Here is a 288,358-nt window from a genome sequence, read left to right as displayed (position 1 = left end):
CACGTTTGACGGCGCAGCGGCTTCCTGGCGCAGATATTAGATCGAGAAATTAGAATATTAAAAATCTTCCTGGCGAAAATATCAGAATGACATCCTGTCAAAAATTCAGCTGTCGCGGAACGAAGACCAAGTTCTGACAATGGTCATACACAGCACCTAATTACAAGCTTTTGAAGTGATCAAGGCTGCTACAAGAACACAAGTCCGTAAGACGACCGCACATTCTTCAAGACAATACACCGTGTGGTTCGAGAAGGGCATTAAACTTAGCATTCACTAAGTTTAAGTTTAATCCCACGATTCGTGTGTAGAAAAATACTAATGGTATTGAGTGTTTTATGACACCGTCAGATCATTTTCTCCCTCAACGAAATTTCAGGAACTATGCATAGCTTGCGGGCAGATCTCTCATTATATTTTAACGTCAGCAGTGGCGGAATTGTGGTAATTGCTGATAGTGAACATGCTTTCGAACCAATAGGCATCCAAAAACGACAGAGAAGGACATGAGTAGAACGCTGTCGTAAGACCTGGGTGAAACAATTCACGCGTTCTATTGGGGACGACTGCCGGCCCTTTGTAGTAGTCCGCTTAAGTACAGCACTACTGACGGAGCGGTAAGGAACAGTTTCCTCTCGCTACAATTACGGTAAAAAATCCCGGGTGAATTTTTTATGTATGCAACTTTGAAGAAAAATGCTTGAATCTTTCAAACGATGCTAACGAAATATTCTGCACCATATTCATGAATTTTCGCAAGTGTTTCAGCAACAGAAAAATATACAGGTGCATTTTAGGAATATTCGCTAAATCTCAGCCACTCTTGTAAATGTGCAGACCGCTGAAGGTACTAAGACTGATCTGAGATCCAATAAACAAATGTACCTACCTTTTATTCTTGCACATACAGCGTGATATTAAAGTACAGGCCGAGACAATAAACACTGAGAAGAAACATTTAATATATAAATCACCTAGTTTCTAGTGACCGTTGATGATATGTGCAGAGATACTCTGTAGAAGCAATGAATTATATTGGAATGGGTTAGGATTGGTTGGAATAAAATAAATTTGGTTGTATTGAATTGCATTGTAAATGCAATGCAATTGGAGTAAGGGTGCGTAGAGAATGGGTCTGCACATTCGCCGGTCCGGGCAATCCAGAGGAGTGACGTCATACCCGCGGCAGACGCACTAGCGCAGCTGCGTGCCCTGCTGTGCGCCTGCGTTGCGCAGTAGCCAAGTCTGACGCTGCGCCGGAGCTACTTGATGGCCGTTTGGCGTTGCTCCTGGAGAGCCGTTCTTCGCATTCGAAGGGAGCAGTGACTGGACCGGGCTTGACCGGACTGCACCTGACTGGGCTGGATTGGATTGAATTGGACTCGAATAGACTAAACTGGACTGGACTGGATTGGATTGCATTGGATTGCTTAACCTTGGATCACGCTACGTATACAATGGCATAGAAGAACTAAGCCTCTGCTAACTTTTTGTCACAATATGCGCTGTTTCTAAATTTGTATCTCACGACCAAATAGCCCATCATGGTACCTTTTGCTTAGGGGGCTAGACTTTATAAGTCCTGGAAGGATATATGGCAAAATACACTTTAGCCTCAATTACTAAGGACAACAACAAGCGTTTTGGATGGATGCCAATTTACCGCATTTGAACAAACTGTAGCCAAGACCAACAGATCCTGTTTTTTTTTCAGTAGAGCTTCCTTTGCGACAAGAAATCAGCCAACAGACTTGCGCGGAATGCTGCGGAAGGAAATCCAGAACGTTTCTTAGGTTTGTCTTCTTTGATACGTATGCTACTCGCCCTAACCAATTTGCTTAACATTTTCATGAAAAGTAGTGATTGGAACACCTGAACGAACTGAAAAGTGGCGTAATAGCCATAGTCCCACCAGGGCCATAAACAGTAGGCAGGCACCCACTGCTGCTAAGAACCCCTACATCTCAGACACTCTTAAAAAACGGAGTGCGTAGCAAAACCATTTCATCATCACCACGGAAACGCGCGGTCCGGAACGGTGCAAGTTTCAGTAGTATCTGCATTACACCGCCAATTGAAGTGCTCTACACTCGGCGTAAACGGGATAGATTCATTGAACGCTTCAAGACCCATAAGAAACGCTTTCAGAGAGGTTCCAACACACTTTCACATTTTGTGCACCACTTTAGAATTTTCAAAATGGATGGAAAATTTTTGCAACTCAATACAAAACCGTCATCGCAAATTTTTGATGCCTTCTGGTGGCCAAAAACAAGATATCTGCGCAATCACGTGTAGTAAATCGCCCAACATCATGTTGTTCCTTTTTCAATGACGGAACTCGCGCCATAGCAAATGGACGTTGAATTGTCGGCCTGCTTAGAGGCACTTCTTGGTAAGACAGAAACCTTTTTAACATGAACAAACATCGCTAAAGGCGCAACACGCCACGTGCAAAAACACGTTGGCTTGGTGGCACATTTTTGAGCACGATGCCAGAACATTACATACTGATCAAACCAGTCGGGGAAGACAAGACAGGCTCCAAGCTGCCATTCGGAGCTGGTGCTTCTTCATCTCGTTATTTTTTCGCTTCGTTTTCCACATTCTCCAACCCCCCTCTTTGAGGATGCAGGCCCAATCCTAGGAATACATTTTTTTCTACTTCCTCCCCATGGGAACATTTAGATCTCCAATCTGGTGTCGAGAACTTTTGTCTTACAGTGCAGTATTTACACTTTTGTCAACTCTTCCTTAATTACCAGATTTACTTCATTTATAGTTGGCTTTTTATGAACACTTCTGTGACGGGACGGGACATTGCGAAAGAACCTTGAAGATCTTTTTGAATAGCCGCTTCTACAGTGGTCGCGTACTGGGGCAGACGCTCTTTATTAGCGTGTTTACTGAAAGTAAGGGCGCTTTGGCAGACAAACGATTTGTGTTGCTGAGCTTGATTTTCGCTTGATGGCACTTCCTGTGGTGATGATGAATATATGGTTTAACGCGCCGACGCTGCAAAGGTGATAAGGCGCGTTTTAGTAGGTGGCTCGAGGTGAATTCTGACCACCTGGTCATTCTTAACGTGCCTGAAGTGTTTACGCAGTTCGCTGGACGAAACGTGATTGGGTGCAGCCATTGACGATTCTTTGAAACCGGGAGTCATCGTGGTGGAAGAGGGGGTAGAAGTATCATTAAAAACTCAGGGCTATGATTTACCCATCATAACTCTTTGAAACACCTTCGTCATTTTATGTTAGTCGCATTCTCTGTTCACATAGTTCCGACCTTGTACTAGATTGCCCGAAATCTTTAGTGTTGTAACTTCTTCGCTATTACCACACACCATTTTTTATGTCCTGCCTTGATCCTCTCAGATTCGGTCAGTGAGCTCAATTTATTGAAGGGGAATTCTCCTTAATCGCTTGAAGAAAGCGCGTGTGGTAGCTTAAGAGAAAGCTTTTCATACTCCTCGCTGTCATTTGATGACCTTGGTTTTGGTGACACAGTTGCAGCTCTGGCACCGGCAACGGTCAGATACGTCGTCTCTTCTCACATTCGTCACGTGTTCATCTGGCACCTCCAAGAAGGTGCTAGGTTTTCTTTGGATGCTTCCTATGGCGTGTGTATTGCTAAAAGGTGTCGCGTGCACGTTATTCTTTACTGCTGCTGTTACCTCCAATGGGAGGGACTTTATTCTAGAATGTGTCCGTCAGCTTTTCGGCGAAGGGTGATGATAAGGATGATGAGGATGCTAAGATTTTTATGCGTAAGGGCGGACTAAGGGCAAAGAGCACCAAAGAAATGTTTTCATGACTGTTAAGTGGCGACCATTAAATTTCCCATATAGACAGCAAGAGAAACAATAGTATTCAAGATTTCTGGTTCAAAAGGTAAAATTGGCATTTTGCTGAAGAGTAAATGAAATTTTTTACTGGGCACGTGAAGGAAACTCAAAAGGCCACTATATTCGGAAAAAGAGTTGCGATTCCCAGGAATATGAGGTGTGGTAGTGCCACGTTTCCAGGATTACGAGTGAGATTCGCTCTATTGATCTTTGTTGCAACGAATTTGAAGGAATTCTGGGAACGCTGCAAAGGCGCGAAAACACAACTGTACGACCAATGGGCGTAAGAGGAGAAGGAGTAGGGCATCACAATACTGTGCGGAAACTTAAGCTTCGATTACTGCTCTGGTATGTCTTGACTTCAGCACGCTGGCAACCACCTCGAAGAGAAGGGGGGCCACTCAGACCGCCTCTGGCTGAGTTTTGTATGCTCTGGAAACTCATCCACGGAGGTCTAGAATTTATAGGTGCATGGATGTTGAGTGGAGGTGCATGTAGTGTGCATGAGCCGTGATTGTAATGACTTCTTTCAAAATGATGGCACTATCCGTGGCCCCAGCGAGATACTTGCACCTGACGTGAAGGTATTATCAACGGGAATAGGGAGTACCTTAACAGCTGCGGTTTTACAGCTGCCAAAAGATATTCGCCTTATTTTGATCACGTCATCAACCCGAGAAGATTGTATTAACAGCGAAGCTATTAGAAAAATTGTAATTTTTTGTTACTGTAGGTAAAATACCGAAAAATTCCCCATCCCGAACACGTGAGCGCGGGACACGCGTCGAATGCACGGCAGGTTTGAAAATCAAAAGAAAATGCCCAGCGCTCATGTGTGCGTCCGCGATACTTCCGCCTAGCATTCTTAGCGTCCGTTTTTTATTGCGAGGCTACCTAGACTGGCGAAAAAAGCGTTCGCGGTAATCGCGGCAACACTTGTCGGTACAAGAAAGGCACGTCATAGCGTACGCCCCCTCAAGGTATTGTCGGATAATTACCACATCTTGAAAAACGAAACAAGCTCACACTTATAGCAACAGCGATAGAGTAATGGCCCTTGCGGGAGCAAAGCAGCCACAATCGTGCACTTCAACGGTCGTGATGGTCGGGATGGTTGCGTGAAGCTTCGCTGTCTTCAGGTCTCATGCGTCAGTGTGAGCTTCTCCTAAGTTTTGGTAATTTATTTAAGTATCCTACCGCCCCCACAATACAAACTTCGCGGCCGTCACTTGGTTAACACGACAACTTTATCCAGCGAGCCGAGTCTAGAGGCGTTCTTCAAGGACTTCGTGGGCATTAAATGGGCTGTATTAGGGCTCAGCAAAAATAGGAAAACACACAAAGCATTTAAACTGCTGAACAACAGACACGTGTTATGTTGTTTTTGTCTAGTGTACCGAAGAGAACTGAGAGTGGGATTTCTAGTCAATGAATCCATACCTGGCAACATAGACGCACACAAAACTAATAAAAAAGTAGCTGATCTTGTAATTAGGCCTAATAATAGGTACACCTCAAGGTTGTACCGGGCTACACGCTTAGATCCAGCCATGACGAGCAGGTTGTTGAATGCTTCTAGTGAAGATGTGGAATCAGCAATTGGTTCAGTAAAAACACAGTATACCTATTTATGGGAGACAAATGCTAAAGTAGGCAAGAAGTCTGGAGACAAGAAAGTTGGCAACTAGTGCTGCGTATAGCAGAGATATAACAGGAGGTTCTTAATAGTCAAGTTTCCAGAACAGAATATTCTACGAAACCTGAATACCCTCTTCTGTAAACGGGAGAGCCGTAAGTGGACGTGGAGTAGGTCAGATACCCCTGGATCTGACGTCGGCTTAGGGACCGCTCCGCTGTCGTCTGCTACATTCCCGCCGTTGCTACACCCTGCCGCAGTCACCCGGATGTGACTGCCGCAGTGCCTTTGGTAGAAAGTGCCCGCTTTGATGCTTTGGTCATTTAAAAAGCGTGTTTTCAATGGTATTCTGACAGCTTTGAATATATTTAGGTTTTAGCCCGCACACGTTTACAGCACACGAGGACAGAGAGAACAACTTTCAGAGAGCATCGCTCAGACGATCGTGTGTAACTCGTCCTATCTAGCGTATTTGCGAGTTTCAGTGCTCAGAGCTCCTCGAGAAGAATTGAAAACGCGTAAGCTTTCCTTAGCTATTTCTGAGATGCTCTTACATAGACGCAACAGTCTAATGCTACGCATCAAGCAGCGGGTCGCTGAGCAGGAAATAAAATGGGTGTTTTCTAATTCTTTCGTTTTTGTTTACTTGTGTTAGATGGATTTTTTTTCTGTACCCTACGCATTCAGTTTTTCTGCACCGTTCCAAACGTCTTAGGAGTTTTGGGGACGTTTGTGCGGCTCACAAAGATCGTGTGGATATGCAATGCAATGGGATTTGTGCGACGGCGCAGCTAACGTTGTCCACAGTCTTCAAAGGCGGCTTTTGTGCCCCTAATTTCTATCGTACCATCGTTATCGTAACGAAGTCAATCTCAACCCTGACAGTTATGACGCGATTACGGTGTGGAAAACTTGATATACTTGCTAACGAATGCAATAGATAGTATACATGCCAATTTTTAGTATAACACAAATCGAAACCAATGAATATGTCCAAACAGCTCTTTCAGTCGCCAAGAACCCCTTCAGTCGCCAAGAACAAATCCTGGACTACCCGACAAGACGTTCGGAGAATTGAAGAATAAATCTTACTCTCTCGTCTTGGACTAAGGAGCCTGCCCACTAACCAGCTCGATTCTGGGTTAAAGTTTTCTCCTCCTCCAGGATCCTCCTCTTGAGTGCAGTTTTACTATAACGTCCAACTGAATATTGGAATGATATGGTTGGGGCAAATGTAACGAAATATCCCTACAAATCTGAACAAACGTAGTCTTACTGTATGTTTGCTATACAGATTACTCGTTTTGCTCAAAAAGCCTGCATATTGGTCACACTCCTGGTATAAAATTAGCACGCGCCTGTACACACAGCAGGTTATTTGGAAATCAACCTACGATATTTGTGGCCCATAGGGCATGTCGCCATACTTTCATGCCGGGACAACGTAAAGTGACTTGACGCAATAGTTTCGAGCGTTAGGCAAGTTTGCCAGACCTGTTTTACCTTACATACTATTAGCTGGAATGGTAATTGTTGTGTAGTGTGACTGTGGCCGCTAGGTTTGGCGGTAACAGGAAAGACAGCTACGAACATGTGACGTGTGGCCGCTCCACCTGGCGGCTATGAAATGATTTAAGAGTTGTTTTGATACGTATGTTCTCAGTTGGTATTTGCCGGTCAGGAGTGTGGCCTGGTAAATAAACGTTCGTGTTCCTCAACCCACAATATATAATACTGGCGACGAGGTTGGGATAGGTCGGCATGATGTCCAGCGCGGCAACGGAGGACGGGCGGAACCCTGGACAACGGGAGGCCTTCAGCAATGGCTCCATCGAGCAATTCAACTTGTCACAGCCGGACGAGTGGGAAGACTATGCTCAGCGGTTGGAATTCTTCCTGGAGGCGCACGGCATTACGGACGCTGGAAAGAAAAGGTCGACGATTCTCAGTCGTTGCGGGGCCGCGACGTTCCAGTTGGCCAAGGCACTTGTCGCGCCGGACCAGCTGAAAGATACTCCGTACGAGGACATCATCGCTGCCCTTCGAAATCATCTTTCTCCGAAACCACGGGAGTTGGCGCGGCGATACGAGTTCCATCGCAGAGAGCAAGCAACCGGTGAGTCCGTCGCTGCATACCTCGCGGCTCTGCGAACGACTGTACAGCACTGCTACTTCGTTGACCTTGATAAGGCGCTCCATGACCATTTCGTTTTTGGCCTGAGGAACGATAAAGCTGAGCGGCGCATTTTGGCGAAAAAATAGGTGTCGCTCGCCTGCGCCGTCGAGGAAGCTACCGCAGCTGAAGCCATCGACCGTGAGGCCAGCCAGTCGCGACTAAACGCAACCGCGTCGCGTATCGAGCCAGTGCACCAGGGAACGGTCGGCGACTGTGGAGAGGACCAGGACGGCCTCGAGGAATGTGTTCGTCAGTTACGTGCAGATACCTGTCAATGCAGGGATGCAGTACTGGGGGGCCGAGCTTGTGCCGGTTGTGGGGGCCCTCACGAGCGCCGGCTGTGTCGTTTCCGTGATGCCCAATGCCGAAAGTTGCGGAAAAACAGGGCAAATAGCCAAGGTCTGCCGGACTCAAAGGAAGCGTGACCACCGTGAAAATTTCGAGACAAACGGCAGAACGTACATTTCACGGACCACTCCGCGTGAAAGCACCTCATACGGCGACAACCTCACGGAGATCGCTATCCACGATGTGCCGCAGCCCGTGACAAAGAAGATTCACGCTTTTGTCAAAATCGAAGGTGTGGAATGCGAGATGGAAGTGGACTCGGGATCCACGTTTTCGCTCATCTCCGAAGCTACGGCCAGGCAAATATTCCCGAATGGGCGCATTTCAAAGTTGAAGCAACTCGACATTGTTATGAAAGACTATCAGGGAAACTGCATAGCAGTGCAAGGGATGGCCACAGTTGTAGTAAAATTCAGCGGGTTTGCTGGCCCACTGAAACTTGTCATTGTAAAAGGGCAGCGTCAAAGCCTCCTTGAGCTAGACTGGTTTCCAGCATTAGGAATTAAGGTCACAGGAGTGCATCGCGTGGACGAGCTGGATACCCGGCATTTGACAAGCTGTTTGAGGAGTTTGCTGTTGTCTTTGACGGGGGCCTGGGGTGCTACAAGGGACCACCTGTGAAGTTGGCCTTGAACCTGGAGGTGGTGCCAGTCCGCCTAAAGGCAAGAAGGGTGCCCTTTGCACTGCGCCAAAAAATCGATGCCGAGCTTGACAAGCTGCTACAACAGGGTGTTCTTGAGCAAGTGGACTGCGCGGAGTGGAAAACCCCTATTGTCACACGGTTGAAGGGAAATGGAGACATCCGCATCTGTGCAGACTACAAGTGTACCATTACCAAGGCCCTCCAGCAGCATGCATATCCAGTGCCGGTGGTCAACCCCGTGTTGGCTTCTCTCTCAGGCGGAACCATTTTTGCAAAGCTCGACATGGCCCAGGCTTACCAGCAGCTGCCTGTCACAGCAGCACAGACCATCGTAACGCATCGTGGGGCGTTCAGGGTACGCTGATTGCAATTTGGTGTGAGTGTCGCACCTGGTATCTTCCAAAAGCTAATGGGAACCCTCCTACGTGGAATACCAGGTGTAATTCCATATTTTGATGATGTGCTAATTGCAGGGGCGTCAGGTCAAGAATTGCTCTCTCGCCTTCGCGAGGTCCTTCGCCGTTTCCAGGGTGCTGGGCTCAAGGTAAAGAGAGAGAAGTACCAGCTTGGTGTCGCCCAAGGCGAGTTCTTGGGGTTTCGAATAGACGCCCAGGGCATCCATCCGACACCAGAAAAAACACAGGCCATTCTGGGTGCACCTCGCCCGTCAAACAAGACCAAACTCCAGGCATTCCTACGACTGGTGAACTTCTATCATGCATTCTTGCCACGCAAGGCCACTGTTGCGGAACCTCTACACCGACTTTTGGACAAGAAGGACACCTTTGTGTGGGGCAAACACAAAAAAGAGCTTTTGAGGGCGTGAAAGAACTCTTGGCATCCAATCAAGTCTTGACGCATTATGATGAGAAGCAACCTGACATCCTTGCCTGTGATGCGTCCGCATACGGAATAGGAGCGGTGTTGAGCCACTGATTGCCCGGCGGCACAGAAGCACCGGTCGCCTTTTATTCAAGGACCCTGTCTAGTCCAGAGCGGATATATGCACAGATCGATAAGGAGGTACTTGCCGTGGTTGCAGGCGTCAAAAAGATTCACGACTACCTGTTTGGCCGGCCTTTTCAGATCCAGAGGGACCACAAGCCACTGCTCGGGTTGTTCACGTCGGACCGCCAGACACCACAGATGCTGTCTCCGCGGATGCTGCGCTGGTCTATCTTCCTGAATGGATACCAACACACTCTCCTCCACCGGGCTGGGAGGCACTTGGGCCATGCAGACGGCCTCAACAGATTGCCCTTACAGCACCAGCACCACGATGGCCCCTCCCCCGCAGGGGTCGTCATGCTCCTGGACGCGCTGCCAGAACCACCCCTCCATGCAGCGGACATTGCCACCCACCCTGCCAAAGATCGCACCCTTTTACGTGTTCTTAACTGGTTCTGGAAGGGGTGGCCAAGGGGCAGCAGGGGCCCAGAGTTTTGTGCCTTCACTTCAAGGCAGCACGAACTGACTGCCCACAAGGGTTGCCTACTCTGGAGTGACCGTGTGGTGATTCCACAAAAGCTGCTGTTCCGGGTGCTGGAAGCATTGCATTCCGGACAGCCTGGTATTGTCCGGATGAAGGCACTTCCCCGCAGCTATGTGTGGTGGCCAGGCATGGATGGTGCCATCGAAGAATGGGTCCAATGCTGCTCCTCCTGTCAGGAGACGTGGCCAGAGATGCCTCGAACACCCGTCCACCCTTGGGAGGTGTCTCGGAACCTATGGTCCTGCCTCCATGTAAATTTTGCCGGTCCCTTTCAAGGGCAGACCTTCCTAATTGTCGTGGATTCGTATTCAAAGTAGCTGGAGGTCATCCCAACATCTTCTATGACATCGAAGACAGTAATCAGTGCCTTACGGAAGATGTTTGCCACGCATGGCCTTCGAGACACCATTGTCTCGGACAACGGAGCTCAGTTTAAGTCCACAGAGTTCCGAGAGTTCCTGGACAGCAATCTGATCCGCCAGGTAACTTCTGCACCATTCCACCCATCTACGAAAGACCAAGCAGAAAGGATGGTACGCACTACCAAGGAAGCCCTATCTCGCATCATCCAGGGGAACTGGGCACGGCGCCTGGCAGATTTCATACTGCAGCAGCACGTAACCCCCCACTCGACTACGGGGCCATCCCCGGCCGAGCTCCTGATGAGCCGCAAGTTGTCAACAATGTTGGACCGCGTGCACCCTGATCGAGCCCCAGGGAAGTCCACTCGGTTGGCAGATTCCCGTCCAAACCACGCAAGTTTCAGCCCGAAGACCCTGTCTTCGCACTTAACTATACTCAGGGGCCTCCGTGGATTCCAGCAGTGATCTCCCGTGCAACCGGACCAATATCTTATGACGTCACGGGCCCTGATGGCAGAGTACTGCGCAGGCATGTGGACCAACTGCGTCGCCGGACAGTCATGCCTACCCAAACAGCGGGCGCAGAACTGGAAGGAACGCAGCCTGAAAGACGACAAATGTCAACGTCTACCCCTGAAGGCTCGAGTTCTGTCCCTGTGGCCCTTGAAGGCCCGCGTTCTGTCCCTGTGGAGCGAGACGCACCTGAGGAGCAGCCGACCCCTGTGGTTAGCAGCGAGCCCCCACAAGAGGGCACAACCGTTCCACTGGCTGTCCCAATGGAGGCCAATAATGAGCCTCTAGTTCCACCACCGTGCCTTCGTCGCTCGCAGCGTTTTCGGGGAACCCCGCTCCATCTAAGAGACTACGTACTGGCCCTGGCTGACTGCTGAGTCCAAACTGGGAAGGGAGGGGTGTTGTGTAGTGTGACTGTGGCCTCTAGGTTTGGCAGCAGCAGGAAAGACAGCTGCGAACATGTAACGTGTGGCCGCTCCACCTGGCGGCTATGAAGTGATTTCAGAGTTGTTTTGATACGTATGTTCTCAGTTGGTGTTTGCCGGTGAGGAGTGTGGCCTGGTAAATAAACGTTCGTGTTCCTCAACCCACAATATGTAATTGTAATGCTTTCTGCCAAAGCCGACAGCCTCGAAGGCCGGAAGGTGTTTTGGTCTTCCATTTTTGCTGTTGGTTGTCAGCCGCCGGCTGTTACCTTTGTTCTAAACACTGCTGGATACAGAGGCTTACGCCTAGCTCCAACTGTTCGCGATCCGCCCAGGAGCAGCTTCGCGGCAATGCATGGGCGACATTGGCAATCTGTTTTCCGGAGCAGTATCAACAACTATTCTTCAAATCACGCCTTGAGCTAGTTTACGCTATTTTAAGTATTTTGTTATGAAAAAAAAGTTGCCCATACCCGATATCTGCTGTGGAAAAGCATAAAATCTCATCCGCGGGCAAAGAAACAGCAGAGAGAGCAAGCTCGAGTTAAGCAGATGACAAATGAGAGAATCCCCAAGCCGACGTCACGGAGGCGCGCTCTGCAGTGCCGCCCATTGTCGCGCTCACCGCCAATGAAGCAGACTGGGCTCACCATTCTTATAAAAATAAAAGAACATTGTTGACAGCAAATATCGAGCCCTAAATAAAGTTCGTTCTTTATAAGAAATTTTGCTGACTGAAATAAAATAAACATGATTTATCTGCCTAAATCTTGCATTGCTCAATCGAGTAGTCACACATACGCAAATGGCGCTAAATTCAAACAGAATCAAAAGCGTGCAGGTTGTATGTTTGATATCTCAAAACATTACGTGTGCATAGGTTTAAATGGAAAATATAACGCATAAAGCTAACGTCTTACTTCATAAACCAATACCAGGAACCTCCATTTCCTATCCTAGTAGCTTATTAAGTCTCGCGAACGATCCCGACTGCAGCAGACTGTTTTTGTTTTTTCTGCGAAGTGCGCTACCTTCATTATCGGCTCCTTTTGCTTTTAGAATTTGTGAAACACACGTGTATGATGCTTATGAATGTAGTGTTTATCTACTGACTATTAGGCGCAGAAGAACAAAAGGTGTCACCTTTTGGCCAAACAGACATGGACACTTTTATATTTGTGGCAGCCCAGACTTTTACTAAGCCATGTGAAATATCTGAGTCCAGTGCAGGGAGTGCATGCCGTCTTGAGATGAATACAATAAAATGTTTGCTTCACCCCTGTATTAAGTGACCACGCCAGTTTTGGTCGCAAAATATTTTATTATTGGAACCAACCTGAACAGTGATGTACAGTTACAAAACTTTAACGCCCACACGAAACAATTTCAAGGAAAATAAGCTTTCCAAAGGAGTTATTATAATTGTGATGCTCCAGAAGTGGGATTGTAAAGCTGAGGGATATAACTGACTCCAAAAAACCATAAAATGCTGTGAAGTCACAAAATCCTAAAGTAACTGCCAACCTTCCTTTGAGCCCGTATGTTCCGATGGGTGTTTTTTACAGAAAAAAAACATTGGTGTCATTAAAATTGCCCTTTGATATTTTTTACTGAAATTTTGAATCTTTTCACTGCCGGGCTGCTTATTAGCTCGTGGATGGAAGAGAAAAATTACCAACAAAATTTTGCGCGCACGTAAGCGTGCATTTTGTGAAACGTGCACGGCTTCATACAGGCTTTTATGGGCTTCCGCCACGTCAGTGGCTCAAAAAGATGGAAATACTCAGCGCAGAAAATACAACCGCATGTGAGGGTGAATCACGTGAGGAGCGCCCGGCATTATCCAGGCTTGCGCGTGGAATTACACCACGTGAGGGGCACTCGAAAAAGAAAAGAATTTACCGAGTGCACGTGAGCGTGCGCCTCGGGACGAGCACCCGGCATCATCCAGCTTGGCCTTCTAAACACTCTGCCCAGCGTTTGTAACATGATCTCTCGCGTGCTGTTCCACTCGCCAGTTCACGTACGCTCGCGCCGGAAGTAGGGAGAACCGAACAGCTCGCGCTGCAGTCGCCGAATTGGCGAATCCGGTAGCCGCCGTTTCGAGCACATGGTACATGGCCCACCTTAATAAATATGTTTAGGCGAACGGACGAAACGATCCCGGCCGGCCACTCATGAAGAGCTTTCAGGAGCAAGTTAGGAAATCCATGTCAGGTGCAACAGCCGGGTCTCCCACGAGGCGAGAGAGAAAGAGAGAGAAATCACAATATTTTCCGAGCGAGTTGAGTACGAACGCCTGGTGGCTACTGGCCTAAGGCTAGCGGTGGCAGTGGCGGCTCGGTCAACCAGAAGTAGCTGCGCCCGGGTTGCGAGCAGCCGAGTGCGTACCCCCACTGCTCGACGTTGGAGAAGGAGTGGAATGAGTTGAGGACACAGGCCCACATGCCGTGGCTTAGTGCGTCTAGGGAGTACCATAGGGGACAGTTGTGCGCAGGGAACTCAGAGGAGTAGGTCTTGTGGAGGACGTATCGACGGGCGAGGGAGTTGGTGTGAAGGAATTACCATAGGCGCATCTTAGCGTTTGTTGCGGATAGAAGGGCAGTGGGGAAACGGCGGCGGGAGAGGCGATAATGCTCCGTGGCTTCTTGATATGAGAGCAGACAACCGCGTGTCGACAAAGCGCTGTGTAGAGAGCAGGAGCGAGCCCACCACGGCTGTTTAGTTCTCGTGCTGCTTTGTGGGCCGCCTAGCTGCCCCCCACCCCAGTGGTGGCCGGGGTGCAGACGATTTCCAGGTTTTTAGTATGGGGATTTTGGAGAATCTTGAGTGCTGTAACAGAAACGCAAACACGAATAGAAGCTTTGAATACCCGTCTTAGAATAAGTTAATATAATGTGTGGTGGCAGCCTTGTGATGTGGGCCAGGGCAATTTCCGCCTCTTGCGCCGTTGCGGTGTAACATGTGCGTACGGTGAGGAAAGTGGCCGGGGGAGAGCCCGCCAGCTCTCCTGTTCCCCCAGCCTTTCACCATCGGTACAAGCTGTCGAAATTTTTTTAACATAAGTGGCTGAACAGTGTTGCCAGCGATTACTCAGGTCAGCATTTGTATTTTCGTCACGAAGGTAGAACGACCAAGTAAAATGGTGGTTTCACTTAATAAAAACTCCTATGAGCATCATTATTTTGTTCAGGCATATGTTGACTCCAATTTATTTATTGTGTTGTGTCGTCCGCAATTGTATTTCCATAAAAGACACATTGGTGGAAAACAAACTCAAACAACACCCTTCGGTACTAAAGCCATACAAAACACCTAAAACCCCCCGGTAACTTCAAAACAGTACCCCTGCGGAGAGTTTGAAAATAAATAATAGCAGGTATATTTAAAAATAGGTAACTGCAATAGACATGTACGAAGTAAAAACTGACATACCAGCAACATTTAACCAACGTGGGCAACATATATCTAAATACTCTCCACTAATGAAGCACCAGCAACATCGAGAGTACGTCTTTAGCATAGTTGAAAAAACGTCCGTTATTAAGGTACCAGCAACGTTATCTCGACACCCAAAACTTTTCATAAGAATATTTCACGTTGTAAGGATGTCTACTAGAGATACGGCTGGGACATAGACGTTTGAACATTTTGGGATGTCGCAGAGAAGTTAGTGGTTTGTTGGGTCGTACTTGTGATGCCAGTGAAATTGGTGATGCTTTCAACCACCATTTCCAGTCAGTCTTTGCAGGTGATAATAACGTACGGCCAGCTTTTGATACACATAAACAGATACCCCAATTAGAGGCCTGGACATTTCCAGGCAAGAATTTTTTCTTGGGTCTTGATTTTGTATCTTCGCAAATCCCCGGAGCTGACCAAATACCAAGCGCTTTCTTGAAAAGATATGAAGAGTGGTCTATAAATTTATGGCTGTTATATTTAATGCGTCATTCTCCATGGCTAAACTTCTCTACAGCTGCCCGCAGTCGGTGATAAAACCACCCCACGAAACCACTAACATCTCTGCAAAGTCCCACAAACATCTGAAAAGCTGTTACCCAGCAGTACCTATGTTAAATATCCGTACAACGTGCAATATTTTTATGAAAACTTTTGGATGTTGAGATAACGTTGCTGTACCTTAATGTCAGACGTTCTTTAACTATGCCAAAGGCGTACTCTCGGTGTTGCTGCTGCTTCATTAGCGGATGGTATTTGGACATATTTTGCTATCGTCGTTGAAATGTTGCTCGTATGTCAGTGTTTTATTTCTTACATGTCTATCGCAGTTACATTTATTTTAGATATACCTGCTATACTTTATTTTTAAACTTTCCGCAGTCGTACTGTTTTGAAGTTACCGCGGGGTTTTGTATGTGTTTTGTATTGCTTTTGTACCGAGGAGTTCTGTGCGAGTTTTGTAATCAAGCAATATTTCTTTTAAGGGAATATAAATGCGGACGACATAATAAATAAATTAGAGTCAACATATGGCTGAACAAAATTTGTTGCTCATAGAAATTTTTATTCAGTGATACCACCATTTTACTTGGTCGTTCTACCTTTGTGATGAAAATACAAATGCTGAGCTGATAAATCGTTGGCGACACTGTTCAGCAAAAGGAAGGTAAAAAAACATTTCCGCAGCTTGCACCGATGGTGAAAGGTTAGAGGTAGAGGACAGCTGGTGGGCTATCCCCCGGTCACTTTCCTCACCGCACGGACATGTTAGCCCGAAACGGAGGAAGAGGCGGCAATTGCCCTGGCCCACATCACCAGGATGCCACCACACATTATAATCACTTATTCTAAGACGGCCAATCAAAACTTAATTCGTGGTAGTGTTTGTGCTACGGCACTCAAGAATCTCCAAAATTCCTATAGTCCACCTGTCAACATTGTCTGAACCCCCGCCCACACTGCGCGGGAGGCAAGGAGGCTCACCAAAAAGGAGAGCGATAACTAAACAGCCGTGCTGGGCTCGCTCCTGTTCTCTAACACAGTGCTCGGCCGGCACGCGATCGTCTGCTCTCGTATCAAGAATCCACGGAGCATTATCGTCTCTCCCGCCACCGTTTTCCCACTGCTCACACGTCCCTCACAAATGCTGAGAAGCGTCTATGACGATACCTTCCGACAAAATCCGTAGCCCGTCGATCCCTCCTCGACATGATGTACTCCTTTGACTTCCTACGCGAAACTGTCCCCTCTGTGACTGCCTGGACGCACTAAGCCACGGCATGTGGGCCTGTCTCCTCAACCCATTCCACCCAATCTCCAGCATCGAGCAGTTGGAGTTCACGCTCGGCTGCTCGCAACCGGGGGCGCAGCTACTTCTTGTTGACCGAACTTCCACTGCCACCGCCTGCCTTCGGCCGGCAGCCACCACGCATTCCTACCCAGCTTGTTAGGAAAATAAAGTGATTCCTCTCTCTTTCCTCTTCCTTCGCCGGAGACCTGGCTGTTCCACCTGGCAATAATTTCCTATTTTGCTCCTAAAAGATCTCCATAAGTGGCCGGCCGGTATCGTTTCTTCCATTGGCTTAAACATATTTAAGAAAATGGACCGTGTAGCACGTGTTGAAACAGCGGCTACCGCGTTCGCGAACTCAGCGTCTGCAGCGCGAGCTGTTTGGTGCTGCGCACTTCCGGCGCGAGCGTACGTGAACTGGCGAGTAGAACAGCGCGCGAGAGATCACGTCACAACCGCCGGGCAAAGTATTCTCAAACGGGAAGCTGAACAATGCTGGGTGCTCCTCCAGAGGCGCGCGCTCATATACACTCAGTAATTTCTTATCTTTTTTGAGTGCCCGTCACGTGGCGTAAGCACATGCGCAAGCCTGGATGACGCCGTGAGCTCCTCGCGTGATTCGCACTCCCATGCACTTGTATTTTCTGCGCTCAGTATGTTGTTTTTTTGTGAGCCCCTCATGTGGCGGAAGCCCACAAAAGCCTGTATGATGCCATGCGCTTTTCACTAAATGCACACTTCTGTGCGCGCGTAATTTTGTTGATATTTGGTCACTTGCAAACAAGAGAATAATATCCAGCCCGGCAGTGAAAAGTTCCCAAATTTTATTAAAAAATACCAAAAGACATTTTTTCCCATCATTGTTTTTCTATAAGAAACGCCGTGCCATGTTTTGAAATAATTCTAGCAACACCCAGCCGAACGTATGGGCTCGAAGGCACGGGAAATACCCTGTTCGAAAAAGGCATCGCTGAATTTAAAAATTACCAGTCATAGAAGGTTTCAGTTACCTTTGGATTTTGTAACTTCAGAGCATTTATGATTCGTTCGAGTTAATTTTAGTCCTCAGCTTTACTGTCCCACTTCTGGAGCATCACAATTAATACCACAACTTTGGAAAACTAATTGTCCTTAAAATTGTTTCGTCTGAGTGTTAAAGTTTCCAAACTGTGCACCCATGTTCAGCTTGGTTCCAATATTAAAATACTTTGCGACACCAACTGGAGTGGTCACGTATTAAAGAGGTGAAGCAAACATTTTATGGTAAGTGATGTCAAGCCTGCATTAGGCTCAGCTATTTTTGATTCCGTTGTTTGAATTTCGCGCCATTTGCGGATGTTGGGCTACTCGAATTTGCACTGCAAGGTTGAGGCAGATAAATTACCTTTTTTTATTTTAGTCAGAAAAATTCTTTATAAAGAACAGGACTTTATTTAGGGCTCGCGGTTCGCGCCCAATAATGTTCATTTCTTTGTATCAGAGCCATGAGCGCCGTCTGCTTCATTATACAGGCAATTCCCACAGTGTGGTATGACTTCCTCCTCTTAAGATAAACTACATAAAATACACAAAATGTGTACTAACGCTACAGCTTGAACCATTGAAAGTTATTTGTATGATATGTTCTTTTGAAACCGCAAAATAACAACGGCGCCCGATCATATCAGCCTATCTAATCCACTGGTCATGACCTTGGGAGCAAGGAGCAATTTTCACGCTGCTTCTGCACAGCTTAGTTTAAGCGTGTAGCAGGGTGAGAGCCTCAATTTTTATTCAAATGCCTACTGTTACTACTGTGAATGAGTTAAGACGGTGTGCAGCCGTGTGGATTCTGTGGTGAACTCAATTCTTCTACACAATCTGAGCGAGTCGAAAGCGCAACGACAGTTGTCACCGGTGCAACAATATTTACCCCGTTACCATTGGGATCGTTGCCCCTCGTGAGCATTGTGCATTGTTCAACGTCATTACTAAAGAAATATCACGCTTTATTAGTTTTGCCAGCATATCTGTGAAAAAGCGTAAAGGTTGTACTTTGTTTCTGGCGCTGTGTGAAACGTGCCTTCGAAAAAAAGCAGTGGCGTTACAGAAGTTACGGGGTGATAAGTAGATAAGCACTTGAGGTTTGTTTGTTTAGTTTCCGCTTCATCCGCTCCGTTGGTTTCCGCTTTCTATCCAATTTACCACCCAAGAGCCGAAGTTCAAACTCTTGTGAAGCGTGCCTCAACAAAAACTGTTGTTGCCGATGCGATATTCAATTTATTAACAGCGCACGTAGACGAGGGCATCACAAGAAGAGGATAGGACAAAGCGCTGAGCTGTAAGTTTTATGCAGACAAGAAAGACCTAAACCAGGCAAACTCCGATGGCAACACCACCTGACGTAAACATTATCTCGGGCACTGCCAGCCACACCTGTTGCTCCTACTGGTGACGCAATGCTGATGTGCAGCAGTGGCCTAGCTGTGCGGGTGTTTTGTCCATATTCTTTAGCGCAGTCTCATTTCCAACTCATGCCTAAAGGCGCAACACCTTTGAAGTGTATTCAGGATTTGTTTGTGTTCGCTGCATAGAAGGCGCCTTTTATACAGTCAGTAAAAAAAGAGAACGACAGATTGTTCACCAGAACGGGGAAACCGTGATGCATGGCAGTGATGTAATAAACACGAGTGGCAGGCATTTCCATTTTTACAATCTGTGTGTATATACATCTGCTAGTTAGGCGGCGAATCTGTAAAATGGCAAAATTTTGGCGATGGTACTCAGCACGGAAGCGCCCAACCACTCACCGCGCAATGCAACGGAAGATGATAGGTATAACATTAGGCGAGAAAATAAGAGCGGAGTGGATGAGTGAACTAACGTGTGTTAAGGACCTTTAAGTAGAAATTAGGAAGAAGAAATGGACGTGGGCAGGGCATGTAATACGAAGGCAAGATGGCAAGATAACCGTTGTGCATTAAGGGTAACAGGGTGGATCCCTAGAGAAGGCAAGCATGGAAGGGTGCGGCAGAAATTAAGTTAGATGGGCAGAAGAGAACAAGAATTTTGCGGCGCTAACTTGCGCGTAGTTGGCGTGGAACCGGGATAATGGACGATCATTGGAAAAGGCCTTTTTCCTGAAGTGCGCGTAGGTTGGCTAATGATGATAATGACTCACTTTCAGTCCTTCAGCATTTTAGGCATAAGCAGGTTAAAAGAATGCAATTGTGACATTTTTATATTAGCACACCGATCTGCTACATACAGCGACCTTGTTTTCGCACAAGTTGTTGTCATTGTTATGTCTTGAGCTACTAAAGTGCAAATGCAACACCAAACTCATAAAAAAACTGACTGCCAACTTTTACTTGGGAAAGACCTACCCCGAATAGCATGCTATACAGTCAAGTCATCCCACCTATGCACTAAACAAATCCTGCTATATAACCTAAAATTGAGCCAGTATCGTTTGAAGATTGCGTCTATCGTGTTTTACTTCCCGCGCATCTTGTTTGCGTCCTGATTATTCTGTCTGCCAGTCATGTTTATTGCCTGAATGCCACCCAAGTCCTTATCTTTTGAATGTGCCTAATTGCTGAGACAGAGGTTCGTTAACTTGTTTTCCCCATGTAGCTCCATGTGCAAGCCAATGCCGTCTCCTGCCTCACGCTGCACTGCATTTAAGGAATTGTGCGGTAGGTGTTCTTATTTGGCCTCATAAGTGTGCATTGATGCACAATTGAATTGCAAAAATATTCAGCTTATTTGGAGCAGGGTACAGTAGGTCCAGTAGTAGCCAAAGTGAGTGGGGGAGTCTATTATTTTGGTTAATTCCCACTCGGTTTTCAAACAATGCTGCAGCCACCACCGGCACAAGGCCATTGTTTAACGTAAACGCCACTGACTACAAAAAAATTCTAACCTCCGCTAATCCAATATAGTGGCCACTGGAAATATGACATAGAGTTTAAATTAGGGGAAGAACATGTTTTCATGTGATTGCGCCGTAAAAATTTCTAGCACTACATTGATGCTTACTGCTGTACAACGTATACTTCAACTAAAAATGTAGGCCTTACAGTACAAGCGAACGGGACAACAGGAAGAGTTTTTCGGTGGTATGCTCTTTAAAGGTTTACTTATGCATATATACCAACTGTCCCACCTCGCCATTCTGCTGCAGGATGTATACGTCCCTGGTAGTGATCCTGTCCGTGTTTGTGACTATGTAGTTTTCCCACCTTTTGTGGACATGGCTTCATCCGTGCATATATTCTCACTTCAATCCACCAAGCGGTTAGGATAGACACAGAAAAATATTTTGCAAGTTCAGATGGGACCTGTAGCTGGGAATAAAATATCCTGCTACATTTATTTACTTTAAATAGTGGTATCTCATATAGTTCTTAAAAATATTGCTACCTCAAATTAGCAGTCATAGTTTTAAGGTTGCCTTTGTAGTGCCAATGCTGACATTAAATCATATCCACTCCACTCTCTTCTTGTCCCTTAATGTTACACCCATGATCTAGCGTTCTATTACCTGCTAATTCGTCGTTAATGTAAGTTAGACACCTTTTGTGAGCCTGGAAGTTTCTGCCACTTAGGTGAGTATCGGTAAGATGCAGCTGTCATACACTGTCTTTTTCAGGGAAAATAGTAGCTGGCCATTCTGTATTATACAAGTATTAAAAGCTGTATCTACAATGTCTGCAATGTCGATTGCTCACATCTCTAGGATATCTGCACCACGTAACGTAGTTTGCGTGGAGTACACAATTGCGGTAGCAGGCAGAATATTCCGAATTATCGCCCGATAGCTCTAACGAGCACTTTCTGCGAACTGCTAGAGCACATAATTACGAGCACAATGACCCCTTCCTCGATACTCATTAAATTCAGTATCACACCCAGCAGGGCTTAAAGCGCGGTTTAACCTACCTTGTTGAAACTACGCATCACTTTGCTTGTGCAAATAACGAAGGATCTCGAGTTGACGCAATTTTCCTTCATTTAGCGAAGGCTTTTGATAAGATCTTCCTTCATAGTTTTTTATCTGAATCACGGATCTTAAAAAAACTGCCAGTACTGTAATCGGATTAGGTCTTTTGTCAAGGGTCGTATGCAGTATGTGTTATACAAAGACACTACTTCAAACATTTGAACTTGAGCTCGGGCATACCGCAAAGTTCAGTAATGGGGTGATTACTATTCCTAAACTTTATAAATTATGTTGAAGACCAATGTGACATCAATATAGGAGTATATGCAGAGGACTGTATTGTATACTCTCTAATTATGTCCCTTAGTGATACTAAAACAAAACGCAGAACTCTTTAAAATAATGCAATAGTGCAATATCTTGCAGATGTCTGTAAATTAGAAAAATGTGCAACTATGTGTGTTACTACCTTATAGGACGCTTTCTTTTTTAAGTAAACAGCTGATGGTAATACAATTACACGGGTCTAAGAGTTGAAATATCTAGGTGTTAACATATCTGATGTCCTCCGCTGGCACAAACATATTCATAATATATCCAGCAAAGCGATTTTCACACTTTAATTTTAAAAATGATCATTACGTAGTGCTTCAAGTGACACTAAGCTCCTCGCATAAAAAACTCGTATTCTACCAATTCTGGACTACGCAAATATTATCTGGGATCCCTACACTGCTGTAATATCCGCAAAGTAGAAAGGCTACAAAATAAGGCAGAGTGGTTCATCTTCAAACCTATGCAATACCATAGGTTTCTGAGTTAGTTGCCAGAGAAGGCCTTAAACAAAGTTCAGCACGAAATCGTATTTGTCGCTTGCTTTCGATGTTGAAATTGGTTTAAAGGACGCTCCTCAGCGGAACATCTTATTAGGTTGAGTTTTCGTCAGGGTATGCTACAAGCGATCGACACGAGTTAACTACCCGTTAGGAACATAAACAATGTATGTAAATACTCCCTTATTCCGCTGACCACAATAGACGGGAATGACCTAACGCACATGTTTTTGCAGAACACGATATTGAAAAATTCCTGATTCGTATAAAAATTTGAAATTGTTATTGTTAAAGTTTATCAGTGCTTCAATTTTGTTTTATTGGTTAGTAGAAGACTGCCTACCTACATTTCTGAGAACACCTGAACTCGTCCATCAAATTCATGTTTCTCGCGCTGTGGGATCAATGCGGTTTTGTTAAATATCGAGGCAATGCTAGGGAGAACGCTCTATTGTTTGCACTGAAGTACCGATGTTGTTTTGATGTTTCTTAACCTAAATCCATCCACATGTATTCCTTTATTGACCATTCTGCTATAATCCTTTCATTTGGGCTAGCGGTATCACTAAAAAAAAATAGGTAACAAAAAAGCGCTTGAGATATAAATGACGGGTAACTTAGTTAATCTGGATGTTAAGAAAACAAATCCTCTCTTTTCCTGTGGTTAGAAGTGCAATTTCTAAAATCCCCCCTCTACGCCGCGAAGAAAATGAAGCACGTCTCTAACATGCACGAGATGCTCGTCAAAGGTAAGAGATAAGACAACGACGTCATCCATATAGGCCATCGCGTACTTTTAAAGTGCATCGCGAAGAAAGATGTCCATCATCTTTGAACCGAACTCGGGAAGTTCTTTAGCGTAAAGGTCATACGCACGAATTCGAAAAGACCCCTTCGCTTGTGAAGGCTGCTTTAAGAATGCAGTCGGGGTGCATTTCTATTTGTAAAAACCGCGTCAGCAATATAGAGTGGTAAACACTCATGCACAAGCAAGAGAGGCAATCATAGCTTCTACCGCAGGAAAAAGATAAGCGTCTTTCCCAGTTACGTCGTGGGGACGACGGTAGTGCGCGCAAAGACGTACACCCTCGTCTTTTTCGGCGCCAACATGTCCGGAGATATGTGGACGCTCTGCGATGTCCGCCCAACCCCCATCTTCTGCATCTGCTCGAGGACGACGCCCAATTTCGCCTTCTACTGGATGCTGAGCAGCCGTGAAATGCAGCTCAACGAAAAGGGCCCCCTGGGGCAATGCGGTGCGTGTGGAAGGTTGTCCGCCCAGGGGCGTCAATGAACGTTTCAGCAAACGGCTCCAGCACATTGGCGAGCTGCTCCCGCTTAGAGTCACTGCAAGAAACCTCCTCCAGCAACTGCGTGATTCGCTCAGGCAAAACCGAATTTATTGCGAGTGCGGCTGACCTTGACATGGTACAATATTGGGTTGACAGCAGAAAAGGTATCAATTCTGCGTCATTTCCCAATCTGTAACCACCACCCGCCAAGTCAAGCAGTAGGGCCTCACGAGTAATGAAATATCTGCCCAGCATCATGGGCCCCGCCAAGCCAGGGCAGCACGTAAAGCACTGCCAAAACCTGTTTGAGTAAGAAATGTGTCAGCGCACCGCACCACGCTCTTTAACAACAGCACCATTGGCCACTTGCAACCGGTGGCTGCATTTTCGCAACTTTACGCCACATACTTCATAGTGTTTAAAGGCTGAATACCCGAATATTCACAAACTGCCGCCAGTGTCAACCAATGAGTAAGCATCCCTCCCAAGCACGTGAACAGAAACGTGTGGTGCTATGGGCTGTGCCCGCGTTTCCTCACGGGAACCAGTGGGTAAAAAATTCCCACGCCTTCCCGCGAAGGGAACACGAGTAAATGCAGAGCATTGGGGCCTCAGTACTGATTGAAGGCAGTGTTGCTTCCATCGCTTCTTCCGTGATGCTGGAGTAGCAGACACGAGTAAACGTTGGCACGAGCGTCAACCAAGGAAGGAAGGAGCAACGCAGTGACTGAAACACGAGCGACCGCTAGCCGCTATATTTGGGGCGCGCGCAGTAGAGGGAGAGCAGTAAGGGGGGGAGAGCGCGCATGCGCAAGCAGCGCGCGCCCTTCCACGCGCCATCGCGTTGCTATCACGCACCTGTTACGCCGAGACCGCGACGGAGCAAACGGGCTGACTACGACGCATGCGCGCGCCAGATGCTGTTGAGAGAGAGGAGAGAAGGAGAGGCGCACCTGCTGCGGACGCGGAACTGTTGACACCGTCCGACGCAGGAACAGACGAGGCTAAGAAATGCTCAGCATTTAAAACACCAGTCCTCGCCACCAGGCAACTCCGGGACCCTCATCAATGGGTTAGTAAGCCTTATTGCCACGGACTGCATTCTCTCATCTCGATGGCTATTTGTATTTCGGCGACTAGCCTTCACCCGGGGACACTCACGACGAAAGTGTCCTGGCTGTCCACACCATGCCTGTCCATCAGGCACGTAGCATCGCGACACTGCCGTCTCGTCAACAGGACTAGAAGGACCTTTGGAGTTCCTGGGATTTCATAGCCGATTCCAAAGGGGGAGACTCGGGCTGGTGAGCGGTGGGCCTTCGAGTAAATAGGGCCTGTTTTCCCAACTCAGAAACCTTGGCTGAAACGGGGAGTTCCCGTAATGGGCTGCACCCTTTAGTGGTCTTTTGCGCTCCAACGACCTGTCGCCAGAGGAAGACAGATCTTGTGCACGGTGGGAATTGGAGCACACCGCTGCCGTACGCGGCTGTGGACTTCGCTCTGCCGAAGTCCACACTTCGCTCTTGTGAAGTCTCAAAGGTATCTCTCTATGCACACGCTGGCTCAATCGCCTCTACTACTGGCGGAGGGGGTACATATTCAGCTCCGATATGACACCTTCCCCGATTGCCTGGGCTGATCGTGCCATCTCCTCCAGGCTGGAGTACTCACGAGCGCGTAAGTAAGGTGGGTAGCGCGGGTGAACTCGTCGTTAGACGTGCATCACAATTTCTGCGTCAGATACACCTGTGATACCTCGTTTGAAGAGACCCTGGATAGCTGGAATGTATTCGAGCAAGCACTCGGGCGGGTGCTGCGTTCGTGTCTCCAACTCAAGGCGAATGCGGTAGCAGTAGTCTGGAGGCAGTACCTCCTTGTGGAAGCGCAACACGAAGTCAGCCCACGACACGAACGGGGCCGGCAGACGCCACCAGCGACGGGCGGATCCCTCCTGAGCGACCGGCAGGACGCAGGCAAGGATGAACTCCTCCGAGGCACCCGTCACCGCCTTGTATACGGTGATGTCGCGCAGGAAGTCCGCCACTCTCTTGCGCTTATTGTAGCTCGTAAACCGTGGCACCGCAAGGCACGGCAGAAACGATGGCCCGTGCTCCGACCCAGTGCGTTCTAGCCCGGGACCTGTTAGCCGGCTCGCGAGGTTCTCGCACAGGTGATCGGGCGGAGCACGCCGATGAGTACAGTGGAGTCCGCATTCCTTGCGGGCTCGCGCGGAGAAACCAAGAGGCTTCGACGGGTAGCGACTCCACGGCCAGACAAGTCCTTTGAACGAAATGCTCTCGTGGGCCGCGAAGCGAATACAGGTATAGAAAATGCCTATAAACAACACAAGCCACTGAAAACGCGCCTAAAAACTACGGTGAGCGCGACCAAAAATTTTGATTGCCATTAAAAAAAGCCAAACAACAAAACGTCCACCGCGGAACACCAAAACAAGGCAGAAGACCACAATGCCCTTCCCCTGAACCACGGGCTGCCCCACGTCCAGAGCGCCAAATGTGGTACCAGGGTTGTTCCGCCCGGCCGCGATCCCCCAGAAAGACACTGCGGCCCCTGAAACCACACCTCTACTAGGAGTCCCACTCCACCAAGGTCCACTCCTCAGCCAAGGTGGCTATGCACACCTAGGCCAGCCGAGTCCGCTATTTTCTCATCTCAATTCACATCTTCCTCTTTACCTGGCACCTATCTATACGGGGGGATTATCCCCTCCGCTTTTGCCCGGTTAGCACAGTGTTTATATATATATATATATATATATATATATGTAAATATATATATATGTATATATATATATATATATATATATATATATATATATATATATATATATATATATATATATATATATATATATATATATATATATAGCGAATCAGAATAGGAAATGAGGGGCGCGTAGTATTAACACAGAAATAAGGGTTGGCAGTCAAGAAAACCTCGGAAAGCAAAGGGGAGGTTATGGTAGGTCATTGAAACAGATAAATAATTTGGAAAGAAAGAAAGAAAGCGGAGAAAAATGCCCGCCAGGTAGGATCCGATCGCCCCGCCGGTAGCGTAGTGGTTATCGCACAAGACCAGTATTCTGGAGGTCGTGGGATCGGATCCACATGGCGGGCATTTTTTCTCCGCTTTCTTTCTATATTCCCATATTCTTTATCTGTTTCAATGACCTACCACAACCTCCCCTTTGCTTTCCGAGGTTCTCTTGACTGTCAACCCTATGTTCTGTGTTATATATATATAGAAATATATATTTGTATGTATATATATATATATATATATATATATAGATACATAAATACCTATAAATGTCCTTTTTCTCCGCTTTCTTTCTTTCTTTCCAAATTCTTTATCGGTTTCAAAGACCTACAACAACCTCCCCTTTGCTTTTCGTTGTTTTCTTGACTGCCAACCCTTATTTCTGTGTTATATCTACGAGCCCCTCATTTCCTATTCTAAGATATATATATATACATATATATATATTTATATATATATTTATATATATATATATATTCATATATATATATTTATCAAGCTTGCAGTCGTGATTGCCAGTGCTATGCGGTTTTTTGAAATCCTTAATAGTGCCTAATGACGTGTGGTTGTCATGTTTCTTTCGAGAGGAAAACCTCGAGAGCAAAGGGGCGAATGCGGTAGGTTATAGAAACAGGAGAATTTCTTGAGTGAGAAAGAAAGTTGTGAAAAAAAAATGGCTCCAGACTGGTATTCTGGAGGACCTAAATTTGGCTCCCACCCGGCGTGAATTTTTGGCCACATTCTTTCTGACTCAAAAAGTCTTCATCTGATTCTATGACCTTCCGCATTCCCCCCTTTGCTTTCCGAGATTTTGAGATTTTCTTAGCTGCCAACATTTATTCTGTTTCTCTTTCTCTCTCTCTCTCTCTCTCTCTCTCTCTATATATATATATATATATATATATACACATATATATATATATATATATATATATATGTATATATATAGATATATGCATCTGTGCGCGCGAATATACGTGAAAAATTGTGATTGTTAACTTTTATTTCTTCGGTTGTGGCTGAAATAAATTGGAATAGTTGAATAGCACCTATCACTTACACATTTATTACTCTGCAAAAGTGGCAGACAAGCGTACTTTGTTAGGATATATATTTTCTAGATTCGTTCTTTCTATTTCGAAAATTTTGAAGACTTGCTCCTGCACCAAAATTTATATCGCCGTTTTTTATTTGGCACAAGCGTTAAAAATCATAAGCCAAAATTGTTGAAAAAAGTGATACATCAATTGCTTCGAAGCATTTGTCCTCAGCAAGGTACAAATTCTTCTTTTTCTAGAAAAAAAGTGCGTGGTTCTGCTACTTACCACTTCAACACAGAAAATGGGGCAAAACGTTTTAGCCAAGAATAAGAAGCTTATGTTCGAGCAGATGACATTCGGAAATTGGAGACATTTTTTTAGACAACAATGACACGAGAACGCCGTGCTGGCGTAATTTTGATGTCAGCAGTCTCTTATTAGGCATACAAAACCCAAAACATTATCTTCAAATTCAAGAATTATCTCGTAAAGTGCGAAATATCGACTAGCGTACAGTTTTAGAAACCTATGAATAAAAAACTGAAATGAGAAAGTAAGGAATGAAAACTATTTTTCAAGTGGCGGTCATCCCAGAATGTGCACTGACTATGTGCACTGGAGATTAGACACCTCCGGATCGACGTCCTACCTCTCCCATTCCGCGCCGCTCCACCGCTTGCCTCCGAAATTCCTAAAAGCCTCCATCCAAGAGTTAACAGCTTTTCCTTCCAGTAGACCCGTCTGAGGGTATTCACACTATAACCCCAATTGTTAAGCGACTCTCAATGCACGTAATGGTGGGGCCAGCGTAAGTCCAATAGGTTTTATTTATTCCAACTTTGCCCGCGAGGGTCACCTTGAATAATGGGCTCGGCAGCACCGCAATAGACCGAGCTAATCTTACTGGCTTCTTTTTGGTGCAGTTTCTCGGACTTTGGTGCCTACACTTCTCGGAACCACCCGGTGTGCGCGTCGCTTGCCCTGCCACGGTCGACACCGTGGGTCTGCCGTTCACGAGCCGTCTTTCGACATGGAAGATGGACGAAGCGGCAGCTACCGACACCGAAAGGTCACGCGCATCCAGATCTACGCAGCTGCCTCACTTCCACTGGCCATATCTGGTGAAATCTTGGCGATGCCGCACCTATCTGGAACCCGGGACGTCCTGCACAGCGCATGCGTTCAACCTGGATATAAAGCTCGCCCGGATCGTCACAGCGCTCAGTGGGCTCGGTAGCACCGCAATAAACCGAGCTAATCTTCCTCGCTTCTTTTTGGTGCAGTTTCTCGGACTTTGGTGCCTACAGCTCTCGGAACCACCCGGTGTGCGCGTCGCTTGCCCTGTCATGGTCGACACCATGGGTCTGCCGTTCACAAGCCGTCTTTCGACATGGAAGGTGGACGAAGCGGCAGCTACCGACACCGAAAGGCCACGCGCATCCAGATCTACGCAGCCGCCTCACTTCCACTGGCCATATCTGGTGACATCTTGGCGATGCCGCACCTATCTGGAACCCGGGACGTCCTGCACAGCGCATGCGTTCAACCTGGATATAAAGCTCACCCGGATCGTTACAGCACTTAGTGGGCTCGGCAGCACCCCAATGGACCGAGCTATTTTTCCTCGCTTCTTTTTGGTGCAGGTAACAAACCGCTATTGTCTTTTTGCTAAGCGAACTAGTTACCGTGCCCTAGTTGTGCTGCCGATCCCACACTGGCTTTGTAATTTTGCTTATTACTGTACAAAAGCGCTTGTGCAGCTTCTTTTCTTAGCTGGCGATGTTGAGACCAACCTTGGGCCTGCCTCCCCCCACTCTTCTGACTCTGCCGACGTTTCGTCGCAAAAGCTCAAGGCACTTAAAGAATTGCAATCTGGTCAGTCGGCTATGTTAGAGCAAATAAAAGCGATTCAGACTACGCTAGTGGAGCATGAAAAGACCTTCAGAGAGATGAAGGAGCGGCTAAATAAGATCGAGTCAGACCATGCTTCCCTAGAGACTATGAGGCCGCTACTGACGGGACTGCAGTCGGATGCTCATAACAATGCTCATCATATAAAAGTGTTGACGGCTCAAATAAATGACTCAGAGAACAGATGAAGGCGCAATAACCTGGTATTTTATGGGCACCAGGATACCCAAAACGAATCGTGGGAACAGTCGGAAAAAATAGTAATTCAGCACTGCAATCGCCTCGTTCAAAGTACCGTTCAACCCCGTGACATTAAAAGGGCCCATCGCATAGGCACGTTCGGCGCCGGAAAGTGCAGACCAATAATAGTTAAATTCGCGCATTTTAAAGATAAGGACCATACACTGTCACTTAGCAGTAAGCTTAAAGACGCCGACTTCAGCATTTCTCAGGATCTGTCCCCTAGTACTCGCCTTGCCCGTAAGCGTTTATTTGAATTTGGGAAAACTCAAAACTTGAGTTACAAGCTACGCCATTAAACACTGACCGTAAACAGCAAAACCTATGTATTTGATAATGCTTCAAATATGGTTGTCGAAAAGAGTTCATAGCAGCCAACAAATAAACTACGTGAGCAACGTCCTTCCCATCAGTCTTTATCATTTTTGTTAACCAACATACGAAGTGTCATTCCGAAGCGGCATAAGCTATGCGACTTGATAAATTCCTCATCGTCAAATATTGTGCTACTAACAGAAACGTGGCTTAACTCGTTAATCGATGATACAGAAATATTGCCATGTCTCCCTAACTTTGACATATTTCGCAAAGACAGGGATAACAACTTGCGCGGTGGCGGTGTCCTGGTAGCCACGAAACGCGACCTACGCTGCGTGCGCATCAATATTACATCGCCATTAGAAATTGTTCGGCTCTGCTGCCACGCATCCCACCCGCGCATCTTGATTGGAGTTTGCTATTACGCTCCTAGTACTGACACTTCTTTTGCATGTCTGTTTCATGAAAATTTGAACCAAGTAGGAACGACCCCCCCAAACAGTTCTATATTGTTATTTGGCGACTTTATTTCCCTTGTATAAATTGGTCTGATACTGCTTCTATGTCATCAAAAAATACCCCCCCCCCCCTGGAGAGTTTATCAACACGTGCCTTACCTTCGGATTGTCCCAACTGGTCACTCAGCCTACGCGTGTTACCGACCACTCGTCTAACATACTAGATCTTGTCTTAAATTCACACCCTGAGAACGTCTCCCCTATCACCTACCTGCGTGGCCTGAGTGATCATTTGGTTGTGCACGCTTTATTCTCATGCAGCTTACACACAAGTAAAAAAACCAGAAAAACACTTACGTTGTACGATAAAGAGGATTACGACAGTATAAACCGGGACTTATTAACATTCTTTGAGAACTTTGCAGTCAGCTTTGCGCAGCACTCACTTAAATCCAATTGGCTTCTTTTTATATCAGAGATGCAACGCCTAATACGCCTTTATATTCCTACTAAAACGATATCTGAACGCCCGAGTTCTCGTGGTTTAATACATCCCTTAAACGCTTAAACAATAAAAAAAAGCGGTTGTTCCGGGCAGCAAAGAATTTTAACACGAGTCAAGCCTGGCAGAAATATTACGCCGCTGAAAACGATTACAAAACCTCAACTTCCCACGCTAAACAAAGTTTCTTCTCTGTCACCTTACCCTCTATGCTACGCACTGAACCGAAGCGCTTCTGGAAAAATATTAATCCCAGTGCATCTAAGTGTGTTTCGCTTTGCGATAGCTCTGAACTCCCTACCCCGGACCTTGAAGTACCAGATATAATGAATAACGCATTTAGCGCGGTTTTTACGCGTGAACCATTGAATGACCTTCCCACTGTCCCGTCTTATGATTACCCCCCATGCCGAGTATTATGTTTGAACCACAAGGCATAGTCAAAGTAATTGACTCGCTCAAAAATACATCATGTGTTGGTATTGATGGTATAAACGCTAAAGTGCTAAAAAACACCAAACACATGAGCAGCTCGTTTATCTCACTCATTTTTCAACAGTCTCTGAACACAGGATCGGTTCCCTATGACGGGCGCATCGGTAAGGTCATCCCAGTAGTTAAAAAGGGAAGTCGTTTGAGCCCTAATAATTACCGTCCGATTTCAATTACCAGTGTCTGTTCTAAAATCATGGAGCATATATTGTATTCGCACATTGCCAAATTTTTGAATTCCGTCAATATCTTCAATCCTAATCAGCCTGGTTTCCGTAAAGATCATTCTTGCGACACTCAACTTGCAAATGTTGCTTCATGACGTGCATTCATGCCTAGACCGCAACATTCCAACTGATGCAATCTTTATTGATTTTGAAAAAGCATTTGATAATGTCCCACATATTCGCCTACAGCTAAAAATGTCGCGGCTAATTTTGGACCCATTAGTTTTGAATTGAATAAGCGCATTTCTATGTGACCGCCAACAATTTGTCCACGCCAGTTCGCATACATCATTACTCACGCACGTGCTCTGCGGTTTTCCCCAAAGTACCGTCCTGGGGCCACTTCTTTTTCTCATATATATATAAGATCTCCCCATAAATCTTACGTCGAAAGTCCGTCTTTTCGCTGACGACTGCGTCATTTATCGCCCTATAAGTAGTAGCTGTGACATATCCGCATTACAAGAAGACCTATTTCGCGTGCAGGATTGGTGCAATAACTGGCTGATTTCTTAAATATCCAAAAAACTCTGCACGTTTCTTTCCACCGCCGCCGCAATTTTGTGCAACCTAAGTATACTATTAACAACATTGCTACTGGTTCTGCTGACTCGGGTAAATACTTAGGTGTCCATATATCTCACGACTTAAACTGGTCCTGTCACATTAACCACATAACGAACTCTTGGCTACCAGCGCCATCACTAACCACATAACGAGCTCTTGGCTACCAGCGCCGTAATTTTGGCCTAACTCCTCCCTCAATAAAATTACTTGCATACGTAACTATCTTCGATCCTTACCAAACCTATTTTATCAACACCCTGGAATCGGTCCAAAATCGAGCCGCTCGATTTAGTTTGTCTGATTACTCCCACTATTCAAGCGTTTCAGCGTTAAAAGCATAACTTAACCTTCGTACACTCAATCTCGCCGCAAAATAGCTCGACTGTGTCTTTACCACAAATTCTTTCACTCGCAACAACTTAGAAATCAGTACATCCAACTAGCCCACCGTAGTTCTCGTACTAGTCACACCAATGCAGTCTATCCGGAACTTGCCCATACGAATACATTTCAACAATCATTTTTCATACGCACATCCCGAGACTGGAATGACCTACCTGCTGCAGTTGCTACAATCATTGACCAATCTCGTTTCAAGCACGCCATTTAAGAAGTGCCGCCATAATTAGTGTACCCATTCTGTTGCTGTCGGTACGTTGTTGTAACCCTCCTTTCTAGTACTGCATCATACCCACCCCTTATATAGAAGTGCCGCTATAATTACTGTCCATCGTCTGTTGCCGTTACAATGTTGTTACCTTTTTTTCAAGTACCGTGCCGTGCCCACCCCTCATGTAATGTCCCAATGGGACCTTTGAGGAATCAATAAATCAAATAAATCAAATCTTGGTTCGGAATTAGAGACATCGCGGACCCCGACCCGCAATACTTACGGTGTTTCCAACCGTGGTAATGAGTTTTAAGGTGAACGGTAGAAACCTTAAACGGTGGCCACCCCAGCCCAGGTCACCCTCCGGAGTATGGGCTCCGTGTCTGTTTACCAGGCAGAGAGCTGCGGGACCTCTTCAGTTGTCAGGGTAAGGCTTACAAAGAAAGTACTCCGTCTGCCTGCTTTTATACCATGCCGTATGTATTTTAAACTACTCACCCCCCCCCCCCCCCCAAAACGTGATAATTACCTGATAGGGGGCCACACTGATGTATCATTTCCGTCTGTTGCCTCTCTCCGTGTTCTAGGTCACAAAGTTCATAGAAGGTATAACAGGAGAATCCTACAAAGCAATGAAACAGAGAATTCGAGAACGATTGATCGAATTCAATACCCAGTGCGCAGGCAACAAATATCCTGAGCCAGACACGTATCGCAGATTTTGGCGTCGCTTCACGCCCAATGGAAGCCTTAACAGCTCACAGGGCGTGACGCCAGATCCTGACCTCATGAATGAAACCGAAACCGATCTGATGGAGGGTCTGAAAAGTCAGGTCGTAACAGCAGCGAGCTGCATAACAATACGCAAAGAACAGAAATAAATTCGCACAACACACCTGATCGTAAATTTGACCGGTCTATACTTCAAAAGTTTATTAACACAGGATATTTCGATGTTCAGTTCGGCCATAAATCCCTAACCAGCGGCGCTGTTTTAAGTGTCACAGTACCAACTCCTGTCGTGGCAGACTTAGGTTTGCAAAGTGTGCCCAGCATGATCATCCATCTGATCACTGCCGATCACGAACCCTCATCGGTGCTAACTGCCAGGGACCACACGGGGCCTTCTCTACAACATGCTTGATGGTCAAACAGAAGGAGATTATCAATGTTAAAGTCACTGAGAATCTTACCTTCCAAGACGCTCGAAAGAGTTTCCCACTTTCTCCCTGGGGAGATACGCTGCCGCAGCTCGTCGGGGGCAGGAGCGGCGTCTGGTTTCGGCAGGGACCCAGTACCCCGAGTCGAACCTGCTCCCTACCCCTACCCCCGTCGGGTTGCCTCCGGTGGCCCAACCCGTCACCATACCACCTGCTTAGTCAGCAGTGGCTGTGGTGGCAATCTCCACGTCAAGTGGGGATGATGCTACATGAAGTGTTTCCTCTCCACCGGCCCCAAGCACACGCGAGGGCACTTAGGAGATGGAGATTAGGTTAACCGCAGTAGCTCCCACCCCTGGCACACCGCTTGTGCCACCTGGGGTGCTCCTGCGCCCTCGGCGGTCGCGGCTCGAATGAAGGGCACCAGAAATGGTGCCAAGACAGATGGGTCTGGTCCACCGGGTACCCCTTGCAAATCTGTTATGAGATGGATGTGGGACCTTTCGTGTCTGCTTCGCAGCGAAAGGAGCGGTTCCCTCCATCTAAACCTCCAGAAAAGCCTAAAAAACCCCTCGACAAATGCATCACCCGAAAGACCTTACTTAAATAGTCACAATCCCGTAGCTCTAACACATCATAATTGGAAAAGAAAACATCACCCAATAGAACTGCAGAGGCCTTCTGAACATTTTTGACGACGTGTACGAGATTCTGAATGCTATTCAGCCAAGTTTAATGTCTGTCCATGAAACACATTTAAATTTAAAACACATTATATAGCTATATGGTATGCAGAACGGACAGGGTTGTGGGAACACACTCTGCGGTTGGCGTGGCCATAATTGCCCAGAAATTCTTGCCATGCCACATTATAACATTGAACACCGTCCTTGAGGCTGTAGCAATATGCACAATACTATTTATTGGGCTGATGACGGCATGCTCCATTTACACACCCTAATTTTGCAATTTTGATATCAGACTTCGAGGCGCTGGTTGACCAGCTGCCCCAACCCTACATCCTCATAGGCGACCTTCATGCGCACAATTCTTTTTAGGGAACACATAGGGTAACATAGGACACAACACGCACCCATTTCTTGGCTTGGCTATTGGCTCGGGAGTTCTCTTTCCTCTTCTCGAGTGGGGTGTGGGCACTGAACCATTAGGCAGTGACCACTACTCCACCTCACTAACATATATAGCTTAAGGCCCCCGCAGTCCATCTTCATATAACAGGTACAATGAAGCACGAGCTAACTGGAATACAATTACAGAGACATCGAAACTTCAACACACATTCATTGGACACCTACACGTTCAAGAAGCTACACAACTCCGCACGGCGCACATCCTCGACGCCGCCTAAATCTCCAATCCCCCCGTCTCTGGTGCCCCGCGCTACAAGAGGAGGCCGTGGTGGAATGAGGAGTGTAGGCGGAGGCGAGGTGCCCAGAACAAGGCGTAGGGTATCCGCTGTCGGTACTCCACGGCGGGCTACCTCCTTTTCTTCAAACGGGCCAAGGCGTTAGGAAAACATTCGCGCCGTCTGGCAAATCGAGAGAGTTGGCAGGCGTTCTTGATATTCATAAACTCATACGCCAACACCCACAAACTCTGGACACAAATACGCAAGCTGAAAGAACAACAGATACACAGGCTGCCCATTGTTACTACAACAGGGGATGCACTGAAAGTCTAGGCCAGCACTCTCGCACAACACTTCGAACACATGTCCAGTTAACACACTGTACAAACACTTTCATGAAACACAAAGTATATGCGGAAAAGTCCATGAGAGATTAGAACAAGTCGCAAACTTCCTACTATTCTACTTTTTAAATTCGTGAGCTGAAGGCAGCCCTGACCACTTTTAAGCCTTCAGCTCCAGGTGCAGACAAAATATGCAGACACCATGATACAACACCTACACTCAGACACCCTTGATACATTTCAACATCTGTACAATAAAATATGGCTTTCGAGGCATATTTCATGCTCTTCGAAAGAGGCCATAGTAGTGGTTTTTCTGAAAGAAGGACATGACCCTTCCTCTTCTGCCAGTTACCGGCCCATTGCTTTGACAAGCTGCCTGTGGAAACGTCTCGAGAAGATACTAAACAGTAGGCTCGTGTGCTTTCTTGAATGCAATGATCTTGTGGAGAGCTGCCAGGCAGGCGTCAGTGCAGAGCTATCTACTAACGATCAACTTGTCGCGCTCGAGTCTTATTTAAAGCGTACGTTTATTCAAAAACAGTTTTTTGCAACGGTGGTTTTGACTTTTGAGAAGGCTTATGACACTGCCTGGCACAACGGGATCCTCAATGACCAGAAGTCATTTGTTCTCTCAGGCAACAAGATGAACACGCTTGGTAGTTATTTGCCCGAAATAACATTTCGTGTGAGAGTTGGCAGCGCACTCTCAATGGTTCATGTGCAAGAAAACGGTGTTGTGCAAGGTGGAGTTCCAAGCTGTACCTTGGGACAGCATTGCCACCGCTAATTTCTTATTCAGTGTATGTAGACGACGGCCAGGTATGTTTTAAATCATGCAATTTGTCCATCTGTGAGCGTCAAGTCCAGCTCGCAGTCAAAAACCTTCACAGCTCGGCAGACAACAACGGTTTTAAAATCAACCCAGAAAAGAGTTCTTGCGTTGTATTCTCCGGGAAGCGCGGTATTCATTCGGACCCAGATATTACACTTTGGCGTTTCAATTCCTGTTAGAAAGGTGCACATGATTTTAGCCCTAATATTCGATAAAAACTAACATCTGTTCAACTCTTGAAACATCTTAAACAAAAATGCTTAAAAACTATGAATATTCTTAAAGTTCCCTCTTCAACTCCTTCTGCGTGTTTATAGCGCCTTGTGGGATCTCGCTTGGCCTACGGCAGTGTTGTATAGGGGTGGCAACAGAAACGGCACTAAAACGGCTGGACCTGGTGCTTCATTTACGGCTACACCTTGCAGGTGGAGCTTTTTGCACTAGCCCTGTTCAAAGTCTGCATGTAGAATGTCATGAATGGTGCCTCGATCACCAGACTTTTTATGTGCCTCAAAAATCATGTCTATGACAAATCATCCTTTTACTCGGGCCATTAATGATGCATCCTTGAAGCAACTGTTTTTATTCGTCCATCAATTTCCATGCCGTTTCCTCTCGGAGTGCGAGAAGAAGCTTCTGAGCTAGCAGTCTCCTTTTCAGGCATCCATAAGACACTAATCATTGATTACACTCCCCCATGGCATCTCCGCCTTGTGTCATGTGACCGGTCTTTGATGCAATTTAACAAGAACAGGTGACCAAGAATTGCGATTATGCAGCACGTCTTGGTTTTGGAGGATAAGTACCATTGTGCAGAGTTTTACAGTGACGTTTCCAAGACTACAACTGCTGCGTCTTGTGCTGTGCATGGGCCAAACGTTCATGCCCGTAAAACAATGGATCTTTGTAGCAGTATATTCACAGCGGAAGCATACTTTATGTTAATTGTATCAAATCACATAGTCCAACATCAAATCTGAAAAATACATTGTGTACACAGCCTCTCTTAGAGTTGTCCGTGCCCTTGCATCCAGAAAGCGTTCCAACAACTTTGTCATCAATCATGTTTTTAAGACCATCTTCTCTGTATATGCACCAAACCTACAAATAACTTCCTGTTGGGCTCCAGGCCAACCTGGGATTGGTGGGGACGAAACCGCAGATGGAGCGGCCACTGCTTGTACACTCTTGAATACAGTGGACATCGCGACAGGTCGGTACTCAGGAATGAAGCCAAACATCAGACACCAACTTTCCAACCGATGCAAACACAATGGAGTGCACAGACAGATAACAAGTTCTACGTTACAAAATTCGCTTGAGACCACACACCACTGACACACGCAACAGATACACAGACGTTGCCCTCGCTAGGTTACGCGTGGGCACACACGTCACACACTTGTATCTCCTCATGGGATCTTCAAAACGTCTGTGTGCAGGTGTGGAGAGGCCCTATTCGTAGTTCAATTCAACACATACTAATTCAATGCAAATCACTTCACTCAACACGACGCAAGCACTTCCCACTGCTATACAGACTAGAGGTCCCATTACACCAAGCGTGTTTTTTTGTGTGACGATCCCGTTTTTTCTATCAAGTGCGTTTTTTATTATTTAGAAGAAGGCCAATCTTGAAACCTAACCTCATATCTTGCATGATTACTCCCTGGCCCGATACACCAGCCATGCTTACTGCCATTTTCGGATTTTACTTTTGTTTTTGCTGACTTATCTTAGTGTTTACGGTTGCACCTCTAATATATACCCATTGTTTTGGCGTTTTTTTCCCAGTTCGTATTGCGGCATTAACATCCAACCATCATTATTATATTGCAACTTTGATATACGGGAACGCTTTTTTGTCCTCTCAACCGGGTGATCGTTCCTGTTCTATTGACGGTCCTCATATCAATTTTATATATGAACTGCTGACCCGACCTATTGTCACGAAGCCAAAAATGACGCAGTTGTCGTTAAGGGATATAGGTTTGCTGGAGTGAAAATGTGCTCCCCTAACAAATGAAAGAATACAGGCGCGAAGCAGGAGTCAACAAATTGACATTCGCAAAAGAGCGTCGGCAAGTCGAATGCGGCGGCGTCTGCTCTGCGGTAATTTATCCCTCGGAGCTAGGGCTTCTCAAACAGTCGAATTGATTCCAGAACGCTCCAGATAATAGAAGAATATTCTAGGCTGGTGACGTTAGTTGTCGACATTCGCTCTATAAAAGTAGATAACCCTTGGGGTATATACAATAGAACATGCGGTTCACTTGGCTGATGGATTACACAGTTAACATAGGGTGGCGGAGCCAGTGGGCAAAAACAAAGCATAAACAAACCCAAAACCTGGTTCACGGCATTACTCCCCTTAAGGGACCACCAATCCAATGTAAAATTAGGGACAGTAGGGACAAACAAGAACAACAAAAGTTCGGCATCATGCTTACTGAGGTTTCATTCGAACCACCGGGACGATTTCGGACCGCGTGCATTGTCCTGTTGTTCCGGAACCACCATCGGGGATCACCTCGTAGTTAAGTTAACCAACACGTTATAGAATCTGATAGGCTCTGAAATATCGTCGCAGAAGCTTCTCACTCAATCCACGTCGTCGAATAAGAGTCCAAATTTACACACGCCCCATGGGCGCTACTTGGCGTCTCGTCGTCGGATGTTGTAGCGTCCGGCATCCCCTATCTGCAGATCCGATGTGTGAAGTCGAGTCAGCTGGCGGGCCTCCTCCGCAAGCTGAAGGTATCCTTGTACGCCTGCATTGAGGCCGTCGTCATCTATGTGCGGAAGCATGGCGTCAGGCATCGAATTCAGCCGTCTGCCATAGAGACGCTCAAACCGTGTCATCTGCGTAGTTTCCTGGATTGACGTGTTGAACACAAACCCGACGCAGGAAAGGACTTCGTCCAAAGTGTTATGTTTGATATCTACGCACATAGACAGCCTATCCGCGATGGTTATTTCTACAAGTTTCGTTAGTCCGTTCGTTTAGGGGTGGTACGCCGTCATTCTTCGCTGCTCCGTGTTGCTGCAGCGTAAGATTCCTTGCATGAGCGCCGCAAAGGAGGCAGTGGCTCCATGACGCAGCACAACTTGGCTTATGAAGAACTTTCGGACTTCTTTTGCAGTCCCACTCTTAAGAGCGGTGGTCTCTGCGTAGCGATTCATGTAGTCTGTCGCCACGACTGTCTAATTGTTCTGGGATCGTGACGTAGGGACCGGGCCCAAAAGGTCGATTCCAATCAGTTGGAAGGTTCCTCGATGGGATGGTGCTAGGCTGCAGAAGTCTGGCGGGTCTCGTCGGTGGCGTTGTTCGCCACTCGGAGTCCCGGCAGATCCTGACGTAGCGGGTGACGTCGGATCTAATGCGGGTTCAGTAGTACTTCCCATTTATTTTTTTCCAATAGCGCGAGCTGTGCCGAGATGTCTGAAAGACGTTCGCCGTGGCACGCTTCCAAAATTTCGTAACAAAGGTCGGCGGCTATGACAAGCAGGTAATTGGTTCTCTTCCGGGGGCTGAAACTCTTCTTCACGAGGACGGAGTTTTTCAGACTGGATGCTGGTAAGTCACGTTTGAAGCCCCTAGGAACGGCGACGTTGCGTCCTGCGAGGTGGTCCATCATGATGCCCCACTCGGGGTCGTCACGCTGCTGGGCGGCTAGGTCGCTCTCTGTCACGACTCCGAAGAACGCGCGGTCTTTAGTTGAGTCTTGTGGTGGTGGTTCGGCGGGGGCGCGGGACAGGCAATCGGCGCCGGAGCGCTTCTATTCGGATCTGCAGAAGAATTTTACTGCAAAAACTTACAGGCGCAGGCTCCTCCGCCAAAGACGGCCAGAGTGTTCCTTAAAAATGGTGAGCCAACACAGCCCATGGGGGTCTGTCACAACCTTGTATGTTCTAACATACACGTATAGGCAAAATTTAAAACGGCCCTTATAATAGCGCGACATTTTGTCTCGGAGGCAGAATAGTTTTTCTCCTGCTTTTACAGAACATGCTGGCATAGGCGTTTATCTTTGTTCAATCACTTTGCTTTTAGACGAGGATGGCACCCAAGCCTATATGAAATAAGTCCATGTGCATTTTTGTTGCAGCGTTTTTGTAGAAATGAGCGAGCACGGGCACGCTTTCCAGGCATTGTTGCAGCTCGCAAAATGCTTACTCTCGGGCGTTTTTTCAGCAGAACGTAGTGCTATCCTTCGTCAAGCGGGTGAGTGGCTCTGCTATGCGGGATACGTTTGCGACGAAGCGCCGGTAGTATGCGCACAGTCCGACAAATCTTTTAACGCCCGTCTTATCTTTCGGTGTTGGGATTTTCGCTATTGCTGAAGTTTTCGTCGGGTCAGGCAGACTCCCCGCTGCGTTGACGTCGTGGCCCAAAAATTTGAGTTCTTTGTAAGGGAAGCTTCACTTTTCATACTTTACCGTCAACCACGAGGTACGGATGGCCTCGAGCACACACTCAAACCTTACAAGGTGCTGGTCGAAAGTCCGGACAAATGCCGGAACGTGGTTGATGTATAAGAGGCAGGTATGCCTCTACAGTCCAGCAAGCACAACGTTCATGACTCTTTGAAACGTTGCTGGCGGCCGTGCATAGCCCAAACGGCATCAACTCGAAACCTATAGGCCGTCCGGGATTATGAATACAGTGTTCTTTCGATCTCTCTCGTCGACTCTAAGTTTGTAGTAGCCTGTCTTTGGATCCATCCATGAGAAGTACTTCGCATAGCAGAGGTGGTCGAGGGCATTGTCGATCCCTGCCAAGAGGTAAAAGTTCTTTCTGGGCATTTCGTACAGTCGCCTCTAGTCAACGCAGACCCGTAATGTACCATTCGTTTCCTTTGCGAGTGCGAACGGAATAGCCCACGGCCTTTTCGATGGCTGTATAATGTCGTCGCTGAGCATGTGTTGGACTTGTGTCCGGATAGCTTCCCGCTCCGGTAAAAATACTAAATACGGTGACGGTGGGTAGGTCTGGCTCTATGCTCAGTTGTAATTCCATGTTTCACGAGTAGTGTCTGACGTAATTTTGAGTTCAACAAAAACACTCGCTGTAGCGACGGAGAAGATACAATTATTGTTCCCGTTTTTCTTGCGGCAGCGCCGAGTAGACGTCGAAAGAATGCGGAAGCTTGAAAACATTTGCAAGTGCGCGTTCAAAGTTGGCGATCGCGATCATTTGACTTGTTTCTTGCGTTTCTTCGAGGAACGCAATTGCAGCGCCCTTGTTTAAATCCTGATACTCCTAGGTGAACTTTATTTCCAAAACGTGGGGTTCGCTTTGTTTGAAGTGCGCAATGTCTCTTGCGACGGAGACGCCGCGGTCGACACCATAACTTTGGCCACTCTCCGCGAAAGCCTCAATGTCAGGAGCAGTATCCTAACAGTGCACGGTGATCATCAACCTTGGGTGGGATGACAGGGTGACGTGATCATCAGCGAGCTTCACAGCAGCATGGCCTTCCGGTTTCGGCACCAGCGTCGGGGAGTGATCGGAGGAAAAAGTTATCGAACTCTGCAGATCCGTTATTTCCCCGCTGTAACTTAAAGTTATCGCCAAGTTATTGCCGCGCGATTAAATTCCAAGACGTACATCGCGTGATCAGTTAGGCAAAATGACGAACGCAGCAGGGTACGTGGTGCCCTCTATTGTGACACGCGATGTGCACCTTCCACTTGGCGTTACATGAGGACCGGGCGTATATGCGGACCGTCCTGACTTGTAACTTTCCTCAGCTTAGATGGGAATGCATCTAAGATGCTGATTACTGAGATGCTGATTACAGAGTAGTCGGCTGCCGTGTAAGTGGCCGTGACTAAGTCAAAGCCATCAATGGAGAACTGGACGTCGGACGCCGCTTTCCTCGAGTTGCGGGTGCGTCGGGGCGTCGTATCTCGGCTTGTGGGTGTTCACGGTCGGGTAGTATGCGTCGTCATCGTCGTCGTCGTTTTCGGGTACGGGAGAAATGTGCGGGTTGAATCGGATCATCGGGCTAAGTGCACGTCGTGAATCATGGTCTTTGGAAAGTCCTTGCGTCGTTGAAGGGTGTTTATTTTTACGACGCCGTGCAACTTCACCTGGAGAAGTTGCTGCTTCTAATTTCCCCTAAAAGGTCCGCGTTGCATCGACCGCTCCGATCGGTATGGGTAGGGTGACGGTGAACAGTTGAAGCGCGCTGGACACTGTTTGGCGTTGGACAGGTAATCTTGGATTTATAGGTCTTAGTCTGACCGGAAATAAAGTCTTTTCTCTCTCTCTCTCCCTCGGTTGCGCGCTGGCAGGCCCGGGATCATAGTGCTTCAAAGGAGATCCCTCGCAAAGCGAGCCTCTTGTAGGGGCAGCGACGGTAGATGTCTTCGGGCTCTCCGCACTGGTAGCACAGCAGACGATTATTTGGCGTTCGCTCCACGTCGGTCTTCCTTGGGGTGGGGGTTTGCACCACAGGTGGTCGGACCGGTGACAGGAGACGACAGTATGGATCTTCTTGTGAGAGAGAGAGATGAAACGTTTATTTGAACTTAAAGGTCTTGATTGAACTAAGGTAGGTTCCCTCCTTCCAGGGCCCTGTTTCCTCTGCCCCAGTCTTGGCCCTAAAAATTAGATACTTCTGAACCCCAGGGTCAGAGAGGGCGAGAGGTGCCTCCCATAGCTCATATAACTTGTTGGTGTTTACTGAGGGCCATATAGTACGACAACCCCAGGATGCATGAAAAAGGGTGGATATTTCACCGCACGTATTACGTGAGTTTCAGAATTTCTCGGTAAACACCTTGGATAGCCTGAGGATGCTGGGATAGGTGTTCATCTGTTTGCCTAAGAGACTGATGCTCTGCAGCTGTTAAGCTTTTATCTGGTGGAGGAAGGAGAGCTCTGGCTTTTCTTTGAATGTTGAGTCGCTCACCGAAGGTATTGGGGATAGGGGTGAGTAAGGTAATACTACAGGCTGAGGGGTTAGTAAGTTCTCACGCAGCTTGGTCTGCTCGGGAGAACTTACCAAATAATATTTTAGAACTTAGTGATATTTAGAAGTAACATTTTTGGGAGCCTTTTGTGGATTCGGCCATTTATGATGCTTTGTGCGGCTTTGTTAGAGTCCGTACTTATTTGCAGGCTTTTTCCTTGAAAATCTTCATACCTTACAGCCAATAGAAGGGCGCCAGTTTCGGCCTCCTCTGTGCTGGTGTTCGTTATTGTGAGGCAGTCCCTGATTACTACTTCTTGGTCGACGATGACTAGGGAAGCATTGGTCTTGTAGTAAAAGGCAAAGTATGTATTTACAACGTGTGGTCCTGCTCTCTACGGACGTCCAGAAATGAGGCACACTGCGGCTGATTACAATGAGAAACTCCTTACTCACATCCTCCTCCAGGCATACACACGCTCACCAGCCAAGAACACTCTGTTCCCTCCGAGTCCCGAGTCCCCGCGCGCGGTTCTTCCTCACCACCGCCCACTCCTTCACCCCACTGCCCACTGCCCCGTGTACGCCAGCGCCATCTCTCGGGCCCCGACGTCCCCAGGTCCCGCGGCCCGGTAGCCGCACGGCAGGCGAGGAGAGCAAGGGAAGGAAGCTCGCGGCGTGGGGCTCTGGGCAACACCCTCTAGGCCAGAAGGTGTCGTGCCAAGGCGCTCCCCACATCTCTTCTTCCCCCCCTCAAACACGGGATACGGGTCCATTACTGAAGAACGTCCTCGGGTTCCTAGTGCACGACGAACTGCTGGTCGGCGCCTGGGGCCGCCCTGTGCGTCTGTGGGTGGGCTGCCACCTGCCGAAATGTGGCAGCATGCCGCTCTCTCGCCATCGTTACTACGTGGGCGTCCGCAGAAGCGCATTCTCAGGTGCCCGGCGCAGGATTCCAGGGAACGGCCAGGCTCCTCTCGACAGCGTCCCGCTGTCCCGATCTCCGCTGCTCGGCGGCAGAACCGGAGGCACCGCGATGAGCCCGGGGCAAACCCGGTTGACGGGCGCTCGTAGAGGCTCGAAGCCCCCGAACGAGCTGTAGGCTCTACGCCCACCGGCGCCTCCACGCCAGGGTTACAGCTCCGCGATGAGCTCAGCAGGCCTCCAACCCATGAACACGACTCCGCCGTGAACCAGGAGGCGAACCGCAGCCGCCTCACATCTCCGAAGGGCACCAGGACCCCCGGACCGTGGCAACAGCTCCCGGGTCGAACCAGGAAGGCCCTCTGCTCGGCAGGCCCGGGCCAGACTCGCAACGCCCAGGCACGAACGTGTCGCCCCGCACCACCAGGCCGGTGGTGCGAAGCTCCCGGGTCGCACCGGAAGAGCCCGCTGTCGGCAGGACCAGGCTGGCACCGTAACGGCCATTGATTGATTGTAGGGTTTAACACGCCGACGCAACGCAGGCGATGAGGCGCGCCGTAGTGGAGGGCTCTGGATTAATTTTGACCACCTGGGGATCTTTAACGTGCGCCGAAATCTCGTACACACGGGCGTTTTTGCTTTTCGCCTCCATCAGAAAAGCGGCCGCCGCGGCCGGGAATCATACCCGCGACCTTGTGCTCAGCAGCGCAACGCCTTAGCCACTGAGCCACCGCGGCGGGTCATCGTAACGGCCAGGCACAAAACCACTCCTGGCACCACCGCACAGGTGGCGCGATGAAACTTGAAGCGGTGGCTGTGCTGCGGGTTGCTCCGTGGTAGAACCATGTGAGACCCGGACCCGTGGGGGGTAGACACTACCGCACCCTCAGGTCGTAACGATGGGGGCGAACCAAGGAGGTTGTAAGAACTTCTGGAGTGGAGACGGCTATCGAGAACTGACCCCGACGGCCGCCATCTTGCCTTGGGCAAAAAACTCACTCCGTCGCAGCAGCTGCACCGCATCGGTCGGGTTCTTCCGGCTCCCTGCTGAAAGTCTTGCGGTGTTACACGCTCGCATGAGTGTATTTATGCCTTAGTTTGTCGTGAATATTCTTCGGACCACAAAGCTGTAGAAATCAGCAATGCCGTGCTCATGTGTCGCATTCGGCTGCGCTAATCGCGTGAAGAAGACGCCGGGGATAACCTTGGGCTTAGTTCGTTTTGTGTGTAACGAGTACTACCGCGTTATAAGTGTACACTTTCCCACTATTTGTGCAGTATGGTGCCGATCCACCTACCTGTTTACGCACTTGTTCACGCAGATATGCAAATGTTTTCACTCGTAGTTGCGGTGGTCAGTAGTCGCACGACTGCGCGAGATCACGTGTTTGTTTATTACTAATAAACAAGCTTGTGATATACTATTAAACAACGGCAGTAGTGCGGAAGCAGAAATTACAGCACACATGATGTGTCCTGCAATTTCTGCTTGCGCACTAATTTATATGCAGTGTTTGCTCAGATATATACAAGGTGATCAATATTAGGTCAACAGGTGTTTTTTTTCTTTTTAATAAGGCGCGTAGATTTACGGGAAGACCACCTCTACAGCGAAGTTGTGCGCCTTTGGGGACATAGAAATAAGTGCTAACTATTGATGTCGGTGGCTTAATTAACATTGTTTAATTATTTTTTTACTGGCTGCACTAAGCAGGCACGTTTGTATTGCAAAGTTAGTCACAATCGTGTTTCTGCGCAGTTTCATTCGGCCGAATTCTTCTACCGCATCCGAACTGCCCTTCGCATGATTACGCATGCTAGACCACGAGGACCGGCGTAGAGCTCCGCCCCTTTGTTCTTGTGTTTCGATAGCGATCCGAGTACTGCAGATTGCGATAATGCCAGCCAAGAATGAATCGGTGCCAGTTATCACTTTTGCCTATGCCTCCACCCCGTAGTCAACCTAAAAACCATTCACGGCAGGCACGTGACAAAAATGTGTGGGATGGGCAGGTGGGGCTTTGTGCCGGTCCTCACTGTCTTGCATACGTAATCATGCGAACGGCAATTAAACTTCGCAGTTCAATATCTCGGTGTACAGATGCGCTTGAAGATTTCTGCTAAATGATACTGCCCAGAAACACGATTGAGCCTAAATTTGCAATACAAACATGCCGGTTTACTGCAGCCATTAAAAGATAATTAATGAATATTAGTCAATTAGGCCACCAACATCAATAGTTACCAACTCCTTTGTTTTTTCCTGGGTGCATAACATCACTGTAGAGGTGATTTTAACGGACATTTAAGCCTGTAATTATAAAAAACCTGTCGACCTAAAATTGACCACCCTGTGTAGTAACGACATAAATCAAGACAGTGCCATCGAATATTTGCTTTGCCCTCAGCCCGCCTTACGCGAGTACTCGCATGGTTTTGATTGGAGTTTAATTGTAAAGGCGAGGTTAGCCGAGCCATTTCGCTTAGCTTTGTACAATTCATTGATGCAATGCCCTCCCGTGTTCGTCTCCGTTTTAATCAACAGCAGGCACTACGCGCGTGCAAACGTACGCGGTTAGCGAGGCTGTGAACGCCAACAACCTCCTGCGCGCAGTTTTCTTTTCAATAGCGGGTTGATCGCGTGCTAATGTGCGTGGTTTGAGAATGTAGTTAAGTAACCCCCTGAAAAAGAGAAAAAAAACAGTATCGTATAGACTGTGTACCCTGAATAAAGAAACAGCTGTGACCAGCTTAAGGGTACTACATATACATTTTGTAAAATACAAGGAAAGGCTAGAAATGGCAGCGATGAACGGAAACAGAGAATTCTAAAGTGTGGGCCGAAGTGTAGCTCAGCATGCTACTTAATTTGACCTTGTGCATGTGCCATGAATGGGGATGCCGTATGAACCAAAGAACTTGCATGTTGCAGCACTGTTTAAAAACAAGTCGTCTCGATACACAGCTCCGACAAAGCTTGTTTGGGTGCGAGAGTTGCGTAATTAACATTAATGAATTCCGGCACTGCTGCTAGAACAAGCAAGCGCCCTCTAATCACGCTAGAACAGAGGGGTAGAGCCCTTGCCAGCGTGAAATGCGGGAATTAGTAGCCGTTTTTAGGCGGCACCTCTTGCCATGGTGTGCAACATGTCATTTTAATACTTAAGGGGCGGCCTATAACCTTACAGACACCAAATAAACGTTTATTTAAATGAAAGATTGATTGATTATGACGTTTTAATGCGCCGACGCAACGCAGACGATGAGGCTCGTCGTAGTGGAGGGCTCTGAATTAATTCTGACCACCTGGGCATCTTTAACGTGCGCCGAAATCTCGAACACACGGGCGTTTTTGCTTTTCGCCTCTATCAGAAAAGCGGCCGCCGCGGCACAAAATCGAACCCGCGTCTTTGTGCTCAGCAGCACAACGCTTCAGTCACTGAGCCACCGCGGCGGATTTTATTGAAATCAAAGCAATAGTGACGTTTCTATCACAGAACTAGCACAGAAATAGGCTCTTCACTACGGCTCTTCACCACTTAAAGAGATGCGAACGCTAATTCGCTGCTCGAATCACGTCATTATTTTATGCGAAAGGCGAAATAAAGGCTTCTGTCAAATAACCTAATCGAACAATCCAACTTAGCTATCGTTATCTCCCATGTAAACCCAAAGGAACACGCAAGACACTAAGCGTCCCTACCAGCTAAGCGCCCTTTCTACCCACGGCAATATGGCCGCCGACCGGTTTCAACGGCTTCACCTCCCCGCGTTGCCGGCTATGGGAGCCCTCCACACCAGAAGTTTTATACAACCTCCTTGGTGCGAACTCTATTGCCGGCCGTTCTCTCCTCAGTAGCGGGACTCCCACCTTCTGGTTCCGCTACCACCTGTTCGTCGTCATCACCAGTGCGAACGTGATAGGCCTTGAGATCGCTAACGTGCAGAGGACCCACCAGCTCGTCGCTTTCAAGCGACTGCATCTCATACGTGAGCAGAGTCGTCTGCGCCGTAATTCGGTATGGCCCTTGCCATTTGTGTGCGAGCGCTGCAGTGAAACCGCGCGCAGCATTGCTGATTGGGTCCATTCTCCTTAGCACTAGGTCACCGATGTTGCACACAAGGTGACAACGGCCTTTGTTATACTGCTCGGCTTGCTCCATGCGCGCCACGTCGAGATTCTCTCGAGTCGTTCGTTGCGCTGCCAAAAGGCGTTCCTAGAGCCTAGCCGCGTACTGCGACAGAAAAGGGATGTTACCCGCTGCCGCGTACAGCAGTGCATTTTCCATTAAAAAGGGATCTCTCTACCGAAGTTTAGGTAAACTGGTGTCAAACCCGTTGACCTATTTACGGTAGTCCTAGTCGCGAAAGCCAGCTCAGGCAAACGCGCGTCCCAGTCCTTATGCTGCTTGGTTGTCGCAACCAGCATGCACTTCAGGTTCCTGTTCACCCTCTCAGTGATGTTGCTCTGAGCATAATAAGGACTCGTTTTCCTGTGCTGAATGTGCAGCGCTCGACAACAGTCTGAAAAAACTTTGCTTGTGAAATACGAAGCATTGTCAGTGATCAGGTCGGAGAAAAGCCTAAACGAGTAAATGTCTCCAACAGCGTCTATACAATCCGCTCCGACGTTAGCTTAATAAGGGGAAACAACTCCACCCACTTAGAAAAGTGGTCCGTTATAACCAGAATGAACTGGTTTCCTCGCGTGGATCTTGGGAGGGGTCCCATGAAGTCACATCCTACAATCTGCCATGGGTAGCTGCTTTCCACCGGCTTCATGAAACCCTCAGGCTTCTTAGCGTGCGGCTTCGCTGCCTGGCAAAGAGGGCAAGCGCGGGAATAGCTCATTACGTCTCTCCTCATGCCTGGTCAGGTCGCGACACGGTATAACTTGTCGTAAGACTTACTGCCGCTGCCATGTCCAGCCAGCCCTGAGTCGTGAAAGTACCGCATGAACCGTTTCCGCAACTTCCTTGGGACCACGACTCGAAAGGGGGATGAAACCGCCTCTTCGTCGTCCAGTTGGGGAATGTAGCGAAGTAATAAGCCATTGTTGCCCAGCAGATACGCGTCGAACCCATCAGCGTTACCGGTGCAAGCTACGCCGCTCGCTAGCCTTTTCAGCACCCGCTGGCACAGAACGTCTGCTTTCTGGGCCTCAATAAGCTCTTCCTTACTCACTACCTCCCCCAAAGACAGATTCCTTTCTGTCAACCGTTCTCGTGGGGCGAGAAATCGCCGCTGCGAGATGCCGCTTCTCTTTCCCTTTGCGGCCGGCGTCGACTCCTTTGTCGGGCCCTTTCCTCCCCCTCTCGGGCTGCGCGCGCCGCCAATGAAACCGCTCAACTCGGCGCGCGCGCTTCCGCCGCCTCCATCGGGGCTGCTCGTCGCGCGTGCACCCGCCTCCAGCGGCGAGCGCTACAAAGCATCGGCTACCTTGTTGGTGCAGCCTCGGCAGTACTCGATTGTGTACGCGTAACGTTACAACGTCGAGCTTGCTCGACGTTGTAACGTTACGCGTACACAATCGGGGTAGAGCAAGCTCGAGCTTGCCTGCGGGGTTTTTAAGCCCCTTCAGCCACGTCAGTGCCTGGTTATCCGTCTGCACGGTGAAAACCACTCCATCTAGCTACATGTCGACTTCGACAATGCGAACATGATAGCCAAGCACTCCTTTTCGGTTACGGAGTAATTCCGCTCCGCCGGTGTGAGCGTGCGGCTCGCGAAAGCGACTGGCCGCAGCTCGCTCTCGCGTTCCTGCAACAAAGAAGCTCATACACCGTAGTCACTAGCGTCTCTCTGCAAAACAAACGGTTTATTCAGGTCGGGAAGGCGCAAACTAGGCGTGTTCGGTATTGCGCAAGCCAAAGAAACGAAGGAATCCTCTTGTTCCTTTTCCCAGACCCACTTTACTTTCTTACGCAACAGCTTGTAAAGAGGCCGTGCGAGTTCTGTACAGTGTGGTATGAATTGCCTGTAAAAAGCAAGCATGCCCAAAAACCTTTGCAGGCTTTTTACGTCTAGTGGTCGAGGGTAGCTAAGGATGGCCTGCTGCTTCTCATCGTTTGGTCTCAGGGTACCATTGTCCACGACAAAACCCAACAGATGAACCTTAGCAGATGCAGCCGCACTTTCCTTGGGTTGATCGTCAGACCAGTCTTCCTCATGCGTTACAGGACGGAACTCAAGTGCACGAGGTGCTCCTCAAAAGTCTCAGAATAGATCACCACATTATCCAGGTAGGCCATCGCTTAGTTGTACCTCGCGTCCCCCAAGACAATGTCCATCAACCGCATGAACGAACTAGGAGCGTTCGACAAGCCAAACGGGAGTCGAGTAAAGTCGAAGAGCCTGCGGTGGCAGGTGAATGCAGTCTTTTCGATGTCAGCTTCGGGCATTTGAATCTGCAGGTAGCCTCTACTAGCGTCTAGCACAGTGAAGTAGCGAGCGTTTTCCAGCTGATCTATCAACGGCTGAATGTTCGGAAAAGGGTACGCATCTCTCCCGGTCAGTGCGTTGACCTTTCTATAGTCTACGCACAGTCGCACTCAACCGTCTTTTTTCAGTGCCAAGACTACGGGAGATGGCCAGCGGCTTCGTGTGGGTCTCACTGCGCCTGTCTCGATCATTTCATCTAGTGCGCAGTCGAGGAGCTTCCTTTTATGGGCACTTATCAGCCTCGGATTGAACCGGAATGGCCGAGGATCACCCGTGTCTATCTCGTGCTCTAGCACATCTGTCAAGCCAGGTCTCTCGGTAAAGCAATCCGAAAAGGGGAGCAATGTTTCCGCCAACATTCGGCGGTGATAATCGGATCCTGCAAAAGATGCGACAATCGCCTCGACCTCGGCACTCATCTGTCCTGACGCATCCCTGTGGCCCTCCACGGCACAGTAGATATTGCTTGCCGGCTGCGGTCGTAAACCGGGCGTCGGCGTGTTCGCGAAAGGAAAAATCTGGGTTAGCGGCCAAAAACTGGTAGCCGTTCCTCCCCATGTCGAGCATGACGCCCTCCTTTGAAAGGAAGTCTCTCCCCAGTATGACCGAGGTAGACAAGCCAGGCAAGTAAACAAAACGCGGCCTGCGCTTCTTGCCTTCCAAAGTGAGCGTAATTCTAACGGCTCCCTCTACTTTCGCTGACCCTGCTGCTAAGCTCAACGTTGTCCCAGCGGACCTGACCCGGATTATTCTTTTCCGGCAGGATTCGATGATTTCGTCCCCGATGAGAGAAACCGTCGAGCCCGTGTCGACCAGTGAAAAAGTTTTTGACCAACTAATTGCACTCGCATGAATGGGGCAGATGGAGAGGGGTCTCCCTGCGCCCTGCATGGGTAGGGAGCCAGTTGCCCGTCGACGCAAGCTTCGGGGTGCCCTGGGGGCTCCCTCGCGACCCCTCTGTCTGGCCCCCTCTTCTCGCTTCCCGCCGGCGATGACGAGCCACCGCCCTTCACCGTCGCCGGCGATGCGGATTTCCTTGCGTGCTACACATTTTATCGGGGCATTGACGGGAAAAGTGGCCAGGCTTGTGACAAAACCAGCACAAACGGGCCGTTTCGTCCTGCTGCCCCCTTCCTACGCCTGCGTCGTTTCTTTGAGAGGAGTTTGGGTGGCCGCCATTAGCTCCCCGTTGTCCTCGAAAGCCGGCGTTTTGCCGAGGGGCCGATCAGCGGTCTTCCAGCCCCGAATGGCGCCTTTGCTCGTAAGAGTATGGGTCTAGCGCCCTGAGAGTGGTGGAGTTCCCAACTGCAGTATCTTGCCTCACGTCCATTGTTTCGGCCTGATGGGCGCTAGGCACCGGTGCTCCTGACCAAGCGCAACCCGGTTCGAGCGATTCTCCGGGCCTCGGCGGCAGCCTGTCGCGCAGCTCGGTGAGCAGATCCGCCTGAACTATGCACGCTTCCTGTGCGAGGGCCTCGAGGTTAGGAAACTCCGACCCCGCAAGTGCGGTCTGAAACGCGGGTGGCATTGCCTGCACACCCGTGCTACTTTGTCCGCGTCGGCTGCCGCTGGGTCGGCCCGTTCGTAGAGCTCCTGCATCGCCCGCACGTACTCGAGGAGGCTCTCCTGAGGGTGCTGCTTGTGAAGTGCAAGCTCGTCCCTCATACGGTGTTCGTAATCGGGTGGTAGGAACTCCGTGCGGAATCGGTCCTTGAAATCTGCCCTCGACGTGAACGCCGGCTGGCAGCGCCTCCACCGCGCAGCGGTTCCTACCAGTGCTACGGGCAGGACTTGCCTCAGCACATCCTCCTCCGATGCTCCTGCGCCGTTTGGTAGGAATCGAGTTGTTGAAGGAACTTGTACACCGATTTCGCGTCACCGTAGCCGGAGTATTAGGGGACCTCAACGTTAAGGAGCGGCCGCGAACCTGACGCTACTGGGGCCGCGGCGGGGGCCACCAGCGCCGAACCGAGCGTTCGGGTAATCTCCGCGAACATCGCGGTCATCTGCCTCATAATAGAGGCGAGATCTGCGGGCTGCAACTGCTCAGCAGCCTCCCGCACAACGGCGTCCGCCGCCGCGTCTTCCCCCGAGCCCTGCGGGCTCTCCTTTTGTACCGACTCACTCCTTGTGGTCGGGGCCATCGCGAGCGAACTATGTCTACAACGCCAAACTGCACACACGCCGGTACAAAACACTCCGCGCTAGCTACCTACGCAACGCGACAAACAAACCACATTCGGAAATCTACAACGGCAAGAGAGGTATCCAGACAATATATGACGAAAAACTCAAGCAAACACACATCAAAATACGAAAAAAAAACTGCAATAGGCGCGCATCAGAAGACACGAACGACTTCTTCTGAAGCGCTACATACCTTTCTACAAGCCTACAAGACGCTACGTATATATACCCACGATGTAATGTAGTCACTTAGGCTGTTACACAAACACAGAATGAAGAACGCAAAAAGACTTCAGGCTTTCGCAGCCACCGTGAAAACTAAACTAAGAAACCAAAACAAGGCCAACTGATTTATCATACATGCATCTATACGGCGGAAAGGTCCGTGAAGCCTAGTGCCCAAAATGGCGCTTTCTTTCCGGAAAAAAGGAATGCCGGCTCAAACCGCAGTGGGCCCCCTCCCGGCCGCCGCAGAGAGCCAATGTCCACTGGTGGGCTTGAAATCAGCCCTACGCTTGGGCGCCAGATGTGGTCCTGCTCTCTACGGCCGTCCAGAAATGAGGCACACTGCGGTTGAGTACAATGAGAAACTTGTTACTCACATGATCGTCCGGGCATACACACGCACACCAGCCAAGAACACTCTGTCCCCCCCCCCCGAGTCCCCAGTCCCCGCGCGCGGTTCTTCCTCACCACCGCCCGCTCCTTCACCCCACTGCCCGCTGCCCCGTGTCCGCCAGCGCCATCTTTCGGGCCCCGACGTCCCCAGGTACCACGGCCCGGTAGCCGCACGGCCGGCGAGGAGGGCAAGGGAAGGGAGCTCGCGGCGTGGGGCTCTGGACAACACCCTCTAGGCCAGAAGGTGTCTTGCCAAGGCGCTCCCCACAAACGTTTGGGTTTTTGGGGTTTTTTGCAACTTTCTGCGTGGGAAATTGACACTGGCTTTCCACCTGTCTTTATGTAAGTTGGGGTCCATGTTTCTTGGAATGGGGAGTGCTTTCAAATTCTCCCTGGCGGCATTGCTTAGGTATTCTTTATCGATCATTGATAGTACATCTAACCTGGAGCCTACTCTTTGAAGAATGGCCCTGCCCGTTCTCGTCTTTTGCAGCGTTTCCTTTTGTGAAACAAGGGCAGCTTCACAAATTTCTTCAAAAGTGTTAGACACGCAAAGATTCGTGAGTTTTTCATTTGACGTGTAGTTGGGAAGACCGAGAGCCGCTTTCGGGAAGATAGGGTGCAGGTGGGTGAGGTCGATGGACCGCAGCTGCGTAGGCAATTCCTTGTGGCTCGCGGGGTCATTGAAGTTCCTAGCGCTTCCTGAACTTCCCTCATGACGTCGGTAATAGAAGCGACTTGGGGTTGCGGCGGCGCTTGGAGACGTTTCCACAGCTCCTCTCTAACTACTGCGCGGCTAGTCTCGCATAGGCTGTGTGCCCAGAATCCGCGTGCTTGTGACGTAGTTCGCATTGGCCCCGCCCAAACGCTGCGGGCATATTGCTTAGTACGAATTTCGACGGCCTAAACAATCGTGCTGTCTTCGGTCACAAATTCAGAGGCGGTTTTTGGCGGATTGAAGGCAAGTCTAACAAAAAGGTGCTACTTTACACCACGCAATAACAAGCGTAACTTCTGTTGTTCCGCCATGCAAGAGTGAACACTCCTCAAACGCCTCGAAAACTCCTCGCAGAACTCAACAATTTTTTCGTTAGGGTGTTCTGTCCTCGTCTGCAGCAATACCTCGACCCGCTCTTTTCGCACAACCGCGGTGCACGTGGTTAAAACTTTCGCTCTGAAATCGTTCTAAGACTCGAGGGAGCCCTCATGGTTTTATACCAGAACCCTGCTGAGTCCTCAAGCTAGAAGAACAATTTCCTCACTGTTTTCGAGTCGTCCCATTGGTTAAACAGCCTGAACCGTTCGACCTGCTCCTACCAGTCTTCGCGATACTCCGAAGGTGACCCATGGAATGAAGGGGGCTCCCTGGCTTGCTGAAGAATGGGGGCCGGATTGGAAACGCTGGTAATGGTGCCTGCGTTGATCATGGTGGTTTTCACGAAGTCTTCTTTCTTCACTTTATCCGGAAGCAGTCCCAATTCTTGCTGAAGACCTTGCTGTTGGCGGCTGACATGAGTTGGGCTTGCTTGTCGGCCTTGAGAGGGCTTAGGGTGCATGTACCCAGAACCCCGCCAGATGTCACTGAGCCAAAGACGACGCAGTTGCCTTCAGGGAAAATAAATTTATTATAGCGAAATTGTGCTCCCCTAACTACTTAAGGAATGCAGACGGCGAAGCAGCACTCAACACGAACGAACCGATCTACGAACGAACGAACCGATCTACGTAAACCAACACCTTTGTAAGTGAAACCTAGGTAAGCCTAAGGGAAACTTTCTCGCCTAGATACGCCGTAAGCAAATGTCTCACGTGCTGTATTATGCATGCTGACATTTGATTTACGAATCGAGCGCGGGTGAGTCGAATGCCGCGGCGTATGCTTATCTCTCGGAGCGAGGGCTCCTACAACAGTCGAATTGCATCCTGAACGCTGCACATCATAGAACATGATTCTAGGCTGGTGACTTCAGTTCGTGACACTCTCTCTATTCCAGGGCATAACCCATGCGGCATAAAGAATTGAACATGCGCTTCACTTGGCCGACGGATAACACAGACAACAAGGCCGCCGCGGCCGGTCGGAAAACACGAACATAAACAACCCCAAAACATGGTTGGTGGCACTATGATTGCTTTAAACTCACTTTCTGAGGACTGAAATCTCCGCTTCTTATGTACAAACGGCCATATGGCATTGATTGTTTATTCCACTTTTCATTGATAGTAGTAGCTTCCTCTTTCTTATCCTGCAGTTGTTCCTGCTTGGACCCCAGTCCATACTTCTCCACCGCATTGGTTGGTTCTCTACCGAATCTTTGTTCTCCACCGCATTATTTATTCTCCACCGCATTGCTTTGGGTTCACCATAATCGACCAGGCCGAGGCTGTTATAATCTTCTGTTTTTTCACTTGTTTTCTTATGCGTGCTGCACAGGACGCTTTCTGCATGTTCGGACATTATTACATTAAAATTATTTAATATTTTACACGGAAAGCTTTGCTTTATATATATAGTGTCTCAATCATTTATCAGGTGCTCTGCAGACAGGGTAAGCAAGCAATGTTATTGGCAAACGAAAAACGACACGTATAAAACCTTTTTGGTAGTTTTATTTTAACTGCCAAGCTTGCTGATTACCCCTCCCTACAAGATGTGAACACTTACAGGAATGTGGTGTTACCCCATCAGTCGCCTCTAGAAATGGAGAATTTCTTGCTTTGCTCGTTGCGTATTTTCATACCGGAACTTCGTTTACATGCGTCGTCTAGGCTTCTTATTTAGGTTTGCTCTATTGAATAAAAAACTTTTTTGTCATGTCCAAACGCCATCTGCGTATTTTTAAGAACTTTGATGATTTTTCGATCATTTGATAGCCGGCATGGCTGTGATGCATTCATGTGTACCTTCTCTCGAACCCAGGTTAATCCGAGTATTGGCTCTTACTTCTTCGATTTGCCATTTCTTTGGTAAACAGCTGGTATCAAACTAAGAGTGGGGTAATGGGGCTGTAAGTCTTGAAGTGTTTCTTTTCCCCATTCTTGTGAAGCGTTTTTGTAGAGCATTGTCAGTTTTTGATTCTCTAGGGACTCTGCAAATAGCGCAGCAGGTATTTCAGATACAGTGTATTATTCCATTTAAAAAGTCCACCTATATGCTTTCGCCAAATGAAGAATTTTATCATTTCAAGCCCGTGAGAGCTGTTTCAACTTCTTCTTTGGGTAATATACGCACTTCGCCAGCTAACTCTATACCAAAAGTAGTTTCTCCGGTTTATGGTGGCTGCCAATATTCCGGTATAAAATCGCTCCCCTAATAATTTCTTGTTTCTTGAGTATATGCACCCAGATCGTAATTGCGTGTGTAAATAATGCGTTTGGGTATAGCTAGATTATTTGTCGTTGCTATTTATTTACACCCAATGTTTGAAGGTTCATCGATCGCTGCCGCGTTGCACCAATAAATGCCATTTTATTTACTTCCTCTAATCTATTTGGCTGCGTGGGTAATTCAATCTGATCCGCAGTACTCGACAGTTCGATGTTATACATTTTCCAATATTATGCTGTTTTTTGCATGTCAGCCTCGTTTCGGAGAGAATAAAGGAGATGGACGGGTGCTGAGTGTGACCGGAACACCGGAATGCTGAAGGAAGTCATCACATGCTGCCTAATAGTACGGTATTGGCGGAGAATACGCCCGGATGGGCGAATTGCGTATGTCAATGTGCAGCGGAGCAAACGTCCACCGATCAGATCCGATGTCGACGTCAACCTAAGGATCGAAAAACTTTATGGTACCTAGGGTTTGCCTTCTGGTCGAGACTATAGAACCACAGATACGTTCCTGACCAGAAGGTGCACAATAAATTAACCCTAAGTGAAAAATACTCGTAATCAATTGCGGCACACATTCGTATCCGTGCACAACAGTATATGAACACCGCCATAGGCGCAGAAAAATCTGACCACGGACAAGAAGAGAAGTATGGTGTTGGTGAATCAGATAGCAAAGCATTTATGAGCAGAGCTTAAAGAATAATAACAACGCACGTGTTCTGACACATGTTTGGTCAGTCCAAACAGTACTCCCGAAACCTTGATCTTAATTCCACTGCGTCTTTCACGCAAAAACGGAATCTGGTACTGGAACCAATTCCAAACGTGGACAAGCCGTTCGTAAATCAAATGTGAAATCGGACATTCCAGATGTGCCCCCGTGTACCTGCGCGGGTCGCTGACAAAATGAACTGTATTGTTCAGCCTAATTCACGAGGCGAGCGGGAAGCTGTTCTGCAAAAGCAAAAAATGTGCGTCTTAGAGAAAATGAAATCAAATTGGGCATTCCCGAACCGATCTACGTAAACCAACACCTTTGTAAGTGAAACCTTGGTAAGCCTTAGGGAAACCTTCTCGCCTAGATACGCCGTAAGCAAATGTCTGACGTACTGTATTATGCATGCTGACAGCCACACTGAGTAGGATTGCATATCGGAAAGTAGGATGACCGCGACCTGGTTAGGTGCAGGCTAATTATTTAATTATGTCTCCCATCTTATCGCGTAATAGGTGGCCATGTACACGAAGAAGGTTTGCTTTATTTTATTTCTTTTCAGAAAGTGGATATTTAGGATAATTTCCGAAAGGTTGTGTGACGACACCTGGACATGTTTAAATTCCCAGCATGGATTCATTCATTTTAAAATACTAAGCAAACAAGGTGGTTCTATGGCAGATATGGTTGCATCCAGTAAATATTGGGCACTTGCTGCAGAATGTACTAAAAACACTGATTGGTGTAAAGTTGCGATGTCACCTCGCCAAAACAAATCTTCTCGTGTCGTGTGTCGGCCCCCAAAATGGTATATTGGTCAATGTTTATTTTTTCCTGCACTTTTTGCACTGCGTTCCACAAAGCAATATCCCGCTCACTGTTGAGGGTGAGTTTAACAATTTCAAACCAGTTTCAGGTGATTTCACACCATTTTAATGAAATGGCCCCTTCAAATTTTGGGTATGCTCTCCGTGAGCCCGAATTTAGGGTTGGGGTGAGAGGCACAAATAGGTACCTGCTGCTTGCATTCACTTGGACCATGTCAAAACGAAGCAACCGAATTGACGCCCGTTTTATAAAGCTAGAGACCCAATTTGGATTTGCGCTTTTTTTTTACTTAAACGAGGATTTGTCATAGTATCAATGGCGGATATCTCTCTTGTCAAACACGACAAGCTCCATCCTCCATTTCCAGTTTCTGCTCACGTATCAATTCGGCAGTGTGGTGCCTCACTAAAGGAAAATGATCTCTCTCCCTGCTGTTATGCCCGTGGGGATTACAATGGGCTTGTATAGCTTTTTTCTTCGTTTGATTGGTCTGAAATTCAAGAACTCCCTGATTGCAATGCACAGGTCGGAGGGTTCACCGAAACTGTCAAAAGAGGTATGGACCAATTTATTCCCAAGTATAAACCAAACCACACCAAGCACCCCCATTGGTTTTCGAAAGAACTTCGTACGACCTTTAAATTAAAAGACCGCTGCCACAGAAAGTACAAGAAAACCGGGATTGACGAATGGAAACAGAACTTCCGCTCTTGCCGTAAATTATGTAAAAACGTTTATGAGTGGGACCAGCGCTCCTATCTTGATTCTGTAGAGAGTAGTGCGAATTCTCAGACTGGAACATTTTGGAGATACATTCGGTCTTGTAGGAACAACTCGTATGATCTTTTCAATCTTGTAGATTCCTCTGGGGAAAAAGTTCATAATGACGCCAACCACTTTGTTCGGCACTTCAGTGCCACATGCGGCCAGCGTGACATCTCTGAAAGGAACATATTGTTAAATCGCGTACAAGGCTCTAGCTTAGTGCTTTTGGACGAGCAGTTGGTTTTGGAGAGCCTAAAGCGCATGAAATCGTCATTGTCATGTGGAGCCACGGATTACCTCCAGCTATTCTCAAAACATACGGCAGAATTTTTGTACCTGTTTTGACTGTGATATTAACCCAGTGTCTAAAAACAAACGTGTTCCCTCTCGCGTGGAAAATTTCTCGAGTGCGTCCTAGCTTCACGTCAGGCTCCAAATCGGATGCAACAAACTACAGAGCAGTTTCTCTCCTTTGTGCTTGTTCCAAGCTATTTGAGACAGCGCTGTACAAATTACTGTCAAGTTCTGTACAGAATCTCCTTGTAAGTAAACAGCACGCCTTTATATCAGGAAGCTGGACCAAAACTAATCTCTCCTGCTTCATGGAGCAGGCCTCGGCAGCCATTTCTGAGAGGGGCCAGCTCGACGATGTCTACTGTGATCTGAGCAAAGCATTTGACCTTGTCTGCCACAGGTTGTTACTTAAAAAGCTTTTACAGGTAGGAATCGATACGGCACTCGTGGCATATTTGGGTAGTTATCTAGATAATCGATTCAGTTTCGTTAGCGTTAACGGGCAGACGTCTGCTCTGTATATATCAACAAGAGGTGTGCCTCAAAGTTCGGTGTTGGGGCCTCTCTTATTCTTCATTTTTGTTAATGATGTGTCAGCCGCAATTAGGATGTCTTCTTTCCTTCTTTACGCTGACGACATTAAAATATTCAGACGGATTGAGTTCATTATTGACTGCATTGCCCTGGAACAAGATATATCCTCATTTTCTAAGTGGTGCTCTGACAATAGATTAAATCTTAACTCTACAAAAACAAAGGTCATGTCTTACAGCAGAAAAACGAACCGCACTTCATTCTGCTACAGTATTAACGGCGGTTACTTGTCTAGAGTTGAAGAGATCAGAGATCTCGGCGCATGCTTTTCGACAGTGCCTTAACTTTCTCACCTCATGTCACTCAACTTACTAGGCTGGCACTCCGCTGTCTTGGGGCTGTATGAAGGTTTTCACGAGAATTCAGGTTTCCTTATTCATTCCTCAAACTATTCAGAACTGTTTGTATTCCGCAACTAGAATATGCTTCTGTCGTTGGGAATGGAACCTGTAGTTCCAACTGTCAACGTATAGAGCGTGTACAGACCAAATTTTCATCAATATTTAGGCATCGTTTTCCTTCGGAGCCTATCCCTATAACTGTTTCTCTAAGTTCCCGGCGGACCCACTCAGACCTTCTTTTCATGTACAAATTGCTTCATGGTATTATGTTATGCCCGGAACTACTTGAATCAATCACTTTTCGCATTCCACAAAAAGCTACAAGGCTCGCCCACCCTTTTAAAGCAGCTGGAGATTTCAGCCCACGTTCTTCTATTCAAAAGATGCAGCATCTGCATTATGCTCGCTCCGAGAAGATCGATATCTTTCAGCGTCCTCTTCGGAAGTTTTTGGCCGGGTTGTTAGCTGTGACACAATAGGTTCATCTTGGAAGTGCTCTTTTTCTTCACTTATCGTCCTGACGTGTACATTGACTCCACCGAGCTTGTTCTTGTTCTTGGTTATTCGTGTATTGTGCTGATACTGCAACTGTAATTATCGTAGAATTTTTCTTTTTCTGCCGTTTTTATTATTAAAAGTTGCCATATTCAATTTATGCGTCCATTTGAAACTGAAAATTAACACTTCCATGATCTTGTAAAGACTTTCTTCTTTTCACTCACCCTTCCGTATAATTACGCTTATTGTAAGATGTCTTCATGCAATAGACCAGACATTACAGTTTCTATTGACTGTGTAAAGTTGGCGAAAATTACACTATGGTATTTTTATTCTTCTTTGAAGTTGTTGTAGATTCTTCTTATTTTTTGTTCACTCACTGTTAATTTGCCAGCTGTTGATGTATTTCATTGCTGTCTTATACCTTTTCTGTGCGCCAGCACTAATGGATCGTGTAAAGTCGGTTGGATTGCAATATTTTATTTCTTATCTTCTTTGCCGTTTTTGTCGGTTTTTTTTTTGCTCACTGAGTTTTAATTAGCAAATTGTTGATGTACTACAGTGCTGCATTTTCCCCTCTGAGTGCTCTAGCACGAAGGCCTCCGCTGTTCCTGGGCGCTATAATAAACATTGATTGATTGATTTAATATTGTTATTATTATTAATAATATTATTATTATTGTGAAAAATTGCATGTGGAAAATTGCTCGTGTTTTTCCAGTATTTAAGTCTGGCTCTAAAACTGATGTCTCGAATTATCCACCGATTTCTCTTCTCTGTGCCATTTCAAAGATTTTTGAGCTGGCCCTTCAACACATACTGTCTTTTAATGTGAAAAACTCGTTGAAAAATAATCAACATGGATTTGTCCCTGGCCGCTCAACCGTCACTAATCTTGCCAGTTTCATGCCGCAAATATCTACACCTGTATTCCAGAGAGGACAGGTCGACACCATTTACTGTGACCTCAGCAAAGCGTTCGATGTAGTCAGTCACTCAATGCTTATGGTTAAACTTGCTCATTTTGATGTTGACACCGCTGTTGTGAATCTATTGTATAGCTAACTTCGTGACAGATCATGTTATGTTGCCGTCAATGGCCAAACGTCCTCCTTTTACAAAGTGACCAGTGGTGTACCTCAGGGTTCGGTATTAGGCCCACTCCTCTTTTTAATGTATGTTAACGACGTTTCTTCTGCCATTCGCAATTCTTCTTTCCTTTTGTATGCAGATGATATAAAGATATTTAGGGAAATTCATTCATTTAACGACTGTCGCTTGTTGCAGTCTGATTTGTGTTCTTTTTCAGAATGGTGTAAAAACAATAACTTTTCTCTCAATATTTCAAAGACAAAAGTCATGAGTTTCACTCGCAAATCATCTAGCGTATCTTTTTTATACTCTGTCAATTCTGTGTCTTTATGTACGGTTTGTGAGATCAATGATCTCGGCGTTCTCTTTGATAGCACCTTGCATTTTTCAGGTCATATTAAGTGTGTTGCTATGCGGGGTCTTCGTTCTCTCGGCTGTGTTTGCAGAATATCGAGAGAATTCAATTCTCCTATGCCACTCCGCAAATTGTACACCGCAATATGTCTTCCTCAACTTGAGTATGCATCTGTGATCTGGAATGGCATCTCTAATTCCTTAAGTAACGTAGTTGAGCGTGTCCAGAAAAAATTTCAAAGCGTGTACAACCATCGTTTCGCTAAAAATGACTCTGGCTCGTGCTCAAAAACCATCGAACAATTGTCACTGCCTTCACTTCGCCGCCGGCGAAATCGCGCCGATCTCTTCTTTCTTTTGAAGCTCGTTCATGGTACTATATCCTGTCCTATACTGCACAACAGTATTAATTTTCGGATTCCGCGGAAGCAAACAAGAGAGAGCAGGCCGTTTCTTGTACTACCCGCCTCTCGCAGCACTCAACCCTCAACAGGATACAAAGTCTTTATAATTTTTTTTCTTGATCTCGATGTTTTTGATGGGTCACAGTTATCGTTTTCCTCCAAGGTTTCTACCGTTGTAAGATAACATCACATGTGCAATTTGTTTCTATCCTTCTCTTTTACTTTATCTGGCGCATTGTTGTATGTATGTTTGTATGTATGTATGTATGTATGTATGTATATTGTCACGTAGCCAAGGACGAAGCAGTTGTTTGGAAAAGAAACAAGTTTATTGGAGCGAACTTGTGCTCCCCTCACAACTGAAAAGAATACAGAGGCGGCGAAGCAGTGGTCAACAAAGTGACGTACGTGCGTCGGCGAGCGTCGCAGAATCGAATGCCCCGGTGTCCGCACTGCAGGCTTTTTATCTTTCGGCGCGCGTGGTTCTCGAAACGTCGATTCGCATCGAGAACATAGTAGATCCAAGAAGATTATTCTGGGCTGTTCACGTAAGATCGGAATGCTCTCCCTATCACAACAGATAACACATGCGGCACAAAAAGAAAGAATGGAACACGCGCTTCCCTTGGCGCAGAGATAACGCAGACCGGCGCAGCCGGGCGGTAAAAGCAAAACACAAATAAACAAACCCAATGTATGGTTCGCGGCATTACCCCCCCTCTAAGAGTGCATCGACCCGATGCTAACATAAGCGACAGTCCGAACCAATGAAAATAAAAGTTTGTCATCGTCCGTAGAAAGGTTTTAGGCGAACCACGTGGACGACTTCAGGCCGCCTGCGTTGTCGTGATGTGCCGGAGTCACCATCAGGGATCACTTCGTAGGTAAGTTGGCCAACACGTCGTAGAATCTGGTAGGGTCCGAAATAGCGTCGCAGGAGCTTCTCACTGAGTCCGCGTCGTCGGATGGGAGTCCAAACCCACACACGATCCCCTGGTTGGTACTCGGCGTCTCGGCGTCGGAGGTTGTAGCGGCCCGCATCCACCAGCTGCTGGTCCGTTATACGAACTCGAGCGAGCTGGCGGGCCTCCTCCGCACGTTGAAGATGTTCGTGGACGTCGGCGTTGAGATCGTCGTCTTCTACGTGCGGAAGCATGGCGTCGAGCATCGTAGTCGGCTTTCTACCGTAGACAAGCTCGAACGGCGTCAGCTGCGTCGTCTCCTGGATAGCCGTGTTGTACGCAAACGTGACATACGGGAGCACTTCGTCCCAAGTCTTATGTTCAACGTCAACGTACATTGACAGCATATCTGCGATTGTCTTGTTCAGACGTTCTGTTAGTCCGTTCGTTTGGGGGTGGTACGCCGTCGTTCTTCGGTGATCCGTGTTGCTGTAGCGTAATACTCCTTGCATCAGCTCCGCAGTAAATGCCGTTCCGCGGTCTGTGATTAGGACTTCCGGGGCTCCATGTCGCAGCACAACTTGGCTTATAAAGAACTTCGCCACTTCTTGTGCAGTCCCCCTCGGAAGAGCGGCGGTCTCTGCGTAGCGCGTCACCATAGACGGCACAACGTACCCTGCGGCGTTCGTCGTTCTGCCTAACTGCTCCCGCGACGTGATTCTCGTAATGGACTTTTTGACGGACAACGGCGCAATAATTGATCTGCAGACCAAGTCGATAACATTTTCCTCCAATCACTCCACGACGCCGCAGCCGAACCCCGATCACCGTGCTGCTGTCAGGATCGCCGACGATCACATCACCCTGCCACCCCGCGCAAGCTTGATGATCGCCGTCTACTGTGAGGATGCTGCTTCTGACATCGACGCTATCGTAGAAAGTGATCGAAGGTTGCTTCTCGACCGCGGTGTCTCCGTCGCAAGAGGCATTGCGCACTTTAAGCAACGCCAATCTCACGTTTTGGTCACTAATTTCACCGAAGAGTACCAGCATCTAAACAAGGGAGCTGGAATTGCGTTCCTCGAAGAAACACAAGAAGCAAGGGATGTGATCGCAGTCGCCGACTTTGAACGCACACCCGTAGAAACATTCAAGCTCCCGCAGCCCTTCGACGTGAATCCGGCGCTACCGCAAGAACAACGGAACAAATTATTGGCTTTGCTACGTCGCTATAGCGAATGTTTTTCGTCGAGCACAAAACTACGTCAGACCCCTCTAGCGAAGCACCGAATAATAACCGAAGATGGAGCCCGACCTACCCGACAGTCACCGTACCGCGTCTCTTCACACGAACGGGAAGCCATCCGGACTCAAGTCGACGACATGCTCAGCGACGACATTATACAGCCATCTAAAAGCCCCTGGGCTGCGCCCGTCGTACTCGTAAAGAAAAAAGACGGCACATTAAGGTTTTGTGTTGACTACCGGCGACTGAACAAAATCACGAAAAAGGACGTGTACCCCCTCCCCCGAATTGACGACGCCCTCGACCACCTCTGCCACGCGAAGTACTTTTCCTCGATGGACCTGAAGACTGGCTACTGGCAAATTGAAGTGGACGAGAGAGACCTAGAGAAGACTGCATTTATAACCCCAGACGGCCTATACGAGTTCAAGGTGATGCCGTTTGGGCTGTGCACAGCACCAGCGACGTTTCAAAGAGTCATGGACACTGTGCCAGCTGGCCTTAAGCGGCACACCTGCCTCGTATACCTCGACGACGTAGTGGTATTCGCCCGGACTTTCGACGAACACCTTGCAAGGTTGGAGTCTGTACTCGAGGCCATTCGTACGTCGGGGTTGACGCTGAAGCCTGAAAAGTGCCGTTTTGCATTCGAGGAACTCAAGTTCTTGGGCCACGTCGTCAACGCCGCGGGAGTCCTACCTGACCCGGCAAAAACGTTAGCTATCGCGAACTTCCCTAGGTGCTGGGTACGCACCCTTCATGCCCACTACAACCTCTGGAAGCCGCCAAGCCAGTCCAACAAGAGCCAGCCTCCGCGTGCAAGATTTACCACCCGAGTTCGGTCTACTACCGGAGAAGACGAAGAAGAAAAACGTCGCAACCAGCACCATGCTCAACCAAGCCAACCCTCCTGTCGTTCTGCAGCAGCCACGGGAACCGCCATCATTCCGAGGAGCCCCCGCAGAAGACCCAGAAGAATGGTTGGAGAAACTGGAGCGCGTCCGGAAATTCAACAGGTGGGACGACGCAGAAACGTTCCGGCACGTTTTCTTTTACTTGGAAGATTCGGCTCGCACTTGGTTCGAGAACCACGAGAGCTCCTTGACAAACTGGGCTCAGTTCAAAAGCGAGTTCATTAAGACCTTCACTACCGTCGTGCGAAAAGAAAGAATGGAACACGCGCTTCCCTTGGCGCAGAGATAACGCAGACCGGCGCAGCCGGGCGGTAAAAGCAAAACACAAATAAACAAACCCAATGTATGGTTCGCGGCAATATTATCTGACTTTTCGTCATTATCATTGGCTATTTCTCATACTGTAATAATCTACTTTTGTCTTGTCGTCCTAATATTTCTGTGCGTATTGTGCCTCTGATAGTTTTCTTCTGAACAGTCATCTTGTTCCATTGTGTTATTCTTGTTTTTTTTGTGCGCCAGCATCAAGACCCCTGGGTGATTCCTGGGCACGTTAAATAAATGATGGATTTATTGATTGATTCATATTGTTAATAATATTGTATTATTATTAATATTATTATTATTATTATTGTTGTTGTTATGCGTCCATTTGAAACTGAAAATGTACGCTTCGCGAATCTTGTAAAAACTTTCTTCTTTTCACTCACCCTTCCGTATAGTTACGCTTATTGTAAGATGTCTTCTTGCAATTGACCAGACATTACAGTTTTTATTGATTGTGTAATGTTGCCTAAAATTACACTATGGTATTTTTATTCTTCTTTGAAGTTGTAGTTTCTTCTTATTTTTTGCTCACTCACTGTTTTTTTGCCAGCTGTTGATGCATTTCATTTCTGTCTTGTACCTTTTCTGTGCGCCAGCATGACTTGATTGTGTAAAGTCGGTTGGATTGCACTATTTTATTACTAATCTGCTTTGCCGTTTTTTGTGAGTCTTTCTGTCTTTTTTTTTGCTCACTGAGTGTTTATTAGCAAATTGTTAATGTACTACAGTGCTGCATTTTCCCCTCTGAGTGCTCCAGCACGAAGGCCTCCGCTGTTCCGGGGCACTACAATAAACATTGATTGATTGATTAGCACATATTTTACCAGAACGCTCGTGGTCTACGAACTAAGCCAACTGAATTCTTCGCTAATGATATTTCGTCTTCGTTTCCTGTCATTGTGATTACCGAAACTTGGCTGTGCAATGAGATTCCCTCATCAGACTATTTTCCATCAAGTTACAACACCTTCCGCAGTGATCGTGACTTCAGTGCAACCAAACAAAAAGGTGTTGGCGTACTGATGGCTGTAGATAATTCTCTGAGATCTGTTCGCCGAAGTGACATTGAAACTGTTCCTGAATCAATATGGGTCGAAATTAGCCTTGATCGCTGCGAAAAATTGTTGATTGGGTCCTTCTATGTGCCGCCTAGCATTACCGCAATCTCTTTTAATGACATCATCTCTTCCATTGAAAATGTCATAGCTTCACATAGGAAGCACCGGATTGTTGTTATTGGTGACTTTAATACCCCGGGTATTGACTGGAGAACACCTAAATATTGTCATTACCATCAATACATAGAGAATAAGTGCGGCCTGTTATTAGATTTTCTTGCTTTTATTTCCCTTCAACAACATAATTCTCTTGCCAATCCTTGCGGTAACATATTAGATCTGTGTATTTCGAACAATCAGCCGATAGAAGTGTCACTCTGACGTTTTTCTTGTTCGTCCCGATAAATTTCACCCACCACCTAAACTAACACTCTCTCTGTCAGGGGAAAAACAGAGCTTTCAAAATAACATCAACAAATCGCCTAGATTTGCTTCCAAAAGAGGTGACTACGTTGGCTTACACCGTGACTTATCCTCCATTGACTGCTCTATGGTTAATGAAAAAAGCAATGTTGATGACCAAGTAGATCAGCTTACAGAAATTATCCACAATATACTCCTAAACTCCATAAATATCCCCCCTGGTTCTCGTCTGAACTTATAAGTGCTTTAAAGCATAAAGATCGCGCACACAGAAAGCTTAAAAGCACTCCATCTCTCGAGCGCAAGGAAGATTTCCGATGCTTTCGAACTCTCTGTAAACGCCTATATCAACGGGATCAAAGTTCATATATTGCACACTTAGAAAAAAGTGCCTCTGACAGGCCGGCTGAGTTCTGGAAGTATGTACGCAAACGGTCTAACAAGAGTGAAGAACCTTTAATACTACTGGACTCCAATGGAACAGAACTACAAGCCGTCGCTGACTGTCTTGCCACGCAGTTCTCTTCCGTTTATAACGCCTCTTACTCTAGCACTACTATCGAACAACATTTGGAAATCAACACACCCAATGCTCTGTCGCTAGATGAAAATCTCATCAGTGAATGCATTAAGCGCTTGAAACCATCCTTATCATGTGGTCCAGATGGTATCCCGTCAGCCATACTAAAAGCTTATAGCAGTATATTGGTCCCAGTACTGACTAGCATATTTAATAACTGTCTGATTACTTCCACATTTCCTAGCATGTGGTAAATTGCTCGTGTTTTTCCAGTATTTAAGTCTGGCTCTAAAACTGATGTCTCGAATTATCGACCGATTTCTCTTCTCTGTGCCCAGTCAAAGATTTTTGAGCTGGCTCTTCACCACATACTGTCTTTTAATGTGAAAAAGTCATTGAATAATAATCAACATGGATTTGTTGCTGGCCCCTCAACCGTCACTATTCTTGCCAGTTTCATGACGCAAATATCTACACCTGTATTCCAGAGAGGACAGGTCGACACCATTTACTGTGACCTCAGCAAAGCGTTCGATGTAGTCAGTCACTCAATGCTTATGGTTAAACTTGCTCATTTTGATGTTGACACCGCTGTTGTGAATCTATTGCATAGCTACCTTCGTGACAGATTATGTTATGTTGCCGTCAATGGCCAAACGTCCTCCTTTTACAAAGTGACCAGTGGTGTACCTCAGGGTTCGGTATTAGGCCCACTCCTTTTTTTTAATGTATGTTAACGACGTTTCTTCTGCCATTCGCAATTGTTCTTTCCTTTTGTATGCCGATGATATAAAGATATTTAGGGAAATTCATTCATTTAACGACTGTCGCTTGTTGCAGTCTGATTTGTGTTCTTTTTCAGAATGGTGTAAAAACTATAACTTTTCTCTCAATATTTCAAAGACAATAGTCATGAGTTTCACTCGCAAATCATCTAGCGTATCTTTTTATACTCTGTCAATTCTGTGTCTTTATGTTGGGTTTGTGAGATCAATGATCTCGGCGTTCGCTTTGATAGCAACTTGCATTTTTCAGCTCATACTAAGCGTGTTGCTATACGGGGTCTTCGTTCTCTCGGCTGTGTTTGTAAAATATGGAGAGAATTCAATTCGCCTATGCCACTCCGCAAATTGTACACCGCAATATGTCTTCCTCAACTTGAGTATGAATCTGTGATCTGGAATGGCATCTCTAATTTCTTAAGTAACGTAATTGAGCGTGTCCAGAAACACTTTTTAAGCGTTTACAACCATCGCTTCGCAAAAATGACCCTGACTTGTGTTTTAACACCCTTGAACTATTGTCACTGCCTTCACTTCGCTGCCGGCGAAATCGCGCCGATCTCTTCTTTCTTTTCAAGCTCGTTCACGGTACTATATCCTGCCCTATACTGCTCAATAGTATTATTTTCGGATTCCGCGGAAGCAAATAAGAGAGAGCAGGCCGTTTCTTGTAACTACCCGCCTCTCTCAGCACTCAACCCTCAATAGGATACAAAGTCTTTATAATTTTTATTTTCTTGACCTCGATGTTTTTGATGGGTCACAGTTATCGTTTTCCTCCAAGGTGTCTACCGTTATAAGATAACATCACATGTGCAATTTTTTCTATCCTTCTCTTTTTGTTTATCTGGCGCACTGTTGTAGGTATGTATGTATATTATCTGACTTTTCGTCATTATCATTAGCTATTTCTCATACTGTGTTAATCTACTTTTGTCGTGTTGTCCTAATATTTCTGTACGCATTGTGTCTCTTATAGTTTTCTTCTGAACAGTCATCTTGTTCTATTGTGTTATGCTTAGTTTTTTTTTGCGCTAGCATCAAGGCCTCTCGGTTGTTCCTGGGCACGATAAATAAATGATTGATTGATCGATTGAGTGATGGATTATTATTATTATTATTATTACTATTATTATCGCCGCAAGATGGCGCCTAGTGCGGATTTCTGTATTTTGTGCTCCCAGGCTTTCTTCGGTAAGCAAAAGTTTTTCCGGTGTGCCGCCTGTAAAAAACGTGTGCACGCGAAGTGTGTTGCGTGGCCGGACGCGGAGCTGCAACTTCTGAAGTCTGGTGCCCGGCCGTTCAAATGCAATCTGTGTGAGACGGCCGAGGCGGCGGCTAGGCCTAGCAGCAGAGCTTCACTGGCGAGCAACGACACCGGCCTATCCGCCACCAGGCGATCTTCCCCCTCTTCCCTCCGACGGAGGTCGCCGGCCGAAGAGGCCCTGTTTCGCCGTCCCAACCGGTTGGCGTTGGGGCTGATGCTGCTGTCCTCCGTGCGCTCCTCACCGAAGCATTGGAGGGCATTTCTTTTTTGAGTGACCAAACGGCCCGACTGCGTGACGACAATGATCAGCTGCGCCGGGAGAATATGCAGGGTTTTGACAGCCTTCGTCGGGAGATTGAGCGGGAGCGGGCCCACCACATGGCCATCGTCGTTTCCCTTCGGCAAGAGGTACGCACTCTCCGAGAAGAGCTCGCCGCGCGGCAACCGGTTTCCCTGCTGGCCTCCCCCAAGGCCCCCTCTTCTCCCGGCGTGATGCTGTCAACCTCGGCGTCGGGTATGGCTGGGTGTGGGTCACCTGTGGTCCCCGTGACAGCGTCGTTCGCCGCTGCCGTCGCAGCCGCTCCTGCTGTTACTGTTGGTGGTGCGCCTAAAAACGTTGTCCACCGTCACCAGCCGGTGGCTGAACACGGACAGCAGCGTGTGCAACGGCAGCTTGCGTCGACCGGCTCCAGCCCGAATGCTGTCGTCACTGGTGCCGATGCGTGTTTCGCATCGCAGCCGTCAGCTGGAGGAGGAGGATCCACCGTGCGCCACACCAGCATTGGTGATGTCAACGGCAAGGCTCGTCAACCCGCATCCTTCGGAACCTCGGACTCATCTGAGCTCAGGGTGGTACAGCGACGGTGGCTGCCGAAGGCTCTGTTCGTCACGAAACTTTCGCCCGAAACAACGGAAGCCCAGCTGTGCTCGTACCTGACTGCCAGAGATGCTGCTCCTCTTGCTTGCAAGCGGATAAAAACTAAGTACAACACCTATGCCTCCTTCTATGTTGCCGTAAGCAACGTTTGCTATGAATTACTGCAGGATCCAGCTCTGTGGCCAAATGAGTGTCTTTTTAAGCCCTTCCGGGGTGTACTACGTCAGTCCATGCTGCACCTGTCTGAACTTTCCTCGCCCGCATGATCAGTGTTTGTTACCAAAATGTCCGTGGTTTGCGGACCAAATCTGCTGAGTTCTTTTTCTCTATAGCTTCGTCCTCACATAATGTAATCGTCCTTACCGAAACTTGGCTATCCTCCGAAATTCCGTCTAGCGATTATTTTACCGATAATTATGTTGTTTTCCGAAGTGACCGTACTGGCCCCACTTCTAAAAATTGCGATGGTGGAGTGCTCATTGCGGTGGACAAATCGTTGAACTGCCGTCGTCGGTCAGACCTCGAAACTGCCGCAGAATCAGTGTGGGTGGAGGTTCTCGGCGGTAGAAAAAATAGTATCCTAATTTCCACCTTTTATATACCTCCATCCGTAAACTACGCCGAATTTCAGCGCTGTGTCACATCAATAGAGGATGTTGTTAATGCCTACCCGGACACTAAATTTCTTATATGCGGGGATTTCAACGTTCCCGGTGTAGACTGGGATGATCGCACTGTCAGACACGATCATCATTACATTTCTCAGAAGGGCTACTGTCTGTTAGACTTTATTTCTTTCACTGGTCTGGAACAAAGCAATAGGTGTAAAAACATTTGTGGTAATGTTTTAAACCTTTGCTTTTCCAACCAGGCGGACCTTACCATTTCTCTGTCGGATACCTTGCTGGTCCATCCCGACAAATTTCATCCTGTCCTTCATATCTCACTGCCGTATGTATCGGGGCAATCGAGATGCTCCGGCCATTCTGCACATCCGACGTACAATTATGCTGCTGGAGATTACGTTGCTTTTTATAACTACTTATGTAACACTGACTGGTCTCTTCTTGTCAAACTTCCCTCTGTTGATGACCGAGTCGAGAAACTTTCTACAATTATTCAGCAAGGAATGCAAATGTTTATACCAAGAACGTCCGGAAAGAAATCTAAATTTCCGAAGTGGTTTTCTGCGGAACTGCGAAAGGCTTTAAAATGTAAAGCCCGTGCTCACAAGAAAATTCGGGGGCTACAATCCGAAGCTTGGAAAAAAGAGTTTAAGTATTTCAGAGCCCTGTGTAAAGAGCTGTATGATCGCGATCGGTCAGACTACATAGCCAATGTAGAAATCAGCGCTACACGCGACCAGAAAAAATTCTGGCAGTATGTTCGCTCTCGATCTGCTGGCAAGGTTGCCGAAATCGTTAACCTTCTAGACGACAATGGAAACCCGATTGGAGACGTTGCTAATGCCTTTGCGGATCATTTCAGCTCAGTATTTCCAAAGGGTGAAGTTAACATTTTGTCCAACTCTTCCTCTGCGTCGTCTAATTTCTGCGGTCCCAGAATAAGTGAGGGCGACGTTCGGAAAGCCCTGAAGCGCCTCAAACCGTCATTTTCCTGTGGCCCTGACGGCATTCCCCCCGCAATATTAAAAACCTATGGGGAGCTTCTGATTCCCATACTAACCGCTATATTTAATAATTCAATTCAATCTGCTACTTTTCCAGCAGCCTGGAAGTTAGCACGCTTGGTCCCTGTCTTCAAAACTGGTGCTAAAGATAGTGCTAGAAACTATCGGCCTATTTCGCTACTCTGTGCGGCGTCTAAGCTTTTTGAGACTGTGTTGCACGATGTTTTAACTTCCAGTGTTAAGGGAATACTAATATCCGAACAGCACGGGTTTATGTCCGGACGTTCCACAACCACTAACCTCGTTTCTTTCATGCAGCGAGCGTCCGAAGCGGTTCATCATAGGAGGCAGCTTGATACTGTGTACTTTGACCTGAGCAAGGCTTTTGATGTTGTCAGTGACCCATTGTTAATTTCTAAACTGTCACTCCTGAACATAGATAATTCGATTCTTGACCTCCTAATTAGTTACTTGCGTGGGCGGACCTGCTACGTAAATGTTAACGGCCAGCAATCCTATCATTACTGCGTTTCAAGTGGTGTGCCACAAGGGTCTGTTCTAGGCCCTCTTTTGTTTTCTTTATTTGCCAATGATGTTTCAGCTGCTATAAGGCATTCTTCATTTTTACTTTATGCTGATGACATCAAGATTTTTAGGGAAGTTTCGTCTCTTAGCGACTGCGGGCATTTGCAAAGAGACGTGGATGCATTTACACTCTGTTGTAAAGAGAACGAACTGATAGTGAACGCCGCGAAAAACAAAGTGTTGTCATACACGCGTAAAACAGACTGCCTGCGTTATCACTACTCAGTTCACGATGTTACTTTGCCTCGAATCTCGACGACAACTGATCTTGGCGTGCTCTTTGATAACCAGCTGACTTTTACACCGCACGTTCGATTCATCAAACAGCGAGCTCTCCGCCGCTTGGGCATGGTCTGCCGGATGTCTAAAGAATTCCGTAGTGCAAAGTCCTTCCTGAAACTGTACTCCACTGTCTGTCGTCCCGTGCTGGAATATGCCTCGGTTGTCTGGAATGGTACATGCAAATCTAACAGCAGGGCCATTGATAAAGTGCAGAATAAGCTGCTGTCCATACTTAGACATCGCTTCCCTCACGAGTATTACCGTCTTGACTCTGGACCACGGTACTTGCAAGTGCTGCCTGAGCTAAAGGCTAGGCGCGATACAGCTGGCCTCCTATTTCTTTTTAAGCTCATACATGGACAAATTAGCAGCGCGGAACTTCTTTCTGAGCTCCAACTAACAGTGCCTCTTAAAATCACAAGAAAATGTCATCCTTTTCGTACTCTCAGCTCCTGTAACCGACATTGCCCGCTGTTCAGGCTGCAGAGCACGTGTAATTTCTACTCTGCAGGCGTAAATATTTTTAACAGCTCCCTCAATCAGTTCAGTTCAGACACTTCCAGAATTCTCATTCGCTAATATGCTCCCTCTTGTTCTCTTACATGGAACTATATGGAATATTTCTTTGCTGAGTCATACTGAATGGATCTTGTTCTAGTTATAGTAACTTCTTTTTACCTGCTTCCCTTACTGTATAGAGAGTATGCTGTTTATATGACTCTTTTGTTGTTTTCCTTTTTATGGATTGCTGTTATAAGGTTACACGATAGCTGTAGTGTGCAGATGTTCTGTTTCATCAGTACGAAGTAATTACCAACTCTGTTATATCCTGTCAGTTTTTGTTTGTGTTCATTGCATGTAGTGTATACGCTACCTACGTTTTTGTAGTGATTTGTACGGTATACTTTGTAATATACATTCTCAAAGTTATTTTTTTCTACTCTTTTATTTTATACGCTGTCAAAGTGTTCTTTCCTTTCAATTTTTGTTTTCCTTTTTTTGTAAATGTATCCATCTGTGTACCAGCACTAAGGCCTCACGGCTGTTCCTGGGCACAATAAATATACACGATTGATTGATTGATTGATTGATTATTATTGCAACACTTAGCCTGCCTTTTCTTTTTTGACTTTCTGTTCATTTTTTTCCTTTTTGGTTTTCTAAGATTTCTGTAACTATTTTTACTTTATTGTTTATGTCATACATATAGTTTTTGTGTGTTGTCTTGTCTTAATTGTAGTGTTTTTTTTTTGTATGGTGTACCAGTACCAAGACCCTGGGGTTGTTCCTGGGCACCGAAAATAAAGGTTGATTGATTGATTGATTGATTGATTGAATATTATTATTATTAATATTATTATTATTATCCTTAGGGTTTTACTGCTTTTTTTTTCTTCGCTTGTTCTTCTCGTTGACTGTTTATATTGTGAGTTGCTCCTGTATATTAGTGCCGCGTTTTGTCTTCCTCAGTGCGCCAGAACCAAGGCCTCGGCTGTTCCTGGGCACTCTAAAAAAATTGATTGATTGATTGATTGATTATTATTATTATTATTATTATTATTATTATTATTATTATTATTATTATTATTATTATTATTATTGACTGCGGCTACTCCCCGTTTCGTCCGGTCAGCGCTCCTCCGTCTCGTTTCGGCAAGATTTCAGGACCGTCGCTATGCCTGCTCAGCCCGAGTGCGTGCGAGTGCTTTTGCTGCTGACCGCAGCTTAACGCACAGTGCCTGCCCCGCCCCCTGCTCGTCGTAGCAGTCACTTGTGGCTGTTTTCTGCGAGGCGGCTCAGCTGTACAAGAACGCGCGCCAGCGGCTCGAGCGGCTCTACTGCGGCTACTCCCCGTTTCGTCCGGGCAGCGCTCCGCCGTCTCGTTTCGGCAAGATTTCCGGACCGTCGCTATGCCTGCTCAGCCCGAGTGCGTGCGAGTGCTTTTGCTGCTGACCGCAGCTTAACGCACAGTGCCTGCCCCGCCCCCTGCTCGTCGTAGCAGTCACTTGTGGCTGTTTTCTGCGAGGCGGCTCAGCTGTACAAGAACGCGCGCCAGCGGCTCGAGCGGCTCTACTGCGGCTACTCCCCGTTTCGTCCGGGCAGCGCTCCTCCGTCTCGTTTCGGCAAGATTTCCGGACCGTCGCTATGCCTGCTCAGCCCGAGTGCGTGCGAGTGCTTTTGCTGCTGACCGCAGCTTAACGCACAGTGCCTGCCCCGCCCCCTGCTCGTCGTAGCAGTCACTTGTGGCTGTTTTCTGCGAGGCGGCTCAGCTGTACAAGAACGCGCGCCAGCGGCTCGAGCGGCTCTACTGCGGCTACTCCCCGTTTCGTCCGGGCAGCGCTCCTCCGTCTCGTTTCGGCAAGATTTCCGGACCGTCGCTATGCCTGCTCAGCCCGAGTGCGTGCGAGTGCTTTTGCTTTTTACCGCAGCTTAACACACAGTGCCTGCCCCGCCCCCTGCTCGTCGTAGCAGTCACTTGTGGCTGTTTTCTGCGAGGCGGCTCAGCTGTACAAGAACGCGCGCCAGCGGCTCGAGCGGCTCTACTGCGGCTACTCCCCGTTTCGTCCGGTCAGCGCTCCTTCCGTCTCGTTTCGGCAAGATTTCCGGACCGTCGCTATGCCTGCTCAGCCCGAGTGCGTGCGAGTGCTTTTGCGGCTGACCGCAGCTTAACGCACAGTGCCTGCCCCGCCCCCTGCTCGTCGTAGCAGTCACTTGTGGCTGTTTTCTGCGAGGCGGCTCAGCTGTACAAGAACGCGCGCCAGCGGCTCGAGCGGCTCTACTGCGGCTACTCCCCGTTTCGTCCGGGCAGCGCTCCTCCGTCTCGTTTCGGCAAGATTTCCGGACCGTCGCTATGCCTGCTCAGCCCGAGTGCGTGCGAGTGCTTTTGCTGCTGACCGCAGCTTAACGCACAGTGCCTGCCCCGCCCCCTGCTCGTCGTAGCAGTCACTTGTGGCTGTTTTCTGCGAGGCGGCTCAGCTGTACAAGAACGCGCGCCAGCGGCTCGAGCGGCTCTACTGCGGCTACTCCCCGTTTCGTCCGGTCAGCGCTCCTTCCGTCTCGTTTCGGCAAGATTTCCGGACCGTCGCTATGCCTGCTCAGCCCGAGTGCGTGCGAGTGCTTTTGCGGCTGACCGCAGCTTAACGCACAGTGCCTGCCCCGCCCCCTGCTCGTCGTAGCAGTCACTTGTGGCTGTTTTCTGCGAGGCGGCTCAGCTGTACAAGAACGCGCGCCAGCGGCTCGAGCGGCTCTACTGCGGCTACTCCCCGTTTCGTCCGGGCAGCGCTCCTCCGTCTCGTTTCGGCAAGATTTCCGGACCGTCGCTATGCCTGCTCAGCCCGAGTGCGTGCGAGTGCTTTTGCTGCTGACCGCAGCTTAACGCACAGTGCCTGCCCCGCCCCCTGCTCGTCGTAGCAGTCACTTGTGGCTGTTTTCTGCGAGGCGGCTCAGCTGTACAAGAACGCGCGCCAGCGGCTCGAGCGGCTCTACTGCGGCTACTCCCCGTTTCGTCCGGTCAGCGCTCCTTCCGTCTCGTTTCGGCAAGATTTCCGGACCGTCGCTATGCCTGCTCAGCCCGAGTGCGTGCGAGTGCTTTTGCGGCTGACCGCAGCTTAACGCACAGTGCCTGCCCCGCCCCCTGCTCGTCGTAGCAGTCACTTGTGGCTGTTTTCTGCGAGGCGGCTCAGCTGTACAAGAACGCGCGCCAGCGGCTCGAGCGGCTCTACTGCGGCTACTCCCCGTTTCGTCCGGTCAGCGCTCCTTCCGTCTCGTTTCGGCAAGATTTCCGGACCGTCGCTATGCCTGCTCAGCCCGAGTGCGTGCGAGTGCTTTTGCGGCTGACCGCAGCTTAACGCACAGTGCCTGCCCCGCCCCCTGCTCGTCGTAGCAGTCACTTGTGGCTGTTTTCTGCGAGGCGGCTAAGCTGTACAAGAACGCGCGCCAGCGGCTCGAGCGGCGCTACTGCGGCTACTCCCCGTTTCGTCCGGTCAGCGCTCCTTCCGTCTCGTTTCGGCAAGATTTCCGGACCGTCGCTATGCCTGCTCAGCCCGAGTGCGTGCGAGTGCTTTTGCTGCTGACCGCAGCTTAACGCACAGTGCCTGCCCCGCCCCCTGCTCGTCGTAGCAGTCACTTGTGGCTGTTTTCTGCGAGGCGGCTCAGCTGTACAAGAACGCGCGCCAGCGGCTCGAGCGGCTCTACTGCGGCTACTCCCCGTTTCGTCCGGTCAGCGCTCCTTCCGTCTCGTTTCGGCAAGATTTCCAGTACCGTCGTTATGCCTGCTCAGCCCGAGTGCGTGCGAGTGCTTTTGCTGCTGACCGCAGCTTAACGCACAGTGCCTGCCCCGGCCCCAGCTCGTCGTGGCAGCCACTTGTGGCTGTTTTCTGCGAGGCGGCACAGCTGTACAAGAACGCGCGCCAGCGGCTAGAGTGGCTCTACTGCGGCTATTCGTCGCCTTCATTCGGTGAGAGTACCCCCTCCCCCCCTCGTCTCGTTCGACAAAACTTCTCGCCCCATCAAGTTTCTGGGACGCTCTTGTGTGCCTAAGTTGTTGCATGCTTATGCATTGCACATGTCATCACTATGTTAGATTCTGAACAATGCATTGAGTGCATTGCATGTCTTGAGGCACTACCTGATGATGGGCGGTACTTGGACTGCTCAGAGTGTAAACTCGGCTACCATTTAGGTAAGGCATGTTCCGGTGTTAGCAGCAGTACTTTTTCTGCAATGGGCCAACAAAAGAAAGAAACCTGGATTTGTAAAACCTGCCGATCTGGAAAAAAACGCGGCCCGTCCCAGCCCCAGGGGGCTTCCGCGGGGAAAAACACTGATTTAGAACCGTTGTTGCTACGGGAAATCCGAGAGATCAAAACTAGCATAGAATCGTTGCCGGTTCTGCACAAAAAAGTTGATTCTCTCTTGCTTCTTAGGGCAGAATTTACGAAGTTATCGGAGACTGTCAAGGATCTGGAAAAATCAGTTTCATTTTTGTCAAACCAGTACGACTCGGTGGTGGAACAGGCGAGTACGGGTGCCGAGCTTGCAGCGGCACACGATGAGGGGATAGCCGCGTTGAATGCTACCATACAATCTCAAGCTGAGGAATTGCACTCTCTTCGGGAAGCCCAAAACGAAAATGAACAATACAGCAGAAAATGTAATCTCGAGATTGAAGGGCTGCCGAAAGAAGAGAATGAGAACCTGAAGGCAACATTGTCTGAGCTTTCGAGGAAACTTGAGATAAGCTTTTCGATTTCAGATGTTGAAGCAGTTCACCGGCTGCCTAGCAAAAAAGCAAACCCAACTGTGCTTGTTCGTTTCGCGACCGTGACTACTAAGGAAGTGTGGTGTGAGGCGCGAAAGAAACTGCGACATCTGCGTGAAGCCGACCCCGATTTTAACCTTTTCTTCAGTAAAAATCTAACTAAGATGAATCGTGACTTGTACTGGCGTGCGCGCGAGGCGACAAAACAAAAAGGGTACAAATTCTGCTGGGCCACAGGCGGAAATATCTACGCAAAAAAAGATGACAAGGCCCCTCGCATTCGTGTCTCCCGGGAATCCGATATCAATAAGATTACTTAAGCATGGCTGCTAGTTTCGGTGAGCTATCAGACTTTCTTTCCTTCAAGACAACCTTCGGATGCACGTCAGCTGGCGATTTTACTCTTGTAAACATAAACATTAGGAGCATACGTAAGCACGGTGAAGAATTAAAAGCAATAGCCGAATGTTTGAGGGATTTTGTAGATGCTTTCGTGGTCACAGAAATCAATGCGACAGAAGACTTTTTGCAGTCATTTTCCTTAAAGGGGTACACTTCTCGTAGCACAACACGATTGAACCGTAGAGGGGGTAGCATTGCTGTGTTTGTAAGTTCGAAATTTGATACTTCCCCAGTCGACGTCACTTTCGTTCATGCTGAGAGCCTTTCCATTAAAATTCATTCTGAAAATCATGATTTCTTGTTGTTAGCTGTGTACCGACCTCCATGTAACAGTGCTGCTAGATTTTTATTGGAACTGGGCGATGTATTGAAGCGTTGGTCATCCGTTGATCAAGTCTTCCTGGCAGGAGATTTCAATATTAACATCCTATGTCCAACAAAGGCCACCGTATCAGATTACTTATCTATTTTGGCGTCGTGTGGTTTCGCATCAACGATTGTTGCCCCCACAAGAGAAGAAATTTTGAAGGGCCGTGTCGTGACGTCATGTTTAGATCGCATTGCGGTTAGAGCGCCTAATCATTATTTTACTTCATGTGTTGTTACCCAGAAATTGTCTGATCATTATTTTGTAGTCTGCCGTGTAGCTTTAAAAACACAGTGTCCTGTTTCGCGACATTCGAATAATGTTGGAACGGCGTCAGAAATACGCGTCACGTTTGTAGATAAAAGAAGGCTAGATGGCCTCATTGCGAACTTTGCATGGTCTTCTCTGATGGCAGGTAGATTACCACACCAAGTTTATGATAACTTTTGTGAACGATTGGCAGACTTCGAGCGATCCTGTACATTTACCAGGAATAAACAGCGCCGGAAAAACTACACTTGGATTAATTCGGATATTATGCAGGCTATAGCTAATAGAGATTGGCTTTGGAAGAAATGTAAACGTGCCCCTAAGAATGAACCCCTCCGCTTGGAATATAAAATCGCAAGAAACAAAGTTGTCGCTCTTTTCCGTGCTGCAAAACGTCGTTTTGTTTTCGACAAGTTTAAGGAATCGTCCAAAAATGCTGGCAAAACCTGGTCCCTAGTGAACCACCTCAGGGGAAAATCTAACGAAGAAAACTCTGTGGCAGAACATTTCCCTGGAAGTGCTGTTGAAACAGCCAATTTGTTCAATCATTTCATCAGCCAGGCCTCAAAAGCGGCGTCCGCAAAGTCTCAACAAGACTTGACGCTGGGGGATTCATTGGCAGCATCCGCGTTTTTGCCTCGGCTTTCAAAAGCGGACCTTGCACGGATCCTTTCTAGTTTTCGAATAAATAAACCACCAGGAATGGATGGAATATCCGTAGGCATACTACAAGAAATTTTGAGGCGCTAGCAGACGTTGTTCTTTTCATGCTGAATGGCTTCCTCGACACGGGAGTTATTCCTAAAAATCTAAAAACTGCTTTAGTTAGACCATTACACAAGGCAGGTAAGAAATCAAGTTTTGAGAACTACCGCCCCATCTCAATTCTGCCGGTATTATCCCAGGTTCTAGAAAAATTTTTGCTTGAGGTGATGAATTCGTTTATTCATAAGTTCTCCATTATGTCTGACAGGCAATTTGGCTTTGTGCAAGGCCGGGGCACAATTGCGCTTTTGGAAGAATCTGCAGATGAGTTATGTAAGTCTTTTGAACATAATCTGTTTTGCTGCGCCTTGTTTCTCGACGTATCCAAAGCCTTCGATACAGTTTGTCACGACATATTACTCCGCAAATTGTACCTTATCGGCTTCAGGGGCCCCTTTCAAGCTGTACTTAAGAACTACCTTGCTGACAGGTCACAAATGGTTGTTATAGGTAATACATACTCCAGCACCAAACTGCCGCTTGATGCCGGTGTCCCACAGGGGTCAATTTTATCTCCTCTCCTCTTCAATTTGTTTGTAAATGATTTTGTGTCAATAATCCCAAACGGGGTAGTGTTTCAGTACGCGGATGACATTGTCCTCCTAACAAAGCATGTTAAATATAAATCGGCAGTTGAGCAACTACAGCAATCAGTGTACAAAGCTATGTCTTGGTTCTCGAAAAACAAACTCACCGTCAATCATGGCAAGACTAAAGCCATGTGTTTCAAAAATCCCCTGAAACTTTGTGAGATGGACTTGCCGGTATTTCTGCATCACCATGACTGCACATCATGTCAATGCTCTCCCGTGGAATACACGAATACAATTAAGTATCTCGGAATTCATTTCGACAGTGATTTGTCGTGGCAAAGTCATAGTGCTTACGTCTGCTCAAAACTTAGATCCGTGGCGTGTTTACTCTTCAATGTAAGAAGCTTGGTGCCTTTTCCAATTAAAAAGATGATAGTTCATGCGCTTGAATATAGTGTTTTAGGATATGGAATAACGGTTTTTGGTTTCTGCTCCAGAGGTTGGCAAGAACGAATCGATAACCTGTTAATAAATATATTAAAGAGTGTGGCTTATAATCGAACTTTATCTTTGGGCAAAGATATTTTTTCCGAACTTGGTTTTCATTCATTTAAATCTTTATTCACTTCTACGGTTGTACTGCGTCATTACTGGAGTGATGAATTTAAGCTCCCTCACATCGCCCCGCGTCAGCTGCGCAAAAAAACACGGTTTGTTGTTCCGCGCTTTTCAACTAAATATGGAGCAGCGAGACGACGTGTGTACATCCCAAAGATTTTTAACAACTTGCCAGATGAATTGTTTTCTGTGAAATCACGATCTGAATTGAAATTGTTATTGCTTCTGTCCCAAGAGTTCAATTTACGCGTATAGTCTCATTTTCTTGCATTGTGGGCTGTGTTCACTACTGTTTAGAGTATACGATTGCTCTGCTTCGATTCACTGTAAATGTAAGTTCTGTTTTCTCATCACTTTTCTCTTTGCAAGGTTGTAGTGTTTATTATTTCTACTTCAAGAGTCGCATGTAAATAAGTAATTCTGGTATTTCTTGTTTTCTGATGTTTTACTACTCTGTATAGAGTGTGCTGCTACTTTACTCAGCTTTCCTGTAAATATATCCAATTTTACTAATTACTTTCTGTTTCAATGTTGAATTGTATATTTACAAAGAAACCACATGACTTCCTCACGATGAAGGGCCACATCACACAAGCCGCTATTGGCTTAGATGGCCCCGTTTTGCTGTAGCTTTTCTTTGGTGATTAATAAAGATTAATATTAATATTATTATTATTATTATTATTATTATTATTATATGTTAAACACCTATGATATGTCTGTCGCTCTTTTTTTTCTGGAATTTGGTTTCTCTGCGGTTGTGTCTATCCAACTGATAGTTGCCTATTTTTGAAACTGTTTACTGTCATTTGTTCGTATTATCATTTGTCTCTACACTCCGTTGTTTTTGTTGTATTACTGTCAAACTTTGTTGCTCTGCCTGTCTTGTGGCCTTTACGACAGGCAGAGCAACATAGGCATCTTCTTTTTTATTTTTTACCTGTACCCAGGCTCCGCCTGTGCTTTATTTGTCATTTTCACTACTTCAATTTGTGTGTCTTGTCGCTTGTTTGTTTCTTGCTATATGTTTCTTGTATTTTGTTTTCATGTAACTACCCGTGCGCCAGCACTCAGGCCTCTGGCTGTTCCTGGGCACGTAAATAAACATGATTGATTGATTGATTGATTGATTGATTGATTGATTGATTGACTGATTGATTGATTATTGAAGATGGCGCCCAGTAAGGAAGCGTGTGTTCTGTGCTTGTGAGTTTTCTACGGGAAACAGAAATTTCTTCGTTGCGGTGAGTGCAACAGGCGTAATCACAGGCGTAATCAAGTCAGGCGCTAGTCGTTTCGTGTGCAATGCCAGCAAGTCTGCCTCGTTGCCGGTTGTGCTGGCTAGCCCTAACGTCGAGTACGGCGGCGTTTCTTCGGCAGCGACCCTTTCGTCGAGCCCTCCCCACACAGCCACCGCCACCCAAACTGTTGACCTTGCGGCCGAGCTGCTGTCCCTGCTCGCCTTCTCGTGGACGCCCTGGAAGGAATTTCCTTCCTCTCCGAACAGGTTGCCAAGTTGGGAGAGGACAATGAGCGGCTGCGCCGGGACAACGCGACAAAGGCTGAAGCTCACGCCGATGTCGTGAAGACCCTGCGGCAGGAGGTTGCACTGCGCACAGATCTGACTCGGTTGAGGGGTGAACCTCCATCCCCCTCTCGGCTAGCCGAGTTTCCGTCGCTTCCAACCGCGTCGTCCGCGGAAACAATACCCCCCACTCCGCTGTCGCAGAGCGCTTCGCCTGCCGCACCGCCTCTCACGGCCGATCCCAGCTCGAAGGTGGTTTCTTCGAAATCCCATCGCCTGGACCATCCGCCCCTGCACCTACCCCTGCAGCAACGCAGTCCCAAGAACTCCGTACCGCGTCCCGTGGCTGTTTGTGTATCTGAGGGATCTGGTCTTGTGGCTGTCAGCCGTCGCAAGCCCCCAAAAGCTGTGTTTGTAACAAAACTGGTTCCGTCTACAACTTCAGCTCAAGTTTTCGAGCACCTGTCCTGTGTGGGGGCCTCCCCGATTGTCTGGAAACGTTTAAAGACGAGGCATGACTCTTACTCCTCTTTCTACGTCGCTGTGGACGACGCGTGCTTTGAGCGGCTCAAAGACCCTGCGCTGTGGCCTCGGGACTGTCTTTTCAAGCCCTTCCGTGGTGAATTGCATGAAAAAATGATTCATGCAGAGCAGCAACGACTTGATGATGATGGCAGGTAATAGTAGCTTTGATTGCCTTTATCAGAACGTCCGTGGACTTCGCACAAAGTCGGCTGAATTTTTCTCAAGTGTCGTTTCTTCTTGCTGGCCTATAAATATTCTTACAGAAACTTGGTTGTGCCCGGACATAAGTTCCAATACCTTATTCCCACCGCATTACCAAGTTTTCCGGCATGACCATGACCCGTTGCACGATAAACAACGGGGTGGTGGTGTGCTTATTGCCCTACATGACTCCATCAAGTGTAAACGCCGCCTTGACCTTGAATTAGAGAGTGAGTGTATTTGGTTAGAGGTGTTTTGTGATCGGGGTGAACGGCTCTTAGTGTATACATACTACATTTCCCCCGAGACAAATGCCAGTGAGTTCAGAAATATCCTTAACACAATCGAAACTACAGTAATATCTCACAGTGATCACCATTTCCTTGTCACTGGGGACTTGAACGCACCGGGGATTTCTTGGGAGACTCAGCGGGTCAGTCAGGCGTCTCATCCAATATCTCCGAAGTGTGACTTTCTACTTGATTTTATTTCCTTTACTTCCTTGCAGCACTGCAACCTCATTAGGAATTCATCTGGGAACGTCTTAGATTTGTGTCTGACTAGCTTGGAAGCTGTCGACGTCTCGCGGAGTAACACTAACCTTGTAAAACCGGACAAGTTTCATCCGTCATTACATATTTCATTCCATAACGTATCTCTCCTTGATTACAGTCCCCCTGTTTGCACACCAGGAAGCAGTAGTTACGACTTTACTCGTGGTGACTACATTGGTTTATTTCACTTTCTTAGTAACACTGATTGGTCACCAATAGCTAACCTCCACGACATTGATGAAAAGACCGATTTTTTTACTGAAGTTGTTCCTGATGGCTTGAGGAGCTTTGTTCCCCGAAAATTTGAAAAGAAAGGCAATTTTTCGCGATGGTTTTCTGCTGAACTTAAACGACCTTTGGGGAGGAAAAATCGAGCGCACAAGCAAGCTAAGAAAACGGGGCAGGAAAGGTGGCAGAATGAGTTTCGTCAACTCAGATCTCTTTGTAAATGTCTGGTTAGGCGCGATATATCGAATTACATTGCCGCGGTTGAGGCTGATGCAACAGGCAATGCAAAAGCTTTCTGGGGCCACGTCCGTTCTCAAACATGTAAAAATTCACCTGGGGACATTAACCTCATCGACGAACGAGGAGAGAGCATATCGGACGTTGGCAATGCCTTTGCGCGACAATTCCGTTCCACTTATGGCAACAACAGTGCAGCTCGCCCCCCTCCACAATCTCTAGGTTACTGTAAAAACTCAGAAGTGTTGGTTTCGGAAAGTCTCGTTTTGAGAGCTCTGAAACAATTGAAATCGTCATTTTCATGCGGCCCTGACGGCATCCCTCCTGCCGTACTGAAAGCGTTTGGTGATATCCTAGTTCCAGTATTGACGTGTATATTTCGAACTTCTCTCCAGTCTGGCAAGTTCCCCGCTCGTTGGAAGAATGCAAGGGTTGTTCCTGTATTTAAGACAGGTTCAAAATTGGACCCCACGAACTACCGACCGATATCTATTCTATGTGCTGTTTCGAAATTGTTTGAGTCAATACTGCATAAACTAATCACATTCAGTATAAATACCACATTAATACCTGAACAGCATGGTTTTTTCGCGGGCCGATCGACCAGTACCAATCTCGGCAACTTCATGCTGCATGCTTCGGAAGCTGTGCAAGGGAGAGGTCAACTTGATGTAGTCTTCTTTGATTTAAGCAAGGCTTTTGATGTCGTCTGCCACGAGCTCTTAGCCAAAAAACTATGTGAGCTTGATATACAACCATCCATGATATCTCTTATATGCAATTATCTATGTGATAGGTCATGTTTCGTGCATGTAAATGGACAGTCTTCTCTTTCCTATGAGGTCAGCAGTGGTGTCTCTCAGGGCTCAGTTCTCGGGCCACTTCTCTTCTCAATCTTTATGAATGATCTCGCGACAATATTTAATGATTGTAATTTTCTTTTATATGCCGATGATGTAAAAATATTTAAATCTGTTTCCAACTCTGCCAGCTGTTCCGCTCTCCAGGAAGCAATCTCGTCTTTCTCGCATTGGTGCTCATGCAACAAACTCCTCAGTAATACATCTAAAACTAAGGTAATGACATACACAAGAAAGACTGACATCTTGTTTCCCTATAACATCAACGGTGAATTACCCCCACGTGTGGTAGAGGTTAATGACGTAGGCGTCACTTTCGACAGCAAACTGTGCTTCTCCCCACGTATTCAGGTAATTACTCGTAGAGCTCTTCGATCGCTTGGCGTTGTCTGTCGCGTGTCCAAGGAGTTCAAGGAGCCGATTTCTCTTCTCAAGCTCTACACAACTATATGTCGTCCTCAGCTGGAATATGCATCTGTTTTCTGGAACAGCACGAGTAAAACAAACCGTAAGCTTGTAGAAAGGGTCCAAAATAAGTTCATATCTATCTTAAACCATCGCTTTGGCGATAGTAGTAATTATAACCCTGGATCGCCCTCTTCATTGACGCTATCATGCTTAACTTCCAGGCGGAACAAGGCTGATATTCTCTTCCTCTTTAAAATTATGCATGGCATAGTGTCTTGTGGTGGGCTGCTACAACATGTTCGTCTTTATGTGCCGCAAAAGTGGACCAGAAAACATGATACCTTTTGCAACACCAATTGTCTGCGTGTCTTGTGCCCTGTGTTCCGACTGCACTGCACGTACAATCGGTACTCGGATTACCTTGATATATTTATGATTGTCCTACTCTGTTTCGCAAACATGTCTGTGAGTTTGTATTGGCGTAACTGCCAACTTTTCTTATTCTGCATTTGTCTTTTATCCTTGAGTTCATGCACTTAAATGACTTTCATTCCGTAACTTCAACATAAGCTATCCTTTCGTTTTTTTGTATTTTATTTTGTATTTGAGAGATGTGTATATTATGTTTCGTGTGTTTCTGTTTCCGTGCGCCAGCACAAAGACCCCCCGGCTGTTCCTGCGCACGCAAATAAATGATTGATTGATTGATTGATTGATTATTATTATTATATTAATTTTATTAAGATGGCGCCTAGCAAGGATTGCTGTATTCTGTGCTCCTGTGTTTTTTACGGCAAGCAAAAGTTTTTCCGCTGTATTTCCTGTAAAAAACGCGTGCACGCGAAGTGTGTTGTATGGGCGGACGCTGAGCTTCAGCTCCTGAGGTCTGGTGCTCGGCCGTTCAAGTGTAATATTTGTGAAACGGCTGAGGTGGCGGCTAGGCCTAGCGTAGCCAACGACAACATCGGCCCGTCCGCAAGCAGGGCTCCTTCTCCCTCCCTTCGGCGAGACTCACCGGCAGTCGTCAAGAAAGCCCCGCAGCCGCCGTCCCAACCGGTTGACCTTGGAGGGGAAGCTGCCGGTCTCCGCGCACTCCTCATCGACGCGCTGGACGGCATTTCTTTCCTCAGCGACCAAGTGGCCCGGCTGCGGGAGGACAAAGACCTCCTACGCCGGGAAAACGCGCAGGCTTTCGACCGTCTCCGTCAGTGGAGGGAGGGTGACCGCGCCCATTATGCGCAGGTAGTTGCCTCCTTGCGAGCCGAGGTGTGCTCCCTGCGTGCCCAACTACTTCACCACCCCGCCGCGTTGCCGGAAGGAGTGCATCACCACTCAGGGCAGCCTTCTTTTGCCCAAGCTGTAAACAAGGAAGTGTTGCCTTCGGCTACATCTGCTCCGCTGCAGTCGGTGTCTTCGGCTGCTCCTGCACTGCCTCCTACTCCGTCCCAACTTTCCCCGGTGCATTCTGCGTCTGTGCTTGACTGTCTCCCCCCTACTGCTGAGAAGAAGCGTCGAAGCCGGGCATGTGTAGGTGCATCGGACACATGTGGACTGGTCGTCGTTCCGCAGCCGAAGTGCCCCAAAGCAATGTTCGTTTCAAAGCTTTCACCGTCCACGACCTCTGCTAGTCTTAATGCCCATCTGACAACCTTAGTTGTCTCGCCCTTGAACTGCCGACGACTGAAGACTAAATATGACACGTACGCATCCTTTTATATTTCCGTCAGTGAAGATTTTTTCGAGCGCTTGAATGACCCCGCTGTTTGGCCGAAAGACTGTCTCTTTAAGGAGTTTCGAGGCATGTTTCGCGAAGGCATGCTTCACAGCTCTGAGCGCAACACATCAGAAAAAGAATAATGACTAGTTTAGATGTTTTTTATCAGAATGTGCGAGGTCTTCGAACTAAGGCGACTGAATTTTTTGGTAATGTTCTGGCATCTTGCTTTCCGTTAATAGCTATATCTGAAACTTGGTTGCGCCCTGATATTCTATCCAGTGATTATTTTCCTCAAAATTACCATGTATATCGTAATGATCGTGCCTTAACGGGATGCAAACAAAAGGGGGGCGGTGTACTTCTCGCAGTTAACAAATCTCTCCCGTGTGTGCTACGTAGCGATATTGAAAACGCAGGTGAGTCTGTATGGGTCGAAATTCATATCTCTAAAACTGAAAAACTTCTAGTTGGTGTTTTTTTACGTTCCTCCTGATGTAGTTCCTGACGCATTCAATAAGTTAGTCTCCTCCATTGAACAGGTGCTCATTACTCATTGTGACCTCAAGGTCCTCCTCCTTGGAGATTTTAACGCTCCTGGCGTTCAGTGGAGCCACCTCACCTGTTCCCACTACAACCACCACTTTCAACAGAAGGGTAATAGGTTACTAGATTTTTCGTCTTTCACTTCCATGGCACAGCGTAATCACATAAAAAACTGCAGTTGAAACATTCTGTACCTGTGCTTTTCAAACTTCAATGGTGTTAGTGTGTCGCGTTCTGATTGTGCTTTAGTAATACCCGACAAATATCATCCTCCTCTTTCTATTTCCTGTTGCCTTCCTACAATACTCCACCGTTCTGTAATTTCAAGCAATGCGCAACCTCGCTACGCTTTCGCCCGGGGAGATTACATTGGCCTGTATGGCTACTTCTCTGCTGCCCCTTGGTCAACAGTCACTAACCTCTCTGGTGTCAATGAACAAGTTGACCGTTTTACTGAGATTGTGCTTTTGGGTATAAAAAAATACATCCCGCAATATTTACCAAGTTCAAGTTCCCACACTGGTTTTCGTCTGAATTGCGGGATGCCTTGAAACTCAAAGAACGTGCGCACAGAAAGATGAAGCGCTCTGGTGCGAATCAGTTCGCTCAGGTGTTCCGGCGCCTACGTGCCCTATGCAAAATATTGCACAAGCGTGATCATGCTTTGTACCTGGCGTCAGTTGAAGCTAAAGCAACTCATCAGCCGGGTGCCTTCTGGAAATACATTCATTCTAGATCTAGTACAACGAAAGAATCTATTCGTCTTCTGGATTCCAACGGCGATGAGGTTGCAGATGCGGCCGACTGCTTTGCTCGTCAGTTTTCTTCTTTGTTTGGACTTAGCGGTGGTAGTGATGACGGCAGCGTCTCTTGTCACCAGGATGGTAACTCCGCTTGTTTCCAATTGGATGAGAACATCGTGCGGGCCAGCATCAAGCGGCTAAAGCCCTCGCTGTCTCCTGGGCCAGATGGTATTCCTGCTGCAATTCTAAAAACGTATGCAAATATATTCGTTCCTGTGTTCACCTCAATATTTAATAACTGTCTCCGGTCTGGCACGTACCCTCGCTCATGGAAAATTTGTCGTGTATTCCCTGTTTTCAAGTCAGGCCCAAAAACTGACCCCATGAACTATAGGCCAGCGTCGCTCCTTTGTTCTGCCTCTAAAATATTCGAGTTATCTCTTCATGCGGTCTTGTCTTTCTCACTTAAACACGTTCTCATTCCTAATCAACATGGCTTCATGCATGGTCGCTCAACTTCCACGAAGCTCGCATGCTTCATGGAGCAGGCTGTCCCAGCAGTCGTTGGTAGAAGCCAGCTTGATGCGGTCTACTGTGACATGAGCAAGGCCTTTGATGTAGTCAACCACTCTATATTGCTTGCCAAGCTCATTCTGTTAGATGTTCACGCTTCTTTAGTGGGTCCTATACGTTGCTATCTCCAGGAGCGATATTGCTATGTAAGTGTTAACGGTCAAACATCATTTAGATACAATGCAACAAGTGGCGTACCCCAGGGCTCCGTTCAGGGCCCCCTTCTTTTTTCCATTTTCATTAAAGATGTTGCTTCTGCCATTCAAAATTCATGTTTTTGTTGTATGCTGATGATATGAAAATCTTCAGAGAAGTGTGTAATGTTCAGGACTGTAATTCTCTTCAGGCTGATATCGTGTCATTCCATCATTGGTGCACCAAAAATGACTTAATTTTGAACCCCTCAAAAGCTAAAGTTGTTTCCTATAGTAGGAAAACTCAACAGCTGCAATACTCCTATAAAATAGCAAGCACTGCACTGCCGAGGGTGACCGAAATTCGGGACTTGGGAGTACTATTTGATTCTTCTCTGACTTTCTATTCCCACGTTACACAAATTACCGGACGCTCTCTTCGATGTCTGGGTGCTGTTTGCAGGTATTCTAGAGAGTTTAAAAGTCCTCTTCCTTTCTTAAAGTTGTATTCAGCTCTCTGCTTACCTCTTCTCGAATACGGTTCTGTTGTTTGGAATGGAACTTGCAAGTCCAATAGTGACCGCATCGAAAGGGTTCAAAATAAGTTCCTTTCTATCTTTAGGCACCGTTTCCGTGATGTACAAGAAGACGCAAATGGCAGCATGTCTTGTCTCAAAAGTATTCCTTCCCTTTGGTGTCGACGAATGAGAGCTGACATTATCTTTCTTTATAAACTTCTTCATGGTGATATTTTGTGTGATCACTTGGTTGCACTTATGAATGTCAACTTGCCGAACAAACTTTTCGGAAGATTTCGAACGTTCAGAACAGATGCTTTAAGTAGACGACGCTCGTGCATCTGCTGAATACAATGTGCATATAATGAATATTCCGATCGTCTTGATATATTCCAGAGCTCTTTGTCTTTGTTCTCTAATGAATTGAAAACTGTTGTAGCCTAAGTGCCTTTATGTCATTTATGTGGCGTATTTCTGTTCCGTATTTATTCTATGCAAATCATCATCTTGCTTGTTTGTTTTTCACTTTTCCTGATTTTGTGTTGCTTGATTTTCTATCGGTTTAAGTGTCAGTGCTTGTAACGCTGAACTTCGTTTTTCACGTTTTTCCATTTTGAAACTTCCTAAGATCTTGTTACAAAACCTTTGTTTTATGTGTATAATCTATCTCCGTCGTGTTCATTGAGTATTTGCTTGTGTATTTTCAATTTTTCACGTGCCCTCAACGTTTTGCTGGCCGGGTCATGGCTTCTAACACTAGGCTTCCTTTTTTTTTGCTGTTTTGCTTTCTGGGATCTCTGTAACTATTTTTACTTTATTGTTTCTTTCATAAATATGGTTTTATGTGTTGTGTTGTCTTGATTTTAGTTTGTTTTTATGGATGCTTGTACATGGTGTACCAGTACCAAGACCCTAGGGTTGTTCCTGGGCACCAAAAATAAAGGTTGATTGATTGATTGATTGATTGACTGATTATTAATATTAATAATATTATTATTAATTCCTTAAGTAACGTAGTTGAGCGTGTCCAGAAAAAAATTCTAAGCGTTTACAACCATCGCTTCGCTAAAAATGACTCTGGCTCGTGTTCTAACACCCGTTCAACTATTGTCACTGCCTTCACTTCGCTGCTGGCGAAATCGCGCCGATCTCTTCTTTCTTTTCAAGCTCGTTCACGGTACTATATCCTGTCCTATACTGCTCAATAGTATTAGTTTTCGGATTCCGCGGAAGCAAACAAGAGAGAGCAGGCCGTTTCTTGTAACTACCCGCCTCTCTCAGCACTCAACCCTCAACAGGATACAAAGTCTTCATAATTTTTATTTTCTTGATCTTGATGTTTTTGATGGGTCACAGTCATCGTTTTTCTCCGAGGTTTCTACCGTTATAAGATAACAGCATATGTGCAATTTGCTCTATCCTTCCCTTTTAGTTTATCTGGCGCATTGTTGTATATATCTATGTATGTATGTATATAATCTGACTTTTCGTCATTATCATTAGCTATTTCTCGTACTGTGTTAATCTACTTTTGTCCGGTCGTCCTAATATTTCTGTGCGCATTGTATCTCTGATAGTTTTCTTCTGAACAGTCATCTTGTTCTATTGTGTTATTCTTAGTTTTTTTGTTTCTTTTTTTTTGTGCGAGAGCATCAAGACCTCTCGGTTGTTCCTGGGGCACGTTAAATAAATGATTGATTGATTGATTGATTGATTGGTTGATTGATTGATTATTATTATTACTAATAATATTATTTCTTTTTCTTGCTTTTTGTCAAACTTTGTTGGTATGCTCGTGTTGTGTTTACAAGATGAGAAACTAAAAAAGCATAGGTTGTTGCTTCTTGCTAGTAATTCAGTGCAGTGTAACTTATTGTTATTACATTCACCGTACTTTTACAAGAAGACTAGTTTCCGAAAGCATCTCTTTTTTTACATGTACTCACGTTTCACTTCACCTGTGTTTTATTTATTCCATTTACACCATTTCAATTTGTTTGTGTATGTCGTATGTTTGTTTCTTGTAATATGTTGTATTTCGTATTTATACCACTATCCGTGAACCAGCACTCAGGCCATTGGCTGTTCCTGGGCACGTAAATAAACGTGATTGATTGATTGATTGAATGTTATTATTATTACTAGTATTATTATTATTCATCAATGTCGATGGGATACGTACTAAATCTGTCGAGTTTTTTTCTAATGTAGTTTCTTCTTGCTTTCCAGTGATAATTCTTACAGAAACATGGCTCTGCCCGGAAATTAGCTCTAATTGCTTCTTACTCCAAACTAGAAAGTCTTTCGGCATTACGTGACCCTTCGTGCGGCAAACAACGAGGGGTTGGGGTGGCGTATTGGTTGCCCTACACAATTGGATTAAATGTAAACGGCGCCTGGACCTTGAATTGGAAACTGAGTCTATCTCGTTAGAGGTGCTTTGCTCTCGGTGTGAACGCCTCATACTAGCACTTACTACATAACACCCAAAACAAACGCTACTGACTTCAAACACACCCTAAATTCAATAGAAAATGTTGTAACCTCACACAGTGATCACCATTTTCTGATAACTGGTGACTTTAACGTACCTGGCATTGCATGGGAAACTCAGTTGGTTGATCGGGCGTCCCATCCGATATCGCTAAAGTGTGAAATTTTGCAGATTTTATTTTATTTCTATCACTTCGTTATAGCAATTAAACTTCATTAAGAATCTGCGTGGAAACGTTTTGGACTTGTCCTTTACTAACATGGAACACAATGAGGTGTCGCGTAGTTATATTGACCTCGTAAAACCTGACAGGTTTCACCCCCCCCCTTACTCATTTCAATTTCTAACGTATCCTCGCCCACCACAGTCCTCCCGTCAACACACCATATGTGTGTGGTTACAACTCCACTCGTGGGGACTATATTGGCTTGTTTCACTTCCATGCTGAGACGGATTGGTCACCATTGGGTACCCTCAATGACGCTTACAAAGTGATAGATTTTTTCAACAAAGTTCTTCACGATGGGTTAAGGAGATTTCTGCCTAAAAAAACTAAAATGTAGCATTTATCCGTACTAGTTTTCATCTGAACTAAGCAAGGCGGCCCTTGGTAGAAAAAATCGAGCTCACAAAAAAGCAAAAAAAAAAAAAAACTGGCCAAGAGAGGTGGAAGAGCGAGTTTCGTCAACTCAGGTCGCTTTGTAAAACTCTGCTTAAGCGCAATGCTAAAACTTTCTGGGGTCATGTCCGCTCCCAAACTTCCAAATACAACCAAAGAGATATTAACCTCATTGACAAGAGGGGTGACAGCATTCCTGACGTTCCTTATGTCTTTGCTCAACAATTCAGTTCAGTATTGGGCAAGAAAAGTGCAGCCTGTCCCCCTCAAGTGTTTCCGGGGTATGATAAAAGCTCAGAATATTTTATTTCGGAAAGTCTTGAATCAAGAGCTCTAAAGCGAGTTAAGCCGTCATTTTCGTACGGCCCTGATGGAATTTCTTCGCCAGTACTAAAGGTGTTTGGGGATCTTCTTGTTCCGTTCTTGGCGCGTATATTTCGAACGTCACACGATACCGGTAAGTTCCCCATTTTTTGGGAGATTGCGCAGTTTGTTCCTGTGTTTAGGTCAGGGTCAAAGTTAGACCCAACAAACTACCACCCGATTTCTATTATCTGCCTGATTCAAAACTCTTTGAGACTGTACTATATACACTACTAACTTTCAGCGTAAAACCTATATTATTACCTTAGGAACACGACATTCTCGCTGGGAGATCAACTACCACTTATCGTGTAAATTTTCTGCTGCATGGTTCGCAAGCTGTGCAGGGAAGAGGACAACTTGATGTCTACTTCGATTTGAGCAAGGCTTTCGATGTCGTCTGCCATGATTTATTATTTAGAAAGCTGTGTCAACTCCAATTACAACCATCCATCACATCCCTTTTATGTAATTATTTATCGAATAGGTCATGCTTCGTGCATTCAAACGGGCAGCCTTCCCTCTCCTACGAGGCCACAAGTAGGAGAGCCCCAGACAAGATCCCTCAGGGATCTTGTCTGCGGCTCTAGTCTGGGATCTTGTCTGGGATCTTGTCTTCTCAGCGATCTTGTCAGGGATCTTGTCTGTTTCCTCAGTAATTCATGATGGTCACTTTCTATTATATGATGATGATGTCAAAATATTTGAGGCTGTTTCAAACACCGCAAGCTGCTCCGCTCTCCAGCGAGCTATCACGTCTTTTTTCAGATTGGTACTCACGCAACAAACAACTCATTATTACCTGAAAAACTAAGGTAATGGCCTACTTTAGAAAAACTGACAGCATATTGTTCTCCTATAACATTAACGGTGAAGCACTACTGCGTGTGGGGGGGTTAAGGATCTTGGTGTTAATTTCGACAGTAAATTGAGCTTCTCCCCGCATATCTGGGAGGTCACTCGGCGGGCCCTCTGATCTCTTGGCATTATATCTCGCCTGTCAAAGGAGTTCAGGAAGGCCGGCTCTTTTCTCAAGCTGTACACGACTATTTGCCGTCTGCAGCTCGAGTATGCTTCAGTGGTATGGAATAGCGCGTGCAAAACTCTCTGTATGCACATTGAAACTGTTTAGAAAAAAGTATCTCCATCTTCAATCAGCGCTTTGCTCGCCACAACAATTTTGGGTCATTCTCTGTACCGATGCTAGATTGCCTAAACTCCAGACGTGTTAAGCCTGATCGTATTTGCCTGTTCAAAATCATTCACGGCACAGGGTCTTGTGGTGAAATGCTGCAACATGTTACACTTTTTGTGCCGCGAAAATCCACCAGAAGACACGACACATTTTTTAATTTGAGCTGTATGCGTGTATTGTGCCCCATGTTTCGCGTCCAGTGTACGTACAATCAGTACAACGAATATTAAGACATGTTTAATAATTGATCGAGACAGTTCTGCAAACATGTCTGTGAGCTTGTCATGTAAGTTACCTTTTTTATTCTCTTTTCCCACGCGGTCAATTGAGCATGGAGTTATGACAACACAAGACTTTGTTTTCAATATGATCTCCTTCTTCCTTGTCTGGTTTTATTTACATGTACATTCTTCCCATGCTCATTTTGTTACATATAAGCTATCTTGATTCACTCCGTTCCCGCCCAACTAAACTGTGTTAACATTTATGTGTACTCTTGAAATTGTCTGTGTATGACAACCACTGGCGTGATGTCACAAGCCTTACTGCAAGGCACTGTACTTGTTTTTGTGTGTATGTGTGTGTTTGTGTTTTCTATGGGTGCATGTGTATTCTCGCGAACGACAGTGTATAATTTTTGTGTGCGTGTGTCAGTATTGCTGTGCTTCAATTGCATTACCAGTGAGGTGTCCATCTTACATTGCCTTTTTTTTCTTCGTGCGCCAGCACAAATGCCCTTCGGCTGTTCCTGGGCACGCTAATAATAGATTGATTGATTGATTGATTGATTGATTCTTATTATTATATTATTAATATTGCCGTGCTTGTTGTGTGGTCTTTACAATAAGCAGAGCCACACAGCCATCTTCTTTTTTTCTTTCTTGCCTCAACCCAGGCTCCGCCTGTTTTATTTATTTTCACTAATTAAATTTGTATGTGTCTTGTCGCTTGTTTGTTTCTTGCAATATGCTTCTTGTATTTTTTATGTACCTATCCGGTTGCCAGCACTCAGGCCTTTGGCTGTTCCTGGGAACCTCAATAAACATCATTGATTCATTGATTAATAATAATATTATAATAATATTAATATTTATAACTATATTCAATCAATCATTTATATTTATTGTGCTCAGGAACAGCCGTGAGGCCTTGGTGGTGATACACAGATGGATACAGGTGAAAAAAAGGAGAAGCACAAGTGAAAGGAAAGAACACTTTGACAGCATATAAAATAAAAGATTAGAAAAAAAAGTAACTTTTAGAATGGATATTACAAAGTATACCGTACAAATCATTAAAAACGTAGATAGCGTATACACTACATGAAATGAACACAAACAAAACTGACAGGATACAACATAATTGGTAATTACATCGTACCAATGAAACAGAACATCTGCACATTACAGATAATGGTGTAACCTTATAACAGCAACCCATAAAATGGAAAACAACAAAAGAGTCATATAAACAGCATACTCTCTATACACTAAGGCAAGCAGGTAAAAAGAAGTTACTATACCTAGAACAAGATCCATTCAGTATGACGGAGCAAAGAATTATTCCTTATAATTCCATGTAAGAGAATAAGAGGGAGCATATCAGCGAATGAGAATTCAGGAAGTGTCTGAACTGAACTGATTTAGGGACCTGTTAAAAATATCTACGTCTGCAGAGTTGAAGTTACACGTGCTCTGCAGCCTGAACCGAGGGCAAGGTCCGTTACAGCAGCTGAGTACGAAAAGGACGACATTTTCTGGTGGTTTTAATAGGCACCTTTAGCTGGAGCTCCGAAAGCAGTTCCGCACGGTTAATTTGTCGATGTATAACCTTAAAAAGAAATAATAGGTCAGCTATCAGGCGCCTAGCTTTTAGCTCAGGCAGCACTTGCAAGTACCATGGTGCAGAGTCAAGACGGTGATACACGTGAGGGAAGAGATGTCTAAGTATGGACAGCAGATTATTCTGCACTTAATCAATGGCCCTGCTGTTAGATTTTCATAAACCATTCCAGACAACTGAGGCATATTCCAGCACTGGACGACAGACAGTGGAGTACCGATTCAGAAAGGACTTAAGGACTTTGCACTACTGAATTCTTTATAGATCCGGCAGACCATGCCCGAGCGGCGGAAAGCTCGCTGTTTGATGAATCGAAGGGTCGGTAAAAAAGTCAGCTGGTTAACAAACAGCACGCCAAGATCAGCTGTCGTCGAGATTTGAGGCAAAGTAACATCGTAAACTGAGTAATGATAAAGCAGGTAGTCTGTTTTATGCGTGTATGACAACACTTTGATTTTCGCGGCGTTCACTATCAGTTAGTTCTCTTTACACCAGAGTGTAAATGCATCCACGTCTCTTTGCAAATTCCTGCAGTCGCTAAGAGACGAATCTTCCCTAAAAATCATGATGTCATGAGGATAAAGTAAAAAAGAAAAATGCCTTGTAGCAGCTGAAACATCACTGACAAATAAAGAAAACAAAAGAGGGCCTAGAACAGACCCCTTAGGCACGCCACTTGAAACGCAGTAACGACAGGATGGCTGGCCGTTAACATTTACGTAGCAGGTCCGCCCGAGCAACTGACTAATCAAGGAGGTTAAGAATTGAACTATCTATGTTCACAAGTGACAGTTTAGAAATTAACAATGGGTGACTAACCACATCAAAAGCCTTGCTCGGGTCAAAGTACACGGTATCAAGCTGCCTCCTATGATGACCCGCTTCGGACGCTCGCTGCACGAAAGAAACGAGGTTAGTAGTTGTGGAACGTCCGGACATAAACCCGTGCTGTTCGGAAATTATTATGCCATAACACTGGAAGTTACAATATCGTGCAACACAGTCTCAAAAAGACTAGACGCCGCACACAGAAGCGAAATAGGCCGATAGTTTCTGGCACTATCTTTAGCACCAGATTTGAAGACTGGGACCAAGCGTGCTAACTTCCAGGCTGCTGGAAAAGTAGCAGATTGAATTGAAATATTAAATATAGCGGTTAGTATGGGAATCAGAAGTTCTCCATAGGTTCTTAATATTGCAGGAGGAATGTCGTCAGGGCCACAGGAAAATGAGTGTTTCAGGCGCTTCAGGGCTTTCCGAACGTCACCCTCACTTATTTTGGAAACGCAGAAATTAGACCACGCAGAGTAAGAGATGGACAAAATGTTAACTTCACCTTTGCAAATACTGAGCTAAAACGATACGCAAAGGCATTACAAACGTCTGCAATCGGGTTTTCATTGTCGTCTAAAGGTTAACGATTTCGGCAACCTTGCCAGCAGATCGAGAGCGAACATACTGCCAGAAACGTTTCTGGTCTCGCTTAGCGCTCATTTCTACCTTGGCAATGTAATCTGACCGATCGCGATCATACAGCTCTTTACACAGGGCTGTGAAATACTTAAACTCCTTTTTCCAAGCTTCGGATTTTATCCCGCAAATTTTCTTGTGAGCACTGGCTTTACATTTTAAAGCCTTTCGCAGTTTCGCAGAAAACGAGTTCGGAAATTTAGATTTCTTTCCAGGCGTTCTTGGTATAAACATTTGCATTCGTTGCTGAATAATTGTTGAACATTTCTCGACCTGGTCATCAACAGAGCGAAGTTTGACGAGGAGACACCAGTCAGTATTAATAAGTAGTTATAAAAAGCAACGTAATCTCCATCACCATATTTGTACGTTGGATGTGCAGAATGGCTGGAGCATCTCGATTGCCCCTACACATAAGTCAGTGAGATATGAAGGACAGGATGAAATTTGTCGGGACAGACCAGCAAGGTATCCGACAGAAAAATGGTAAAGCCCGCCTGGTTGGAATAATAATCAATCAATCAATCATGTTTATTTACGTGCCAAGGAACAGCCAGAAGCCTGAGTGCTGGCGCACGGGTAGTTACATGAAAACAAAATACAAGAAACATATAGCAAGAAACAAACAAGCGACAAGACACACACAAATTCAAGTAGTGAAAATGACAGAAATAAAGCACAGGCGGAGCCTCGGTACAGGTAAAAAATAAAAAAATAAGATGCCTTTGTTGATCTGCCTGTCGTGAAGGCCACACGACCGGCAGAGCAGCAAAGTTTGACAGTAATAGAACACAAACAACGGCAAGAGTGTAGAGACAAATGATAAGACGAACAAATGAGAGTAAAGAGTTTCAAAAATAGGAAACTATCAGTTTGATAGACACAACCGCAGAGAAACCAAATTCCAGAAAAAAAAAGAACGACAAACATATCATAGGTGTTTAACATACTGTATTCAACAGCGCTGTACGGTAAATTGTAAAGGATTTCTGAAAGATGTCAAGGCGTTTAAAGAAGTGGTTGTAACAATTCTGTATTCTGCGCGCAGGAGAATGATTGTAGTTGCACGCAGCTGTCAAGAACGGGCGATGCGACCTGGTGGGCCTTTGTGGTAGACTAAATTCTAAAGAGTTAAGCAGGTATGCGCAAGAAAGGTCACCATGAACAATTTTGTGAAAAAATGTAAAGTCTGCACGCATACGTCTGCAGTTCAAGGAAGGGATGGAATGGAGTATGGGTAAGTCAGAATCAGGATGAAAACTGTGATTGTGATGATGGTGCTTAAATATGGATAAAAACTTCTTCTGCACACGTTCGATTATTTCACTTCTAGATTTGTGGATGCCGTTCCAGGGAACAGAAGCATATTCTAACTGTGGTATACATATTGCATTGTAGAGCATTAGAAATGGAACTGGAGAAGAGAATTCCTTTGTAATCCGACACACATTTCCAAGTCTTCGGATAGCTCGCCGGGTGATGAGCCTAATATGAGGAGAAAAAGAGAGGGTACTGTCGAGAAGCACCCCTAGGTACCTAATGTCATCAATCCTTTGCAGAGGAGCTCGCTCAATACTGTAGGAAAAGAGCAAACGGTGGTTTTCCGGCTGTAGCTGACAACCTTTGTTTTAGTGGGGTTTAAAATTAGGCAGTTTTTGCTGCACCAGACCAATAATTCTTACACATCCTTCTGCAAGGCACAGCAGTCCTGAACACCTCTAATGTGCCTCATTAGTTTGACATCATCAGCATACAGAAGAAAAGCAGAGTTTGTTACCACTTTGACACATCATTGATAAAGACAGAATACAATAATGGACCCAGCACGGAACCCTGGGGTACACCACTTGTTGCAGGGTAAACACTGGAATTTTTGTAGTCACCATCTACATAAAAGGACCGGTCGAGGAGATAGTTGGACAATAAGGAAACAAGGCTTGCGTCTACACCGGACTTACCAAGCTTGTTAATTAATAACTGATGGTTCGCCACATCAAACGCCTTACTGAGGTCAAAATAAATAACGACCAACTGGCCGTTTTCACAAACTGCCGCCGAAGCCTGAGTCATAAAGCTTGCAAGAATCGTGACCGTTGATCGACCCGAGAAAAAGCCGTGCTGATTTGGTACCACAACGTTCTTCACCCAGGCAGCAAGAACTTTATGCAGTGCTGACTCAAAGAGTTTTGAGGAGACACAAAGGAGTGAGATCGGGCGATAGTTAGAAACAGCTGACTTATCACCAGACTCAAATATTGGGAAAATTCGAGCGATCTTCCTTGCACGAGGAAATTTACCTAAAAGTAAGCAGTTATTATAAATGGAAGATAAGACAGGCACAAAAATGTTGCCGTAAGCCTTCATGAAACTGCTGGAGTTATAATAATATTAATATTATTGATAATAATAAAATTAATAATAATCAATCAATCAATCATGTTTATTTACGTGCCCAGGAACAGCCAGAGGCCTGAGTGCTGGCGCACGGATAGTTACATGAAAACAAAATACAAGAAACATATTGCAAGAAACAAACAAGCGACAAGACACACACATATTGAAGTAGCAAAAATTACAGAAATAAAGCACAGGCAGAGCCTGGGTACAGGTAAAAAAGAAAAAAAGAAGATGTTTTTGTGGCTCAGCTTATTGTAATGAATACACAACAAGCAGAGAACAAATTTTGACAGTAAGACGACAAAAACAATGACAAGAGTATAGAGACAAATGATAAGACAAGCATGATAAGTAAACAGTTTCAAAAACAGGCAACTATATTGGTTAAACAGAACCGCAGAGAAACCAAATTTCAGCAATAAAAAAAAAAGAAAAACGAACGACAGAGATATCATAGATGTTTAACATACTGTGTTCAACAGCGCAGTACGGTAAATTGTAAAGGAGCTTTGAAAGATGTCAAGGTGTTCAGAGAAGCGGTTGTAGCAATTCTGTATTCTGCGCGCTGGAGAATGATTGGAGTTGCGCGCAGCGGTCAAGAAAGGGCGATGCGACCTGGTGGGCCTCTGTGGAACACTAAACTCTAAACAGTTAAGCAGGTCCGCGCAAGAAAGGTCACCATGAACAATTTTGTGAAGAAATGCAAGGTCTGCACGCATACGTCTGCAGGTCAACGAAGGGATGGAAGTAACTATGGGTAAGTAAGAATCAGGATGAAAACTGTGATTTTGATGACGGTGCTTAATATGGATAAAAACTTCTTCTGCACACGTTCTATTAATTCACTACTAGATTTGGAGATGCCGTTCCAGGCAACAGAAGCATATTCTAACTGGGGGATACATATTGCATTGTATAGCATTAGAAATGGATCTGGAGTAGAGAATTCCTTTGTAATCCGACACACATTTCCAAGACTTCGGAGCGCTCGCCGGGTGATGTGCCTAATATGAGAAGAAAAAGAGAGGGTACTGTCGAAAAGAACTCCGAGGTCCCTAATCTCCTCAACCCTTTGCAAAGGAGCTCCCTCTATACTGTAGGAAAACAGCAGATGATGGAATTTCCGGCTGTACGTGACAACCTTTAGTTTAGTGGGGTTTAAAATTAGGCAGTTTTTCCTGCACCAGACTGATAATTCCGACACATCCCTCTTCAAGGCACAGCAGTCCTGAAAACTGGTAATGTGCCTAAATAGTTTTACAACATCAGCATAGAGAAGAAATGAAGCTTTTGTTAACACTGTTGACACATCATTGATAAAGATAGAAAACAATAGTGGAGCCAGCACAGGACCCTGAGGTACACCACTCGTTGCAGTGCAAACACTAGACCTTTTGAAGTTTACATCTACGTAAAAGGACCGGTCAAGGAGATAGTTGGACAACACGGCAACAAGGCTTGCATCAACACCGGACATAGTAAGCTTGTTAATTAATAATTTATGGTTCACTACATCAAACGCCTTACTGAGGTCAAAATAGAAAACATCCAACTGGCCGGTTTCACAAACTGCAGCCGAAGCCTGAGTCATGAAGCTTGCAAGATTTGTAACCGTCGATCGACCCGAGAAAAAGCCGTGGTGATTTGGTATCAGAACGTTCTTGACGCAGGCAGCAAGAACGTTGTGCAGAGCTGATTCAAGGAGTTTTGAGGCGACACAAAGGAGTGAGATTGGGTGATAGTTGGTAACGGCTGACTTATCACCAGACTTAAATATCGAAAAAATTCGAGCAATCTTCCATGCATGAGGAAATTTGCCGAAAAGTAAACAGTTATTATAAAACGAAGTTAAGACAGGCACAAAAATGTTGCCGTAAGCCTTCATGAGGGCTGCTGGAATTCCGTCTGCACCACAGGAAAATGACGGTTTCATCCGTTTAAGGCTATCATTGACACGTTTTAAGTGCGAATGCACTTTATAAGCGACCCCGAACCATCCACCACCGGCGGCGGCGGCGGCGTCGGCGTCCGCAGTGCTCCTCTATATTTAAAAAAGAAACAGCATCCGGCGCCAGGTTTCGATCCGAGGACTTTGCGGGCCGCAGCCCGACGCTCTACCGAATAAGCCACGGACGCGACGCTGATATCGGTGTCAGTAACGCGCCTTATATCTTTAACGCATTCAAACTACGTCATCAGCGGCGTGCGTTGGCGACTCAGCGGCGTTATAGCGGCTTGATAACTGCGTGGTGTACACGTGATACTACAAACCCGATGGAAGAGATGGAAGAGAAGGCGGCGAGGCGGTGGGCTGCGGGGGCCGAGCGCAAGCGCCGCAAGCGGCCGACAACCGTGCATTCGCACTTTCACATTCTCCCCCTCGGGGAAATGCGGGGGAATTTTTTCATCGAACATAAGTGTACTAAAATTAGACATATTATTAAACGATAGGCGTTCGTCGTGACCATCTGGCAGTTGAAAGACAGAATGAAAGTACTGAGCAAAGCTAGTGGCGACATCTTCAACCTGTTCCCCATCGGAATTAAGCAGGCTAATGTGTTCTTTAGACTCCTTAGAACGGCCGCGTACATACCGCCAGAAGTCAGCCGGTTTCTGAGACGCAGAAGCCTCTAACGACTCTATATAGAGCTGGTGGTCACGCTGGTAGAGGCTTTTACAAAGTGAGCGATACCGACTAAACTCCGCTTTCCACTTGTCAAGCCCAGAACGCTTGGCCTTTTTGTGGGCGCTGTCCTTAAGTTTAAGCGCACTTCGAAGTTCTTTAGAGAACGAATGGGGAAATTTGGAATGAACAGGCTTATAACAAGGGATGTACTTTTCCATGCCACTCCTGACAATTTCGGTAAAACCTCGAACCTGTTCGTCAACATCATTGACACCAAAAACGCTAGACCATTCAGCAGATGAATAAAAGTGATAGAGCCCAACATACTCTCCACGCTTGAAAGCATATCGCGGGACTGCGCAATCGTCAACACCACCATAGCAATGCTGGGCAGCGACAGAGACAGAGACAATAAGAGGGGGGTGAAACTTGTCGGGGTGTACAAGAGATATTTCGGAGGCACACACTTCTACGTTTTTCAAGTTCGAGAAGCACACATCTAGGACATCTAGAAGCATGGAACAATAATAATAAAAATATTAAAATTATAATCAATCAATCAATCATTGTTTAATAAAGTGCCCAGGAACAGCCGAGGCCTTGGTTCCGGCGCACAGAGGTAGACAAAATGCGGCACTAATATACAAAAGAAGCTCACAATATCAACAGTCACCGATAAAAATGATTTCAGAAAAAAAAACGATAAAAATAAACCCAAAAGATAATAAAAAGGTATTGTAATCGAAATTAGACGATTAAGACATTCTTATGGTGGATCAATGGAAAAAGAATTGGAACTATGGTCATAGCAGTTGGGTGAAGCAAGCAGACATGAAAACATATTCGCACATATACGCGAAAACACGTAGCTTCTATTAGACATGAATGTGTGAAACAATATACAGGAACTCATTTATGAAATTACAACAGCAGAAGATGAAAAGTTCGAGACACATCACTGTGGCTCCTCGCGGCAAAATAAATCCGGTGCGATGGAAGGGAAGTGGCATACCGTAATATAGACAAGTAAATGAAGCAATCACAGCCACAAAGTCACGAACATACAGGACTTAGAAACATCAAACAAGAACTATGAAGACATTGCACACAAAAAACTGTGCCGAAAAGAAAGAAGAGTAATTATTGCATCGTAGTTAACAACCCGCTCAAATTCTTCATGATCGTCACCTGCATGCATTTGAGTTAGGAAATGAACAGGTCACTCATGAATAGGTTCCTTAACGTTTTGTACCAAAATGTCCGTGGTCCAAGGAATGAAGCTAACGTATTTTTTTGTAATGTATCTTCCTCAATTTTTTCTGCGGTTGTTCTTACGGAGACCTGGCTCTTAACCTGTAACTCGTGAAAAGATTATTTTCCGCCTTATTACAATGTGTCCCGCAGTGACCGTGCCACATCTGGCCTTAAACGCACGGGAGGGGGAGCTTTGATAGCCGTCAATAGCTCATTCAGATGCATGAGGCGCGCAGACCTGGAGACAGAGGATGAGTCGTTCGGGGTTCACTTGTGTTGCATCGGTGGTGAAATCGTCCTGCTTGGTGCATTTTACTTAGCTCCTAACATAGCTCGGGTTTCTTTTCAAACTTGTTTAACATCGACAGAAAATGTAATTTCCTCTCCTCCTATACACCGTATCATGATTCTCGGGGACGAACTCGCCGGGAATAGAATGGGGTGACCTTAGTATTTCTCATTACAATAGCTGCATTCTTCAAAAGGCCTGAGCCTTACTGGACTTTATTTCATTTACTGGTCTTGAACAGTGCAACCACGTTGTAAACTGTGCTGGGAGCTTACTTGACCTTTGTTTTTCAAACATCGAAAACATCAGTGTGAACATAAGCCCTACTGGTTTGGTTACCCCGGACAATTACCATCCACCCTTATCTATAGCACTACCTATTCATAGTGATGTGCAAAAGCCCAAGCCACGTGTTTCTGAACCCCCCGCTATAATTTTGCTGCGGGCGACTACATTATTTTTTACCAGTACTTGTCGAATTTTGATTGGTTGGCAATCCTCGCGTCAAATGACCACAAGTTTCAGGCCAGCGAATTAACCAAAGTACTGCAAGAAGGTATGCGCAGATATATACCACTAAAGAAATCCAATTCTTCGAAGTATCCTTTCTGGTTCTCAAGTGAACTCCGGTTGGCACTGAAAGGCAATGAGCGTGCCCACAGGAAAGCTCAAAAGAATTGGCAGACAAAATGGAAGTAAGAATTTAAAGAATACCGGTCACTTTGTAAAAAGCTGCATGATCGTGATCGGGCTGCGTACATAACGTCCATAGAAAGCAATCGTAAAAGGAACCTCAAAGATTTGTGGAAATAAGTCCGCAGTAGATCACCCCAGCATAACACTGAAAGCATTATTCTTCTTAACTCCGATGGAGTAATCATCGATGACGTCTTTGCCGCGTTCGCTCAGCAGTGTAAAACGGTGTATAGGGATACCTGCGGCGTTCCGTCAGCTCCCATCTCCAATTGTTGCAGTATGGCACCGAGCACGGCATTTGTAAGTGAGGAAAGCGTGATGAAAAGCCTACGGGACGCGAAGCCCTCGCTAGCCTGTGGCCCAGATGGCAGTCCTATGGCTCTACTCAAGGCTTTCAGTCCTATCTTTGCTCCAGTGCTTGTATGTGTCTTTAACAACTGTATTGGTACTGGAGCGTTTTCTAACTGCTGGAAAATTGCTAAAGTTGTACCTGTACACAAATCCGCGTCAAAAACATGCAAAAATTTATCGACCAATTTTCCTCCTTTGCAGTGCTTCTAAAATTTTTGAATCTATAGTTCATCCCATCATTACATCCAGAGTAAGACATGAAATTATTCCAAATCAACGTGGTTTTATGCGTGGCCGCTCGACCACTACAAACGTAGTTTGTTTTTTGGAACATGCATCAAAGGCAGTGGAAGACCGAGGCCAACTTGACGTGGTATACTGTGACCGTAGCGAGGCGTTCGATGTGGTTTCCCATTCATTATTGTGTAGAAAACTTTCCCACCTTGACATTCCTGATCCGTTGATGGATCTGCTTTGTGACTACCTTACCAGTCGTCACTGCTACGTTCACTGTAACGGGCAAAACTCCGGAACGTACTCAGCCACCAGTGGGGTGTCTCAGGGCTCTGTCCTTGGTCCTCTTTTGTTTTCACAGTTTGTCAACGATGTTTCGACAGCATTTCAGTACTCATCGTTCTTGCTATACGCAGAATATATAAAAATGTTCTAAGTGATTGGCAACATCTCAGATTGTGCACAACTGCAATGTGATATCGCCACGTTTTCGGACTGGTGCAACAAAAATAAGTTTATACTCAACAGTGCAAAAACCAAAGTGGTGGCTATTACCCGTAAAACAGATGATATCAATTTTACCTATCGCATAAGTGAAGAAGATCAGAACGGGTATGCCAAATCAGAGACTTGGGAGTTTTGCTTGACTCTAAGCTCACATTTACAGCCCATACTAATGAGATTACCCGTCGTGCTTTGCGAACACTAGGTGCACCATGTCTCCAGAAAATTCAACAATCCAGAAACATTTCTGCAGCCTTACACCTCAATGTGTCGCCCTCAATTGGAATACGCATCCGTGGTCTGGAATGCAACGTGTCGGTCCAACGCATCGGCAATTGAGAGAGTGCAAACTAAATTTCTCTCAATACTAAAGCAAAGGTACGCTACTGTGAAGGCTAAAGATGATCCTGGTGTTGATGACACCAGCTTGCTTGTAATGGACCCATTACACAGGCGGAGGGCCAAGCTAACCTTTTCTTCTTGTACAAACTGGTCCAGAGCCTCATTGATTGTACAGAGTTGTTGGGTGCGATAAATTTGAGAACCCCGACAGGCAACACCCGGGCACCTAGACCGTTTCATGTCTCTGCCCGTGTCAAGAGTCGCGTGGGACGCATTCAGCGCCTATACAATATTCACACAGAAAGTTGGGACGTATTCCATCGTCCCTTTCCAGCTTTTTGTAAGAAACTGCGTCGCTTGACAAACAAGGAGTAGTTTGATGCCCTAGTCTGTAACGTCCATTCACACACTTTATGCTGCCGGGGTTGGTTAACTATGTTTGTATGCTTATTGTTTTGATATTTCCTTGTGTATCTTAATTTTATGCCTTCATTGTGGCGTGATCTATAGCGAATATCTTTTTCCGGTTTATATGTTTCAGTGTACAGAGTTTTAATCATGCCTGGTTGTATCACACTTGTAGTCTCCATAGCAGTCAGCAGTGTCCTAATGCTATGCAGTGATTGCAATGCCTTGTTCGCATATGTGCTCGGGTCATGTGCGTGTGTCGGCGTGTGTGTATCTAAAAGTGTCTCATGCTCGTTCATACTACACAATGCTTTTTTCTATATTTTTCTGAGATATGCACTTTTCTTTCATTCCGCACCAGCACGTCGTTCCTTGGCACACAAATAAACAATTAATTGGTTGTTTCATTCATCATTTTTTTATCTCTGTGACTTGTCTGTCTGATCATTTATGTCTATACTCCTGCCATTAGTTTTCGCAATTGATGTGTCAAACTCGTTGCTCTGTTTGGTGTGTTACTCGACAAGAGGGGACATCGGAAAGGCATCGCTCGTTTTAGGGTAATACTTTATTGCAGTGTAACTTTTCAAAAATGACAACTCTTTTTATGTACGTCAGTCTCCATCATGTGCACTGTGTATTTTGTTGTATATTTCCTTTTCTCAAGTGCCTTGAAAGTTGCGCTGGCCGAGTGCCATAGCTTGCAACGCTGTTTTTTTTTTTGCTTTTCTGCCATATCGGGGATTTTGTGTGTTTTTCCGTGCTGTCTTACGTTTCTTTTAATAATGTGTTGTATATGGCGTGCCAGCACCAAGACCATGGGGTTGTTCCTGGGCAGGGCACCGAAAATAAAGGTTTATTTATTGATTGATTGATTAATGCTATTATTAATATTATTATTATTATTATTGTGTGTGTGCTGGCTAGTCCTAACGACGACTACGGCGGCGTTGGTTCGGCAGCGACCCTTTCGTCGAGCCCTCCCCGCACAGCCCCCGCCACCCAACCTATTGACCTTGCGGAAGAGCTGCTGTCCCTGCGCGCCCTTCTCGTGGACGCCCTGGAAGGAATTTCCTTCCTCTCCGATCAGGTTACCAAGTTGGGAGAGGACAATGAGCGGCTGCACCGGGACAACGCGACAAAGGCTGAAGCTCACGCCGATGTCGTGAAGACCCTGCGGCAGGAGGTGCGTGCACTGCGCACAGATCTGACTCGGTTGAGGGGAGACCCTCCTTCCCCCTCTCGGCTAGCCGAGTTCCCGCCGCTTCAACCGCGTCGTCCGCGGAAACAATACCCCCCACTCCGATGTCGCAGACCGCTTCGCCTGCCGCATCGCCTCTCCCGGCCGATCCCAGCTCGAAGGTGGTTTCTTCGAAATCCCATCGCCTGGACGATCCGCCCCTGCACCTACCACTGCAGCAACGCACTCCCAAGAACTACGTACCGCGTCCCCTAGCTGTTGGTGTATCTGAGGGATCTGGTCTTGTGGCTGTCAGCCGTCGCAAGCCCCCAAAAGATGTGTTTGTAACAAAACTGGTTCCATCTACAACTTCAGCTCAAGTTTTCGAGCACCTGTCCGGTGTGGGGGCCGCCCCGATTGTGTGCAAACGTTTAAAGACGAGGCATGACTCTTACGCCTCTTTCTACGTTGCTGTGGACGACGCGTGTTTTGAGCGGCTCAAAGACCCTGCGCTGTGGCCTCGGCACTGTCTTTTCAAGCCCTTCCGTGGTGAATTGCATGAAAAAATGATTCATGCAGAGCAGCAACGACTTGATGATGATGGCAGGTAATAGTAGCTTTGATTGCTTTTATCAGAACGTCCGTGGACTTCACACAGAGTCAGCTGAATTTTTCTCAAGTGTCGTTTCTTCTTGCTGGCCTATAATTATTCTGACAGAAACTTGGTTGTGCCCGGACATAAGTTCCAATACCTTGTTCCCTCCGCATTACCAAGTTTTCCGGCCCGACCGGGACCCGTTGCACGATAAACAACGGGGCGGTGGTGTGCTTATTGCCCTACATGACTCCATCAAGTGTAAACGCCGCCTTGACCTTGAATTAGAGAGTGAGTGTATTTGGTTAGAGGTGTTTTGTGATCGGGGTGAACGGCTCTTAGTGTGTACATACTACATTTCCCCCGAGACACATGCCAGTGAGTTCAGAAATATCCTTAACACAATCGACACTAGAGTGATATCTCACAGTGATCACCATTTTCTTGTCACTGGGGACTTTAACGCAGCGGGGATTTCTTGGGAGACTCAGCGGGTCAGTCAGGCGTCTCATCCAATATTTCCGAAGTGTGACTTTCTACTTGATTTGATTTCCTTTACTTCCTTGCAGCAGTGCAACCTCATTAGGAATTCATGTGGGAATGTCTTAGATTTGTGTCGGACTAGCTTGGAAGCTGTCGACGTCTCGCGCAGTAATACTAACCTTGCAAAACACCTGTGTAAAACGCTCATAAGCTTTGATAGGGCAGGAGAGCATCAGCAAAGAATTCCAGTTGAATTTTGATGCTAATTGATCAAATCGGGTTCCGTCAAATATTTCTATAAAGGTCGATGTTTCACTTGGTTTTAAAACTTCAGGAGAGGATATCTGGCAACCAACGAAGTAATGATCGGGTATTTTTTCTGTTATTAGAACCTAACTGACATCTTCATAATCAATGGCGCGAATCAACACATGTTCTATACAAGATGCAGCGCATTTACCCAGCATCATCTCTTCCCTAGTCGCCTTATTTACAACAGATTCGATACCATGTTCCCCTAATAGGTTGAAATAGTTTGAAACTATGGGCTTGCTCGACATTAAAAGGTCAATATTAAAGTCCCCGATAAGGCATATGTTACTGCAGGATTGCACTTGAGCTAAGTTATCTCGAAGTTCACCAAGAAAAGATTGCGGGTTTTCAGACGGCGGTCTGTACATTGCAAGTAATGATACCGAAGAGCCAGCAAAGTCAAGATGAAGTGCAAGAAATTCAGCTGCTGTAAAGTTTATCTGGATGGCCGTAGCTGCCCAGTGAGATTTGAAAAATGTAGCAATGCCTCCTCCTCTTCTACCCACTCAGGTAAAAAAGCGCGCCTGATAACCCGGAAGGTGAAACTGATCAGTCATGCAATCATCTACATTTATATCTGTAAGCACGAATGCATCAACCAAATCTGCAATACCAGTTATACTAGCTTGAAAATAGTCCCAGTACTTTTTCAAGCTGCGAATATTCAGGTGAATGACGGAAAACGAGCGTTCATTTGCCAGCAGAGAGCGAAGGCTCTCCACAGGAAATATGGTAAACTAGAAGGTACCTTATCCACGGACACGGCCTTACAACAAAGACCTAAAAGAAAATTTATGATATGTGTAGCTGTGGACAACACCGGATCTATTGTGACAGCCTACACGGTTATGACCAACTACCAGCAGATCGGAGAGGAGGCTGCAATAGCCCTCGCCATGGCTACCGGAAAGGCAAAAAGAATAATTAGCGATTCAAAGACATCAATCCTAAACTTCTCACGAGGCTACATCTCTACAACAGCATACAGTATTATTAAACACATAAAACGAGACCCCGTCGGCAAAACCGCATAATATGGACTCCAGCGCACTCCTGAATGCGTCGCAATGAAGTCGCACATGAGGCTGCTCAATATCTAGTCTAACGAGCCCCCCAACCCCTTGCTGACACACTGCCTGATGAAACAGCAGATGACAGAGACCCACTCACAACATATAGAGAAATCCTCTACCACTATAGATGCAGCAGAAAAAGGTACCCAGAGGCACACGACAATATGAATAGATGCCAGCGCTTGGCGACAAATAAAGACAGGAACTTTCCCTAACCCACTTCTGTATAGCTACTACTACCCCGGGACAGTTAGCGATCTTTCAAAAACATGCGGCTAAACGGCACACCTCAAACACATATTATGGGCATGCAGAGAAAAGCAAAAAGACACACAAAGAATAAACATCTTTAATGAGGAGCAATGGGAGACGGCGCTGCTCAGCTCCGAAGAACTACTACAGCAACTACTGGTCCAAGAAGCTGAAGAACCCGCCAGTGGCCAAGGACTTCTGCCCGACTACTGCAAAGAAGGGCAGGGAAATCCCAGTCGTTATCTCTTGTGGCTTTCTGGAAAAAAATATAGTTGTTTCGCTCTCTCTCTCCAATTTTGTATGTGTTGACACTTGATTGTTTGTTGCAATATGTTTGTTGTGTTTTGTTTTTATGTACCTATCCGTGCGCCAGTACTCGGGCCATTAGCTGTTCCTGGGCATGTAAAAAATATTATTTATTGTCTGATTGGTTTATTCATAATTATAAAATATTATTGTTACTATATATATTTATATATTAAGAATATTATTAAATATTTTGCGTAAAAATGGTAATTTAAACCACATTATTGAGCCAATAGAATGAGACGTGGTTGTCAGAAACGTGTTTTATTTTAAGTGGATTCTCGAAGCTACACAGTAGGTGAGAAAACAAAATTTTATGTTTTCTATGGTGGCTCGTTATTGTAGAGGTGTGTCTTAAAAACAATGTTATCATGAAATTTTTTATGGTAATTTTTTTCATCCTGTTTGGCTGAGCAACTGAATGGTTTACCAACGCTCAAATTTAAGTCAATCAATAGGCTTACTTCCTCCTGAAAAAATAAAAAATGTCACCCTCTGGAAGGTCAAATAAATATGTGAAGCAGTATTTGTACGCCGTTCAAGGTGATAGGAGCTTTTGATACACGGTATATGAAATGCATTATAAAACACCCCAAGCGCATGATAAAATGTTTTAAAATGGAACACAAAAAAAGAAAAAAATGAAAAAAAGTGGACGATTGGACGATATGATGATTCATTTCTACACCCCAGCGCGGCAGAAAGCAAACACCAACGGCGAGAAGCACACAAGGTGCCTCGTTCAGGTCCTAGTACCCGCCGCGCCATAGCAAAATACACATAGAAGCGGTTCTTTACTCTTTCTTAAACAATGAGGAAAACATGGCGCGAAACCGGAGCCCTGAGTCAGCAACTAGCTTTAAAACCCGGTGAACACAAATACTGGTGAAGGACACATGTGTGACACTGAAAGACAGCATTGCCCCAAAAAAATGGCTGGCGATTACGATACTCCCGAATGCGATAATTTGACGCAGGAGCAGTGCGCTGAGGCAGCGGTCACTCCTCAGTTCTCACGAGGCAGCGATAATGAGCCTCTGCGTCGGCGGCGCAATGTTCTTCTCAGGAAGGAACCGCGACCATCGTCACGCCATCGTCACGCGCACGGCCTCCTAACGTTTTTCCTATTTTCGCGCAGACAAGAGTCTTCGCCGGCAGCGCACACTGCCCCCCTCCACCACCGCACACTTTCGGAGAGCGCTCTCGCCGCAATAACGATCCGCCCTCCCCTCTCAATGTCGCGATACTATCCTCCTTTGCTTTCCATCGCACGCTAGGGCCCGACGACGACGCGGCTGAGCCCCGAGTCGGCCGCCATAGGGTTGCGCCCTACAAAACAAGGCTGTTTAAGATTTTGTTCGGGCACTGAGGTGTACTAGTAAACCGAGCCTGGGTGAGCGCATCTGTGCATGCGCCTTTTGACACGTCAGAAGTTTTTTTCCGAAAAGACCGAGATCCCCAAACCAAAACAAAACCAGATAAAACTGCAGTGGCAAAAAAATTCGTACCTTTCCCCAACAAAACAATTTAAAAAAAATATGTGAGATAAACCCTGGAAACGTGTACATAGATCGCAGCTCGTATAAAAAATAAGCCAGAATCTGCCGTTTCAACCACGAAAACGCGCTAAATCCGCTTTCCTGGTTGGAATTTGCTTCTGGCTTGAATGATCGGACTTTTTCGTAGGTGTTTCCAGAAGAATTTTTTTTGGATTTCTAATCTGGCTTCTAATGGACATGAACAGCAATTATGATAACGGCGTAAGATCTGTGCACCGAAGACAGCGAGCTGAAGAAATTGTGAACGAAGTGAAACAGAGAAATGTGAAGCTATCATTTCATCTCGTCTCCTCTGTCTTTTTGGCGTTGATCTGGATATGATTGTTTTTTACACAAATACCTATTTTTTTAGTACTTAACAAAATCCCCGCAACTTAGAAGCCCTGGAGCATCTCTCTTTGCCCCCCCCCCCCTGAGTGTGCGAGCCATTTCATTAAGGTGAACAAAAAGATATAACCTCCCTTCTTGTGAAACGTTTTGGAAATTCGTGGCTAGGCAATCAAGAGCTTGCTTTCTCCGTGAGTGCCTTTAGGCCTGCCCCGAAAGGGTATTGTACAGACGAATTCCGAAAAGCGACTACTGGTGCGAAAACGAATATGTAAATAGAAAAAATTTGCGCGCTTTTCACCGTGAAGGGCATAAAAGATGCTCCGGGACGGTATTTATTCACCTTTCGTATTACGAGATTTTGAACCAAGCGCTTTTTTTTCACCTAATGGCGCACTGAATTCCTACCACAAATATCGTAATATGCCTACAAGAATCCCCGGCTCAAACAATAAATTGAGCACATTGTCCCGACTCAGTTTATTAGTCTCTTCAATGAAAATAAATCGTTTGCAACTCTACAAAGATATCCAAAATTTGGAACGTTCACTTCCATTGAAGAAGTATTTATGTGACCACCTCCACGGTGATGACACAATGCCGAAACTGTTCTTGTAGCTATTGGACACCATCCCCGCAAATGGGCAAGTGTATGGATATGCTCGTAAAAGTGGTTCAAGCATGCATCTTAAAGATGTAGCCCAAACTACTACCGATTTAATCTATTTCGAAAGGAACAGAGCGCACTTGAAATATTTCACTTCCTCCCGTAAGCAAACATAAAGCCTGCAGAAAAACATGCAGCTACTGTTTTCATCAAGAAAACTTATAACATTCAAATGCAACGACAAATAACTCAGGTGTCTCTTCCGGCCTATCCAATATTGTAATAAAAAAAGCAAATTCAGTTCCACCAGTGGAATTCAGGATGATAAAATAATATAGAAAAAACTCCAGAACCTCCAATTCTATTAAACTGCATTCTACACTGTTTATATAAGCTTGAAATGATTGCCAAAGAGAAAATCTTCGCTGTCCAATATTATCTCAAATTTTTACTGCGACACAACAGATTTAGTTATGTCGACCACATTACAAAAAAACTTGTTAACATTTGTTTTTTACAAAAGACAACACCGATTTCTAAAGTGCTATAACTGACCTTAAAACGAGTTCCGATTCCTTTCTTTCGACTTTGTATAAGGCACTTATGCACAAAGATACCTCACGCCTGTGAAAGTGAATCATTCATAATATTACAAAAAAATTCAAAATGTGACAAACCCATTGACATGATAACTTTGCCAAATTACTAGGAATAATTACTTAACAGAAACAAGTTTCAATGTAAATATCAGCGCTGCGTCAAATTTAGTTGCATATATATGGGAAAAAATGAGGACTACATTTTGCCAACCTTGCAATAGGCCCCCTTGAGAACAAGTTCTTAGAAAATTTCTCTGTGAAAATTTGTTTTTCAATAGTTTCATCGAAGACATTATTCCGAGGTGATCTCTGTGTGGAAATTCCAAATAAATTTATTAGCGATTTTCTGAATGTCCACAGCATACCATTCTTACCGGTGCACTGCACTTTTGAAATTGTTTGTATAAACGTGTATATAAATATAATAGGAAAGCATTGGGGATTTTGGCCCATAATAAAGCCTGCAGCTTTCAACAAATGTTATATTCAAGATGTTAAGTACGAAACGGACCCCTTCAAATCTTGAGCAGTTTCATTGTGGTTAAACTAATGTGTCTCTTTTTTATGTTCTCTTTGCCTGTGTAGCACATGGACGTAAAGGACGTAACGGACATAAATGCAATGTATGCCGGCAACGTAAAGAACGGGCCATTAGCAAGCATACGTTTTTTAAACTTCTGGGAGAGAGAGAGAGAGAGAGAGAGAGAGAGAGAGAGAGAGAGAGAGAGAGAGAGAGAGAGAGAGAGAAATAACATTTATTGAAGGAGCTCCCCCTTATGGGGCGGTGGCGGCTGCCCACAGGGCCGCAGCGACCTGGAGGCCTCGGGAGGTGACTAGCACCTGTTCCGAAACCTCGGAGCTCCGCATGGCCTGCTCCCAGGCCTGGGGGTGAGGAGGGGTGGGTAGGGATTCTTGGGGCACTGGCAGAGGGAATGAAAGTGCATGTCCAGTGCACCACAGTGCAGGCAGCGTGGTGAGGGAAACAGGTGGGGGTGGGAGTGCTGTAGGACTGTGCGGTGAGGGAACGCGTGCGCTTGGACGATGCGCCACATGCGGGCCTCCTCTGGTGATAGGGAGCTGTGGGGGAGGGTGGTGGGATGGTTCGACGCTTCAGTCTGTGGTGCAGTGTAATATCGGTGTATGTGTACAAGGGGATGGGGATACTGTGGTTAGGCGCAAAAGAAGCAGGAGGCCGGGTAATGAGTTCTCGAGCATGTGAATGTACTGCCTCATTGCCTCCTAAGCCAGTGTGGGCCGGAGTCCACAGTAGCTCCACAGGATCCTGCGGAGGGTGTTGGAGGATGATACGGAGAGCTTGTGACGAGATACGTCCCTTAAGGTAGTTGGAGAGGGCATGCTGGGAGTCGGAGAGGATGGTGGTGGGTTGGGGCTGTTGAACTATGGCGAGGGCAATGGCAACTTCCTCTGCGACCGTAGGAGAGGGGGTGAGGTCAGACATGGTTGGGGTGGAGGGAGGACCGTGCATAGAAGTGGCGTAAGCCTAATTGTTTGGGAATTGAGCCGCGTCCACATAGATGGTAGTGGGGGAGGGTGGGTGGGAGATGGCGTGGCGCTTGGCACGTGCCATGCGGCGGCCTGCATGGTGGAGAGGGTCCATGTTGCGAGGAAGGGGTTTGTGAGGAGTAGGCGTCGTATGTGTGGTGGTATAAGCACTGGGGGGAGGGAGTTTGAATTGGGTTGATATTGAGGGAAGCTAGGATGTGGTGTCTAGTGGGGGAGCGGGAGAGACGGAGGATTTGGGAGGAGCCCCTTCGATCAGTTCCTGTGTAGTGTTGTGGAGTCCCATAGCTGTAAGGCACGTAGTAGAGGCAAATGGAGGTAAAAGCAACGCATGGCGGTAGGCTTTGGTATAAGGCCGTTGAGGTGTGCGTGCTGGGTTCGTGTGAGAAGGGTGAAAGGAAGGTGGTAGGTTAATCGGCTGATTAGAAAGCTTTGGAGAAGACGTATGCGGTCGGACTCGCCCATGCCGTGTTGGCGGTTTGCCACCCGGCGGATAAGAGGAGAGGTTTGGGCTACGTATTGTTTTATGTGTGTGAGTGTTTTGTGAGGGGGGCGAGTGGAGGTGATGTGCAGCCCTAGAATACGGAGATGGGTCGTTTGGGGGATAGGTGTGTTGTGTGCAAATAAGCAGATTTTAGGTGTGGGGGCAGTTTTGTGTGGTGGAAGGACGAGTAGGGGTGACTTGGTGGGGGAGCAGTGGAGCCTGAGGGGTTGGATGCATTGCAGGGTGGTACTGAGACGTACCTGTAAGGTTTCCTCGATGTGCGCGTCGCTGCCTGAAGGAACCCAGAGAGTTATGTCGTCTGCATAGAGAGTACTGCGGAGGTGTGGGATAGTGTGGAGGGCTGTCGCTAGGGGGATTAGAGCTATGTTAAAAAGAGGTGATAGGACAGCCCCCTGGGGTGTGCCGCGGGCTGGCATAGGGAAAGGGGGGGACTGCAGGGTGCCCAGGCGTATCGTTGCCGTACGGGGGGAGAGAAAGTTCCCGATATAGGCGGAGGTGTTGGGGCCGAGGCCGAGTGAAGTGAGTTGACGTAATATGGCGGTTTGGGAAATGTTATCAAATGCTTTGTTCAGCTCTAAAGAGAGAATGGCCGCATTGTCATGTGTAGGGCGGTGACGTAGAATGTCGTTGTGCCCCTGTATAAGAGCGTCCTGGGTTGAAAGATGCAGTCTAAATCCTAGCATATTTGGAGGGAAAATGTTGTTGTATTTAAGGTAGTGGGTGATTCGTGCGTGTATAACATTGTCTTGCTTGGTAACAGCGCAAATAAAACAGGACACAAAAGGAAGAAGGAACGGACACAGCGCTGACTTACAACTGAAATTTTATTGCGGTTGCCAGCGGTTTTGTAGGAACACTGGCAAAAACAACAAAAAGGAAAAAGTAGAAAAGGAGAAGGAAAAGAAAAGTTTTTATACATGATAACATGAAAGGAATAGATACATCACGTATTCCTTGGCGTGTCACGATAAGAATTTTGGGACGGCAAAAACTCACAGTGGTCATGACGAAACAAGATAAGTACAAATCACGTAACGAAAATCATGGTCGCAATCGAACCGTGGGACAGGCCTAAGTAATCTTCATTTACCGGGAGGGTGCGCTGCGCCAAGTACTGACACTCCTTATCTGAGAGGGAGATAGATGGAATGCTTACGCATTGATGTCATAACAAAACCGCTGGCAACCGCAATAAAATTTCTGTTGTAAGTCAGCGCTGTGTCCATTCCTTCTTCCTTTTGTGTCCTGTTTTATTTGCGCTGTTACCAAGCAAGACAATGTACCAACTCGCCCAGTTGTCTGTTTTGGCTTCGTGTATAACATGTTCCAGTAATTTGCCAAGACAAGAAGTCAGAGATATTGGACGGAGGTGCACGATGCCCAGAGGTTTCTTAGGTTTTGGGAATAATTGTTATATCGGAGTGGGTCCAGCTTCTGGGGTGAGTGTGGTTGTGCCAGTGTGTGTTGAGTACAGTAGTGAGGTGGTCAATGGTGAGGTCCTCAATATGTCGGTGGAGTGTATTTGTGATCCCATCCGCTCCAGGAGCAGTATGGGGACGGAGTGTGGGTAACGCGGCTTTCACTCCTTCGATAGTGATGGAGACATCGGGTTCGTCATTGGTTGGGCCATTGTATTCAGGCTGCTCAGGTACGTCGGGAGCAGGGGGAATATAGAGTTGTTTAAGTGTGCTAAGTGCGTCGGGGTCCAGATTGAGGGAGTGCATCAGTTGTTGTACCAGGCCGTTTGTGTGGTGTTTGGAGTTTTCCGGATTGAGGAGGTGACGTAGAATGGCCCAAGTGCGTTTAGTAGAAAGCATTCCGTTGAGGGAGTCACACAGCTGGTTCCATTTGGTGCGGGCAATGGTTTGTGCGTGTTGCTGCATGTCCAGTTGGAAACGAGCTAGTTTACGTTTGAGGGTACGATTGTGTTTCTGCTGCCTCCAGCGTTTTTCTATGCCGCAGTAAGCTTCCCATAGGTGTTGAATGCGGGAGTCAACATAAGGTGATGGGGTAGCGGGGTCTACAGGGTGTTCATGTTTGGTGCGTGTGGTAAGTAGTGCTCCAAGCCATTCTTCCAGGGCATCGGGATCCGCGGAAGAGAGGGCTGGGATTTTGCGGCTGTCCTGGCGGAACGCAACCCAGTTCGTAATTGAGGGTTGTTTAAATTTAAGGGGCCGGTTGGTTAGAGAAGGGTGAGTTCGATAATGTAGTGGTCGCTGCCTAGTGTATCTGGTAGTATTTGCCAGTCTGTTGAGTGCATGGTGTATGAAAAGGTGAGGTCTGGGTGGGTGTCTTTTTGTATGCTATTGCCTATGCGGGTAGGGGTAGAAGGGTCAGTGTATGTGGTGAGTTGTATTTGTTGCGCGAGTTCCCATAGAAGTAGACCTTTGCGAGTGGTTTTCAGGTAGCCCCAAGCAAAGTGGGGGGCGTTGAAATGTCCGCATATTACAATCGGGTCCTTCCCAGCAAACGTTAGTGCCTGTTTGAAAAAAGAGGCAATGCTAGTGTGCAGGTCATTAGGGGGGCTGTATATGTTGAGGATGTGCATTTTGGCCTGGGATTGTTTTGACGGTACGATGGTGACGAGGAGGTGCGGGATAGGTGAGGTAAAGGTATGAGGGGCTGCTACGAGATAGCGGAGGGTAAAGATGGCGACACAGGGGTGCAATAGGTATTTATGGGCAGTGTAATTGAGCAGTTTAGGGAGGGTATTTACCTCTTGTTGTGCAATAAGTGATGGAGGGGAGGTGAGAGACTGAAGAAGTGCTTGGAAATTCATACGCTTTTGTTTGAAGCCGCGGCAGTTCCACTGCCATATACCATGCTGTTTTTTATAGATCTGCGTCATGATCGATATTTGCTGCTAAGGGCATGCTTTCCGGTGAGACAGGTGGGGATGTTGGAGCGAAGGTCAAGAAATGCCTGGCCCATTTCAGGAGCTCACTGTGTAAGTCCTGTACTGTCTTTTTTAAAGCGACTATTTCCTAATGTGTTTGCTGTTTGAGTTTAGTGAAAGCATTTTGAAAATCCGTGCGGAGGGACTGCATTTCGGGCGTGGGTGGGGTATTAGTAGTTTGGATTAGGGCCTTACGTTTAAGAGGCGGCTCCGCCTGTGGTGCATTGAGGTTGAGGTGGTGGCTTCAGCTTTAAGAAGGGCATTTTCTCGGGCGAGTCGCTCATTCTCATGTTTGGTTTGGAGGAGTTGGGAACGGAGGTCTTGTATCTCTTAAGGCATGTTTTGCATTTGAATGTGCCATGAAGGAGGTGGTTGGGAGGTATTATGAGGAAGTGGGGGTGGGGAAGAAGTAGGGAGCAGGCCTTCTGAGCTCACCTGTCCTCGGACTGCTTGACTGTAGGTGCCGGGTCCCCTTGGTGGTCGATGGGGGTCTTGGAGGGTGCCATTCTGCGCATCTTGGCCGTGGGAGACCAGATGGGCAGATGTGGGCGACCGCTTGCGAGGCTGGAACCGTCGGGGGGCAGTCCGCAGAGCCCGTTGTGTGTGGGCCTTCGCACAAGATGCAAAGGGGGTTTCACGGATGCTCATCTGGCCGGTTCAAAGTTCCGCAGCGGGAGCACCTTGGGGATGGTTGTGCACTTGGGCAGACATCTTTTCGGTGTACGGATTTCCAGCATTCTACGAACAAACAACACCAACAATGACCGTTTTGGCTAGGGGGCTTTTCTTATTCTCAATGGTGACGTCTTGCACGCCTTGTGAAAACTTCCACAGGAGGGAGAGGCAAAACAATGGCATCGAAGAATCAAAACAGAAATTTTCATTACGTGCAGACAACCATGCTATAAAGAGCCATCTAGGGTCCTTATCTAGGCGTCTTCCGTTTCGGTAAACGAGTCTGTTAAGCTTGCTACCTTCTCCATCCTCCTGTTTGACCTTTCATAAGAATTATTAAACAAACATTGGTACAACTTCCTTGGTATCAAATGGCCGACTATTTATATATTCCTCATATATTTAGCAAGTTTGGTAGACAGGTGGGCGATATGTGTATTTGTTATGAAGGCGAAAATAAAAAAAACGCGCGTGTATACATGATTTCGGCCCACGTTAAAGATCCCACGGTGATCAAAATTATTATGGAGCACTCCGGTACGGTGCGTCTCATGGCCTGCATTGCGTCGCGCGTTAAACAGTACAATCAACCAAACCAATCTTATAAGGGTTATTTTATTGAAGTTGTCATAAACACGGAACTCGCTATAACTGCTATTTTGGGGGGTTTACTTAATGTTTTTATTAAAATTGCAAGATCTTGCTACATTTTGTGCGTTCACATGATATTTACATAGTCTCTGTGTCATTAGGTTTTTTTTTCGTGTTTTTCTTCCACCCACGTATTCCAAATACCAGGAAGGCAGACAAGAGCGAAATAAACAAACTTAGGCTTTTCTAGACAAAGCTACATGCATGCAGACTAAGCATGGGCAATATCCGGTCGCCCACTGTCGAAGAAATGCCGTACAGAACTGCCGTTGCTCACGTAAAACATTGGGGGACTGATGTAAGGGTTTCATTGTAATACGTGTTTTAAATAGGTTTCATCTCATAAATAAAATTCACTAGCCAGCAGTTCTGGAAATTTTTTGCTCTATGTTTGCGTAAACTTCATTCGTTTTGCATCATTTGTACTTTTGAATCACCAGTGCAGTTAGGTTGTTAGATTGGCGGACATTTTTTTACGCTAAATAAGTTTCGTTTTTTATTCATTCATGGCTTTTTTACCAGGTATTGAACATTTCGTTCCATTTATTCTAGAGTGCACCAACCCAATGCTATCTCAGGCCAAAGCCTTACCCGTTTTGGGTTAAAAGTATTTTTCGAACACCCATTTTGTGGTATTTTAAATGTGACACACATATATATTTATTTCTCCGCGCGGCCTTGTGCCTATTATACAGGGTGTCCCAGCTATTATGCACGAAGATTTTAAAAAACAGCAGTGGTGTTACTCGAAGAGAACCTAATGCGTAATATTTGCAGTACTATAGAGAAACGGACAGTATTTTTTTCGTTAATCATACGTAACTAATGATCGTAATTAATTATCTAACTCGAGAGGTACTGTCCTAATCACTGAAGTGTCAACGAGGCACTTGTAGGTATCCAAGAGGAGCATCTAGCTACGGTATTTTTAGCGACGAACTAATTGCGTACTCATTTACTCTGATTGATAAATAAAACCCACGAAATATGAAAAATACCATGTGACGGCGCTTCCGCGCGCATTCTAAAGCAGTGTGCCCAGATAAGCTTATTGAAGCAACTGCTTCGCCTGTCACCCGCCCGAAGGAGCAGCGCATCAACTCGAGAATGACATGCATGGAAGCAGCAGCAACAGCAAGATTGGCGGGGTGCGTCTGCAGATCAGGCACAAACTCGGTCGTTTCTTTCTTTTGTGTATTTCGTTCTGGCTAACTCAGAGGCAGCCTGTTTGAGGGCAATGCTTTACGATGCGCGCTAACGCACGCCGAGGCGCCGTCACGTGGTATTTTTTATAATTCGCGGGTTTACTGTATCAGTCAGAATAAATTAGTACGCAATTAGTTCGTCGCTGAACATATTGCAGTTAAATGCCCCTTGTGGGTACCTACAAGTGCCTCATTGACACTTCAGTGATTAGGACAGTACTTCTCGTGTTAGGTAATAATTTACAAATAATTAGTGAAGTCGCATTAAGGAAAAAATCGCTGCACGCTTCTCCACAGAACTGCAACCATTTTGAACTAGGTTTTCGTCGAGTAACGCTACTAGTCTTTTTTATATCCTGGTGCATGATAGCTGGGACACCCTGTACAATGATGTGTTGACTAAATCGTGGTACATGTTTTGCTCAATAGTTTCAACAATTTTAAAGGACATTGCCAGATATAGACCCTTCGAAAGCGTTTCCCAGAGGAAAGATTTTTTTTCACGAATTCTCCTTAGTCTTGCCCTAGTGAGTGAATCAAGGGCGTGAAAGTTACAAGTAAAGACATGCATTCAGGGCAAACTTTTGGGCTTTCAGTAGATTCAGAAGAAAGACTACCGCATTTTAGACATTGTTGTAATCATTATATTTTTGAAGGTTCTAAAATCTCTCGCAGAATACGCCGCAGAAGAACACGTGGTACAACGGTTGGCCCACAACAACGTAAACAAATCCACACGAACTGGCTGGGCTAAAGTCAGCCTTCTGTGTGCTGACTGTCCTAACTGGAGATTTCCTGAAGGGTGCCAAAAATGTTCCGGAACTCACGTTGCCTAGAGGTTTTTATAGGCTGTTTGCACTCTAGGCATTTCTCTTCTCTCTGTGGCGCTGGTGCTTGGTCGCCCTTAAATATAGGTATTTTGTAAAATTGTGAAGTGTTAAACGTGACAATGTTTCTTAATTGTAGGGTAAAGAAGAATCTATAAATGCATCCAAAGAGCGGTTCATCATCAGGTCTCATTCTAACCATGAGTTCACTCCCTTTTATAGGCATTGCAGTTTTACCAGGAAAGCCTTTGTACAAAATTTGGATTCGGACCAGCGCCTTTAACAGAAGGGACCTACGGTACAATGAACACAACTTAGTCTCTGGGCTAAGGTATCACAAGTACTTAGGCATTCCTTGTAAATAGACTGTCCTGCCAATAAACGTTGGCCTAGGCTAGGCCGGTGCCGAGATAACCACGTTCGGGCCCTTATTATGAAGCTTCTAGATTACCGCGATAAAATAAATGTTGTGAAACGCGTCTCAAAGTTGAAAGGATCCAACTCGTACGTTATTGAAGATAATTCCCAAAGTGGGCGCTCTGCCCGAAAAAACATTTCGGATCCTTCTGCTTCATTTCGTAAGATTGGTTCTGAAGTACTTTTGCGGTTCGATGAACTTTTTGCAGACATTCAGTATACCCAGACGCCACATCAAACACTCTTGCTTAAGTACCCTCTCGTCAATTTTCATGTCACCCTGCCCCCCTCTTGGATCTTTATCCCATCCTCGAATACCACTCCGTCCATGTAATGAACTAGAACTAGTAATTTTGAATGTCGAGGCAAGAAGCCTACTCCATATTTCGTAGCTTTGTCTCCGTGGTATCCACGTTTTTCCCACACATAGTAGGTGTAACCTAAACATGGCTACATGAAGACGTTTGGGACGTCAAAATAACTACAGCAGGGTACATCCTAGTTCGCTATAATCGACAGAAAGGCAAAAACAGGGGTGTGGCTTTGCTCCTTCGGTCAGACTTAAAGGTTTCTGTATTGCCTGCGGTTTTAGATGTTAAATCGGAATGGTACAAGCATTACTTAAACAAGCATCATCTCATGGCTGGTGTCTGCTACCGCCCACGTGGCACCTGAGTCGATTCCTTACGCAATAATATTAGTTATATACATGACCACAATATCGATTCATCTAGTGTTACCTGTATGGAAGATTTCAATGCACCAGGAATTCATTGGCCTTCTCTAAAACCTTCAAGTCGGGAACTTGGCCTCGGCCCAGAGCTAGTCAATTTTTCGCGGTCGCATAACTTCGTGCAGTAAAGTAGTGATGCCACCAGTCTGGTGGCATTTTTACAGGAATAAAAAGTAATACAGCATATATTAGTAACAAAAATTGAATGAAGTCGCTCACCGCGGATTTGAAATGGGCTGGATCGGAAATAGCAATGACGGAGGCGGGAAGGTGGATCTATCCGGAGCTGGTTTTGTGACGAAAGAGTAAAAATGCAAAATTGTTTTGCACATGGGTACCCCAACCTTGAACTGAACGTCAGTCTTGTGCAAAACATACGATGGTACTGAAAAAAGTGCATGCTTTAAATATTCACTGTAAAAAATATTTTGTGCAAACATAACCGGGAATGGCTCCTCTTTTAGCAAGATCAGAAAGCTTCGATGTTAGTTTTATATGAGTGACACTTGCTGTTCTGGAATAATTGCATAGTAGAAAACTAACCACACGGTTTTGAATAAATTCGAAATCAGTGAAGAGGTTGTTAGTATGCGGCGCGCATAGGCAAAAAGCGCATTTCATTTTTGATAGAACGAGGGATTTATATAGTAGAAGATTTACCGAGACTGGTGCTGGGAAAAGTTACGCGAACTAAAGCCGAGCATGCTGTTAGCCTTTTTATTAATGTACTCTATATGTGTGCGCCAAGAAAGTTTACTTTAAATGTGAACACCAAGACATTGGTATGTGCTAGCCGTGTCAGCTGGAGAACCATTCAGACTGTATGTTGGAAGTTCTACTTTTATTGCGAGTGTTGTTTTACGCATTGTCTTACATTTACCGACATTTAAATTCATCAGCCACGTGTCATACCAAGCACTTACGTTTTCGAAATTGTCCTGCAAAATAGAAATATCAGATGTGTTAGAGATTTCCTTGTAAGCTACACAATCGTCAGCGAAGAGTCTGATAGGAGAGACGATGGTATCAGAAAGATCATTGATGTATTTTTATAAAAGATTTGGCCAAACACAGATCCCTGAGGAACGATTGAGGTTACAGGGCAAATATTGGATTCATGGTTATTACCACTTACGTACTGTGTGCGATCACTGAAGAAGGATTCAATCCATTTCAGTACATTTGGTTCAATATTGAGGTTACTTGGTTTGAAAATCAGGAAGCTATGAGACGCAGTATCAAACGCTTCAGTGAAATCAATAAAGATGCAGTCAATAACAGAGGAATTATTTAACAATCTGGACAAATCATTAGTAAAAACTGGCAATTGGGATTCTCAAGAGTAATTTTTTTTAAAACAGTGCTGATAGGCTAGAAAAACGAATTAAACTCTTTGTAGTTATCAAGGAGGGAAATAATTATGTGCTCCAAAAGTTTGCAAGGTATCGAGGTTAGAGGCATAGATCCATAGTTGAATGGACAATGAGTGTCACCAGCTTTGGGTACCGCAACCACCTTCCCGACCTTCCAGTCATCGAGCACAGTGGCGCTCTGTAATGACTGGGTGAAAATAGGACCCAAGGTAGTACATGATAACTTGTCGGTGCTTTTCAGGAATTTCTAATTTATACCGTCAATTTCTGCCGAAGAAGAAATTTTTGCGTTTCAATTCAATTGTAATATCCCCGCTGAGTCGAATATTATGGGCTGCATTTATTGAAAAATTGAACCAGGCATAAAAGCAAAACATTTTCGTGTGTTGTTAGTAAATGATAAAGCGAACGCATTATTCAAAAGAGCACATTATTGCTTATGAGGTACGAAAACACCATTTTCGGCATGCAAAGTCACGAGCTTTTTCCTATGCATGTTCACAATGTTCCAAAATTTTAGTGGATTTGTAGAGAGCAAACCGAGAAGTGTCTGGTGAAACAAATATGGTTTGCACTTTTAAGAGCCGTTTTTTTAGTCCTGCGCAGCGCGTATAAAGGAAGACCATCTGTCAGCAGTTTTATATTGCTACAACTTGCGAAATATCCTTTTCTTTTTGTTTCGTAATCATTTCAAAGTTTGAGTGGACCATGGCGAATATTTATGACAGGACAATCTGCGAAGCGGGATATGTTGCTTTATTAAGCCATAAACTGTAGCCTTAAAGTACCGCCAAATTTCATGCATTAAAAGCTTTCAAAATTCAGGGAGGAATGAAGGAAGAAATAGTTCTGAAGCAGAATTTATCTATTTGAAATGGGCTCTCCTGTAATCTCGAATTGTTTTTTGCTGCGTAGATGGCCGATATAAAAGCGATTTAACTAGGAATTGAACGGCGTGATCGCTTGAACCTGGTACAATTCTTAAGACGAAACAGCATCCGGGCTTGTGGTGAGTAGAAGTTCAAGTATATTGGCCGAGGATTCAGTAACGTGAGTTGGTTCTTTTATGAGCAGACATGTTAAAAGTAGATAAGACATAAAAAAATGGGAGGCACTCGGATGAATTGCATTTGGCAACAGGAAAATGCTAGTTCCATGAAATGGCACGGTAAATAAAATCTCCCAATAAGAAGACCTGAGTCTTCTGAATCCTAAATACAACTTTGCTGAGGCAATCATGCAGTTCATCACAGACGGATGGCGATGCGTTACGTGGGTGGTAGCATGCGTAAAATCGCGTATCTTTGTTATCAAGGTGAATGCAACTATACATGAACTCAATATTTGACACAACGGAAACGGCACGGCAACGAATTTCATCCGATACAGTAATCAAAATTAAACCACCTGAGGGATCAGGGAGGCCTTTACGGCAAAACGTGGAATCCTTCAGGCAAGCAAATAGATCGGAATTGCTAGTTATACTGGATAGCCACGTTTCGGTTAGGACTATCACGGCATCTAAGTACGAGTTAATTACAAATAGTTAGCTCTCACGGTTCTTGAGGACGCTTCGGATGTTTGTGTAGATAAAAAAAATCGTGCTTGAATTTCGCCTGTGCGGCCGGGGGTGGCTATGCAGTAGTTGAACTACGGGCGGGTAGTGGCTGGGTAGCTGATAGCGTTATTTTCAACGGGGATCGGGCTTGACTGTTAGATTTTGCGGACAGATTTTGCGGATAGACTCTATTGCTTATATGCAATGTATTGTACCGCAAGGTAAAATACTGCCCAGTTTTATTGTCGTACTCAATGAGCTCTTTGCGGGTTTGCCTGATCGCTTTGAAAAAGCCTTCCTGTATTGTGTTTCTACTGCCTTTTTATTTAAATCGCTTGGACAGGATTTTATCTTTTGTCTTAGACGAGGCAAACTTTACGATAATGGGTCGGCATTTATTAAGGACGTAAGTGCCTAACGTATGGGCTGGGGAAATGGCTTCTTCAGGAAGCTGAAGTAGGAAAGCATCAGTTAGAAGCGAACGTATCTAACTAAGTTTCGTCCCAGTTTTCTATAGGGTGGTCAGCAATCATATAAGAAATCATGTTGCCTTGGTTTGAACGATCCTCTTAGTCATCAAGACGAGACTGAAGTGCTGCATTCTAACATATTACCGCCGCTACCAACTCACCCGTTTCACCGACAGCACAACTGCCCTCATTAACTTTTGTCTCAACGGCTGCCAATCTGGTAGTATTATCCGATTCACGTTCTTCGAGCAACTTCTGACTAGCTTACTCTTGTTTGTAAGCTCTATCATTGTGGAAGCTCGATTTATATGTGAAACTACCGAAGGTTTATCGGATCATAAGGCGGTAATCGTGATGCTGTCCTATCCTGTGCTCAAAACCTTGTATTCATTCACAACATTCCCGGATTTTCATCGTGCTAACGATACTTCGATTTTGGACGCCCTTGCTGATGCCTTTTTTTCGTTGGAATCTATGAACAGCAACTCTGACGTTGACACTGTTGTGACGAACCTTCAAAACGTTGTTAACTCTTGCACTCGTCAGTTTGTTCCATAAAAACTAAAGAACAACATAGAAACTTCCTTGGATTAACAGAGATATTCTTCACTTATCTCGTCACATACACAGGCTGAGGCGTACAAAGGACCTTGATAAACCAGATGGTGTGAACGAGTTCCAGAAACCTAAAAAACAACTTGCCACAATGATAGCTTCTGCGAAAGGTTTTTCTTTGGCGCATAAATACACTGTGTACTACAACGTAATCCTCGTAAATTTTGGACATCTTTTCTGCCTAGTAGCTTCTCTTCCTCCTCATTCTTGATTAACGGTGAAATCATTATTGATGTCTAAAAAATCTTCCATATGTTTGTATTTACTTCCACTCGGTATTTTCTGTTGATAATCATGTTACCCCTGCCTTTATCTTTCCTTCCGATATCAGCCCAATTTCTGATGTAACTATCCATCATGCAGACGTTTTGAATCTTATTCTGATATTAAACGCAAAAACAAGAAAACGGTACCGATGGTGTTTCAAACTTATTTTTATTTTGGTGTGCATATACCATTTTATTTTAGAAATGTTTGTCCTCAGGAATTTTTCGTAGTGGCTCAAAATTTACCAAGGTTCGGCCAAAATATAAGTCGGGTGATAAGCAGTTTTCAACAAACTATCGTGCCATCTCGCTGACATTACATTCCGCAAAGTGTCTGGAGCACATCCTTTATAAACATCCAATCTACTTTCTTGAGAGTAATAATGTTTTATCGAATCTGCAGCATGGCTTCTGAAGGAGAGTTAGCATTCTAACTCAACTGACAGAATTTACCCATGATATTTCATCGAGCGTTGATTGTGGCTACCAGGTCGATGTAATATTTATTGACTTCGCAAAAGCTTTCGGCAGCGTTCCCCCTTCCAAGGTGCTTATTAATATCAATGCCATCGTAAAAAGTCCAGGCTAGAAGATTAATTTGCCACTTTTTTGTTTATTCGCTCCCAATACGTTAGCTTTACCTCGGGTAATTCAGCTTTAATTAAGGTCACAACAGGGGTACCAAAAGGGGTACCACAGGGGTTCTTCATCGTTTGGTAATTTTGGTTTTTAAATAATGACTTGCCAGAATTCATTACCTGTAAAGGAGCCCTCTACGCAGAGACTGTGTTTTGTAAAACACCATTACCTTCGCTCAAGATTCCCACCATCCTAATGACTCATTTATTGCATTTTGCTCTTAGTGTGATGCATTGCAAATGATTATCAGTTTCCGTAAAACAGTCTGAATGTAGTTCAGCACCAGAATGCCGACTTCCGTTTTCAACTGCTCTTACAATGAACTAATGCTTCCAAGGGTTTTAGAATATATATAACTTGGCGTAATTTTCACTACTAACCTCCCCTGCGCTAAACATACCAATTCCTTCTGCACCAAACATATTAAAAACTCGGTTACCTAAGAGGTACTCTCATAAGGTACCCACAGGAAACTAAATTGCTAATGTACAAAGCACTAATTCTTCCGGTTCTTTATTATACCTCTATCGTTGGGTCTCCGTAATCAAATTTATCCGTTGCAAAAATCAATCCGTTTTATTTGTCGCCGCTCTGTTTTAATTTGTCATTTGTCGCTTCACATCCGCCGTTACAAATTTAACCTTGCCTCACTCTCTATGCGACGAGATATTGATTCGCTAATATTCTTTCATGGTATAGTTCCCTCAGTTAACTGCCTTTCTGATAAACACTATAACAAATATGCTATGAAAAGCATATCTCCACGTATTCATGCCCTAAACCTCACGTCATATTATGCACACACCAAAAGATTCATATGGAATTTTTTTTTCCATTTCGACAGAACAGTGGAATTTACTGCCGGGTGAGATTAGGAGCGCACGATTAAATCGATTTAAGCTTTTGTAGCGTAAGCTGCACTGCCCGAGGTTGTGCAGTTTCGCGTGTGCCGTGATGGGTAGTTCTGGGCAAGTGCGAGGGACATTGGATTGGATTGAATTGGCTTGGCTTGGCTTGGCTTGTATTCGCATGGGTTGGATTTAGATTGGATTGGATTAAGTGGGTTGTGTTGGATTGTGTTGCGTCATAGCCGCGGCAGACGCACTGGCGCTAGCGCGTGCCCAGGTGTGCGCCTCAATTGCGCCGTAGCCAAGTTTGACGCTGCACCGGAGCAGTTTGATAGCCGTTTCGCGTGGCTCGTGAAGACCCATGCTGAGCATGCGCGAGGAGCAGTGACTGGACAGGACTGAACTCTACCGGACTGATTAGACTGAGTGGGACTGTATTGGACTAAACTTTATTAGACTCTATTGCTGAACCTTAGCTCACGCTACGCATATGCTTGCGTGGCAGAGCTAAGCCACTGCTAATTTTTCATAAATAGTTGCTTGGTTTGTGGTATGATACGTGGCCCTATCCTGCAGTCCCCACTCATTGGATGTATAACGATGATTATGTTTACATAGATACTACAGGATCGAGATTTTGCTTCGTATAGAATTGCCATGTGCGTACGTGTGTATATTGTATTTCTTGTTTCTGAAGTGATGCATTTCAATCGCTGCTCTATATTCCAACCGCTCCTTGTATAGCCCTTAAAGGGCTGCATTAAAAGAAATAAAAAAAATAAATTACCCATTCAAGTAAACAGGAACGGCCAGGTTGTGCTTATCAGGCTAAGAACAAGTGTTCCATTGCGGTCTTTCAAAATGCTCAGAACTACTTGGACAAACTCAAACTCTGTGTCAGTTTCAAGAAGTAAATGCAACTTTTAAATTTCAGTTACCTATACTTCAGGCTACTAGACACCGCTGCAACGTCATTTGCCAGCACGGAATACCGGCATATCACCAGGCATGACTTTTTCTATCACATTTTACGAGCCTAGGAGTATGTCAACAACCAACAGAATCCAAGCATGAGCTTCAGTATAATGTGTAGCTAAGAAATGCGAAGCTTGGCATGTGCTCTCAATAGAGGGTACCCTTAGTTGGATAACGTACCCATTAACGGAGTAGCATAGTCGGCTAACATGCAAGACTATGCTCGACGATCTTACCCCAATCCGCAGTGCAAAGAACCAGCTCTTTACCTGGGCTCCTTGAGTACGAGGTACTCTCGTCTCGGCACTCAGGGCGAGGGCACTCATGCAGTAGAGAAGAACATTGATAGAGAGGTTGAGAAGCACCTAAAAGTATTTTGGAAAACAGGTTGGGGGTAATAGTTCAGCTTTGTTGAGACGCCAGGTCGCAAATATATACAATGGTTTTCTCGTAGTTTTTGTTTTATACAACATGGTAGATCCCCTCCTAAACGAGGCTTCTGCATACGTTAGCACCTCCAATGTAAGAATCATTTCCAGTTAGAAACCAATATCTATGAGCGGAATAAAGCAGCACGCTAAATTTTGAGATGGGGACAGTACCGCCGATTTCAAATATTAGTGCACCACCATGATCCCGAAGAAGCGCCAGATACTATTTCAGTAGGTCATCCGGCAAAGTTTTGCCCAGTCGTGCGCAAGCAAGCTGAAGGCAACATGGCGCCCAAGACGCTTTCTTTGGGCCAGAGAGAAGCGATACGAGCAAAATTAGTAGTGGCTTAGCTCTACTATGGCAGTATATACGTAGCGTGAGCTAAGGTTCAGAAATACAGTCTAATCCAGTCCAGTCCAGTCGATTAGAGTCCCCTTCAGTCTAATCTAGTCCAGTCCAGTCCTCTCCAGTCACTGCTCCTCGCGCGTGCTCAGCCGGCCCTTCACAGGCCACGCGAAACGGCTGTCAAGCGGCTCAGGTGCAGCGTCAGAATTGGCTACTGCGCAATTGAGGCGCACACAAGGGCAAGCGTTGCGCCAGTGCGTCTGCCGCGGCTATGACGCAACACAATCTAACATAATACACTTTTATCTAATCCAATCCAAATCCGATCCAATTGAATCCAAGCCAAGACAAGCCAATACAATGCCCCACACGCTTGCACAGAACGGCCCTTCACGCACACGCGAAACTGCTTAAGCTCGGCCAGTGTGGCTTGTGCTACAAAAAAAACACCACTCCCGACTTTCTCGTACCCTCCTAATACAAAATATACTCGTAGAACTGAAATACGTCACCGACCGTCTGCCTCTAACACAGGAGAGCGTAATTGCCACCCTGTACGTGGCGCGCTTTTTGATATCGTGAAAAAAGCCGGGGTGAGGTTTCTGAGAGGGCGAAATCTGGCCAAATAACTCCACCAGAAAACTACAGCTGAGCCATTCACATCTTTATCAAAGAGAATTCCTTCTGTTGTTGTTGACGTTTTAAGGTGCGAAATATTGGGTCCCCTAATATCTTCCCCCCCCCAAAAATCGCAAGGTTGTTTGCTCTTTTTTTATAAACGTAGTCTTTTTAAAATACTGGAAAATATTATGAAATATAAAGTGCCCAAACTATGTCTATAGCTTGATGAACCAACTTTGTACCTGACACAGCGATCGCCTGGGCGACCGCAATGAGCCGTGTAGAGTGCGTTGGACCGAACAAGTGAAATTCTGCAGAATTTGTCTCTTGCACGCGCCTTGGAACACGAAAACCATGGTGCTCTAGAGACGTTACAGGGACCACATTCCCCAGGGCAGGAATAGCCAGAACAGAACATGAATGATTGCAACATAGCAGTACTTGACCCTCTAAAGACCAAATGAACCGCAGTTTATAGGGACGGGTGGAGTCGGAAAGAATGCAGAAATGAACACGTGCTTTCCCAGAAACCAGCCGTAAGTGTATATCAGGACCAGAAAAGGCACCAGCCTCACGAGCCAGCACGACACACTAAAGGGGAAACTGGCCCTATAACAAGTAGGATGACTTATGGCCCCCTTCACATTAAAATTATGAATAATGAAATGAAGTTTCACTTTACGTATATTTGCTACCAATAATCAAGTGAATGCATTAACAGCAAGATGCTCTCGTAGGCCCCCTCGGCATTTGGCAGGATCTGCCGTGTACCCAGAAACCAGAGGCCAATAAACCTAAAGAAGCAAGCAGGGCCATCCCGGGGCAGCTAATCCAAGCACCCAAAATGAACGCGAAAGACGGGAAAGGGCACAGCAGAGCTCAAGGATCTGACCCCATTCTTGGATATGCCAGGATACATAAATTCGGAGCACCACAGATGCAGAATGTGGATATCATGAAGGCGGTTAAGATGGTACAGGAATAAAATATCGAGGATTCTTGACGGGAGAAAATACCTGAGCAGTAAGGCGCATGGAGCCAGCATAGAAAAAATGATAGAAATTGTGCGACAACGATGCATCCTTCCAAAAGAACTCGGGTGAAGGCACGGCATGACGCTTGCGAGAAAAACCGGCAAAGATTTTCGTGTAGCACTCATAGTCTTCCTGGCGCACTGTAATAACTTGAATGACGGCCGGATCTCGGTAAAAGGGTGTATATCCGAGCGAATGTACACAATGTATCTAAAATGTACGTCTTCAGCCCACTATGACACAGGTCAGGTTGGAATATCCAGGGTTGATCACCGATCCGAAAACACCCCATGCATGCACCTCCAGCGGGCATTTCACATCCTCAATTGTTGCATAAATGGTAAGAAAACCCCCATGTGGAAAGCCGACTAGTCTATAAAAAATGCGCTGCATCACATCGAGCCGTGATTTTTTCTTTGATGGGCGCTTCCAGTTCGGGTCGCAAAGGGTTGTGATGTGGCTCCACTCGCAATTCCGACGTGGTAGCATTCTTGCACTCTTGCACTCCTTTGCGCAGTGATACGGTCTCGCGCAGCTAAAGCAACCACCCAGTTTTTCAACATGGCTTTCTTTTCTTCTCAAGAAAGCTGAGTCGTACAGTCGTTCGTGCTTTTGCTGGACTACCGTTACTGCCAGCATGGTAGCAGAATGTTAAACGCTGTCATTGATTTCCCGCTTGAGTGACTGCATTTTAACTGGCATTCCCGTTGCTGCTCGAAATCATGGAAGTAATTTTCTGACAGCGCGCTTGTAGTATCAACATGTCAAGTAACATCGATAGTTTATATGGCCTTTCACCTCCCGTTTCTTCTGATGGTGTTTCGTTCGACTTTATTTGGTTGAACGTGAGCCAGATCTCTCAGGTCGAGCTTTGTAATAGCGGAGTCTTAAACATGACTCCCTGGGATTTAGTGTGTACATCTAACTTTTTCAGTTATCTATCCATGTCGCCGCAGGAGGTCACTTTCGAGAGGTTTAGCAATCTTTAATGTGATCGCCTATTATTAGGCTTGTGTCTCCAAAACGCAGCCGCAGCAGTTCGATGGTCATGCGGTATCTCCCGTTAGTTCTTGGTAATCCGCTGATTACGCCATCCGCTTCCCCTCAAATTACTGCTCATATAATTGCGTGTGTCCATGATGACTACCGAAGAATTCCTAAGTATTGTGAATTCTAACTGGTCCCAAAATGCAAGCCACTGAATAAATTCTCCATCAAAAGGCTGGATCTCAAGCTTGGGCAGTTCAACCGGAACTCGTTCTTCAGGCTAGGTTGGAGCCTGTGTGCAACTGCTGGCAGTTTTACTACTCGCTGCGTCACCTTCAATGGGTCTACTTGAGCGGTCACCGCCCGAGACATTGAAGCCAAACATAGACTACCATCGAATCCAGATAGTCCCTATTGTTCTTGTTCGTTCGAATGCGGGTACACAAAAAAAAATATGCAGAACTGAGACCGCTGCTGAAAATCAAGGAACCTGACCTCCATTGTTGACAACGACCAACCAAATCTCCAATAGATGAATAAAACAACGGGGCTCAAACGATCTTATCAGTTTGTAGGGCAAACATATTGCAAGGTGCACGTCCAAAAGAAGAAGGGGGACCGTATCATCCCCATAAAATCGGAAGATGACCGATGACCCAAACAAAATCGTCTGAATACCGTAATGGGAAACCATGCAGCGCCACCCTCATGACTGAAACCTCATGCAGGTATCACGTGCTGTTTCTTTTCGTCGTATTCTTGCACGAATAAGGTGTCGGCATAATTTATTGTATATTTTTTTCTTAACGGGCAAAGCTAGCGAAACGAGTATGTTTACATTTCTCTGTACATAGAAAAGCTGAAGCACAAGATTGATGTATTAGCTTTTACGGAAACCTGGTTTAGCAAAAAAGTGATGTCGTACATTTCGCTTGTTCTGGCTGTGAGGCTATATCTCGGCGTAGTAAAAGGGGTGGGGGCCTAGCGCTTTACATCGCTGACGGTATCTCGTATCACCTCTTTGCCGAATATACGGTGATCACTGATTACTATGAGTGCCTAGCAGCAGCCGGAACAGATTTCGCTGTTGCAGTTATCTACCGATCGCCTTCCCGTCCCTAATCTGTTTTCTTCACTTTCTTGAACGATTAAGTGAAAACCTGATTGATTGAATGTTGGGTTTAACGCGCTGACACAAGCCATGCGTTAAGGCGCCGTAGTGGAGGGCTCCGAATTTCGACCACCTGGGGATCTTTACGTGCGCCGAAATCTCGCACACACGGGCATTTTTACTTTTCGGCTCCATCAGAAAAGCGCCCGCAGCGGCCGGGAATCGCACCCGTGTTCTCGGCCTCAGCCGCGCAACGCCTTAGCCACTGAGCTACCGGGGCGGGTGACTACGCGTATACTTATAGTTCTTCAACCTTCCAGTAGCAATACTAGAGGATTTTAACATTAACATTTTTGTTTGTACGTGATGCCGCCAGCACTGACCTTTTGGAACGAACTGAACAACTGAACTCATTCGGGCTAGTTGGTGGATGATGCAACTAAGAAAAAACAGCGCCAAAAAACGATAAGACGGGCAGTAAATACAAACACTGCGCGGAACTGCGAACTGAGGTTAATTTCAAAGAACAATAAATGTATACTATAATCAAAAACAAGAAGAAGAGACGAAAATCAATAACACAAACACACAAAATGAAAGTTTATTGTGGAAATGAAAGAAGCCAAGTGTAATTCGTTGATCATGATCCTAGGTACCTTATATCCCTGTCGTACAAGTCCATAGAGGGTGTGCTCACGCACCTATCTCCCATTGTGTGGATGACAAAAGCCTCGTGAATCTCCCTAGTGCGCTGCCTACGATACGGCTTCAGCATGACGGTGCGGTGAAATGCTGGTGGGGATATCTTGCATTGCTGGCACTTTGCACAGTGTGCAGCTAGATTGCTGCCAGTGCCTGTCCGTACCGTGTTTGCGTGCTCCCTGAGGCTGTGATTATTGCAACGGCCAGTTTGCCCGGCATAGCTTTTGCCACACGAGAGCTCAATCTTATACACCAGACCTTCTATACACTCCCTTAAGCGATTGGCGTGTTTCTTGTTGCATTTTGTGCTGTTTACCGGCCCCGCATTCACCCGGCCGCACATACCACTAAGTTTTCTAGACGCCGAAAAAACAACACGTACGCCCGCGCGACCACCCGTCTTCTTAATCCGATGGGACACGCTATGGACAAACGGTATTACCGCAATTCTTAGGGCCCCTTTTTCCCTTCTGCATGGTGTGCGTTGCTTGTGGGTCTGCGAAATCAAAGTCAACGCTAGCATGCTGAGCAGCTCGCGTGGAAAAGCTGCATCGGTCAGTCTTTCTGTCTCGTCCACAAAGCTGTCCTGCACACCATGAGGGCAAGACCTCTCTAATGATTCCGCATTGCTGAGAGAGCCATGCCAAGCTTTCACTTTTTGTAATGGGCTGATTTGTACAGAAGCAGGCTCTTCTTTGAACGAGGCGCGTATTTCGAGCACACATAGTCAAGGCTAAAGTACAGCACTAGATCAAGAAACCTAAGGCTGTTTTCTGACGGGAAGTCATACGTTAGGATGAAGTCCCGAAGGGTGCTCTCGAAGGTGGTGACTATGTCGCATGACAGCACTCGTGACTCGCCTGGTTTGGGTCCAAATAAGATTAGAAAGTCATCCGCGTATCTAAACACGCGTACAATGTTATTTCCTCTTATTACAATGTTATTCATTGATTCAGGTCTCGTGTGGCCAAAGGTATGTCGGACAATGAACCAGTGCAACAATGACCGGCTCAGGGAGCACGCAACTATGGTATGGACAGGCACTGGCCGCAATCTAGCTGCAAACTGTCCAAAGGGCCAGCAATGAAAGATATCCCCACCAGCATATGACCGCACCGTCATACTGAAGCCGTATCGTAAGCAGCGCACTAGGGAGATTCACGAGGCTTTTGTCATCCACAAAACGGGAGATAGGCGCGTGAGCACACCATCTATGGACTTGTACGACAGGGATATAAGGTACCTAGGATCATGATCAACGAATTACACTTGGCTTCTTTCATTTCCACAATGAACTTCCATTTTGTGTGTTTGTGTTATAGATTTCCTTCTTTCCTCCTTGTTTTTGATTCTAGTATATATTCATTGCTCTTCAAAATAAAACTCAGTTGGCAGTTCAGCGCAGCGTTTGTCTTTACTCCCTGTCGTATCGTTTTTGGCGCTATTTTTTCTAAGAGAACTTTTGGAATCTTCAGTTGGTCTTACTAACGGTACCAATGTAGCTACACGTGTCTCAAATACAAGCCATTCCTTAATGGATCTTTGCCTTACGCGTTCTTTGTCGGGTGTATGTATTCTGGTGTTATATTTGCAGGGATAAGTGACCATATGCCAGTTTTTTTAATCTGGAGCGAACGCGCGCCAGCGTACGGAAGAAAAGGTTTCTCGCAGGTTAATTAACAAAACAAGTTGTGTTATGTCTTTACATATGCTTTCAACGCTAACCTGGGCAAAGTTTTTAAATACTGCAAGTCCTAATGAGGGTCATGACTTTTTTTAAAGGTGTTTAGCAAAGCCGAAAAATATCTTTTTTCCTCCATTAGAACAAACAAAATTCGGAAGGCCAGGAAGCCATGGGATACTAGGGAACTCCTAAATAAAATAAAATTCATTGACTTCGTTTCAGGAGTGTAAAAAAAACTACTGATATTGGCAAGTTGTTGGAATACAAAAAGTATATATTCTAACAACCAAACTGAAGAATGCGCGATCTACATATTACATGTTTATGTTTTCGTCCACCTATGATAATCCACAACAAACTTGGGTGCTTTTATGTGCCTTGTATCACTTAACAAAGTTACCGTTCCAGAGGAAATCATTGTTGACGGTGGTTTTAATAGTTAGTTCCTAGCATCAGGTGAATCGCTCCTATCATTTAGCTTCTTTGGGGCTTATGTAAGAGATGAAGTTCTTCCATTATCCGTTGTTTAAATCCGACTTCGCTGTATTAAGTTGCATCTATATTTAAAAGATTAAAAATACATGCGCGAGTGGCTTTGATGATAGCAACGTTCACCCTGTAAAGGACACAGCACAAATTTAATTATCCCCCTTACCCGTAGCTGCACCTGCATCTTGTCTTCCGGTATTTTCCTTGAAAAGATCAAAATTGCCGGAATATGTGCCGTTCATATTGGGAGTGCCTGCGATGTACGCGGGAATTATCGCCCGATTTCTGTACTTACAATGGTCTCTAAGATTATAAAAGAGGAAATGAAAATATGTTGAGTATTTTTTTACAAATAATAAGCTAGTAGCAACTGAGCAGTATGGGTTTAAGAAAGGAAAATTTGTGGAAAAGGTAGTCTTACATAATAAAGAAAATTTTTTTACAAATATTGAAAACCAATCGTATATAATAGGAATTATTTGTGCTCCAAAAACATTTTATTTTCTCAAGCTTAATAGTCTTTTGAAGAAATTGATTTGTGGGACATCCGTGGTATTTCCGTCGTCGATGTATGAAGGTCAATAAATTTTATGCTTCTTATTCATGTGTACATTTCTGATATGGTCTTTGTACCTGAAACTCCAAATGTTGTCTGATACGCAGAGGATACAAATCTGTTTTCTCAGATAATTATTTTAATGATAATAGGGGGTAAAAGAACTTCATTTGTGGCTCTTATTAAACCACATCGGCATAAATGGGGATGAAATCAAATATTATGTAGTTGGAGTCCGGAACACACGAATAATTCCCAATGTTGTATTGTCAATAGACGGCAAGAAGATTGAAAGGATGACGTCAGTTGAATTCATTGATTTATTGTAGGGTTTAACGCCCCGACGCAACGCAAGTGATGAGGCGCACCGTAATGGAGGACCTCGAATTAACTTTGACCACCTGGGGATCTTTAACGTGCGCCTAAATCTCAAAAAAAACAGGCATTTTCTCTTTTCGCCTCCATTACAAAAGCGGCCGTCGTTATCCGGAATCCACCCCGCGTAAGCTTCGTTTCTTCTTTCTTTTTTGTTGACGCTCTATAAGCTGCATTTTTTATATCTATTTCAGCGAGGGTCACCATGACTGAGCATGAAATCACACAAGCCTGCTTTTCACTTGATATATGAAAGGCTTTCGCAGTTTAGCGTCTGGTTGATCTGTTGTTTTGCAAAAACAAGAATTGTCAAAGACTGGTCTGCACTCTGAATAATTCATCCCAGCCACAGATTGGCTGAAGGGCCCGTGTACTGGCATGTGTAGCTGTGTTCTTTAAGCTTCTTATGCAAGCCTCCTGCTGCCGGTCATGATGCCCATGCAAATATTGCACTCGTAATAGATAGGTTGAGAGGTGCGTTTGTGCTGCCCCATTGCTTCGTGTGGTTTTTCTAGCTTTGCGTATCGTGTAACCTAAAGCGCAGCCTTCAATACTTCGAACCCAATTGTTCTTCATGCTGCAAAAACGCAGGTGCATTGCACAGAAGCAAGGGTAACTCGTGTTGTTTGGAGAGAGAGGGACAGACAGAAGAGGAGTAAACGGGTCTTCTGTTTTATTGCAAATTCTGTTTACCGTTCTCGCCCCCTCTCTTCCATCCACACTTCGCGAGATAGACGTCCCGGGCAGCACAGCGAGAAAGGCCAGGAAAACAAAAATGCGGAAGTCAGCTGGTGAACCACCGAGCAGGGATTGGAGAAGTGGGTAATACTTCTTTTGTATCGATCAAGCTTGTTTGACAGCAATTACTGTGAGCGTGCTGTGTGTTGGCCCGGATAGAGCGCCCTTCTGCTCATAGCGCAGTCCGCACAGCAGCCATTCCATTCCATTTCAGTCGCATAAATTCCTCGGAATACAAAAACTACGCTCATTTCCCCACCGGGAATGGCCACGAAGTTTGAATTCATTCCTGCAATTCCTCAACGTAGGAAAGGCTACTTGATAATTTTCTGAAGTTACCGATGAACGCACCGTAATGTCGATGTTATCAGACGTGTTAGGAGCTGCATAAAAATTCTGGGAAGCTTGAACTCACACGCGTCTCGAATCCTGAAGCAGTTGTAGGCGATCATTCACGCACATAAAGTTGAGTTTTAGTATCGTTGTGCTGCCGCGATTGATGTCGGCCGCATGACATTTCATTGGCCTTTAGTTGAGCAAGGCCAGGCCAGAGTCAGCTCGTCCTTTTGGTCGACGTTTTCGTACGCCGCTCTCAAAGCGCGACTTATCGTCTCAAGCGGACGCTCTTCAGCCTGCGCGTTTCGATCGAACTTCGGCTTCTTCCTCGGCCATGCCAACTATCCACGGCTGAACCATGGGTGTCAATGATCACTTACAGTAGCTTAAACAATAAAGCAGAGTCCTTCAATGCTTTACTGGTCACGAAACTGCTCCGTAACTCAATGGGAGAGCTTCATATGCAGCGTTTGGCCGCCGCCCGGTGGCGCCACCCTCTCACTGAGGTCACTCCTCGGGTGGCGTTGCGCTGGCTCGAACGGCGGAGCCGCGACGAGTTGTGTTTGCTTTGTGCGGGAAAAAATGTAACGTGCCTATCCCGCTCTTGTGATGCGACTTAAGTAGTGCAACGACGATGTCGAACATGAGTCGCGTCCCGGGGTGTCGTTCCTTGTACAACGATACCACAGAAAATGTTTCCTTGTTCTTTTGACCGAGCGACGGGCAGCTGCGTGAGAATTGGAGGCGTGCCATTCCAAGGCAAGCAACGGGAGATTCTAGCTTCGATTATACGTGTGCGACAGTGTGTGGAAATGCACTGTGTGTGAGAATGGAAAAAGCAATGTACCCTTTTGAGAGCATCGTGGACCTAGTATAGTACAAGGCTAACTTAAAGCCGGATTTGTGTCATATCAGTCAGGTTGTAGAGGTGCTTCATTGCCTGTTTGCAAACATGTATTACATTGCGCTCAGGCTCGCGTGTAAAAAAGCTTTGGGATGTCCTTGTGGTTCTACTTTTCATATTTCCGCGAATTATCCCTTAGGGTTCGTTTTGTTTGTTTTGTAACCGCGCCTGGCCGATTCCGGTTTCTTATCTGCAGTTTCAACCAGAGCACCCGTTTGCTCTTTTTGTCGTACGTCCCGTCAGGCAATATTGTTTGATATGGAAAGGGTGCCACCTTGTCGCTAACTTGATTTTTTGTTTCTCCGACAATGTACTCGATCCCATTTCCATGGATCTGAAATTAATAACGTTCCAAGAGTAATGCATGCATAGCAACCACCGCGCAACTCACTTTATCGACGTTCATATGTTCACGTCACACTGCGGACTGCTTCTTCGACGTTTGTGTTTCATTGTAGTCTTTTGTAGTGCAGGAGATCGCTAGTTCGCTGCATTCAGAAACGCTTTGCGTCGTTCTTGGCTACGTGTCAATATTCTGTTTCCTCCGTGTGCTGCACATCGCAGCGCGAAAAAATAAATTTTTGTACGCTGGACCACGCTCTTTTGTTTCCCTTTGTAACATTTAAATTTTTTGTTGCGTGTGATAAAATCATTTTCATTGTTGTTTTTTCGCTTTCTGTTTTTGCAAGGATTGCAAAGCGTGCAAGCAGAAGGACACACGGTGCAACATACACAGAATGTTTCAGTGAACACTTTCAAAAATTCCTGAAGGTAGGCCTTTCAAGAAAAATAGGAATTATCTTAAGGAACAAGCTATCAGGTTCGGCGGACGTCAGCAGTTATGAGAAACATGCGAATTACATAGTTAATTAACTAAAACTCTGTAATGAACTTTTTAATTAGCGAAGTGTGGCGGTTATTGCCAGTGGCGAGTTTGTAGCCATGGAGATGACGATAACGGACCAGTTTTTAAAGCAAAGAAAAATTCACTCTGTAGAGCCCTACAGCCCCCTAAAATCAAGTTTTTTTTCCCCCATGAAACCGAAACGCAGCGCACATGGTGCGTCAGAAGTCTAGTGCAAACGCAACACCCGCTGATGACGTGTTGCAGTGACAGTGTCGCCCAATTGAAAAAGGCTCTGGTGATTCCCCGCGCTAGGGAATCAACTGATATCAACTCCATCGCCTCTTGTATTTTCTCAATGAACAACGCTCACCTTATACCACGGCTAGCGTTATCTTTTGTTTCGTTGGTAGGCGCAAGAAAAAGGCTAGCCATTGCCCACAACACGGTCGCCCGTTTCGGGAGTCCTAGTGGGCGTTGGCGACAGTTTTGCTTTTCTTTTTTAATTGTCTCAACCACATCTGACGCGGCTACCAGACGTGCAAGATGTGAAACGTCACCATCCGTTCCTTTTTTTTCGTTAGGTTTATTTGTTGTTCGTTTATAATCGCTGCGTGTTAGAAAGCGCATCAGACAAAGGAAAGGTTTGTTTGCTGGGCGAGGAGGGCTTTCGCGGCTGTGGCTGCTTGCTGAGGCTTCCTAGCTAGGGGAAATTGCACTTGCATTTCGAATTGGCCGCCACATTCATTGAAACACGTCACCAGCCGACGTTGCGTTCGCTCAAGACTTTTAGCGCTCCTTCAGCGCCGAGTTTCGTTTTTGAGCGGAAAACAACGGCAGGTTTCCTCACGCTACAGGGCTTTAAACACCGACTTTTTCGTTGTTTTAAAAACTGATATGAAATAGCCTTCTCTGGGGCCACAAAATCAGCACTGACTACAACCACCATACTCTACTAATTCAGAAGTTGATTAGTAGAGTTTAATTACCCACCTAACTAATGTGCACACCCTTGATACTATCTGGCGTCCGCCGCAGCTAGCAATCTCCTTCTGAAGAGGGTTTCTTTTAACTGCGAATGCACTTTATAGGCGACCCTGAATTCCGGTGACCGCCGTCCGTCCATATAGCAACAGCTGCGGGTGCGCGCGCTCCTCGTCTTCCTTGGCAACGGGGGGAGATGGGCGCGCGCTGCCTGGCCGCTGACATGGCACATACCCACGTGGGGGATTGGCCAGGAATCTCCTCGTCTTCCTTGGCAACGGGGGGAGATGGGCGCGCGCTGCCTGGCCGCTGACATGGCACATACCCACGTGGAGGCTTGGCCAGGAATCGGGCGTGAGAAGGGCTAATGCACCCGCTTAAAGGAGTACTGAGATGAAATTTCAAAGCTGAGATCCGCTCTAGCAATCAAGTACAACGACAACACAAATAGGTGTCTGTGAATAAATGCATCTTTCTTTCTTTGCAGTTGTGTGTGTGTGTGTGATCTCTCTTTCGCGAACATTACCGAACCGCGCAAATTCAACTCCTGCATTCGCACTTTCACATTCTTCCCCTCGGGGAAATGCGGGGAATTTTTTTTCTCGAAGAGCCTATTTTTAAGAATTTTTTAAAGTGTTCACTGAAACACGGAGAAGAAGGAGCGGAGAGGGGTTTCGCTATGGTGTGTCTGTCGTTCCGATCTACTGCTGCCCCACAGTACGGCGAACGATGAGGTTTTCGTTTCTTTTTTTGTCTTAGCTAATCTTCCTAAGTTGGGATGCTTGGCTTGACCAACTCTGTGGGTTAACGAATGTGCCCACAAGGCCCGTGGAGAGACCGGGAGTTTTTTTTTTTGTCAATATTGGTCATTCTCCGTAAGCTTGAAGAAGGTGCGCTAGTGGCACGCGTGGAAGAGCGCTCGACATTTTTTTTTTGTATTTTAAAAACTGCCGGCACCATATACAAAAAATGATTTGCCCAAACTTTTCGCTGTCCAAACGTGCAGCAAAACACGTCACCAAGGTCGAGAGATAGTAGAATAATAACACATCTCATGCAACGACACACCTAATTTCCATAGAGGCAGTACTTCCAGTAGTAATTATATTGTTAGCATGGTCAGTATCTTTTAACGGCCTGCGATGTTCTTGTTATCTTTAAGCGTAAATGAGTTAATGCTATAGTGAACACGTCGGCCATTTTTTTCTTGAAAAAAGTATTGTTCAAGAAAATATAATAGTCTTTGCACAGTTTTAACACGCGGATGGGGCAGTCGTCAGTATGAACAGAACTAAGATATTATAATGGTAACATAACCTCGATACCTGGTGGCAGTAGTCGGGCCCGTGCACCACTTGGTCACCTCGTCCTGTCTCTACACCAAATACGCAGCACTGGGCCGCACAGATCGCCAGCACTCACGCATGTCAGGCGCCCTTCCCAAGCGTTGATGGGATTACAACATTATATGTTTGCCTGTGCGGAGGAACGCAATGTCTTCCTTGTCGCAGAGACTTTTTACGTGCGTCAAGTACTTCACTGCGCGCAAGCTAAAGTTCAGGATGTGCATAGAGAAATCCCGACCTTCGTTTGAGCATCTCGAGGGGAAGGACTCTTCAAGAATAACCTGTTTCTCTCTTTACTACCGGCTGGGGTACTGCATTTGTTTATACACCAATTTGCATCTCAGTTTTTCTTTTACACTGAGAGCACTTCGTTCACTCTTTTACATCACGCTAATCTAGGGAATGCATTGCAGCCTTCGACTCACCAAAAACATTTACTGAGGCCTGGATGACTAATTTCGTCGCGATAATTACACAAGTAGTAATTAGGTGACCAGAAAACTACGTTCCCCCAAATGTCCTATTTGCAATGCAATAAGAACACGGGTATGTTCCATTTCGTATTGACCCAGAGAAAGGATTTAAAGAAAAAGGATACCAATACTAATGAAAGGAGACTTTAGTCGACTGGGCAGTATACTAACAGCTCGTGTCAGTGACTGCGAGAAAAGGAAAACAAAACAAGTAAATGGTGCGAAGAAGCCAGCTGCCGTATTATGGGCGCCGCCAAGGTAGAAAACTAATAAGGTGTAAAAAGTGGTAGGGTTCCCCACGACAGTTAGCAATGGCATAGAACCGAGGTTACGCGAAGAATGAAACAAAGCATCGGATAATATAACGGTAGCCGCGTTAATGACAACTGTTCCATAATTTTAATCCGTTAACCCATGTTAAGCACTGATTTATTGTTACATTCAAGGCTTTCGTTTATCTGGCCTATGTACCAGCTTATATGGGTTGTGTAGATATTCGTTATACAAATGATGTGTCCTGTGGTATCTGGTGTGGTTTCATAGGCCGGGATTTTATTTTAAGGTAGGTCACCACCTTCGAAAAAAATCTAGAAGTGTAGCCAGAACCTTACAATTATATTTTTGCCTTGTAAAGGTTATACAATCAGAAACTTTAAAGTGATAAAATTGCAAAAAATGTATAACAAAAAATTACAAAAATCAAAATACGGGAAAATGTACATGTTGCCCGTACATCCATACCTATGAAATGGTAGGTGCGATTCAAACACGACTTGGCAGGAACGTAATGAAGACAATAGCCTGTGCAACTAACTTCTACGAATATCACATCTTCAAACTAAGTTGCGTAATCCTAAACATACTGAAAAATGTGATATCCGGCACGTTTGGGTTTCAAACAACTGGCCATACAATAAAAATTAGGAATATTTTTCAGTCATTACGTTTTCTTGTATAGCGCTATATATACAAAAACTGCACGCAAATTTTCCTACGAAAATATCCACCAGAAGCAAAGTTATCTCTGTTCGCGTAGCTGTTGGATGCAAAAAATCAAGTTTTGAGAAAACTGACTGAAGTTTAGACCTATTGTACGTATAGTCAAAAACAGTCATTGCACCTAAAATCCGCCACATTCATTGCTCGCTCCCTCCTTGTAACCGGCACGATCTTTTTTTTTTTGCCAAGCTGAAGCACACACATTTTTTGCCTGATTTGCGTCTTGGAGTTGACTCACATGTGGCCTTCATCATACGGTGACAGCCAGTGGTCAGGCAAGCCATCCTCGTACTATAACTCTACCTGCACACTATAAAGTACTATGACTTTCTCCTTGCAAGGCTAGAAATAAAGCAGCGAGCTTAAAACGGCATACATAAAACCACGGACATCCAGACACACAAACGCATAACTACGCAACGAAATTGCCCGCAACGTGAACAAGAGCGTGCCACCCAGAGCCGTTAAGTGGAAATCTAGAGATAAATCGAATGTACAATATCCCACAAAATTGGTTCAAAAGCTAACAATGTACCTAAACAAACTAGCATTACGTAACGTATCTACGAAGAAACATTTATGACGATTTAATAGATGCTGCGGAATCCGAAACTTTCAATTTCGATTTCGGGTGCATCTCGGAGGAGCTAAAAATGATCATAAATTTGGAACCCATTAAGATAACAGCACAATTAGGATAACATTAAGATAACTGCACAAAGACAGGGATGTTGAAAATGCAAAATTTAAAACTGCGTTTTCGAATGTGGTGACCTATCTTAACACAAAAGTGTTTTATGCTCGGCTACACAAAGAATTTGGGGACGTGATATTCGTCGCGGAAGTGATGTCACGAGAAAACGTGCCATTGACGCGGCGGCAACCAGATTTGATCGCACGACTCTCTGGCATCAACGTGAGGTACGGAGCGCTATTCCCACTGCACTACGAACCGAGGGGTGAGCATGTGTTACGAATGCCCCTTATGTCCTTCCCTATGACTCATTCAGTAGGTGCGCGCGGTCTAGAAGACGCGAAGCGAAGTGGCGGATCATGACGCTAATGAGCGACGACAGTTGACGCCTCGATGCAGGCTCCTTCGTGTACTGGGGACACTACTGAATTGAGGCACTCTCCCCGAATTTTGTTTCTTGCGTGTCGGTGTCACTTCGCCTGGCGGGGACAGGCTTGCGAATCTCTCGCACAAGATGAAGATTGCTTTATATTCAACAGCTCCTGTGAAGGCTCCTTTCACTTTCATGTTTTGCCGATTTCTATGAAAAAGTGATGATCAACCACATTTTGTGTACTTTGATTGTATCAACATTGGAGTGGCTTCAAATTTTTACAAGTAGTAATGCTTCGATTTTGTTATCAGTGGCATTCCTCGTTTTCCCAGTCTGCAGCGCAAATATTTTCGGACATAAAATACGTACTAATTTGAGCTAAAATAACCGTACTCATGAATAGGGGTCTTACTTTTTTCTAACTACGTATTCGGTTAAAATGAGCACATGCCTTGATCTGTAAGTTTTAAAACTTTAATTTTTTCTGGACTCTTACAAAATGAACAGTCTCCCAAATTTGTCTGAAGCCATTCATCTAAAATTTTTATTATTTGTCTATGCTATTTATGTCAGATTCTACGAAACCAACAAAATACTGAAAAGTTTGGCAATGGTGCCAAAGATGAAAGAAATGTTCCAGTTCGGAAGAAAAGCTCAGGAAAGCTGTCACCATCTCAAAATGCTGGCTAGCCTGCGCAAATATTTTTTTCGCGCAGCACGCTATCCGCGCAACTAAATTTTTGCTGTCCACTTTTTCCAGCCAGCCCTCCAAACAGTTTATTTCAATATTATTTCCAGCTGAAAAGGGCAAAGAACAAGAATGTCCAGCGAAACAACGCAACGAAAGATAGAAAACGGCGCGCAAGGTGGAGGAAGGCTACTGGAGGTCTTGCCATTGAGCGCTCGGCAGAGAAAAAGCAAGCGAGAATAACGGCGCCATGCAACGTGCCAGCACGGTGCCTTATGACTTAATTATTAGCGTCCTCATTCAGACGAGATGGTTTCCACCGGCCTCCTCCTTGATCACCGTCCGTAAACAGCGCCAGGCTTCCTCAGAGCGAAGCCTTAGCTTGATTCCAAACTATACCGCCATGTACCCGCACGGAGCACCGAGACGCGATCATGACGAAAGTTGCTACGAAAGAACGAGGAGAATGGGAGTCATCGGATACACACACGCACACATAGCCACACACTCACACAAGCACAGGCACGCGCGCACACCAACACGTACACAGGGACACGCACGCGCACAAACACCCCGTTACACACAAACTCGCGCGCCCGCACACACATAAAAACACGCATGCCCGCACTCTCGCACGTACACGAAGGCGGTGGCACACATGTGAACACGCACACCCAAGCACACACCCATTTACTCACCCACTCACTCCCAAATTGCGCTATCTGATTGCCGAAGAAACGTATGTTTCGTAACAACACACAGTGGTAACAGTTCGCGCCTGTACACTGCACGCCATCGCCATGCGCATGACGATTAATATACGGCGCACAAGAAAGAGGAACAGTAAACTGGAAGCATTTGCACCGAATTAGCGCAGCAAGAATAAAGGAGACTACAGTGTTCGGGCTACCTACAACGGTAAATACGAAAATACAGCAGCAGAAAGAATTTCGCCTTTTGAACTTTAGAGCGACCGCGCATGGACAGTATGAAAAATCATACCGCGCGAGCCAGATAGCAATTTCATGTTGGGCAGGCAAATTCACAAGCGTATAGGTCATCATCATCATCATCATACCAGCCTATCTATGACCGCTGCAGGGTAAAGACCTCTCCCATTATTCTCCAATGATCTCGGTCCTGTGCCAACTGTGACCAATTTATCCCCGCAAACTTCTTGATCTCATCTGCCCATCTAACTTACTGCCGCCCCCTGCAACGCTTGCCTTCTCTAGGGATCCACTCTGTTACCCTTAATGAACAGCGGTTATCTTGCCTTCGCATTACATGCCCTGCCCACGTCCATTTGTTTTTCTTAATTTCTACTAATATGTCTTTAACACCAGTTTGCTCCCTGACCCAATCCGCTCTCTTCCTGTCACTTAATGGTACACCTATCATTTTCCGCTCCATTGCCCGCTGAGTCGTTCTCAATTTAAGTTGAACCCTCTTAGTGAGCCTCCAAGTTTCTGCCCCGTAGGTGAGTACCGGTAAGATGCAGCTGTCATACACTTTCTTCTTCAGCGACAATGGTAGGCTGCTATTCATTATCTGAGAATGTCTGCCATATGCACCCCACCCCATTCTGATCCTTCTAATTATCTCTGCCTCATGGTTTGGATCTGGGGTCACAGCTTGGCCTAAGTAGATATATTCGCTTACCACTTCCACTGCCTCGCCACCTATGTCAAACCGCTGTGCTGTCCCGAGGTTATTGATCATTACTTTAGTTTTCTGCATATTATTTTCAGTCCCACGGTTATACTCTGTTCGCCCAGTGCGGAAAGCATGCTTTGCCATTCGTCCCTCGAGTTACTTAGCAAGGCAACGTCATCAGCAAATCTGAGGTTATTGAGGTATTCTCCATTAACCCTTACTCCCACCTGTTCCCAATCCAACGTTCTGAACACTTCTTGTAAGCATGCTGTGAATAACATTGGTGAGATTGTGTCTCCTTGTCTGACACCCTTCCTTATAGGTATTTTACTGCTCTCCCTATGGAGGATTATGGTAGCTGTAGACCCATTGTAGATATCCTCTAGTATTCTCACATAATGCTCATCTACCCCCTGGTTCCGTAATGCCTGCATGACTGCTAGAGTTTCGACCGAGTCAAATGCTTTCTCATAGTCTATGAATGCTATATATAGGGGTTCAGTATACTCAGCGCACTTCTCTACCACCTGATTGATCGTGTGAATATGGTCCATTGTTGAATAACCTTTACGGAACCCTGTTTGTTCTTTAGGTTGACTGAAATCTAAGGTTGCAGAGATTCGGTTAGCGATTACCTTGGTAAATACCTTGTAGACGACTGACAGTAAGATGATGGGCCTGTAATTTTTCAAGGCCTTCATGTCACCTTTCTTATGGATTAGAATGATGTTCGCGTTCTTTCAAGATTCTGGTACCATTGCGGTCATTAGGCATTGGGTATACAGGTTTGCCAGTTTTTCAAGTACAATTTCTCCGCCATCCTTCAAGAGGTCTGCTGTTATCTCATCCTCACCAGGTGCTTTGCCCTTTTTCATGTCTTTCAAAGCCTTCCTTACTTCTTCGGTCGTTACTGGTGTGATGACTGTCTCCTCTGAGTTACTGTCTCGTTCGGCATTATCCTGTATGTCCTGGCTACTGTACCGATCACTATAGAACTCCTCGGCCACTGTGACTATTTTATCCTTATTTGTGATGACATTGTCTTGCTTACCCTTAGTGCATACATCTGATTTTTCCCCACGCCAAGACGTCTCTTCACTGCTTTCAGGCTACCTCCGTTCTTTACAACTTATAGGTAAATGACCGTAAATGACAACATACCCTCGCGAATAGTGCGTACTTCACCTTTCGCGATCTGAAGACATGAAACATATTTCCTAAAGTGCACGCAACACTAACCATTCGAACTCACGATTCGATAAGGCGAATCAGGAGTCAGACATAACTCTCCTTCTCATGGTTCTGCACGAGCAGATACCCAAAGATTAGCCGGAGACAAGGAACAATACGAAGGGTGCATTCGGTGAGTCATACTGAAAAATATAGATATCAGGGGAACTACTAAGGTGAGCTGTACTAAGGTGAGCTCCTTTGTTTGCTGCGCGTTGCAAAAGGTACGCGCAAGGCGTGTAGCACACCATGGTCTTCATCGTGGGCACCACAATCATCATCAGCGGTGCTTGCCCCGTGGCGTCAGCAACCACGCGGCACGGATATAACAAGATGGAGCGCCTCGGCGGCCGTATGTCTGCAGCGCTCGCACTCCTCGCCAGGCCTACGCTCACCAATAAATGTAGGAGGCCACCGCACCCTACCGAGTCTGCGTCCTACAAGTGGTGACCCGGACGTCCCCTACGAGTAGTGACCAGGCAGTTCCGCGCCTGTTTCCAGCCAGCGGACCACCGACATGGCGACGTGGGGGGACCCGCTAATACCAGCGTTCGAGCCACGCTACCGAAGAGGATGGTCCTTCAACTTCGAGGCTGCCCTCTGGCACAACCACGTCAGCATACAGCCTCTGAAGCACTCCATCCTCTGGGAGACGCTTCCGCTAGAGCTCCGCCGCGTCCTCGTCCTACACCGCCTAGTGCCAGCCCCTACGATGACCTTCGTGCTGCCGTGCTTGCGTACTACGGCTTCATGGACAACCGCGTTGGACCGGCATCAGAGGAGATACCCGTACAGCCCCGCACGCTGCGACGCGGCCTGCAGCACACGGCGTACCCACACGGCTTGCACACACTACGCCACCCCACTCGGTACCCTCTGTGCCACCCAGCACGGCGACGTCTTCCACCACCGTGGCCGACGACCCGCTCTCCATGAACAGCACGGCAGCCCCACCGCCACCGACCCGGCTTGCACCCGACGACATCGCATGCGCTCACCGACCAACTCCTCCCGCCTTGCCCGCTTCTGCCACGCCACGCGAAGGCAGTGGTGAGCCAAGCAATACTGAAGCGGTCACCTCACTTTCTGCTCGGCGGATGGCACCACCCCATGACCTCTCCAACGGAACGCTGCTCCCTCAGTGCCAGACTATACGGCAGGTACAGTGTACCCCGAAAGAGATGCACATGGACGCACCAATTATCTGCTGTATGCCATTGCGTCTCCCGTCTTGCCAAAGCACCAGCAACACTGTGACACTTCCAGGCACGACGCTCTCAGCCGCCGCCACATTCTAGACACCGCTACTATTCCCGCGTGTGACCTGCCCGACAACCCTGAACCATGTGAGCTAACGGACCCTGAGCGAGCAAGGGTAGACGTCACAATACTTGCGACGCACGAAGCTCTGACGGATCCAGTTAGTCAGAACCTAGAAGACTCCATTCGTCACACCTACACACGAACGCACATACGCCGTTCACCTTGTGCCCGCTTCGCCGTTCCACATCAATTCAACCCTTCCACGACAGTGCGACCGTCACAAGCACTGCGGAGGTGAGTTTTCGACCATCCCCATCGACAACGATTCGGTCGAGATCGGAGGCCATTCACCCCTCTGCGACGTGACTCGCGTGCCTGCACACAACATAATCAGTGTCACTTCAAGCCACCACGACGGTCAAAGGCCAATCAGTCGCCCATTCCCAGACGAAAGCAGCGGCGACGGCGCCACTAACGCGGCACAACTAGTCGAGCTCAGCGCAACGACAAAGCTGTCCGCATAACAGGCCCGCCCAAATCTCGGTCGTGGTGTCATTTAGGTTCCTTAGCAGCTTTTGAGGCTCCTACACTGCATTCGAACTTTCAGAAACATCACTCTCGGCTCAGGGCGCTGCTAGCAGGTTCCGCGCCGCACAACGCTAGTTTCCGCCGGCGACCATTGCGCCACTCCAAGGCAAGGCCCCCCAAGGGAAATGCACATTCCTGATGCTCTCCCTGGACCGACTAGGACAGTGTAAGGACATTGACCGTGAACAAATCTTACCGATCACTGCTGTTGTACATACCTGTACAGAGTATTTAACATATTTCTCATAACGCGATAGTTGGAGCCCTGTAGGGACACCATGTTCATCATCATAAGCGCCACAATCATCATCGGTGGTGCTTGCCCGGTGGCGTCAGCAGCCACGCGCCAGAGATTGAACACGACCGAGCACCTCGGCAGCATCATGTCTGCACCGCTCTCACTGCTGTCCGGGCCTAGGCTCTCCAATAAATGTTGGAGGCCACCGCACCCTACCGGTTCTGCTTCCTACAGGCGTATATGAATGGTTACAACATTCATGTGACCGAAAGTAATATAAAACGTCTAGTGAGTATTGCGATAAAACAAAAGCGGTGTAATTTTCTGAAGTATCAAACACAGACAGCCGCAAATCATATGCCTCAAAGCAACCACTGTAACTGCCGTTGAACGATGTATGACGCCGCGTCCGCGTAAAAGTGCGGTATCTTACCAGATCGCTACCGTAACTAGTAATGGCAAGTGCTGATATGGTTAACACACTAAGGCCTCGCGAATGGGCTACATCATACAGGAAACGCAATTCGCCCATCCGAACCGTTTCGTCATTCTGATATGCGAGTCCGTCAAAATGTGCGACTGCTTTAAAAATGAGTATAGGAAATAACATTTTTTGCTTACGAACGGCCTATATATTGACAGCAGTTGCATGCGGCTATGTATGTGGCGCAAGATTTATGACACTATACCACGGTGCTTCCTAATGATTTTATTACAGCACTCAGCGGTACTCAAATGCATTCTTTTTTGTTGCAATGACGTTACCCAAACAAATTCCAGCACAAACGCTGCGAGCCAGGGCCATTCGTTGGTGACAGTGCGGGCAACAGCCCCTCAATGACTCATAAAAGTGAATTATCAGTGTATTATCCTGTCCGACGTCCATTCAAATCGTATTCCTAATTTAACACGTCACCGGAGAGTTGATTCCACGCAGCTCCATAACATTAGTGTAGCAGTCACGTATTCCCGAAGCTAAAGGCAATCGCTTCATTGACTAGTTGCTGTATGTACAAGTGGATGTCGCCAGCAACAACTAGAACAGCGAGTGGGTCCTCAGACGAATGACAACACCGAGTGGTGATCATAGGGTTAGGCTCTTTACTTAGCGTTTTTTTCGCCGTTAGGGGGCCGAGACGACCTCACAAGCCCCGGCTTGGATCTGGCATCTTGCATCGCCACCAGCGAACCGGCAGTGTCTGCTACCTGTTGTCCACACCAATCATTCCGGCATGATGTAAAAACTCTCCTGACACCGCTTTCGTCAAGTTCAACCCAACAGGCTAGTCAAACTGTTCCCTCAAAAAGCTAACCCTAACAGCGAAGAACAGCACCGACCCCGCCTCGCGCCGAAGCTGTACGCGGCGGTTGGGGGTGGTGGTGGTGATTTATTAGGAAAGAAGGGAAGAGAAAAGAACTGGGGATATTGTTGAACTGAGTCGTGGAGTTCACCCTCATACAACCCAGTCCAGGGAAAGGAAGGGGGGTTTGAAAGGATAGGAAGAGAGAAAGAGAAAGGAAGGAAGAGAGTGCGGCACAGTCTATGCAGCGTTTGTTTCGTCCAAGGCGCGATGGCTACAAGCGCTGAACTAGTCCTGGCACAATTACGAAGTTGAGTAGGTGCTGGAAGACCTCCCGTCGTAAAGCGTCCGATCCCGTGGGGAACAGGAAGTTTTCCAGCTTGTGGCTTGGTACCCCAAGTCGCTGGAATGCGGCCGCCGGCTGCATTCCACAACACGTGCCGTCAGCCTTCACTCCACTGCACGAGCGCGCCGGCTGTGGTCAGCGTCTCGGCAGAAGCATGATGGAGGTTACTCTCGAAGGAGATGACATCTCCCCGGAGGACTTCGCCCACCCCTTTTGGTGATTATTCATCGCCGCCAACAATCCATTCGTGGACAATCGCTCCATGCCAACTCTGTCATCGCATCTTATAATGCCTCTCCCAGCCGACGCCGCGGTCGAACGGCGTGCATGATTCCACCTGTGCTCTACTTGCCGGAGGAGGACATCAAAGTGATCCTTCGACAGATAGGTGGTCTAGCCCTCAACCAAGTCCCTCGGCTACTCTGGCTGACACCGTGAAGAAGCAAGCGAGACTACCTCCCCATGAAGAAGACCAAGTCCGCATTCACGCGAAGGCGAATTTCATCATCGCTACCACCCCAGACGAAAGCCGAGCGCAGAAGTATGCGAAGCTCGATGCGTAACTTTGAATGGCAAAGAATGCGTCCTGTCCATGCACGCACCCACCCAATCTAATACTGCGACGGCCGACATTTTCGACTTCCCAGCCGACGAAAGCCTAGAACAATTACTCCGTACCATCTTCCACTTCAACCTGGGACTCGGAGTTCTCGAAGCCAGGAGGCTAAGTGACTCTAACATAGTACAAATACTCTTCGATGGAACTACCGTCTCTTACTGGGTTCGGTATCGCGCAGCAACATACCGCTGCTGCGCGATACTCGGAAGCCTGCATTTTATGCCGGCGGCCAGGACATCGACGCGACGTCTGCATAACTGGACAAGCCCCTCTCGGTGCTCAATCTGCGGAATCGTCAATGCCCCCGAAAATCATCCATGTGTTCCGTAAGGCATCGTTTGTAAGGGTCCTGAAGCTATTGGAACGGCGGCGTGTCCAAAGCGCTACCAACAGCGCCGACCTGCCGTGTCGTACGCTAAGGCTGCAACTTCTTGAGAGTTTACAGCAACCCACGCCACTATCGTCAGCGCTTTCGAGAATTCCTAAGGCGCATTCTCCACATGGCGGGTGACAGTTCCATACTGGTTGCAGTTGATTTGAACGCTCCGCATTACGCCCGGGCTACACTCGCAGCACAGCTAAAGGAAGATCCCTGCATGACGAGGCCAACGAAGCAGGCGTCCTCCTACTTAATGACACGCAGATTCATACTCGCACAAGAATATGAGTGCAAAGGGACACTAACCCAGATCTCACATTTCATCACCCAGCCCCCAACAGTTCGCCTGCCCAATGGGAACACACGGGGATGTCACTGGGCAGCGACCACTACAATATCGAAATCACTCTGCAGACCGGCTGTGTAATACCCGCCCAACGACCCAGGGCTCAATACCTCACGAACTGGGAAGCCTTCCGGAGGACGGTAGCTCAACAGCCGGATCTTAACGGGAGTAGCGACAACCGGGATATAGCCCAGTGGTCGCGTCTGATTCTCAAGACCACACAGCAAACAACGCGGGCCGTCGACGTGCCCGCTCCGGCAGATAGGCTTGACAACCACCTTGCACGCATGATCGAAGCTCGCCTGACGCTACAGCGCAGGTGGAAGAATCCCCGTCACAGTCGCAATCTTCGCAAGTGCATTGCCCAGCTTAATCGGGACATCGAAAAGTAATGTGCCACGCTGCGCCGGCAACATTGGCATGACGTCTGCCAACAGGCCGGCGGGCGGGCAACTCCACGTCGGACGTACGTGGCACTTACTTCGATACCTCCTCGACCCCACGAAATCTAAGACTGCGCAAAGGACTGACTTTCACCGCACACTGCACCAAGCACTGCAAGCGAATGGAACTCAGGAGGCTATGCGCCACCTTCAGAAGAAATATCTCCCGACAGCCCCTGCAGTGGCGATGCCCTCTTACACCGGGACACCGAACCATATACTGGACGCGGACATCGAGGTATGGGAGGTGCCTCGCGTTCTCCAAACCGTTAACGTAACCTCGGCGGCAGGGCCCGAAGGGGTCCCTAACAAAGAGCTCCGCAATCTTCCTGACGCCTCACTAGAGCAGCTCACGCCATACTTCAACCGTTGCTGGAGACCGGGATACCTTCCGCAAAGCTGGAGGGCTCGAAAACAGTCCTCATTCCCAAACCTGGCAAGCCAGCCCACACTGACAACCTTCGGCAGATTTCGCTCACGTCTTGTGTTGGAAAATGTCTCGAACAGGTACTACTGAACCGCTGGAATCACTACCTCGAGCCCAATCACCTCTACCGACACACTATGACCGGCTTTCGCCATGGCCTGAGCACCCAAGATCCCATGCTCCTCATCAAATAAGACATTTACGACCAACCCACAGCGGACAGCAAGGCAATCCTCAGGATAGACCTGCAGGGGCTTTTGAAAATATGAGACACGTCTCCATGTTCAAGCAGATCTCGGCCGTAACATGGGGGAACGGACCGACACCTACTTTCGAGCCTTTCTATCGGATCGCACCGTCACGCTCCACGCAGGAGACATGCAACTCCCGTCCAAATGACAGGGCAGCGTTTGCACGCCACAGGGGGCGGTCATTTTGCCGTTCCTTTTCAACAAAGTGAGGTTCAAAGTCGCCGTTGGCCAGGACACCGTTCCGTAGTCGCGCTACAACATATACACGGACGATATCACCATATGGGCTGCGCGTGGCAGCGACGGACACATTGAGTACATGGTGCAACGCGTGGTGCAAACTGTGGAGACCAGCCTCACGGACACGGGCCTCAAATGCTCGACGAACAAATTGGAATGGCTCATCATCACCCCTCGGCGCCCCCGCTCCTCGAGCCCGCCCGACATCAACCTCTACACGGCACCCGGCAACAACATTCCCAAAGTCTACCGGATCCGAGTACAGGGAATGGACATCCAAGCTAAGGGAGCCAATTCTTTCACGGTGCAAAGGTTCCTGAGCAAGATCGCCGCCGCCATGACGCTCATCCGCAAAGTAGCCACCCGCCACGCGTGAATGCCGGAGGCCAGCGTACTTCGACTGGTCCAGGCATTCGTTGTTAGCCACATTGCCTACATAGATGCCTACCTTAATTAGACGCAGACGGAAACGTAACGTCTCTATGCGACCCTCCACCGGGCATACTGAGAGGCCCTCGGTCTCTACCGGTGCGCCCGGACGGACCGCCTCGACGTCGGGGGGGTCCACAATACGATTGCTGAAATTGCAAAAGCCCAGCGAGTCAATCAACTCCAGCGCCTCTCCAACACGCTCACGGGCCGCTACATACTTGACAGAGCGGGCCTGCGCCCTAGTCGTGCCCTGCCACGAGGAGTGCAATCCCTTCCCTCGCCCTTTGCCCGACGCCTCAGTGTTGTACCTCTGCCCAAGAACATGCACCCTGGAATTCACGACGCACGACACCAGGCTCGGGCGCGAGCTCTGGGCAAGCTTTACACAAACGACAAAGGAGCCCGCTACGTCGACGCCGCCGCCTACCAAACACGTCCCGGTTGGTTCGCGGCCGCGGTCGTGACGGCGACCTCAGGAACAATTGCCACAGCGGCGAGCTTTCGCGCCGACATGCCGGCGCAGGCCGAGGTGATGGCGATCGCCCTGGCAGCCACGGATTCGCACTGCACTGCGATCCTTCATGATTCTAAGACGGCCATTCGAAACTTTGGAGCCAATACAATAACGTCGCCGACAGCGAGACTTCTCACAAACACCGCAACCCCCTCCAGCAGTCCTGTGAACCTCATTTGGTTCCCAGCCCACTTGGACCACGCCCTGACTAGGGACAGAGCCCACAACCGCAACGTTGATGTGGACCGGTCCCCCGCGATCTAACCAGACAGGCATCCCGTCGGGTGAGGTCACCCAGGCCATAATAGGCCCCGGGTGGGAACTGCTGGACCCTTCGGAGAGACGGCTAGAATCACCCGCACCGCTGGAAGACTACGGTTCTATACTGCGCTGGTACAGGGACTGCAGGCGTCGCCTCTAAGCCCCCCACCCAGGACTCACCCGCAGTGAAGGAGTGTTATTGCGCCAAATACCAACGGACTCAGTGCTCACCCCTGTGTTGAGCCAACATGTGGCTCCGGAAGTGTATCCCAGTGCAGTGTGTGTGCGTTGTGCCGCGCGTGGAACGCTAGCCCATATCCTTCAGTGCTTTCCCCAAGACCCCGCACCCTCTAGTCTCCGGCAGCTACCAGCCTTCGTGTGTAGAGCCGTCACCTCGTCCGACGACAACACCCAGACGTTAGTCGTCCAGTGCGTCCGGGAGGCCCTGGAGTGGCAGCGGGCAGGCGCGGCGGGTCGCTCGGGGCCGCGCGCCGGCCGCCCAAACTGTGGCTCTTAGTGCCGGGCCGCGGGTCGCCATTAGGCGCCACCGAACCGTTTTCTGTTTTCAATAAAGTTTTCTCTCTCTCTCTTCTTCAGGGACTCTTTGTGCTACGGATGTTCCACCGCTGCAACATGCCAAGGCCTCAGATACTCTTTCCTGTGGACAACCAGACCTTCCGTGTCGGGCCGGTGCTGCAAATCTCCCCCCATCGGGCATCGACAAGACTAAGGTGAGCTGCCAGCGCTCGCCTCTCAGTACTCCAACGTCATCATCATTACCCTCGTACGTTACCTCCTCTGATACCCAAGCTGAATTTCTTAAAAAAATACAAACTATCAGGGCAGAAATACTAACCTTGAAGCAAGAAAATGCCGCATTGAGACGCGAAAACCGCCTCTTAAAACCACAACTGCACACTCGTCCCGCTATCGCCTCTGTGCAATCAGAGCAGCAATCAACTTCCGCCTCTCAGGTGGTTTCCAAGCCACCTAATCCTACAACCTCCGACACTACACCAACCCCAACAGACGATCGTTTCGCAGGAATCGAGGCTGCATGCAAGACAGCTCTCGCCCACCAGAAGGAAGAATACTTACAGCTCCCCAAAATTTTCTCAGCCAACAAGGCAGCCATGTAGGCCACCATTGAAGTTCTTCGTGCCGATATACTTAACTGCATGCGGGGAATCGCCGCCACTTCCAGCGGCCACACTTTGCCTCAAAATAGCCCCCTTCCGCCTAGTCAGTTTTACGATGAATAAGCCGGACGCAGAGTTCAGTTTGGAAGGAGAATTGGAGAGGCTTTACCCGCAAATACCCCAACTTGCAGTTACTTTTCTCCACTGAACTAAAGGCTCTGTTGCAATAGCGCTACAAGATCCAGGGCATAACATCAAGTTGATTGGTTATCAGGCCTTCCAATCTCTGGATAACCCATATAATACAGTATAGGTTCAACGTAATTTTCCGGTGAACGCTCACAATTTGACAGCCTTGACATTCCACATGATTTGGTTGTCCGCTAGCCCCCCAAGCGCAAAGCTTCCCGGTTGGATATTCTCAACGTGTACAGTAGCCCGCGTAAGCACTCACACAAATGCAAGCAACTTTTTCACCTTGCTATTGAGGCTTCCCAACCTCTCCCTTTGCTCGTATTAGGTGATTTCAATGCCCCCGACACAGCCTGGGGTTACACAAACAGTACCCGCAAGGGCCGTCCTATGGTTACTAACACAGTTTCAGCGCTTTACAGTCGAGTCCGACGCCGCCACCCCCACAATAATCAGGACTAGCGTGCAAAAAGATACTTCCCCGGACCTTACTTTCTCACGTGGGATCCCAGAAGTTAAATGGCTCAGCACACCACACATGCTCGTTGTCACGCGTCTCACGCGGCAGAGAAATGAGGCTTGGTATGAAGCATTAGATTTCCACACAATATATACAACACCAAAACCTCAAACGAACGCGATCATAACAAACTCACAAGCATATTACAGTGTACATAAAAACAAGCACAACCTCAAACTATCCAAAAATCTAGTCAAATAGTCACTATAACACATTACTGTCTATTCCAAATGCAAATATCCTACCGCCGGTCTCACAATGAACCCGGCGCGATGCCGATGACGTGGTCCAGTGGGTAGGCTTCCGCGTTGCCGAACGTCACAGCACGTAGCGATGACCCGTGCTGGTCACCAGTGGTCCGGAATACCGTGGTGCGATGCCACGGCTTCGCTTAGCAGTGCGGCTCAGCAGTCGGCCAGCAGTGCGAAGCCGCTGGTAATCGTTGGTTCCGAGCTGGTACTCGTTGGTTCCGCTGTCAAACGGTGCGATGCCGCTTGTGCGTTATGGGGCACGGCTCGAACTTAACACCGTTCCTCCTAAGACCTCATTCTACTCTCTTTACTCGAACTTCGTCGTCCTCCTCTTTACCTCGCATTCTACCGTGTGAGGCTCCCGTTTGCTGGACATGCTACCTTCGCTGGACAAGCTACCTTCTCTTATTACCCTGTGCTTCTTCTTCATTGGTCACTTCAAAATCCTTCTCGCCAGCCCGTATGCTGATTCTTCTTTCTCTTCATCTTTTCTTCCAACATCTTCTTCTGGGGCCAATCGCTCTTCGGGTATGGGTTCTTCTTTCCACATGACGTTACCCCCCAAAATTGAAGAGTTTGTTTTCCAAAAAAAAACTGCTACACACCACGCCTCTTCTTCGTGGAAACTAAGTCCGTAGTCCGCACGTCACAAACACATCAGGCCTTTTAAGGTACTACATTAGTCCTACTAAACTACTAATATTCATCACACATGAAATTCACTGTTCCCGAAAACTAACTTCAAATCTTACATTTAATCACAGCACGTAACACTAACAGACAACACTTCCTCATCCTATTACCCTATCCACTCATGAAATCTGCTTTAAAGGGACACTGAAGTGATATGTAAACATTGCGGGATTACTAGCGCAAATTGCAGTCCGGAGTCCCCAGGCCATGTTTCGACCACTCTAGGCGCGTTTACGCGATTTTATTTAGTAGAAAAACTAATTCGAAAACGCTGTCCTCCTCTCTTTACGCTCGCCCATTTTCTGTGGCGTTTTCGGGTGACGTCAGGAGGGGATGAGCTGGCAATTGGCTGCGCCACGGCTGCGCTACTGCACGGCTCCCCGGCCGACAGAGTCAGTCGGCCCAGCGTTTCGTCCGCCGGCCGCCGGCGGGTCGTCGCAATCAAGGAGGTTAAAAAAAATTGCTTGGTCGCAATTCGTTCGCTTAGTTGAAACGAAGCCAGGACACGTTTGTGAATGGAAGAATGTGCCTTTCTTTACTTGGTTTGTTTGTACACTGTATCTAGCTCCAAGTCAAGGTCGCTTCACACAAGCGCTGCACATGCGACGCTTCGCTGACTGGTACGCCAGTAGGAAAATATAAGGCCTCTTGAAGGCGGGAGAAGAGTCAGCGAAGTCAATATAGGTACTAAGCAAATAAAATCAACTGATATTTTTACCGTACAGCGTAAAACTAGGGCGCGGGAAGCACTTTTTTGCGCTGGGCGAACAAGCACAGCGTATAGCAGCACGACTACGCATCTGCGAACGCTTTTCCGTCTACGAAATGCAATTGCTAGACGTGAGCTACTGTGGAAACTCGGGCGACGCTTACTGCGCGATCGCAGTACAACAAATAGTCACCTAAGCGGCTTGAAATGCCAAAACTAAATAAAAGTGTAAACCGGTTGTACAATATATACCCTATATTAGCAAGGCCTTGCCGTCCCGCTCCGTAGCCTAGCAGTCTGAGGCGCTAGGAATTCATTGCAAATTTTTTTGCGAGTCACGAGTTCGAATCCCCGCGGGTACATGCTTTTTTTTGTAAGTTAACTTTTTTGTTTTCCGCCGATGTTTTCTATATTGAGATCACCTTTTTTGGGGCCGCAACGTTCATGGCTACACGAACTAGTTCACAAAACGCGCGCAGGCTGGCACTGGCGCGCTAGCGAGTTCTCGTTGGCGTGCTGTTGCCATAAGCACCGACTGCTTGCAGGCAGTGGGCACAGGCCAGAATGAACAGACCCTTGGCCTGGTGCGAACACGCTTTTTACGATACAGGCATGAGGGAGGCAAGCTCCCAATATGGGGGAAAAGCGCATGACATTTGGGCGACTGCGGGTACGCGGAGGGCGTTCATGCACTGCGTAGGTCTCGGCTAGTGAATGCTACGACTACAAGCCGTCCTGGGAGGCTTATCTTGTGCATTTTACAGCCGACAACATGGCAGAAGCGCGGTACGATGATTACTGAGACATTGAGAATGCCCATCCAACAAAGCCATTGGTTATGTTTTACAGAACCGAAACCGAAACCGAAACTTGTGTGATTGCTAACCTTGGGCATCGTCCAATCACGGCGCCCCTCCTCTCAACGTCACAGCCTTAGCTGGTGCGGCCGCCGCAAACCGCGCATGGTAGTTTTTCTTCTTTCGCGCTTTGTAAAATAATTACCGATTTGTCAACCTGATAAACGATGAAAAGTGTGCTAATTTGAGCCAGTCTACGCAGTGCAAGCAAAAACGGGAGCTTGAGAAATTCACTTCAGTGTCCCTTTAAAGTCCTACTAAACTACTAATATTCATCACACATGAAATTCACTGTTCACGAAAACTAACTTCTAATCTTACATTTAATCACAGCACGTAACACTAACAGACAACACTTCCTCATCCTATTACCCTATCCACTCATGAAATCTGCTTTAATAGCACCAAAATAAAACACATCAATATGTCTCAAGCTTGCAAACACACTTATTCAAACTACACTACTCAACTACCTCATTTTTGTGTATACTTCATGCTCCTACAACATCTTGTAGTCTGCACCATACCACAACATTTATGCTTTATCTTATTATATAACCTATTCGTCACATTTATGAGTCCTCTTTCTTTCCAGGTCATCTCCGTGTATTCCATCAGGTTAGGTGACCCTTGCCTTCATCTTCACCTTCTTGCGCCTCTTCTATTGAGCCCCTTTCACTATACTGTCATCCCTGTTTGAACCACCCTCAACGTTCACTCGTTTCACTGACCTAGGACCCAAGCACTCTCTCCAGTCTTTGCCTATTGCAATCTTTCTCCTGAGTTTGCAAGACTCACCCAGTCTCTTTTTTTTGTATTGTCGCGTCTGCGGTTTCTCTCTCCTCTGACGTTGGTACTTTGGCTACTCCCGTAGGAGAACTCGCTGCATATCTTCCGGTCGGCGCCACCTTGGCCGGGGTACTATGTACGGAGCGAGCCATTCGTCTTACAGGCCTTAGCTGGTTGTCTGCGTGTCATCTTGGTAGCGTGCCCTAACTCTACGAACTCCCCAGCTATCCTATTAGTTTTCGCATAGCTCCGCTCATACGCTCGAACCTTCCTACGACCCAAACTCTTTCTTCTCCGCTGCTTCGCAGGATTACAAAAATGTGGTCTCAGCAACATTACGGTGTGCTCGCCACTCCCTTTCGCTAGGGACCAACCCCGGTACTGCGCCTAGCCTAAATGTCTCCAGCCGGAACTCTGCCAACAAGCTGCTTGGTCTGAGGAAGCTGCCATAGTTGCTCGGAATCGTCTCACTTGGCTCCGCACTGTCGACACCGCTTTCCATCTTAGACGGTGAGCTGTCCGCTGAGCCGTCTAAAGAATGTGCACTGTCATTTTGTGGTTGAAGTGTACCATCAATATTTCTAGGCATTTCGACCCGTTCAGCGATAGAGCTTTCTGTTCGGATATTATTATTCCTCTTAAGACCGTAAAACCAACTGGCTCAACAGAGATACTAGGAGGTAACGCGCTGTCCCCGGGTGGTTAGTTCTCAGTGCACTCATTTCCAGGCGCCTTGCGATTCTGCCACCCCCGGCAATTTCACCACCTCGCGCTTCCAACGCGCTTTTCTCCTCATAGCGGTGTGCAAACCGCGTTCTGTCAACCGCACGGGCTTCTTCACTGTCATCCATCTGCGTACATTCTTTCTCACATGCGTCATAGAGGTCGGCTACCCGCGTGCCATTAAGCTCACGTGCGGCGCGTTCACGGTTCTTTATGCGTGCCCTTTCCTCGAGGCGCCGCGTTAACTCTGCCATTTCTCGGTCCAACTCTTCTACTTGGGCAAGCAACCTCTCGCGCTCTTTGCGCCACTCTTCATTTAGCAATGCAAAAAACTGTTCTTTGTTGAAACCTGATGAACAAGCCACGGTTAAAATCTTAAAAGCCATCTTTGTGCCGGGTAAGACGCGTGATTGGGCCAAGGATAGATCCTGAGAGTCTCGCCAAATGTTGTCACGCGTCTCACACGGCAGAGAAATTAGGCTCGGTTTGAAACATTATATTTCCACACGATATATGTACAACACCAAAACCTCAAGCGAACGCGATTATAACAAACTCACAAGCATATTACAGTATACATAAAAACAAGCACAACCTCACACTATCAAAAAATCTAGTCAAATAGTCACTATGACACATTAACTGTCTATTCAAAATTCAAATATCTTACCGCCAGTGCGATGTCGATGACGTGGTCCAGTGGGTAGGCTTCCGCGTTGCCGAACGTCGCAGCACGTAGCGATGACCCGTGCTGGTAGCTAGTGGTCCGGATGACCGTGGTTCAATGCCACGGCTTCGCTGAGCAGTGCGGCTCAGCAGGCGGCCAGCAGTTCGAAGATGCTGGGAATAGGTGGTCTCGAGCTGCCCGCTGCCAGACGGTGCGATGCCACTGGTGCGTCGTGGGGCACGGCCCGACGGGTCGCCGGCGGTGTTAGGCCGCCGGTCAGCAGGAGGCCAGCCGAGTGAAGCCTCTGGTAATCGGTAGTTCCGAGCTGCCCGCTGCCAAACGGTGCGATGCCGCTGGTGCGTTGTGGCGCACGGCCCGAACTTGACACCGTTCCTCTCAAGACCTCGTACCACTGTCTTCACTCCAACTTCGTCGTCCTCCTCTTCGCGTCGCATTTTACCGTGTGAGGCTCCCATTTGCTGGAGAAGCTATCTCTTCCTCCTCTTCGATTACCCTGTATTTCTTCTTCATTGGTCCCTTCAGAATCCCTCTCGGCATCCCGTATGCTGATTTTGCCTTCCCTTCAACTTTTCTTCCAACATCATCTTCTGGGGCCAATCCCCCTTTGGGTATGAGTTCTTCTTACCACATGACACTCGGCAGCGACATCTTTATTATATGACTCGATCTACGGCTCCAATCTGAAATCTTGCGCCGACCCCGACCGAAATACCTTACAGATTGGGATGCCATTAGGAAAACCTGTGCAGTGTCAGAGTCGCCTGAAATATCCTCTGAAACGTAATATACCTGGGTCAGCCAAATTTTCGATAACAAACGCACTCACTAATATCTCGTAGACCCCTAAATACCTGCGGAATTAGTAGATGGCCACCTGTATCATCTGTAGGACGCTTGTCGCAGCATATAGCGTAGGTGGCGTAAGCAGAAACACATTAGGCGCCTGAAAGTTAGGTTAGCCTCTCTGGCCACAACAATAGAGGCTTATACCTCTGAACTTGCTCGTGCTCAATGGGGCGAGGGATGTGAACAGATGAAACGTAATCTCAGCATGAGGCCTACGTGGACACTCCTCAGGCATATGTTGGATCCCGGTCACTCGCGAATACCTACTAATATTCTGCTCATGAAAATTATTCAACAATTTCCCAGTGAAGATCCATAAGTCCTAGGCCGTCATCGTAGTAGGGGATACCATGGAGCTGCCGTCATACACGGGCGATAATAATCCAGACTTAGCAGAGAAATCTCCGAAACGGAGGTCAGAGTGGCACTCATAAAGATTAGGCCTGGATCAGAACCTGGGCAAAATGGTGCAACCAATAAACTCCTTCAAAATTTAGACGACAACTCCATCTACATCTTTACACCGTACTATAATCTATTTTGGGCCAAGGGCAATTTGCCTCCTTCATAGAAGCGTGCTAAATAACTGTAATAACTAAACCGGGGAAAGTCTTAAAATCGGAGTACCGCGGCCCAATATCGCTACCTTCATGCGTAGGGAAATCTCATCAGCACACCATCCCTGCCCGCTTCGTTCAACATCTTACCCAAACCAATGGACTTCCCCACACCGTGATAGGCTGCAGGCAGGGTCTTTCGACACAGGATCGCCTTTTGCAACGTCAACATGAGATCATTATTCCGTCCTTCAAAGTAGCTGCAGCTGCTATTCCATCAGTAGATCTCACCAAAGCCTTCGACAGAGTTTCACACCAAACTATACACCAAAATTTGGCAATGTGTAACCCCGGGCAACGGGTTTTCACTTATAATAAAGAATTCCTTACTAATCGTGCTACCGTGATTCACGTCGGTGACTTAGTATAGGACACCATTCACATGCCCTCCTTTGGTACCCATCAAGGTGCAGTCCTTTCTCCTCTCCTTTTTAACCTGGCTCTCCTTGTTCTCGCTAAGCGTTTAGCTCAAATTCCACATCTTAGGCATAGTCTCTATGCTGATGACATTAATCTGAAGGTAGTGATGCACAAATTGAGGAGGCGCTTAAGTCAGGCACAGGCATCGTCGTAGCAGAAGCGGCACTGGCCGGTCTTGAATGCTCCCCAACTAAGTCGGGGCTCTTGACCCTCCCTTCCCCCTCTGGTCACGCTCCTCTCGAGACGTAACTATACCAATATAAAATTATCCTATACCATGTGTCTCTATTCTAAAACCCTAGGTTTGACCATACAGTGCAAATGATCCAATACGCGATATATCTCTTAACTCACCTCACATGTCAACCGAACTATTGGCTTCATCCATCGCATAACAGCTCGAAACAAAGGTATGGGGGAATTTGACCGCCTCCGGCTGGTTCAAGGATCCGTGCTGAGTCGTCTGACCTACGCCCTCCCGTTCCTTAACCCATGTAAAACGAAGCTTTCTAAAATCAACTGCCTCATACAAAAAATACACAAAACGGTTCTTTTACAACCTCGAAGTACTTCCACTGCCATACTGCAACGCCTCGTCATTTACAACACAGCCGAAGAACTCATAGAGGCCCATTCTTCAGTCAACGTTCACGCCCTTCTACCACTTCTACAGGCAAATACATCCTAGAGTCGCTCGGGCTTCATGCACCGATTGTTACTGACCCCACAGTGTACAATACACTCGTCTCGCACAATCGCCTGCTTGCGATGCCGATTCCCCGCAATATGCACCCGGAGCACAATATTAAACGCCGTGAAGATCGCACACGCTCCTATCCCGTAAATACCCCATGGGCGAGTCCACCGCCTATGTGGACGACGCGAGTTATACCCGTCACAACGCCTACGAGTCACCGCCATGTTTGATCCAAAAGCAACCTCTTACCATTCACTCACTATCCGAACGCGCTCCCCTGGCACTGCGGAAAAGGCGGCTATTGCACTAGCGCTCACTCATCGGCCTACACCAACCATTGTTATCTTCGATTCGAAAACGACCATTCTAATTTTTTCCCCGGGGGATTATTTCCAATGAGGCTCTCAAAATTATCCTTCAAAATCCACTCACTTCCCACGCGGAGTTGATTAGGACTCCTGCCCATGCAGGGCTGGAAGAAAACGAAGCGGCTAACCTTGCAGCTCGACAGCTGTTTTCTCTCTCTCTCTCTCATTAACCTAGACCAAATTCTTTCTTCTGCTCCATTATTTTGCCTTGATTGATTGTAATGAAAACATAACTCTTCTTGGCCAATCCCCCTAAGTGGGTATGCGCCATTTTTCGGGCCACCACCACCACCACCACCACCACCCAGCTGGGCCAGGCCGCGCCCCTTCTTTGCAGCCCTATCTACAGCCTTCTTACTTTCCAGGAAATCACCTGCCACTACCGCCTCTCTCGCCGACGCTACCCTCCACACCATTGGTCACTCTCTATAACCGAGTAACGGTACTTGCGCCTTCTCCAAACCAACACCTTCCCGGTCGCGCCAGACGTGATGCAATTTATCCATCTTTATTTCACTCTCCCAAATTTCCCGACTGTGGAGGCCACGAAACAGTTGCTGAATTAATTTGGCACTACCCACAAAACTCATTCCCTCTCATCTCTTGTGTGGAGCACTTGGAGTCGGCGTTAGGCAGCTCGGAACCGCGGGTCCAGCAAGGACTCGCTCAACGAGCCCCCCAGGTCACAGACACCCTCCAAGCGCTGGTCACCACTCGTCGTTGACCCGAAGGCTCCAGAATAAAGTTCTTTCTCTTTCTCTTCCCACTTAGCGCAAAAAACGCGAGTGCACTCGCCACTGATGGGGGGTGAGCGGGGCTCGCGATGAGCGAACCTCGCACTAGCGAGTTCTGATCATGGCTCGCCGCGAGTGGAAATCGGAATTTCGAGTGGTGAGCGGAGCTCACCTCGAGCGATGACAATACATCACAGTCGTACTCACCAGGCACACACGATGGGGAGGTGACTCCTCATTCACTCGTGAGTGGTGAGGGACGGTGTGAGTGCACTCATGAGTAAGCCTGCCGAGCTAGGCTATTTGGCCTGGGTATTGTTTGTTTGTTTGATAATGTTTATTCTGCGAAATTGTTTCGGTTATTGTACCCTCTCTAACATTTCTTAACATGCCCTTTCGCAGTATGCTGTCGTGTGATTTATTGTGTAAAACCTACCTGTAATTATGTTAATACATTCTGGCCTACGTCGCAGCATGTTATGATTGTGTTGTAATTTGCCATCTTAGGTTGTTAAATTAGCTTTGTAATCTGGTGCTGCTGCCGTTCTGCAACTTCAGACACGGAACCTCGCCAGGCGGCTAGAACACCCATTGCACGATCACTTCACAGAAGATAATTATTTAAATGTACCGTGTGATGTATGTGTATCATGCACAAAATATACATGAATAAACAAGAAATAACAACAACGATTGCAAATTTTCCCCGAAACTTGACAAAGTGTTCGTTTCTTTAATTCTACCGTATGTTAAGGTGTATCGATTGTATATATATAAACATCACAGAAAGTGACATCCACACATTAAAAAACTTATATTAATAAACCCTGACCATTTCCAGCCCCATTCTGGTCTTTAGTTTAATGATCACTTCTTCAAAAACGCAGTTCTTTTCATCTCGAAGAATAATTAAGCCGTCATCACAACAAAACCTAAGCCCAGCATTTTTTACAAGAAGTATCTTGACGTTTCTAGGTGTAATATTTCTAAATACAGGCATGTACTCATCTTAACCTAACACTGAAATAGTCTGCGTGGTAAATTTTGACCAAACAATGCCTTCTGCAGAGTTTCTGCTCGGTTTTCGTAAAAAATTTAAAGATTACGGGTGTCACCGAGGTACGCTAAATTGTTTTGCAGTTAGTCTGTTATTGCAAACAGTATGCTTCGGTAGCCGATTATTTTTTGCCACGTTCGGATATAGCCATGGGTATTACCTAGGCTCGGTGCTTGTTCTGCTTCCATAGTCCATGCGCGCGGAAAAAAAACATTAATTGTACGTAACGTTGTCCAGGTTCAAATTGTATTTGGACGATACCGCAAATATTGTCTATAAAAAGTCGCTACAGGATGTAGTGTCTGGGATAAAGTATGTGATATTGCGCCTATTACATTGGTCAAACGTGCATTTAAACACTAAACAGTTAAAAAACAAGGTAATTTATTCTTTCAGTTTTCTGAAAAGTGATTGAGTGCCGACCTGGCAAAAATGTAGTTTATAATTGTTTGCTTGAATAATTTGCAGCATGGAATATTTAGGGGTGACAATAGACTACCGTGAGAACTATAAATTACATTAACAACGATATCGTCAGACACCACCTTCCTGTTTCGCCATCGTAATACGTACAATGCACGCCATTTTGCAGTTCCCAACGTCATTTTTGACTGTTTCTTTGTAACGTGACATACTTTTGTAATCTCAGGCATTCACTTACACACTTGTTTAGATCCTATCATCTTCCTTACCAACGAGAGTTATGTATAATGACATTTTCAATATCTCATGTTGACAACCGGAAATCATACGCTCAGTTTCGAATATTTCCGTTGTTGTGTGTCTCGGAAACCAAGGTCTTCGTAGTTGTGAAAAAAGTATTCCAATTTGCCATTTCATCAATTTTGTTTTCATTAATTCTTCTTCGTTACATGCCTAGAAATGCTATTAAGAGATTTTTTATTGCCCATAACAATAAATACCTGTGCTTACCGGCTATCACTCCATTCAGGAGTGAAGCTTTGTAACTTTTGTCTATACATTTAAAATTTTTTAATATTTTTGTTGGTTACGGCAAAAAGTACAACTTATTCAATATAGCATGAACACTCGTCGTCCCTGTTCTGATGAGTTTTGCGAAATTTCTTTGATTCTAGAGCATTGTCCATATCTATTACCTTTAAAATCAGCTGTGTACTCTTCGCGGCTTTATTTTGTGTGTATGCAATGGACCTAATCTGCGTTTAGCCTTTGCCCAACACTCCATTAGGTGTTGTGAAGAACTGACATTAAATAAAAAAATAAAGAACTCATGATTACAATAGTCAATCTCGCGAACTCTCTAGGCAGCATAGTTGGCAGTGATGTAAGTCATTGCGCGTACATTCTGCATCTCAGGAAGTGCTCGTGTGATAGGCGAACGCAAGGATATGCACGGTACTCCGCTATGGCGCAGCGGTTCGTATGCAGTAAGCATGAGGTTATAAGTTATGTTCGAACCTACTGCGCCAATGTCACGTGTTTCAAATGTTTCCAATAACATTCACCGGTTGCCTAAGTGGTTGTTCAGCACTTAGTTATAAGTGCTGCAGTGTGGTGAGGCAGCACGCACTCGAGGTTTCTCGCGACAGAAGCGATGGTGATCGTCTGAGTGGGATGCGTGAACCATATTTTGGGAGGCGTACGCACAAAATCGTAAAGCGTAAGAGGGCAAGCGCTCGTTTTTAATTCATTTCGAACAGCGTCGCCAAGGGCCGGCTTGTCTTACTGCGTCCCACAAACACTTGCACCATGCACAGCTGCCGAGAAGCCTCTCCTGAGGACTCATCATGCTGTCCTCTCGGGGAGACTCCTCGCTAAACTGTACGTTTTTTTGTATTCGTTTCCAGCGTAATGACGCCGCGGTCAGTATGAAACCACAGTAGCGGTCGCCAAATGCTTGTAACTAAAAATGCAAAAAGTCCAAAAAGCGCACCAGGCCATCAAGCAGTGCAAGCGCCACCGGGAGTTTAATACGGCCGCAGTGAATATTTATTCTACGGAGTACCGGTCTACGACTACTTCGTGAAAAGACAGGACGGTTTACCAGCGAGGCACCGTTTAAGCGCAATGACACTGGTAAGTACCGCTTCCGGTATTCTTATCAAACCGCGTCAACTGGTATTTTTTGACTACTATCACTAGGTCACCTTCGCAGGCACTTGTAACGCAGGGAAAACGTACAAAGAGCTATGCCGCGCTGTTGCACAGACTTGTATGAGAAAGGAGGTTCCGAAGTACGAACAGATATGAGCGGTTTGCTAGTCTGCCAAGTAAAAAAAAAGGCAATCCTCTTGACCTCATGAAGTACGTCGAGATCTACTTCCCTTGGTAAATGGCGCCGAACAACGTATTGAGTCCGTACCCAACCCCGCACGGGGCACCTTGAGCAATCTTGGTGACGGTACTGGCGATACCGCGGACCCCGAGCCCCCAAACATAAGCTGGATCCAACCGTGGCAATGTGTTTATAGGTGGAGGGTTAGAAACCACGAACGGTGGCCGTCGGAGCCCAGGTCAAGCTCCGGCGGATGGGCTCCCTGTCTGTCTACCAGGCAGGGAGCTCCGGGACCTCCTCAGCTATCAGGGTAAGGTTGTGGAAGAAAGTACCCCTGTCCCCTGCTTCTATACATGCTGTATGGTATTATCAAACCCCCCCCCCAAACGTGATCGGTCCCTGAAAAGGGGCCGCACCGAAGTTTCATTCCCACCCCTTCAAACAACTGTCTTTTCAACACCCGTAAATAACTATGCTCGTTTCCTTGTGATAGAGTCAGCTGACTCAGCTAGACCTGTCGCATCCCTGTCTGTATTCCTGGTTTCGAAATTCCTGCAAAACACAATAGGTGGAAAGTATCAAGCTAAAAAGCTTAGGACGGGAGAAATCCTTGTAGAACTCCATACCGAACAACAAGCCCGCAGTCTTCTTGAACAAACCCGCATCCATGATCTGGACATCAGGATCACACCCCACCGGAGCCTCAACAGCTCCCAGGGTGTGATTTCTGAGGCAGATCTTCTTACGGAAACAGATGCCGACTTGCTTGAAGGATTAAAGGATCAGGGCGTGACAGCTGTGCGCCGCATCACGATGCGCAGGGATGATAAAATAATCCCCACGAAACATATTATCCTGACCTTTAACCGTTCCTCACTTCCTGAAAATATCAACGCAGGCTTCATTCAATGCTCCATTCACCCTTACATTCCGAACCCGCGCCGCTGCTTCAAGTGCCAGCGGTTCGGGCACAGTACAACCTCTTGCCGCGGCAAAACAACGTGTGCGAAGTGCGCAGCGCAGGACCACCCCACCGACAACTGTAATTCTGACATCCTCACTTGTGCAAACTGCAGGGGCCCACATGCGGCCTACTCCAGGAAATGCGAAAAATTCCAAATAGAAAAGAAAATAATCAATCTCAAGGTAACAGAAAACATCACTTTCCCAGAGGCGCGGAAGAGGTTCGCCTCTTTCCCTCTGGGGAGGTACGCCGACGCAGCTCGCCGGGGGGCGGAGCGGCGTCTGGTTTCCACAGGGACCCAGTTCAGCGAGTCTGACCTGGTCCCTCCCCCCCCCCCCCTGGGTTGCCTCTGGCAGCCCAACCCGCCACCACGCCGCTTGCTGAGGCAGCAGCGGTTGTGGTGGCAACGTCTTCCGTCGGGACCGGTGCCGCTCCCGCCTCTGTCTCCCCATCCTCCAGTGCGTTGGAGGGTACCGAGGTGATGGACACCACGGGCCCCGCACCGGCTCCCACCGCCACCGCACCGCCCATGGCACCTCTGGCGCCCCGGACGCCCTTGGCGGTGGCGGCTCAAACGAAGGGCTCCCGCGGGGGAGCCAAGTCCGGGGGGCCCGGTCCGTCGGGCACCCCTCGGACATCCGACGACGAGATGGATGTCGGGCCGTTCCTGCCTGCAACGCAGCGCAAGGAGCGGCCACAGACTTCCAAACCTACAGACAGGCCCAAAAAGCCCAATCCCAGAGTAACAGCCCCGAAAGATGACACATGAACACACACACACACACACTCCAGTCATTCTTAAATGTAAATAATGGGAACAGACAACATCATTCAATGGAACTGTAGAGGCCTTATCAACAATCTAGATGATGTGTACGAGATACTTCATTCACATCAGCCAAGTCTCATGTGTCTTCAGGAAACACACCTAAATAGTAAACATACTAACTTCTTGAATAGCTACTTGGTTTTTCGAAAAGACAGGCACACTTGCACTTATTCTTCAGGTGGTGTGGCCATAGTAGCCCGAAAATCCTTAGCGTGTCACACCATCCACCTTAACCCCATGCTTGAAGCTGTCGCGATTCGAACAATTATTTTTGATAGGTTAATAACGGTATGCTCCCTCTACATCCCTCCGGATTACCAACTATCGAACACTGATTTTGAGGCCCTGATAGATCAACTACCTGAACCGTACTTAGTCTTAGGCGACCTCAATGCACATAATTCAATCTGGGGCTCTTCCCGCACAGATGCCCGAGGTCGCCTAATTGAAAAATTTCTAACATCATCGGGAGTATGCCTTTTTAACAAAAACCAAGCTACATATTATAACATAGGACAAAACAGTTATTCACATCTTGACTTGGCTCTTGGCTCTGCAGTTCTTTTCCCATTTCTTGAGTGGCATGTGGACACAAACCTATATAGTAGTGACCACTTCCCCACCAAATTGACATACATAGGCATAGGCACAAACACTTCCCCCTCTCATAAAAGGTTCAATGAGGGAGGAGCAAATTGGAGTACATTCACAGAAACATCTAAACTGCACTACACATCCATAAAACACCTAAACGTAGAAGAGGCGACCCAACTGCTCACGGCGCACATCCTCGACGCCGCCGCACAGTCCATTCCTCAGGCCTCCAGTTCCCCACGCAACCCAAGGAGGCCCTGGTGGAACGAGGACTGCAGGCGAGCGCGAGTGGCCCAGAACAAGGCGTGGGGTGTCCTTCGCCGGTACCCCACGTCGGCTAACTTAATTTCTTTTAAAAGAGCAAAGGCCTTGGGAAAGCGCGTGCGCCGTGAGGCAAAACGGGATAGTTGGCGCTCCTTCATAACATCCATAAATTCATACACAGACACACGCAAGGTATGGACACGAATACGTAAACTTAAAGGACAACATACACATTGCCTGCCCTTGGTCAGCACGACTGGGGACACACTAGAAGATCAGGCTAACACACTTGCACAACACTTTCAACACGTGTCAAGCTCTGCACACTACACAAACACTTTCCTGAACCATAAAGCCTCTTGTGAGAAGAAGTCCCTACGTGACAACAACCAATCACAGACTTCTTACAACTCCCTGTTTTCACTACATGAGCTGAGGGCTGCTCTAAGCACGTGTAAACCCTCAGCTCCAGGCCCAGACAACATTACATATACAATGATACAGCACTTACACACAGACACTCTTGTAACACTCCTTCACCTTTACAACAAGATATTTCTTTCGGGGCACATTCCAAAATCTTGGAGGGAGGCCATAGTTTTAGCACTCTTGAAAGAAGGGAAGGACCCTTCCTCTCCTGCTAGCTATCGACCCATTGCCCTGACCAGCTGCCTGTGCAAGCTTCTCGAGAAGATGATAAATCGCAGGCTCGTGTACTTCCTTGAGTACAACGGTCTTCTCGAGAGCTGCCAGGCAGGCTTCAGGGCGGGGCGATCAACGAACGATCAACTCGTAGCTCTTGAAACATATATAAAGGATGCCTTTGTGCATAAACAATTTTGTCTTACGGTGTTTTTCGACATTGAGAAAGCCTATGACACCGCTTGGCGGTACGGTATCCTCAGTGACCTAAAGTCAATCGGTGTTGCGGGCAACATGTTGAACATCCTTTGTAGTTATATGTCGGAGAGAACCTTTCGCGTCAGAGTTGGTTGTGCACTGTCAAATGTTCACGTGCAAGAAAATGGCGTGCCGCAAGGTGGAGTGTTGAGCTGCACCCTCTTCATAGTAAAAATGAACTCTCTTGGAAAGGCACTGCCACCTACAATCTCTTATTCTATGTATGTAGATGACGTGCAGATATCCTTTAAATCGTGTAACCTGTCCATCTGCGAACGTCAAGTCCAGCTCGGCGTCAAGAAACTTGCCGGCTGGGCTGTCAAGAATGGCTTTAATCTTAATCCCGCGAAGAGCTCTTGTGTTCTGTTCTCCAGGAGGCGTGGCGTCCACCCGGACCCAGACATCACTCTTGCGAATGTGCCAATTCCTGTGAACAAGGAGCACAAGTTTTTAGGTATTTTATTCGATGAAAAACTTATTCATCCCACATATCAGACAGCTCAAATGCAAATGCTTAAAAACAATGAATGTTCTTAAGGTCCTCTCACATCAATCTTATGGGGCCGACAAACAACTCCTGCTGCGCCTGTACACAGCGTTGGTGGGGTCTAGGCTCGACTACGGCAGTGTCGTGTATGGGTCGGCTACAAAAACAGCACTGAAAATGCTGGACCCAGTGCTGCATCTTGGCCTTCGCCTCTCATGTGGCGCATTCCGCACTAGCCCCGTTGAAAGTCTTTATGTCGAGTGCGACAAATGGTGCCTAGGGCATCAGCGGGAGTATGTTGACCTGTTGTATGCATCCAAGATCGTGTCTCTGACCAACCATCCTTTTAATCCCATCATGAATGATACATCAAATTTACAACTCTTTTTAAATAGGCCATCTATTCCCTTACCGTTCTCTCTCAGAGTTAGGGAGGAGGCTTGTGCTTCTGCACTCAATGTCCCCCTTTCAGACACGCACAAGACACCCATTCATAATTTTATCGCACCATGGCATCTTCGTCCTGTAACATGCGAGCTGTCATTCATTCGTGTAGAAAAAAATAGGGTACCCAGGAATGCAATTCTGCAGCACTTCCTGTTCCTGCAGGACAAGTACAGGTGCGCAGAATTCTATAGCGACGCGTCCAAAACTAATTCTACTGTCTCTTGTGCAGCGCACGGACCAAATTTTAGAGTTATCAAAACAATGAATTTTCACAGCAGTATTTACACGGCAGAAGCGTATGGCATTTTACTCGTGTCACATCACATCCTCGAACATAAGATTCCAAAGTCCATCGTCTACACAGATTCTCTAAGCGTTGTGCAGGCATTGTCATCAGGAAGGTCGTCAAAAAACTATGTGATCAATGTTCTTTTAAAGGTCATAATGACTGCATATGCTTCAGATTTAGAAATAACCATATGCTGGGTACCAGGTCACTGTGGGATCCCTGGCAATGAGACTGCTGATCAAATGGCTAGTGCTGCTGCTCTCATGACCACAGTTGACATAACAACAGTACCTTACACCGACCTAAAGACACACATCAGACGACAGCTTCGTAACACATGGCAACTACATTGGAGTCAACAGACAGACAACAAACTACACGTAATAAAACCACAACTGGGACGCTACATAACTGACTCACACAACAGATACACTGAAGTTGCCCTGGCTAGGCTGCGGATAGGCCACACACATGCGACGCACTCCCACCTGCTCACTGGAACTTCGGGACCCACGTGTAGCAGGTGTGGAAAGGGCCTATCCGTAGTCCACATACTAATCACATGCAGAGCACTTGACACAACACGACACAAACATTTCCCTGAATTATACAGACGACACATTCCTTTGCACCCATCATATTTTTTAGCCGACGAACCAATGTTTTCTAGTCAACGTGTTTTTAAGTTTTTAGCTGAGGTAAACTTCCTGCAGCTCTTGTCATATCATGTGTAATCACCCTGGCCCTATACGCCAGCCATCTCCATTGTCTTTTGTTTTGCATCACCTTTACTTTTAGTTACATGTTTTAGTACTTACGGTGTGATGAAAACTCAATAACTTCTTCTTTGGCGCTCTTTGCCCTCGTTGGCCTTGCGCCATAAAACACCAACCATCATCATCATCAGAGTCCGTACCCAAAATCAGAGAAGAGTAATCGCAACGTCCGGGTCATCCCAGATCATTTTCCGAAAAAGGAAGAGCTGTAGCCTTTACCCAAACTTTACCGAAAAGTTATCTGGAACAAATTGTTCATTGCTTTCTGTGCTTTCGATTTCCGAATTAATTTAAAACGAACAATGCGGCATACATCGCAAGAAAGAACTTCGTGGGTACTTTCTAGGTGTTAGGCGTGGTACACAAAACGAGTGAGACAAGTGCTCTGTACAATCCGCAAACAAATATAAGAAACATCGCAGTAAATTTGATGATGATGCTGGTGAGCCTCAGTGAACACCAGAAATATTCGGAGGCTCGCCTTTTATAAATTATTTTGCAGCGCAGACAACACTGATTTGCTCTCCCTTTGCAAGATATGCAGACAAGCTTTATGCTGGTTACTTGTGTTCTCCAAATAAACCTGAATTAAGATGTCACTACGAGGTGTGCCCTCGCACCTATGTTAAGTATGCGCACTATTGTTTAGTTGACTAAACGAGACTGTCAATGGGCCCTAGCAAACACATGGATCTAGCAAGTCTCGAATCACGCCGACAGTATGACAGGGGCGAGCCCCAGGTTTCCCTTTTTCAAAGGTTATCTCGTACTACGTCATTTACGTCTTTTAGGGGATGCAGGAATTGTGTTCGCCACTTTCGTGACGGTCAGATGGGAAAGACTTCACGAGGTGACAACGCACAGATCGAGGCTGAACTAGCGCCCTTGTAGCTTGCACAAAAAACGGCAAACTCCTGCTTTAGAGGTTGAAGCCATTACAGCTAAGTTGTTGTCATACTCTGGAGAACAAATGTAATCGTTTTAATGTTTTGGCAGGATGCAGTGCATAAACAAAAAGTACTGAAGGGGGCGCCAGAAAGGGAAAGCCACAAAACCTTTATTCCCTCCGATCCCAAAAAAGCAGGCTTCGTCGCCTGCACTAGGGTGGTGCTTCTCAGGCACCATCGGTGTTTCCCGGTATTCTGGGAGAGTGGGTTGAGAAAGCGGATACTGGTCATAGTCCGCCCCACGCGTGGGTATGACAGTGGAGTGAGCGAAAGACCAACACCTATGGGATGATAACGCCCCACTTATGCGCCTCGGGTGTGCGTGCAAGATGAACAGTGGACACTAAACCAACACGTGTGTTGCGCTCATCAAGGGCGGCCCATTCCCACATCTACGAGGTCTTGGAGGTCACCAAGTCCCACTAATGAAGCAGGGGGATTTCGGCAGCAGCGTTTCGTCTAAATCAGAGCAGCAAGCGGTTGGCAACCACAACCACGACACTGCCCACATGGGCTAGGAGGAACATGTGGTATTGGCGGCTGTAAAGCTTAGGATCAGGACTAACAGACTGTCGTGAGTGTCTAGGGAAGGACAAATATTTTGTGCACCATGGGAATACTCTACAAATATTTTCTGCACGGTATTCAGTGCCGCAGTCCGGTGTTGCCATTAGTAGTTGAAAGTTATATATTTAAGATGCAAGGGTTTAGTGTGAAGTGGTTGCGTGTCGGTCTCGCCTCCTCAGGCGTAGACCGCCTCGCGATCCCATCACACATTGAAGGGTTCCTGAAGTACACTTTAAAGTAATATAATATGTGAACACTCATGGTTCAGAATATCTTAATTCTGTCGTTCCCTTTCAGACATTGGTTTTTATGTCAAAGCATTTTGAATTGTAAGACGAGGGACACTACCTGTACAAGGTGTGGTAAAATCCCCAGTGAAACCAGCTAAATTCGAAATTGAAGCGTGTATGCAAGGAAATCATAAAAGTATAGTGTACTATTTAGCACTACAGTTGAAGTTGTCGTAGGCAAGCCTTTGCAGGTGAGACTCAAGCTTATGAAAACCGGGTAAGGAAGATGATCTATGTTATTAACGAGATTTGTGTTGAAAATTCAACAACCATGGATTTGGCAAAACTATTGTTAATAGTTGTATTTATCTGTATACTTCTAGGCTACAGGGAGAATTGATGCGCGGTACAATTAGAGTCAATAGTGTATTCATGGTATTACTGAATATTTAAAAATGCGGCGTCGCACAGAACTGCCGCTCTTAAATTGCTCTGACCTTGCAGTAATCGCGGGTGGTAGGCGCTTCCGGAGAACGCTGTCTCAGTGTAAAACAAGCGGAGGAAACAAAAATACCTTAACATAAATACCACACAAAATGGATTGCAAATTAGCCCAGCCGGTAGCGTAATGGTGGTCGCATGAAACGGGTATTCTGAAGGTCCTCGGTTCGGGTTCCCCCGGTGGGCATTTTCATTCATTTTCTGTCTGTCTTTCCAAATTCCTTATCAGTTTCAAAGACGTACCACATCCTCTGCTCTGCTTTGAGGAGGTTTTCTTGACCGCCAATTCTGATTTTCGGTTTTTTTCAACGAGCCCCTGATTTCCCATTTTTATTCGCTTTTTATATATATATATATATCTATATATATATATATATATATATATATAGTAACGTTCCCTTTTACATTAACATAATAGTTTGAAGCGGTGCTGGCGGCGCGCTGTGTGGTGGTCATCTGTGAGCATACCTTCCACAGTGGTTTGTTAGAGGGCGTGCAAACAGTTGTCTGTGGTCAGCTGATACTGGTTTTATGAGAACGTCGCCCAAATTTTTGCTGCGTCTATAAACAACGCGTGGCGGCTCGGGAAATGTTCTCTTTAGGCGTTCACTTTGAGCAAGGATGTTGTGACGTTCCATTAATATGGATGCAACTTTCGGAAAAGAGGCCGAATGGGTCAAAACGAGGTTTGTTTTTGATTGGGTTTGGGAGCTTTTTTTGCAAAGAATGTCGGTGCGGTTCAACTGGTTAGCTCGTGAAATCGCGTCATCCATCACCTGCTCTGGGTATTTTTGATTCAAGAGCGCGGTTTTAGTTCTCTGCAGTTGCAATCGAAATACACCTGGCTTGTTAAGATTCGCCTAAAACGGTGAGATTGGCTATAAGGTATTGCAGTCTTGCAGTCCCTGACATGGCGGCTGTGGAAGTGCAAATTCTGGCACGTGTCCGTAGGTTTCCTATAGAGATTAGCCTGAAGCCTGCCCTGAGAAACTCTGAGAGTAATTTCCAAGAAATTTATGCTGTGCGTAGAGTAGGAATGAGAGAGGGAGATAGTAGGATGCGCAAGGTTAAAAGCCTCAATCAATGCAAGAAGTTGCATTTCACCGTGCTGCCATATCGCGAACATATGAACTATATACCTTTTGTAGTACAGTGGCTTCAAATTTTGGGTTTCGAGGAAGTTTGACTCTAGACATCCCATGAAGATATTCGCGTAGTCAGGCCCGATTTTGTGCCCATTGACGTTACGCTGACTTGCACGTAATTGACACCATCAAATTTAAAATCGTTAGTTCAAAGACAAGGTGAAGGAAAGTTTCAAGGGTGAGAGAATCGACAGGTTTGTCGCCCGCCGAATGCTCATACGCACATGATACAGCGGTGATTCCATCCGCATTTGGAATGTTAGTGTATAGCGACACGACATCCAGGGTAACAAGTTAACAGTTGTTAGGAATTTCTATCTTCATAATATCTGATAGAAAATCATTTGTATCCTTAACGAAGGATGGAAAGCTGGGGGAATGTCGCGAATTAGGGAGTCCACATAGCGCGACAGGTTCTCGGTGACAGTACCAATGCCAGAAACAATGGCGTCGCACAGACGTGAACGCCTAAAGAGAATATTTCCCGAGCCGCCACGCGTTGTTTATAGACGCAGCAAAAATTTGGGCGACGTTCTCACTAAATACAGCATCAGCCGACCACAGACTACTGGTTGCGTCCCTGTAACAAAACACGACGTAAGGTATGCCAACAAATGACCACCACACAGCGCGCCGCCAGCACAGCTTCAAACTAATATGTTAATGTAAAAGGGAACTTTAACTGGGGTTCCGCCAACGTCGTATACCTGCTGGAATGCACCCTCTGCGGGAAACAATACAACGGCCAGACTGAAACAACCTTTCGTTTGAGGTTTAACAATCACCGCTCTCATGCAAAAACCTGCCCTTCTTTGCCTTTACAAAGCATGTTAACACTCCTGGTCATTCTTTTGAACAACTGAAGGCCACAATTCTTGAATCTAGTTTTGAAACGCATCACGATCGCGAGGTTCGCGAGTCCTACCTCATTTATAAGTTTAAGTCAGCGACGTTTGGCATCAATGGAAGGTATGGGAAATTAACGTGTCTTTGCTCTGAATAAAATTTCGGCTGCGTTTCTCAGGTTAGTGTTACGCCTGTTCATTTCTTTCCCTCTATAATATTCTCCTATTAGTTGGCGAGCTCCCGAAGATAGGTATATTCTCGTGCTTGCACCGCGTTTTTTAGGATAATGGCTTCACTAAGCCAAATCTTACAAACAAGTCTGGACATTGTGATCTGGGTAGAAGGCTGCAGTACCATTGTTAGCTTTGATATTCTCACCTTGTAATCAATTTGTGTACGCGAGCGTGTGTGATTGCTTTCGTGTCCTCTTTCTTTGTAATTGTTGTTTTCTAGTATTCGTTGCTGACCGCCTGGACATTCCCTGAACTGGTACCGTGCACCTACCAGATGCAAACTACCTCCTGCTGCGTCATACGCGTGCACCTCCCTATGTTCTTCCTTTTCATGACTTGTTTGTCCTTGTCCTTTTTTTTCTTCCCCGCTCTTTGTATACCAATGTAAACTCATTTCCTGTCAAAACTGCCTGTCCTACTGCATTTGGGCGCGGCCCTTGCCTCCTACCAGCATAAGCGAAATGTCTCATGTTTCAATAACCTTACCCTGATTCTTAGAACGGGTGTGTAAGTGCAGATGTTCGCCCTTTGTGTGCTCGGGCATATCGTTTTTGGACCTTCTTCGTTCCGCGTGACTAATTTTTTTTTGCCCTTGTCAAACACGTGCATGGGCATAACTTGTTATGACCCCTCTTTCACCCCTGTTGCCACGAGGGACGGGGGAATTACCTTGTTAATTTTTTCTGTTTGGTTCTGCTCTCTTTCTTTTCCGTGTCCGTACCACGTGAATATGTGTTCCTATTATCCTGTTTATAATTTTTTTCCGCTTTCTCTTGATTCTTTTACTACCCACAAACCATGATCTAATTGTACAAACTCTCCCTTCCTTACCTTGCTCTCGCCCTTGCTATACTTTTTTGTATTTATATAACTCTGAAACCAACTTATTCTGTACTGTGAAGAAAGGAAGTCCTCTTCCTGAAACGTCAGTAAACTTATTTCTATTTTCTATGTCTTTCTCGTGTGTCTCTGTCTCGACTAACCTTAAAAATATATATTATATATATATATATACATATATATATATATATATATATATATATATATATATATATATATATATATATATATATATATATATATATATATATATATATATATATATATATATATATATATATATATTTATATATATATATATATATATATATATATATATATATATATATATATATATATATATATATAAACACGCCAGAAAAATATATAAGCAAATGAAGTTTCCCATGTTTACTCTGGCGGACCAGTCTTCGTCAGAGTAACAAGTATATCACAGTGGAGCAGGCTTTTTAGCACGCGTGTGGAGAGAACGCTGCGTACCAAGCCAAAAAGAATACAAACTGGAAGAAATACGTCACACATGTCGTGCACAGCCGTCCCTTTTATAGGGGGATGGGAAGGCGCGCTGCAGTGCGCTCTAATTAGGGGGAGTTCGCTACACTTTTCACAAGAAAAAGAGAAAACGTAAAAACGGACATCGAGGAAGATGTACAGTGACACCACTATTTATTTTACGTAAAACAAAAAGGCATCACCACCCAGGCGCTGGACCACTTCTCGTATTTCTTAATATCTTCAATGACAGAAAGGAGTTCTCACAAACGCACACGCAAAGTCATTAGCATTTGGTTATGCAGCAGGCCCGCAAATAAAAAAAGAAGTAATTACGGCCACAAACGTGTCATACAGGAAGCCCACGATTTTGGTCTAAGAAATACGGGACGTTGTGGCTCGAAGGAAGGATTGCCACATCAGTGTCCACCATAAACATCAAACAGGGGTTGTGCGTCACCTATGGGCGACTGCGCTCCTCTCGGACTCCCCAATGCCCTGAGAGCAAGAAGGTAAGCAAAACAAGGCAAACGAGAAGGAGTGTAATTTGCGGTTGGGCACGTAAGTTAATATACCGCTCAGAAATTATACTGTTTAGGACGTTTTCGATTTCTAACACGTCAGCACCAACGCCCCGATAAAGCCTGAGGTGCGCGGTTTAGAATTTTCTTGAGAAGTATATTTCACCGACTACGCGCTAATGGTTTTTGTAGAGACTGGAAATAAATTACCGTACCAAGAAAGGGCTGTAGTTACCGGGAAGAATGCAGCGTGTGCTTGTACGCTTCTTGTAATCCCGAGCGCCTTCAAAGCCAGGAGCGAAAGGAATTCTCTAACAGAAAGAGTCTAGGAGTCATTAGTAATTGTTCCCGCAAAAAAGCCAAACAAATAACAGTGGCAAACATGTAAAATTCCAAAGCTTTAGTTGAGCCCAGATGATGCAGATTTGAACTTTATTTGAGATAACATTCGTTAACTTTGCATGCTTCATTGGTGTCTGAACCGTATCCCTTCTCTTTGAACGACGCTTCCACATCTCTGAACCCTCCACGGATGGTCGGCAAGACACAGGGTGACCTCTTGGTGAAGTTCTCTGCTTCGGATCCCGCTCCCCGGCCGCTAGGCCTACCCACTCAATCGCAGTCCGGTTGCGGGTACGGCACCACTCTCCTATGGAACTTATGTCAGCGTAACTGGCGGCGACTGTGGCAGCTGCAGATGCGACTACGCACCAGATGCTAGAAGATATTCCACCAGTGGAGGTAATTCTATCGTTGCCGCTTTCTACCGCTGAGCCCTCCAGTGTATTGAAGCGTCTGTCTGAACAGGGGCACCCCAAGTCTGTACTGACGACTCCACTTAGCCTGCCGCCGAGCGGGTATATTTGATGATGATGATAGTTGGGTTTTATTGGCGCAAGGCCGACTATGGGCAAAGAGCGCCAAAGAAGAAGTTACTGAATTGTGATGAGACCGTACATACTAAAACATGTGACTAAAAGTAAAAGTGATGCAAAACAAAAGACAATGGAGATGGCTGGTGTATAGGGCCAGGTTGATTACACGTGATATGACAAGAGCTGCAGAAAGTTCACCTCAGCTACAAACTTAAAAACACGCTGACTAGAAAACATGGGTTCGTCGGTTAAAAAATATGATGGGTGCAAAGGAATGTGTCGTCTGTATAATTCAGGGCAATGTTTGTGTCGTGTTGTGTCAAGTGCCTTGCATGTGATTAGTATGTGGACTACGGATAGGCAATTTGCACACCTGCTACACGGGAGTCCCGAAGTTTCAGTAAGCAGGTGGGAGTGCGTCGCATGTGTGTGGCCTATCCGCAGCCTAGCCAGGGCGACTTCAATGTATCTGTTGTGTGAGTCAGTTATGTAGCGTCCCAGTTGTGGTTTTATTACGTGTAGTTTGTTGTCTGTTTGTTGACTCCAGTGTAATTGCCATGTGTTACGAAGCTGTCGTCTGATGTGTGTCTTTAGGTCGGTGTAAGGTACTGTTGTAATGTCAACTGTAGTCATGAGTGCAGCATCACAAGCCATTTGGTCGGCGGCCTCATTACCAGGGATTCCACAATGCCCTGGTACCCACCATATAGTTATTTCAAGATTTGAGGCATATGCAGACATTAGTACCTTGAAAAGAGCATTTATCACATAGTTTTAGATGACCTTCGTAATGACAGTGCCTGCACAACGCTTTGAGAGTCTGTGTACACAATGGACTTGGGAAGTTTATGTTTGATGATGTGGTTTGAAACGAGTAAAATGCCATATGCTTCTGCCGTGTAAATACTGTTATGAAAATTCATTTTTTTGCTTACTCTAAAATTTGGTCCGTGCGCTGCACAAGATACTGTAGAACCAGTTTTCGACGCATCACTATAGAATTCTGCGCACCTGTACTTGTCCTGCAGGAACAGGAAGTGCTGCAGAATTGCATTCCTGGGTACCCTAATTTTTTCTACAAGAGTGAATGACAGGTCGCATGATACAGAACGAAGATGCCATGGTGCGATGAAAATATGAATGGGTGTCTTGTGCGTGTCTGAAAGGGGGACATTGAGTGCAGAAGCCTCCTCCCTAACTCTGAGAGAGAACGGTAAGGGAATAGATGGCCTGTTTAAAAAGAGTTGTAAATTTGATGTATCGTTCATGGTGGGATTAAAAGGATGGTTGGTCAGAGACACGATCTGGGATGCATACAACAGGTCAACATACTCCCGCTGATGCCCTAGGCACCATTTGTCGCACTCGACAAAAAGACTTTCAACAGGGCTAGTGCGGAATGCGCCACATGAGAGGCGAAGGCCAAGCTGCAGCACTGGGTCGAGCATTTTCAGTGTTGGTTTTGTAGCAGACCCATACACGACACTGCCATAGTCGAGCCCAGACCCCACCAAGGCCGTGTAAAGGCGCAGCAGGAGTTGTTTGTCAGGAACGGGTATATTTCGTGGACACAATGTGGACACAATCGTGGGTATATTTCGTGAGCTGGTATATTTCGTGGAGCAGGAGCGGGTATATTTCGTGGACACAAACCAGCCCCCTCAGCAGTCGGATAAACGCAGTGCAGCACTGGCAGCCGCTCCACCGCGTGCAGCGACCACCGCTCCACAGGGCTTTACAGTGACGGCCCGCTCCTCTACGTACGAGGTGTGTGGCCATCAAACCTCGAGAGCACTTTACCATCGTCACCCTTCCAACAAAGTTAGTACAACAGACTCTCGACACCTGCCTGGAAATCTCAGAATTTAATGGCTACGCCTACCAGAGTCGCGCCAACCTTACATCGGGGTGGGTGCTCGCTACACCGTATTGCTCTCGCGGTTGTAAACCAGTTTTCTGTACAAGTGTTCCTGCTGGCGGTAGTGACATCTGGTGATATGTCGCTTCTGGGGTAGACCACGGAGAGGATCACGAATTCCTGCGTGCCCGCAACTGATTTGCCACTCTTGCCCGTTACATGGGCTCTGGCCGCGTGTGTCTTGGTACTCTGCGGTGTCCGCCAGAGCCACCGGAACGGCTTCTGTAATATGGCTGCGTAGTACCAGCGGTTCAAGGCTGGAGTGGTGCATTGTTACCGATGCTTTCATCAGGGGCACATGACCACTTCATGCCCCTACCGGCATACGCTCCACTGGCTACCTCTGAATTGGTGCCGAAGCTACCCCGTCGGCCGCACGGCCAAAGGTCATGTGTTAATGTATTGTATGTCCTAGCGATGACCATGATATTACGGACAAGTAATGTCCCAAAAATGCAAAGTTGCACTTGCCAAACGACGAGCGTGGCGAAACCGGTATGAGCCCAAGGTAATCCATACGTCCAACCGCTCCGAGTGTTTAGCTGAGCATATCGAAGACGCTATAGGGGAAGTCTCTGCAGAGCCTGCCGATTGCAATGTGCCATCGTACAATGATCTGCTCCGTCCTCCTTTGGCAGGAAAAAACCCAAGCAAACTTGAAAGGCATCTCTAGTTAAGGGCAAGATAGTGGAGGTGGGCAAGAGTTTGCTGTGCTGCAAGCTGAGGTTGCTGAGCTCAGCCATCGACACGCTCGCTTAATTCGTCAGTCGCACCGTCAGCCACCAGAACAACCAAGCCGATCGAGTCAGCCCCGTCTCTCACCACCGAGCCCGCACCCCAAAAGCAATCCCCTTCCAATCTCACCACCCAAAAGCTCCTACAGTTTGCGGTGCAGCAGCTAACGAGCTTGGGGTCAGTGTTAGCAGCCAAACTTCGCTAGACGCCTTGTTACCAGTGTTGAGGAATGGGCATCCCAAATCCATTCCAATTCCATTTCACAGAAGTAGACCTTTACGCGATTTTATTCCTTACAATCCCTCGAACTGACAGAATTTACCCCATGGAATGGATGGGCAGTTCAATTCTATTCTTTTTTTCATCAATTTAAAAACTGCCTCAGGTGCTCTATCAAGTTATCGAAAAACGCAACATGAATCTTGCTTTTTAATACGTGTTAAAAACTGCGAAAATATGAAAATTTGTCGCAATGGATTTAAGAGGTGACAACAAGTTGGTTACATATCTCGTGGAGAACTACCCTAATAATTACCATCCCTTCCTAATAAAAGTTGAGCGAAGTGCGAAAGCTAAAAGTGCGTTGAAACATCCGACCAAACGATGTCCAACCCATCGTCAAACCTTCAAACTGCCAAATCGCAAGCGAAGAACGAAACCATGCGACAATTTCGCTCATAAGTAAACGCATCTACGAGTTCAATAAATCCACACGGTAATGTAATTTGTGAGATAAAGGTAAAATTTTGTACGGCTTCACAATCGACGCGTGTGCTGTCCTATTTAGGAGGGTTCTTTTTTCATGATTTTCAGGTAACGGTGCTCTCTCAATGGAAGCCCGATTTCAGAGGCAGAGGGAGAGAGAAATACTTTATTCACTGTCCCCGGTACCAGCCACGTGGCATGTGTGTGGAGATGTTATTAAAGCTCTTTGGTCGAGCAACTGGTGTATGAGTAAATGTAGTATTTTTTTCAAAGAACGCCATTGGTCCCACCAGAAAGATCCCGCTTTAAAAACGGGCCGGGTCACATGGCCCCCTTTTTAATGATAGGTAGCAGGATCCCGCTACTCATTATGATATTTGCATGTTAGCATGTTTTTACAGTTTGTTTTTGCGCGACGCTAGATGAAGCAGCTACTACGTTGGTGTCTGCTTTTTTTCATTTCGTTGCACAGTCTGTCACGTTCAATTTTGCTAACGGCTTAGCGCGCCGTCATACCATTGGAATTAGTATGCTTTGGATAACTCACACGCAAGTCACGCGGAGCTTGCTCACATTCACATGGCATCTGAATGCTTACTTGAAATCTTGTTATAGAACTTACGGCATTGAGCACCAATGCTACCGTTTCAACGCTAGGGCAGCGACGATAGGGCAGCGTCACAGAACACCGTTAACAGTTTTGCATTGACCGTGGGAAAGTCACCACCGCTTTTACGTTGTCCGCTATTTCGCTTGTTCGGTGCCCTGGCACTACTTCCACCCATTCCGTTCAATACGAGACAGAATTGATGTCCACCTCAATTAAAGTGACAGAACCATATCGCGACAGAAGCCGTGGCAAAATACCGAATGTGGACAAGGCACTTTGTTTCTATGAACGCGCAACCGCAACCGAAAAACACAAGGGCCTGATAAAATTTCTGAAATGAGGCCTTCGTACTTGAATAATGGCGTTGCTCCAACTTTCAAGCCGACGAATAAGGCTTCAATAAGCAGGTATGTTTGTATGCAAGCCCAATTCAACAGGCAAATAAAGACAGCCACCGAACCACAAATCAGTTTAGCATGACTGGAGGGGAGGGCTTCCCTTTCGTATCGAAGCATAGCCCAATGTCGCACGGCGGAAACCTGCCAAACACTCGCAAACAGAGACGCTGTTGGAGCCGGAACTGATAAGAAGAAAGGCCCTTTAGCAGCGGTGTCTTCTGCGTTCACGTATTTATTATCTAACGTAATTATAATCACAGCGTCCTACTACAGCAGCAGAGCCTGGGGGTAGGACGCTCAAAACCCCATCCGAAGCTCGCTTCTTATACTTATGGCTGGTGCCGCGCGCTTAGGCCCTCTTCTATAATTTCAATTTTGCTGCCTTGGCTTTGATTTCCTGAAGCCCCAGGGTCCTGCTGCAAGAGACGTGCAGAGAGTAGCCAGGTTGGTGACGTAATTCCGGGACATGCCTACCAGGTCGGCATGAAAGCTACAAACTCTATAGTCACTGCATGCTGAGCATGGATGGTGGTGGAACGCCAAGCAGACTCGTTGGTTTATGTTTCATGCGCGAACGCCTTGTACAGCTAGCTGCAAGATTCTGTAGCATAACTTTGCGGCAAGAAACACCGCGGCTTCGATCAGAGACGCAAAGATCGTAATGCCCTTACCCCCCCTATACTTGTACAAGATACAGTCGAACACGGGTACATCGAACACGGGTATATCGAATTATTGTCTATATCGAACACATAGATTATCCCTTCCAAAATTCCGTGTAAAAGTAAACAAATTAGTACGTTTATATCGAACGGTATTTTTCCCGTCATTGGCTATATCGAACGCCATGTGAGCTGTAAGTTGGTCTTTGGCAGTCACTTAGCGGGCGACATCGCGCCTTCGTCGGAACCCGACAGGGACAGGAGCCCGAAATGCCAGGAAAATGTCACAGTGCGAGGTAGGGATGCCCCGACTGCGCTCCGACTGCACACGTTCTCCGAAATGAGGAACAGCTCTTTTTTTTCGGCTAGCTACGTTCCCAGGCTTGCCGAAAATAGTTTTTCTCTCTCTCTCTCTCTGGGTCTGTCTTCCCCCGATGTCGCCTCGGAAAAGGGAAGAGAAGGAACGAATGCGCTGGCGGCCTCTTCCTCCTTTTGCATTTTGCTGTTGTTGCTCTTTCGAGAGTTGTCCCGCACCTTCCGCAGATTGCTGTTTCTCTTGGAGGTGACCATCGCGAGCGATTTTTAGAGAACGTTCAGAGCGCCTTGGAATCGTTACAATCAAAGTACTTGCGTTGCGTGCGCGTTGCTCTTCTTTTGCGTGCGTGTTATTTGTGCATGGTGTGCGAAGGCGCAGCGAACGGCTGGAATTTTGGAGTTGTGCAGGCATCGTGTACGTGTCTCATGACACGTGTGACTGGGTGAGGGTGAACCGACGCGAAAGCAACGGCCGCTACAACTGCGGCCAGCGTAGAGAAGCGCAAGAACCTGGACTTTGCGACAAAGCTGAAAGCCATTCAGCTGGTCGAGGCGGGAGGAAAAAAGTCGACGGAGTGTCTGCCGACGACTTAGTGAACGCTGACAGCAATGTTCAGGCTGTTTCGAGAGCGAGAGTCGGTAACGATAATATCGTAGCTGCGGCCGCAGTAACCCAGGCTGATCAGCTCGAGTGGCGCAGATCGTCCGGACGAGGAGGCGGCTGCGCGATCGTACCCCGCCGGTAAAGTGGCGGCTGCGTTCAGCTTGATTAGCCGTTGTTGCGGCGACATGGAAGGAACTGGGCTGTCCCACCTAGATAGTCTCGAGAAGATCGATACCAGCGTCTTGAATTTTATTTCCAGGACGAAGAAGCTGGCCAGTATCAGAGATTTTTTTCACGCAAATAAAGCACCCTCTTGCGTCGTGAGTTTGGAATTAGTGGTCATTCTTCAATGCGCAGATCGGTAAATGATCGTCCACCACAGGTGAGGTCTCAGAATCTATATTTTTTGTATCGAATTTTTCATATATCGAACTATTTCGCGATCCCCTTGGAGTTCGATATATCCGTGTTCGACTGTATTCCCCGCCTGCTGGCCTGGGCACACTGCGCATGCAACGGACACGCCGGTGTGACACCGGCGCCACGGAAAGTTGTGCAGAGGCTGCTATGCGTCAAAAAGCCTGCCAAGGCAAAAAGAGCGGACCTATAGCGTCGCCACTGTCCCGGCGGCCAGACGCTCTTGCGTAGCTCGAAGATCATTTTCTAACACGCCGCCGGGGACTCCTTGGGTTCGATTATTCGAGGTGCCGGGTATGCGTTCTCATTTTTTTGTCACTGGTTTTCCCTTTGAGATCTACCGACGCAGTCATCGCCACTCGCTAATTCATAAGCCGGAAGGTGACAGAGATGGTGGAGTTGTCTTCTAAAAATTGCCATTTTTATTTCAAATCCGTTCCGATAAAAAGGTGCTTTATTTTATCTCCATTCTATTCCACCAAGTGTTGCCCTCATTTTGTTCCCATTCCATTCCGGCACCTCTTTAAGGTGGATTAAATCCGGTATGACTCCAATTCTGGAGCAGTCTCTCCGTAACACTGCTTCTTACCGTTCCTGACCCACAACTTATATTACAGTGCTACTTCAGGGGCTCACAACGAAGGTTGGAGAAGTACGTGAACGCCTTCGCCTGTGCAAAATTCGAGCTTCGGCGTTCCGCTCCAAGAGATAAACGGTTTATCTCGCCTCTCCAAATTTACAGCCTGAGCTAGGCCTTCCATACCTTATTGGCGTTGCGGCTCCACCAGGTCTCCACCAGGCGAAGCCGCAATGTATGTGCACATGGCGTATCCACAAATTCTGATTTCATTACCTTATCCTTCCGTTACTTTATCCGATACAATATCCTTCAGTACGCGCAGTTCTGTTTCTTTTAATTGATTTGTTCAACGGACCTTTCCTACAGCGGGTGTCTGAATGCGAGAAACTAGGTGTTTTGGCCACGCCCACCTTGTCATGGTTTAAACACATTGAATACACATGCAGTAAGGCACTAAAAAATTGGGCTATTTTATTCGTACAGTGCGTGCAGCTGAAACGCTCATCCGACCTATCCTAGAATGCACCCGTACTATCTGGAATCCTTATATAATATCTGAAATTAACATGCCTAAATCAGTTCAAAAGAAATTATTTCGGTTCATTGTCCGCCGTTTCGATTGGAACTTCTCCCCGTCATCCTACCTTGCCACACTCGAATTACAACCCCTGTTTATACACCGTAATCGCGAATGTTATAAACATTTTATATTCCAAGTAAAGCTCAACGCTAATTTTTGGAGAACAACTATTTGTCTCCGGATATATTGATATGTACTAGAAATAGCTACAAGCTTAACTGTGCACCTTTTCGACCAAACACTTGTTTATTTAGGTACAGCTTCTTCACCATGACAATTGAAAAATGGAATTTGCTATCGTGTAAAATTAGGGCATTGTTACTAGAATAATTTTCTGCAATTTAAATTTATTGCGTTTCGTGAATTTTTGTATAAATCAGTCCTTCCTGTAGTTGTTGTTACCTGCTGTGTCTCAACTTCGGGAAACATGCGCGATTATTAATGAGTTGTCAACGTTGTCTGAATTGATCAGTGCAGAATAGTGTTATTTCCCTCTATGTACATACGCACTCCTGTGATACCCCTATTCGGCTGTAGTATGTAAAAATAAATAAATAACTACTTTAGAAGCTCGGTGCACGGCTTGGTTAGAAGTGGTGGCGGTAAAGGTGCAACTGTCAAGGTGCGAAATTATTCTTGTATTGTGTTAAGTGCGGCAACGTAGCGGACATGCATCCGGCTACGATTGGGCTGGCTAAAATTTCTGCGCCATTCGAACGCTGGCTGCCCCACACTTGTAACGGGCGACTTCAATGCCCTCCATTGAGACTGGGGACACCCTACCTAAGTGAACGTGGACGTACGTTGCTTGAACAATTCAACGATGCCAACTTCGCACTACTAAATGTTATATCACGTCGTGCGCGTCAATGCAGTCTACCTCGGATGCAGCCCTACTCACCTTACTTAACCTGGTGGCTTGGGAGTGTAGTGGTATTTTGGAAACGAGATGCCGACTGCTGGGGTAGTGATGAATACCATATCAGGTTTCGCATTGCCCGAAATCGAAGCGCTGGATTCACAGGAGCAATACTCTCGTAAACTGGGACGAGTTTCGGTGCAACATCTATACAATCATCACGGCCCCAGCCCAGACCCCATCACTCTAATTTAAGCTCTGAGCAGTGCCATTCGGAGAACGTTTATAGAGGAGTCCCGGCCAAAGTTTGACCTCCGAACTTGGCAGCCGTTGGCCCAGCGCAAACAGTCTGAAGTGGCTACTCGCGAGATCCCTCGTGTGCGCCAGCTCGAATGGGTTTGCAACGCTTAAATGTTGAGGCCAGACTACATTAGAAAAGTGTTTCACTGCCACGATGGCTTAGCTGGTGAGACTCGTCCTGCACCTTCGTCCACTACATCGTCAATTGGCGCACGTTTCGGGCAATGGAATCAGGTGGCCGCACTCCAGATGCCGCAACCAGTGCGTGCCTGGCATCAGGCAAGAATCCAGACAAATTTGCCTTCAATGTAGTTCGCTCCTTCTATCTCGTATTTCACAAACTTACCGCTAGCAACTCGTAAGGTTACCTCTACCCTGCCACGTCGGTTCCTTTGCTCCTGATTACGCGGTTCGTGGAATGCAATGAGTTTTTACCAAGCAGATCTGCTGGCTGTGATAGATGAGGCAAAAAATTTCAACATCTTCCCCCCGGAGAACCCTCAGTAGTATGCGAAGCAGCAATGGAGTCGACTCAAGTCGACTGCGTTTGGGTTGTCCGCAGACATCATGCTCAGCTCGTCTATGAGCACGCATTTCACGTTGCGTATTGAAACGCGGAAGGTGTTCAACTCGCTCGCGCCGAGACATCCGTCTTTGTTGGGGCCAGTTGTCTTCCGAGAGAGCTTGAAAGCCACGTGCACCATGTCTCCTTCCACTTCTACAGCCTCCATGCTGGTGCTCGCGCGGATGACGAACGCGTTGTAGGCGGTGTTGTTACCGGTGTTGCTGTACCGGTTGTAGAGGTCCATGGCAAAGCGGAAGACGAACGTCTGGACACAACCAGCCGGTCCGGTGAAGAAAAACCGTAACGGTAGTGCTGAAGGCGTCGTCGGCCGGTGGATGATCTTGCGCAGTAGCTCATGTTGTTCCGCGTTTGTCATACTCATCGACTTGTAGTATTTGTCCCGGTCCATGATGTCGTGGCGCTTGCGAACGGCAGCACGCAGTACCGCACCAAGTCTTGGCTTGGGATGAGGTCGACATCTTCGTGTTGCGAATGGACAATGATGGCAGGAGGAGGTTCTGCTTTTTCTTCTTGTTCTTCTTGTTGTGCCCTCTTCTCCGCGCTACTGTCCGCTGCGCTGACACTGGCGTTGACGCTGGCGTTCCAGTTGGCGTTACCGGTGGCGTTGCCCGTGGCAGTCATAGCGCGAAGCAGGTGGAGGTTCCCATACGATAAGATCACGATGGTAGTTGAATGCAAAGCCCTCTCTTGACAGATTATTTGGTTTGCCAATTTCTACGGGCATCCTGCAACAATTATCATCAGCGTAGCGTGACCAGGCATACGCAGTGAAGGTACGACGCCGTGCAACTGCGCCCGCACAACGGCGGAGGGAACGGGTGCCACCATAAGCTGCTTCGCATCTAAAATTCGCTCATCTCCCGTCCTAGACGGCATTATGTAGGGTTTTATAAGAAACTCGACAATAAGGCCATGAGCCGTTTCATCAATCCCATCAATGAGGTGTGTCTCTCGGGTGCAATTTCAGAGTCAAGACTCCAAGCAGATGTTTCTATACGGAGCCAGGCAAACCACCCCGGCATGTCCACAGATTGGCCGAATCCCATTATTGTGCATCTTCTGGAAACTGTTGCACCGAATTCGGGCTAGGCGACTTCAGTGGTGGATGGACACTTACCGGTGGTGCCACCGTGCACAGATTGCGTTCAGACCTCGTCTGGGTGCAGAGGACTTGACACGAGCACTTGCGTCAATGGTGCTACTTGGCGTCTGATCTCACAAAGTGCGGACGTTGCTTGACATGCACATTCATAAATCATCTGATGTCGTCCACAGCCTAATCCTGGAAGTACTCCGAAGCCTACTTCTCCTTAAAAAGTCACTCTGTCATCTTGACCTTCTCGACTAAAAGATCATTTTCCGTAAGTATTGGCGGACCTAGGCCCAACTATTTTACACCCGCCCGTGGAAAGCCTCAGTGCCGGTGATTTCACTCTGCTTCTGTAATGCATGTTTACTGCCGCTTGTCTGACATTTTGGCGCATCTCCGAAACATATCTTCTGGTGTATCCGCACGATATCACAGAATAGACTGTCTCGCCAGACCTGTTTATGAAAGAAGCGAGCCTGCAACGAGCATGAACTGGCCCACAGAAATGGCATGAATACGCTGGTCCCTCGCTTTCATTTGAAAAGACAGCCATTCTGTCCGTGGCCAAAGCTTGTAGCCCTCTCAGAGTGGAGATGTCACAGATCGCGCTACAACTCTTCGACTAGTCATTGCGCACTGCCATCCCCCTAAGCGAGCTGGAAATAGAGATTCCCTTATCTGGGTCAGCTGAATTGTGACTTGAATTTGCCTCACAGCAAGCAGGCCAAGTGTTACACTTCTCCAGGGCATTTCACAAAAGTGTGGAGGCACGTGCTTCGAAATAGCCCGGCTCTTGGTGACGTCAATACTTCAGCCTCGACGTTTCTATCGAGCTCAATTTCAGCACATGGCCCAAGGGGAGTGGGACTCACCTAAAGCAAATAATAGACCGTCATTGCGAACGATCACCTGCCTCCCTCAAATAACGCCTATACCACATTTTAGTCAGAAGCTCAACTTAACACCCTGGATGAGTTTGTGCAATCAGCGCCACTCCGCCCACCAGCAGATTAATTTTGTTGTGGAAGCACTGGGGTTGCTGATCTACATGGTCCACTCTCTACCCGCCTTATCATCCCGCCCTCTAACTAGGCCGTCCTGGCTGTACAATCAAGTTACCCACTACCAACCGCTGATTCGTCTCCAAAGACAGTCAAGCAGGCGCGGCGCAGTACTCTGAGGGCTCAGGAAAAGCAGGCGCGCAGTACTCTGGCGTAGCATTACTAGCGGCGTTGAACAGGCAGCAGGTTTTAGAGGTATTTGGCAACGCTGGGACTCAAGGCGGCGTCTTAACTACGGTGAACGAATGTTCCTCTCATTCAGGAGCGAATGGGAACTTCGCTTATGAAACATTCCGCACCTGGCCTTCTATGCTACCAGAGCTTAGAGCTATACCGGATAGTCGGCGAGCGTAACTAGCGGCTCTTCTTTAAGCACTTAGAAGTTTTATCGAAAAAATTTACACTACCTCAATGGCCGCCACATGAAATATTCGCCGTGTAGACTCCAACTACTCTGTATCAAGAGACATAAACAAACTACTGGACACGTACTCCTGCGCTCTCCAACTATCGTGGATCCGGCGTCATACTATCAGCGGTCGTATTTTTGGGGGGATAGTTCCTATCACCTTACGTCGGTTCCTCTGCCACTGCCCTTGCTGACAACTGACCCACATGAACAATTCCTGGAACTTAGAGGAAGATCTGCGTCGCACAACATGCACTGTCATCCCAGCGTGTGGAACAGAGCTTCTTAGGGGGCACGCTCGCTGGGAGGAGGTCCAGTTGCATAGACTTCGAGGCGGGGTGGCCCTCTCTCCTGCGGTAACCCCGGCGTGTCCACAGCAATAGCATGCCCGTTTAACTGCTCCTTCTGTAAGACTCCTCCCGAAGTCGCCCACACCAATCACCTGCTATGGACGTGTCTTTCTCTCAGTGCAACGTGATCCCGACACCTTCAAGGCAGAGTCCTGCAACTTGGGCGACCCCCGATTTCCAGCGATGGCTGTGGGGGACCCACTATCACTGTTTTCTATACTTCCTCCGGGAAACGGGAGCCACCTTGTATCTTTAACACATTACACCGAAAGGTATGCTGTTTCAATAAAAAAATATTGTTTCGTGTATATTAAAAATGAATAGACCAAAACTCATGCATTAAGGGCGAAGGAAAGTTACGAGTAAACAAAAAAACTAAGAAACCAAGCAAACAAGAATTTTAGGGAAAATGAGAAGAAGCAAAAAAATGAGAGAGAGAAAAGTAATCACACAAGCCCTCCTCTTAGATTACATTAGTACATGATAGCGTGAACTCTAACAATAGTACTGCAGCCTTTCAATGAAATTGTATTATCTCGAATCACGAAGTTTCAGTCAGAGGAAAGACACATAAATTTGCCATAACTTTCTTTGATGCCAAACGACGCCGACCTAAATTTGTAAATAAAGTATGACTATCGGACCTCGTGTTTGTAAAGGGATTTAAAATTACACTCAAGATATGTGGCCTTCATCTGCGCAAGAAGAATGACCAGGAGAGTTCACGTGTCTTGGGAGAGGCAACGAAGGGCAAGTTTTTACATGAGAGCGGTGAGAAGTAAAGCTCTAACGGAAGGGTGTTTTTCTCAACAATATATCATTGCCCCCTCATTGTATAGTTATAGAATCATGTGAGCTGAATTGTGCAATCCTTCTTACATATACGGCAATGGATCTGTGTAAAAGGGCTCTACAGGACAGGCGTAAATCTTTTTGGCAAGACGGTATACCGGCAAGTGTTTATTGTTTGTACCCAAACACAAAATGCGTATTATAACAGCGAAAAAAATATTGAAAGGGGGATACAATATATCGGGACAGCACAGCAGTCTGGGATAGGGGGCGAGGTAGTTGAAGTCGTAAGCGAATATAACTACTTAGGCCAAGTTGTGACCTCGGATCCCAACTATGAGGCAGATATAATTTGAAGGATCAGAATAAGGTGGAGTGCATACAGCAGACATTCTCAGATAATAAATCGCAGCCTAAAATTGTCCCTGCAGAAGAAAGTGTATGACAGCGGCAGCTTAGCGGTACTCACCTAAGCGAAGAAACGTGAAGGCTCACTAAGAGGGTTCAACTTAAATTGAGAATGACTCAGCGGGCAATGGAGCAAAAAATGATAGCTGTAACATTAAGGGACAAGAAGATAGCGGTGTGGGTCAGCGAGTACACGCGTGTTAAGGACATATTAGTACAAATTCAGAAGACCAAATGGACGTGGGCAGGGCATGCATTGCGAAGACAAGATAACCGTTGGTCATTAGGAGTAACAGAGTGGATCCCTAGTGAAACCAAGTGTTGAAGGTGGCGGCAGAAAGTTAGATTGGCAGATGAGATCAAGAAGTTTTCCAGTATAATTTGGTCACAGTGGGTGCAAGTCCGGGGTAATTGGAGAGTAATGGGATAGGCCTTTGTCCTGCAGTGGGCATAGATAGGCTGGTGATGATGATGATGATATAAATAGTATCTCTGCTCAAGCTATAGAATACCAGTGGCCTTAGATATTTTACCAACAATACAGTTTACGTGAACATCTGATGTCATATTTTTAAGAAATACTCACTGGCTCATATGCAGCATTTTGTGGTTTGGACTTGACATTTATAGAAAGAAATCCTGGAATATCTAGTTTGTTGGGCGGGGGTTAAATAACACAGCGTTTGTTTTATTAGTGTTTTGAATGATGCCCGTCGTAAATTTGGCCCATGCTCTGTTTTCAGTCATTACACTTTTCGCTCTATTTCCAAATTTAGCGTAAATTATTCCTGAAAATATTACACTGCTATCATCAGCAGAGATCATGTGAGGAACTGTTTGACCATGTGGACTGCATCATCGATAAAATTGCAAAAACATGTTGACGGAGGGTTTTCTTCGGGACAACTCTTTTAATGTGTTTGTATTGTAGAATGCTTCGTATCTATTACAACAAAGCTTGTGCGCAGAAGTATATAGAAATATTTTTTGTGTTCAATACTCTGATGCCATGATGATGGATGTTTTTCAGCAGACACTGATGATCAGTAATGTAAACAGTGTACGAAATTAAGAAACAGCCGAAGCGGAATATTTTACATTAAAAATTGTTTAGAATGAAGTACTTCTGGTGCAGTATCACCGGATATGTTAATTTCTTCTGCGTAAACCATGGTGCGCTGAGTTTATAAAGTTGAAGCGGAGAGTTAGAAAGCTGAGGCGTGCCAAAATACTATTCCTCGGGCCTTTTGAAAACGCTGGCACATCCGACACCGGACAATTTGTTTGGCGTTTTATTTTTCACCCTTTCATAAAGAACTGTTACATTATCTTTCTGATGAATTTTCCGAGGGGATGTTTCACCGTTATGAAACATTATCGCACTTGTGACTCATGACATAAAACAAAATTTTTAATTATCTACAACAATATCTACAACAATGCTCCAGGAATTTACCTAGACTACATCTAACTCTCCTTCATAAACAACCTCCTACGGTGCGGCAGCATTGTTGGCTTCCCACAACACAAAATACGGGCGGCCCTAACAGAACCCATTAATCACAGGGTACGCACATGCCACCGTTATACTTAAAAGGCTTATTTTATTCTACTATTTTCGCGTCCGCTATTTTTTCTGGGGGTGATTTGTATGCAGACATTTGTATGCACACATGCTAATACAATTCTTAGCCCGACAGAAGATCCTGCAGCCCACACTTGAGTAAACGGACTTATTCAAAACGAGCCTGCATCCTTTCCCTGCCATTATCTCTCTTAGGTTTATTTTGGTACTACCGCGGAATTACCCATCAAACACGTGCTACCATTAGGAATTAGTCCGCGTGCAACAGCTACAGAATTAGGCAGGATTTTTTTATTCATGTTTGTCCCAATAGTAAGTAGGTTAGTAGTCGCGGCAAAGTGGCCCATATAAATTTACATCCTTCCAACCACAGATTTTCATTTACCCTAGTAGTGCTTTGGAGATCTCGTCACATATCTTGTAGTGGACTGCACCACGGCAACAAAACCCGTTAGTGCAGTCGAAAGACCTGCCATTCTGATTTGTACACGTTCCACCAAACATTCAACATATTACACATTACTCCCGGTTATTCATAAAACTTGTCTTACATAAGAGGAACCTGGAGTGCAGGACTGGGTAGAAGATATTATTGATGAAAAAAAGAAAAAGAATTCGCTTGGCTTGGTGATTTAATTAAAAGACCTGACAGAGCGCGGAAAATTAGGGTAACAGATGGCAAGAAATTGGTCTTAGATAAGAGGAAGGCGAATAACTCATTGGAGGTAAGAAATAAGAAAGTTCGGAGCCAAAGAATGAACTGCGGAAGAGTGTGTCAGAAGCGGGTGGAGGTCAATAACAGAGGCCGTCATTCTGAAGTCGACATGAACGGCCGGTCGATGACGAGGGTATGTTTATGATATTCCAAATATTTTACCGAAACCCAACTAGGGCATGTGAACCAAATATCGTTTTCAATGCTTAGTCCGTTTACTTACCACACAAAACATATTTCCTTTGTTGGCATTCTTCAAACCCTGCGTATTGTAGATGGCAAACCGTTGACTAGATGAACGTCAGTTTTGCCTCAGTTCTGGAACCTCCTTTTTTCGAGCATAAAAGAACCGACGCTTTTTTTATACATTTTTCAAGCCTTCGTTCTACCATGGTTTTTGAAGATATAGTAAGAACCTATTTTTATAAGCTAGGTTATGCAATTTTAACTTTCATCAAAAATTCAGAAAATGTGTTGTCGAATGTTTTAACTATAAAGTAGCCACATATTTGTTTTCGATTTTCTGTTTTCTTTGTTTATTTGTCATGCGTTTTGTCTGACAGCAAAGTGCACCATTCCCCAGTTTTGTTGTTTCACTCGTCTAAGCCAGTTACGCTTACAAGGCTAAAGTCTAGTACAGAAATTTTTTTGTATTGTTTATATTTTAGGGCAGTTTGGTGTAAAAAACCAATAGATATTATGGTTTTTTGGGGGAATAAATATTTCCTTTTAATCAATACCTATATAAATCCACCGGCCTTACGGCATGGCTATTTTAGATATTTCTTACGAAACTGGAAGCATCTAAACATTTAAACCAAAAAGTGTGTTTAATGATCTGTCATATTTAGGAAAGACGCATTCTCCAGTATGACCGGAGATTAGTGGACTAGAAGCGTTCGAGTGAGATACGCCCGTTTTATTCAGAAATAAGCCGCTTTCGTAGCCCACAAGTCGGTATCAATGCTCACATGGCTGATGCATCTATCGAAATTGCGCCCACCAAAGAAAAATACGAAATATGTCCTTTGCGAAATTACTTCGGCATAAGGCGGCGTATGGTACGCCAGCGAAATCCGGCATTTCCCACAACGCCTCCGGCCACTGAAAAATGACTTCCCCAAGTTTTAAATTCAGCGGCGTGCATTGGCCGAACACTGCGAAAAAGCTGCCCCTATATGACTTTTTGGTAAACGTATGTTTTCCCCAAGTAAATTACGTGGAAAAAGTTCCGGTGGTCCTGGCCTACTTAACGAAATGGAGAAAGATTGGATGGGCCCATGGACGCCCTATTTTCTACTTACATTCCACCGCAACACAGCAACAAACGATTGAAGGAAAAGCTGCTTCATACAACGGATGATGGTGGTTCACCGCAGTAACCACTCATGCAGAAGCCTAGTATTGTCAGCTATGTTCGGGCCGCTTTTTATTAATCGCTTTGTTGGTGTATCTGCGTCTTCCTCCAGTAATTATTCTACTTCATTCTGATGTACTGCGAACATACATGTAAATAGGTATGGGCCTTGTTCATCCGAATATTTCATTTGTTCACTTCAAAGCGAACTACGCAGCACATGGAATTCCATGTGTTGGCCGTCGCCGCCATCACGATTCTTGCGGCGGTCCGTCTAAGAATAGCAACACGTAGGTCTGCTCCAGCAGAAATGACATTATGAAAGGTTTTTGTGAAGAAGAAAAACACCGACACTAAAAAAGAAGGAACAAGGAGGAATCTTCCTTGTTATGTTGCTTCGGGTGTCCGCCTTCTTGTTGTACAATGAAAACCTTCGATCATGTGTTTCAGGGTTTGTATTGCAAGCCAATCACTCTGAACCTTTTCTGAGTGCTTATATGATCATTATTTCAAAACCTCAAATTTGCTGTTAGTTGACTGAGCCACAAAAAGGTCACTATGTAATGCTAGTAACAATGGTCCCAGAGGCCATGCAAAGAACCGCGAAAGCTTAGCAAATAAAGCAAAATTTATCGGTTTCAAAGATCAAGCTGGATCATAAAAAAAGCATTCGTTCATTCACCCACTTTTAAAAAAGTACTTCGCTGGCTTTTTTTAAATATGGTGTTGTTATGGCTGTATATTTGCGATGTTTTATGCAGGTTGTAGCATTTTGGCCAATGCGGCATCCTCCAAAATTTGCAACATATAGTTTTGTTGCCAAATTGGCTAAACACTGCAGTTTTGCTGCATTGCTGACCGCCCATACACGTTGTTTTCTTTTAGCCACATAGTGTGTTTCTGTGGGTTTATGCAAAATGAGGTTAGAGGAAACTCACTATAGCTGCTGCCTGAAAAGAAATAGCAAGACGCTTTACATACATTCTCACCGAACTATGCATTACCCAGATTTACCACTCCGTTTACAAATGACCGGATGACCGTTAATCTTTTTACCCAATAGATATAAGTTGAAAACGGTTATTTTTCATAAAATAAACATGGTTTCTAGTTATGCTGAGCGATGTAAGCACACAGTTGGATATCGTACTCGTTAAGGATATTACGCAGATTTTGCCTGTCGGAGGCACTCACAGGTGTATTTCTTTAGGTTAAACAAAGACAAGCCCGACACAGTGCCAAAAAGCTGCTTAAACATCGCCTATCCATTCAAACCAAAACGGGAATACAATGGAAAAGAAATTAGGGCGAAGTCTGGGTCTCCTATGGCATTATCCCAACAATAAATGTTCTTTTTTATAATTGTGCAACCTGTGGTAATACAATTTTTGCGTATTTCTTATTTTTAGATAAATCGCTTATGTATCAATGTATTTTAAACTGTGCCAGCACATCGGCTATAATATTTCTTGGCTTCACTGCAATGTTTATCATTCTCCCTGAAATATTTCACACGGGGAGAAAAACGGCACTCAGGTCTTTTTCGCATGTAATAGTGTTTGTATGTTTGGCCTGTACGTAACCAAGGCTCCTCATTATAACAAAGACAGAAGTTGCAACGACAAATTTCCTCGAATTGTAAATTCTGGTGAAGGTCAACTGACTAGGATGCTTGGTTTTTGTCAGTAAGGTAAGGAATTGGGCAGGTGATTTTGTATATTGAAAACGCCTTAGAGCCTTAGTGAGCGGGGGTACGCATGTCAGTAAATGGGACCCTCAAGTAATTTTGACCCTCCTCAAAAACGTAAGTTCGACCTAATTCTGTTCTAACCAGTTCGGTCAAAATAACACAAGGGGACCACATGCGAATCCTGCGCAGCCGGTCACATAGAAACAAAGCAGACTGATCGCTGGCATCTCCTGAGATGTATTTCATAAAGAATACTTCTCCGCACGAAGGCTTAGATCCAAAATCGTCAATCGCAGACTACGCTGCAGCTCAGTTCAATAAACAAAGATAAAGACCGATTGCACAGATTGCGATGTTTCGCGCATGTTCTTATCAATAATTGCTCTTTCATTTTGCCTTCCCCGCATTTCCATTGTACTTTGTGACCCTTTTTAAATGTTTTGATGCCCAAGCAAAAACTTTTTTTTACTTCGACAAAATCACTTGTTAGTTTGCCATAGCGCTGTCTCCGTAGTTCGTGTTTATTCCGTTAAAAAGTTTGTCGTTAGTAACCTTTATCATAGTTAACGAAGACGTTTGATTAGTCGAGGGCCGAGCTCTACTCGCTTTTTTCAATGATGAACCAACACCATAAGCTCTATGGTCGATTTTTGCAAAATACTTCTATTTTGCAAAATAAAATATGTATTTTTTTCTGCAGAAAAATCAAAGTCATTACCACAGAAACTAGTACTATTCACCACTACAATAAACTACAGCCAGTGAACTCTTTAGGTCCCTGCATAATTACTTACTTTGCATATACGGCAGCATTTCCAAAATAAAGTATCAAAAAGGCCACATATTAGACGGTCAACGAAAACATGGCAAGAAGTGAGCCTAAGTTCTCAGGTGATTCGGGCTAGTTGCTCATTTAACGTAGATCAAAACACCAAACACTAACACAAGAAGGGCAGACAAAACAAAACAACTTTCGGGAACGGGCGCTTTGTTCGATGTGCTGCGAAGTATGCGAAATTAAAGGAAGAAAAGAAGGCGAGAATAGTAAGCATGCAGAATTATTTGCACTAAATCAAAAAAAAATATATATATAAATATATATATATATATATATATATATATATGCAAAATAATTAAAAAGTGGTCAGAAATACGCGGTAACCGCCATAACTTGTGAGCACAAGAGCCCTCTTCATGTCCTAGGCCCTACGCATGCGGTAAATTCGGCATACTCATCCCACGTGTCGGTGCGTGCCGGTGTGACTTCGTCTGGCGGGTCAGGCTTGCAAACCTTTCGCACAAGAAGGAACTTACTTCAACATTCAACTGCTGCTGTTAAGGCCTCTTTCACTTTCGTGTTTTGCGATTTTTATGAAAGAGGCATCAACAACATTTTTTCTCTACTTTGATTGTTTCGATGTTGGAGTGGGTTCTAATTTTCACAAGTACTAATGCATCGATTTTGTTATGAAGGACATTCCTCGGTTCCGCTTTCTGCTGCACAAGCATTTTCAGACATAAAATACGTACTCATTTGAGCTAAAATTAACCTCTCTTATGAATGCTGGTCTTATTTTTTTCTAATTACGTATTCGGGTAAAATAAGAGCATGTCTTGTTCTGTCACTTTCAAAACTGTTCTTACTCTGAACTCGTACAATATGAACTAATTCTGGCAATTTAGTCTTAATCACTTTATCTCTAACTTCTTATTTATTGCCTATGGTATTTCGCTCAGATCCTACGAAGCCAACCAACACTGAAAAGATCGGGAATGGTGCCAAAGATGAAATAAATATTCCAGTTCGGAAGAAAAACTCAGAAAAGCTGTCGCGATCAGTCAAAATGCTGGCTAGCATGCGGAAATACTCCTACCGCGAAGTGAGCTGTCCACGTCACTAAATTTGCGCTGTCAATTTGCTCCAGACAGCCCTCCAAACAGTTTATTTCAAGTGTAATTCCAGGTGAAGGCGGCATAGAGCGGTAATGTCTAGCGGAAAAATGCAACGAAAGGATACTAAACGGCGAGCAAGGTGGAGGAAGGCTACTGGAGGGCTTGCGCTTTAGCACTTGGTAGAGACAAGGCGAGGAAGATTCGCGGCGCCGTGCAGACTCGCCAGCACGGTGCCGCATGACCTAATTACAGGCGTCCTCATGGAAACGAGATGGCTGGCACCCGCCTACAGGGTCGCCCCATACGTAAACAGCGTCAGCCTGCATCAGAGGAAAGCCGTAAATTGATATAAACTATACCGTCATTCGCACGCACGGGGCACCGAGTCGCGTTCATGTCGAAACTTGATACGAAATAACGGGGAGAATTGGAGTGATCGGACACACATACGCCAAAGTACGCCCACGTACGCCAAAGTACGCACACGCACGCAGACACGCACGCAAGCACAGGCACGCACGCACAGAAACACGTATGCACACGCACGTGCGTGCACGAACACCATGGGTTGCACCTTAACATGCGCGCACACGCACACACATACAAACTCGCACGCGAGCACACACGCACGCGAGCACACACGCACGCAGACGCTCATTCACACACCCACTCACTCCAAAATTGGGCGATCTGATTGCCGAGGACGCGTACTTTTCATAACAACACACAGTGGTAGCAGTACCTCTCCTCTAGACTGCACTCCATCGGCATGCGATTCACGATCTATATACGGCGCACAAAATATGAGGAACACTAAACTGCGAAGCATTTTCGCCGAATTAGCGCATCAAGCATGACGGAGACTACAGTGTTCGGGCTACCAACAACGCGGAATACGAAAATACAGCCGTAGAAGAAATTTCGCCTTCATAACTATAGTTAGTGACCGTGCAGGGACAGTTTGAAACAGGATAATGCGCGAGCCAGATAGCAATTTCAAGTTGGGCAGGCAAATTCACAAGCGTATAGGTAAATGAGCGTAAATGACAACATACCTGGGCGAACAGCGCGTATTTTTTCTTCCGTGATCTGAAAATATGAAACACACACTTCAAAAACGGTATGCACCAGTAAGGATTGGAACTCTGTAATTCGATACGACGAATCAGGAATCAGACTTAGCGCACGATTCTCATGAATCTGCACGAACGGATATGCAAACTTTAGCGGTAGAAAGGTAACTAAACGAAGGGTGCAGTCGGCGAGTCACAATGACAAATACTATATCACGTCAACTACTAAGAAGTGCTGTAAGAAGGTGAGCCACTTCGTTTGCTGCGCGTTGCGAAAGGTACACACATCGGCGTATTTGAATCAATAGTCCTGCTTTCGACATAACGCAACGTAAAATTGTTGGTGAATTTTGCAATAAAACAGCAGCGATTAAGTTTTCAGGCGTGTAAAACCGGTACATCAGCAAATCACACGCCTCAATGCAACCACCGTAACTTCCGTTGACCGATGTATGACGTCACGTGGCCTTGAAAGTGAAGTACCATAACAGAGCGCCGCCGTAAAAAGTAATGAGAAATGCGGTAGCGTTTAATAAGGAAATTCCTCGAAAATGGGGCTACTTCTACCACAAAATGCAATTCGCCCATCCGAACCGTTTCGCCATCGTGATAAGCGAATCCGTGAAAATCTGCGACGCCTTTTCAAAGGCGACTGGGCACTAACATTTTGTGCTTCACGACAGCCTATATACTGACAGCAGTAGCAAGCCGCGCAAATGTGTGCGACAAGAACTGACACTATCGCACGGTGCTTCCAAATGCTTTTATTGCAGTGCTCAGCGGTGGTAAAATGTATTCTCTTTCTTGCGATGACGCCACCAACCAGAATTTCAACCCAAACAGTGCGAGCCAGAGACATATTTCAGTGACAGTGCGCGCTCCACCAGGCTTAGCCGCAATATATCTGCACACGGCTTGTATCGTGTTTTGTGCGGCCATGGAGCAGACGTGCACCCCCGCTACGATTGGGCTGGCTAAAATCTGTGAGGTGTTGGAACGCTTCCTCTTCAATACTTGCAACTTGCATGTTCAATGCACCCCATTGCAATTGGGGATACCCTACCTCAAGCGAATTTGGACGTATGTTACGGGTACATTTCAACGGCGCCAACTCCGCACTACTAATACATATATCATGCCCTACGCGCCAATGCAGTCGACCCCGGATGACGCCCTAATCACCTGACTTACCCTGGTGGCTTGGGAGTGCAGTGGTATCTTGGCAGCGAGAGGCCGACTGCTGGGGCAGTGAATATCACCGTATCAAGCTTGGCATTGCCCCTAACTCGACGCGTCGTCTTCGGCGGAGCAAATGTCTAGTAAACTGGGATGCCTTCCTGTGTAACGTCAATGCAACCATGACGGTCCCCACCACAGACCTAACCACCGTTATTAAGGAAGTTCTGAGCAGTGCCAGCCGGAGTACGCAGGTTCAGGAGTTCCGGCCAAAGTTTTACCTCCGACTTTTGCAGCTGTGCGCCAAGCGCAAAAAGGCTGAAGTGGCTGCTTGCGATATCCCACGTGTGAGCGAGCTCGAATGCGTTTGCAACGTTTCACCGCTGCGGCCAGACCACATGACAAATCTTTTATGGCCACGACGGTTTCGATTGTGTGAGCTGCTATACCTTTCGCCTACCGCATTATCTATGTAGCGCACGTTTCAAGCTATACAAACAAGTGGCCGCACTCCGGATGCAGTATCCAGTGCGAGCCTGGCATCAAGCAAGAAGCCCAAACAAATTGCCTTCGATGTGGTTCGCGCCTTGTACACTGCATTTGAAAACATTCCTGCGAGCAACCCGTCACGTCTCCTCTACCGCGCCACATCGTTTTCTTTCCTCCTGATGACGGGTCCGAGGAATGCAATCGGCTTTCACCATGGCCGAGCTTCTGGCTGCAAATGGCCACGGACCGCCATTCTGTCCTGGACCAATGCTTGAGGCTGTTGCATACTTGAGATGTTACCGATCGCGCGACAACTCTCCGGCCAGTCTGTGCGCACTGCCAGCTCTCTTGGCGTGCTCCAATTGGTGAGTTCCTCATAAGCGTCAGCTGCAGCATTGTGGCTTAAATATGACCCCCTCAAGCAGGAGAAATGCTACACATTATCCTACGCATTTCACAGAAGTCTGTTGGATCGTGCTTCAAAACGGCCCGACTCTTCGTTACGTTAATACTTCAGCCTCCACGTGTCTAGCAAGTTCAATTCCAGCATATGGCCCAAGCGGAGCGGGCCCTACTTGAACCCATTAATACAGCTGCAAGGCGAACGATCACCTGCCTCCTTCAAATAGCGCCTATATTACCCCTTTAGGCAGAAGCTCAACTTAAAACCGTGGATGAGGTTGTACATTAGCGCAAGTCCGTCCGCTAGCAGAAACTTCTTTTTGCTGCGGAAGCAGCGGCGTTGGCGATCAACACGGGGCCGTTCTCTAACCGCCTTATGAGCCAACTCACTAACTAGGCAGGCCCTGCTGTACCATCAAGTGACAGACTTCGGAGCGCTCATTCACTCCACAGTCGGTTAACCGGAAATGCAGGCGCGGAATCCGCGGGCGTACCTATCCTAGCGGCTCTGAACCAGCCCCAGGTGGTAGACGAATTTGTGGATGCCTGGGCCCAAACGTGTCTTAACTTCGGCGATAGAATATCCTTTTCATACAGAAGCGAATCACAACTGCGCTTATGAAACATTCTGCGCCTGGCCTTGTATGCTTCTGCAGCTTACAGCTGTGCCGGACAGGCAGCAAGCGATACTACCGGCACTTCTTCAAGCCCCTTTCGGTTTACTGAAAAAATTTACACCCGCTCAATGGCCGCCGTACGCGATTTGCACCGTGTAGCCTCCAATTTATCTGTATCATAAGATATCCATAAACTCCTGGGCACGTACCCGTGCGCTCTCCGACTGTCCTACGTCCGGCGTCATACCACGACCGCTCATATTTCGTGGATAATTTGTGTCACCTTACGTCGGTTCCACTACCACAGTCCTTGCTTACAACTGATCAACATGAACAATTTCTAGAAATAAAGGAAGATCTTCGTCGCGCCATACGCGTTCTGATCGAACCATGTAGAACAGACCTTGAGATCGCTCGCTGCGAGGAGGTCCAGCTGCGTAGGCTTCAAGCTGGGGTGGCCCTCCCTCCTGCGGTGACTAGTGCGTGGCCACGAAGATATCGTGCACGTTTTCCAACCACTGCCCCTTCTGTACGGCTCTTGCCGAAGACCCCGACACCAATCACCTGCTATGGACGTGCCCTTGTCTCAGTGCAGCGAGATCCTGACACCTTCACGGCACAGGCCTGCAACTTGAGAGACTCCCGATTTCCATGCGATGGCTGTGCGGGCCCCACCATCCCTGCCTTCTGGACTTCCTCCGGGAAACGGGTGCCAATTTTATCTTTAGAACTTACGCCTAAGGGCATGATATCGCAATAATTGAAATGTATTGTTTCTTTTACGTAATAAATCGATGACCCTTGATTCTGACATTAGGAAACAAGGGAAGGTAATCAAACCCCCAAAAAACAATAAAGCTAGACGAAACCAAGAAACCAACCAAACAAGAATTTTAGAAAAAAGCAAGAAAAAAGGAAGGAGAGACGCAAATATTCGCACAAGCCCGCCTGTGTGAATAGACTAAAACGTAAAAGGTATCAATGCTTGCTATGGTACCGCAGCCTTTCTCCCGCGACCGTATTATCAAGAATCAAAAAGTTTCAGTCGAAGGAAATACATATATTTTTGCCATACCGTTCCTTGATGCCAAACGACGCCGACCTAAGTTTGTATATAAAATGCTATTGTCGGACCTCGAGTTCGTGATGGGATTTAAAACTAGATTCAAGAATTGTGGGCTTCAGCCGCACAAGAATGACCAGGAGTGTTCTGGTGTCTTCAGAGAGGCAATGAAGGGCAGGTTTTTGCATGAGAGTGGTAATAAACCTCAATCGGAAGGGTGTTTCGTTCTGGCCGATGTATTGTTTGCGCCAGATTGAATAGCGATACAATCATGTCACCTGAATTCGGTAATCATTATTTGGTCTACAGCAATGAGTTTGTGTATGCGGCCTTTACAGGACCGGCGTATTTTAAGAAGACGGCGAACCGGAAATTGTTTATTGTTTTCGTTTTTGATCGAACAAAATATGGCCCTTATAAAAGCAAAAGAAATCAGTGACATAGCAGTATATTACCCAAAGTATATGGGTAGTGTCATACAGTTACAGTTTACGTGATCATCTGTTGTCTTATTATGCAAGGAATCATCAGTGACACATATGGAATATTTTGTAGTTTATACTTGACATTTCCAGAAGTATTTCCCGGAATTTCCACGTTTCTTTGGCGGGGGTTAAGAAAACAGCTTGTGTTTTCTTTGTGTTTTGAATAAAGCGTGTATTTTGACCCATGCTGTATTTTCAGTCATTACACTATACGCTGTATTGCTAAAATAAACGTAAACTTTTCCAGAAACTAATAAACTGGTATCATCAGCACAGATAACGTGAGGAAAAGTTTCGTCAATGCGGACTGCATCATTGTTAAAAATTTAAAAAAATACTTGTTGATTGGGCTTTTCTCCGGAAGAACAGTTGTAATGTGTTTAATGTGTTCTTGAATTCTTCGTTTTGATTACAACAAAGGGAGTGCACAGTAGTATATTCAAATATTTTGTCTGTGCGCAATACCAGTTTGCCATGATGCTGTATTTTTTCCAGCAGACATTAATGAGTAGTAAGGTAAAGATCATTCTTATTTCTAGAAATCGCCAAAGTGAAATATTCCACCTTTGAAATTCTAGAGAATGAAGTGCGCCTGGAGCAGTATACCGGGGTCTGTACATTTCTTCTACATAAATTGTTGTGCGCGAGTGTTTATAAAGTTGAAGCGGATAGATAAGGGGGGTTTAGGCGCAATAAAATACTTTTTTAGAGCCGTTTCGCAACACTCTTGCAGCAGACAATGGACATTTTTTTTACATTTTAGTTTTTCACCTTTTTATAAACAACTGTAACTTTTGCTTTGTTTCGTACTTTTCCGGAGTGATGTTTCAGCGTTGTCAAACTATTTCGCACCTGTAAATCAACTTAAAATTGATTATTTGGATTTCTACAGCGATATCTCCTGGATGCTCCAGCAATTTTCTTATTCGCCACGAGCGCGAACACTGTCGGCCTCTGGCGGCGGCGGAACGAACCGCTCCTAGTGAGGATGGCGCTCTCACGTCGTCTGCTTGTTCACGTTGCGCGCGGTGCAAGACGCGTGCTGCATACGACCCAACAACTAATATGTGTACTAGTTTGACACTAAGCGATGACATAGTTTCCTCTGCTTGCGCATTTCCTCAAGAAATGCAACAATCAGCCGCCGTTGTGGGTAATGCGCTGGTTTAATTCCACGAAATATCTTCGCCGTGGTCACAGCTTGACTATGAAACGGGTTATAAACATTGCTTCCACACATTGCACTTTTCTTATTGTTGAGTGCAGCCATCTGCCGTTTCGGGAACGTAAAAGGCTGCTTTTTGATGATGATGATGATCGTTGTATGTTTATGGCGCAAGGCCAACTGGGGCAAAGAGCGCCAAAACAATAGTCGATGATAGGGGTGAAACCGTAAACACTAAATAAAATCAGCAAAAACAATAGTAAAATCACAACACGACAATGAGCATGGCTGGTGTATAGGGCCGGATTTCATGATGCGTGATAGGAAATGAGGTTTAAAAATTTGACGTCGGAAAAATACTCAAACACACGTCTCACGGAAACAATGGCATCATCACCTAGGAAAAACGATGGATGTAGGGGAATATGTTGTCTGTAGAGTTCTCTGAAGTGTTTGTGTCGTGTTGTGTGAAGTGCCTTGCATGTGATTAGTATGTGCACTACGGATAGGGCCTCTTTGCACCTGCTGCACTGGGGTCTAGAAGATCCCGTCAGCAGATATGAGTGCGTCGCATGGGTGTGCCCTATATGCAGCCTACCCAAGGCGACTTCCGTGTGTCTGTTGCGTGTGTCAGTGGTGTACGGTGCCAAGCGTGGTTTTATAGCGTGTAACTTGTTGTCTGTCTGTTCACTCCAGTGTGTTTCCATGTTCTACGCAAGTGTTGTCTTATGTGTGGGTTGAGGTCTGTATATGGTACGGTTGTTATGTCTACAGTGTTCCTGAGTGCAGCACCAGCTGCCCTCTCGTCTGCCAACTCGTTTCCAGCGATCCCAGCGTGTCCTGGGACCCAGCAGAGGAGCAGCTGATGCTTCCGCGCATACACAGACATGATAGTGTTAAATACAATATTAACTATGTGGTTTTGGGGGGTGTATGCGATGACAGTGCGCGAACAACACTCAAGGAATCTGTGTAGATGATAGACTTTGGAATATGATTTTCAAGTATGTGTCGTACAATCAGTAAAATTCCATACGCTTCTGCTGAGAAAATTGTTGTGTGGACGCTCATGGTTCTGGCTCCACTCAAATCCGTACCATGAGCAGCGCAGGAGACCATGGTGGAGGTTTTACACGCGTCACTGTAAAATTCTGCAAGTGGGTATTTAAACTGCAGAGACAGAAAGTGCTGCAGTCTTGCAGCTCGCGGTACCCGATTTTTGTCAAGTTTCACAAAAGAAAGGTCGCACGACACAGGACGAACTTGCCAAGGCGGTAAACTGTTTGAAAAGGATGACCCGTACACGTCTAAAAACGAAGCGCTCAGATCCGAGGGTCGCTCTTTCACTCGAAGTGAAAAGGGCAGAGGAACGGATGGGCGATTTACAAAGAGCAGAGATGTGGATGTGTCGTTAAAGACAGGATAAAAAGGATGGTTATTCAGCGATAAAATTTTAAAAGCATAAAGCAAGTCCATGTATGTTCGTTGGTTCTCAAGGCTCCACTTATTACACTCAACATAAAGACTCTCAGCAGGGCTAGTGCGGAAAGCACACGACGAAAGACGAAGGCCCAGGTGTAGAACTGGGTCAAGACTTCGCAAGGCTGTCTTAGTCGCCGACCCATACACCACACTGCCATAGTCCAAACGAGACCCAACCAAAGAAGTATACAAGCGAAGCAAGAGTTCTTTGTCGGAACCATAGGATTGGTGGGAAAGAACCTTAAGTATATTCATTGTTTTGAGACATTTATTTTTAAGTTCCCTGATGTGGGGAATGAGTGTGAGTTTGTGATCAAACACCACACCTAAGAACTTGTGCTCCTTATTCACAGGAAGCGACACGCCATTAAGAGTAATGTCTGGGTCCGGATGGACCCCGCGCTTTCTGGAGAACAACACGCAGGAGCTTTTTGCAGGAGTCAATTTAAACCCATTCTTGTTGTACCCAGCTGGCAAGTTTCTTGACTCCAAGCTGGACTTGACGTTCGCAGATTGACATATTACAGGATATATAGGATATCTGGACGTCATCTACATACATGGAATAAGAGATTGTGGGTGGCAGTGCCTTACCATGAGATTTCATTTTTACTATGAAGAGAGTGCAGCTTAACATACCACCTTGTGGCACGCCATTTTCTTGTACGTGAACCCTTGAGAATGCACCACCGACTCTCACTCGAAACGTTCTTTCTGACAGGTAACTGACAAGACTGTTTAACACGTTACCCGAGACACCGAATGACTTCAGGTCACTGAGGATCCCGTAGCGCCAAGCGGTGTCGTAGGCCTTCTCGAGGTCGAAAAACACAGTTACGCAATACTGTTTATGCACGCAGGCATCCTTAATATACGATTCAAGAGCTACAAGTTGATCATTCGTGGATCGCCCTGCCCTGAAGCCTGCGTGGCAGCTCTCGAGAAGACCGTTGTACTCAAGGAAGTACACGAGCCTGCGATTTATCATCTTCTCGAAGAGCTTGCACAGGCAGCTCGTCAGGGCAATAGGACGGTAACTTGAGGGGGACGACGGGTCATTTCCATCCTTCAGAAAAGCTACAACTATAGCCTCCTTCCAAGAGTTTGGAATGTGCCCCGAAAGCCAAATCTTGTTATATAGGTGTAAGAGTGTTAGAAGAGTGTCTGCGTGCAGGTGTTGTATTATTGTGTATGTGATGTTGTCTGGGCCTGGAGCTGAGGGTTTACACGTGCTCAAAGCAGCCCTCAGCTCATGCAGTAAAAACTCTGAGTTATAAGAAGATGTTGACCTATTGTTATCTAGTATAGGCTTCTTTTCGGCAGTTTGTTTGTGTTTTATGAAAGTGTTTGTGTAGTGTGCTGAACTAGAAACGTGTTGGAAGTGTTGTGCGAGTGTGTCAGCCTGGTCTTCGAGTGTGTCCCCTGTAGTGCTGACCAGAGGCAGGCTGTGTGTTTGTTGTCCCTTGAGTTTGCGTATTCGTGTCCATACTTTCCGTATGTCTGTGTAGGAGTTTATTGATGTTATGAATGTACGCCAACTCTCTCGTTTTGCACCACAGCGCACACGTTTTCCTAATGCCTTGGCCCGTTTGAACAAAAGGAGGTTTCCCGAAGTGGGGTACCGACGAAGGATACCCCACGCCTTGTTCTGGCCCTCTCGCGCCCGCCTACAGTCCTCGTTCCACCAGGGCCTCCTTGGGTTGCGGGATGCACTGGAGGCCCGGGGCATAGACTTTTCGGCGGCGTCGAGTATGTGTGCCGTGACGAGTTGGGCTGCTTCCTCCACGTGTAGGTGTTTTATGGTTGTGTGGTGTAGTTTAGATGTTTCTGTGAATGTGCTCCAGTTTGCTTTTGATTCATTAAACCTGTTATGGGAAGATGGACTGCATGGGCCTTTACCTATGTACGTTAGGGAAGTCTGGAAATGGTCACTACCATATGGGTCTGTTCCCACACCCCACTCAAGACATGGAAAGAGAACTGCGGAACCACTCGCCAAGTCAAGATGCGAGTATGTATTGTGTTCTAAGTTATGGTATGTAGGCTGTTTTTTTGTTGAAAAGGCATGCTCCGGAGGATGTAAGAAACTTCTCTATCAGACGACCGCGGGCACCCGTTCTGGAGGAGCCCCAAAGAGAGTTGTGCGCATTAAGGTCGCCTGTTAGTATGTATGGTTCGGGCAGGTGGTCAACCAACGTCTCGAAATCAGAGCTCAGAAGTGCAAAATCAGGAGGAATGTAACTGGAGCATACCTCTATCAACCAATTAAATATTATCGTACGGATTGCTACAGCCTCGAGGACAGTGTTCAGAGTGACAGGGTGGCAGGCTAAGGATTTCCGGGCAATTATGGCCACACCGCCAGAAGAGTGTGTGCAGCCGTCCCTGTCCATTCTAAAGACCATGTAACTATTCAAGAAATTTGTGTGCTTGGAATTCAAATGTGTTTCCTGAACACACATTACACTTGGCTGATTAGCATGCAGTAGTTCGTATACATCGTCAAGATTTTTAAGAAGGCCTCTACAGTTCCATTGAATTATGTTTTCTCTTCCCATTATTTAGTGTGAGAGCTACTGGAGTGTGTGTGTTCGTTTATGTGTCGTCTTTCGGGGCTGTGACACTCGCCTTTTTTGGCTTGTCGGGAGGCTTTTGCGTCGGGACGCGTTCCTTGAGCTGCGTTGCACGCAGGAACGGCCCGACATCCATGTCGTTGTCGGATGTCCGAGGGGTGCCCGATAGACCGGGCCCCCCGGACTTGGCCCCCCCTCGGGAGCCCTTCGTTTGAGCCGCCGCCGCCGAGGGCGTCCGGGGCGCCAGAGGTGGCACGGGCGGTGCGGTGGCGGTGGGAACCGGTGCGGGGCCCGTGGTGTCCATCACCTCGGTACCCTCCAACGCACAGGAGGATGGGGAGACAGAGGCGGGAGCGGCACCGGTCCCGAAGGAAGAGGTTGCCACCACAACCGCTGCTGCCTCAGCAAGCGGCGTGATGGCGGGTTGGGCTGCCAGAGGCAACCCAGGGGGGGGGGGGGCGGGGCAGGGACGAGGTCAGACGCGCTGAACTGGGTTCCTGTGGAAACGAGACGCCGCTCCGCCCCCCGGCGAGCTGCGTCGGCGTACCTCCCCAGGGGGAAAGAGGCGAACCTCTTTCGCGCCTCTGGGAAGGTGATGTTCTCCGTTACCTTGATGTTGATTTTCTTTTTTTCCATTTGAAATTTTTCGCACTTGCGGGAGTACGCTGCATGCGGACCGCCGCAGTTCACACAAGTGAGGGTTTCGGTTGGACAGTTGTCAGTCGGATGATCGTGCGCCGCGCATTTCGCACACGTCGTTCGGCCACGGCAAGAGGTTGTACCATGCCCGAACCGCTGGCACTTAAAACAGCGCCGCGGATTCGGGATGTACGGACGGATGGAGCAACGAATAAAACCTGTATTGATGTGTTGTGGAAGAACTGCGCGGTCGAAAGTCAAGATAATGTGCTTGGTGGGAATCTCCTTGTCGTCTCTGCGGATAGTGATGCGTCTCACGGCAGTGACGCCCTGATCCTTCAAGCCGGCAAGGAGATCCGCATCCGTTTCGTTCAAAAGATCTGTCTCGGATATCACACCCTGGGAGCTGTTGAGGCTCCGATGGGGTGTGACCCTGATGTCTAGATCAGCCAGTCTAGTCTGAGCTAGAAGCTTCATGGACTGCTGCTTGTCATTTATTTCGATGAGGAGTTCACCAGACCTTTGTTTTTTGCACTTATATGATTTTCCTACTATGGCTTCAAGATACTTGGCGATCAAGAAGACCACGGTAGGTTACAGTTTATGTTGGGGGCTCGGGGTCCGCGGTGTCGCCAACACCGTCACCATGAATACTCAAGGTGCCCCGTGCGGGGGAAGGCTGGTTTTTTTGAAGGTGGCGTGGTGATTATTTAAAGTATAAAAGTTTAGTACGCGAAACGGGTAAGAAGCGACAAGACCTGTGCATACGCGTGCAAATTCAACGGCCTTGCGAAATTGCGCTGTGTCCTTATAGAAAGAAGAAACAAACAAAAACATTTACACGCACACGACCTGCACGCTATTTCCCAGGAATTACCGGAGACGTATTTTACACGTGCAAGCACCTGTGTTATCGCGTTCTTCCCGTACCTTTTCTAAAATAAATACCATTTTTGGACAGTTGTTGTTTATAATGAGTTGCTAATTTTACGTAATATTTAAAACACGTTTCTATGGATGCGCAAGAGTATTTAGGGGGTATTTTTCGGTAAAATTCAGCAGTTGTGAGTAGTTGTGTCATGTGGCATTTCGTGAGTCATTTTCATATATATCATTTAAAAATCCCGACATGAATCACCTTGTCCAGAAATGTGCCTCACTCAGCATAACCAAAGGCCTGATATGGTGACGTCTTAACCTCTTTAGGTGGACCTAAGTTGAAAGAACGAGGAAAAACCGCGTAATATATTGCACGTTGTTGCCCACATGCGTGAGGGGTGTGTGCCATGACTCGCTGGGTTTTTTTAATTATTTCCACAATGCTTGCCTTCAATACAATTTCAGAAAGGCGAGCCACAATTCCTGGACAATCTCGGACCAAAGTAGGGCTATTCAGTTATAAAAATACGTGTTTAGGTACTGCTTTTTCACCACTACAGAACACGATGCCTAGCGTACTTTCGATTGTAAGTAATACTGATTACCAACGTTTGGCTATTCGCGTTACACGCGTTCTCTTCTCGCTGCTCTTGCAACGTTGGAAAACCCCGCTCCCTTCCCGAAAAACAAAACGAAATGCGCAGAAAACTTTTATCCTTGCCTTTTTTTGACCAGTCCTCAAGAATTAAATGCCAAGACAAAGGCAATGTTCAGTTTACAGAACAAAGTAGTTACCGGGAACCCGTTGCGCTGATCGCAACGAGAAATAAAAAGGAAACGTTTTACTACAGCTGCAACACCGCAACTTCATTTGCCATCGTTAGGGTTCGTCAGCGACCTTATACGCAAGAATGCAAACATACCTCGCTGTTGCCGGCACCTGTTAGATTTTAAAAGGAACGGCAATGTTCAACAGAGCAGCCGTAACAGATGCTCACTGTGAGGTAAGAGAAGCTTGGTTAGCCTACACTAAACCTGCTTGTCACTTTGCGAAAACCTAGCGAAACATGAGCTCTTGATTGTACTGCGTGCGTTGACAATTTGATTCGCAAGTTCATTTGGGACGAAAGCCGCCGTAAATAAGTGATCCGACACCGTTATTCTTGATACCTTCCTTCAGAGTCGCTAAAATTTCATTTAAAAGAGAGCGGTTACATTTATATCTCTGCGCTGATCAAAATTCAGCAATTTTATGTTGACTTTCAAACACACAAAAAATATCGTACGCTTTTAGAATGTCGGGCCGTTAATTATTGTTACCATTTCAAGGAACCCCACAAATGCAACAATTCGCCATGCTACCAGCGAAAGCGATGGAAACTGCTGTTGTAAACTGAATTCTAGAGATCGAGGCTTCCTGATTTGTTTCTATATATGGTTTTATTGAAGGCTCAAAAACCATAGCCTGAAAAGATCGAGCTTGCTACGAGCCACGCCATACAGGCTCATTGTCACTATTACGACCATTCGGAGATTCCCGATGGGTCGTCGCTTTTTTGGCTTAGTAATAAAGACTTACTGCCAGATCCATGCTATAAATTGAACGCTGACGAACCAAAATACAGCATACAACTCTTGTTTGCGCCTTTTGTGCGCACATACGGTGGAAAAAAGGCATGAAGCGCGCCCACAGTGCGCATTCTTACGGGCCGCTCAGCGGAGCATCAACACGAGCAGCGCGACGCTGTTGCCACCTACATGTCGATCTCGCGGCGAATACTACGTCTAGCTATCATCCCTAAACAACCTCATACGGTGCAGCAGCTTTGTTCGCCTCCCAAAACACCAAATACGGCCCACCCCAACACAACCCATTATTCACAGGGTATGCACATGCCACCGTTATACTTAAAAGCCTTATTTTAATCTACAATTTTCTCGTCCGCTATTCTTTCTGGGGGGGATTTCTTCACACGCATATACCGCGTTGCCTTTACAATTCTAAGCCTGATACAAGGTCATGCAGCCCACACTTGAGTTAGGCGGACTTCTTATTTAAAACGAGCCCGGATCTTTCCTCCACCATTGTTCATCTTAGGTTTATTTTGGTACCAGCCCGCACTTACCACTAAAACACGTGCAACCATCAGGGATTATCCCACGTGCAACAGCACTAGAATCGGCATAATTTTTAAAGCAAAGCTTTATACGTCTGCACCCCAAGGGTTCTTTCGCGATCCTTGGTGTCAAAATGAAAACTTTCGCTAAGAAATAAAGAATTTACTGGCACCGCCAGGAATCAAAGCTGTAACTAATAGTTTAACACAGCGGGAGCCTGTTGTCTTACCGATTTAGCTACGAGCCAACGCGGAAACGGGGAAGACTGAGGGTGGACACATCAAGGTTATCTACGGGTTTACCCCCTAAATTCCCGATGAATGCCACGTGATAGCGTCAGGCGAACTCAACCTCACGCACCGCTGTGCACTCCGTCAACGGCACGTGTAGCGGCCCTTTGCGCACCTTGGATGTGTGCTAAGAATTAAAAGAACAAAGGAAGCTCACAAATATTCGTGGCATCTCACGTATAATACGCCTATGTGCTAAAGCCTGTGGCCTCCAGTGTCCAGCTAAAAAGTCACAGCTGCTTGTCGCCCGGCCTCACGCCAAACGATACATAATGGAACACATTCGAATACTCCATGATGGTCAGGCCATTACTACCTGCCCCAGCATGAAGATCCTGGGCTCTCATATCAGGCCAACACCAAGGGTGACGTATGAATGCCGCGCCTGAAACACAGCATGAATCAAATCATACACATGATCAGGCGAGTCGCCTCCAAGACGTGAGGCCTCAAGGAACCCGATACATTTCGAATATTTCAAGCTTTTGTCCTCTCGAGACTCATTTACGTTAACCGCCCCTCTTTTTCTCGGCCATCAGGATGTAAAGATGCTTTATATTCAGATTAAAAGGTGGTTGAGCAGGCCGTTCGTCTTCCGCTAAGTGCATCCACAGAGAAGCTGCTTAGCACGGGGCTCCACAACACGATGGAAGATCTGATAGTGGGCCATGTTTCTACCCAGAAGCTCCGATCGAGCTGAACTTCGGTCAGTCGCCTCAACCTTCATCAGATTGGCTGGGAGGCACAGAATATCATTCCACTTGATGCACTCCGGCACTCTTGCCGACAAGAAATAAACATGCTCACTTCGCTCATAAATGTGAACCCTCACACGACAAGGGTCACCGACAAGCACGCGAAACGCTTAACAACACCCTCTGTTGGGATCACGCTATTATCTACACTCACGCCTCCCAACATCGTGGGCAGTAGGACTCAATCATCGTGGTTACCACCAGAACTAACCTTCTTGCGCGTGCCTCACTCAAGCCCCCAGTCATGATGACAGCAGCAGAGGCAGCCACCGCCTTGGCGCTTTATCAACCAGGGTTTCTGAAAGTAGTAATCCATTCCCAAGAAGCCAACTGATATTGCCATTCGGGTTCGGTGTCCATACATGCACTGCGTGTGCTACAAAGCCACTTCCCAAACGGTTTCATTCAGCTAATCTGGACACCCGCTTACTCTTCTATCGAGGGCAACGAATACGCCCACCAAGAAGCCAGCGCTTTTACCCCCATCCTATGGAGCTTCACGAGGACAGTCACCCGCTTCTCTCGTTCAGGGACATGTCCGAGCATTATCGACTTCAGAGACAGACACTACCTCTGCCGTGCCCTGACATTTCCAGAGAAAAACAAATTACCCAATGCGCTATACAATGTGCCTCCTTTTCCAACACAGACACGCCTTCTCTTAATGCACTCCCATCGCTACGACGCTGAAAGTATTTATTGATCTGAAGTAGGAACTCTCTGCCTCATAAACCGGGTGTGCGAATTAAGCCATGAGCACCCTCCTCTCTTTTTTCAACTACCCAAGAAGAGAAATAGGAGATCCTTCTGTCGAGCCCCTGTCTGCCCACCTAGCTTGAGTTGGTGGGCAGAGCACAGTCGTTGCGGACTGCATATGGGCTCCAGTGAAGAAAGAACCACTCCAGTCGGCAGCACTGGGGACCGTTGAAAAATGTGAATAGAAGTACTTACCCCTCATCCTACTACTCCTCGTTCTACTGCTTCTTCTCCGCTTTGTTCTCGTCCTCCTCCACCGTTCTGGCCGCCGCTCTCGCCGCCTACGTTCACGGTGGAAAAGATAAGTCAGATTGTCTAACACTGTTTTAGCTTCCTTTAATTTTATAAAAACGTTTCCGCTCATGTGCTACACCAAAACAACTCCACCAACCACCGCTCATGCATGATTATTGATTTAATCTTACCAAGAATATCTTTTTGAAGTAATAGTGGGTGTGGTTAAGTGCATTCCACGCCTCTCGGGTTTCAATATTTGAGTTCCACGTGACTGAATTTAAGGGACGTCACATGGGTAATTGTTGTGGGAGCCGTTTACACTTTTGCTTTCCAACCATATTCACAGTGTGGATTGGCGCAAATTTTTTTATTCATGTTGATCTCATTAGGAAGAAGGTTAGTAGGCGCGACAAAGTGCGCGAAGATAAATTTACAACCTTCCGACAACAGATTTCCATTCACCCTAGTAGTGCCTTCGGAGATATCGTGACATTTTTTTGTGGTGTACTGCAATATGCGATCAAAACCATTTAGTGCAGGCGGGAGATCTGTCATTCTGATATGCACACATTCCACCTGCTCATTATGACCGAAGATCCAAGGCAACGTTAACCGCCCATTGTAAGCTCCTGTGCAACCCTGATGCCATTGAAGCACCTCCGTTATGTCTGCCTTCAGTTTAAGCTTCGTTTCTAAGAAGAACTTTAACGTAATTTATGCAAACGACTCAGCCAAGAAGCAAGACTGTTGCTCATGATATTTTCTGCAGAAATACTGGCATGAAAACACATTTCTTCCGGATATTCCTAAAATCTGTCTTACACAGGAGGTATCTGGAGTGGGGGATTGTGTAGAAGATGTCTATCTGCAAAAACCAAAAAGAAATGGCTTGGCCGAGCGATGTAGGGCACCACCTGCCAAACCACGGACAATTACCATAAGACAGGGGATGGCAAGAAATGGATGTTAGAGAAGGAGAAGCCGATTATCGCTGTGGATGTAAACAATTAGAAAGTTCGAAGGCAAAGAATGGACTCGGGAAGAGCGTGAAAGAAGCTGATGGACGTCCATGGGAGACCTTATCGTCCTGCAGTAGACTTGAATGGCGTGTCGACGAGGAGATTGTGTTTCAGATATTGTTATAATTTATCAAATACCGAACTACGGCACGTGAATCAAAATATCTTTTCTGACTCTTTGTGCCTTTACATACCGCAAAAATATAATTTTCATTGTTAGTATTCTTTTAAAACTTCATACCGTGGTTGGCATATAGGTGACAAGATGAACGTCCGTTTTGCCTTATTTCTGTGACCTACTCCTATTTTCGCGCATAAAAGAACCGAAGTTTCTTTCACATGTTTTTCAAGCATGCGTTCTACTATGGTTTTGAAGGAAGTACTAATAACCCATTTCCATGAACTAGGTTATGCAATTTTAATTTCACGGAAATTACCAAACAAAATGTTCAAAATTTTAACAATTAGGTAGCCCCCTTCACGTTCTCATCTTTTCGTTTTCTTTTTTATTTGTGGTGCGTTTATTTTAGGAACACAGTGCACCTTTCCTCAATTTCATTGATTTACTTATCTAAGCCAGTAAGGTTCACCAGACTAAAATTCGAGAGAGAAATCTTTTTTTATTGCTTAGATTTTTCGCGCACATTGGTTTCAATAAAAACCTCTAGATAATGACTATCTTTTGGGATAAATATTTACTTTGTATCGATACCTTTATAAAACAACAAGGCTTCACGGCAGGGCTATTCTAGATATTTCTTAGAAAACTGGAAGTATATAAATGAGTTAATCCAAAAAGTGTGTTTTATGACCTTCAATATTTAGGAAAGACACATTGTGCAGTAGGTGCATGGATTAGCGAACCACAAACCTTTGGGTGAATTCTGCCCGCTATATTGAGAAACAATGCAATTTCGTAGCCCACAAGGCGGTGTGAACGGTTGCATGACTGATGCATCCACCAAAAGTCACCCTTAGCGACATTCCTTCGCGATAAGAAACCACATGCATACCGACGAAACCTGGAAGGTAATCGAACGCCTCCGAGCACCCATGAATGATTCACAAAGTTCAAATTCAGCGCAGGACATTGGCCGAACACGGCGAGAACTCACACACTTAATTGTTCGTTACGACATGAAGATGTTCGCACCAAATAAATTAGGGTGAAAAGTTTTCTTCTTGTCCTAGCCTGATACACAGAATGCGCGAAGATTCAACGGATCGATGGGAGCTCTTTTCCCCATCGCGACACCGCAAGAAACGACTGAATAAAAAAAGGTACTTTATGTAACAGATGATAGTGGTTGACCGCAGCAACCGCTCACGCAGAAGCCGGGTAGGCTCAGTCAGTATCGGCCCGGTTTTTAAAGACTACTTCTTCAGTGTATCTGTCTCTTAATCCAGTAATTATTCTACTTTATTTAAATGTACTAAGAACATAAATGTAAATAAGTATGGGCCTTGTTATTCAGTTGATAGCAAAGTACCAGCACATAAATTGTCTTTTTTGGACCGTCGCCTGCATCACGATTCTTGCTGCGGTCCGTAGAGGAATATCAACAGCTATATCTGCTCCAACAGTTAGGACATTATCAACGGTTTTTATAAGGAACAAAAACACTGACTCTAGAAAAGAACGAACACGAAGAGAACTTTGTCTTGTTCGGTTGCCTCTTGTGTCCGTGTTCTTGTTTTACCATGAACACCTTTGGTACTGTGTTTTCAGGGTTTCTATTGCAAGCCAATCACTCTGAACATTTCCTGGGTGCTCATATGATGATTAATTCCAACTTCAACTTTGCGCTGAGTTGATTGAGCCAGAACAAAGATAACTTTCTACTGCTAGTAACACTGGTCACAGAGGGCATAAACAGAACTGTGAAATCTGAGCAAATATAACTTATTGATTCATTTCAAAGATCATGCAAGATCAAGAAATAAGCATTATTTCACTTACGCACTCGTATTACACCATAATTTCTTGAAATTTTTTCTGAGTGTTATATGGTAATGCTTGTATATTTGTGATTTTATATGAACGTTGTATCATTTTGACCAACGTCGCTTCATCCCAAAATTACAAAATATAATTTTGTTGCTAAATTGCCAAAACCCCGCGGTTTTGTTGCGGTGGTGAGCGACCCATACATGTTTTTCATTTTGCCACAAAGTGAGTTTCTGAGTGTTTATGTGAAAGAAACTGGCGAAGAAACTCACTTTAGCTACGGTCTGCAAAAAAATAATTTCAGCAGGAAGCTTAACATACATTCTAATCAATGTATGCTTTGCCCAGAGTTACCACTCTGCTTCAAAATAACAGAATACCCGTTATTCTTTTTACTCAGTAGATATAATAGAAGGGCCACAATTCTTGTAATTAAGATGGTTGGTAATTTCGCACAACAATGTACACTTACGGGTGGATATCGTACTCGATAAAAAAGTTAGGCAACAACAGACCCAAGCGTCATGCAGTGTCAAAATGCAGTTTAAATTATGGCCTACCTATTTAAAACAAAGCCGGAATGCAAAGTAAAAAAAAATAAATTCATGCACGGCTTTCAGATGACAATACCTGGGCAATAAATGCGCTTTTCTATGATTGACCCAGATGTGGTATAAAAAATATGGTGGATTTCTTATTTTTGAATAAATCGCAAATGTAACAATGTATTTGAAACTTTGATAGCTCATCAGCTCTGATATTACTTGGCTTCACTGCAATGTACATAATTCTTCGCATATTATTTCACCGATGGAGAAGAAAGGGCCCTCGGGTTTTTTTCACGTCTAACAGTGTCCGTATCTTTGGTCTGTACCTAAGTAAGGCTCCTCCTAATAAAAAAGACAGAAGTTGTTCCACAACTTTCTCCATTTCCAAATTCTGGGGAACATCAACTGACATGGATGTTTGGTTATTGTCAGTATGGTAAGAAACTCACCTAGTTGGTTTTGTATGTTGGAAACATCTTGTAGGCGCAAAGAGCCGGGCTAAGAATGTCAGCAAACGGCCTCCTAAGGCAATTTGGCGACCCACTTGAAATACATGCGTCCAAACCATTGTTTGAGGAAACTTCAATTCTTGCAAAATGACACCACTAGACCACAAGCGAAATCTGGGAATCCTTTCACATATCAGCACAGCAGACTGAACTGTGATCACTCCAGAGATAGAATACATTAGGAACCGTTCATAGCACAATTCACAGGCTTGAATCCAAAATCATCAAGCGCAGATTGCACTGCAGCTCAGTTCTATAAACAGAGATGAAGACCTATTTTACAGATTCCGACGTTTAACGCATGTTTGTATCAAAAAGTGCTCTTTCTTTTCGCCCGCACCAAATTTACATTGTACTTTGTAACCATTTTTAAATGTTTTCATGCCCAAGCAAAAATATTTTTCACTTCAAATAAACCAGTTAATAGTTTGCGATAGTGCTGTCTACGTCATTCATTTGTATTCCTATAAAACGTCTTTTTATAGGAAGCACAGTTGACATACCTCAAGCACAGTTGACAAATATGTATAAGTAGTCGAGGGCTGGGCCATACTCGGTTTTTAATGATAAAACCACACTATCACCTCTATTGTCTATTTTTGCAAAAATTGTAACTATAGTTTTCTGCAGAAAACATAACTTTTGTATGAATAAACTACTACCAGTGACCACAGATTAAAAACTTTGTTTAAAGTTTTTTCAAAATGTTCAAGGTTTCTTCACGATGCCGTTCGCGAGTTTTATTAACATAGGTGTCCTTGTGAGTACACCATATAGGTCCCGAATATGAGCTCTATAGGTCGCAGTATAATTATTTACTTTTCGTATACGGCAACATTTCCAAAATAAAGTATCAGAAAGGCTAAATATGAGACGGTTAACCAAAACATGGCAAGAAGTAGGCCTAAGTACTAAGATGATTTGGGCTAATTGCTCATTGAACATAAATCAAAACACCGAAAAATAACCCAAGAATGGCAGACAAAACGAAACTTCGATCAGGAACGGGTGGTTTGTTCGATGTGCAGTGAAGTATACCAAAGTAAGAGAAGAAAAGGCGAGAATGGTGAGTACAAAAGATAAGTTGAAAAATAAACAAATATAAACAAAAAAAGTGGCACCAATAGCGCTCTACATGTCCTAGGTCGTGCGGATGCAGTTAATTCTGCATACTCATTGCACCGAAAACACAGGGGGCGATGTGCACGTAGGGTCATCAAACCTGGGCGTATGCCTGAAGAGAAGGTTCAGGCGGCTCTCTTGTAAAGTGAGGGAGAACTGCCCGCAGTTGTACTCGAGAGCAGCTTCAGCCACTGGCTGCCAAAGAGAGCAAAGGCGAACAGCGATTCATAATTTATGTTGGACAAATCGCTACTTAGCTATCTCGAGGTATATTCATATTACACTGCACAGCAAGCCGCCCTACGCCTTGCAGATATCTGGAAGATGTCAGCACTCGATATTTCAGATGTCCAGGAGACGCACTGTTGTGGTAAAAATTACATATTTTAAACGTCGCTACAACTGCAAAAACCCATCTAAATTACGTAAAGGATAACGGAAATGCCCCTCACATGGCACTTTTACTCGCTGTTCAATGGTTGTTACCTTAGTGGTACAGCCTAATGATATTATAGTGGTAGCATGCGAGACGTGAATGACATGCATATTCTACACTTTCTGCTGCCTTTGACACAAGCATTGGTGTTTTATAGCCAAGTCTAGTGTTCGTTAGTATAATTTTGTTGAGATAAACCTAGATTCATTATATTTACCTTCTTTCTAGATTATTTAAAGCTCACCCAGCCCACATTGTATGGTTTCCTACGTGTTGTGTGTACTTTTACGTCAAATATATATCTTACTAGCTATTCGGGGCACCGTTTGCTGTTACTTGCAACCTGATTTTGAGAGTAGTGTGCTTCCATTTTCGAAGTGCTGCATACTGCATGAATTCTTATATGTGAAGTGCCAAGCTCACCACAGACTCCTTCAGAAGCACACAAAGGACAGCTCCAGACAAGAAATGTCGCATCGAAAACGAGAGGCCATAAGCAACAGCAAACCAGTACTGATCAGCACAAGTGCCCTCGACATTAAAGCACCTACACTAGGGTCATTTCATCAAATAGGACCCCACAGCATGGGTCTACAGACCTTCTGCAAAAAACAAGGAGAAGAATAAATAAAAAAATGCAAAATGACAGTTTTGTCAAGCTAGCTGTCAACCAGTGCAATTGGGCATAAAAAAAGCTTTCAAAGTACAAATAAAAGACAAAAGAGTTCCGTTAAAACAGTTTACATTGACTTCAGAATTATGTATTACGCTTTTGCAACATAACCACTTTATATTGGTTTCCAAACTACCTCGGCTCAAAGGGTGCATATTGTATAATTATAAGTAAAGTACAACTTTGCATGACTATAAATAGGTCCCAAACCCCAGGGAGATCGCCAAAAATGGCACCGAAAGGAAATATGAAAGCCCAGTATGCAAGAACACGATAGTTATGCAGTTTGAAATATCTCATACTAAGTTAATGGGTGGAATGAGAAATGATTGAATGGTGGTTACAAGAACAAGGCAAAGTTATAAAACTGAAAATATTGTACACCAAGTAAAAAGATTGGGGAATGATAAAAGAAAAGCGCCTTTGAAACAGCGAAGTGGTGTTGAGTGGGCGTTGCGAGTGCCATACAAATATAAGGTATTTTAAATAAACCTACATAAAGGGAAATGGTTATGAACACTAGAAAAAATAGAGATATAAAAAGGAAACATGCACAATCCCGGACAGGGTCATTGCAATGGAAGTATAGATGCTGCATCAGAATGGCGTGCTGCACTGGTTGTAGATATGCATAACTAAACCTTCAAAAACCACACGACTAAAAAACTCGTCCTGTTGTCTTGTTGTCGTATTTAATTGTACTGGTAGTACGGCTTTTTCGGTTTAGTATACGTTGTACATCATTAGGCATCCAAATTGAGCAAGAACGTTTTGGTGCGCAATCACATTCAAACATAGTCTTCTCTTAGTTTGAACTCTGTTGATGTTAAGTTTTCAATTGCAACTGTATTAGCGAGCTCCAATTGGCGAGGTTGGAATTCCAATTTAGTCAGTAGTTTAGGCAGGCCTTGATTACATTAGGTGCATTTTGCCTACAATCTTTCAGTGGCTTTTACGATTACGCAAATAACGGCCATGTGATAGTGGTATCAGAGGCAGTGGTTAAAATACTGGTGGGAATGAAATCAAGATAGTAGATCCCCCGACTCACTTTGGCTACCCCTACACATACTATACACTGAACCTACGTAAGCTGAATATTTGTGCAATTGAAATTTGCATGGATGCACAGTTAATAGGGCCACAACAGAATACCTACCCCACAATTCCTAAAATAGAGTGCACGCTGGGGCATGATGTTGTATTGGCTTGCACCAGGAGCTACATGAAAAAACCATGTAAATCTTTGTCTCGGTAATGCAGCACCTGCAAAATATCAAGACCTGGGTGCTTCGTTGGAATTTAAGCAAAAAACACGACTGGCAGACGGAATAACAGGATGCAATCAAGATGCACTTGAAGTAACACGTGACACACTCAATCTGCATTTGATAAGGGCTCAATTTTACGGAAGGCAGCAGACTTTGTTTGTTGCATAGGTGGTGACTTGGCTATATTACATAGTATTTGGAATAGGTCTTTGCCAATTAAAAGTTGGCAGTCATAGGTGGTGACTTGACGGTATTACATGCTATTTGGATAGGTGTTCCCCAATAAAACGCTGCAGTCAGTACGTGTCTATTGTTACGTTTGCACTTCAGGTCTAGACACAAAACAGACACCAACTTGTGGACGCCGCTAGGGGGCCGAGCTGAGCAGGCGGTACTCACCAAGGCTCCGTAGTTTTTCATGACCTAGTGGCTGTTTTATTTGCCAAACACACTTTTCCTCTACTTGTTCGTGCTGTGAACGTGTTTGGCACGTTCTGGGACCAACCTGTGGAGCTTGCGCCCATCGGACTTCGAGATATCGTCTTTGGTGACTACCACAAAGCCGTCTTGCTAAGACCAAGCGAAGGAGCGCCGATGCCGAGTCGCTCACCGGCATGGAAAAGCAGCTGGGTGCTGAGGCTGCTGGCGCAGCTGGCGCAGCTGGCGCTGCGGCTAGCGTCTTCTCTTCCACGGAGAACCGCGCGGCCGGTGTTTCGAAGTTGGTTGAAGCCAAAGCCATCTCTCCTCACGAAAATTGCGACTCGACGGGATGGCTACCCTACGGTCTCCGAGCCTTCGGCCGTGCCCAGAAGAGCCACCCTTCCCTGTACCAGTGCACCACCCCAAGGTACGGCATCTTCATTGTCTTCCGCCGTGCCTCCTCTCTCCGCAAAAAGTTCCGCGACTCCGCCACCTTAAAGAAGTGTACCGAAGTATCGACCGGCCCCACTTTTCATCATCATCATCATCATCATCATCACCAGCCTATCTACGCGAACTGCAGGGCAAGGGCCTCTCCCATTATTCTCCAATTACCTCGGTCCTGTGCCAACTGTGACCAATTTATCCCCGCAAACTTCTTGATCTCATCTGCCCATCTAACTTTCTACCGCCCCCTGCAGCGCTTGCCTTCTCTAGGGATCCACTCTGTCACCCTTAATGACCAGCGGTTATCTTGTCTTCGCAGTACATGCCCTGCCCACGTCCATTTCTTATTCTGAATTTCTACTAATATGTCCTTAACACCAGTTTGCTCCCTGACCCTCTCTTCTTGTCCCTTAATGTTACACCTATCATTTTCCGCTCCATTGCCCGCTGAGTCGTTCTCAATTTAAGTTGAACCCTCTTAGTAAGCCTCCAAGTTTCTACCCCGTAGGTGAGTACCGGTAAGATGCAGCTGTCATACACTTTCTTCTTCAGCGAAAATGGTAGGCTGCTATTCATTATCTGAGAATATCTTCCATATGCACCCCACCCCATTCTGATCCTTCTAATTATCTCTGCCTCTGCCCCACTTTTCAAGGACGACACAAAAATTTGCATCCGCCCTCGAGATGGGCTCAACGTCGACAGCTATACGGGGACTAGCCTGTTCATTGCCCCACGCCTGGCTGATGGTCTTGCGATTCAGGAGACGGGGGTAGACCACCTCAGCCTGAACATGGTGCAGACCCTTCTTGTCCTGAGTTCTCCAAACCCTGACAAAGCAGATAAGTACACTTGAATCACCTTCATCACTTTGGAATGCGAAGTGTTCTCCGCTCGTTGATACAGCGCTTGCCCAGAAACACGGTCAATGGAGTTATTCACGCGATCCCGATTGACCACTCGACTGCAGACATCCACAATGCAGAGGTGCCACGCGGCAACCCCACCGGTTTACACGCTCGTCGCATATGCCAGACCAACCCGGTGCTCGTCTTTTTTTTTGAGCGACTGCGTAACTCACTACATCGATAACCAGGGCACTATCACTCGGTGCTGCACTCATAAGAGCAAGCACGGAGTTCGCTCCCCCTGTGGCAAGCTGGGCCATCGAGCCGGTGTGTGTCCATACCCTGAACAAGCGACTGCGTCGCCTGTGGCCTGGCCAACCCCATAGACGAGCACCAGTGTATCATCAAGTGTGCACTCTGCGACCTATCTCATCCAACTGGAGATGTAGTCGGCCAGCAAAGGTACAGCACCCCCTTCGTTTACCGACAGTGACAGCAATGGAGCGCCCGCAGCCGAAACCCCAAGCGCAACTAAGGGGACCCCGAGCGCAACCATGATCGGACTGGCTCCTTCTTATGGCTCCCAAGTGACTCGACTGCGTCTCACAGCAGACCGGCCACCCCACCGACTGTGCAGCAAGGTCGAGCACGGCCGAAGTCGAAGTACCATTGTTCCCAACCACCCCCTTTGATTACGAATGCACCCAGTGACCAGCCACCATTGTCTTAGGTGAGCTGGACAGCAGTAGCCTCGCCTGACCATAAGCAACCTTCCCCTTCTCCTGCTTTCTTCGTCTGTCAGACCTTGCCCAACCCACCCCTCCTACCTCGGAACTTGCCTACCTTCGCACTTTGCTTGAGAGTCTAGTCCGCACAGAGCGTCAGCTTCAGGACGACGTAAAACAATTGCAACAGACCATTCGTACTCCTCCTTCCTATATTGCTCCTCTCAACTCACTGCTCCCAATATAATGAGCTCATCTCATCCTACCCTACCGCCCCCCAACGTCGATCGGGGGACACCCCGACTGAAACCTACTCAACGGCTTCCCATCGTCGGGCTCTTCAGAAAAAATTCCGTGCTGGCATACCTGCCCGTTTCAGGAACCTTGCTGTGCTCGCCAGTCAATTGGCAGACATTAAAGCATCCGTTGCTACCACCCAAAATATGGTTGCCACCCTGTACACGCAGTTAGCCAATGTCCTTCCCAAAGACGCACCCGTCCGCCCCAAAACTGCTGCCCAGGCTATACGCGTTATACTCAGTACACTCACGTTCCAGGCGCCTTAGTTTCAGTTAATAATGGCGACTCTTCTGCTGAGTCATCCTCCCCGACTACACCTCTCCCCATGCAAGCACGTGTCGCGGTTTGCGGTCGAAGCGTGACAATCTCGATCAGCATCTTAATCATTGGCGGCACCGACCCCTCCCAACCACTAATGTGATTGCCCTGCAAGAGACAGAAGTACCTGCAAAGTTACCAGGCTATCGAGCTTTCCACTGCTACGTCACAAAAATAGATGCCCAAGCATGGAGAGGTGTGACTACCCTGGTGCGACGTAACCTCCCAAAATTCCTAGAAACCCTCATCCCTTTGGGCCCGAAATACGTTTTCGTCAAAGCCTTACCTGCCCCCAAGAAGAAAAAAGAAAAATGCCTCCACATACTGAACATTTATAGTGCCTTCAAGCAGTCGCAGAATCGCACATTACTTCTGCAAAAGGCCTGGTCCTAGGTTCAGGGCCAGCGGCTGCTCATTGTGGGCGATTTCAACGCACCGAACAATAAATGGGGGTATCCCGATGATTCACACAAAGGGCGTGGGGTGCTCTCTACGATCCTCTCTCATCAGATGCGCCTCATTATGCACCCGGCACCCCACTCGACAAGGCAACAGCGTCCAGAGAGAAACCACTCCGGATCTGACCATCACACTCTGCCGAAAATGTGGTGATGATTTGGGAAGTGACCACTATGTGGTTAAAAGCCCCGTTCAGGACTGACCGCCACAGCCGAGCACCCGTTCCCACAAGCTGGTTGACCGGGACGTCTTCCGATCCCTTTGTGGTGCCAACGTACCTGGCATCTTAGAAGATTTAGATGAGTGGACTCCCAAACTTTTTGAAAAACGTGATGGTGCAATGAAAACTGTCCCTGGAAAACCTCAATTTGATTCGGTTGATTCTCTTCTACTTACGGGAAGTCAAGAGGGCCTAGTGCGAGGACTCCAGAGGCAGAAGCACAACCGCCCTTCCGTCGCCGCCTGGCGAAGCTCAACCAGGACATTAGCAGGCATGCAACAAACTTGGCCAGCCAGCATTGAAATGCCCTTTGTGACCACAAGAATGGCAACATAAATGTTCTGTAGACCTGGAATATTCTCCGCGGCCTGCTAAACCCGGAGAAGAAAAGAGAGCACACCAAGCATGAAATGATCACCCTCCACCACAAGTAGTCGGGTTAGAAGTAGGAGCTTCTTTGATAGCTTCAGGAGCTCTATGTTTCGTCCCCTGCCTCCGTTGCTCCACCGAATTTCACCTGCTGCGCCAACGAGACCTTAGATCACCCAATTGCGGTTGCTGAAGGGCCGCCCTTACACGTGTCAACGTTCGATCACCCATAGGTCCTGACGTATCACCAACAAGATTCTTTGGAACCTCACGGGAGCCGCAGAACAGGCGCTCGCTGAATAGATGAACAAAGTGGGGATGTCGGACCTTCTTCCCACCTCCTGAAAAACAACGATCTCTCTTATACCCAAACGAGGCAAGGAATTGGCTATAACCAATCTCAGACCCATTTCCTTAACCTCTTGTCTGGGCAAGTTACTTGAACACGTAATCCTGGCCTGTCTCAAAGCCTATATGAATGATCAGGGTTGGTTCCCTCCCCTCATGCTGTGCTTTCGCCCGAACCTGTCTGCCCCGGACATTATGCTGCAGTTTCAGAATCAACGTTTGGATAACCTCCTTATCTCCTGGCAAGACACTAAAGTCATCATAGGCGTTGATACGACCAAGATGTGTCGTGGGCGACGGCGAGCGACCTCGGCAGGGACGGGAACGAAGGTGCGCCGCCGCGTCCCGCGCATACTCCGCAAGAAAGAGCGCGACCTCGCTGCTTCAACCCCATAGAAAGATTGATTTATTGTACATAAACATAGCACAACCGCACTAGGGTACGCACGTGATTGAAGCACCAGCATCACGTGCGTCCCACCACAACGACATCTAGTTACGACCTAGTTAAACATAAGCGCACGCAGTGCGCGGCCGCTCCACCAGAGGGCGCCACATACACCACATCACTCATGAAAGCATACTGACCGGGCTTAACCAACTTCGCGTGGGACCCAGCACCGACCAGTACATTGCAAACTTTCTTACTGGTCGCACAGCATTCCGCTCGGTCCAAGGCCTTGAATTAGATCCCATGCCCTTAGGCAGTAAATGCACACATCAGGGGTCAGTCATTTGCCCTTTTGTGTTCAACGTGGCTATTTTGCAGCTCCCACCCCTCTTGGAATGCATCCTGAACCTGCACCAAAGCAACTACGCGGATGGCATCACCGTTTGGACAGCTGGGGGCAACGATAGTGACACTCAATACCGCCTTCAACAAGATGCCAACATCATCGCCACTTACGCCCACGAACGGGGACTCAGCTGCTCACCACAAAAGTCCGAGCTCTTCTATCACTCCAAGCGTTGCCATCGTGATGCCTGTGACCCTGATATTCAGGTCACGTACAAGACAACCTCATTCCGCACGTGCCCTCTATTCGCATTCTTTGACTCCGCATTCAAGAAATGGGGCTAACACTGAAACTATCCACGCCCCTGAAAACACACCTGACCATATTGGCAGACTTATACCCCGCATAGCCAACCGGAACCATGGCCCCAAAGTAGCTAAGCTCCTTCGCTTGGTGCAAGCATTCATTACCAGTCGCGTCGCCAGCGCCACCCCCTTTCTGACGTATAACCAGACCGAAATTGGACGTCTCGAATGCATATTCCACAAGAAGGTCAAGCTGGCCATGGGTCTCCCACGTCAAACTTCTACTCACAAGCTTCTTCAAACCGGGGCATACAATACCTTCGAGAGCTTGCTGAAGCCCAGCGTGTTAGCCAACTCCACCGCCTGGCCTCCATACCGACGGGTCGCTCCATCTTAACAAAACTGGACATCTCCTTTGCTACACATCACGGAGATAAGTTTGACCGACTCCCTCCAATCCCGCTACAGTGTGGCCCCCATCCTACGGAACATGAATCCTGCCTTCCATCAACAACGCCGCATTGACTGGGGCAAGGCCTTACACAAGGCCCATAATTCGAACCCACTACCAAGTACGTCGACGCAGCGGAATATCCCGACCGTGCCGCCTGCGTCGCCGTAGTTGTCAACTCATGAGGGCACCCTGTTGCTTTGTGCTCGATCTCCACGCCTCACCCTAAAGTTGGTGAAGACGTCGCCGTTGCCCTGGCCCTTACCGCTACCCCGACACTGCAATAATCTCCGACTCGCAGACGGCTCTTCGGAACTTTTCGAAGGGTCGTGCATCCTCCACCACCGCACGCATCATGCAGACAGCACCGATTTCGTCTGCACATTACCCACGCCTCATATGGACTCATCCCCATTCGTCCCTTCCGTTTGACGAGCTGGCTAACGAGGTAGCCCGAGAGTTCTGCTGCCGGGATGCCTCGGATGCTGCCTCTCCACATCGAGTGGGAGAGAGGGAGCGCCTGGTTATTTACCGGGACATCACGCAGCACTACCGCCTTAGTCGGACGCACTTCCCCGGCCCCGCTACCACCTTAAAGCATAGGCACTCTGTTCAGTGGTGTCGCCTGCAAACTAATACCTTCCTGCATCCCGCATTGCGCCACCACCACTTACCCGGGCGATACTGCCACACGTGCACATGTGCGGCGCTCATTTCGCTTCCCTTCCCCACATAGTTGGTGCTTGCTCCATCAAACTCCCTCTCCACGGTACTCTGTCCCTGCCCCTCTGTCCCTCGGTACTCTGTCCCTACTCTGTCCCAGCAATGGGAGGCAACGCTGCTGAGCACCGATACACACGTGCAAGAATGTGTAATACAGCTGACCGAACTCGCCGCTATGGCCCCGGGCTCGTGGCCATAGACTAGGAGACTGTAGTGTGCCAGTGCCGCAAGCCGGCGCCTCTTTCTATGACGCTTTGAATGAATGAAGTTTTTACCACCACCACCACCACACCAACTTGTGCGAAAACAAGGTTGCTATAGTGGGCAGAACAGTGTGCTAAAATACGAATGTTACGATTGAATTCTTTCAAGAAGCTTATGCTTTATTTGTAAAGGACTGAAAAGGAGTAACACCACACAAATTTTGTCATTCTACTGTTCCTTCGAACAAATCGCGTACATGTACACAAATAGAATGTAAAAATTGTAGTGCGTGCTACTCGTGGTCATTACGCCACTTCCACGAATTGGGGTTTTCCTGTTCTGGTTACCACTCACTCATTCTAATGATTTTCCCGAATGTACAAAACGCACTTTCTATATTGAGAACAAAAAACAAAACCCAAAGGCAATTCTAAGGTGTTCTGCCCTCACGCACTAGTGCGAAACGAGTCTGCGCTAAGGAATATAAACGGAACGTTCACACAGGTAAGCTATTACTGCAAATCAGCATCGCGTCGCCAGTAGGACCTACGGGTGTAGCTGGCAGTGCGCGAAATGGTGTTAACGTTAGGTGGTGTGGCCATTCATATTGGAAGTTGCCCTGTTAATGTTGTTCTTGTCTGAATAAAACTGAGTTATAGTCCAGCACTTTGTCGTATCATCTCTTCTGGTTATATTCTCGTCTACGGGCGCTGTAAAATCTTTAATATCGCGTCGTCAACCACCGTTTTTGTTGAGGCACGATTCACAAGAATTTAAACTTTGGCTGGTTGGAACATACCTTTGCCAGAAGGCGGAAGCCCATGGAAAGGATGGGTACGGAAACTACCGAAACAAAGCACAAATGTTTATCTAGTTATCGCTCGGGTACGAATGTAACGTACTGCTTTCTTTCGAATGCACATTTCACACAACACCAGAAACACAGCACAAAGTATATAGTGGCACTCTATATAGTGGCACACTCTGTATATAGTGGCACAACTAATAAAGCTAATATTTTATGAGTAATAACGTTTGCATGCAACAAACCCATGAGGAAAAGCGATAGGCAACGTGGACACTGCAACGGTCTATATAGCGCTAGCTTCAGTGAATTCACTCACACTTGTGACAGTAGGCATATAAATAACATTCAAGGCTCTCATCCAGTTACGCCTTCAATCTGAACGGCGCAAAACACGACCGACGGTTGATGTTTGAATGCCATTACAGTGGATTGGATTGGCTCAAAAGACCTGGATATATAAAGTGTCATTAGTTTGCGGTCACAAAGCAACATAGCATTTGTATTTGCATTACGCATGTAGAAAAACCAAGTAAAATGGTGGTTTCACTGAAGGAAACTGCTATGAACATCAAATGTTCATCAGGCGTATGTCGAGTGTAATTTATTTAACAGGTCTTCGGCATTCATATTTTACAAAGCAGTATTCGTGGTTACAAAAGTCACCCATTCACATACAAAACCCCAAGGTAACCTTTAAAAGTATGGCTGCTGGTAGTTTGCAATTAAACTATAGCAGATATAGCTAAACCTTTAAACGTGTGGCTGCGGGTAGTTTGATATTGAACTATAGCAGATATCGGTAAAATAAATGTACCTGCGATAGACCTGTACGAAGTAAAAACTGAAATACAAGCAACATCTGAACTAAGTCTGCAAAATATGTCCTAATAGCACCCACAAATAAAGTAGCAGTAATATCGAGAGTATATCTTCAACGTAGTCGAAATAGCGTCCTAATATAAGGTACCAGCAGTGATACGTTTGCATCAAGAATTTTTAATAAAATATTGCATGTTGTTTTGATGTGTAATAAATATTCTGCTCTGATATCGACCTCCAGATCTTTTGAGACGTCACAGAGATGTTAGCGGGTTCACGGTGTATACGTTCACCTACCCACTTCGGCTCTCGTTGGTATGGATAAATACGCTCCCTGTTCAGATTGCGGTGGATGGTAGGTGCGACCATACGTTTTTTACAGGACCATTGCCAAAATTGAAAAAAGATGCTCCAGTACAATTTATTCAAGAGAAAAATTTTGGACGCATCAGACTAGCTTCATTTCCACCATCTGGAATGGACCTTACAAGTAGACTCGTTCATTAGAGGATGCCTTACTGCGAAGACTTTGTGTTGCTGTAGCCCTCTCTCCCGCTGTTACCTGGAACCATGACCACCGCACTCCCATGCCCTGTTGCACACAACTCCCCCTTTTGCACAGCTCCTGTCGAAAATACGGACACGGAACACCTTCTGTGGACTTGCCTTTCACAGGAAGCGACCGTAACACGACATGTTCAAGGCACAGGCCTCTACCCTGGGAGACTGTCATGAATGGGCCTAGGACCAGCTAGAAAGTCACGAGTTGGTAATGCGTGCGCAAGTAGGGATAGCTTTATGCGTGGAAAATGAGAGCAGAAGGTTAGAGAGAAGCGGAAATGCAGAGCGGAAACGAGAATACAGGAAGGAGCGTTAAATGCGGTAGCAGGCTAACGAAAACTGTTCGCTAAAGAGAGCAAGGGAGGAAACGTCCTACATGGTCAGGATGCGCAGCAGTCCAACGAGGTCTCCTCACGAAGTAAGTGGGATCGGTCGATGCACCACGGCGCGGCTTGCTCGCTGAGGAGTCTCACGTCACGTCGGGTCCGGACACGGGACAGCGGCCGGACGTGAGGGACCCTGAACTCTGGTTGACGGCTCGATGGCCCAGCGGCGGTTGTGAGCCGGTGTTTCCCCGAACCGCGCTCTCTGGCCCAGCGCGTCACCAGGTCCAGGCACGGGCCAGCAGACAGACTTCGGTAACCGGATTAGCGGCCGACGGCTCTCCGGCGACAGCAGCGGTTGAGACCCTGGCTTCTAGCTCCAAGCGATCACAGGGCCGCGCTCACTCGCCCAGCGCGTCAAATGCGTCAGCTCAACCCTTGCCGATTCGATTCTTCTGCACGCTCCACGCGCTCCTCGGCCCTCCTCTTTCTCCTTCCCGGGCACTTCATCACAGAGACCTGCTAACCTCCATCGGGAGTTATGAGGCGCCCACGAAAGGACCCTCCTTGCATTCCTTCGCGAACAGGGAGGTAATTAACACCTGTACCGTAGCCGTTATGCCACCGGGTATACTAAAGAAATAAAAAATGCGCTGTTTAGAGCTACCAGCGCCTGCTGAGGACCTTGATTACAAAACATATGCTCAAGGTATTCAAGCCATTGTGTGAATGAACAGCATGAGGCCGTGAAGTAATACAAGTAGTGCTTTGTTTGCGCAACGGTTACTGCACGCGCTTTAGCCGCTATCACTTGCTCTATGCGGGTAGTAATCGCTCTTAATGGTACCTCCATCTGCATCGCTCATATGTTTTTTTAGAAGAAACCACTGATTCTTGATTGTGATGAATGGCAACGTGAGTGATTGGCCGCGAAAGTGAGCCAGCAGAGCGACAGCGACGATGACGAGAAGGAGGAGCCGCGCGTAAGTGATCGCGGAGGTTGGAAAGGAAACGGCTGGAAGCCAATCGGCGGAACAGGGCGCGGTCCATGGAAACTACCCCATGAGACGCCTGGGCCACCTTAAACGCGACCGTCGCTACCTCGCCAAGGCTTGAGAGCTCGTGTGGGCGCCGTGATTGAGGTGCTGATTCGCCGAATGCTGACGCGCCATTCCGGCTGTTGGGCGCTTCCGTTCCTGCGGTTGGAGCGCGTAGAAACACGTCGCGATCGACTGAAAGTGAGCTGACTTGCCTATTAGGCATTGCTCTAGGACCTCGTGAACTGCGAGATTATTTTGTGTATCTTTTAACTGTGGACTGTGTGTACGTGTGACCGAAACCCGTCCTGTCTGTCACGTCCCGACCTCTACTATGCTCACGTCCTGTGCTTGTCCTCCGTCCTCCTAAATATAGTCTTCGACGTGTTCAGCAGTGTTCTTCTCTCGGCCTGCGTGGTCCTCGGCCCATTTATAACAAAAGTGGCGAGCCTGCCAGGATACCACTCCTAACATCTCCAGAAAGTTGAGTGCTGTGAGAACACGTCAATGAAGACTACCATGGACGTGGACAAGCTAGTGGCGATCGGGACACAGCTGGGTCTCTCAGGACAGGAACTTCGCCAGTGGATCGACACCCAGCGGGCGGAGCAGCGTGCAGAGAGGGCAGCTGAAAGAGAGGCACTCCGTGAAGCCGCACAACGCGAAAAAGAGGGACGGCGAGAAGCTGCCGAGATAGCCAAGGAAGCTGCCGAGAGGGAAATGCGAATGTTGGAGTTGAAGATTCGTCTTCAAGAAGGGTCGCAAAACACCAGCACTGTTACTGCCGGGAACGCAACGAACCGACATGTGCCCTTCGGGAATCCGCAGAAGCTCCTGCCCGTGTTTGATGAGAGACGCGATGACTTACACACGTACTTGCACCGCTTCGAGCACGTGGCGACTGGGCAAGGGTGGCCGCTGGAAAAATGGGTCGTCTGCCTCAGTATGTACTTGTCTGGCGAAGCGCTGACCGTGATTGGCAGAAATACCGCAGAGGACTCGCTTGAATACAGCAAGGTCAAGAAAGCGCTGCTCCAGCGGGTCCGATGCACAGAAACGGCGTACCAGGAGAAGTTTCGGAAGGGCCGCGCTGAAGTTGGCGCGACAGGAAAGCAGTTTGTGGCCAGGCTCGCGAGCTACTTCGATCATTGGGTGGAAATGGCCAACATTTCCAAGACCTATGAAGGTATCCACGATTTGTTAATCTCGGAGCAATTCTACTGTCGTTGCCACCCGAGACTCGTCGCCTTCTTGAAGGAACGCGAGTGTGCCACCCTGGATGCATTGGCAGACGTCACGGACCGATTGCTGGAGCCCCAGAGCTTTCGGAAATTGCGGAAGCTTCCAATTGACGCGCCGGACAATACGAAGGGTGCAGCCGACACACAGGGGAAAGGCAACACAGAAGTGTTGTTAGGCGAACGTCCTGGACAACGCGCGCAAGTCCGTCGCAATGTGACCAAAGAACATGAAAACTGCTCCAAGCATGGCCGCCCAGGTGGCAGTTCCGACAATTGTCGAAGCGGCTCAGGAGACCAAGACAGAGTGATTGCATGTGCCATTTACGAGCCTACATAGAGAGTCTCGAAAACCAAGTGGCACAGGGGCCAGATGTCGGCCACAACTTGACGTGGTTCCAACTATATTAACACCAGCGGTAGATATTCACCGTTTCTTGTCAAGGGAATGCCAGTTGTTCCTGAACGGGTTCTAGGAAAATTTGCCAGCGTGCTCCGAGACACTGCAAGTGACACAGCCATCGTCCGCCGAGATATGGTCGACGACGATTGCTTGACTGGGATGACACGCCGAGTTGTTCTTGTTGACGGCTCCGTCCAGGAACTCCCAGAGGCAAAAATCCTGGTCCACATGCCGTATTTGGTGGGAGAGATCATCGCAGCCCGCATGAATTGAATTGTATTTGAATTGTTGTTGTTTATTATTCGAAACGGTGAGAAATACATACAGATTAGTATACAGACAAGGGTCCCATAGTCAACAGACTGCAACGGGACCCTTGAATAATTAATACAAAATGAAGAATACACAGAAAGCAGCAAAATCAAAAAAGAACAGTAACTAAACGCAATGAACACAGCTTAGGTAGCGCTAAAGTAGAGTAAGAAAATGTGACAAAACTGGTTAAACAAAAATGCAAAAAAAAATACACGTAGCATATTGCTATCACAATGCTAATTCAAACAAAGAAAAAAGGTAAAAAGGTTGACAACAAAAAACACATTAAGTATACACTTGCATTACAACTACAATCAAGCTGAATTAAAAAAACTTGGGCAACGAAATGAACAGTAACATAGCAATATAGATAATAAAAACAATACATTCATCGATTCAACAAAAACGTTTTTAGCAAGTGTTTGAAGGAAAAGAATGATGATGAAGATTTTAGTTCTACCGAAAGACTATTCCAGAATGAGATAGCTGAAAAAGCGGATGTCATCTGACCATAGTTAGTATGGACTATGGGTAATAAATACTTTTCGTTGGCTGCAAATCTGGTGGAGTTGTTATTTTGTAATAGTTGCCTGTCAATAAATTGGTACGATAAATTATTAACACGCAGCTGAAACAAAAACGTGGCTATGTTGTAATAGAATAAATTTTTGACCGATAAGACATTATTCTGTTGAAGCAAAACACAGGCGTCAGCACGAAATGAGCTGTTAGTAATGATACGAAGAGCCTGATTTTGAATATGTTGTAATGGTGCCAGATGACAATCATAAGTGTTACCCCATGCAACAATACGATATGTGGTATGACTATGAACGAAGGCAAAATAAAGAGACATAAGGGCTTGGCGTGAAAAAAAATGGGCGGGATTTTATCAGAGCTCGAATGCCAAAAGCAGTCTTGTTTCTAAGGTGATCAATGTTTTTATGAAATTTCAGATGCCAGTCGATGAACACTCCAAGAAAAAGGACGCTGTCACATGGGGTTATAGTACTCGAACAGAGAGAAATGGTTGGAATATATGACAGGCGCTTCTGGGGTGGTCTAAAAATTATAAATTTAGTTTTTGATGGATTGATTAGTAGGTGGTTGATGAGGCACCAATTAGTTACTTTAGCCAAAACAATATTTAGGGTAGACGTAAGATTGGACAAAGATTTATCAGCCGAAGATACTGTGGTGTCGTCAACATATAGAACACAGTGAGAGGCATTAATGGAATCAGCAAGGTCATTTATAGATAATAAACAATAAATGACCTAAAATAGAACCTTGCGGCACACCTTGATTAATCGTTTTAGTCATAGAATACGCATTATTAACCCAAACACTACCTTCCCTGTTAATAAGAAAATTCTTTAGGAAATTTAAAGCTGGTCCAGTTAATCCATAGGATTCAAGTTTGTGAAACAGAATATCATGAATAATAGTATCAAAAGCTTTAGTAAAATCTAAAAAAAAAACAGATCCAACAAACATACCTAAGTCAAACGATTTTTAATAAAATCAGTTAAAGACAAAAGTGCAAGATTAGTCAAACTTCCAGAACGAAAACCAAATTGACAGGGCCTAAGAATGTTGAATTTAGTTAGATAGTTATTTAGTCGATTAGGAAACAACTTTTCGATTACTTTACTAAGCGAAGAAAGGATAGAAATAGGCCGGTAGTTAGATATTAGGTGCTTGTCTCCTTTCTTAAAAACAGGAATAATTTTAGCACGTTAAAGAAAGCTTGGAAAAATGCCGAGAGCGATAATCATGTTGATAATGATGGAGAGAGGAAGACAAACACAATGAGCAACAAGTTTTAGATGATATGCACACACGTTATCTAAACCAGCTGAAGTATTCTTAAGGGTAAGGAGCGTGGAACGAACTTCATCGGGAGTGACAGGAAAAAGATAAAAATTATGTGAAGACCGAAAATATTAACATTTGCTACTGATTGGCCTGCTGCAGGGAGATTTAAGAAATAGTCATTAAAAGCATTAGCAATATGATCCGGTTGATGAAAGGTACGATCGTCATGAACCATTTTAGAGATAGGAACATTACGTGATGCATTATTTAAGAAATTGTTTAGAAGCTTCCATTGCATTTTTTGATTGTTCTTGAATTTACTGAATTCCTTTTCGTAGTAGAGCCTTTTTGTGTCCTTTAACATAGCATTTAGGATGTTACAATAGTTTTTGTATCGATTAGCAAGAGCTAAATTGAACGGCTTCTTTTTAGTTTTCTTATACATATTTTCCTTCTTACGCATGCATTCTAGTAACTTTTGCGTTACCCACGGGTTACTTGGGTATTTATGCCTTTTTTTTTACATTTATTTTTTTTTTGTGTTTAACGAAACAGCCCCTAGAAATAGGTTACAAAACGTCTGCAGCGCTTCATCCGGGTCACTTAAGGAATCAATTAAAGAGAAATCAGTTTTTTCTACTGAATCAATGAATTCTTCTTTGTTAAAAACGGAGGTGAAAAAAGAAGGAACAGAGTTTTGTGCGTTAGTGGGAAACGTAAGAAATATCGGGTAATGATCTGAAATGTCGCAACTTACTACGCCAGGTTCAGGTGGCGGAGATATATTAGACAGGGCGTGGTCAAGAAGTGTTTACGTTACGCATATTGTGGGATGCAGAATTAAAGATTCGTAACCAAATCCGCTAAAACAATTAGTGTACGCTAAATATGAGTTCGAGGTAGTATCGGGCAAGTTAATATTGATATCTCCTACAATTACCGCGCACTTATTTTCAGCGGATACCTTACTGAATACCGAAGCTAAACCGAGCACGAAATCAAGAATGGAAGAAGATGGGGAGCGGTATATACTGCCCAGAACAATGTTTTTATGGCATTCCGAAAAAAATGATTTATCTATTTCGATCCATACTGTCTCACACTGGGGGACCTTGATAGACAGATCCTGCCGACGAGAGTATTTTATTTCCGGAGAAATAAAGATAGCAGCGCCTCCGTGAATACTTGACATGCGTAGGCAATATTCGGCCTGATAAGACGGGAAACCATATAAATTGCAATCGGCGTTGCACAACCAAGTTTCAGAAATACAAATGACAGAAAATGAATGGTGAAGTGAAGCGATAAAGTTATTAATAGCATGGTAGTTTTTCCGAAGACTTCTGGCATTAAAATGGATACGGGACCTATTCTTTCCTAAGAGTACATTTTTTAGTTCATCTGGAGATAAAAGAGACATTGAAAGCGGTGCGAAGGAGCATGTGCGCGAATGACTGGCTCAGGTGAAGATGCGCAGGTCAGCTTCAGTGTCGATGCGATTGACTTTGCAGTCCTCGTTCATTCGTGCCAAGATCTGTAATTTATCTGTCCAAAGGAACTGCCACTTTTTTTCTTTTTTCAGAGCCAGTGTTTTCGCAAACAGACGCTTGTTCTCAATTGTAAGGTGGTCATTCACAAAAACGGGTTTGTCGTTTTCTCCAGCAAAACCAAGCTGGCTTGCAAGAAGCCGAGCCTTTCGGGTTTTGCGGACGAACTCATTTTTTTTTGTCGCGAGAACAAAAACGTGCGATCAGGTTCTTTTCTTTAGACTTGGTGGACAGACGGTGGACGGTATCAATGTCAGCGGGAGAGATAGGGCATTCGATTACATCAGCAACACACTGGAGTATCACTTTGCAGTCTTCGCCTTTTGTTGTAGGAATGCCTTTTATCTCTATGTTATTTAATCTTGAATACTGTTCCATGTCAGTCACTTTCTTTTCAAGGACTGCGTTGCGCGCCAACAGTTCCTTATTGGCCGCGAGAAGTTCAGCATTTCGCGCTAACAAGGAGTCGTAGTTATCGCTTGCAAACCCTACTGTCTCGGCAAATTTTATGTGCTCACCAACACCCTGTTCTTCAAACTTCTGAAACATTTTTGTGGCAAGGTCTTTCACCAAAGAATCGATGTTGTCCTTGAGAAAGGCCTCAAGAGAATCGATTCGTTTGGCAAGTTCTGCGCAAATAGGCATCGCAAACACAGTACAGAGACAATCAAAGAAGTCACGTTGGGCAGCAGTTGCGGCTTTAAAAATGACAAAACCAGCGCAAAGAATACACACCAACCTGCAAAAACGAATGCTGTCAGCGCGTGCTCCTTTCGCCGCAACTGCTGCTGCACAATGGCGTTGGAAGCGCACGCTTCAGGCCTATATCCTCCCAGAGGTGGTCATGTGGTCAGCAGGCATTCGACGCCGTCGCAGAAAGGTTCTCCAGGAAAGCTGTTGCTGGGCAGGCGTGCAAGCACAGCCACACGTGGGGATGAACCAGTGGACCCGCAGCAGCTAACCAATTCTGCACTGAGTCAACCGCCGGCAACAGCCTGCAAAAACGAATGCTGTCAGCGCGTGCTCCTTTCGCCGCAACTGCTGCTGCACAATGGCGTTGGAAGCGTCCGCTTCAGGCTTATATCCTCCCAGAGGTGGTCATGGGGTCAGCAGGCATTCGACGCAGTCGCAGAAAGGTTCTCCAGGAAAGCTGTTGCTGGGCAGGCGTGCAAGCACAGCCACACGTGGGGATGAACCAGTGGACCCGCAGCAGCAAACCAATTCTGCACTGAGTCAACCGCCGGCAACAGCCTGCAAAAACGAATGCTGTCAGCGCGTGCTCCTTTCGCCGCAACTGCTGCTGCACAATGGCGTTGGAAGCGTCCGCTTCAGGCTTATATCCTCCCAGAGGTGGTCATGGGGTCAGCAGGCATTCGACGCAGTCGCAGAAAGGTTCTCCAGGAAAGCTGTTGCTGGGCAGGCGTGCAAGCACAGCCACACGTGGGGATGAACCAGTGGACCCGCAGCAGCAAACCAATTCTGCACTGAGTCAACCGCCGGCAACAGCCTGCAAAAACGAATGCTGTCAGCGCGTGCTCCTTTCGCCGCAACTGCTGCTGCACAATGGCGTTGGAAGCGTCCGCTTCAGGCTTATATCCTCCCAGAGGTGGTCATGGGGTCAGCAGGCATTCGACGCAGTCGCATAAAGGTTCTCCAGGAAAGCTGTTGCTGGGCAGGCGTGCAAGCACAGCCACACGTGGGGATGAACCAGTGGACCCGCAGCAGCAAACCAATTCTGCGCTGAGTCAACCGCCGGCAACACCCTGCAAAAACGAATGCTGTCAGCGCGTGCTCCTTTCGCCGCAACTGCTGCTGCACAATGTCGTCCCATATACGACCTGATTCTCGGCAATATTCCAGGAGTCAGGGAGCCTCACCAGCCAGATAGTGACTGGGAGTACGAATTTGCTGGCAACAGGGAAACACCGAAGAGCGGCCTGGGACGAACACTACGTTCGGAGCCTTGCTATCTGATTTTTACAGCTGCAAGGACCGAACGACCGCAGACCACACGGTTCAACGTGCCACCGCCTTCGTGCACTCCTTACCACCGAGATCGACTACCCCAAGAGCAGCGCAAAGACTACACTTTGAGGTCCTGTTACCGAAAAGTTGGGAAGGAGTCTCGGTCCGCACGAGATCACCACTACACTTTCGTCGAAAGCGAAAGGTTCTTATATAGAGAGTGCCGTTTTGCAGTGGGAAAGACGGTGAAGCAGATGGTAGTGCCGAAAATCTTCCCGGAGTTCATCATCCGAGCAGCACATGAGAACGTCACACCTCGACATGCGGGCATTCACAAGACTGCTGAGCGAATTTTAGGTGACTTCTACTGGCCGGATCTGCAAAATGATGTTGAGCGGTTTGTGCGCTCATGCCACATCTGCAGCCAGAGAACGACGGGCAAGTTGCCGCTGCATACATGCTCAACGACACAGTTTAATGAAAGCTACTGACTGATAGTTGGAGAACAAACCTTATGTCCGCTTCCTTACTCCATGCGTGTGAACCAGCAGCGACAAGTCATCATGCAACTGACTACTTCTGACTGCATGCTGTGCGTGAGTGCGCTGTGACCATGACCAGGGGACGTGACTAGTAGAATAGTTGTTTGCTCCCCTAACAACTTTCTTGAGGTGGGGGTGATGTGATGAATGGCAACGTGAGTGATTGGCCGCGAAAGTGAGCCAGCAGAGTGACAGTGTCGAGGACGACGAGGAGGAGCCGCGCGTAAGTGATCGCGGAGGCTGGAACGGAAACGGCTGGAAGCCAATCGGTGGAACAGGGCGCGGTCCACGGAAACTACCCCGTGAGACGCCTAGGCCACCTTATACGCGACCGTCGCTACCCCGCCAAGGCTTGAGAGCTCGTGTGGGCGCCGTCATTGAGGTGCTGATTCGCCGACTGCTGACGCGCCATTCCGGCTGTTGGGCGCTGCCGTTCCTGCTGTTGGAGCGCCTAGAAACGCGTCGCGATCGACTGAAAGTGAGCTGACTTGCCTATTAGGCATTGCGCTAGGACCTCGTGAACTGCGAGATTATTTTGTGTATCTTTTAACTGTGGACTATGTGTACGTGTGACCGAAACCCGCCCTGTCTGTCACGTCCCGACCTCTACTATGCTCACGTCCTGTGCTTGTCCTCCGTCCTCCTAAATATAGTCTTCGACGTGTTAACCAGTGTTCTTCTCTCGGCCTGCGTGGTCCTCGGCCCAATCATAACAGTGATTACACACGCCGGCTTTGCTTCTATGTGCGGGGTGGAACTCGCGTACCCTTCACGCATGAAGGCGGTACCACCACAGCCGCCCAAAGTGGTTCCCTGGTTTTTTTCATTTTTTTCCTTTACTCACTTGCAGTCTTTATTCGCTTGAATGATAAAATTCTTATAACGTCTTTGGAGCTGTGGATGTGTTGTTCTAGTGGAAAACCAAGTTCAGCGGGAGTTACCTCCGGATTAGGTAGCAGCAACCGTAAACTGTGCCTACTTCGTGAGAATAACTCAACGAGAGGAGCATGATTGCAATCATACTCTACAACGCAGCTGCAGCAGAATGCCCTTCCTCTATGTATAAGAAAAGTATTCCTGTCTGCGTCACCTGTGATGTGGTTGGATATCGAGCGACAGCGTTTCCTTTTCTAGCGACATCGGCGGGCTACGTCTGTGACCTCTAAAACTGGCAACTAACCAGAACACGCCTGAAACCCTACGTGCAGCCTCTGCAGCGACGCTCATCCCTCTAGGTCTCCGAGGTGCGCTAAACACTATGCTGAACACTTGATTGTCAACTTCTACTCCGGCTGCCACGATGTGAATCATTCAGGACATATCAGGATTTATCGCAACATGACAGTCACCTACGAGACAATCGATCTGCGCCTGCTGCAAAAAAACGTTCCCGATGCTTTAGTAAGTACAAGAGGCCTCAAGCGCCACGTCACCTAGAGATCAACTCAACTGGCTGCACAATTAGGCCGTGCTGAGGTGGTTTCTCACAAAGGTTATTCCCAATACTTCCCACCACTTCCAACCTAAGATACAAAATGTAAAACCTTCTGTATGAAGTGCAAAATGCAAACACATGTTTTTGAGTTACAAACTGTGTTAATTGCGTTATTCAGGTCCATTTTGAGGCCCTCGACAACTCCAAACGTTTCCCCAATGGGTGGCGTAAGAAACCCAATTTGCCTCCCGCTACGTAAACTACTCCTAACTGCACTGCTTCACCCAATGCATCAGAACAAACTGTGCTTCCCCAACTAATTGATATGCTCCACCCACTCACAACCAAAAGAAGTAGAACAAATCAATAAATTCAAATCATTCGCTAGAAAATCATGCCGTCAACACGAACTCCAACCACTACGGGCTCTGGTCTCTCCGGACAATTGTCTCCATGGGCAATTGTCTATCCGGCCTAAAAGACGCACTCACAATCCAACCACATTTTACCTTGGCAAAGCTACGACCTCTACATCTTTCGCACTGAAAGCACCATAAAAAATTACCTCCCGCCCACCGAAGAACTCTGCCTTACTCCTGTAACTCCGATGCAGACCTCGTCTTCCCTCTCAGATGCCAGGGCACAGCCTCGAGCTAACTTAACTTCCTTACTTCCATAAACGTGTACAGGTATCAACTGTTTCCCCCAATTGAACTGTTTCCACCATAAAAATGCAGTTCTTATAGGCATTTAGGATGCGAATGGGTCCATAAAATTACTTGCCTACATATAGCTAGATCCGTAGACACGTATCCTACTTTAATATTTGTCGATTAAGCCACATCAGCTGTTCAGCAGTTCCACCGTAGCGCATAAGTAACCACACCCTTCGGGAGCTATTCTCGCCATCCACTAAAATCATCTCCGGCCCATCCACATTCACCATATAATGTCGTTAGAAACAAAAGTCGCCGATTAATAAAGCCCGTACCCGTGATGCCGTCAAACTCGTCAAAAAGATGCCTCCTGTATTTTAGAAGACTTTATAGCTGCTCGTCCTACCACTAGAAAAGAGCGGGGCCCTCTTTTAGGCAATGATGTCGATGACCTTAACGTACCGCTGTTAAACTAAACTGAATCACCAGGCCGCAATGGTTCAAGCGTCACCAGGGATGCTACCCCGTATCATTATTTCCTTTTGGACTCATAAATGTCTGATTTTGTGTTCCGAAATACACGGTCGCAGCACACCATTTCAATTACAATTACAAGAAGGGATGCCTTAAGAAAGGCAATTTTCTCCCAATCTATTTTTTTATTTACTCATACTGTTGGCGAGGGAGGCCGATACAGGTTGGAGATACAAAATTCTTTTAGTAACTTAGAAGCGTGCATAAGCACTCACAAAAGACAACACATAATCGTGCATGCCTATATTCTTGCATAAACAATTCAAACAAATAATGGCAAACAAACGCAATAAAATACTGAGAAGCAAATGAGTACAATGAATAAATCTATACATGTACATATACATCTACATATACACACACCAGTGTGCAGACATTCATTCAGCACTGCTAACAACCTAGGTTAGGGTCATTTGTAGTTGGGCTCGCAAGAAGGCCATTCTCGAATTTCGAAGCAGTCTAAGATAGAACGACAGATTCTGGTAATGCATTCCAGTGGTGTATTGTACGTGAAAAAAAGTGTATGCGTTAGTGTTGATACGTAGTTTTGGAGCCGTGAAAGTGCGGTTATAAGATATTTCGCATGTCTCTACCTTGTCTCAGAATTAGGTATTGGGTTGTCTGTATTTTAAAGGCATCCTGGGTATATAGAAAAAAATCATTAGGAGCGCATGAGTGTGGTCATCTGAGACAGTCAGTGGGTGAGTAACGTCGTAATAGGAACCGAGCGCCTCTTTTGCACTTTTTCAAGCTCGTCAAATAAACCTTTATTAGGAGGATTCCACATGATGCTAGCGAAACTCTTATGTTGTCCTGACAATGGTTAGATAGGCAGATAGTTTCATCGAGGGGGTGCCAGTTCAGGGTTCCTACGCAGAACCCGGAGCTTTTTTTCGGTAGCGGAACAAAGATTTGTAATATGAGAAGCGCAGCTTATGTCATTGTAATAGTCACACCAAAATATTTTACGGCGTTGACAATGCTAATCTCGTCAGTTTTTAGGTTATATGGGAAATTGTGGACATTTGTGGTTTTGTTAGTAACACGTAAAGAAGCCATTTTTTTTCTTTCTTTTGTTTTATTTTCTAACGTTCCCACCACTTTTCAATCGATGCAAGGTCTTTGCTTAGTTGCGCGTGGTCGTTGCTGTCATTATTTTCCCGGTATATTAGACAGTCGCCTGCAAAAAGTCGTACAGGTTCTATCTCAGCTATGTCACAAGCAATATCATTTTTATACGTTACAACCAAGATGTGACCCAGAACTGACCACAGCAAGACCCCCCGCCCCCCCCCCCCCCCCCCGAGGTAACTTCTGATGATGGTTGGTGTTTAATGGCGCAAGGCCAGCGAGGGCAAAGAGCACCAGAGAAGGAGTTATTTATTGAAGAGAAGTGATTACCCCTAAAGGTAGGAGTAAAACGTATAAACAGGACATAGAAAAATCAATTAAAGATAATGGTGATGGCTGATGTATAGGGCCAGATTTGATTATGCATGATAGAAAATGAGGTTTAAAAACTTAACGTCTGACAAATACTTAACACGCATTTCATAGAAACCATGGCATCGTGACCATGAGACCATCGAAACCATGACCACGGATAGGCCCTCCCCAAACATGCCACACATCGGTCTTGGAGATCCCGTTAGCAGGTGCAAGTGCGTTACATGTGTATGGCCTATACGTAGTCTAGCTAAGGTAACTTCAATGTGGCTGTTGTGCGAGTCAGTAGTGTATTCTCCCAAGTGCGGTTTTCTTACGTGTAGTTTGTTGTCTGTGTGTTCACTCCAGTCTGCTTGCGATGTTTTATGGAGTTGCTGTCCTTTGTGTGGCTTGAGGTCTGTGTAAGGTAGTGTAGTTATGTTTACTGTGTTCCAGAGTGCAGCATTGGCGGCCATTTCATTCGCCAGTTCATTTCGCCGATGCCAGAGTGGCCTGGCACCCAACACAGAGTCACCTCAAGGTTTGAAGAATACGCCAGCATAATTGATTTCAAGACAAGGTTAACTACATGGTCTTTCGATGGCTTTCCGGATGATAATGCACGGACAACGCTCTGCGAATCTGTATAGATGATGGATTTAGGAATATTATATTCAACTATGTGACTTACAGCCAGAAAGATTACATATGTTTCTGCCGAAAAAACACTTGACTTTGCACTCATAGTTCCACCTGCATCAAAAATGGGTAAATGAGCAGCACAAGACACCGCAGTGAACGTTTTGGAAGCATCATTGAAACACTCTGCAGCCCTGTATTTATCCTGCAGATACATGAAATGCTGCTGAATCGCGATTCTTGGTGCCCTGTTCTTATCAAACTGCATAAAAGACAGGTCACAGAGCACAGGGCGCAGATTCCATGGTGGTATAAAATCAGTGATGGGTGTCTTGTGATTTTAAAAAAAGGGTCACCTCATTCTCACACCCTAAGTGAAAAAGGCGGAGGGATGGATGGACAATTTAAAAACAGTGGTGAGGATGTACTATAAATGCTGGAATTAAAAGGGTGGTTAGTCAGGGCCATGATTTATGAGACATACAACAAATCCATGTAAATCGTCTGGTGATATAGGGACCATTTATCACACTCGGCCTAGAGGCTCTCGACTGGGCTTGCTGGAAATCGTTGAGGAAGAAGATGTGGCTCCTGGCTAGAGGGCACGAGTATCATGACCATTGCAACTAAGTCATCTCCATTTAAAGGGACATTCGATCTGGGCTCCCACGGCTTCGTTTCCTGGCGCCGCACCCGCAACGAGGTGGCCGATCCGCAACATTTGGGGCCGAATCGTAACGGAGAACGAGCGGCTCCCATCGACGTGGCCAACGAGCGACGGCGACGACGAGTTTCTTCTAGAAACGGTCGTTCAAGCAACTGCGTCCTTCTCGGAACCGCACCCACTGGGACAACGCGCGGACCAGGCTACCTACCAAGGGAGTAAGCCGGACGTTTTTTTCATTTATAATACCTCAAGGGCCCCAGTCATGGGGTGTTACATTAGGGGGTAGACAATTCACAAACAGATGATTTGTTCGATGGCTTCTTTGAAATGGGTGATGCTGGAGGGGTGCACGATGTCAGCAGGAAGATCGTTCCATTCTATTGATGTTTGCACAAAAAATGAAGAGTGATGGGGAGTGGTATGCGCACGGGGTGGATAAACGGCTTTCGAATGGCTAATACGGAATGAACGACGATGAGCTGGAATGATAACATGGTTTAGGTGCAATGCATGATAAAATTTATGGAAAAACAGTCTTAAAATTTTTCGGCGTGAAGCTAAGTTAACCATGTTAGCTTGAGATTTTATTTCAGTGACGCTACTGTGATAGGAGAAGTCTGAATAAATGAATCTGGCTGCGCGATTTTGGATGGATTCAAGTGTTTGAATAAGAGAGATATGATGGGGATCCCAGATGGCACATGCGTATTCTAGCTTCGGGCGAACTAGTGTTAGATAGGTTAAAAGTTTAACAGATGGTGGGGTAAGACGTAAGTTTCTACGGAGATAGCCAAGAACACGGTTAGCGTCATTAGTGATGTTTATTATGTGGGATGACCAGGTCAGATCTGAAGTTAGAGTGATACCGAGGTATTTACATGAATTAGCTGCTGTTTTTCAGAATCAAACAGGAGGTATTTATTGGAGGAATAAGATTGACGGCAATGGAAAGAAATGACACAAGTTTTCTTTATGTTAAGGGACATCAGCCATTCTTTGCACCATGATTGAATCAAAGAAAAATCAGACTGTAGGATGACAGTGTTGCTTGCATTGTGAATAGGACGATAAATGGCACAGTCGTCTGCGAATAGACGAATGTTAGAAGCTAAGTTATTGGGGAGGTCGTTAATATAGATTAGGAATAGTAGAGGACCAAGGACCGTGCCTTGAGGTACGCTGGAGGTTACCGCGGATAAGGAGGAGCGATGGTTGTTAGCACAAACGAACTGCTATCGGTTAGTCAAGAAGTCACATATCCAATTAAAAGAAGACAGTTAAGGTTAAGAAGTGAAAGATTAAAAAAAACTTAAATGGGGAAGTTTATCAAAGGCTTTTTCGAAATCAATGAAAATGGCGTCTACAGGTATGCTAATATCCAGGCTAGAACTCAGGTCGTTAACGAACAGGGCGAGTTGAATGTCACATGAAAGTCCATTTTGAAAACCGTGTTGGTTAGGGTGAAAGAAATGTACTGAACGTAAAAAATGTACTATGTAGCAATAAAAATCTGTGTTCCGTTAACTTAAAGCATACACTTGTGATCGAAATGGGACGATAATTACTCGGCGAAGATGAAATACCTTTTTTCGGGACAGGAACGATCTTACCAAGCGTCCAGTTTTCCGGCACCACTCCGCATGAAATGGACTGCTGAAATATGTGTGAAAGAATAATGCTTGTTACAGGCTTAGTGTTTTTCAGTATTTTGGAATTAATTCTGTCCATTCCCGCGGATGACGTTAGTTTCAATTCATCAATTAGTTTTGCAATTCCCTATGGATCGAATGTAATGCCTGGCATGACCAGATAATCAAGAAATGGGGCGTCTGGAAGCGGGATGCAAGATTCAGGGGTAAATACGGAAGAGAAGGCAGAATTTAATACTTGAGTAGTAATATGATCTGGAATAGGATCACCGAGTTCATCAAGTAATGATAATGTTTTTGTGGGGTTGGCGTTAATGGCTCTCCAAAATTGTTTACGATTATTGCGTAGCATATTAGGTAATATAGAAGAGAAAAAAGAACGCTTAGCATTTGCAGCAAGGGATTCAAATTCCTGTGCTGCTCTGCGGTACCTGTTCCAAGCGCTCGCGGTGTTAGAAGTTGAGCCGAGCGATATAATCGCTTTTTTTATTGTTAAGACGCTTAAGAGATGTGTTAAACTAAGGTGAAGACGCCCGTTCCGTAATTGTAATTGTGGGTATAAACCTATTGATCAAATCATAGATTTTGCACTTGAACAAAGACCAGTTAGTTTCAAGGGGGCGTTGGAAGAAGTCGTTTAAATACCAGTCGCAAAATATGAATAGTTCAATGTTAAAGGCGGCATAGTTACCCTTATCTTAGAGCGCGAGGGATTTCCTGGAATGTTTTGGACCTGAAAGTTGATTAGAAAACGAAGCGTGAAGAACAGCGTGATCACTTATCTCGGGGAGAGGACCTAACGATACAAGATTGCCATGGGTGTGACGTGAGAATGAGGTCAAGAATATGTGAAGAGTGCCCAGTAACTCGCGTTGGGAAGGAAACAAGTTGAGATAAATCAAATGTTAAGAACGTGTTAACAAAGTCGCTTTCCATAGTGTGTTTAGATACCGTGAGCGCGAGGTTCGACCTGTTTATTCCTGGAAAGTTAAAGTCACCCAATAAAATAACCGGTGTGTTAGGATGAGAGGCATTCAGGAAGTTAAGAGCAGTGTGGAAATTAGCGATAAATGAAGCATCTGAGTCTTGGGGGCGGTAACAGACTCCAATGATAACCGGAGGATATGAATTTCTGCAGCAGACAAACAATAAATCGAGGCTGGAAGGGTAGACCACTGGGAAACAATTTAATCGACTGTGAGCAGCTATAAAAATGCCACCACCACGCTTACCATCACAATCTCGCCAAAAAATTGTAAAGCCAGGAAAGCATGGTGTCAATTCGAAATCGCTTATTGAAGGTTTTAGCCACGTTTCAGTTAAAAGAACAAAGTTGCATTCTGTCGTGCAGATAAGATTAAAAAGCGAGTCGCGTTTCGCCAAGAGGCTTCTAATATTAGTGTGTACAATTGACAAAAGTTCAGGGTTTAATTTAGGATTCGCTGGGGTGGGAGGTGGTAGCTATAGGCGGTGGGGGATTACTTTTTCAGAACAGCGATCGAAAGCGTAAGTAGTGTCGTCAATGGTTAGCTTGTTGTACCGAGGTTTATACGTCTTGCGAGATGCTTTACCAGATTCAATGAGGTGCTTACGGGCCTTGCACGTGTTGGGGGAAAGATCTTCACTAATGCTGTAGTTGGTGTTTTTTAGTTTTTTTGGCGTTAGACAGCACTAGTTCTCGGTCATTGAAATGGCAGAACCGGACAATGATGGGCCTATTTTTACTTGTTTTAAAACGTCCTATGCGGTGAGCGCGTTCAATGACTCTAGATTGGACTGAGACTTCGAGATTGGCAAGACATAGATCGATGACGCGCTTCTCAGACTGTGCCCAAGTCTCGTCACTGTCATCTTCAAAACCGTAAAAGACAAGGTTGGATCGTCGCTGTCTGTCCTCAGAGTCGTCCATCATGGCGACAAGGCTAGCGATGTCATCGCAGTTTTGCTCAGTTAGTGTCTGCAAGCCGCCGACCTTTTCTTTTACCGTGGCTATTACAGAGCAGTTGTCTACAATTTTATAGTCTTTTAGTAATTTCTTCAAAGTTTTCCTCGTGTTGCAGCAGCGTAGAACGTATGGATATCATTTCATTAGGGATGGCTGCCTGTCCGGATTAGATATCGCTGAGGACAGATATAATGTCGCTAGGGGTTTCAGCATTAGCGGACCGAGTTGCAGGGCCAGGGTTAGTCTCGATGTCACCACATATCAGCAACAGCACTCGCAGGGCACGAATACAACTACAAACAATCTCTAAGTAACAGTTGGGGCTCGGCAGCACTATCAAAGCAGCGCATTTGCGCTTAACGATGGACCGGCTGAAGGCGAAACGCGCTGCAAGGCGAGCCCAAGCGACAAAAATTGCAACCGGGGCGACAGCGCTCATCGAGAGCGGCTGCTCTGACCGGATCACGCTCCGAAAGGTGCTGGACCAGCTCATGGCTAGCCCCGAGGAGCTTAGGAAGATCGAGACCCAGGTCGAGGACGCGGTTCCTGTCGAGGAGCTGGAAAGGGAGTACGAGTCGGCGGCCCATTACAACGACAAGACGCTCGAGGCTCTGACTTGGCTTACGTACCGGCTTGAGGAGGTGAGCGTCAGCGGCACGCCGCAACCTGCCCCGTCGGCTGCGATTAGCACGCCAGATGCCCCAACGACGGCTCCATCCCAGATCACTGGACCCCGTCTGCCCATGCTCACCATACAGCCTTTTCATGGAGGCTGGTTAAGCTGAACGTCGCTTTGGGAGCAATTCAACGGTGCAGTCCATACTAACCAGGTTTAACCACCACCGAGAATTTCACTACCTCCGAAACTACGTGGAAGGTGACGCAGCAGCTGCGATCGCCGGACTGCCAACAACGGAGGCGTGCTATGAGAGTGCCATCCAGCAGCTCCAGGGCAGGTTGGGGGCAAGCGCCGGATCGTACAGCGGCATTTTAGAAACGTCCGTGAGCTGCATCAAGTGACGTCTCTCTCGGAGGAAAGGTAGCTGCACAGACTTTACGACTGCGTCCAGCTGAACGTCCGCTGCCTTAACCTTCTGGATGTTCAAACGAGCAGCTTCGCCGCGATGCTGTACGACATTTTGCTCGAGATTCGGCCGGAAGAAATCGTCGTGGCGTTTCACAGGCACGTCCGCCTCAAAAAAATATCAATAGGCGGGACATCATCTTCGTCTGGGGACGAAAACGAAACGGCTTGCCGGCAACTGGAGCTACTCTTGCGATACACGCAAATCGAACTCGAGGCAAGAGAGCAATGTGCTCCAGTGGCGACTCCTACCGAATCGAGTGACCCCTTGCAACGTAACGGGCAATCAACATCAACATCCGTTTTTCACGCCTACCAAGATGTGATGCTCAAACGAAACGTGTACTTTTTTTGCAGATCGCCAAAGCATATGACCGAGGCATGCCATGCTTCTATGAGCATTCCTGAAAAGAAGCGGCGGCTAGCGAAAGCTATGCGATGCTATAGATGCAAAATGGTTGGCCATCGATCGAAGGAGTACCCGCGAAAAATATGGTGTAGGATGTGCAAGGGTAGACTTGCGACTGCCATGTGCGACCCGCACTATGCATGCAAAGTGAAGAAACACCAGAAGCACACTGGCCGCAACTTCAATTTCCCGGAGCATACGCAGGCCACCAAGTCGGTATCTAGCCGCTATCAATTAATGAATGGTATCCTTTACACGAAGGCGTTTCGAAAAGCGGACACTAACGCGTATATCCACAACGCCTGCATTACGAAGACCATGAACACGACCCTCAGAGAAACCCCAGGTGGACTTCTGGAACAGAATTCTCCGGCTCACGATCGCGGTAAAGACACGGAAGGGATTTCAAGAGTGAACGATTATCAAAGATCCAGAAAAAAGTACTTTTGAAGATTAACATTTTCGTGAGGTCATCTATTCTCGTTGCTTTCGGCAGGTGTCTGATGGCAGCGCATTGCTCAGCGGGACAACCGTACAAGTCGACGTTTATGGTCAAGGAAACCAGCAGTCAAGCTGAATGACTCATTGCAAGATGAAGCTCCAGGTACCAAGACGGAGAAACAGAAGCAATCAGCAAATGGGGCGAAAAGACAATCCAGTCTGAACTGCTTTTATGTCGTGTTTTTGCCTAGAACTGCGGTGCTATGTTTTCACGAGGAGACATTTGCCAGAGCTTAATATTTCTTTCATATCTGTTTTGTGGCCGGGAGAATGTTGGAAATTGTAGAGGAAGAAGATTTGGCTCCTGGCTCGAGGGCACGAGTATCATTACCATTGTAACTAAGTCATCACCATTAAAAGGGTCGTTCGATCAGGGGTTTCAGGGCTTCGTTTTATGGCGGTGCACCCGCAACGAGTTGTCCGATCCGCAACAGGGCTAGTGCAAAACGCACCACATGCAAGGCGAAGCCCCAGATGCAGCACTGTGTCGAGCATTTTGAGTGACGTTTTTGTTGCAGACCCAAAAATGACGCTTCCATAGTCCAATCAGGATCTCACTAGGCTTGTAAAAATACGTAAGAGGAGTTGCTTGTCGGTTCAAGTGGACTGGTGTAACAAGATTTTAAGAATATTGAGAGCCTTTAGACATTTATGTTTCAATTGCCTAATGTGGGGGATGAACGTAAGTTTTTCATCCAACGCCACTCCTAAAAACCTGTGTTCCTTCCTCACAGGAAGCGAAACGCCATTAAGGGTAATATCTGGGTCCGGATGGATCCCGCGCTTCCTGGAGAAGACAACACCGGTGCTTTTTTCTGGGTTAAGTTTAGAACCGTTTTGTCTGCCCAGCTGGCAAGTTTTTTGACAGCGACCTGGAATTGACGCTCACAGATGGACATATTGCAAGATTTAAAAGATACCTGGGCGTCATCTACATACATTGAAAAAGAAATTGTAGGTGGAAATGTTTTCCCAAGGGAGTTCATCTTAACTATGAAAAGAGTGCAGCTTAGAGACCCCCACCTTAAAGAACGCCATTTTCTTGTACATGAACCCTTGAGAAGTAAGCTACCAACTCTCACACGAATTGTTCTTTCGGACAAAAAACTATTAAGAATGTTCATCATGTTGCCTGATACACCAAATGACTTCAGGTCACTGAGGATCCCGTAGCGCCAGGCGGTGTCATAGGCCTTCTCAAGATCAGAAAACACCATTGCGGAAAGCTGTTTATGAATAAACGCATCCTTTTTGTAACACTCGAGCGCGAAGAGTTGATCGTTAGTGTATCGCCCTGCCCTGAAGCCTGCCTGGCAGCTCTCGAGAAGACCATTGTACTAAACGAAGTACACAAGTGTGTTTATCATATTCTCGAGGAGCTTGCACAGATAGCTTGTAAGGGCGATGGGCCGATAGCTAGCGGGAAAGGAAGGGTCCTTCCCTTTCTTCATGAAAGCCACTACTACGGCCTCCCTCCAAGAGCGAGGAAAGTGCCCCGAAAGCCATATGTTATTGTATAGATGCAGAAGTGTTTCAAGGGTGTCTGCATGTAGGTGTTGTATAATGGTGTATGTGATTTTGTCTGCACCTGGAGCTGAAGGCTTACATGTTTTCAGGGCTGCCTTAAGCTCATGAATTGAAAAAGAAGAATTTTAAGAAGTGTGTGACTTGTTGCTATCACGTAGTGACTTCTTTTCCAGAGATGTTTTGTGTTTCATGAAAGTGTTTGTGTAGTGTGCTGAACTGGACATGTGTTCGAAGTGTTGTGCAAGTGTTTTGGCCTGGTCCTCGAGTGTGTCCCCTTTTGGGCCAACCAGGGGCAGGCTGTGTGTTTGTTGTCCTTTGAGCTTGCGTATGTGTGTACAGACTTTTTGTGTCTGCGTACGAGTTTTCGGATGTCAAGAAGGAGTGCCAACTCTCTCGTTTTGCCCCACGACGCACACGTTTTCCAAACGCCTTGTCCTCTTTGAACCCGAGAAGGTTACTGGACGTGGGGTACCGACGAAGGAAACCCCACGCCTTGTTCTGGGCCTCTCGCACCCGCCTAAAGTCCTCAATCCACCACGGCCTTCTCTGGTTGCGCTAGGCACCTGAGGGATCAGGCTCCTTGGACCGCGTACCCTTTGGGGCGCACATTTCTTTGCCCGCAACCGACGAGGGTTTCAAAAACGCCTCGGATGGCGCAGGCGGTGCGGTGGGGGTGAGAGCTGCCACTGGCTCCCCCCTTTTGGAACGGTTTGGGACGGTGGAGCGGTATTGGAGGATGCAGCATCACGCCAACCGGACGTGTATGCCACCACAACCGCTGCTGGCTCAGCCAGCGTTTCGGAGGCTGGTTGGGCCGCCGGAGGCAACCCGAGGGGGGGGGGTGCAGCCGGACCAAGTCCGACTCGTGGTGGTGGGTCCTCGCCGAGACCAGACGCCACTCTGCCCCACAGCGAGCTGCGGCGGCGTACCTCCCCAGGACGAAAGAGGCGAACCTCTTTCGCGCCTCTGGAAAGGAGGTGTTCTCGGTTACTTTCACGTTGATAATCTTCTTTTCATGTTGAAACTTTTCACAGCTGCGGGACCATGCTGCGTGCGGCCCCTGACAGTTTGCACACGTGAAGGTAGTAGAGTCACAGTTTTCAATAAGGTGGTCATGTGCGGCGTATTTCGCGCAGGTCGTTTTGCCGCTAGAAAAGTTGCAGCGTGCCCGAATCGCTGTCACTTGTAGCAGCGGCGCGGGTTTAGGTATGTACGGACGTACACCACCCCTAATGAAGCCAACATTGATGTGCTCAGGAAGTTTTGATTTGTTGAATGTCAAGATTGTGTGCTTCGTTGGTATTTCTATATTGCCATGACGGATGGTGATTCTCCTGACAGTGGTAACGCCCTGATCCTTCAGGCCTTCCAGTAGGTCGGTCCCTGTTTCACTTAGCAGATCTGGCTCAGATATCACACTTTGCAAGCTATTGAGGCTGTGGTGGGGTATGCCAGTGATGTTCAGATCGGCCATGCGGGTTTGGGTCAGGATATTTGTGGCTTGCTGCTGCGTCTTGTCTTCAACCAACACTTCGCTGTTCGTAGTTTTTTTGCGTCGAAAGATTTGCCAATGATTCCTTCAAGAAACTTTGAGACGAAGAACACAGACTGGGAGGAGAGGGGTTTGGATTTATCTGTTGATTAAAGCACCCAAAAACGAAGATAGTCAGGTTTCGGAAAGTTGATGGTTGGTAGGGATGGAAGGCAAACTTCAGTGCGGCCCCTTTTCAGGGACCGATCACGTTCTGAGAGTTTTATTACTTATTCATACGGCATAGGAAAAAGCAGTGGACGGGGGTACTTTCTTCATCAGCCTTACCCTGATAGCTGAATAGGTCCCATAACTCCCTGCCTGGTAAACAGACAGGAACCCCATCCGCCGGAGCTTGACCTGGGCTCCGACGGCCACCGTTCATGGTTTCTAACCCTCTACCTATAAACACATCGCCACGGTTTGATCAAGCTTATGTTTGGGGGCTCGGGGTCCGCGGTATCGCCAGTACCTTCACCAAGATTGCTCAAGGTGTCCTTGCGGGGAGAGATAACTTCTACCTGGCGACATTCGATGCCAAGTACATCTACAAATTGAGTCCTCCCTAAAAGATCAGCGGTTATCCATTTATTACAGTGCATTTGATACCTAATTGAAGTAATTTGTGGAATATGTGATCATGTGGTACCCTGTCAAATGCTTTAAACATATCTGTATAATTAGTGCCCTTACCCTCTGTGCAGAAGGATGACCTGCAAAGCTTGACGCAGTCCATGGGGCGCACGAAACAAAACACGTTTATCGTAATTTGCGATGCAGCACTTTTCCTAGCCAATTAGCTGAGTGCACCTATGAAGGATCTAAGCTTTGTTTTTGCAGATAAACATGAAACTGCTTGTGTCCCTCCCGCATAGTGAGCAACTTACTGTTTGTGTAAAGCAGGGTTCAGATTGTTGCCGCAACTGACGTAATAACTTTAAAGAAAGACGCCATTTCAATCCTCAGCCAACCCAACTGCATGGCATGCCAATTGTTACCACCATAGATCACGATACTGCATTTGCGTCAATACTCTGAAAAAACTGAACCCACAAACCAGATCTGCTCTACCACCAACTCCTTAAAGGTTTATGTTTGGGCCGTTTAACGTCTGCGTTTAAAACTCGCACCAGCACAACAGACATGCCATGCGTCTATTCTGCTCCACCAACTATTCTGCTCTACAAACCTGCTCATGCATAAACCGGTAACCGGTCATGTGCGCGTGTTTAGAAGTGACAGACGCCGTCAAAAATATCCCCTGAGAAACCCCTGATGAGCTATATTGGCTCACACCGGCATTCCAAGCGGGCATGTGGTTGTTCATTTGGGAGGGATTCGCATCTACTCTACGAGCTGAACTTCAGGCGCTAACAGCGGCGCGAGCACCTTTCCGTTGTTTCTGCACCAATTCACGCAAAATTTTGGGTGACCTCTTGCCCTTCTTTAAGTACGCTTGTAACACTGCAAAGCACAAAACTACCGGATACAGCGCTTTCTTCCTTCTCTATGCCCGCAACTAGCAGCTGCTTCGACATCACCTTTTTTATAGAAGAACACAACGATCCTTCAGGGGCTTAACACTTTGCCTTCCAGAAGTAGCACGTCACCGTACGCGCCTACGCACCTTGGCATCTCAAGAACACTTCAAGCAGTCGTATGACCGCCGCCACTCTGATCTCCGTTACACCGCTGGTGACATTGTGTTCCTCTGCTACCCCACCATCAACAGGGACTGTGCTAAATCTTGCACATTACGTCGGTCCCTTCATTGTCCTGGCCTGCGTGTGTGAAGTTACACACGTGGTATCACATGTAACCACGAGTGGAAGACCATGCAAGGAAACACACGTTGTGCAGGTGGCACGCCTGAAAAGCTATACTTCCTGTACTGCACAGTGACCCGCACAGGGGGCATCGTCTGCGACCGGGGAAGTGTCACGAACATAGTCACGAAGTGTCACGAAGTGTCACGAACGTCAAACATAGTTCGGGTAACCTCGAAACGTCAGCCTCCTTGACTAAGCTGAAGAATGGGGACGGTCGAAAAACAGATGAAACAAGCGAAGCCTCTCGACGTTTTCGCAATCGGCGCTCTAGTTTTCCTTCCACCTCCATAGGCCACGTTCTAAAAATAATCTAACGCCGGACGTAACAATATGTATCAGTGCTTGATATGCAGCACGTACTGGTAGTATCAAATTGAGAACATTGCAATTTTTTCAAAAAGCTAATGAAACCATCATATTCACAAAATATTTTGCATGCACATTGCTTTTTCCCATTCTCATTGAGGGAGCGACTTTTGTCAAAATAAAACATTCAGCGATTTAACTAAAACTATATCTCCAGAGCCGACGTTTCGGACGTCGGCTCTGGACGTAACCAAATCCTGACGTAACGGTATTTTTCCTAAGAATCGTTGGCTTAACAGACCTTTTTTTAACCAGCTCTATAAAACAGCTATAGGTTTTTTGAAGTGTTTGAAAAATAGAAATAAAGTGGAGGAAAGCATGCCCCCTTGGTTGGATTCGAATCCGCATTTTCCCGATTACGTGTCTGATATGATTACTACGCTACTAGCGGGTCTTTCCTCCTCTACCTCCGTTTTGTGTAGTGAAGTTCTAATTGTGTCCTCCGCTTTGATGTGGTAGTAAGCGCCACTCAGAATTCTCGCGGTGGCACGAGACTTCTTTAACCTCAAGATGCGCCTCTAGTGTTGGGGACATGTCGGGAATGTGTTAACCATCGTTGATTAGTACATATACTTACGTACAATGTAACCTAAGCTAGGAAATTCACAGGGAATCTGGAAATATTGCGGTAAATCGAGAATATGGTAAATAGGAACTCTCATTTTGCAAGCAGTTGATCCTATATTTGCGATGTGTAAATAAAGGGAGCATCCCGGCAGCTCACATGACATCGCAATTATGGCGACTGCAGCGCTTGTCTGCACGAAATTATTAAATGCGCAAAATAGCTATGTAAAAATAATTACAAATAAAATAACGGGGTTTTAGGGGAGAGAGAGAGAATCAACTTTCGCTGAGCCCATTTTAGGTGACGTTTGCTAGCGTTAGATGGGGAGGAACCCTATTAACAATTCCCATACGAGTAAAATACCTCGTGGCCACTGGACGCGGGCTCTTGCTGCGTCGACAGGTCTGGTCTAGACATCATCATTCCCATTGCTCGGGTAGGAGGGAAGAGTAATGGGGAGAGGAGGTAGGGGATAATTGAGTTGGCATCTTGAGTGCGCAGTGCGCAGTCGATCTGTTCGGACGTGCTTTTCTGGTGCTCCGACAACAGCGTGTTTCTACAGTGAAGGACAGCGAAACGGCAGAGACAGCGGAGGACAGCCGAAGCTGAGTATTTACCAGCACGGTTTCTTTCTCGTTGTGTCGGGGTTTCAGCCGAGATGACGCGTAGAAAGCTGGGACAGTGTGGTAGCTGTCCGCGGCACGTAGATGCAGAGGAGTTTCAGCGGGATGGCGGCGAGGCAGACGAAGGGGCAGGTACGTGTCGGTTATGCGTAGTGGTGTCGCGGCTAGAACGCGTAGAAGCGGATAACTCGGGGTTAGCTAAGCGGGTTGCAGAACTGGAGGCAGCGCTAAGTAACGAACGCGATGAACGGAGGGCCGTTGAGGGAAAGTTAGAAGCAGCTGAGAGGAAGCTAGAAAGGAGCGTCATTTCGCCAACAAATGACGACCACCTCGGCCCATGCAGCGCAGCGGAGGCATGCGGCGAGGTGACACCGGAGATGGAAGCAACAATAGGCAACAGCTACTCCCACGTGCTGCTAAATAGGACAGCAAAACCAGTCGATAACCCGGGTTCGAGTAAACAGCGGCACGTGGCAGATGAGAGCATGGTAATCATTGCGGGTGACTCTAACATGAAGAGGAGCAGCGCTGCCATAGTTGAAAGGGTAATGGGGCATAAGCGTGTGAAAGTGGGGTGTTTCCCAGGTCAAACGATGCAGACGGTAACGAAGGTGGTAAAGGACCTGCGGGCGACGGCCCCAAATGTGCGCATTGCAGTCTGCACTGTGCCGGAGGTGATGAAGCAGGGCGTGCACACTGAACGAGTAGTACTCGCTGCTAACAGCGAGATCGTGAGGTGCGGCAGGGAACTTGGGCTTGAAGTGATAGACGTGAACAGGGTAGTGGGCAGCATCGGACATAGGCAAGCTTTTCAGTTGGACGGGATTCACTTTAGCCCCAGGGTAGGAAGCAAGTTGGGGTGGCGCTTAGGTGGGAGAGCTGCAGCTTTTTTAGGGGGCCCCGCACAGCTAAGGAAGGCAAACTAGGAGACGAAGGGGAAGCAAGAGACACTTGCACACTCAACGCTGGGAGGCAGCCAGGCCTAGAGCTAAACGGAGAACCTACGGACGTAACTGAGAGCGTTGACAGAAGCCATTTAAGTGGAAACAATGGAGCAAACAATTCTGAAAAAGACAAAAAAAGACCCCGTAAGCGGAAAGGGAAAAAACAAATGCAATAAATATTTAATCAGCTACATAAATATGAAGGGAGGCAGAAAGCCAGATAAGTGGGTGGAAATTCAAAAGCAACTTTTACGGGAAGAAATAGACGTTTACGTTTTAGCCGATACTCACCTCCGGGACCTAGAAGCCCCACCTATCATAGACAATTATGTCTGGGAAGGTTGCAACAGGACCGCAGGAATTAAGAAAGGGGGAGGTGTTGGCATGGTCATTAAACAATGGACCGACTGGCAGAGAGTGCATGAAAGTTGTAAAGAGCATCTATAAGTTAGAGGCACCATAGAGGGGAAAAATACGTGGTTAGGAGTGGTGTATCTGTGGACCGGAAATAGTGCTAGGGAGGGAAATGAGGAAATGGTAAACTATTTGAGAAGAGATAAAAATTATTTCAAAGATTAGGGCGAAATAATCATAGTTGGAGATATGAATGCCCATATAGAAGGTTTGGATGGATACACAGACAACAACGGTTGTCTAGTGATAGATCTATGCCAGGAAAACCGGCTTGTAATAGTAAACACGGAAAGCAAGTGTGACGGACAAATAACGTGGGAAAGCGGTAACAGACAGTCCAGCATAAACTACAGTTTAGTATCCGAGACAGTATACGGAAGGCTGCGGGAATTGAGGATAGATGAAAAATTTCCCCGCATTTCCTCGAGGGGAAGAATGTGAAAGTGCGAATGCAAGAGTTGAATTTGCGCGGTTCGGTTATGTTCGCGAAAGAGAGATCACAAACACACACACAACTACAAAGAAAGAAAGATGCATTTATTCACAGACACCTATTTGTGTTGTCGTACTTGATTGCTAAAGCGGATCTCAGCTTTGAAATTTCGTGTCAGTACTCCTTTAAGCGGGTGCATTAGCCCTTCTCACGCCCGATTCCTGGCCAATCCCCCACGTGGGTATGTGCCATGTCAGCGGCCAGGCAGCGCGCGCCCATCTCCCCCCGTTGCCTAGGAAGACGAGGAGATTCCTGGCCAATCCCCCACGTGGGTATGTGCCATGTCAGCGGCCAGGCAGCGCGCGCCCATCTCACCCGTTGCCAAGGAAGACGAGGAGAGCGCGCTCCTGCAGCTGTTGCTATGTGGACGGACGGCGGTCAACGGAATTCAGGGTCGCTTATAAAGTGCATTCGCACTTAAAATGGAACACACAGCTTAGAAAGCGACCACAAGCGGTTTAGCTTGCACTTTGGAGGAGCAACCCGGACAAATGCAGAAATAGGTACAATAGGACGAAATAATTTCAATAATGAGCTGTTAAAGATCATCGCTGATAGATTGGAAGAAGAAATCAATAAATACCCAGGCGAAAATTGGGATTACGACGAAATGATTGCATTCATAATGGTAAGATGAATGAAGCAAAGCAACGAAGCCGATGGAAAGGGAATAGAAAGCCGAGAAGCTGGTGTAATAAGGAAAGAAAAGAGGCTATTGACCAGCAAAGGAAGGCGTCGAGAGAACATAGAGAAGCAAAAAGAACTTGTATGGAACCGGAGGTAGTTAAGGAACCGTGGGATGTCTACCGTGGGAAAAAACTAGAAGTGCAGAAAATGGTGCAAGCAGAGATCAAGCAGAAAAGCGAACAATGGATGGCAGAAATACGGAAGAAGGACAAAAGCGCATCAAAAAAATTTTGGAACCATGTAAAATCACTACGCTTAAAAAACGATAACCATCAAAAATTCCTGATTGATGAGGAGGGGGAACATTTAGAAGGAGAGCACGCGTTGGTGTATATTCATCGAGTGATTAGTGAGAAGTTTATTACAATAGTGTTAGGGAAATCTGCACCAATAACATCAGCGCCACAAGAGACTGCAGAAAGGGAAATGAGTTTGAGCAACCTTGATTGGAAAAAAGCAGAGAAAAAGGTTTCCCCCCAGACAGCAGTGGGCCCAGACGGAATACCAATGCAACTGATAAACCTACTTGGACCTAAAAGTAAGGAATCGTTCATGAGGGCAATAGCTAATGTGATAGAAACCAAACAAATACCAGAGGACTGGTTAGAAAGTAGGATGAATTTAATATATAAAGGTGGAGGATGCAAAGCCAGTATTGATTCATACAGACCACTCACAATAACGTCAGTGGTTTATAGATTCGTAATGCAGGCGATAAAATCAGAAATTCAAGCATGGATGGAAGAAAAAGAAATACTTGGGGAACTGCAGAATAGATTAAGTGAAGACAGGTGACTGGATGACAATCTGCTCGTAAAAACGCAATACGTTGAAATTGCGAAAGCACAGAATAGACCACTATGAATTACGTTCTTGGACATTAAAGGGGCATATGACAACATAAACAGAGAACGGCTGTGGAGAATGCTGAAACTCCAGGGATTAGATGACGAGTTAGTACAGTTCCTAATAGCAATCTATAATGGCAATAGAGTGCGCCTTACTTGGGAAGGACAGAAATGCGCCCAGCAGGTCTACATCCATCGGGGACTGAAACAGGGATGCCCTTTGAGCCCAATACTGATCATGCTTTACATGGCAGGGTTAGAAAAGAAACTGGAAGAAAGTCAAGTAGGGTTTAGCCTAACCCATATGATGCAAGGCGAAGTGGTACAACAGCATATTCCGGGAATGTGATACGCAGACGACATTGTTCTTTTAGCTGATAACAAAACCGATATGCAGCGGCTAATAAATATTTGCGGCCAGGAAGCCACTGACCTCGGTTTATATTTCAGTAAAGAAAAATCAGGAATAATGGTTTTCAATGACGCTACCACCGACGTAGTGTCTATCCAGCAAGGCGAATTACCTAGAGTGAAGGAATATAAATATTTGGGACTGTGGATAAACGAAGGGGATAACTACTTGAGTACGTACGAGGAGCAACTTAAGGTTAAGGGAGAGCGAAACGCAGCTATAATGAAGCATAGAGCTCTGAGGGGGTAAAACAAATATGAAGTAGTAAGAGGATAGTGGAAAGGAGTAATGGTTCTGGGCCTCACGTTTGCGAATGCTGTACTCTGATTAAAATCAGACGTTCTATCAGGCCTTGAAGTAAACCAGAGAATGATGGGACGTTTGGCCTTAGGCGCGCATGGACAAACAACTAACGAAGCAGTTCAGGGAGATATGGGCGGGGCGTCGTTTGAAGTTAGAGAAGCTTAAAGTAAAAGATGCTTTGAGATGAGGTTGAGGGCAATGGATCAACGAAGGTGGGCAGCTAAGGTTTTTAGGTACCTATACTTGAAAAGCGTGGACACGCAGTGGTTAATGAAACTAGACGGCTAACGATAAAATACGGAAAGAACAGTGGGGAATCCAAAACAGCCAAGGTAACCAAAAAAGGCAAGGCAGCTTGAAACGAATAAATGGAGGGAAAAAATGGAAGTTAAAACGTCGTTAGAAATGTACAGGGCTGAGAAGATGAACATCAGAAAAGAAAATTTCTACGATAATTCCCAGGGCAGTGCTTTGCTTTTTGAGCCTAGAGCAGGTTGCCTGCGAATTAAGAGTTTTGTGGGGAAGTATTCACAAAATGATGGGGTATGTGTGGTCTGCGGAGAAGAAACAGAAACTATGCGGCACATAGTGTTAGAATGTGAGGGTATCCATCCAAATCTACATGAAGGGAATATTGGGCTTTCAGAAGCTCTAGGATTTAAGGGTATCAGAGAGGAAGTTAACTTCAAGGCTGTCGAGGGGACGAAAAGAAGATTAGAATGCTGGTGGACGAAAAGCAGAGAGGGGAATATTGCCTAGGACAGTTACCACCCGTAACAGGGAAAAAAAGTATTTCGAGCCTAATAAGCTTTAGGGCCTGCCATAAGCAGCGCTAGTAATAAACCAAGAGTGCGAAACATGGTTATATTATTCATTTTTGTAAGATGACATATCATCACCCCGCTTCAAAAGGGAAACGAAAAGGAATAATCATCATCATCATCATGAACTGAGCAGATTGCGCCAGTATGTGCGGCGGTGTTCCTTCAGCTTTTTTGCAGAAAGGGCAGATGGGGTCGTGTTCTGCCGGGAACATCTTGTGCAATAAAGCTGGGTGACCCAGTGACACTGCCTGTGCGCGGCGCACTATCGTTTGTTGGTTTTGGTCGAGTTGCTGGTGCTGCACGGGAAGGCTGCACCTGGCGATCCTGTATAACAGGGTAACATCACGGTAGCTCGTAATTGGGTGCGGCAGCTCCGACTCGTCCTGGGTCCGGTCTACTAGTTCACGGGCGTAGTGGTCGGCGAGGACGTTGCCTTCCACTGTCGAGTGTGCCGGAACCCACCTGAGCTCAACGTCTCGTCCCGGTGGGCTGCGCTGTGCGAGAATTGCTAGGTGCCGCGTGGGAGACGATCCCCTTGCGGCAGTTCTAGTAAGCCGTCTTGCAATTAGTGACGATTTAATGCACGTCTCCGTGCGTGAGGGTGATAGCGATGACAACATCTACTGCTTGGCTGGCGTCTGTCGTCTGTACCTACGCACCAGTCGCCAGTTTGTCGATGGTCGTGACAGGGCCACTGCTTTGCTGCTGTGCTGAGGAAGTGAGGCGTCCACGTAGAGGACCCGGGGGTCTGCCTCCTGCTATCGGGCGAGTGCCGGTGCCCGCGCGGCACGCCTGTCGTCGTTCCTGCCTGCCTGCATGTTACGCGGATGGGGCTTTGTCTTGAGCGCTTCCCTCCACGGCGGAGGTAGAGGGTGCTTGAGTTCTGTGGTTTGATGGGCAAACCAATCGTCCGGAGGTTTGCTCGGCCCTGCTCAGTGTGGCTCAGTCGAACTTACTGGTTAGACCGATGGGCCTCTATGAGCTCATCTACTGTAATATGTACCTCGATGTCCAGCAGCTTCTGCGTAGACAAGTACTGGAGCAGGCCAATAGTCGCCTTGGTGGCTTTTGTTACGATCGTGTCTAGCGTGTTTCTGTTCGCTTTCGTTAGCTGGAGAGAGAGAATAAACTTAATTTTTTAGGAGGAGTCAAGCGGGCGGTTTCCTCATTTAGGGACCCCGTTGGAGCATCCAGCTGCCTCAGCCCGGTGAATCAGCCAAAGCTGCTCTTCGAGGCTACAACTGGCCAGGACTTCCTCCCACTGCTCCATCGACGGATTAGATATCGGGGAAAGTGGGGGGTTAAGCTGGCACTCGCACACCATGTGATACAGGGTGCACGGCGCATTGCAGAATTGGCACTGTGAGTAGCATATTGTTGGCCAGAATAAATGGAGTTTGGTCGTGTGGGAGAACGTGTAGGTTCGGAGGAGACGACAGGAGCGCTCCTCTGCCTTCATGAAGGAGGGATGGTCAGCGCGTAGCATAAGCCTGGTTAGCCTGTAAAATTGGGTCACCTTCTGGTATGAAGTTTAGGGAATCACTCTCTCTAGCCAACTTTCTCGCGGCGCTCAGCTGGTTTGACCTCGAGCAGTCTCATGAGCATAGACATTACCGCCGAGGGAAGCGTGAGCTGGTGTCCAGACAATCGCCACCCTTTTCTTCGGAGGGTTCTGGCTGAAGATCTTCATGGCTATGCACGAGATGCTGCCTTGGAGGTAGCTCCTACACGCTGACTGTACATCCGGGATTATCACTTCCGCTAGGGCCGGCGTTATTGCCAGCGCAACAGCTACTTCTTCGGTCTGTAACGTCGAGACTGTTGATAGCGGGGCTCTTGGCGTGACTATCCTTCTTCGTCACAGTCGCTACAACGGCTCCTCGTCTTGCATAATCTGCGGCGTCCGTCGAATAAACCATATCGATTGAGCCGTAGTTTTTCTACAGTGCTTTAACTCGCGCCTCTCTCCGAACCTCGTGAAACTGCGTGTGCATGTTTCTGGGCAACGTGCCACTGTGATGTTTCCACGTAGTTCGCGAGGAATGTCTACGATCATTTCAAGAGGGAGATCAGGGATGTTTATGCCTAGTCTTGCAGAAGGGCCCTGCCTGCATCCGTCCCTGCTATCTGGTAGCGCTGACTGAGCAGATGGCCCTCATTCAGCTCGTCCACAGTATTGTGCACCCCAAGCTTGAGGACACGATTCGTGGAGATGTAGGGGGGCAGACCCAGGGCTTGTTTATACGCCTTTCGCAATAGCGCATTTAACTTGTTCTTCTCTGCATTGTTTAGTAGTGCGTAGGGTGTCACAAAGCAGATATTGACACAACTAACAGCTGGACGAGGCTAGATACGGTGCCGAGTAGGCGATGCGAGACACGATGAACGCTGCAACCAGTCGGAAGGCGTCGTCTTCATTAAGCCCTCTGTTCGGGTTCGCAACGCGTCGGATTTTCTAGCAAAAGCACGTGATCTTTCCCTGTGTGCCCTTCAATAACAATCGGCGTACAGACTTCTCACTTGGCGATAGCAAGTGTACGCGATTTCTGTTTCTGCGTGAGCCCCAGCAAAGTACCTAAACAAGACAATAGTTTCCATGAAATCGACTGGAGCAGCTACCGGACCACAGGCACTTTTTGTATCAGCATCCATGACCCACATTGGGCGCTGGAAACTAACTTTACGGTTTCTTCCTTCTCAATTAGTTCGTCTTATTGGAGTCGGCAGCTGCGTTACTGATTTAGAGGTCGTGGATAATCAGATCTGCTGCTGCCATATTACAAAGGCAAATCTTTTCAAGAATAGTACTGGATCTGTTCTTGCTTATACTGAGGGCCTCCGAACTCCAAATACTTCCCCAGTTGGGATTATCCCGTAATTTATTTGGCAGGTTCAAATTTATAAAAGCTTTCAGCTGTATTTGGATCCCTGCGGAGAAATCCAAATCCATTCGTTATATTGGTTATATCGCACTATTTATATATACCAAAATATAGGGTTTGGAAATGAGGGGCTCGTAAGGAAATACAAAAGAAATGCCGGCAGTCTATAACGCCAAACAAGGCACAGGGGAACGGTTAGACTATTTTTTACCGTTAGTGACGTTACAATATTTTTTTAATAATTACGTGGAAAGAAAGAAAGAAAAACACGCCCCCGGAGTGGGGACCAAAACGACGCCTTTCGATTAGGTCTCAAATGTCTTACCAATTCGGCTATCTGGGCGACTGTGTTCTCCTTCACTTTCTGGGGTATTTATATTTACTACAACTGTATCTGACGCTTGAGGGTGGTAGCCAGCGTCATTCAGACTACATGGGGAGAAGGGGTGACCTTCTCCCTGTGTAGTCTGCAGTTGCAGAAATTTTTGATACCGAAAGAAAGTGGTGAAAAAATGACCGCCGGGTGGGATCCGAACGCACAACCTCCAGAATACGCGTCTGTTTTGATGACCACTACGCCACCACCGTGGCTGTGTCCCCACCACTTTTTCTAGTATATATATTAAGGTATTTTTGTTTTCTGTACTTTGCGGTTGTAGCCAGAGCCAGTCGGTGTGAAGAAGGTCTTCTTTTGTTAACCTCCCGGTTTTAACCCCCCGGTTTTAACTCCCAGTTTTTTTTCACCACTTTGGTTGCTTCTGTGTCAAAAAATGTTTCAACTGTTTCTAAGACTCACCACATCCTCCCTCTCATTGGCTTTCCAAGGTTTTCTGGGCTGCCAATCCCATTTCGGTCTCTCTCTGTCTATATATATGTATATATGTATAAATATATAAATATACATATATATATATATACATATAGATATGTTTATATATATAATGCAGAAATAAATTTGCCCATAAAGAACTCCTCAGAAAGCAAAGGAGAGGATATGGTAGGTCATTGAAGCAGATAAAGAATATGGAAAGGAAGAAAATGGAGAAAAAAATGATCGCCAGTGGGATCCGAACCCACGACCTCCATAATACCGGTCTGGTGATATAGCCACTACGCTACCGGCGGGGCTATTTTTCCCCTCCATTTGCTGGGGTATTTATGTCAATGTAATTTTTTCCTGTACCCTGGTGGTGGGGGGGTCTCATTTGGATTGTTTCAAATTCTCTTTTTTTCCGCGGGTGGTGGAAGTGTGGAACAAGCTTGATGGTGCTTTCGTAAGGATAGCAATGTTGGGGTGGCCTTGGTGAGTCTTTTATCCCGTAAAATTGGGTGTCTTTCCTGCGTCTTGCAATGCTACTATGTTGGGTTTGGGGTTCTGTTCGGACATCCAAGATTGAAGCTCGCCTTTCTCTTTGGTTGGCCACGGCAGTTCCACTGCAAAAATTTAGGCGGTCACGCCGTGTTGTTTTTCGATGTTTTATGTGTTTATTTTCAAGTTTCCCATTATTTCTCTTAATTGTTCGTTGATATCATATTGTTTTTGTGTGGATGTTTGCATGGCGTCCAGCTGGATCTCTGGGTGGAGAGGGCCCACCTGTTTCGGGTTAGGTGGTGCCGCCGCCGCTATTGATGTTTGGGATGGCGCCGTCTTTTTGTCCCGCCTGCTTTCGAAGGATGCGCTGCCCTCGTTGTGGTCCCGCGGGTGCGCTGTGGCACTGGACGCTTTCGTGCTGGCTGGCGAGGCCTTGTTTCCTCACGACTTCGTCGTTCTCTTTGCTTCCCTCCTCCGCATTTTTCCTCTCCTCTTCCTGTTGTTGAGCACGTCATCCCTTTGAGATTAGACGCTCGTTGGTAAGCCTGATCGAGCAAGCTTTTTATGTGGTTCCTGTTCATAAGGGTGGACTTGAGTTCGTCTAGGTGATATACGTAGTCACTGTCATCACTGCATACACTTCTCGGGTGATGGCTTTTATAATTTAGGCGCTGCTGCCATCCTGTTGGTTTTATAAAAAGCGTGGTTTAAGGTTTACTGTTGTCTAGAATAACGGTAGTATGTCGGAAGTTCACCTATTTTTTAGAATACTGGCAGAAGAATATGTGACCCGGATGCCAAGAATTCAGATCAAATATAAACGTTTCTCGAGTCGCGCGACCGTGTTCCCAAATCACGAAGATGTCGTTTATGTATCGGAGGTAAACCTGAGGTTTATGCACAAAAGAGATTATTAGGGTGTCTTCAAGTTGCCCCACAAAAATGTTGTCATAGGTCTCCGCGAATAGAGTACCCATGCTGGTTCCAAAAACTTCCAAAAAGTAAGAAGAGTCAAATTTAAAGTATTTGAGAGTAAAACTGGCTTTAACAAAGTTCTGTATACTGCTGGCGCATGTTGTTGCGGGTTCTCTGATAGAACTTTCGAAATGGCTTCGATTCCTTCGACGAAAGAGATGTTTCTATACAATGCGACAACGTCAAGAGTAACTAAAATGGTTCCACTGGGTAGGCACCCACCCTTATTTATATCTTGTATTATGCGGGGGAAGTGGTGGGTGTCCTGAATGAAAAAAGGAAGAAGAGCCAGAATGTCGGATAGGTAATGATTAAGAAACAGAGATAGTGCATCGGTTGGGTCATTGTTATCCGAAACTATGTGTCTGCCAGAAATGTCGGCAGTGAACAATTTTTCTACGGGGTCTTGGTGGATATTTGAGAGGAGGTATAAACGTCTTGCATGCTTATTATTCGGTTTCAAGAAATTTAATTCAGTGATCGTTATAATTCTCTAGATCGCCGATTTGTGATGTTCTTTAGGATTTTAGGTTGCATTTCTAGCTCGGATTGTTATCTAAGAGCTAGTAGTTGCAAGGGTTATTGAGTTGCCTATAAGCATCATCTTTCGATTTTCCTATAGGTAAAACGACTACGCTACCAACTTTGTCGGCTGGCTTTATGAATAGGTTGATTCTGGCTGATAGCCTATTCAGGGTAACTTCTTCAGACGGAGTTAGGTTCTTGCGCTTCTTTGATCGTTTAGTTGTTGCCAATATTTCTCTTTAGACTACTTTTACGTACAGATTTAATTCTGGAGTTTGATGTACATCTGGAGTACAAGTGATAGGAGGGTGGAGGGTGCGTTAGGTAATGTCAGGTTGGTATTGCTCGTACGAGAAAAACTCGCTTAGTCTTATTCTCCGAGAAAATTTTGTGATATCTTTATGCAACTCGTATTCATTCACAAGGTTATTTGTGAACAGAAAGTTAAACCTCGTTACAGGATACCTTTTTCGTCAGCCGTTAGTGTTTTGGAAATGTCAAGAACATTGCTATGGCAGGTAGCGAGGGGGATTGTTTTTTCTATAGGATTATTGGCTGAGGGAGGACGTTCTAGCAAAGCAATCCCTGTATCGAGGGGGACGTTACTTGACCTAATACTTCATAGTCCGGGGTATTCAGAGGCTTAATTTCTACACTGCAAGCTGTATTTCGCGAGGGAAGCTGGTCATGTTGAAACTCAACCGCTTTCTTATTGCTAAGATCATTTTCCTTGCGATTTATAAAAATATTGATATCTAGTTTCTCCTGCTCAGTTATCAGAAGAGCTTCAATTTGTTCGTTGAAGAGGCTGATTTGGCTAGTACAGTGGTCTCTAAGAATTCTAAGCAGGGAAAGCGAAGTATTATTGAGAATACCTTGCCACCTGGCAGCTTGTTCATGACGAAGCTGACAAACTGAACAACTGACTTTCAGGCGGAGGCGATTGGGGATAATTTTTGGCTTTCGAGATACGAGGACTATGTTTTCATTTAAAATCTGTAGTTTGTTTGCTGACTTGTTTTAGAGCTTCGAGGAAAGAGCGGGATTTAGGGGTTGGAGTATCTCGATTTACTCGGTGATAGTCATTTGGGGTTGTTTCGAGCAGATCTCTAGGGTGACACTTTTTTGCTTTGAGTCAGTTGCTCATGGGGCTGCTGGGGGTGAGGTCTACATCGATGCCTGTTTGGGTCCCGGTTTTTGATATATTGCCTGTTGGGGCCTGTGTCTTTTGGGGCCTGAGTGTTATAGCCTGCTTTGCTGTACCGACGAGCTGGCGGTACAGCAACGAATATAATTTTTTCTCGTGTGTCTGTCTTTTCTTACCCATTAATAGATAATTTTATATATAGACATATATATTTATATAAATATATATAGTCGTGAAGTACACCCATTATTTGCTGCAAGAATACGCACAAAGTAGAAGTACGCTCTTCGGAGACTTTGTTTCCAACTTTTCGACCTCAGACAGGTCTTCCTCAGGATTCCTCAGGGAGACCTGTCTTAGGTCGAAACGTTGGATATAAATTTTCCGATGAGCGTTCTTCTACTTTGTGCGTGTATATATATATATTGCCGCGAACCATGCATTGGGTTTGTTTATTTGTGTTTTGATTTTACCGCCCGGCTGCGTCGGTCTGGGTTATCTCTGTGCCAAGGGAAGCGCGTGTTCCATTCTTTGTTTCTGTGCTGCATGTGTTATCTGTTCTGATAGGGAGAGCATTCCGATCTAAAGTGAACAGCCCGGAATAATCTTCTTGTATCTACAATATTCTCGATGCGAATCAACGGTTCGAGAACCACGCGCGCCGAAAGATAAAAATCCGGCAGAGCAGACGCCGGGGTATTCGATTCTGCGAGTTCGCCGACGCACGTCACTTTGTTGACCGCTGTTTCGCAGCCTCTGTATTCTTTTTAGTTGTTAGGGGAGCAAAAGTTCGCTCCAATAAACTTGTTTTTTTTTCCAGAACAACTGCGTCGTCCGTGGCTTCGTGACATCTGGTGAAGGTGCGGGGTAGCACCCTTCATGCCCACTACAACCTCTGAAAGCCGCCAAGCCAGTCCAACAAGAGCCAGCCTCCGCCGGCAAGATTTACCACCCGAGTTCGGTCAGCTACCGGAGAAAGCGAAGAAAAAAGACGTCGCAACCTGCACCATGGTCAACCAAGCCGATCGTCCCATCGTTCTGCAGTAGCCACAGGATCCGCCGTCATTCCGAGGAGCCCGCGCAGAAGACCCAAAAGAATGGTTACAGAAACTGGAGCACGTCCGGAAATTCAACAGGTGGGACGATGCAGAAACATTCCGGCATGTTTTGTTTTACTTGAAAGATTCGGCTCGCACTTGGTTCGAGAACCACGAGAGCTCCTTGATAAACTGGGCTCAGTTCAAAAGCAAGTTCCTGAAGACCTTTACTACCGTGTTCAGAAAAAAACGCGCAGCGCTTTTGCCGGCAACTCGAACGCAGCACCGCAACGAAGGGGTCATGATCTTCGTCGAGAAGATGAAGTGATTTTTTCGCCGTGCAGACCCAGAAATGACGGAAGAAATAAAACTACGGTTTCTGATGCGAGGTTTGAAGCAACAGCTCTTCGCCTGCTTTGTTCGCAACCCCCCCCCAAGACCGTGTCCGAATTCGCGTCTGAGGCCGCCGCGATGGAGAAGATGCTCGAAATCCGAACGAGGCAGTACAACCGCCCAATCAATTCACTGGTTTCGGAGACTATTGGTGCCGTCGCTATCAACTCCGACTCATTAAGCGACATCATCCGTGCAGTGGTGAGGAAGGAGCTGCGGAAACTTTTCCCGACGACGCCACACCCTCAAGTCGCTTCCCTGACTGACGTGATGCGGGAAGAAGTACAGCAGGCTTTGGGAACTTCTATTCCGTCCGAAGCACCCCGCGAGCCAGAGGCTATGAACTACTCCGCGGCTGTTCGTCGACACCGCCCTGTTCCAACAGGTCGTCAAGAGACCCCGCCCTACCGCCGCCCACTGTCGCCCGCCCTACCACCTGTAGTACGAAACCAGACGCCGAGGAAGACTGACGTATGGCGAACACCGGATAATCGTCCTCTGTTCTACCACTGCGGAGGCCGACCACGTCTACCGGGGCTGCCCATACAACAGACTCGGACTTCGTGGTTTCTCCGTCGATGCACCACGCCCCCAACCCGGCCAGCGCCCATCTGACATTGAAGAATACCTGTCCAACAGCAGCCGTGGACCAGCCCGTTTCAACCGTTCGCCGTAGCCCTACCCGTACGAGTCGCCGGACCGCCGTAGCAGTGCTGACTTCGCACGTGGAAGGTCCCCCAGCCCACGCGGGGGAAACTAAAGGCGGCAACTTCTGGAGGTGAAGTTGCACAACGGCGGAAAACCGAAAACCCTACAACGACGCAACGATTCGCCGAAGACTGTGACTTACGATATGCCCTCATCCCGACGACCCGGCCTAACCCTGACGTGACTCCTGAACACGACGACAACCACACGGCGCGACGCGTACTTGACATGACCAAACCTGCCGCTGAGACGATGACAACGACGACGCACAGTACCCGCCCGTCAACATGCATAAGCCGAGATGCGACGCCCCGACGCACCCGGAACTCGAGGAAGGCAGCGTCCGATGTTCAGTTGTCCATCGACGGCTTTGACGTAGTCGCCCTCATCGACACGGGAGCCCACTACTCGGTGATGAGCGGGTCATTCGCGTCTAACCTGAAGAAAGTTACGACAAGATGGGATGTCCGCATAAACGCACAGCAGGAGGCCATCTCGTAACGCCAAGTGGAACGTGCACATCCAGCGTCACCATAGACGGCATAACGTACAATGCTGCGTTCGTAATTTTACCTAACTGCTCCCGCGACGTAATACTCGGAATGGACTTTTTGACGGACAACGGCGCAATAATTGATCTCCAGACCAAGTCAATAACTTTTTCCTCTGATCACTCAACGACGACGCCACTGAACCCCGATCACCATGCTGCTGTAAGGATCGCCGACGATCACGTCACCCTGCCACCCCGCGCAAACTTGATGATCGCTGTCAACTGTGAGAATGCTGCTCCTAACATCGATGCTATCGTAGAGGGTGACCAAAGGTTGCTTCTCAACCGCGCTGTGTCCGTCGCAAGAGGCATTGCGCGCTTTAAGCAATGCAAATACCATGTTTTGGTCACCAATTTCACCGAGGAGTACGAGCATCTAAACAAGGGCGCTGAAATTGCGTTCCTCGAAGAACCACAAGAAGAAAGTCAAGTGGGCGCGGTCGCTAACTTTGAATGCGCACGCGCAGATGCTTCCAAGCCGCCGCAACCTTTCGACGTGAAGCCGGGGCTGCCGCAAGAAAACCGGGACAGACTATTGGTTTTGCTCCGTCGCTACAGGGAGTGTTTTTCGGCAAACTCAAAATTACGTCAGACACCCCTAGCGAAGCATCGAATTATAACCGAAGATGAAGCTCGACCTACCCGACAGTCACCGTACCGCGTCTCTTCACACCAGCGGGAAGCCATCTGGACTCAAGTCGACGACATGCTCAGCGACGACATAATACAGCCATAGAAAAGTCCGTGGGCTGAGCCAGTCGTACTCGTGAAGAAAAAAGACGGCATATTAAGGTTCGGCGTTGACTACCGGCGACTGAACGAAATCACCAAAAAGGACGTGTACCCCCTGCCACGTATCTACGACGCCCTCGACAACTTCAGCCATGCGAAGTACTTCTCATCTATGGATCTGAGGACCGGCTACTGGAAAATTGAAGTGGACGAGAGAGACTGAGAGAAGACTGCATTTATAACCCCGGATGGCCTATACGAGTTCAAGGTGATGCCTTTCGGCTGTGCACGGTGCCAGCAACTTTTCAACGAGTCATGGACACGGTGCTAGGTGGCCTGAAGTGGCACACCTGCCTCGTATACCTCGACGACGTTGTCGTATTCGCCCGGACTTTCGACGAACACCTCGCAAGGTTGGAGTCTGTACTCGAGGCCATTCGTACATCGGCTCTAACGCTGAAGCCTGAAAAGTGCCGTTCGCGTAAGAGGAACTCAAGTTCTTGGGCCACGTCGTCAACGGTGCGGGAGTCCTACCTGACCCAGCAAAAACTTCAGCCGTTTCGAACTTCCCAAAGCCGAGAGAAAAGAAGGGGGTGCAAAGATTTCTCGGACTGTGCGTATACTACCGGCGCTTCGTCGCAAACTTCGCACGCATTGCAGAGCCGCTCACGCGCTTGAGGAAAGATAGCACCCCTTTCAGCTGGGACGACGACAAAGAAAAAGCATTCGGCGAGCTGAAAAGACGCCTGCAAAGCCCGCCCGTGCTCGCTCATTTCTACGAAAACGCCGAAACGGAAATACACACGGACGCCAGTTATATAGGCTTGGGTGCCGTCCTCGTCCAAAAACAAAGCGGGTGCGAAAAGGTAATCGCCTATGCCAGCCGTGGTCTGTCGAAGGAGGAGAAAAACTACTGTGCCTCTGAAAAAGAGTGCCTGGCAATTATATGGGCGATGTCCAAATTTCGCCCTTACGTGTATGGAAGAACATTCAAGGTTGTGACAGACCACCACGCGCTGTCTTAGCTCGCCAATTTGAAGGGCCCGTCTGGCCGTCTTGGGCGGTTGAGTTTGTGCCTGCAGGAGTTCGATATTACAGTCGTTTATAGATCCGGCAGGAAACACTCCGACGCCGACTGCCTGTCCCGTGCCCCCGTCGCCCACCAGCACAAGACTGATGAAGACAGCGCGTTCTTCGGAATCGTGACGGAGAGCGACATATCCGACCAGCAGCGTGCCGACCCTGACTTACGCGTTATAATCGACTACCTCGAGGGATGCAACGTCACCGTACGTAGAACATTCAAACGCAGCTTACCAGCATTCAGCCTGAGAAACTCCGTCCTCGTGAAGAATAATTTCAGCCCCGGAACGAGAACAAATTACGTTCTTGTCATCCCCGCAGACCTTCGTGACGAAATTTTGGAAGCGTGCCATGACGACCCGTGTTCTGAACATCTCGGCACAGCCCGCACAATTGGAAAAATCAAGGCAAAGTACTACTGGCCCCGCGTTACATCCGACGTCACCCACTACGTTCAGAGCTGCCGTGACTGTCAGCGACGAAAAACTCCACCGACGAGACCCGCCGGAATTCTGCAGCCAAACGCCGTCCCATCAAGGCCCTTCCAACAGATTGAAATGGACCTTCTGGGTCCGTTCCCTACGTCACGATCCGAGAACAAGTGGATTGTCGTAGCAACAGTCTACATGACGCACTACGCGGAGACCGCCGCTCTTCCGAGGGGGACTGCACAAGAAGTCGCCAAGTTTTTTATATTACAAGCTGTGCTGCGACATGGAGCCCCTGAAGTCCTCATCACGAACCGCGGAACGACCTTTACTGCGGAGCTAATGCAAGGCATCTTACGCTACAACAACACGGATCACCGAAGAACGACGGCGTACCACCCCCAAACGGACGGACTAACGGAACGTTTGAAAACGACGATTGCGGATATGCTGTCCATGTACGTCGACGTTGAACATAAGACTAGGGACGAAGTGCTCCCGTATGTCACGTTTGCCTACAACACGGCTACACAAGGAACCACACAGATGACACCGTTCGAGCTCGTCTACGGAAGACTGCCGACTACAATGATTGACGCCATGCTGCCTCACGTAGAAGACGACGACCAGAACGCCGACGTCCAAGGATGCCTTCAGCGTGCAGAGGAGGCCCTCCAGCTCGCTCGACGTTGTAAAACGGGCCATCAGCTGGTGGATGCCGGCCGCTACAACCTCCGACGCCGAGCCGCCGAGTACCACCGAGGGGATCGTGTGTGGGTTTCGACTCCCATCCGATGACGCGGACTGAGTGAGAAACTTCTGCGACGATATTTCGGACCCTACAAGATTACGACGTGTTGGCCAACTTACCTACGAAGTGATCCCCGATGGTGACTCCGGCACATCACGACGACACACGCGGCCCGAGGTCGTCCACGTGGTTCGCTTAAAACCTTTCACAAGACGACGACGGCGATCTTTTATTTTTCTTTGTTCGGACTATCGCTTATGTTAGCATCGGGTCGATGCACTCTTAGATTGGGGGTAATGCCGCGAACCATGCATTGGGTTTGTTTATTTCTGTTTTGATTTTACCGCCCAGCTGCTTCGGTCTGTGTTATGTCTGTGCCAAGGGAAGAGCGTGTTCCGTTCTTTCTTTCTGTGCCGCATGTGTTATCTGTTCTGATAGGGAGAGCATTCCTAACTAACGTGAACAGCCCGGAATAATCTTCTTGGATCTACAATGTTTTCGATGCGCATTGACGGTTCGAGAACCACGCGCGCCGAAAGATAAAAAGGCGGCAGAGCAGACGACGGGGAATTCCATTCTGCGAGTTCGCCGACGCACGTCACTTTGTTGACCGCTGTTTCGCCGCCTCTGTATTCTTTTGAGTTGTTAGGGGAGCACAAGTTCGCTCCAATAAACTTGTTTCTTTTCCAAAACAAATGCGTCGTCCGTCGCTTCGTGACAATAAATATAAATATATATATATATATTTATAATTTTATATATATGTATATATTTTTATATATAAATATACATATATACTGAAAGAGGGAAGCAGACTGGAACAAGGAAACGTTAAGCCCAAGGCACTTCTCTTCACTCAGCCCGAAGTGAACTCGGTGACTCGGCCGAACGAGCCCAGACGATGACGATAATCCAGAAATTATGACGATAATGAGTATGTACAGGTAGGAGATTGGTCCCAACTAACGAATAACAATTAATTCATTAAAGGAGTCTTCTTGATGAGTCAAGACACCAATAAATGCTCCCACTTTCCACCCTTGCTAGGAAGCGGCCGTCTGGACACTTGTAGCTAAGGCTCACGCTGGGTAAAACGCTTTATACGAGAAACATGAACGACTTCACTTCCACGTCGGCGACGGCCGTTGGAGGCCACTGCAGGAGACACTCTATAGTTGACAGGTGAAGTTTGCGCAATGACAGTGTATGGGCCAATATAGCGGTGCAGAAACTTCTCACACAGGCCGGGCGAACGTGTCGGGTTCCACAAAAGCAATTCTTCACCGGGATAAAAATTGATGTTGCGGTGCCCGGCATCGTAAAGGGCTTTTTGTTCCTGCTGCGTTGCTTCAGTGTGGATGCGGGCTAGGTGTCGACAGTGGTTTATCCGCGAGATTAACTGGTCAGAAAAAGGGGTAACGGGAGAGACTGGTGCGGATAAGAAAGCGATATCAATAAAGAAGGAAGGGGAACGGCCAAAAACCAGGAAAAATGGTGAGTACCGAGTGGTGCGCTGAATTGCTGTGTTGTAGACAAAGGTTACAAACGGAATAATTTGGTCCCAGTTGGTGTGGTCTGGTTTGATATACATAGAGAGTATGTCGGGGAGAGTCCGGTGAAAGCATTCAGTGAGGCCGTTCGCCTGAGGATGATAGCTGCTGGTTGTTTTATGAATGGTAGTTGCCGCTTGAAGCACTTCCGCCACAATTCGAGACAAGAAGGCCTTGCCGCGCTCGCTTAAAAGGACGCGGGGTGCATGGTGGCGCAAGATGATACTCTGCAGCAGAAAGTCAGCCATTTTTTGGGCTCAGCGAGATCGTAGAGGGGCCGTCTCTGCGTACTTGGTTAAATGGTCGAGAGCAGTCACTATCCAGCGATAGCCGTTTGGTGTGCTGGGAAGCGGGCCGTAAAGGTCAATGCCCACAGCTTCCAAGGGCACCGAAGGAAAAGGTGCCGATTCTAGGAAGCCGGCTGGTGGAGTCGTAGTTCGTTTTCGGTGCTGGCATTTGGTGCATGAAGAAAAGTACTTCGCCGCGCTAGTCGACATCCCAGGCCAAAAGAAGCGACAACGAATGCGGTCGTAGGTTTTGTCAAACCTGAGATGTCCTGCTGTCGGATCATCGTGAAATGCCTCTAATACAGCTGCGCGTAGCTCCCGAGGTAGGACAGGGACCCACCTGGCCCCTGTAGGGTGGTGGCTGTACGGTGTAGAACCCCATTTTGAAGCCGAAACTTCTGGAATGTGCGACGTAACCTGCTTTTGGGAGGTCGCGCGGAGCCGTCTACCCGGTCGATTATTCTGCGACAAAAAGTATTGTTGCGCTCTATGGCCGGGAGACTGATGTCATCAACCGTGGAGTAAGCAATGGGCGCCATGGATAAAGCAGGCTTGCTTGCCGGCGAGAAGCAGACAGCCGATTGTGATAAGGGACAGCGTGAGAGGGCATCTGCATCTAAATGCTTTTTGCCGCACTTGTACGTAATGGTAAAATGATAATGCTGTAGTCGGATAACCCAACTACCGAGGGGGCCGGAGAGGTTCTTCAACGTCGACAACCAACACAATGCGTGATGGTCAGTGACGACATTGAAATGTCGAACGTACAAGTAATGGCGGAACTTTTGGATGGCCCACGCAACAGCACGGCATTCCTGCTCCGTGATTGTATAGTTTTGTTCTGCCGACGTCAGCGTGCGGCTAGCATAGGCGGCCACTCGCTCCCTCTTGGACGAATCGAGTTGCAACAAGACTGCACCGATGCCTTGACCACTGGCGTCCGTGTGTAGAACCTTTGGTGCAGCGTCATCGAAATGGCAAAGCACAGGGCTCGACGTGAGTGCGTTTTTCAGAGCTTGAAAAGCCCGTTCACAATCTTCACTCCAAACAAAAGCTGTGCCAGAACGCAAGAGGTTATTCAGAGGAGAAGCAACTGTTGCAAAATATGATATGAAGCGGCGGAAGTACGATGATAGTCCGAGAAAGCTGCGAAGGTCTTTCTGCTGTAGCGGGCGCGGAAAATTTAGAACTGCAGAAATCTTTGCAGGGTCTGGCTGTATTCTGGTTTTCCTCACGTTGTGCCCTAACACCTTTATCGATTTGCTGGCGAATGTGCACTTTTTTGTATTATTCTGTAGTCCGGAATTTGAGAGACACGCCAGTCCCTCGTCGAGACGTTGGAGATGTTGCTCAAACGTGGTTGAAAAAACAACAATGTCTTCGAGGTAGCAGAGGCACGTTTTTCATTTGAGGTCGCGGAGCACGGCATCAATCATGCGTTCAAATGTCGCGGGCGCATTACATAGCTCGAAGTGCATAACATCGAACTCGTAAAGCCCATCGGGAGTGGCGAAGGCCGCCTTTCCTCTGTCATCTTCGTGCATCGGGATTTGCAAATAACCTGATCGTAAATCAAGGCTGGAGAAGAACTCCGCTCCTTGAAGACGGTCGAGAGCGTCATCGATGCGTGGCATCGCATATACGTCTTTCCGCGTGATCCTTTTGAGGGCATGGTAATCGACACAAAAGCGAACTGAGCCGTCCTTTTTCTCTACTAACACGACTGGCGATGACCACGGGCTCGATGATGGACGTATGACATCATGCTTGAGCATGTCAGCGACGTGGTCTTCAATAATCTTCCGCTCATGCGAAGGCACACGGTAGGGGCGACGGCGTACAACCGTCGAGCCATCTGTGTCAATCAGTTGTGCGGCCACGGACGTTCGTTTTAGCGTGGAGGAATTAACATCAAAAGATGCAATGTGCTTCTTCATTACCTGGATAACTTTTTTGTCTGTATGGTTGTCAGGTCTGGGCTAATGGTAGCGGTAAGAACTGACAAACCATCCGAAGTAGTGAGACCGCACATGCCTGAAGGCGTTATTGAGCTAGAGACGACAGATGCGGGCGCTACATCGACCACTGAAGCGATGGTCATGCCCTTTGGTAATAGAATGGGCTCACCCGTGGTGTTGATGACGGCCACAGCTGCAAGTCCTCGTGGAAAGCGGAGAAGGCACGCCGACATGGCAATTCCTCGATGAAGCAACCGGGTTGGTGGTGAGGCCACCACATCCTCGTCAGAAATGCTGCTTGAAATAGAAAAAAAACCACCAGGAGCTCTTCACTACCCTGTGCGAGAACGTGGTCGGCATGCAAAGTCAAGAACTGAGGTCGGGGACTTGAAGCAGAAGGAGGTTCGGTGTTCGTAATGTGAATAGCTGGTTTAGAACAGGAGATAATGGCGGAAGCTGACAAAAGAAAATCCCAACCGAAAAATAGTTCGTGAGCACACTCTGGCAGAACCGCAAATTCAATATGGTGTTGATCGTGCCCGATGAAAACGCGTGCTGTACAAGTTCCAACAGGCTTTATAAGATGTCCATTCGCTCTGTATAGTGCCGGGCAGAGTATGGGGTTCGCACTATACGTAAGCGTATACACAAATCCAAATGCATGACAGAAAGACTGGCCCTGGTGTCCACTAAAGCTTGCACAGATATACCTTCCACTATTCTGGGCAAAATATTTCATGGGCGCTCTGGAGGAGTTGTGATTAGTTCGACCGATGCAGTTTCCCCTCCATAAACTGCAGCATCTAGTTTTCTGATTGGCTGCCAGGGTCACGTAAAACGGGGTTGAGAGGTTACACAAAACGGCGCGGAGGCGTAGGCGAACGGCGTCTGGTCTCATCACGGCAATCGCGGGAGGGGTCGCCCGAATCATGACGAGACGGTGAGCTGTGTCGAGGTGGATACGGGCGTTCCCTAGGACCTTTTTGAGTGGCTCCCTGGAGCAAGCCGGCAACACAACCTGGGTTTGGTTTCCAGCTTCAACGCAGCTGCGCCGCCTTCCCCGGATTCACAAGTGGTACAACAGCCATTTCGTGCGACGGTAAAGGCACACGAGGCCAGCTTCACAGAATGCTCGCTTGATGCTATTGACGTCAGTATCGCATCTTCGAAACAACCTACACGTGCGTGGTGCAAGGCGATGCAGCAGATATGGACCGCGTGACTGACGTCATCGCCATCTGTCGGCATTGCGAGACATCATCACACGAGTGGCTACTTGAGCGCTTGCTGCGTGATGGCCATTTGGGTTCCGGTGCCGACATGGGAACCAGGCGCTTAATGCTCCTATTTCTTCAGTTGTTTCAGGCCTATGCAGTGGTGTCTGGCACCGACCTTTTTGAGTGGCTACCTGGAGCAAGCCGGCAACACAACGTGGGTTTGGTCTCCAGCTTCAACGCAGCTGCGCCGCCTTCCCCGGATTCACATGTGGTACAACAGCCATTTCGTGCGACGGTAAAGGCACACGAGGCCAGCTTCACGGAATGCTCGCCCGATGCTATTGACGTCAGTATCGCATCTTCGAAACAACCTACACGTGCGTGGTCGCAAGGCGATGCAGCAGATATGGACCGCGTGACTGATGTCATCGCCATCTGTCGGCATTGGGAGACATCATCAGACGAGTGGCTACTTGAGCGCTTGCTGCGTGACGGCCATTTGGGTTCCGGTGCCGACATGGGAACCAGGCGCTTAATGCTCCTATTTCTTCAGGTTGGTGTTTTCTATCGATACAAAAAAACTAGAGTAATCCCAAAGTCGGTACCGGAGCCCACTGGACCACTTAGGAGATTTTTTGCTTTTTGCGGGTTGGAGTTATCTTGTGTGTTGAGCGTATTGAAATCACGGGTATTACTGGCCGGCGATGTTGAGGAAAACCCCCGCCCGCTGTCAAAAGAATTGGAACAGGAACTCATGAAAACGCTTCGCGACTTAACGAAGATGTTAGAAAATCAAGACATGTTAACAAAATAGTTCGATGCGGTA

At 46.7% G+C, this 288,358-nt stretch overlaps 1 pseudogene; it reads right to left on the bottom strand.

Moving 5' to 3' along the window:
- Positions 1-52,388: 52,388 nt before the first annotated feature.
- Positions 52,389-53,307, bottom strand: LOC144140075 (uncharacterized; annotated as a pseudogene).
- Positions 53,308-288,358: the final 235,051 nt, after the last annotated feature.

Source organism: Haemaphysalis longicornis, unplaced genomic scaffold, assembly GCF_048455015.1.
Source record: "Haemaphysalis longicornis isolate Haplotype H1 unplaced genomic scaffold, Haemaphysalis longicornis Haplotype H1 scaffold_5, whole genome shotgun sequence".
NCBI lineage: Eukaryota > Metazoa > Arthropoda > Arachnida > Ixodida > Ixodidae > Haemaphysalis > Haemaphysalis longicornis.
The sequence above is the reverse complement of the archived record's forward strand: the minus strand, read 5'-3'. Positions and strand labels throughout refer to the sequence as shown.